Genomic DNA, 288,358 nt, shown 5'->3' with positions numbered 1-288,358 from the left:
TGAACAACATGAACCCTATACTGAGCTCCATTAGGAAGGGAGCATGCACAGCAGATAAATAGAAATTATTATCCGTCCTTATTCAGTGAGAGGGAGTCCGCACCTGGGATAATGTGTCCTGTTTTGGGCTCCCCAGCTCAAGAATGATGTCAAGAAACAGGAGAGGGGCATGCAGAGTGCTGATGAGATGTTAAGTGGCCTACAGCGTATGACTTGTGAAGAGATGCTGAAGAAGTTTGGCTTGGTTAGCCTGGCAAAGAAGAAAATAAGGGGAGATCTGATAACAATCTACAACTACCTGAAGGGGAGTGGCAAAGATCAGAGCTGAACACTTCTCAGTAGTAGCGAATGGTAAAACAAGGAGCAAAGGCCACAAATTGAGTCACTGGAGTTGTGGCTGGACGCATGTGATTGTGCATGGGTGGTGCTGCACAGGAACACGCTGCCCAGAAAGGCTGTCGAGTCTCTATCCTTGAAGGCTTTCAACGGTAGGTTAGGCAAAGCCATGGCTGAAATACCACAGGTTACAGTCCTGCTTCCAGTGGAAGGCTGGACTGGGTAGACCTCAGAGATCCCTTCCAACCACCACTTCTATGACTGTAGAAATCTAATCCACCATAGTGGCCCCCAGACAGTAAACAAAATTGAGTTACCAATTCCCCCTACTCCTGCCTTCCTCCCTCTCTCCCACCCTCTGTTCCTCTCTTTCTTCAAGTTATATTATGACGTATAATTACCACTATGTTTAATGGACTAGCAAAAAGCCCTTCCTTTTCAGTTGGGGTTACTCTGCTTGCCATCCAACCATTTTATACAGTTACAATTTCTAAGGCACCACGGTCTGTCAGACTTTGTTTACATCTTATTTTACTGGGTCAGGCACCTTATGCATCTTTGCTAAGAACTGCAAACTTTTTCTGATACCATCGAATTGTCCTTCCCATTCTTAGAAAATGGACTTTTTTCCTTACTGAACATCATTTGTAGCCTCACTGCTAGACCTGCACTATTTAATGGTTAAAATTCAGATAGATCCATACATACTCATCTTCCCAAGAGGCAACATAAATCCAAGATTTTAGCTCATAACCACAATGACATATGAACCAGAACTGCTGAAGCACTATGACACAGCTAAGTAAATTCTCCATCAGATCAAACTGTAAAAACAAAATCTCTGTTAGCACAAGGATTTAAGCACGCAGGTGGCATCTCAAGTACTAGAGGGAACATGGATTAACAGCCAGTCAAACAAATATATTTTTAATATTTTGTGACTAGTTATTCCACAGTACCAGTAAATTTGTTTTTGTGGTAGGTTTAATAAATCATGTTAGCATGTTAGATGATTCACAAATCAAAATGTATGTGTGTCAAGCTTAGGTAATAATACTAGCCAATAAGCAGCAAATTTCAGAAACCAAACTTCAGCCAAAAAGCTAATGCCAAAATTAAAATCTGGGATACGAATGCCCATACACTGTTGGGCAAGGTATTGCAAAACACAAAGTAATTGGCACTGTGTATATTTCAGAATGACACACATTTGCAATGCAACACCATAATCTTTTAAAATGGGAAATCTAGTTTTGTTTACGAAGAAGTAAATGAATCCAATCACAAGTCTCTGACGCTAATCTAGTTGCTTATTCTGGAAAGGGATTATCTTTTTAAGACTAGAGTGACAAGGAATATAATATTTGTCTGAAGACTGAAGCCATAGCAATAGCCCATAGTTGGCCACACACTTGAACAAAAACCGATAGAAATGTTTCATATCAATATGTATGATGGACTATCTATATAAAATGGAACAAACCATTAAACTTTTATGATAAAATAGATGAAATTTGCATACGTAAACAGCACACAGGCCAAAGAGTATGGTCAAATGAAAACGCAGAAAAAATACATAAAAAGCCCCAAACACGTATTTTTAAGCCCCCAAACACAATTCTCTTTAACAGATTCTGAACCACCATGTTATGCACATAGACAGCACGTACAACACCATTAAATCACTCCTGGTGGTCTCTTCTCATTTCCTCTTCTCTCTAACAACTTCATACATCTTTTTGAAAAGCCGTTATTTATCCTACTCAGTGCACTGCTGTAGGGCACTAAGATTCTCTGATGATGAGAGTTTTGCACACTGGCCTAGAATCACTTCAGCCGGGGTAAATTCACTGTAGATAGTCAAAGCAATGTCTTGCAGAATGTATACCTCATTAATGTAAGATTATTCAACTATTCATTGTCATCACTATAATTGTCAGATTATTCAATGATACAATTGAGGCTCGGATAGTGCTTTGAAAAAGTAAGAGTATATTTCTGCAACTCTTCTCCTAAGGGAGGAATATTTTTGAAGCTTATTTATTGCACAAATAAGGTACTATACAATGGAGCTTTCGACTTTCATTCTTAGGGTGATTTGGCTACATAAATTCTGCCAGCCTCTCTGAAGTAATCATAATCCAGCGGCCATTAAAATCTTGATACTGGCCTCTTTTATTGAATTATATCCTCTAACTCTCTCAGATGTAAATTTCGGGCGATAACCTGTGCAGCAATAAACTTCATTCAGCCACAAGAGTGTGCATGTGAGGGGACTGCAAATCACCGCCGCCAAACCAGAATTAGCCGGTATCGCAGGAATGAAAGAGCGTGGAGGTTTGAAATTGCAGGGAATGGAGACGAGGCGGTGCAGAAGACGAGCAGCCCCGGGGGCAAGAGGCCCAAGACCGGTGACAGACTTCTACAGAAAATAAGCCCCGGGGCGGCGAGCCCGGGCGAGGCTGAGCTGGCGCGGGCGGCTGAGCGGAGCCGGGAGCAGGTGGACACGGGAGCCTGCAGCAGCTCTCGGGGCGCGGAGCAGCGCCGCGCCTTCGGCCGACAGCGGGGGCTCGGCCGTGGCGGGCTGTGGCGGCGGCGCTGGCGGGGCCCGGCGCGGTGAGTACCTCGGGAGGGGCCCGGAGGCGCCGCACGGCACCGGCACCGGCACGGGCGCGGGAACGCGAAGTAGCCGCGTGAACACGCAGTAGCCGCGCCGCCCGCGGCGGACGCGGGCCGGCCCGGCGCGGTGCAGCGGGGCCGGGATGCGGGGCTGCGCGGGGGCGGCGTGGAGCTGCGCGGGGGCGGTGGCAGCCCCTCCGTGCCGCGGCGGGCTGGGAGCGCCGCCGCAGCGGGGTAACTGGCGGTCATCCTTTGTGCTCCGGCGGCGGGCGGCGCCTGTAGCCGCGCCGTCCCCCCCGCCGCCGCCCCCGGGCCCCGCCCCTGCGCCGCGGTCTCCGCGGCGAGCGCTGGCCCCGTGGCAGCCCGGGGCTCGGGGGTGGCGGGCTCCCCGTCCGAGCACATGGATGAGCTGCGCTTGGCTGCTGGGGAGGCGTAACGTGTAAAGCGCCCATGCTTCTTACCCTGGGGGCAAGAAGTACAGCCCTGCCTCGCGCTGCTGCTGGACAGGCTGTGACCCCTCGCACAGCAGCGGTGCAGCGCCCGACGCAAGCTGCGCATTCCCTGCGCACCGCGGGGAGAGGAATGTGTACGATCTGCGCCTGTTCCCATTGCCCCCGGGGACGTGGGATCACTCGTGGCTCACGGCGAGGCAGAACAGCACCGAGGGCTCTCCCGGAGAGTTCTTCTGAGTGGGGCCTGGGGAACGGCCCGGGCAGCGACCCGAGTCTGGAAACTGCCGCCGGTTGCACGCCAGCTTGTGCCCCGGGCCATTAGCCTAGCGTTGTGAGCGTTTAATCTCCCTGATGTTCTCTTCCTTGCTGGGCGCACACAGTTACGCACTGAGGCTCTGATCGGCAGAAGTGGCAGGTGTCCTCGGCTCCAGCCATTGGCAACTGAAGTGCTCGACACGTTAGCAACTGGAAGTTAGACTGCCAAAACTTAAAACACCCAAAATAAACTATGTTTTTAACAATGTTTCTTCTGCAGGTCTTCAAAAGACAAATAACTAGGTGTGGCCAGTCTACTGGGAATACTGTGAAGCAAAACTCATTACTATTTATAATGCATTTATGAGTTACCCATTGGAAGTACCATTTTATTCTATGCTTTTTAACACTGAGGCAATCAGGTACTGGAAGAGGCTACCCAAGTATATGTAAATTATTCATCACATGGACTTTTTGTATCAAGATAAGATGTTTTTCAACGATCCAGTTCAACTACAAGCTAGACAGCCATAGCCCCACTGATGGTACAGGGAACCCTGATGGCAGGGTGTTTTGCTGCTGCCTTTGGTCTTACTACAGCACCTGCACTTGTCCCTAAAATAGCTCATGAGTCAGATTTTCAAAAAAGCTCAGCGTGTTTGTGGGCACTAACATTTGGGCCAGTTTTCTAACAGCTCTGCATACTGTGTGTGCATACAATGTAAAAAGCTTTTCTGAAAAAGATCGAGTCCTTCTCCAGCTGATCAAACAAGAATCCAGATTCTCCTGCCTTTAAATGCAATCCCTTGCGAGGGGCTGTGTTCAAACACTCTTACTGTGAGTGGGTCTTCACTGCCTTGCTCATCGGGGAAATATGTCTGACTTCACGAATCATTTTCATTGCAGTTTCTCTGGCATTTCACAATTGCAAAGAGCCCTTTGGGCTTCTCTGCCTTCTGTGATACCCTGTTCTTGGCAGTGCTGTGGTGTGGGAAGAAGGCTGAGGGCAGGGAAGTGCGAGAGGCCACGGGGCGATGAGTTGGTACTGGGGAGAGGATCCAGATGTCCAGTCCTGGCTTTATCCAGAGCCTGAGAGTTTGCACAATTATTGGAAATGACCTTCCATGTTTTTGAGTGTATTCACTCTGAACTTGTGACATTAGTGGAGAGTTAAAAGTGTTAATAAGAATGAATCCAGTTCAAAGGGAAGATATATGCATTTTCTGAAGATTCGTGGGGGTTGATGCAAGCATGACATTAACTTGCATCTACCCAATCTAAGCCCATTCTGTCAGTAAGATTGCGAAGATGAGTGTCATATCTTTTGCATCTCAATGTAAATTATTTTTGCTTTAAATAATTTAAAATATATAAAAGACATATCTATTTCCTGTCCAAAGAAGAACATTTTTGTATCCAGTATCAGTATTCAGGTGCACACAAAGCCAGTCAAAAGCATGGAAGGGAAAGGTGAGGCTCCACATTTAATTCTCTGAATCTTCGGTTACATAATTTTGTATTCCATTATCTAAGATGTACTGTAATATCCGTCATACATTTTCATTAATCTTATACAGAACATGTTTAACCGCTTGCAATTTTCCTTCATTCTGCTGCTTTTTATGATTTCCCATTAGCATGCTTATTCACTATCTTTATTACACTTATGCAGTTAGTATTCCTCTCTCTTGTGAGTGGGCTGAATCACCCATAAGTAATCCTATACACTACATCAATGGGGATCTAGCTCCAAGTACATTAATAGGTAGGAGTTGAGATGTCATCTTGAAGACCTACCCTCTGTAGAGGAAGGATGAAGTGTAATTTTAACGAAGGCTGTCCCAGGCTGTCTTCTTCTGTTCAAAAAAAGTCTGCACCACTGCATGGCTCTGCCCTGTTCCCCTGCTACCTTTCCTCTCACCACATACACAGTCCTGCCTCAGACAACCTGGAGGACCTCTAGGAAGACCTCTAAGCATAATCCCCCTTCTCTCTGCCTCTTGATTTGGAAAGAAGGCGGCAGTAAGCCGTTTCAGTATGTGTTTCCACTGGCACCCAGATCTGGACTCATCAGTTGGTCCCAGCTTATCTGCTCGTGCAGCAAGTGTTTCTTGTTCTTCCTCACTGTGTCACCAATACATACTGGTAACTTAGTCCATAAAGAGTATCTAACTATCAAAAATTTGATACCAGTAGTACAATGCATTTTAGCTCCAACTCACTATGAGGCAAATCAGTGTGCTGTTCGAGGAACCTAGGTGTCCAGGCTGCCCTTAGTGACACAGTACTTACCTGTACTGCAAGTAAGGGCTATGTGGCACTTAACGATGAAGGTCACTTACCCAGCAGCCAGTCCAGAGAGGTTACATATATTGGCAGGTTTTCACTGTTGTCTGTGAAAGAAACGGTAGCTTCGACCAGTCAGCTCTGACTATGTCTATGTATTAGCATGAAACACTTCAAGGCCTCCTCCATATGTTTATCTAGCAAGAAGAAAAAAGTAAAATAGTTTGGAAAGGTAGTAACTTGAGAAGCAAAATACCCTCATGTATTTAAAGACAACAGCCCAAAAATCTGAGTTACTCCACTCACTGGCAGTTTTCAGTAGTGAGGAGCTAGGTCCTGAGGCACACCTTCTCAGGGCTCATAGAAGACATAAGGAGCTTTTTTAAACATTTTTTGGTAACTCTGTTCTCTCTTCTGACTGTTGTGAAGCTGATGGCTCTATTTCTCTGGAGAAGAAAAGAAGACAAAAAATTACCATCTCTGGTAATTTGCATCATTACATTTCTAGTCTCCATGGAAACCTATGTGGTGCTCCACAGTCGGGTAACGTTTCAATATGTTGCAGCAGAAATTGGATGGAGGGAAGACTGGATTCTGCACCTTGCCTATTAATCAATTAAAAATGGTTTTGAAATTATTTTCACGTTGTGTTGCAATCTTCACTTAGACTAACAATGGGAGAAATCAAAGTAATCAAATTAAGGTATTCTGATATGATAAGGTATTATGTGTTTATTATATTTATTATATATTATTTTATTATGATAAGGTATTATATATTTATGTTCGTACATACACCGATGCACATAACTCTGCCGCTCAGTTTGATTCTGATAAGCATTGACATGCATTTGGAAGAATTCTTTGGTTTTGATAGGATTATATGGATTAATACTCTGGAAACTGAAAGCATAATAGCAAACTGTTTGTCAAGTTGACTCTAATAAAAAGCTTGCCAGAGAGGTAGTAACAATCCCATTGTTGTAATTTATGTAAGCAAAGCATTGTGAAAATCAAGAACCTTAAATCTTTATCTTTCTCTATCTTCACTGTTGTTCTTCCACTACTAAGGAAGAAATACATCTCAAAACTGATTTCCTCTGAAAAGATATGGTAATTTCATCTACCTGCCTCTTCAGGATTTCTTTTTTTTATTCCAAGCTTTAGCAACTTGAACACAAAGGCACATAATCTTACTGGCACAGCAGAGGGTGATACAGAGAAGGAATATACAGAGAGACACCAGTCTTTTTTTGTGACCACAGTCAGCCCATGAAGAGTGAGTGCTCTCAGCCACCTACAAGTAAGTAAAATATAAAGTAATGGAAATAATGCAGCCTGTCAACCCATAAATACTCCTGCATAGGCAGCCATGACAATAAAGTACACAAATACATTAATTAGGGAATTTTCTAAGCATTTTACATTCGAACAATGAAAACCCAGTATTTGCTTTACAACTGCACTAAACCACCATAGTGAAATATAGTTGTGATTTATGCTATTCACTATAACCAAACTACAAAATCTGATTATTTTGTATGTATTTTGAAGGTATTTACTGCATTTGTTTCAGAATACTGTGGAGAAAATGTATGCTAGTCGAGAGGATATTGGGTACGATTTTGGAGATGACTCGAAAGTTGGAAGTAAGCCAATTAAGCCTAATCCAAACATCGATGGAGGATGGGCTTGGATGATTGTACTTTCCTCCTTCCTTGTGCACATACTTATCATGGGGTCCCAAATGGCCCTTGGAATACTCAACATGGAATGGCTTGAAGAGTTTAATCAAAGTCGTGGCTTAACAGCGTGGGTTAGCTCCCTTAGCATGGGCATTACACTTATTGTAGGTATGTTCCAGCATAATTTATTTCAAAACCACATAGACTTGTTTGCTACTCATCCCTCAAAGTATTTTCTTACAGTTTTCCAATTTGTTATGAGAGCTGCCCAACTTCTCCTGAGTTGCCTTTTTGAAGTCACCAGGACAAATTTTACAAGTTAGAGGGAGACAGGGCACAACAGGGAAGATAATAGGGAAAACAATTAGATGGGGTGACAGCATGAGCAGGAAAAAGGATGCCTGTGACTTGAGGGCCTTGCTGGAATCAAGAAAACAGATCATCTGTGAAGCTTGTGGTCCTCCCTGTACTCTGTCTGGGAGGAGAAATTGTTGAATTTGGACAGTTTGTATTTCAGTTTGGCAGCTGAGCTAAAATTTATTTTTTAAGCTGTGGTTGTATCAACCCCAAATAATACCTGGAGGGCTCTGTTTGTGTATATGTGTATACACACATCTCTGTCTCCCTAAATTAAGATTGAAAAAGTTGTGTTTAGGTCTGCCTACAATATTCCACTGGAAACAAAATGTTTATTTTCTAGTTATTTGTGAAAAAGGCCTGCACTCACACAGCATTAGTATTGGGAACAACAGTTTCAGTTTCTTCTTTGGTTTGAACTGTTCCTTCTTCACAGAGTAACTTTGATTTTAGGTCCTACTGGTATTTGCTAAGTAGTTGGTTGGTTGGTTGGTTGAATTTTTCTTTCCACAATTTTAAACATTAATAGGGAAAATAAACTGAACTGCATGAGTAGCCCTATGTTTAACATTTTGCTTAAAACATTAAAAATCTTTGTGTGAAAAAATATAAAGTGTAGAGAATTAAATAAAAAATACAGCATTTTTTCATGTTCTTTAACAGGTCCTTTCATTGGTTTATTCATCAGCATGTGTGGGTGCCGCAAGACAGCTATAATTGGAGGGATATTGAATGCCCTAGGTTGGATACTGAGTGCCTATGCCTCAGATGTGCACTACCTCTTCCTTACGTTTGGAGTGACAGCCGGTAAGAGCTGTACTAACGTTTGAAAGTTCTTTCAATTATTTTTTATTCCTTTGAAGGTCATCTGAGTGAGTAAAGAGGGAAGTTAGACTGCAGAGTTATTCCAGCTTTTCTTTCACACTCTTCATGGCCTGTAATCTTTTCAGAAATCTCTATTTACTCAATGGATTTGGCCTAATGACTTTTGTTGTCATTTAAATCTGCCATGTGAAGATGGCAATTTTATCAGTTTCTCCCAAGTGGATATATCAGATGGCATTTTTGATTAGAATAATTAATATAACCAAAACTCTAACAAGTGGAATTTAAAGATGGTATAGTACTGATGAAATGTATACCTAGCTAACTCCTCTGTCCCAGGAAGAAACAGCAAATGTTTTCTACAGGAGCTGCTCCACATTAATAAAATACCAGATTGTGATAACTATGTGCTGCTTCAAAACCCTTTTTAAAGGTTGTTGTCAGTTAACTCTGGTAGGCAGCTAAGCTTCACAGAGCTGCTCACTCACTCTCCTGCAGTGGGGTGGGGAAGAGAATCAGAAGGGTAAAAGTGAGATAAAGACAGTTTAATAGGTAAAGCAGAAGCTGTGCACACAAACAAAGCAAAATAAGGAATTAATTCATTACTTCCCATGGGCAGGCAAATGTTCAGCCATTTCCAGTAAAGCGCGGCTTCACCATTACTTAACTACGTAACAGTTACTACTTCACAGCAGTAGCTGTTACTTGGGAAGACAAATGCCCTAAGTCCGAACGTACCCCCTTCCTCCTCCTCTCCCCAGTTTTGCTGCTGAGCACGACATCAAATGGTATGGGATATCCATTAGGTCAGTTGGGGTCAGCTGTCCCACTGTGTCCCCTCCCCGCTTCTTGTGCACCCCCAGCCCACTTGCTGGCCGGGCCACCTGAGAAACAGAAAAGGCCTTGATGCTGTGTAAGTACTGACCAGCAACAGCTACAACATCCCTGTGTTGTCAACAGTGTTTGGGTCACAAATCCCAAACATAGCACCACACTAGCTACTATGAAGAAAATTAACTCTATCCTCAGCCCGAATTAGGACAATGTATGTGGCCGTATTTCATATGTAGTTTCTAATAAAGGTTATTCAGATTACATCAACAACCACTAGTAAATAGCAACTAATTCTGCTACATGTTTTTACAATGAAAATCACTGAAAGAAGTAGTATTTTGTCATTTTTATTGGAATTAGGTCTCTAGAAAAGCTTTGTTTGTGTAAGAACCCAATCAAAATATGAAAAGGCATGCGTGTTTAGGCGTCTTTCTTGAAAACTAACAGATCCTTAGGGCCTGAATGCTCAGTTTCTAGCAAAATGTAGCTTCTTCTGAAAAAAAATTAGTTACTTTAAGAAAGTTATGTAGAAGAACCCAGTGTTACCTAGTTAAAGTACTACTCCATTTTATTAACTGTTCATTTCTGGAAGGAGATACTGTCAATAGATATGAAACAAAAATGTTAAAGTGATCCAAGTAAGAAATACAAAATTTGGCCTTTAATTATTATCTGAGCAACACTGAGCTTTCAAGGGACTTTGAAATATTATTCACTCCATGGACAACATGGCCAGTTATGTTTGCAAATGAAGCATGGTACCTATGTTTTGTCTGTGATAGACGGAGGTGTTATGAAAAAAATTGTTTGCAATGCTAATAATAGCTTCAGTACCCTCCATTCCCTCAAACTACCCTTTCACAGAATTTCATAGAGATCTGCAGAATTTCTGTACATAATTTTTTATCTAGCTTTCTGGATGGAAAAAAGTTGAAACCAGCAAGGATCACTGTGATGACTCTTAATACCACCATACCATAGATTTGAGTAATGTTGTAAATTCCTAAACCGAAAACAATAATTACAGGCAGGGTTCTGCCCTTTTTGGTATTTCTGTTTCCATATATGTGGAACAGAATCAAGCAGACAGGAATCTACAATCTCTTTCTCTCAGCCCTTGCTGCTTTTCAGAAAGAACATACCCAAAATACCAGATAAGAAGGCAGAGACTATGCAGAGAATTTAAAGAGGGGTGAAAACCATATTTTCAGAAAAAATCTGAGGCAAATTTTTACATGAGCAGAGAAGTGAGATGTTGTTGCAGGAGTAATTCTGGCCAGAAAAACCAGTGTAGAGATGCCTGAGACGTTTCTCGCAGCTCCATGAGACCTCCGTTCACCGTCCCCTCGCGCACCATCCCCTCACTCGCTGTCCCCTCACCACCCCCTCACTCGCTCGCCATCTCCTCACTCACTGTCCCTGCACTCACCATGTCCTCCCGCACCCATCACCTCAGTCCCTGTGCACTCACTCCCATCCCCTTGCTCACGGTCACCTCACTCTCGGCCACCGCAGGGAAGTTTCTTTCATGTTCTCATGGCCACTAGCTGTAAGACTGCCGTCCGCTTACGGTGGCTGCCTCCTGCTACCATCTCTTCCGGGCCTCCACGCAGAGCTCGCGGGCTCACTCATGGCTGACCCGCCGTGCCAGATACCCTCACGCAGTCCGTCCCTATGGTCCCAGCCTCGTCCCCCCGGCCGCAGCCGCCCTGCCGCCTCAGCTTGCATCCCCAAAGTGCCCGTCACCTCAGCGTGGTTCCCCTTCCCCGGCTCCTCACAGCCTTGTCCCCTCACCTCCTGGTCCACCGCTTCCTCCCAGCTCCCCATAGCACAGGACGGGGGGCAGCGGAGCTGCCTTGCCCCCACCCATCCTGGGAGCCCTGGGGCGGGCGCCTGCGGCCGCTGGCAGCGGGGGGTCCCTCCGGGCCGGGGGCGAAGCGCCCCTGAGGCCCCGCACAGGGCAGGGAGCGCGGAGCCGGCCCAGCCGCTGCCATTGCCGCGCTGGGCCACAAACCCGTGAGGAAAAGGAGCGGAGAGGCCTGTGGCCCTGTATTTACCTGTGGAGGTGACGTGCCTTTGCGTGTAATCAGACTACGTTTTGCTGTGTAGCCCACCGAATGAGAAGATAAAACAATTTAAAAGATGTCGTTTTTCTCGGGATGCACAGGGAAGCGCAGTAAACACCAAGGCAAGCGTGAGCCCGGCCTGTGTTTTCACAGCAGCCAGCGGCAGGCCGGTCTGACGAGGCAGGCAGTCTTCTGGGGGCAGAGAGATTTCCGTAGAGTTTGTGGCTGCATCTGGGGAGGGAGATCTTGTGCAAAATAAAAACTTGATCATGTATTTGCATAGCAAAGAGATAAACACTTCTAAGAAGCAAAACAAGTCAGCCCTGATCACGGTACACTGCCATGATGTTGAGGTGCTTTTTTCAGGCTTTGCTGGAATCCCTGATCTTTCTCTGATCTCGCTGTAGCTAGATCACGCTGTAGCTGCATGCAGGTACATTATCAGCTATTTAGGAAAACTTTTAAGCCCAAAACACTCTTCTAAATTATGATCACAGTGAATTTGGAAGCATCTTCTGCATACACCTCTTCCAGTCGAAATCCCCTCTGTCAGGAATTTGCTGTGAGAAAAACTGGGAACTGTTACTTTAATGATGCATTTGCACAACTCTCAACACTCTCTGCCTGAAATAGGTACAATGAATACCCTGTTTTTTAACTAATATGAGGGATTTTCTACAAAATTAGAACTCTGCCTTTTAAGAATACGCCTGTGCAGCTACTGAGTGGCCCTCCCTGGCCCTCCCTGGAGTGCCCAAAGAGAAACCTGGAAGCCACCCAAGGTCCCACCACCCGGCTAAACCCCCTGTGCTGGCTCCTGAAACGTATCTCGCAGTTACAAAGCAAGGCCGAAAACTCAGTCTGGATCTTCATTGCTGGTGAACTTAGGCAAAAGCAACAAGATGTGCCCACTAAACAATTTCTGGTTGCTGATACAATCAGATGCAAGTACTATTAAGTGCAGGTATTTCAAAATAGGGCTTGTTTATGTTTGTCCCTACATTAACTGTCACTGATTTATTGTGGGATGTTTGGGACCTTCCAGTGGTGTCATGCTGAACTGACGTAAAGGTTTTATCTTCCATGTGTTTCAGTTTTTCCAGCAGTTAAATAGCAGCATTGTATTCTCACTGGAATGACTATTGCAAATTTTGGTAAATACTATAAGGCAGAAATGAAAGCTAACATGAGAACTGAATATTTATTCTTGGGTTTACTCCTACGTTCGCACAAAAGTTAGGAATAAACCTGATTTGTTTTTCACTACTTTTTATCTTGTCAGCAAGAAGTTCTGATTGATTTCCGTTTTTATTTCCATAGGCATTGGAAGTGGCATGGTTTATCTGCCTGCGGTGGTCATGGTAGGGCAGTATTTTCAGAAGAGAAGAGCGCTTGCACAAGGACTCAGTACCACAGGAACAGGGTTTGGAGCTTTCCTAATGACTGCCTTACTGAAGTACCTCTGCACCGAATTTGGGTGGAGGAATGCCATGTTCATCCAGGGCGCCATCTCCCTGAACCTTTGTGTCTGCGGGGCGCTTATGAGACCATTCTCTCCCAAAGACGTTGTTAGTGAAAAATACATTGTAAAAAATAATAGTGAAGATAATCAGGCAAAAGCTCTGTCCCATTCTGCAGAGACTATAAAATCTAATGGAGTCCTCAGTGAAGAACCGGAAAAAAAAGAAGAGGCAACAAATGAAGAAGTGCTTGACAGTGTTCAGCACATAGAAATTGGAGGTAAATCTAGAAGCGGAAGGAATATGTACGGACTGCGCATTCTTAAGACAGCAAGCCAGCTGATGGTTACAGTCAGGAAGGGCTTTGCAATATGGTACTCCAGCTACTTTGGAGCTGCATCATTGTTTACCAATAGAGTATTTGTGGCCTTTATAATTTGGGCTTTGTTTGCCTATAGCAGCTTTGTCATTCCCTTTATTCATCTTCCAGAAATAGTCAAGCAGTACAACTTATCTAGTCAGAACAATATATTTCCTTTGACATCCATTATAGCCATTGTTCATATTTTTGGTAAAGTGATCCTTGGAATTATCTCTGATCTACCATGCATCAGCACGTGGAATGTCTTCCTCATGGCTAACTTCACCCTGGTCACCTGCATTCTTACTTTGCCACTAATGCAAACATACGTTAGCCTGGCTGTGGTTTGTGCTCTGATAGGATTTTCTAGCGGCTATTTTTCTCTAATGCCCGTCGTGACTGAAGATTTAGTTGGAACTAAACACCTTGCAAATGCCTATGGCATCATCATTTGTGCCAACGGAATATCTGCATTGTTTGGACCACCCTTTGCAGGTAAAAAGTTCAAATTGCTAACCAACAGATGTTTGTATAATAACTGCGTGACTTGTTATATTATTAAGCTTTCTTATGTTATGAGCACGTGTAGTTAACAAAATTACAGCTGCTCCAGAATGGACCGTAACATCCAGCTTTACATTGTACAAATTCACAGAGCACATTTGCTGGGTACCAGCTCACTATACGCATGTGACAAATTACAATGCTTGCAAATAACCCCAAATCTATTACAGTCTATACTTTCAATGGTATGTTTCTGAAAATATTATCATACACTTTTTTAAAATGAGAAAGGTTTAACTCATTTTTATGTGTTTTGTGCAGTATATGCACTATAGATACTCATGCCTCTATCTAGATGAAAAAATGATGAGTAGTTTTCAGGGTGGGCAGGTGTTTGTACCATAGTATAACCCTCAAGAACTATAAAGTGTGTTTGGGTGTCACCACTCTAAGCTGCCGATGGATGTGTTGATTTAACTAACTTAGCTTTGCCTTCCTTCAGCCAGAAATAATCTACTTTGGGGACTGCACTGCTCATAATCTCTTTACCGCCATCCCCTGCAGAAGGTAGAAGTGTATGTATGTTATCCATAGTTACTTAGGTTTAAACAAACATTCATTATAAATTTTCTCATAGAACGAGGCGGGGAAGTACAGAAGAGATATAGGTACTGATTGTCAGTACTATAGCCAGACTACAGCTATCTTTTGTGGAGATGCAAATCAGAAGAAAGCGGTAAGAAACCTTTTGAGTCATGGCCGTGGTCAGCCAGGCACGAGGCTGAGCTGAAGGTATTAGCAGCACAAGCAACCCTGAAAAGCGAGAACGCTCTCACCTTCTCCCCGCCACCGAGTGAGGCGACACGATTTAGAAGAAAGATCATTCAGTGCCCTTTGAAAAGTAGCAGTGTTTTACTCAACCGTATAATTCTTTCAGCACCTGTCAGTCTGTGCTGAATGTGTCTTTGTATTTGGTCATTAGTATCGAAGCAAATAGGATGCAATTAGTTGAAGTAAAAAAAGCTTCTGATCTTGAGGTTACATGGCAATGCAATCAGCATGACATGAGGGAATTTTACTATTTTGGGTTCTCAAACCTTTCTGAAGTAACTTTAACATATTTTTGCAAAAGAATTAAAGCTGGAATGGGAGTCATTGCAGTACTGAGATTGTATCTCTTGAAAAGTCTTTTATCAGTATGTGAGTCTTTGAGAAGGCTCTTGGGAATGTGTTTGCTTGCACAAGGCACAGCATTTGAACTAGCCTGCAGTATCAGGCATTTTACAAAGACAGAATAGGGTGGAAGAACTAATTGGTTTGGGATTCCAAAATGCCTATTTTAAAGTCAGACCTGTGATGACTTGTTTGAAAAATGTACAGTTTTAGAGAGAAGGTTGCTTCGCTGCTTAGGATGGCACATAGCTAGCGTCCCATTTTAAGACTCCCATGACACTTAAATGAGAGGATAGGTTTTGCACTGGGTTTGGGTTTTGGTGAATGGACAAGAGATTTTGTTAATACAATTCCATTTGTAGCATCTAGAGGAACATTTGTAGCATCTCTTTTTTCCACAAAACTTCTGTGGATTGACTGAAATGTCATGACAGGAATGTACACTATTTTTTGTATTTTCCCATGCAATGTAGCTTGTTGTCAAGCTTTGTAACAAGCATGTTTTGTCCTTATTTTGCAGGTTGGATCTATGACATCACACATAAATACGATTTTTCTTTTTACATATGTGGCTTGCTATATATGGTGGGAATAATATTTTTACTTATACAACCTTGTATTCAAAAGAAACAACCAAGAGAAAAATCTATGGAAGAAGCACAAGCATAGAACAAATTCCAGAAGTTTTTTACAGAATTTTTTTGTTTTCATGTTTTGATTGTATGATGGTATGAAGCTGTTTTTCTTATGGAACCAACCACATTGAGCTGTACTTAAGTGAAAAGCAAATATGCTCCAAAATGCTAATAAATTATTAGAAATATGCTTTTAAAGTGAGCTAAGATCTTTGACTTTAGAACTAACAAATATAGTGATAAAAACCACCCTGCTAATCTTTTGTAACTGGAACAATGCTAGGAACCTTTACCCTTGCTTTTCTCTCAACTTTTCACTACTACCCATTGGTGAAACTTCATTGACTGCAGTGCAGTTACTCCTGATTTACACTAGTCCTACAAGAGAATTTGGTCAGGATATGAATGATTTGTAAAAGTCCTTCCTAGTATGTATTCCGTCTGATAAAAGATCAGTTACTGAGTATGAGAAAATGATTGTATTTCTTACCTGGCTAGTCAAATGCTGTTGAAATGCTAGTACAATAATTCAATTAATTCAGTGTATAAAAATTACTATTTCTGTGATGCAAAACTGAAGAAAAGTTCTTATATTTTTCTGAAATGACTCTACTTCAAGGATTTTTTATTTTATTTTTTTAAAGTATGAACTGCATAATGAAGTAGCCATCCTGAATACAGAGGCTGCATTATAAATGCCGTGACACTTAATGCACCTGGAGTAAAACAAACATAAAAGCAAAAACTGGCAACATATGGAAAATATTATTGTTATTCACAAACTAGAAAATATTTTCAGAAACAGTTTGGTTTCCTTTGCCTAGAGGTATTGTAGAACTATGTAACATTGCCATTGACTCCTTCCATGGGACTTCATCGGTACTTCAACAGTACTAAAGAAACAAGAGTTGGGCAAAATTGGCCAAATATAGTTTTAGAAAGAACTGGACTACAGCATACTAAATTTTGTTACAATTAATTTAATAACAAAACCTATTATTATTATGAGCAGTAAGTGTTGCTGCTTGTAATGTACACCATGAACTGTCTAAGACTGGTCATGTTTGAGATGTTTATTCACTAGAAACTTAGATAATGCAGAGCATGGAAGAGCTAAAGAAAGACCATTTAAAATATTCAAATAAATTTTCTTAAACAACATTAAGCACCTGGTAATCAATGCAGAATGTTTTGTATGGTGGTACAAGACATAGTTTTTTCAGCTTTGAGAAGTGAGTCTGATGTTAATTTTCCTATCAAATAGAAGTCACTGTAGGTTTTTTTCCTGCTAGCTTTATGGAAGTTTTTTTATGACAAATCAGATTCTTTGTTTAATACTGATACATGCTGCTGTAATTCTTTAAAAACAATTGATACTATTCAATTATATTGAACAAACACTGGGAAACAGTTCAGTATGCAACAATATCATTAGACAGATCTTTTTTTATAGCTGCAGCGTTGGTTAAAAAAAAAGCTTTGGACTGCAACTCATATTGTATATTGGAATTCACCAGCTTCTTAGTTTCACACTTCTACAGCTGTTGGCAGGGACATACTTTAAAATAGATCACTGAAATGAGCCAAGTTAAAAAAGAAAACCCCAAACTCCTTTAAGATTTAGATCAGTTCATTCATACAGGATAGTTATGTATGGCCTTTAAAATTCATATTAGAACAACCGAGGTGGCAGTGAACGGCAACACATGATGTGAACACGCAGTCAGTAATTTATTAAAATCAGCTTTTTCATTGGAGAAAATGTTAGTTAATGTAAACACTTTCACATCAGTTCTTTTGTTACGGGTTTAATGTTGTCTTGGTGTGAATGCTGCTGCTAGCTTATTTTAACTGAGCTATCTTTTATTAGTGAAATATATATATTGAAGTGATGATTTTCCTCAGTTTCCTTTTTTTTTTTTTGAAAGATATGTACCCTTCATACTTAGATCTTCACTTTGTCTTTTGTCAAAATCGACTTTATTTGCATATTACTGTAAGGAATTATATGTTGTTCACTTACGATATCTGCAGTGTATCTTTCTGTAGAAGTCCTTACTGGGCCATATGATGGGAATAAACTTACATAACCCAAAACAGCACTTTCTGTTCATTTACTGATTAAGTTCATTTTTTTAAACTTAAAAATGAAGATTCTCCTGCAAAATTATTGTTCTTATTTCTCGTAACAGAAGGGACAGGTACATTATTGATCAAGGAGAAGGGAAGGTGGGCTGACAAAATCAAGTTAAATTAGGATTTAAAATTAATAATCATTCAGTCTGTATTGGCTAGCATGGGTTCTAGTTTCCCAACCTGAAACTCCTAAATCTGTTATGAGAGCACAAGCTAAGAAAAAAATTCATTGGTGGTAAATTGACAGAAAGTGAGAAAAGAGGGTCTGTTGTTTACTAGCTCTGCTCACATGCTGTAGTGCTTAAAATCATCTCTCTGAAGCAAAATTATATTTTATAGCGTTTTATTACACACAACAAAAATTTTATAATACAGTATTTTATGCACATCATGAAATTTGTATTTGTCATGTCCTAAAAGGAAATAGTCACAAAGAGGAAAGAAAATACTTAAGTGTTTCTTCTATCTAAAGATCTACAATCACCAAGTGCTTCAAGAATATTGGTATATAGTTGTGGAACAAAATATTCTTAATCTAAATTAGCAAGTATCTTGTAAGAATTAAAATACTGCTTTGTAAAGAAACAATGATATAAGAACCCTGTATTCATACCTTTTAATCAATTTATAAAATTCAAGTTTAATATTTGACATGTTAAAAAACTGTAAACTTAATACACTCTTCAAATATTACACTATTATAGCCAAATACTGCAATCACTGTTTTTAATACTCAGGTCTTAAGTCTAGTCAATGGCAAATGATGTATCACTGGCTAGTAATCAACTGGTACTTTCAGAGTAATAATATCTGGCCTCTTAATTACTGAAGTTGATTGTTGGAGCAAGTCAGTCATGTCAGTAAGAACGGCCTTCGTCTTACAACACTCTTAAGTAACCATTGTTATAATCTTGTAGGATAGCAAATGTCTCTTATCAGAACTCGAACAACGGAAGCCCGTTAGTTTCAGAAGTTCCTGCATCAGCAACATCAAGGAAAAAATTTGCCCATACACCATTCTGGCAGAGTGCCTCAAACATGATTTTAATGGATTGTCCAAGATGAGGATGATCATTTGATCCACACCCTCAGTCACCAAAGAAGTTTCTTCTTGTTGACAAAATTACTATGTGCTTGAAGTTTAGATAATTAATTTTAAAACATCTTAACACACATCAAACTCTGGAACCAGCTACATGTTATTTGCCTATAAACACTGCAAATTTATCATGGTGGACAGTGAAAACCTCAGCATTCATCAGGAGTTTTTGTAGTAGGAAATGATAGATGGTTTTCTGTGAAGGTAATAATGACAGTGCCATAGCAATCTGATAGAAGACATGGAGCATGTATAGCATATATACAAAATAGAGAAGTCAGAATGAAGAAGTACAAAGAAGCCACAGCCTTTTCTACTGCTAGTAACTGTTACGATGCTGACTATAATACAATTTCAGGATGCCCAACATATTAAACGTTGCATTTTTTACATGTTGCTCCTAGTAAGCCCTATTTTGGTTTTCCTCTTTCAACCCTCTAGAATAATCTGCTTTCCCTGGTAAAGAACAGAAGTCAATATATCTGACCTGATAAACAACAAAACCATACCTTAAACCAATTGCTTCAATGAAAAATGCATCTTTACTTGGTTAGTTTTTTGTTCTGAACATCTTGTTTCTGCCTCCTCCTTCGGAGCTGCAGCTGTAGCTGAAGTCTGTTTGTGAAGAAGAATTGTTTCCAGCCCATTTCCTGAGCAAGTTCTTTCATTTCAGGTGTAATTGTGTCACACAAGTTCTCCACAATGTTTTCCCATAGCGTGTTACTGTTACATATCTAGTTGTAAGAGAAAGTAAAGGCTTAAAATCACAATTTGCCTTACTTATCACCGATTATTTTGCTACACAAAATGTGCTTAGACAACACAGCCACTTTGTATGAAGGTCACTTGCACTGCATGCTGCCCACCTATCTTGAAAGGCGCAGTATTAGTTAAAACTCACAATGACATCAGTGGAAGTTTTGCCTAGCGTTGCCAATGCAAGATATTGCATGTTCTTCTGTGAAAAATTTGAGAAGCTTCTTTTGGTATTCTACCACGGGCCTTTCTGCCACACTAAAAGCAGTTGTAACGCCACATGCGCTCCTGGCACGTAAGTCAAACAGCCCCACCGAAATCAGTGAAGCTGTGTAAGATTATGCCAAAGAACGTGTTGGGATGTAGAAATCACATTACAAATACAAATCTGTTTTCAAGAAAGGTCAAAGGAGCAAATTGCCTTTGGACTTACAATAGAAATGCAATTTTAGGAAGCTTTCAGATGGACTGTAAGGATTAAGTCTGTTTCTCAGGAGATCACAGATCATTAAGGTTGGAAAAGCCCTTTAAGATCATCAAGTCCAACCATCAACCCACCACCACCGTGCTTCCCTCTTTCAGAACAACTCAATAAACAGAATTCAGGTGGAAATATTATATTGTAAACAGGAAGAAAAACTTGTGTTACATGACAGAACCAATCACAGAAAAAGAACTGGGAAGATACTCTGTGTGGTTGTATATTATCTACCCGTTACAGGTTATACCAGAGCACAGTAACATTGGTTCTTCTGCCAAACATTCCACTTTTCTAAATGTGTAATTGCAGGGATGCAAGTGGGGTTGTACTGGATTGCTCCAATGCAAGCGTCTGTCGCAAGCAGTAACGGAAAGAGAAAAGGCAAAGTCCTGGTATAACTTCCGTCACACACTGCTGATGTAGCTGGATGCCTCAGACGATTTAATTCACTAACTACAGCAAAGCTGTATCGGGGTATGTCTGGTTCTATTTTTGCTGCTCTTGAGTTGTGCAAGTGCTCGTGCTGCAGGCACGCACCGCGTGCTGGCGTATCTGCTCAAGGCAACGCGGGGATTATGGGGGGAAAAATTGCTGTAGAAGTCCTGAAATGAAACGGCATGCATTTTTAAAGTTTTCTTTGAATTTCTGCTCGCTCTCCGTCTCTCACCATTCTGCTCCTCCTATGAAAACTGGACACCACGAGGTTAAAAATGGCGGCGACGGCGTTTCGTACCGTCTGTTTGTATTTCCAAATACAGTGTTCGATTAAAAAAAACCCAACCCAAAACAGAAAGAAAAAAGATAATCACTGTCATCTTTGTGCTTTCCTTCCCGTGCCAACGGCTTCTGACTTGCGTCATAACCGTCAGCTCGCGCCTCCCGTACGGGAGGAGGCGCCCCGCGCGCCGGCAGCGCGCCCCCTGGCGCTGGCGTGGGGGCGCCGGCTGCCCCGCCGCGAGCCGCTCCGCCGGCCCCCGCGAAGCCGTTCCGGCTCCTTCGGCTGCTTCGTTTTGCCCGTTTTGGCTGCCTCAGGACCGCGCACCAAACGACCTAAACCAGCCCTCCCCTGCGCTTGCGCTGAGAGCATCACAGCGCGCGAGTCTGCGGCAAAAGCACCTGGAAAACTGCTACGGCGCTCCCCGGTGGTGTCCGCGTTAGGACCCGCGCAGGTGCTGCTTTTGAGATGGAGCGTCTTTTACAATACTTAAAAATAGTACCCGGTGAAATGCTTTGAAACGCGTCTTGAAAGCATCCGAGCACGCGGGAGAGCAGGATTTACGCTCAGAACCACACAGCCCGAGCCATGCCGTGCTCTGGGCAGCAAATGGAGATGCCGCTTTAGTTCAGCCTAGCAGGACGCGTTGCACGAGATGGACGTACGGAGCCTTTCATGCTCCACTTTTCAGTCCTGAGTGCAGAGACCTTTCTATTTTTCCCTATTTGAAAATCTGAATATGCTGTTCTATAATTCCACACAGAGCAGCGCTCCAGCCTACGCATAAATTAGTCTGAAAATTCATAGCATTGGGGCAAATTTTTAATTCCTTAAAAAGACTGCTGAAATGAGAGAAAGAGCGCACGGCGTTGCTAATTGCGATAGGTTATTTCATTGTGCCAAAATCTTACCTTTATTATTATGCCAGTTAATTCTTTCTAGGATTTCCTGAAATTCCAAAATACCCAAGGCTTTGGGTTAAACTAATGAAAAGTTTACTGCCCTCCACAGTACCTCATCCTAACCCATTCACGCTCTGCAAACGACAGATGGATTCCAAATATCCTTATAATAATTTCCTGACCTCCCTTCTATCCCTTCTCTTCCTCTCCTTTAGTTGTTTTTATTCTCTCATCCTCTATTTGTTGTTTCCCAGTCACAATATCAACCGTTTTATCTTCAAACTGAAATAAAGCCCAGAACTCAGCAGGCTTATCTACTTGCATCAGCCCCTCATCTCTAAATTCATGACATGCTCTATTTTCCTATCTTGCCCGTTTCTCCTGTGCGTGCTTTATGCCGTCTCCTATTTCTTGGGCTCACTCGAACTCACTCTCGCCAAAGCATCTACAGTGTCTTCGCAGCCACACCACAGGAACAGCAGTACACCCATGCCCTCTTGAACTGCCAGCAGTCTCCCACAGAACTTTTTTTTGAAATCTTGGGCCACATAGCCTCAAAATAAAACAAACCCTGTGAGTAATTTCATCCTGATACAATTTGGAGATGTATTTTGTATCAGAAACATGTCCTGTTCTCCCAACTAAAAGGTTGATCTGTCTCTGAAGTCTTTCAGAGAATATCTAGCTGTCACATAAGACTCAAGATGACTAAACCTGTTGTTATCTTCCTCCTAAGGTCTCCCCATTACTTATGCCTTCAGTAACCGTACAACCCATAACTTGGCAGGCTTCATTCTAGGCTCCTACAGCACCCCTGGGAAAAAGAATAAAGTTATTTTTCTCTTTAATATGCTTCTCTTCCTATTTTTCATAAGCTAAATCCCTTTCCTCCCCCTGCCCGAGTTACTGCAGCAGCCTTTTCTCAGGCTCTGACAGGGACAGAAAATGCAGACCTGCAAAATAAGCTTCCTGGATCACAGCTCTGAATATATTATCTTTCCATCCCTCCAACTACCTGATCCTGCACACACCAGGAAGCTGGAATAGACAACCTCTCGAAGGCCTTTCCAACACAGTTTAAGTAATCCTATGACTGTCTCTTTTCGTGCCGACAGATTTGCCCTTGTGCTCCTGGGACTTCCAAGCTACCCTTCCCTACTTGTTACCCCTCGTTCAGCATTGAGAGGCTACCCTCAGCTCCTCTCAAACAATACTGGCAACTTCTATTCACTCTTTAAAGCTTCAATTCAACATGTTCATACTATTTCCCGTACTTTCCTGACAGTTGGAAAGAGCTTCCTAGCAAGCAAGCAAGCATCATCTCTTTCTCCTCCCGTGTTTCTTACAGCTCCTTGCTGCGAGGTCTACAAAAACCTTGAAAAAATCCCTTTCCTTGTGCTCCTGGCTTTTGTCAAAGACTTCAGATGTAAGCTCCCTAGGAATGGCAATGATTTTTTGTTTGTTAATGAGTCTAGCGTAAGGGGACCCTCGTTCATGGTTGAAGTTTCTAAGACGTTATAATAATACAAATCATAACGCAAAGCATAGGTTTTACATTTCAAATACTTAATCCTGGAAGTGGGGTGTAACACCCCACCAAGGGTTACAATGGAATTATCTAGATCATTGTCTTTATTATATGCAATAAAAGTTTGCAGGATAAGCACAGTCTCTCTAACAGCCTTTCTAAGATCTAGTTTTTATTGCACCCATTCAGTTGTTTGTATACAGATGATTAATTTATTGTCTAATAAATTTAAGCAAAGCAGACAGATTGAGGATTATGTTAAATGTGAGATGCTGCTGCACAGCAACGCTAATAATTTTAAATAATTTTATAATAATTTATATATTTGTTTTTTGTGTTTTGTTTTACCATTTCAAATCTGCGTGAAACTTGAGAAAGCCTGGCAATATCTTCAAGCTCCAGAAAGGAAATGATGTACAGGAGCAGCGGGACAGGAAGCCGTTCCAGGAAGTCATAGTTACCTCGGCACAGATTGAGGACGTGTTCCAGAACTTTGGCACCAAACACTATAGCAATCTGAACTGTGATAAAAAAAACAGACAACAAAAACAATAAACCCAAGAAACAACAGACTTGTAAAAGCCTGAAATTTCTTCCCAATAATCCCACATTATTCACACACACCTTAAAAAAAAACAGTGAAAAGTCAGCTCAATTTTTTTTAATGTTTTCTAGAGAAAATAACATACAATATCTTATACTGAATGCTAGTAATTTATAGTTTTTCAGTTAATCTGAAGAGTCACTAGTGACATCCAGGAAGCCTGAGCAGTAAAACAAGGCTTTCGTTAAAAAACTGTACATTGTCTAGCGTACAGCAAACTCTTGTCTCAGCTGAGGAACATTAAAACAGCAGCGAAGCTGAACTGAAACTTGTCCAGATGTATTTTGTCCACTTTTCCACATACATATATATTTATTTACATAAAGACGGTGCTATTTACTCAGGAGGAGGTTAATGAAACAACTGAAAAAATACTTCAGTTGTATGCTTTGGGGAAAATAGTGATGGCGCTGACATTAACAGACCCTGTAGTTCTGCTTCTTATTTTATGTAGGTACAGTTAAACCACTAAAATGAAAGTGAAGACAGTTATCTTCTACAGTGACATGACATTTTTTGACTCATCCACCTTGTGATCCAGTACGATGCCAAATTCTTTTTCTATACTATACTTTTCTGCTACTTAGTGAGCTACTCCTCATCATACATCATACTCCCCATCCCTGCATTCATATAGTTGATTATTTCCACTTCAGTGTCCAACTTGGAACTTTAAGACTGTTTCTTCAGATCATTTATCTATTTTATCAAATTGCTTTAAAAAAAAAAAATAGTTCATTAGAAAACAGGATCCTGAATTCAATTTGCTACACTTCTAAGGAATGATCAGTGGTAAAGTTTGGAGCTGAATGTTGTTTTCGAAGATCTGATGATATGAATGCGGTCATCCAGATTTGTAAAGGACTTTTTTTTTTTCTTTCTTTCTTCTTTTGATATAGGGGCAAAATCAGAATTACTATTTTATGTATTATGAAATTCTAATGCATCCTAAGTGTGGCTTTTTGGTGTTGTGGGTTTGGGGAGTTTTTGTTTTGTTTTCTTAACCAACTAGAGTCTATCTTCTCATGTGTGTTAAAATTATGAAAAGAGAGAGAAACAGAATCATGGAAGTTGAAACTATACTGACTATAGACAGTAAGTGCATCCAATTTTGATACAGCAGTTTTCCTTCCAGCATATTTTCTAAGATTAGTTACGAAACTCAAGCTTACGTGAATACATTTGAAAGAGCTTTCCAAATTACAAGATTTCACATGTTAAGATTTTTTCTTCTCTTTTTGCTCGAATATTCCTAAGGTAATTACGTAGAAGGAAGCTACTGCCTCGTGTTCCTTCATGTCTTTGGGTAGATGGCCCAATACTGTTCAAGCTTTCTTTTCTGTTGCTGTATCATACTGCAAGTGCAGTTTGCTGTTGGTTCTCATTTGCTTTTTTGCTTTCCAAGCCTCTCAGTTCTAAGTTCTATATAGTTGGTAATTTTCCTCAAATTCCTTATGCAAGCACAAAAATGATCTACACAGTCAACTAAAAACTGGCTGGCTGATCTAATTCAAGCTGATACGTAAGAATGATCCAAATCTTCACATACTAGGAATGACAATGATAATGTTTGTAGCGTGCATCTATTCCATGTTGATTAAGCAGGCTATCACATGAATATTTTCTGCTCCTTGAGTTTTTCTTGAAAATTATTTATTTCTAGAAATAATAATGTGACCTGGTTTGGCTATTTTAAAATATGTTTATCTGTATTAATCTTGCTTTATAAATGTATCTGCAGCTAATGGTGAACTAACTGTGAAAGTACATTGAACTTCAAGTTTTCTGTGACACTTTTATCCTACGAATGCTAGATACCACTTGGTCACTTTTACTATTCACTCAACCAAAAATGTAAATAGACCTCTCTTCTCTTGCCCTACACTATCATAAATTAATTTTCCACCTTTGCAAAGCCATAATGAAAATCTAGTCATATACAAAATCTTGCTCTTTCTTCTTGGCTCTATCAAGATGATGAGAAGAAACTAATGATACATTACTTCACTGTCCAAAAAGAAAAGAAAACATTTGAAAACAAACAAGGATGTTTACAGCTGTATGGTAGTTAATGTAAATTTACTAAAATGTTAATATTTATTATAAAATATTTACTACAGTTTTCTATTGGATGCTTCAAATGCCTGTATGCTATATTGATAACATGTTTCATTTGCAGGGGTACTATTCTGCCTATGCCCATTAGAAATAACGTAAGCACCCTTTTCTTTTTTTTTAAAATAAATTTTCTCTAAAAATCTCCAACCATGTGAAAACAGAAAAAAAGTTAGGAATGAGAACCAGGAGATAACAGGAAAAACTAATACTTTGCAATGGAGAAATATCCTCATTTGGGAAAAAAAAATCAATAAGGATAACTAGAATATTATTCCAGGATATATATATTTGTGGAGAATTATGGGGAAAAAAAAACCCCAATCTGTGAATACTTAGGAGAACAGCAGCAAAGCTTCTCTAACAGGAGGCCAGAAGGAGGTGTGAAAACATCTGATCGTGTGGAACAGCAAGGGCTATGGACAGAAACAATATAAATATAACAATACAACTTCTCCCAAATGTAGTAATTTTATATTAGTAATACTTTTATTTATGTTAGCATTTTTCTGAAAACAAAACACTTTTATATTAAAATTTTACTAAAATCCAGAGGGAAAACCCCATGTATGATTTTAAAGGCAATTTTAGAAGGAGGAAGAAATGACTAAATGTTAGGAAAGAATGGCAAATGTGGCTTTCAATACTTCCTATGGGATAGGAAACCTCTGAACCACCAATAACACTTTTCAAGAAAAAGCAGACAGATCCTGCTTGTAAGCTACTGAAAACACACAGGATATCATTAGAAAACTGTATGTTAACAAGAATTTAACTATTTGAATCATTGTACCCCACTAATCTAAAACAGATGTTTTATTGTGACATTGTATTAATATCAAATGCCACAGGAAAATCATACAGTATAAGCAATGAAGAAAAAACTCAAGCTAAAATCCTCACCATTATATATTTGCATATCAAATCTGCTCTATGAGGTAAATAAAAAAAAAATTTAAAATAAAACCACCGAAACTTAAATTGCTAAAGTTAAGCTATAAATTCTATGTAAATCTTGGCAAAAAGCTATAGAAGGCTACTTCTCTGAAAGCTCAAGTTTATAAAAATTGGTAATCGGTTTTGTCAAATTAAAATGTGGTGCAACTCTTTGCCTCAACTAATGGAGTGATTATAAATACCTACTGCAACAAAGCATAGCGTGTTTAAAAGCTCCCTGAGCACTAGCCAATTCAACAGGCAGCCCATATTCTATTGGGTCATGATACAGTCATTGCCCTTCTAGTCAAAACAAGTAGTAATAATGGGAATTAAGGATTTGTTTTGTTACAGGCTGTGAGTGCTGACTGAAACTTTTGCCATGGTTTGTGCATATATCCAGTCACCTGAGCTCAGCGTGTGCAGCCTTTCCATCAACGGAGCATGAACAGCAGTCACGTGCGACCTCCCTACCCAGCTGCTTAAGGAACTGTTATTATTTCAGACGAATCACTTGAAATTGGTCTGTTGTGAAAGTTATAATGGGAACCAGAAATACAAACCTAAGCGTAGAAATGCAGACCACTAAGGCGCCAGGGCTAAAAGTCTCTTGATTGTGCTGTAGGAAGCGTTAGATTTTAATAAACAAAGCATAGGAAACCTGTGTTGGTCTTATTTCAGACCCTAAATGAAGACACACTCAAGGTTACATTTGAAAACAGGTACATTCTATTGAGGAAAGTTTTACCCTTTCCCCTACCCCCCGAGATTCTTCTTGGGAAAGCAAGACCTCCTCTGCCTAGGTGTAAATAAGATGATGTCTACCAGAGCTTTTGATGAGGAAAACAGGACTTTATTTGGAAATGACATCTTTCAAGTTCATCATAAAAATCGGGTAAATATGAAATCATCTGTAACTAAAGTTTTTTATGTCTGTACATAATCAGAATACAAGAGCAGCTTATTAAAAAAAAAAAAAATCTCACCAAAGCAAGGTGTTTGAGTGCTACCTATTCTCTTGGACTACAAAAGCTTCAGATATCAATCCAGTCCCTGCAGGTGCAGTAATGAAGTTCTCCATTTTCAGATCAGGCCATAGCTCAGACCTCAGCTCTTTGCTGCAGTTGCTGAATTCATGTGTCTTTAGGTTAGTGTTTTCGGGAGACTGTTTCCTCTGTGAGCCATGACCAACCATACCTTGTGACACAATATCTCTTAAAACTAATGCATTACTGAGAGCCAAGACTGTAAGAAGATGCAGAGCAATAACTACTTGGGGGACATAGTTTGGGAAAAAGCGTAATTATTTCCGATGTCTGAGTGGCAAGTCTGTCAGAAACAGGTTGGAAAAGAGCTCTCTCAATCTTCATTTTGAGGTTTATTTAGTGGTGTCCCCACTGCCTTTATTTTCTGGCTGTATGCTCCTAAAGTCTTGTGGCACTTGTATAGTCCCAAGTACCTGTTGCCCTTGGTGTTACTTACGTTAAATCAGATTGGGAATCCAGGTGGTTCATGACATGGCCATAAAACCAAATGTGCTGGTACAGAGCATTATAAGGATGGAGCTATAAGCAATGAAAAAATTGCTTCCTGGCCCATTTTTGTTGCTACTACCTCTGCCACTGTCTTATAATGAAACTAGCAATGTTGCTGGGATTTATCCTGTATTTACATTTACTGTCATGTCTTTTTGTTTTTCTAGTAACCATACATTAATTTATATTAATAAATTCATACAAAAAAGCCTGTTAGCCAAAGCAATCACATCTTTCATCGAAGTTATTACAGATTAATATTGCTACATTATTCCATTATATGCCACAGCAAATTTGTAATTATTATTGTCATCTTACTATGAAGAGATGAATCATCCAAAAAATCCTGCCGGGATTCTTTAATTTCTCCAGGTCTTGATTCACGAAATTCATTCCTAAGTGAGATTTTCCACCACCTGAAAATTACCTACAATTGTGGAAGAAGAAAAAGGGAAAGAAAAAGAAGAAATTAATATCAAGCACCATGAGATAAACACATTGCTAAAATTCAGGACTCCAGTTATGTAAATATTGCTGCAGCTCCAAAACAAAGTTATCATAAGAGATCCGACCATGGTTACATTACCCGCGGCCCTGCAACATGCTTCAGAGGACAACAGACATCCCAAAATGCACCTAGACAAGTGTGAAATATTTTTACGTACATACAGAGAAAATGTTCCCAACCCCTGCGTGCAAACTGTTTGTAGAAATTAAAACACGTTTAATGACATCTCCACTTGCAAAACTATAAGCATTCTCTTTTTGTTTTTCATTTAGTCACAGAAACACAATTCATCGGGCATTAAATTACGTGGTTAAGTAGAAATACCCATTCAAAATCGAAATTAACAGCTCAGCACTCAGACTGTCCGAAGACTCTGGAAAAAGCTCTCCAGAAGTGCACATTCAACTCACATTTTCAGAGTCAGAAAAAGAAGAGAAAGCCCGCGTTACAAAGCATGCAACCGAGACAAAAGATCAATACGAACAGTAAATTACGTAGCTATGAAATGACGGAGAACCAGTGGCCCTGGCTATCAGTAATTTTTCCAGCGTTCTCTTAAAACATTACATATGTGCTTGATCAGTGTGTCAGCTTTTAATATCGACTTCTGTTTGGTTGCTGTCAAAGCTGAGTCTACAGGAGAGGAAAGCTGTAATCGTGTCCCTTCCTTCACACAAGTTATTAATCATACATTAATAAATACTTTTCAGTCTGGGATATACAGTACAATAAAATTAAGTGTATACAGACAGCAGATGCTCACCCAAATTCTGCACTGGTGTAAGCAAGATGAACTTTTCACAGTAAGTATTCTGTATATTTTTTCTTTAGTATTTTGTGGGTATGAGTGTATTTATCTATAGTATGTTTACATATACACAGGTGTACAAGAACAGATTTAATCCAAACACTACAGTGTGCATATATGTCTACAGACTCTTGGCTTACACAAGCCAACCAACCCTAAAATGGAACACTAAGTTAATATTCTACAAATTAAATACCTCTCTCCTATTTTTAAAGCAATTACAGTAGATGTTTTAACATGGCTATAAGAATTTACTTTCTTGTAGTATGATTGTACAATTATAAATTCCAAAGCATTTTAATACTAATTGAAACACGCCAAAACTTCAAAAAATTACAGAAATACATATTTCAATAATATCTCCTCTTCTTAATTGTTATACTAGGAAGCACACCGCAACACAACTATCTGCCAGAATGGGAAGATCAGTGCGACACGCAGAGGCACGGGAAAGGTAAAATATTCAAGTAGTTATGTTAAATGCCACTGTGTATTTTCCAGACTTTATTCCTTGATTTACTGTGGAACAAACTGTCAATAGCACTATTCCATTTAAAAATTTCCTTACGTACAAATACCCAGGACAAACTACGGTTACCTTGGTGATTTGCTGGCACATGGTTATTTCAAAGAAAAATATTGCATAGATTTTGTAATACCTATACTTTTTGCACGGATTAAAAAATGAAGAATGGAAAGTATTGTAAGTACATCCTGGTTAACATGGATACGTTTCATTCTCGACATCATTTAGAGGTGCAAGTGTTAAAGGAATTCACTACCACATTGCTTACTCCACTGGCATTGCTTCATGAAAAAAAAGAGAGAAGAGGAAGGAATGAGCAGAAGCAAATCTGAACAGCAGCACCCAGCCGAGGCTTTGGATAAAAAGTCATAGGAATTTAAACAAACAAAAAAACCCCTAAAATGTTTAAGTGAAAATTAGGAACAAATAAATTATTTAGGAAGTATCATCAAAATTAATCTGGACTGTACATTAGCAGAAGCATAGTACTATTTACATTGCATGAAGAAAAAAATATTTGAAGTTCGTCATATGGTAAGCCATCTTTTAACGATGCCGGTCTCAACCTTCCCTTAATTTAATCTATTTTGGAAGTTATAGAACTAAGAGACGAGTCTCCCATGACAGACTCATGCTGTGTAATGAGAAACCTCTGGGGGAAGCTGAAGACAGACAGTGCGACTTGTTATAAAGGCCCATATGAGAAACCGTTTCCTTCTCCAATATACATTTTTTAGGATTTCAAACTTCTCCAGACTCAGCTTTCTGCTTTGCTTAAAACTAGTAACTCAAAATATAATTTCTCAGATTACAGGTTATTTGGAGATTCTTTTTCCCTATTTTTCTCTTAAATTATTCTACTTTAAACAGTTAAACATTCATTGGAGGAGGAAGGAGACTCCAGAGTCTAGAAAATAGTGCTTGCTGTGATTTAGGAGATCTGGATTCAAATATTTTCCTCTGTCCCAGGTGAATGGCCTAAATCCCCAGTCTTTCTTTTTGGCCTTGTATTTGTCACTGCGGTCCAAGCTCTCATTCCCCTGTGCAGTGAAGGAGCCATTATGTCTTCTACTGGAAAAAGCACTCGCATTTCTCAGTCAGTCTTAAGTGACTTGACCTCTGCTAAATCATTTCTCCCAGGCTGTCTTATCCCATATTCTACTACTTTTCCACAGATTAAAAAGAAAATAATCTCTGCTTTTGGCTGGGTTTTGTAGATTGGAAGAGCCTATAAAAATTCAGGTTGCCTTATTATTTTATTTCAAAATTAGAGTATTCAAACGCTTCTGTCCCTCATTTTATCTCATTTTATCTTGCAGAATATTGCTGCATTTTTGCCACAATTTCAAATAAATCTATTATTTTTAAATCATTCCATTTTCATGTACCTCAGTATAGAAATCACCCATTTCACCCTCACATAAATCTTTACAAAAGTGGAATAAATATCAACATTACCGAAACATCTTCAAGGAGCTAACACATGTTTCCAAAGCCACGATCTCTATACCTAAATATCTTTCAGTTAACTGATCGCTTGAAGCCAGTATCAGTTAATCTGTTGCCTAAGGGTTTGTAAACCTAAGCTCAATTTCCAAGCCATGAAGTCGTCAAATGCCTTCATTAAATATATATATTTTTTTTAATTCTAAAATTAATTAGCATAGTGAAAACTACCAGCTTACCTGCTTCCTTCACCTTTCCAGCCCCTGTTAGTGTAGGTGCAATCTACTTATGAAAAAGCACTCCTCCTGTCGTAGCTTTTTCTACTCGTATTCTAAGATAGCTGCAGCTAACTGCGAAGCTGATGCTATAGTACCGTAAAGTTTTTCACACAGTTGCAGCTACGTTCACCCTACAGCTTTGACTGCAGAAGCAATAAAGGAAAATTTTAATAGGACAACGAAATCTTTAGGCTTAGACCGAGCTATGCTTGTTTTGCAGGTGACTGAAGCTTAGGCTCCTACGTAATTTTAAAAAATGCAAAATAGATACCTTAAAATTTTACTCACTTTTCACCAAGAGGCGGCAACCATGTACTAGATCTAAACTACGAAACCAAGTAGCACCAACAATGCACAGGTATTTGCAAAGGAACCAAAATAAAATGTTAAATAACTTTAGAAAGAGCTAGAGTGAGGCTATCCTTCTGCATTGACACCGATGCAGCGAAGGCAAAGGCTATTTTGATCCCTGTGGGATAAGCTGTTGGAGAACGGTAACACACACGGGCAATTGTTGCACGTAAGGCTACTAATGGCATATCGTGATTAACTTAGAAGCAAGAATGCAGATCTTGTGGAACTGAAGAATCTGTTAAGTCTCTTTTTCTCCTCCTGCCTCCACCACCGGTTACATTCTTGGCAATGACAAGATACCCTTTGTTTAAATAATATTCCCGCTGTGCCTCCGTGCCTGTGTGTTGCTTGTTATGCTGTATCTCACAAGATGCTGTGAAACAGTTACAGAAATCGATAGTTACAGAGGTGACATTTCACAAATATTACCACTATTCATACCATGATCTTGGCACAGTTACACAGCAACTTTTTTTCTAATAATTTCTTCACTGTCTCTGCACAAAAGAAAATGGCAGTCGCTCTCACATTTAAGTTAGTTAATGATGGCTATGCAAAAATCTTGCACAAATTAAGAAGCTCTTTGCCAGTTTTATGAAATTCCATCAGCCTCTCAAGCTGTGAACACCGTGGTTTCTCTTTTGCAGCCTACTAAATTTTTCAGAGCCTTGCTGTCATGTTGTATGGAGCTTTTTGGCAAGTATGGCCACCTGAGGACGCTTACCTGAAGGCCCAAACTTTTGCCCAACCGTGCTTCTATAACATGAATGGATATAAGGTAAATGCTCAGTTGGCTATTTCAGTCCTTTGTAAATACAAGAATACAGAGAAGAGCCAGCAGAGGATGAGGATGTATGGCCTACTGTACACCACCATTACCTCACGGCGTTTAGCTTGACCTAGAGCATAAAAAGAATTCACAGGCAATTCATCATCCGTCGGGAAAAACAGTTATTTCCAGCATCCTTATTCCATGTAAGAGTGAGACTGAAAAAAACCCCAAAACCAAACAAAATTCTGAATGTATGTTTTTAAGTCTGCCTTATTTTGGAGATTTTGGGTTGCTGTAATAAACATCAGAAACGCAGTCGTAATCACTCATTACTATTGAAGATGGATATCTTCCATCTTTATCTTCCAAGTAACAACAGAAAAACAGCTTAATTTTATAATCGGGCTTTAAGATCATAAACATGAATAGTTTAATAGAAGACAAAATGCTCCAAAACTACTGCTAAAATATTTCTCTAAACACTTTAGATAAAGCAAAAAATACTGTTTGCACTAAACTATTAGCTCCACATCATACAACTTCACCAGTACTACCCCGAATGTGATTAACGCTCATAACTGATTAAATAAGTTGTTAATTTACCAATGAAAAACAGAACGATAGAAGACTTCTTATAACACATTGTGGCTTTACATCAGTTTCCTTAACCTGATCATTCAGCTATTACAGAGTTTAAAAAATGAATTATGTTTTAATGGACATACTGGTGATTCTTGTAAGCTGTTAAGAGAAAAAATAATACTGTATGAGACAGGTTGAAGGACACTATTAAGAAGAGTAAATTACTACAGTAATATTTAACTCTGCTTTTCCCTATGGATATTGCTGGGAAAATAGTTGTTGTAACTGAAAAAGATAAAACACAATAGGTTAAACAACCTAACCAGCAAGACCATTCTCCCTCCTAATTACACTACGTCAATAGAAAGACAATGTCCCACCCATCCTCTGACTAATTTAGTATCAGTACTGTTACTTGTATATATTTGTGCCTCCTGCCATTTGTAACAGGTTTCTATTAAAAAAAAATCAGCACTGTAAAGTTTTAGATACTAATCAAAAAACAGATGTGCACATACATATGGATGTTAATATTTGCATGAGAAAAGTAGTTTGTGTAAGTTAGCAGCAATTCAAAGAGAAGACTGGTTTATCTGGATTAAATTACCATCTTCACAGTCCACCATTATTTCTTCTTGATACACTGAAATTCACATGTAATAAATCGCTTCAGTTTATTGAAGTATATAGAATACATTTGAGTTAAAATTAGAACATTTATAATGCACTTAAAACGTAAGACCTACTTAAATTACTTTCAGATTAAATCTCAAGGCAGTGAGGAAGAGTCACATAATGCTGTTAAGGTACAACACACATACGAACTGCAGACCTGCATGTTTCTTTGCAAAGATCTAGAAAGTAATAATGCCTCTCCAGCCTTTACGCTTGCAGAATGTAACAAACCAACTGTGCTACTTCCATCGCGACTGTTTTCTTTAACAAACGTCCAGTGATTTTAATTACAAACTCCACAAACTATTTTGTAACTATTACAATATATAGCACATTTCCTATGATCTTGGAGGAAGATGGATTCAGGGAGCGTTGTGTGATTGGAAGTTTTTAATGATACAAAGAGATGAGTGTTCACTAGCAAATGCAGCCTGGTGGAATGAACTACACAGATTCCAGGCAGGGCGTGGGGGGGAGACTGCTACTTGTGTACCTCGAAATTGCTGGCAGGTTTTGACCTGCTCCATTGGCTAAGGTGGTAAAACGGACTATCAACAGGATGCAGTTAATGAAACCTTCATTTATTTAGGTTTCTCAGAAGTCTTCAAAGGAAAACTTTCTAGGAGTAGGAATAAACAATGAACCACATCTGGGTGCAACACTGCAAGAGTTCACCAAATTAAACTAAACCTATACACTGATGCCATTCCACATTTCAGGCATGCACAATATGAAATCAAATAGGTACTAGTTGCTGCCTGTTATGTCTGTGAAATTGGATGCTTTTTGCTCCTCTTTTGGCAAATTATTACCTTTTTTTCAAATTTAAATTAGGGCTTACAACACCCATGCTTCATTTGACAATTGCTACAAAATTCTATGTTTGCATTTGCTATAGTGCAGGAAGTTATACAAATTACTATTTTGTCTACAATGATAGGATCACATCTGTACAGCATAGTAGTTTCCTTCTCATGTGCACTCATGAGTGGGAAAAAAAAAAATCAGGTCTCTCTGGCATTTATTAGACATAATTAATTTTTCAATCTTTCTATGGGTTGCCCAGTTCAGATATACCAAAGAGTCTGAAGTGCAAAACCTAATGTGCTGTGCTAAAGAAACTGTTCTACAAGAAAAAAAAGTTCTCTCAGACCTTCATTGGTTGAAATTTTCGACAACAGTATGTACTGGGAAGTTTGTACAGATTCTTCTCAGGATCGCAATAGTCATCATGCAAGCCCACATACTTCCCTCCCCTATGTTTGCTTTGGTTTTGGAGAAAAAAAAAATAATTATTAATTAATATATAATTAAGAAAGAATAATTACTATTAATAGCAAGAAAAGTTTCAAGTGCATGGAGAATAAGAGAAAAGAAGTGTCACAATTCCAAAATTTCATATGTAGCAATTACAAAGCTGTTCATTTTCCCCCCAACTCACTCAGAAACATCAACCCACTTCAGCGAGGGGATTAGCTCTGTGTGCGTATGTGTGCGTGACTACCAAAGGCTTCCACTTAAACTATCTGAAAAACATTTTAGTAAAATACAGGAGAAAAATAGAATAAAAAGCTTGGAAAAAATAATTGTCTCTTCCTTTGGGGAATGCAGTACTTATGTTTGAGCAAGAAATCTGCTGCCTTGACACAGTCGCTTCCCTTCCTCTCAGTTATATACCTGCTTTATTCTTGTATTAGCATCTCTCCTCATTGGTTTTCCCAGAGCTTGCAGGGGATGCAAAAAAAAAAAAAAAAAAAAAAAGGCAAGAAAACAAACCAAGCAAGCTAAAGATCTTTAGCTGTAAGCAGAGATGCTTACAGCACAGGTGCTTTGGAGGCTAACTTCTACCTTTACACAGACTTCTGCACACAGATCAAAGGAAACAATACAAGAGCAGAAGAGTGAGAGACAATGTAGAAGGGAGGGGGTATGTGCTGAGGGGAAAGCAATGCTATCAGAGGGAACAAAAAATTGCTCTTGAGGATCAGAATATTCAATTATGAGCATGACACTTGCCATTTATTAATGTGATTAAACAGGCAGACCTAGATAAGGCGGCCACAAAGAGATTATTCCACTATTTAACAGAACAAAGGATGCTAGCAAAGTGCAAGACATAACATGCCTTTCTAGATCGGTAAGACACTGACAAGTTTCATCTGAAAGCGTGTCTTTTTGTTTCGCCCTCCTTACTTCAGTTTCAAGGTCTCCTTGCCACAAATTCATGTCTAGTCTATGCTTTAAATTTGTTTGATTTTTTTTCTTCATTAGAGTGAAAAAAACCAACCAAACAACAGAACAGTCAGGCTCCCTGCAATGTGTACAAAAGTCCTAAAGTACAGCAGTGTTACAACGGAAAGTCCTTTTCTAGGGAATCTGCATCTCCTTTAGCAGGGTATGTAACTGGCAATCCTTTTTATTATAGATGAAGTCTTCAGTCCTCCCACTGCTCCCTTCTTGGACACTTATATCATCCTGATTTGTATGTATCTGCAACCAATCTAATATAATATCTGCTGAACTCTGTTTTCCTCTATTCTTATGTGGTCAGCTCACTTTCAGCACTGACATCTCTCACCCTAAATTTTGAGAAAGATCTGTTGCACTGGCCCCTAAAATCTCAATTCACTTTTTAAGAACAGACTAACACTCTCAATGTGTTTTTCAAAGTTCCCTTGCTGTCTATTTACAGCTTTAATTCCACCTGATCAAATGACAGGAACACTAAAGAATCCATCACATTGTGCAGGCATTCCGATATACTTGATTCCTACCTGTGTCTCCAATTTTCAGAAAAAGCTGTGGTGACAAATATGCCCTTTTTCTCTGTCAGTTATCAACTCAGTACTACAGGTAGCATGCTCTCTGAAAAGTTTTTTTTTTTTTCCTTTCTGTTTCTTCAAACACTAGAGTTTTGCCCAGTCCGATTTACTTATTTTACATTAAACTTAACACTCGTTACCTGTAGGTTTCAGTCTCCTCGTAAACCGCATAGGAAGGAACAACTGCACAATTCAGCTGTAGCACCAACTTAGCTGAAATCTATCCCTTCATTATCAGTCATCATGATAATTTGACATGCACATATATTAAAAACATACATTGCATTTTCTGTAACAAGTATCTGCTTGCTCTTTCAACGCTTTCCAGCTACACAGCTTTTCTTGCCTGCAATCCCCATCTGTTGTCATTCCTTTCACTCTATTGTTCACTATTATCCTATTATGTTATCTAGAACTCAGCTTCAGACACTCTACTAGGCTTCTGCTTCTACAATACCATTTTGCCTTTTTTGACAAATTATTTTGATCATTCTACTGTGCAGTAGCTTGCTTTCTTCTAGTTACTACACTTCTCCAGATAGTTTGTCTAATTCAGATTTCATCCAACGAATGACATTTACACTAGTTGCACCCAGTGCACAATTTTAATCTTATTTAGTGAAGTCCATCAAAAAGCTGCAGGCACTTTTACTTTGGTTTAGTTTAGGCTTATTTCAGTTTAACACAAATTGATTTCGTTTATACGAAATCAGAATTAAGTAAAACTTTAAAATAAACATCCATAGAGTAGTCTAGACCAGCTGTAGCATGTTTGTTTAAAAATAAATTTTAAATTACACTGGTGCATCTTTAGATAAGACCTTTCAGGGCCTATCACACCTTGAGATAAAAATCCTGATCCTTTTCTAGCTTTGCCTTCTACTCTTCTTTCCTTCTTCCTTCCCTTGAACACATTACTGAGTGCATTTCATTGATTTTTGATAAATGAAAAAGGTATAAACATATGGTACACCTAGTCAAGTAAACGTATCTGATGGTTCTTCATGATGAATGCTGCTGTGTCTGTGGAAAATGAAATAAGGAAAATTGCTTTTGGTTAATAAGAGCAACAGAAAAGAAGAAATAATTATTTTCCTAACTTGAAGCAGGAAGAAGGAAAACAAGACAGCAGATAGGAACACAAATTTACCTTTGGTAACACAAAAGTAGAATTACTCCTGAGGTTTCCCAAGACAGAGAGCAACAGGGTTAAGGGATGTACTACCTAAAGTAAGGCAAGTGAAGAATATAACCAAATCTTTCTCTGGAATAACAAGGACTGACAATAATGAACATGTAAACAACAGACACTCAGGTACAGTAGGAAATATTTACTTAATTAAGCAGAAGATAGTGATGGTTGCTTACCTTGTGAAACTATTACACCTTCCCGACCTGAAAATCATTCTTGGCAGGTAGAACTAGATCAAATATGATACCTTTGAAGAAAGCCACAATTATTAAAGCCATGCAGAGAACTTAAAACGGGAGCTTAAATACTGCAGTTCAGTGTGATACTGCTGTTTGTATACTAAAGACTAGTTACAAAAGGACAAAAGCCAGCCTAGAAAAAAGAAAAAAGAAAAAATCTCTAGGCTACCAGTGATACGGAAAACCAATAGCAAATAATAGTAACAGAGAATTAACAAAAATTACTTTATTATCTTTAACATACCTTAATTGAAGTTGATATGAGAATACTCCAATGCATCTTCAAATAACAGGTCAACCATTATTCCAAAATGAATTTTATAACCCCACATACAATACTGAATTATCATAGGCTCACAAACAACTGAACTTCACAAGTAATAACCACTTAAGGACTCAATATCAGTTATACCTCTAATTTCAAATTTATAAATGAATGTTTCATGGGGTTAAACATTTTGTAATGTTCATGGGGAAACAAACAAAAGAACAACCCCAAAAATGAATTAATTGAGTCTTTTGGGAAGGAAAAACCCACCACTTATGCTGTGATGTCTTCTGCAGAGAAACCTTGATCCACCAATAAATAAAGCCCTGAAATGCCAACATTGCTACTGCAACAAATCACAAATTGCATTTCAGTTGTTAAAAGTCCAACTTCTCCTACGTAAATTGGGTTCTTGTGCTGGATTACATCTTCAACTCCCTCAGCAAATTTGCAGTTTGCAGATGACACCAAGTTGGGTGGAAGTGTTGATCTGCTGGAGGGTAGGAGGGCTCTGCAGAGGGATCTGGACAGGCTGGATCGATGGGCCAATATCAACTGTATGAGGTTTAATAAAGCCAAGTTCTGGGTCCTGCACTTCAGTCACAACAACCCCATGCAACGCTACAGGCTTGGGGAGGAGTGGCTGGAGAGCTGCCCGGCGGAAAAGGACCTGGGGGTGCTGGTTGACAGCCGGCTGAACATGAGCCGGCAGTGTGCCCAGGTGGCCAAGGCCAACAGTGTCCTGGCCTGAATCAGGAATAGTGTGGCCAGCAGGAGTAGGGAAGTGATTGTGCCCCTGTACTTGGCACTGGTGAGGCCACACCTCGAATCCTGTGTTCAGTTTTGGGCCCCTCACTACAAGGACATTGAGGTCCTGGAGCATGTTCAGAGAAGGGCAACGAAGCTGGTAAGGGGTCGGGAACATAAGTCTTATGAGGAGCGGCTGAGGGAACTGGGGTTGTTTAGTCTGGAGAAGAAGAAGCTGAGGGGAGACCTTATCGCTCTCTACACCTACCTGAAAGGAGGTCTGGCGAGGTGGGTGTTGGTCTCTTCTCCCAAGTAACTAGTGATAGGACGAGAGAAAATGGCCTCAAGTTGCGCCGATGAGGTTTAGATTGGATATTAGGAAAAATTTCTTCAGTGAGAGAGTGGTCAAGCATTGGAACAGGCTGCCCAGGGAGGTGGTGGAGTCACCATCTCTGGAAGTATTCAAAAAACGTGTGGATATGGTGCTTCGGGACATGGTTTAGTGGGCATGGTGGCGTTGGATTAATGGTTGGACTTGATGATCTTGAAGGTCCTTTCCACCTTTAGCAATTCTGTGAGTCAATATTGCAGCATGACCACAGAATTCCCAAATCTTCCCCAAAACCTTATGGATAAGATCTAGCAACTGCATATGTCTAGAGGTGTCGCATTATGGAAGAACTGAGATATTATCAGGCATCCAAACTGTAATGCAACATCACAACATTGCTAAACCAGCATATTTTAGCTTTGGACAGAAACACCTGACAACAATATTAATATTTTTCCAATACAGCATTACTTCCCCTGAGAAACTGTTTCCATTTTCCAAGCAGCTCTACTGTTCACTTAAACATCTGAATTAGAGGCAGTGAAAAAGCAACGGAGATTTCCCTATGTATTTTAGACTTAACAAGCATTCTCCTGATAATAATTGCTTAAAAATGTGTGATACCATTACTGTGAAAGTCTTCAATTATTTTGGAAATACACTTTTTCAACATAACAGAGCATTTCCTGGGCTGGAACAAAATGTCTTCCTCCTCTTGAAGTCATCAAACTATGCTTGAAATGATTCCAATTTAAGACAACAACAACAAGTTGCTAGTTTTGTGCAATTAAAGCCCTCTATACAAATAACTCATAACAAAACTATTTTTTTTAAAACCCCCTTTAGAGAAATTTCTGTGCTCTTTGTTTGTTAGGAACTCAGATTCTCCATTTGAGATGTCAAAGAGACTTGAATGGAATTGGTCCAGCCAGGCAATAACTGGTATGGCATCCTTCAGGTTTTAAATGCAAATAAAATAGTATGACTTTGAAAAGGGTTCATCTCTCACAGATCTTTACTTAAAATCAGACTTATCTTGCAAAAAATTGTTTTGTATAACATGAAATTAATTTCAGCCTAATTACTACAATAACATCTGTTTTTTCCCCAATGCATCTGGCTTAAGCACCTCAAATGGCATCGTCTGTCAATCAAATAAGTTATATATCAAGAGTCATCATTAAGACTTAAAACAAAGCCCAAGATACAAAGGCAACACTTAGTTAACTTTATAGTACCATTCTTCAAAATGGAGGAACTATCCTTGCAGGTTTCAATAGAGCTTGTACTCACAACTGAAAAAAACACCGTCCCACAACCAATAAAACAATCACTTATTAATGTCTCTTAAAATTTTATTGACAATGCTAAGATTGTTTTTTTTGTAGGGTTTATAGAGATCTGACATGGAATCAGGCTGTTTATTGAAAAGGGATTTTTTTTAAAAAAAAAGGTTTTTTTAAGATTTAAGAGCTGTAGGCTCAGAATTTTTACTTACAACTAAAAAAACCAGAAAACAACTTTATTTTTGAAATGAAAACAATTAATTGCAAGATCTTTTAAGAAAACATTGTATTTCTTACTATCCAAAATAATACACTGTGCTCAGAATATATCGATTTAATCAGAAACTGACTGAAGATGTAGAAGTGAACACTAAACAGTAGGAACAATGATGGGTAAAGAACAAGAACATAGTCATCAGAACTGTTTGCCTAGTTACCCACACTATTTGCTCATCTAGATGTCCTGTATATTATTTGTTAGAGAATCTAGTTGCTGATCGCTGACCAAAAATACAATTCTGTAGTTACATATTTGATAAAACTCAGTTATCCTGTTATATGAGCAGATCATATGCGGAATATTACACAGAACTGTGGCAGTTCTGTATACTTATGATGCCTGCCTTTTATGGGTAAGCAGCTAAACATTTTACTAACATGACAAAATCCTCTGATCAGTGCAGCATTCATTAAATGGTGACAGATGCTAGTATTAATTACATGTTGAGTGGATCATTTTCCCATTACGCTTCTTTTGTTACAAGCCGTCCTATAAGCAGATTAAGCACCAGACTTTTTTTTTTTGGAGTATGGTGGTGTCTATATTCCTCGTTTGACCAAAATGAGCGACCAACCTTTTCTATACTACCCCACCATCTGGATTCCTCTCTTGCACACTTATGTACAAAACTTGTACTTATCACCTGTTAGACAACTTACAGGAAATTTTATTTTAAAAGGTTATTTGTGTGGCTATCTCAAGTCATCTTATGTTTAATGTTGGAAGCCATATGATTTATTGCTTGCTTTGTACAAACAGATAACATCTATTGTTGTTTGTGACAAACCTTGCCAAATTGTAACTGGCATATCAAATATTAATTTGACATTTCCAGAATGATTGAACAAGATGTACAGTGAAAGGTAGATGGAAAGGCATATGTTAATCAAGTTGCCATCCTTGATGTCAATCTTGAGATAAAAAAAGATTCCCATTCTATGTAATATTACATGCACTCACACAAACCAAAAACTGCCCACTGTTCCCATGAATTCTAGCAGGATTGCTAGTACACATTTTATGGCCAAGCATATTTTTCTGTTTAGTATGTTTATCCTGACATGTACACCAACTTCTCCTTCACAACAACTCAAAGCACTCCTGGAGGGAGGAGAAGGAAAAAAAAAAAAAAAAAAAGAAATTGAAAAGTACAAATGACAATGTCATTAATTTAAACATAATTTCTGCCATAAACCAAAAGGTTATACATTGAAAGTTGACAAAGACGACAGACATTGGAATAATAACTGATCAAAGGATGATCAAGAGTCACCAATGTGATTTAAATCACATATAATTTTCCTGAAGACAAAGGGAAGGAACAATACCTTTGCACATAGCACTCATAAGACTTATTAAGAATGGCAAGACATGCAGTGAAAAGCTACTAAAGTGACCAGGAAGTGCAGAGTCTATTTCACAAACGGAGACTGAAAAAACAAAGCAAACCCTATCAAGAGGGCATATTTATTAAATATATACAACATTTTATATATACAGAGATCTACACACACATATACATATGTATATAGCATTATTACACAAGAGCAGGATTCAAGCTAAAAGACATCCACACACAAAATAAGCTGTAAATTAGTCTGTATAATTGCATTTCTAACCATCAGAGAAGTGATGATCTGGAACAGTTGTTCTGTGTGAAGTAGTAAGGCAAAAAAAGCCTCACTACCTTTGAAACACATCAATTTATGCTATGAAGATCTTTACGTGGATGGATGAAACAGCAGGGACTAGGGACTTGAATTGTCTCTTTCAGTCTTGTATTTCTGCAATGGGAATTGCAGATTTAGATGCCCATACAGGGGAAATATGTGGGGTAGTTTCCTTGCATTTGTAAAGTTATGATTGCAGCTTTAAAATAGCTAACTGAAAAAAAAAATTTCTTTTCACCGATGCTTCAAAAGATCTCTCCTTCTACACAATCCAACTGGTTGAACTGTATTCTGTGAATACTCACTTATGCAACTGTACCTCTATACAGTCTACTTTTAGAAGAGTTATTTGCAAGGAGTTACAAGACTTTCCCCTTCTCCTTATGCTTCCTCCTTGAAGTAGCTTATGCAGAAACTAGGTGGTAATCTTCCCTTCCTAACTTGTCAATGGAAGTGCATGCCTGCTGAGTAGTCAATTAGGACTTTATAAACAAAGGTATTAACAGTACTAATTTTGAAATGTAATTTGTATCTTGGGTAGAAGGTATCTCTTGCTGCAAAATGAAAACATACTACCAGGGTCTCCTTGTCACTTTTTGGACACAAATACTTCTACACAGACAAGTGGGATTATTTGTAGCTATTTTTTTTCCCAACTACTGTTGCATTTGATTGGGTAGAGAAGTTCAAAATACCCTCTGCTTTTGTCCGCTTCCAATATCTTGCTTGTCTGCAGCAAGCCTTGCTTTCCTTTTTTCAGGTGTTCTAATTTATCTAGATTTAAGTTAAACGCAAACAAGTATGCTGAAGTACACCTTGCTATCATTACAACTGACAATATTGAAAGTAATAAATAAATGTTTTCCAATTTATTTTTGCAGTAATAAAATACTTCAAATGCTTATAGCTGAGGATGTGTGCCCCTGTGGTATCACACACTAGGTACTCTTTTTGTCTGTCTCGTCCTCTTTATTTGACTGTTGTCCTATACGTTGCTTCAGCAAACTTCTTAGTGTATGCTTAATTCTGCTCTTGGATACATTCTTTCTTTTAATTTAAAGCAATTCCAGTTCATTTATTTTTAGTTATGCAATAGTTTGGGCCTACTGTACTGATCTCAAGGCAATAGCAGACTTCAAAAATGCCTTCTGGAGAACATCCTTAACATAACAGGTTGCATGACGGAAGAAATATGTCTTTTTAAGGAAAAAGCTAAACAAAAGCCACAGATATTTCATGTGGCTTTTCTGAACACAAAGTCTACTGACATGGACTTGCTTTTCCCCCCAGATATGGCCCCCTTGTCCAACTAAATTTTTTGCCTAACACATTCTTAATACCTTCTGTATTTATACAGGATTTCTGGTTGTATGACAGTTCATAGCCAGCTAATACCTGGAAATCCTGGTCACGACCACAGGTCCACGCACTCTGGAGCTGCGTAAGGTATGTGCAGTAAATTAATAACTTAATCCTGAAAGAACTGAATTTACTGCTCATGTAAAGCCCAGTTAGACCATTGAAAGTAGGGCAACGCTCACAGAAATATGGGAGCCTTCATACAAATCCATCATGCAGCCACAAACTCCCTTTCTGTTTTTAAAGAAAAACAATGTATTGTTTTGAAACCACTAACTTTGAAGAATGGGACTATTCAAAGTAGCAAATTTCAGCATTCATGTAACTATGTGCAAGTTTGGAGGCTTAGACTGTAAGGTCTTTCAGGCAATGACTATTATTTATTAGGATACTGCAAAACAGCATACTGGGAACGTGAACCAACAACCAGGCCTCCTAGATGCTAACACCGTATGGCTAAATATATTTTACATGATAGATAACTTGGCACATCAGTGATACCTACACCATCAATTACTATTTTTGACACAGATCTCTTCTCAGGAGACTTCAGAAAGGCTAACTAGCATCCAGAAGTTTTACACGTACAGCAGTTAAAACTGCAGAGATTACTTATGTGAAGTTGGTTGTTTGCAACAATTGTGAATTCAAATGTGATTGAATTGGGAAGCTTTGCTGGAATCAGATACATCAGCTTTCAGAGGATACAGTGATATATTCAAATACATATGTTCACTGCATCGTACTTAAATGATCTTACCATCATAAAATGAAAACGAAGTTTTTCAGATAGTTCAAACCAGTTCTTTTTCAATGACACTACCTTCCTGGTAATGCTTTTGTACAATAAACATTTACAGAATAATTTTAACTTACTTCCACTGACAGTTACAAAGCTTTTGCACAGTTTATGTTAACTGACTTTGGTTTGTTTTAAGGATATATTTGGGCAGCTGAAAACAAAACCAAAAATAGATATCTGAAGTGTATGACAGGAAACCGATATGAGAACCAAAAACATGAAGATAACAACAACAACATCTTATTTTTATTTTCTGAGTGCAAAAATGAATGGTAATAAACCCATAAAACTCAATTACATATTCCATGAACAAGCACGGCACTGATATGATTCCCATGAAGTCAATGGGAGAAACCCATTACAAGACTTCAGCTACAGAAAGGCGTGTATTTCCCAGCTATTGTGCAGCACTGTAGTTACTCTCAATTTTGGAGGAACTCAAAGCTCCCTAAGGTTGCCTTGTCAGCTCTACCCTAAAAAATTTTTTTGAGGAGAACCAAAGCAAAACCCCTTCTGAAACTGCTAAAGACACTGGTGATTGAAAATCTTGGCACCAGAGAGACCAAAAGAAGGAGCATATAATATACAGAACACAGATCATTTGGAATTGCAGCGGAACTTTAGTTTGTCATCTCCCTCTCCCTCTAATTTCTCAAGTTACAAACCTGACAATTCCCTCATCCCTGGATGAAAATATGTTCACTACTTTGGTTTACTTTGGGAAAACAAAACCAAAACTTCCTCCTAGTTTCAAAATATGTTGTTTTTTTGTTCTGGTGAGACATTTAAAAAACTTTCCCAGAAAAATTTTTGAAACTTCGCAACTTCTAAATCACAACTTCTACAACCTGAGACAAACATCTATGTTCATCTCTCATACACACAAAGTCAACCCAGTCAAAAATAGGTCAAAATGAAACAAAAATTATAGATTTGCCTTTTTATTTCATAACCTTACAAACTCATAATCAGATTTGTTAAATGTAATTTGTTTACTGTCAAATGTTCATCATAGATGATTACTATTAGATCATTCTGAAAAATGTTCATATAGCACATTTTGCAGCATATTTTGAAAAAGTTAAAAAAATCTTCCAGAATTTTTAGCACTGCTTATTCCCTTGACTGGAAAACCAGTTACGCAAATAGCCATAAGACAGGACACCTAAACAGCTCCAGGTACCATACGGAAAATGTCTTATATACAGAGTCTTCCCATTCACAGGCAGGCAGCTTAATTTTATTTTCCTGGAATGAGGCGTTAGATTGTTGCTCCCTGCCCCACCTTAAGTCTAGTTACTCTGAAAGTGCAGCTAGACTTGTCTTCCCTTAGGAGAAATACTGTGACATTACTTAAGGATATGTTATTTATTTTAGATGTTAGTATCTCATTTATTTGTGAGGCACTTCTGAGAGTAGACCTAAGTTTGTTTTACAGTTACAAAATCACAGATGTGCATATGCTTCTTCCCAAGGCTACTGGGATCTTTTTTCCCGTCCCTTCCTCTGGTCCTCACCCCGAGCCCCTTCCCACAGGCTCGGAATACTCTAGGTAGAAGGAATTTCCCATGCACAGAGGCTCCTCGTCCAGACACGCTTTCACCCATGCTGGGAAGTAACCCTTTTTGGCAGTAAAGCCCTATCTGCTCTCCACCGCTACTTACCCACACCACATCCAAGGCTGCAGCAAGGCGTTCCTGGCCCTCTGAAGGCCACGCCACCAGCACGCACCGGTGGCGGCACTAACCGGCGACCCCCACGCTTCCCCAGCATGGTGCTGCCAGCATCCCCCCCCCCCCCCCCCCCCATTCTCACCAGCCCTTCCCCCCAAGGACGGGCCCTCGAGAAAGGAGCGGCTGCCTCAGGAGCCAGGAGCAGGCCGCAGCTGCCCTCCTTCCCGGGCGGAGGGAGAAGCGGCGACCATGAAGCGAGAGGAAGGTGAACAGCAGGGCAAAAGGCGGCTCCCCACCCGCGGAGCAGCCTAGCACCCACCTCCCGCCGGGTGACGAGCAGCTGGCAGAAGTCCTTGCTGGGGGCTGGGGCCTGCCCGCACGTCTCGAACACCTCCTCCTGCAGCAGCGACGCCATTTTGGGACGCTGGAAGACGGTGTCTATGGCAACCAGGAAGAGGCGGATATCACGCGGGGTCACCGAGAGCCCAGCCCCCTCTTAAAGGAGCAGGGCCGGCAGTAACGCGGTAGGCCGGGTAGGGTCTTCGCCCCCGCCGCCGGCAGAGCCCCGCTCACCCACCGGCTTCACCCGCTTCCCGCGCCCCCCGCCCTCACCCGAGGGGAGACACTCGCGCGGACCCAGGGGTGACGACCCCGGCGGAGGGATACTGACCGCCGAACGCCGACCCCGCCGAGCCAGGGAGCGGGGCGCGCGCACGGCCGCAGCGGGGGCTGCGTGGGGGGGCGGTGGCCGGGGCAGGGGCCGCCCGTCGGCCCAGGGGGGCGCGCAGGCTCCGGCGGGGCCCCGGTGCCGGGAGAAAGTAGTCCCCCGGCCTCCCCCTCGCGCCGCTGGAAGGGGTTCGGCGGCGGAGGCGGCGGACGAGGCGCCGCTCGGTGCTGCGGCTTCAGCTGATAATTGAAGGGAAGAGAGGCGGCTGCTGCCGGGAGGAGGGGAGGCACGGAGCGTCTGCGGAGGCCGCATCGGGACAAACTAGGTACTCGGGGCCTCTCCGCTCTTTTAGGGGGTGCCAGGGCGGCGGACTCGAGGCGGCCTGGCGCTGGGTCCCTTAGCAGCCTCCGGGCCGGGCGGTCGGGCCTGTTGTGTCATCCCCGGCATTAGCCGAGCTGCCCTTCCCGGCGGCCCGGGGCAGGGGGAGGGGAGCAGCGCCATCCCGGAGCATTGTTGCGGATGGGGGGCGGGGGAGAGACGGGGACGACACGCCGCCGCGCTGGTAAGTGTGTATGGGGGGGGCCTGGAGGTGTGTAATGGGGTGAGGGGAGGGGGCCCTCGCTGAGGAGGGAAGAGGTGGAAACGGAGCTTACAAGATGGCCAGGCAGTTACCGGAGCCTGCTCTGGGGACATCCCCTCTCCCCTCGGCGCCGGGCAGGGCTGCCGCCCGGCGCCTCGCCTCGCCCGGGCCGCCCGGCGTGTGGGGGGAGCGCGGCCTCCCCTCCCGGGCCCTGGGTAGCTGCTGATACAAAAGGGCAGTGTCAGTGTTGACACTGCCGAACCGATTTGTATGCCCTTCCCCGTCTTCTCCCTCCCCCACTCCGCTTGGCCCCCTTTTCCCGAATGGCTCTTTCTTCTTTTTTTTTTTTTTTAATCCCTGAAGGAGCTATCGAATATCTTAAAGGAAAAAAATAGCAACTCCTCTCTCCTTCCCCCCTGCCCGACTCAAGGAAAAATGCTAAATAATCGGCCGACGTCCATATTTCACAAGCTTTTGGGCGGGCGGGGGGAGAAAGAAGGTGGGAAGAGAATGGAGGCGCCTGTAGGGCCGGAGTTACCGTGCTGGCTACCCACAAGAGGGGTTATTTTCGCAGTTAGTGTTTTTATTGCTTTCAGCCAAGAAGCAAGTTGCCTGGTCCTCGCGTTGGCTTGCATAATGCGGCGTAGTTGGAGGCTGATCAAACGCCGGGTTCTGCCTTTCCTGCCCGGCTCTTCCTCCTCCCCTTCCCCTTCCCCAGCGGGCTGGGGGCCGGGGAGTGGGAGAAGTTTTGAGGGGCTGGTAGCACCGACGCCAGCTGCCTCCTGGTTATCTGGGGCCGGGACACCGACCGATGCCGGGGCTTGGGCCAGCCCTGCAGGCCCGTCTTCCTGCTGTTCAACTTTTTTATTGTTCCCCCTTCCCCCCCCGCCTAGTGCCCCGGCTTTCTCGACAGCCGGGGGTTTTCACAGAACGGGAGTCCGAAAGTCTAGACTGTGAACCGGAAAATAATAGGGGAAAGAATGGAAAGTTATGTCAAGGGCTTTGGGGAAAAAACATCGACGTATCGAACAAAGGTCCTGCCTGTATTGGAGAGAGAGGCCTGCATGTGAGGCCTGATTGTGTCGCATTTACACACGGGGAAGAAATGAGTGCTTGGTACTGGCCTAAATTTATTCTGTAAGTCTGGCATGCAACTTGGGAGCATTTTTAGAGTGTGTGCAGTTTGTTTTGAGGGTGGTTTTATTATGTGTAGCAATCCAATAATAATTTTAATTTGAAATATTTTTTCCAAAAGACTGCTTAGTGTATTTTTATTTTCTTTCTGCCTTGTTCAGCAGAAATAACATTGACCCAGAGTTTCTAATACCGTAACACAAAACTTTACTCCACAGTTTATAACTTCCACAGTTTGTATTGTGTGTGTTATGAATATTGAGCTTCCTGGTGCTTTAAAGGCTGTCAGAAAGAGTTGAATAGTTACTGCCTGATAAATATGAAGTACATCCTTCATAAGGAGAAAGAAGAGGAATTCTAATGACTTAAGTTTAAATTAATTTTGCAAACTTTTCTTAAGGGAACTGTCACTGGATATACTTTGCAAAACTTTAAAAGCTAGAAAGCATTGCTGTGATTACTTCTGTTTATCTCTGGTATACTCTTTTCAGTTCTCCCTCTCTTCTCTCCCACCCCCAAGACTACACTTCCAATTGTACAGGGCTGGTTTTTTGGTATTTGATTTCTGCTCAAACAGATTTGTGAGGTTTTTATGTTTTTTTCATTATGCTAAATTTAAAAAAATATTTTACTTGTTACATATATTAAAAGCATAATGAACATTAAAGCAGGACTTGAAAAATAACTGTATATCTTTCTATTGTTTGGTAGCCTGTTTAATAAATATTGATAGGAATGACATTTATTTATGGAAAATATTAGTATTCCAGTCTTTGCAGTTAGTATTTTAACAGTTAATGTTATATTTGAACTAAAGTTTAAAAGTGGTGTTCTGGTGAGAAATACTGTGGAAAAAATACTTGTAGTTTTCAGAAACTTATGTTTTTAACTTGTAATAGTTTCTATATTTGTAAAATATAGCTGATTGTGAGTGGCTTGATTCTGTATATACACTGGTTTTGATCTTAAAATGGAAGGATATTTTTAGTTTTTTATTGTTTGGTGTATCCTGTTGTGGTAGAAATATAGGTAATCTGTTCCCCCCCGCCAGGGTCTCTCTGAAAAAATTGTGAGTACTAAGCTTGAATTGGCAACTTTAAGTCTGAATGTTCTTCAGTCTGCAGATGGCTCTATAGGTAGGAGCCTAAACAGGTCTTAGCTGTTAGTAGAAAAATTGTAGGTCATCCACAGTGTGGCATTACTACTTACTAATATAGCAGATCCACTTCAGTAGGAGTGCCGACCTGTTGAGTAAGAGGCTTATGGAAATGGAGTCTTTTGATGTCTTGCAAAAGTTCTTCAGGCCAAAGTGACCATTGGGGAAACAACCTGTATCTTCCCAGGTTTATTCTTCTGAATAATCAGAACTGTCATTCTCAATCAGGAATCATGCATAAGTTCATTTTTTTATTTTCCCTTTTATAGTGTACTTTGACTGTTTGTCTTCAAACCCAGAATGAAAATATTATAGAAAAAAATTGTAATGAAAACTTGTTCTTATAAAATCATTCCTAAATTTGAGGCCCAAAGCTATATAGGCAACAAAGACACTGTAGTCCTTTTGCAGCAGTTTAGCAAAAAGGTCATACAGTTGACTTTAATATCATGAATAAAGCCATGACAAATTTTTCTGTGGGTCCTTACATCACTGATAAGTACAGATATTTACTTTGAGACAATCCAGGAAGGTAACCTGATTAAATTCCTTTTGTTTCTATGCAGCGAAGCTGAAGCATGAGTAGGAAAGTTATTGTTTGACAAACCTAAATTAGGTTTGAAAAACCTAATGTTTGTACTTAATTTGCAGTGTAAGTGAATTTCGGAACTACCTGTGTTGATGTTATATTTATAGGCTGTGCTATATTTTCTAACAAGCTAATTAGTAAGCATCATGTAGAACACTTCTGATCATGGGTCTGTCTTCTATCCCACTGAAACTAAATTATTGTGACAAAGTAAAACCAAATCCCAAAGTTGCACAATGTGGTGTGCTATCGCATTGTCAAAAACTTAACCTGGAATGTTTCTGGGATCTCCTGTTGGCCTGTTGGATGATCTGTGTCCTGTTAATCACCTGTCAAATTAGTAACACTCCCTATAAAACACTTTGTGGACTCTATGACATTCTTAATAGAGGAAACTTTTCATCAGGCTGTCACTGTCCCATTCAGTACTGACTCTGAAGGTGGTAGCACATCTGAATTTTTTGGTAGTGTAACAGATTGCCTTTGGGTCAGTTGAGTTTATTTTTCTGAAGTAATACTTTGAATTTGCTCTTAATATTTTAATCTGTATGTAGTATCATAGCAGATTTATGGCAGTATGGGAACCATCTTCTTGCTGAGCATTTTCATAGCTAAGTTTTAACTCAGGACATGAGGTTGGTAACTGCAAAACAAAGTCTCATTAACTCTTTCTTTTTTATCTCTTGATATTTTTTCAATTTACATGAAGTAATGTGTTTCTCAAAAAGCAAAACTATTTACAGACTTCTCACTGGTGATCAAGTATGACTAAATGCATATATGTAGCTGCTTGTTTCAGGATATCTTTTTTAACAGAATTAACTTTAAAACGTGAATTCAGCAATCTTCTGTAAATAGAAAAATTTTAGGCACACATGATATCAAGTGTATAGTCAGTGTGAAAGACAGCACTAAGTCAACTAGCTTCTCCACTGCATGCTTTCAGATACCAGTGGTGGTTACTTCAGTGTGAAGGTTAGTTTTGAAGAGTGATTGTTCTCTTAATCCTGCCATGTGATAAATTTTTTTCTCATCAAGTTGGTAGAATCTAACTGTGTAAATATGCAGTCATATTCTCCTGTAGTTCTGTCTGGCAGCCAGGGTTTGAGCACACATAACCAATCTTGTTTACTCTCACTGCCTGTAATAAGGCTTGTCTTGCAATGTACTGATTGTTGCTGGTCATACTTGACTCATGAACATACTCAGTACAAATATGGCAGAAAACTGCCATGTATAAGAGCAATAGATCATCAACTTCTGAAGTGAATGCTTTTATATAGGAAAGACTCGAGAAAATTAGGTGTATCTTGACAAGTGAATCACAGTGATCTAATACTGGACTTCAGTGTGAGAAGTGCTAGCCATGGTTTTCAGGCCATAGTTGCCTTCAAGTTGCTCCAGAAAAGTCTCTCTTGTCATGATTCATAGAATAAGTCAGTTTGGAAAGGACCTCTGGAGATCACTTGACCCTGCTCACCTCCTGACTTTACTCTTGAATGAATAGATTTTCATTGATCACTGTACTGATAACATAGCTTCATCTTCTTCAGTGATAAGAAGGGAAGAAAAACCTCAACAAATGTACAAAGGTATGTGTGGAGAGGAAATTGGAAGGATTCTATAATGTGTAGTAGTACAATGCTGTCCCATGGAGCGTGGGGAGATCGTAGTTTCTCGGTGTTTTCTGAATGGATGGGTCTGCTTTGTGATGGTGTCCTCATGCTGAACTGCAAAGATTTGACCTTCTTAAAAGGTATGAAAGTGTCTGAGTCATCTTCTGGAATGCGAACCTTGAGTTGTAGGGAGCAATTTGGTATTTCAAAATGGAAGCTGAGGTCCCTGGTACTTCTTGAACAAGAAGGCTTTTTTAAGATCTGAAAGGCAAGGTGTATTTCATGTTTATTCTGCTTTCAGAGTAACTTATTACTAACAACCCTTGTTTTATTGCATAACATCCAAATAAGTAAACTTGGCATAAAGAAGGGTGACTACTTGCAAGGCTTTTGTAAAGGTGGAAGTGAAAGAATACAAACATGTTATTTTCTGATGTACATGGGTTATTTGAAGACGAAGATGTTAAACTTTCAGAAGACTGTATAGTTGTGAGGCGGGCATTACACTCAATACCTGCAATGTGCGTCTTCAGAGTTGTGGCTGACTACTGTCGTGTTTTTAGAGCATGGTTAATATCAATTGTTATTAATGCGGAGCAGTAACTGTAATGAGGAGGTTTTACTTTGATTTTTTAGGGATAGTTCCTAAAGGTAAAACCGTTAGGGAAAAATAGGCCTGGGACAAACCTTTGTAGGTCATCCAGTACGTACATACGCTTCAAGGTAACTAGATCTAGTCTTATTCTATCTTTGCTTTTAGAAAGCGTGTGTGCTGTTTTGCTCCCCCTCACCTTTCTTCATGTCTTAACTTCTGTCATCTTTGTCTTGTTATGAGCTTGTTATGGTTTGTCTTACCCACTCTGGGTAGGAGAAATGATCTTCTCTTTGTACTGTGGGCTTTTATGTGCTTGAAGTCTGTTCTGTACCTCCTCTCTTAGTCTGAGACTGCTTAGATGTAAAAGTAGAAGTACAGGTAAATAAGTGTGGAAATAAAAAAATACAGTTTTATGTGGTATTGAAGTTCAAAACATGAATTTTTTTAGGAGCAATATGAATGAGTTGAGGCACCAAAAAAGGAAAGATGTAAATAATGCGTAGTAACACTAGTGATGGTGGACTTCAACATCCCCTGTGCCTGCCTCCCTCTCCCCCTGCCCTAAAGAAAAGGAAAAACACACATGCATGCGCACACACACATTACCCCTCCCAACCAGTCAAGGGACTTGCATTCAATGTCCTCGATGCTGGTATAAAGCTTAGATGCTTACTTTAACCCCTAGGGTTAGGGAGGAGAAGCTGCTTTTACTTTATATACCTTTGTGGAATATGAATCTGTGGTAGATGTCTATTTTTGGACAGGGTAATATTGTAAGATGTGGTTAACACCAGGGCTAGAAGATGGCATCTTATCCATGTTAATAATGTTCTGTGTCTTCTAATGTCAAACCCCTTATGTAATTAGCTTATTCAGTATAGAGGGTGTCCCTTCCTGGAAGGTGTGAGCAATGTAACTGAACATTCTGATCACAGGTGAGATGTGGCTATGCATTTAAAGAGAACTAATGAAGAAAGTAACTGAAGGTGCATATTAATAGGCTGTATGCTGAATACAAACTTGGAACTCTTCCTTCCTTAGACAGCGAATGTTCTCTTCCTCTTTATTTTGAGGATATACTCCATTATAATGAAGTTACTGACTGGAAACTGTAATTTCTCTCCGAAATGTCACTTGTTTTGACTTTCACAGTTGTTTCAGGTATAATAGCTTGATGAAATCACCCATCATAAAGGGGTGAGGGGAAGCTGGGAAGCTGCTAACTTGAACAAGAGCACGCAGACAGTCATAGTCTGAGTGAATAGCACCTGGGAAGAAGCTGCATAGCTAGGTAGCTAGGTTTTAAGATTTTTAAGTAACACCAGTAATCAAAATAAATAGATTAAGTAACGGAAGGGGTAGGAATACCATTGGTGTACATAAAAATGCAAGTTCAAATCAAGTTAATTAGAAAATTTCTGGAGAAAACACCATTTCAACTATATCTTTTTCAAAGAAAGTGATGGAAGCTGCATAACTTTGCCAAACTAAGCCAGGATTCCAAGTGTGAAAAGTTGTGCTTTAAAGATCTGCTACAGTCTATTCCCCAATGTTTTTCATGTTTATGTAATGACAATGTGTGCTGCCATATCTTACTCTGGTAGTGTTCTGCCTGATTTATTTAGCAGATAACCTACTACAATAAAACACTGGTAATAAAAATGAAAACCTGTATTATACTCTAAGATTATGGATTAAAGGAGTTAATTTCGTTCCCTTACTCAGTTACAAAAAGCTTGGCGGAAGAACAAATATATTTCTTTGCCAAAAATAAGACAGCAAATATGCTTTCTTCACATGTCTTGTGTGACAACTTTGAAGTTGATACAATTCTGCTGCATACTCCTTACTCTCATTTACCTCAGGTATTTGTAGACTTGCAACTGAATGTAGCCATGTTTTATACTAGACTCTTGACATGAGGACTCCAGCTCAAAACTTTCATCAGCACTTTGTAACTAGAACTGGAAGAAGCATGGTTAAGAGGAGTGCCTTTGCACACTTCAATCTGCAAATTTAAATATTCCATGGAGTGGAAACTGAGCTTTCTTCGGGTTAACTGTGAAGAAGAAAGATTAATTTTGTGGAACTTAGTATGTGAAGGAATGGTACTGCTTAAATGCCTTTCATTAATGTTTAAATACTCAAGCATTATGGTTACAGTAGTAAGGATAGGAATTTTTTTGTCTTTTTTTAATAGCTTAGAGGTTCTTGATATACTGCCAAAACTGAACTGGAGTTGAACAGAATGGGCACTGAAGATTCTGACATAACTGTGCTGTATGCAGATGAACTCAAGTAAGCTAGAACCTGAGAACTGTATATTTGGAAACTTGAGGTAAACACAAATGTAGTAATGAGTTAATTTTTGAGAGCATACTTCAATGTGAAGTTGCCTATGAGACTCTGCTGAAGTGACAAGCAAAGTAATCTTGATCTATCACTTTCAATATACAATACGATGAACACACTTGTTGCTGTACTTTATTGCTTCCAGAGGTTGTCTGGAGTAAAGTATATTCCTTGGGTGCATCAGGCTTTTTCCTCTGTTACAGACTTACGTAACTTAAAACTACAAGAATAGTTTTAGCAGCTTTTGGCTAATAGGAATCTATTTAAGTCAATGGATAAATTTAAAGTAGTTGTGTCATCTGTTTTTCAAAATTCTTTACTTCATGTATTTTGTTCAGATTAAGTCTGAGTTCCTATCAGGTTGAGATCCTGCACTTGAATTCTAACGATGCTTCCTGCTGGCATCACCTGTGATGTCACCAGACCCACTTTGTCAACTCCCTCGACCTGTTGTTAGCAGTCTGACTGTTCTGAAGTAGTGTCGCTTCTGTTTGTGGTATCTGTTTTGTTGTTGCAGTTTCATGGCCACTTGAAATTACTAGAAACCCTAGTAAATCTCACCTGTATTATTAACGTGATTAATTATAATCTTGTTTTAGTGGTGTTGGGGCATTTAAAAAAATTAATCGGAAGTAAGCAGAGTAGGTTGCTGTGCATCACAAAATCGCTTAATGTGTTTTCATCTCAAATCTGTTCCCCTTCAACTAAGAAATGGTTTCTTCCTTACAGATTTTTGTATTTGCAGTATTTTCCTTCAATAAAATTATGTCAGGCTGTTTGGAAGGTCAGCACAGTCAGGTGGCAAATCAAAACTAGATAGCGGGTGATATTGTTAGTTGATCTAACAGTTAAATTAGTATTTTGACTTTCTCTGTTCTGTAACCCATTCTGAAATATCATTTGTCTTGAATGTTCTTAACTCAATTACAAAATCTCTGGTACACTTTCATAGTGTTCCTGTGTTTTTTGTCTGCTAGTTCTACATGGAGCTCTTAAAAAAAAAAAAAATTAAAAAAAAAAAAATCAAGTAGCTGGTTTGGTGTTCTGAATGTATCAACTCTGGCATGTGTCGTGTCATGTCCCGTCGTCGTCCCCCCCGCCCTGCACACACACATTTGGGAGATATCAAACATGAACATATGGGCACAGAGTGACACAGCAGTAGAAGGATCAAGCTGGATAAACAACCTCTGCATATCTATCAACTCTATCCAAAAGTGTGGTGCATGGTTTGTGGTTTTTTTTAGTTTTAAATCCTAGAACTCACTGCTTACTGCAGTAACTTGCTTTTTGGAGAGCTATCTTCTGCTTCCCCAGCTCCTTCCCAGCAGAAGATGTGGGGACAATTTTCTTTCCTTAGTCACAACAGAGTTTCAGTGGTAGGTACCATGGGACAAGACAAGAAAAGCTTCACAAACTGCAGATAATACAGATTTACTTCCTTGCAGCGTCTTCTCTGACTTCTTTTACAATAACAAGAATGTTCCAAGTAACAATCTTGTTCCAAGATCAAAGTGGAAGTATTAAACTTTTCAAGGAACTGAGCCTTTAAAATACTTCTTAGACCTGAGTGTCTCAATCCTGAGCAATGTGAGCATCTCGTCTCTCTGGTTGGCCTAGTAGAATAACAGAACTTGGTATTTGTCAGTTGTTTGTAAGGACAGTGAAGTACTACTCTCTAGGAATAAGCTTAGCGAGAGACCTTACAATGTCAAAAGTATAATCTGCTAATATTGTTGGTACATCACTTAAATCTCTAACTTGCAATCATCTAAGAAGCAGCTAAGTGCATGCATTGGTTTTGTTTTCATACTTTTTTAATTCTTCAGTTCTTCTGGGAGCTTCTTGCAGCATGTTTCTTGAAATTTAAGATCATCTATTTCCAGCCTGAAAGTTTCTCATAACGGTTTCGCCTGCTAACTGTATCAAAGCTATCCTCTCAGTTCAAGTAATCTTCTGTTGGTGTTTTACCCTTAGCACTTAGAGAAAGCATTTATAACCTTGTTGCCAGGCTAAATAATACAGGCTTTATTAGTCAAGTCCTGTAAGAGCACTTTTCTGTTCTTTCAACTGGAATTCATTTCCCTTGACCAAGGCCAACTGTGATGGGGTAGAGTATTCCAGATAAATACTTTTTCTATAAAAGCCCTAGAGAATTCTCAGTGACTCTGTAATTTTATTTTTATATATATACACACACGCATATACACACACTCACCCACCCACCCCCTAAGCATTGGTTCTTCCTCCACCTGTATCTCCCCCCACCCCCCCTGCCCCAGTCCCTTCCAGTATCATTCTGAGAGTAATGAACATGTAGTCACTAATGCTTATGTCAACTGACAAGGGCTCAGCTTACAGCAAAACTTACTGGGTTTAGTACTGAGGTGTAGGATCTCCACTTCATAGCATTGCAAGTGTCTCATTAGTATAATTTACTGTTCCATATTTTTGACACATACTTACTAAGGAGATGAGGAAAGGGAAGTTGTAAGTTTTGATAGTTTTGGAAAACATGGGAGTTTGGAGGGAACAGCTCTGTCTTTAGATAACTACCCAAGCGATATGATTATGTTGAAATAAGTGACAGCACAAGGCTGTGACAATAATAAAGTTTTAATCTTATGCCATAGTTTCCTTCTATGGGTAATAGTCTGTTTATCATTACAAATACTTTCTGCTAAATTTATATGGTGATGTAATCTATTTGGATGCTACTTAGCAGCAATTGGTTGTTTAAATAGTCTTGCATTTAACAAAACAGCAATAAGATCATGAATGACCTCTCTCCTATAAGCCTGAGAAGTGTCCTGGGGTCTGTCCTCAAAAGAAAAAATATCTTTCACTTCTGGAATCTACTCATGTCCTGTCATTACTGAATTAGGATTTCAATATTTAATCCCACCACAAGTTCAAGATTATTGCCTGCCTTTGAGTGTTACAAATGTTTAAGCACCCATAGCTTACAGAAACTGTCATTCAACTGTTTTTCTCAACATTGGGCCTTCAACTGCATGTTCACATAGCTGTGAATATTTTAAGTCCAGCTGTGTCTAGAAGATGGAGGTACTTTGAACAAAAAGACTCTTGCTGTAGTGTGGTTGCTGTAACACAACTTGGAAGTTGGCAGGGATGAAAAGCTGTACTTTAATGGTCCTCAGAAAGAGTACTGGTACTCTTCTGCTAAACTCTGGTTCAGTGAGAATGTCTATCTACACACATTCATAGAGTAAACAAGTACAATTTTATGGCACTACTGACATAGTGAAGGAAGGTAGGCTGTCCTGCTGTCCTGTGAAAAGTATTTGAAAGAACCAGTCTTAAATCTTAATTTCTGAGAATAGGCCCTCTCCTTTCCTGAGAAATACTGTCAACACTAATGGGATCTCTTTTTAAATAGTAGTTTGTTTTTTTGTTGTGGTTTTTTTTTTAAAGCAAGGGGCAGTTCTTCCGTACTGTGTTTTTTCATCACTTTTGATTGGAGTACTTTTAAATGCCTGACTTTTAGTCTGAAATACCTAGTTGCCAGCTAAAGGAAAAAAAGTAAAGTGCAAAAGTATGTATAAATACTCAGTTTTTATACCACTGACTCTATCTATATTGTCATTAAATGTTGTAGCTATACCATGAAAGGTAGTTGCTCTCACAAAGATCTCTATGCTTAGTTTCTCTAAGGGAAGGTGTTCTAAATATGTTAACCCAGCATGCTTAAGCTTTGAACAGCTGAGGCAAGGAATTCAAGGACCTGGAGTTTTGTGTCCATTTACTCATGAATGCTATTCTGAGATCATGGAGTGTGACAGGTAGAGAAGATGCAAAGTACTGTATTTCCTCTGATTCTCAGATAGCGTGTGTGAGACATAGCTGAGTGGGGCTTCTAAGCCCCTATCTTTGCTTTGTGTGTACTATCTCACTTGTTAAAGCCAACTTGGTTTGGTCTTTCTGTTGGCAATAGCAAAAGCAGAAAGTGACTAGTGCAAGTCCGGACCTGTGGCAGCTAGAAGCAGAAGCTCAGCCTACAGTAGGAGATAGTGATTTAAGTGTCTAAGTTTAGTTCAGTCAAGGTGCATCCAAAATCAAGGTAGTTTGTTACTACTTAATAGTATTCCAAGTTACGGCAACAATTTAAGAGTTGCATCTGTTGGTGTGTGTTTGCTGTGTTCTTGGGGAGGTTGGTGGCCCAGCTTTGAGGTGGGAAGAATCTTAAAATACACATTTGTGACTAGCTGTTATCTAAGCTGCTTTGTTCTTTATACTTGCATACACTGGACTAGCATTTGTGGTGGGAAATTGAATTTGTAATTTATTTAGATGACCACACTCACTGGTATGTCTCCCAAGAAATCTAGTTGCGTTTTGAACTTCCATCAGTACTGTGGTACTCTTTGGAAGCTATGGTGGAGTTCAACTGAAAAACTGCATAGTGCAGACTGATAGCTTTAAGGTCTTAAAGACTGGCTTCTCTAGGTTTTCTCTTCTTGGTCTGTACCGTAACTTTAGTAGTAAATCTTGCATGAAGAGTGTAAAGAGTGTAATCACTATTAAGCTTAGCGTTAATGGGGTTATAAAGAAAGGTGTGTTCAGCTCAGAATGTCTGTAATATTTGTGTATGTAGAGAATGTTTATGCTGTAATTTTAATTAGAAAAGTGTCTATTGTAAAACAGACATTGCTATACCACCTCTGAAATGTTTTTCTTGAAAACAAAAAGGCACCCCTGAAACTTTCAGACTTCTGTCATGTAGCTTTTTAATGTAATAAATATTGTCATATTAGTCTATGCTGTCCTTGATATTTGAAACCACAACAGCAGACTGCTGATTTGAAATTTCAGTAGTTGAAACTACTTCTTAATATTAAACTATTTCTTAGATACTGCAAGTTTGAGCAGTATTTTCAAACTGTTTTTCAGTTCTGTGCAAGAAGTTCATGCTGGACAGATTGCACTGTTTCCAAATTGCAGTACACAGTATCTATGTCCCAAAACTGTTCTGTTGAGGGAGCCTTTAAGTACAAAGAAAATATACAAATAAAGTTTGAGAAGTATAGAAGAAAGACCCAAAGTTAGTACAATTAATTTGGCATGTTTGGTAGCTAATGGTGGTTGGAGGTGCTAGGAAATAATTGATGGGAGAGAAGATTGCTTTCAAAGACTTGAAGTGGGGAAATAGAGGTAGTAAAGATACTGTGATTACTAGAACACTTCATTGCTCATTAATATGTGAGATGGGGAGGTGCATGCTCCTAGCTGAGTATCTTTGATTAGCAAAACAGATGTAGGGTTAAGAGAGACTGTAGCCTTTATGAAATGCCTGAATTTTGTATTTGATATGATAAGATACTGAGCAGAGGGGAGGGAAGGCAGAAACTGCTCACTTCTGGGCTTACAGGTATTTTCGCTCTTCCTTCACAAGCCTGTCTACTTCATATTCTTTTAATCTTTCCCTGAAGCCACTCCATTCCCTATGTGTTTTTTACTCAAGTGTTGTAAAGAGAGTTGTTCTGTCTTGCATCATGATGAAGCTGCCCTCTCCAGTTAAATATAATTTTGTTTGTCTTGTCTCCCTTACTAGTGCATTTTATTAAATGGCTTAAAATAAATAGTAAAGAGTGTAATATGCAGAATAGTTCTGAAGATACAGGAATGTCTTGTGTATATTTTTAAAAGGAAGACAAGACAAAAAGACAAAACATCTTGCATAGGAGTTAAGTGAAGTTTGCTTCAAATTCAGTGTCATCTTAATGGCATGGGATTTTTTTACATGTTTGCAAAAATTAATTTTTTTGCAAGATGGATGCACAGCTTTGCTCCAAAGTAGTCTATCTTTGTACACACAAAGTACTTAAAACAAACACTGTCTTCCTTTCTGCTCTTTCTCACCATGTTCTCTTCCAATCCTAGACAAGACCAGAATCAGTATGTGTTGTTTGGGGGTGATAGGTTGTAGGTTTGCTCATAAGACATAGTTAAATATTAGTATAGGATAAAAGGTCACCTGTATAGGAGGCAACTCCTGAGTATTCTGACTGGGTCACAGAGCAAAATTGCAAGAGCAAAAGTTTATCAAATCAACTGTTGTAATATGTAGTTCTTAATAATTTTGGTCCCAAGATCAAGCTATAGAAAGCCTACAGCTCTGATTGTTCTTTTATAAGTATCTTGGAGCTGTGAAGAAACTTTGTGTTCTTCTGATACATGTTCTGTGTACTGGTAGTCTGTGAATCCTTTCAGTACATCAGAGAGCGGTAGTTTGGCTGGGAGATAACAAGAAGCATTGAGCAGATTTAGGCAGCATCTATTGGAACATCTCCTTGCCAGGAAGTAAGTAGCCTTTCTTCCAACTCTGAAGTGACTGACTATCAGCAAGGAATTCAGTCTTTGGCAAACCTGGCCGTGCTATGACCCTGAGGAAAAATACCCTATTAGTGTAAAATTTGCTAATCCACTGAACTATAAAACATGGGCATAGTTACAGTTGTTGCTTGTGCAAGGGAAGTGTGTAGGTAGCCTTGGAGGGAGCAGGTAAAGAGCCACTGGTGAGCTAAAGCAGGAAGCAAAAAAAAGGGCTGGTGGTACTTGTATATATGGGAAGGAAGAGAAGAATTTGTGGTATACTTTTTGGCTGTGTTGAAGTTTGTGGTGGTGAGTTCTTGTCTAGCTTAAAATTATGATTAAGTCTGGCATCCTGCTAAAAAGCATTTGAAAGAGCTCTAATAGCTAGACTTGCTCAAGTTCAGCATCTTAACTCTCTCTGTTCAGGTTCTTGGGACACATATTTACCATTCCTATACTCTGTGATCCCCATGTACAATGCCTTATTCCCACAAACTTGTGTTATTTGTCGAGTACTTGCAAGGTGCATATGTGCAGAGTGGAGTAGACAATCTCATCACTGAAGTGTGCCATAAAGTTGTTTAATGTCATGAATCTAGGTACTTGGACTTTTGACAACTTTTTCCATGACTGTAAAGGTTGGAACCTTCCTAAAAATGCAGTTGTGGAAGCTAATACTGTATGTTCTTCTGTGTAGTTACCATAAAAGAATAGCTCTGAGCACTGTAAAGACCTGATCCTATCAATGATAGGATCAGCTTAAAGACAGCTTAATCCTTAGTGTTTAACAGGTGTTTCTTTGGGTGTGACTTCCTTTTGTTCGGTTTTACCCAGAACTTCTTTGTCTCTATACAGATACTGGGTAGGTATTTTGGTTCATGACTTCATACAAGGTAAATGGCTTTAACTATGCCCATGTCAGTAATTTGGTATGTGTATTGGAGCTTGCTCTTAATTACATCATTGCAAGGTATAATACCAATGTGTAAATTGTTTTTCTTTGGCCAAGAAGATGCATCTGTGGCACACAATTCCAAGATGCCATTGGTTTGAGTACTACCCAGTTTAGAAACCTTAAATGTGTTTTAATCCCTTTGTTTGTCGTTGCAGTATCCTTGTGATACCTAAAGATCCATATGCAGATCCAGTGCTGAGGAAGCCGGAAACTTAACCTGTTTAATTGGTTTTCTTCCTCAATGACTACAATTAAACCGTTTCCCAGATTGTATCATGAGGCGTAGGAATCTTGCTATGCATTAGGCCTGTGACCTTTTTTATATAGCATTTGGGTAGACGTCTTTGCTTGGGAGGATAGCTTAACCTGCCCGAGATGGTCTAGGAAAGGAGGCCTCAACAGACATCAGCTTGAGTCGGTGCTAAATATCAGTGATTAGGAAAACAAAAGGGAAATTCCCAAGATCCTCCTGATTTGTCCAAAACTTTTCTAAATGATCTTTTGAAGATGCAAAAACTTGAGACCCATTCTAGTTAAGTAGATAACAGGTGAGTACTCCCCTCCCCTCTTCCCCTGGAAAAATAGATTTTTAAACTTTTGAAGTGTTTATCTTTAATATGCGCTATAGGATGAGTGAAGAGGCTTCTCAGCTCTTGACATTTCTGTATGTTAACTTGTTTCAAGCTGAAGCTGAGTATTATCAACAGGAAGACCCAGTCTCCTCCCTCTACCTTGCTTTCCAGGTAGAGCTACATAATGCCCTTAGACCTGTAATCTTGTGTTTATTTGTGGCACTTGTCTAATCTGCTTGTACATGTCAACTGTTTTTTGTGTTTCTTCTTCCAGCAGTAACTTCTGTAAGATCTAGTCTCTGAATTACTTCATTCCAGTGGCTAATTGAAGTTCTTTTTTTGTTTCTACTTCCCCCACTTGAGTTGTGTAGAAGATTGCAGAGATCATCTTATGTTAATTTAAACTTTGGGTGGCCAAACCATGTTTTACTAGCCGCTGAGCTTGCTAGGTCTCTCTGTAATTTAAGACAGCTTGGCAAAAGTTGATTAGAAACTTGGCAGGGCTCAGGCAACCTGCTGTGCTGCAACTTGGGGCATGTATTGTCTAACAGGCTCTGCAGGTAGGACATGAGTATGTACCATATCAGTATTTCTCTTGTAGTGCTATTGCACTTGATTTTACTTAAGGTCTATGTGTGCCAGATGCAGGTGAATGGCAAACTGCAAATGAGGCACCATCTGGTCTATGGGGTTAGAATAGGGAAGAGGTTTGGTGGTGTAGCAGTAGGTTCAGTTCTGCTCTCAAACTCCTAAGTTGAGGTGAATGGAGCTAAGCACATCAAAGGCAGCTGGGCATTAAGCATTGGGCAGGGCAGACCTGGAGTAGGTGATGATCTTGGGTACTTGGTTCACTTGCATGACAATACTGAAATCAAGCTTCTAAATTGAAATTTGCACTAATTGCTTAACTGACTTTTTTTCTTCACTGGTAATAAATGCTCCCTGCCCCAGCTCTGCCACAACCTGTTTACTTGGTCTTAACTTGACCACCTACCCACTAGCTTGTCTTCATTTTGGGCAGTGTCACTGATCTGTACTTCGGGAAGGATTGGGTGCTTTTGTTCGTGTTGTCTCACAGGAGGTAAAAGCTCCTCATTCAAATTCATTCCCCTCTTCTGACGAGAATGTTCTCCCTCAAGCTTGCCAGGCAGCATGTTATTTTTATAATGTTAGTGAAAGCTTAAGCCACCACACAGATAGTGAATTTTGGCTCCTACTAAACAAGGATTTCTAGAGAAGCTGAAAATGAAGGACAGATGAGATTTTACTTCTATTGCTTGTGATGGTTTTTGTTGGGAGTGTGCTAGAAACAAAGAAGAATTCACATCAATTCACTCTGGGTACAAATAGTGGAGTTTTGGTGAGAATTTGGCTGCTGGAAAACATGTTGTTCTTTTCCCTTGGACATACCCGTTGCTTTAGTTTAATTTAAAAAAGGAGAAGTATTATTTCAGTTGTTGCTAACAAGTTGGAACCCATACTTCTATTAGCACCAGGTAGCAGAATTGCATACTGAGACTCTCATAGTGTAAACTTCTGTCTAGCAGCTTGTCAGTAAGTTTAAGGTTCCTGTAGACGTGAAGTCAAGCTCTAGCTATAGGATCTGCTTTCTCAGAGAAATTTTGCTCTGACAAGTGTACAGAAGAATGAACTTTGAACATGCCTGTTCCTCAGTTTTCCCTTCTCTTTCCTATTGCTGTGCTAAAAGGGAAGAAGATCTGTCAAAGAGACAAAAACTGGTTCAGTATTCTGCAGCTAATGTTTGCTATGTTTATATGTGGCTGTTCTCTGTGTGGCATAACGAATCTTTCATGTTGCTGAGATGGCTTAAAGATCTCTGGGCTGCTTCTGAAGCTGAGCTGTTGCTGGCTGACTTGCAGCTATACAGATCAGACTATTCTTTTACTGAATATAGACTGATTCAAAAGTTTCTGGGTTCTTATGCTTTTGATAATCTTTGTATTTGTGAGCAGAAAAAAGTTAACTGCTGCAGAATTGACTGGATTATGCAACAGAATTTAATATTTAGCTGGTTAAAAAGACAAACCAAAATGGAGCACTGAAGACCAAGAAAATACAGGTGTTGTAAACATGAGTCCTGGTATTCTGCCACTGAGAGAGCATCTTTTGGGTGAAGATCTAAGATCTGAGTGATACTTATGTCACTGTTCTTTGGACTGCATTTTGGTACACAAAAGTACACAACTTGTAATATTTCTGTCCCTGATGAACATAAGAGAAGCAAAGCAGTGAGGTGGCAGAACTGAAGAGGGATGCCCTCAAAACAGCATTATATTTGTTTCATGCAACTCTTCTTTTTTTTTATTCTCAGACTGCAGTTTCTGATCTTCCAGAAGAAAGGACTATGGGAGATAAAGGCTTTTACAACCTTAACATTAGCTAGCCCCCTTAACTGGTTAACCAGCTTGCAAGAATTTAGTTAAGCTTTAGTCCTGGTTTAATTTCTCATTGCACTAAAATGATGAGTCTTTCTTCAGTAATGAAATGAAGCTATGGATTCCTGTGTAGCATGAACTGGGGACACTGGTTGTACAAACAGACCTGAAGCACCTGAACTCACCTTTGTATCCTGTACAACCATATACAGAATAGAACAGGTGTGTTTTTGGTTGCTTTAAGCTGTCCAGATGAACAGGTATGTCCTGCTGTCTAACTTCTGCAGGTGCTTTTAAAAAAATTTTTTTTAGCTCGTTTGTGGCCCTCCCCTCTATCCAGAGGATTCTCTTGGTTCTTGAGCTGTTTAAGTTCTTGAACAGTCAGTTGTACTGTTGACTGGTTATAAAGCCATCTGTTAGTGGTACCTGTGGTCCTCTAAAGTTTTGAATAGTGCCCCATTTGCTATTCCAGTTGAGTTTCCACAGCCCAAAAGGACTTGCTAAGGTTCTGGCTGTGGTGTATAAGCCAATCCACTGTTTTTTTTCTAAACCAATGATGGGTGCTAGGTCTCAGTAGTCTTTATGGAACAAGGTTTTAAGCTTCTTTGAGGTCACTGAAGACATCTTCAATTTGCTTTTCTGTGCCAGACCCAGCAAAAGGTCTCTGCAGTCTCAGACTTCAAATTCAACTGACCTGCTTGAAGCAGGGGAGGCTGTTCAGCCTCTGCAACTTGGAATGTCTTCCCACTGTCACAAAACAGTTCTTACCAACACTGGAGCATGTGATAGCATGTATCTAGATTTTGCCTTTAAGCAGTACTTGACCTCTGACTTCCCCAGGCTATATGTTCTCAAGCTATGGTATCTTTTGCACAGATAGCTTCCAATCCTTTCACCAAACAGAAGTCAGTAGGCAAGGGTGCTACTTTGCTGGCTTGGGGTCATGGCATGTAGAGCCTGTTGGATCACACAGTCAACCTGGGCATTCCTCTAGTGAGCAGTGTTGTGCATCTTTTCAGAGAGGTTTTCAGTGTTCTTATCTCCTGTGGGAACTTGTAAATCTTCAGTTTGAGGCAATGAGTATTCTAACTGCCGATTAGCAGTATAGTTTCCCTGAATTCTGAACCATGAGACCACAAATGAAGATATCTTTAGGTCTTCTCCCTTCCTTCTCCATGCTGAGACTTTCTCTTTGTAATCTTTGTAGGTCACTATAGACATATATGCATAGATGCAGTCTAGAGAATCTTAACCTGGTGGTTACATCCTTTCAAGTTGCTAGCCACTTCTTTTGCTGATTCTGTTAAGGTAGCCATCTGCATTGCCACAATCTCAGCTAGAAGTCTAGGCAAGGTCTAAGCTCTTCAAAAACTCTTCAAAGTGTAAGGGAAAGCTGACTTCTTAATGTAGCAAGTCCCAAAGGTTGTCATAATTTTCTGATGGCTGCCTGTTGTTAAGTCAGTGGAACAGGGGGTAACTCCTGTTCCTTTACTGATTTCTGCCCCCCCTCCCCCCCCCCCCCCTTTCTATGGAGTCTGTAGCTTGAGTGTGTTTATGGCCTACTGATATTTGTGAAGTTTTCTGTAGTATCCATACCTCTTCTAATATGTGGGGTATTTTGGAAATGGTTAAGAAAATGCTTCCATTCTAATGATTACAGAGTAGCTGAATTAAAAATTCTTCCATTGTAAATGAATGTAGAAAGAACATTGTGCTGAAGCTTTTTTATTGTCAGCAATTTTGAAAAATCTGTTTCTGGCTAACAGCTTATGTATCGTCTAAACTTACCCAGCGTAAAAATGGACATGGGAGCTAGTCCTAAGTCTGTCTTCAGTGACTGGACTCCTTTGAGATTTGTAGCTTGCATGCCCATTTTGCTTACTTCCTCATCTTAGTCCAGGCTGCCGGATTGTGTTTCTGAGGAACTGAAGGGGAGGGAATGCTTTCTGAGCTATACATGATTGCAATGAGGACCAGGGCCAGAGCTGTTTCTTTTCTTCTCAGAGATTGTCCTTGGGAGGGGTGGGGAGTGTGTCCTTGTACACCTTTCCAAGTAACCCAAGATCTCAGATCTGCATACATGAACTGACATCTATTGCATGACTTCTTATGAAATGCTTCTACTGAAAATACTGTTTTCTGATAGTCTGTTAATGTCTTCTCTGCATGCCTTTATATCTGGCATGATGTTTTGATATCTTAATTTGGGATTTTTTTCTTTCCCCTTTCTTTCAGGGTCTCTCTCATGATTCTACCTCTTGCCTTCCTGCTCATGCCCAGAACTGAGAATGATTCCCCCCCCTTCCCCCCCCCCATCGTGGTTGGAAATTGTCACTTATCAGCATAATGAGTGCTATAACATAATCTGAGGTCTTACTTTCAACAGGAGATTGGACCTCCTGGTGATCTTGACAGGTCTTTTCCAGCCAAGGCTTTTTCTGTGATTTTTAATTTAACTCTTGTACTCCAGTTGAACCCTGCATCAAAAAGGCATCAGGCCTAAATAGGACTTTGGATCTGTATGCTGTTAAACTCTGCTTGTCTTCCCAACAATATAATGTCTTCTAAGAGAACTGACAAAAGTGGTGCAATTATTTAAATTTGTAATGTTACAGTACTAGGAGGCTGTAGAATCTTGTTTGTCCTGAAGACTCTTCTGTGTATAGTGGATTTGCTCTAGTTAATGTGTCTGTACAGGTATGACTGTGTGTGTAGCTTGGTTTTTATTTTTAGCATAGGAGGGGGAGAATACAAAAAGAATACAGTCCATCTTAATGTAGGATTCAGTGCAATTCTGTGTGGTTTCTGTATCAAAAGAAGTTAATCTGGTAAGTCACCATGTGAATTTTATGCTGTTAGATGCAGTGCAGCAGGTAAGCCTTAGTGTACTCTAGCATCTTTAAATCATGTAGACAGCTTATAGCTATGAATGGGGACAAGGTTGAAATGGAAGCAGGTAAGAAAATAAATGGTAACTTGCTCTTTCTATGTTGGAAGAAGAAAAACCTGTCATTTCTTGAGGCTCAATGCTTTCATGCAGCAGACTAACTCAGTATTTGCATGAGTGCAGCTGAAATCCATCCACTTTACTGTACCTTATAGCACCTTACAGGTCCAGGGACAATATCTTTTTCCCTTGTTTGTGTATAGAAAATTCCTGTCAGGAAGAAGGGAGGGATGGTGAGAATTTGGGAAAATTTTTCTAGGATATCTTTAGTATGTTGTTGTACCCACTCCCTAAATTATTTTGCGAACTATTTCTACAAACAGAAGGAACAAGAGGCTGCTAAACTGAAAATATAAATTGCCTGCAAGGAGCTTTGACATGAATTTCATGTTTGGAGGTGAGGACTGCAGTGGAAAAAGAATTGGCAGGGTGGATAACCATTGAATTTAGAGAGTATAGTAAGGAAGAGTATTCTCAAACTTGTCAAAATCAGCTGCACAAGACTCAGTTTAAAGCAACTAACTAGACTAAAAAGTTGTCTTAATAAATTTGAGTCAGCTGGTGAAGTAGTAGAAATAATTGAATGAGTGCTTGCAAGTGCTTGCTTGCAGGGCAAGAAAATAGGTGTGTATGTTTGCAGGTAAATTAGGAGAACCTTGTGAGCAGTGAGCAAAAATGAGGTGCAGCTATGAGATCTGTTTAAAATGGAGTAAGGTAGATCCAAAACAATTCAGCAGTTACTGAACCATATGTAGTAAGTTCTTCAATCTAGTTGCAATTAAAATTTCAACTCTTAAATGTGTTGTATGCTTGCATATTTAAAATGTTGATTCTACCTTAATTAACTAGATTTGTCACGGATACACAGCTGATGAAGTAAATTAATGTTATCCACATTGAAGTGAGGGAATACAAATCTGAAGTCTTAGACTTAACATTCTCTGATAAGTATGCTGAACTCTGGGTTCTGGCTGGCAAGATGTGCAACTTACTGGAAGAAAATGTTCTGGACTTACAAGGCATATAAACATCCTCCTGCCTAGTTCATCCCAGCTCTACCCTCCCCCCCATTTTTTTTTTTTTGGCCTAATACTGACTTCAGGGCAGTAAGTCTTTGCAATTTTGACAAGTTGGCTTGCTGCAGCAGCATTAAGGCACTGTTTTTTGGGCTGAGGTACGAAAGAGAAACTATGCTGACCGGTGTACTTAACTCCAAGCAGGTAACAGACATTATAATGGAGTATTACAGGCAGAGGTGCTAGGTGTATCCTTAAGTATTCAGAATATTGGAGTGCAAGAGCCTGAAGTCTTGTACTACTAAGACTCTTGCAAAGAACTTAAACTCCAAAAAACAAACCACAAAAAAACCCACAAACCCAAACAAGTTCTAGAGCTTGTCCAAGTACACTAAGGAAGCCTTTTTCTTGTGAAAGCATTCAATTCTATTTTTATGGGAGTTGTTACTGGTTTGCCTTTTTATGCTATTAGTGGCCCTACAGCTTGTTGGAGTGCATGAGTTTAGTCATTCTCTTTTCCTATCTGTAGCGTACATCACAGTTCACAGTATCCTTCAGGGGGTGCTTTTGGGTATTAAGTAAAAGCTGATACAGTCTCATTCTGTAGTTGTCAGTTTCCTCTGTTTGCTCCAAAGATATGAAAGGGTGTCAGTCGCTTCCCGTTGGCCTTTCCATGAGAAGAAAGGTAAAGGCTTCACTGCTAGTTGACAGGTGTTTGTTGTATCTTGTGTTCCTGTGGAAGCTCTCCAAGTAATATGTTTGCTATACGTTAGGTATTAATGTTAGGTCTACAAAAATTAATTCTAGTTGCTTTCCTGTACAGTAATAAACATGACTGTTAATGGTAGTCAAACAGTGTTTATTAAAAATCAAGAATATGATGCAAGATAAATAACAATTAGATGCCAGTGCTGTTAGATGTCTTCAGAAGATATGTTGTGGGTTTGAAATGCTGGTTTTTAGTATTTATCCTTGGTCTAAAGAGTCTGCTTATGAGAGCATCTGCAGGCCAGGGCTTTGGCATCATGACAGCTAGGAATATGGAGTTGTGAAACATAACTAAAATGGCTTGTTTACTGAAAATTTGATGCTAGAAGAGGACTTTGAACTTAACATTTTCAAATCACAAAGCCTGTCAACTGAAGCACAGAGGTCTGATGTGTAGTTGTAGCTTTTTGTTATTGAGGGTGTGGGGAGAATGCTCAATGTAGTTGAGGAAACAGTCTTAAAATGTGACAGGACTGCACTAGCACATTCAGCTGATCTACTGGGTTGCACATCTCCTTTGAATTTAGGTGTCTAAAGGGGGGGAAGAATAAGCTTAGTGCTGAGAAGAAGGCTTACAGATGGAGGGACAAGTCTGAATGAGAACAGTTCAGTTTTAGGAACTTCAGGGCTCTCTTCTTGATGTTTTAGCGTGAGGAAGACAGTTGTGACCTACTAAGAAGATCTGTTCCCTACTGGACTAACTGGACACATGGTATTGCATGGCTTCAGGTACTTGCAGTGGGACTGAAGTTAATGTTTTGATGTTAAAGGTCATAGCCAAATCATGAATTATATTAAAAGCATTATATTTATGAATTCTAATATTTAAAACATTATATTTAATCATTAATTATTATATTTAAAGCATGATATTTAAAGGCATACTGGGAGTCATATGGTAACACACTACACAGTAAGAAACACAGTTGAGAGGTTTCAATATAGAAGATAATTCTGGACATCATCTTGACTTGAGAGATGTATGCCTTACAGGATAAAACAGCTGCCATTTCATTCTTCTGCACAGCTGAAAATATCATGTGCATGACAACACACTGCTGCATAACTTCTAAGCACAGACTACTTAAAGTGGCTGGCTGACCCAGACAGATCAACATTAAAGTTGCCCTAGACAGCACCGGGATTACTTCAGCTAACTCTTCCGGTGTTTTGTGGAGGAGCCCATCTGCTGGCCCTAGGTGGGAAAGCATGTGGCTGACCTAGCAGAGCTCTGGAGTGAGCACTGCTCCTTGCAGAATGAAACCTGCTGGAATGCGCATTGTTATAGTCAGTACGAGGTGATACAACAGATCTATGGTAACCATTTCGTAGTATGACTGATAGGTTGACACTAGTACCCAATTTCAACTTCAGTTGACCTTTGTACAGGAGGGGACAGTACTCCCTCCTTTTAGAAAAGGCACAAAGCGTGCCTCCTTGTGGATGTTTATGAGGAGATTTTTTTTCATTCTGTGTTCAAATATGAAGAAATAAAGAGAGAATGCACAACAGCATTTGATGGTGCCTGTGATCGACTTCAGCTAGACCCCTTAGGCAGTGCTGGAACCTTGGTCAGCTTTCAGCCTCATTGTCTTGCATCTGTGGTATACTCTGCAGAGAATGCTACCATTTATGTTCTCCTCAACCTGACTAACTGGCTGCATCAGTAAGCTGGCATAATTTCCAACTGTAGCAGGCTTTTTCTGTTCCATTGTAAATGTGCTCTAAAGTATAAGAAGTTTGTAAACCTTTCTGTTAGTGGGAATGTTTGCTGTGATTAAGGAGTTAGGATAAGAGAAATAATCACAAAGAAGGAAGGCTCAGCTTCTGAGGAGTAGGGTTACAGCTTTCTCAATTTCCCAGTCATCAAGACTTCTAGCTATGAGGCTCATCGAACAACTATAGTTTGTGGGATTGTGTGTTTTGTGCTCTATTTAAATTCTTTCAAGTTCCTAAGCATAAGGCAAAAAAAACAAGGTAAAGACAATGATTCACTAATTAATCCTTTCTGCTTTTGCTGTTGTCTGCTATGTTGGATCTCTTAGTAGAAACAACATGAACTTTCAGAAGATGCTCTTGACTCCTCTGATGTGGGGATTAGGATGGGGGACAATTCTTCTGCCTAACTTGTATTCTTATTTGATTTCTGGAGCTTATTTGAAATATTTCCCACCAGGAGCTTGTAGTATTGGGTTGTACCACTACAGTGTAACAATATTGAATCTGAGCCATCAGAATGCTGATCACTAAGTTGTTTTGCTGTGCCAGTGTCTTGATCATATACATGTTCCTTTTGGCATTATAGTAGGTATGTGAGGTAATGGTTTGCATAATACCAGTTTATGTGCCTGCTTTCTTATGGACTACAGTAAAATGGAATCATTTAGGATCCTTTATTGTACTACTCACTTTTGTTCACTTCTATCAGAGGAATAGACAATTATAGTCAAGTATTGTCTGGCTTTACTGACAATGCCAGGTCTTGAGAGTTATTTTACTGAAAGCATTTAAATTCAAACTGAGCTTTAGTTAGCTGCAGCTGAAATGTTTTAAGCTTTTTCCTGGCAGACTTCTTGCTTACTGTGCTGTAGATATAATAGATACTGAATCAGCATATAGACTATTGTGTTATTAAACTTTGATTATTTTCCTTCTGTGGCTTTTTTCACCTGCAAGTATGTTTTGTTTTGTTGTTTTAACCAGATTCCACACAATTAGAAACAGTAAAACTGGATTTGCTGGTTGTGGTCCTGTTGCTATGCTCTGTATAGAAATACCAATTTAGCACAGGGTACAAAAGATACACCTCTCTTCACTGAGGAGCCAAGTGAGGCTGGATCCGGAAATACCTCTGTTTCTGAGGACTGCAGCTGGGTGTTATGGTAGTCTTCCATAACTAACTACCAAAATAGTAGCTGTAGACCTCTAGCAGTCACAAAGCAATTCCAAAAGTAGTAATACAAAGCCATCATATTGAATATTCTTTTAAATAATTGTGTACACTCATTAATTCTTCTGTCTTGAATACCTTTTCCCACTAATTGAGCTCTCAGGAGCAAGAACTTATTGCTTATATAGCTAGATACCTTTTCCTGGGTTACTATGTATCTTTTCTTAAGCAAATAGAAGTTGTATAAATACGACTAGAGAAAGAAGCTGTCTTAAAAGCACAGTAGCTGTTACTTCTGTAATCTTGTGGATACTGCTACTTATTCCTGAAACTGGCATTGTCATCTCCCACCGTGAGAGTGAAAATACTTAACTACTATTGCTCTCTATCAAGCATTGAGTTTTACTAGTTAATGTGTTTTTTCCTTGACGTTGACAAACACAAGTTCTCCTAAATTGCATTTGTTTTGTCTCCTTAAAATAATTGTAGAATCCTGCCAGAGAAGTGTGTCACCACAGAATCATAGAATGGGTTGGAAGGGGCCTTTAAAGGTCATCTAGTCCAATAAGTCATCAGTATGCTATATATACTGAAAACCGGTTGCTCTGTATGAAGGATCTGAATGCTCTTGAGAAGAATCTTGATCTGTGTGCCTTTTTAACTAAAAATTGTTTCAAGGTTTTTGTCTTAAGTTTTTGGTTAAACAGTAGCACTTTACATTTGCCTCGGCATGGCTGTGATTCTTCATGCCAGGTATCTTATGACTGTATCTCTTCTCTTGTCTTTCAGTGAATGATAGTGTCTAGAAAGGGTATGTCCCTTCAGGAGAGAGGTGCCAATGTCCAACCGGCCTAATAACAATCCAGGGGGGTCACTGCGACGTTCACAGAGGAACACTGCTGGGGCCCAGCCACAAGACGACGCAGTAGGAGGAAGGTATGACTGTTATCTGTCAGTGTGTTTTAATGTATTAAAGCAAAATTAATGTGATTTAATTAGAGAATGAAATTGTCCACTCTGCAATCCAAGCACTGGAACTTATGTAAAATCTTTTTGCCCCTGTTGAAATACTGTCTGCACTGTTATTGCATGGGATGAAAACATGGATAACTCACTATTGTGCATATTCAGCTAGAACAGCAGTAGTAGATCTTGGCGGGGGGGGGAGTGTAACTGAGCTATATGCCACAAATCACAGGTAGTAACAAATTCCTTGCCCCTCTTCCTTCCTTGATAACAAAAATATGGGGGTGGGTGGGATAGGGAGACTCTGGTGTGTGAAATTTGTGTCCCTGTTATAGAAGACTGAATAACTGGCACCTTTCTGTTCCCTTGCACTGCATGTTAATCCTGTGCAGCTTTTGAATAATTCAAGAACAAAAGGTTTGCTGTCCTTTAATATACTTGTACTAGTGAGGAAGTGGACCAGGTTGTATTTGTTCTGTAAGTGGTTGCGTCTACAACACAGAACAAAGAAAATCCTTGAAACTTCTCTATGGATGCTGACTGTATAATTATTGCCATGTCCTTTAAGGAATTAAGAGTCTTCATCTAAATGAGTGAAGCCTGTATGGATGTCTTCCTTTAATTTTGTTAAAATATTAGTCTAATGAAGAAAGGTTATAGTATCATGGTAGGCAGCATCTGTCTGTATTCTACTTCCTCAGAGGTGTTACTGGTGCAGTTATTTGAATAGTGTATCTTGGGCTTGGTTTTTTTGATGTAAAGGTATTAAAATATTGCAGGTTAGTGCCACAAAATAAAAAGTGTTTTACTGTGAAGGAATTGGGCTATAATGTGTAATGAAGATGAGGTGTGTTTCTTACTAAGATAAAGTCTGAGAACAGGTCACTGTTGAATGTATGAAGAGGCTAGCTGTTCTTCTAAGGAACCTTGCGGGAAGTAATTCAACCTGCAAAATGCAACTTCACTTTTTCTAGTTTCTACTATACAAATGGAAGAGCAGATGATAAACATAAGGCTTCTGTCCTGGGCTGCTTTAACATAAGGAGGGGGAAGTTGCTGCCTTATGCAGCTGACTATTTTGCAAGCTAGAATTGTTTTTGGAGAACACTCCTTTAACTGAGCCATGGTGAGCCCTTCATTCTGTCCCTTCTGTTATCTCTACATCTGAATGGATGTTTAAGTTAGATATTGTCCTACCAACTCTTTCTTTTTACACTGACCTTGACCTGGGGTGAATAACCCTTTCCCTAGAATAAGGAACTAGAGGCAAGTTATTTGGGCATGGGGTGGGGGATTCTTCTTTAGATACCTACTGTTTATTCAGATTTTATAGCAGAATACCAGGGAGAAGCTCTACAGTGAGTGAGACAAATTGAAGAATTTTAGGGGTGGCACCCCTCACCAAATCTGTGTCAGTCAGACTTCCGTGAGCAAGAGTGTATTGCAGTCCTGAACTATGTTAGACCTTTATTGGAACCAAAGCTCTTTGCTTAAGTAAAGAGGGTGGAAGCGTACAATCCTCTTGGAAAATCTGGGCTCTTTAGAACATGATCTCCCCTGTCTTTCTGTCTCTGGACAAGCATTTTTGGCTGGCAAAGCATATAAAAAGGCCTGGATAAAACATGCTGGTTAATATAAACTTTATAATTAATTCAGTTTCTCTTACTGTCTTCTGTATCTTCTCTTTAGTAAGCTGCTGGGCAGAAATGGCTATTGTATGAGGAACAATGTAAGACAGATCTATCATATCCTTTAAAAATTTGTAGATGAAATGGAAAGAGACAGGCTCTCAGATAACTTCCCCCCCCCCCCCCAGTTAGCAGTCTTGAGACACAAACCTTGAGACTCATCTTTCCACATATCTAGGATGCAGTGAGATAGTATGTTCTAGTTCTGCTGCTGAGCAGTATATAGGAGGGTCTAGAGATCAGTTTGATGTAGCTTCTTCATTATGCCTTGCTGTACTCTGGTGATACACACTGTGTTGTCTGCTATTAAAAAAGCAAAGCCCCCCACAACACACCTTTTCTTACCTCATTTTTTTGGGGACACTTGAGACACTAACTTATTTACAGTCTCTCTCTTGCATTTGTCATCCGTAAAGTGAAACTATTCACATTCAGCTATAAAATTATTTAAATAGAGTGAACAAACTGTGGGAAGACCAGTTTCAATAATATGGTCATATTGTGCAAATAACTGAACTTAGGATGCATCTATGTTAGTATTATAGTTGGAGTTGGGAATGCTCTTTTGAAGCAAATCTGTCATCCTCACCTGCTGTGTTTTGGCTAACACCATGGAATGGTCTTGGAACATTTTAATTGACATCTTGGATGAAACTAAACTGGAAGTTGTGCGCTAGGAGGGGAGTTCATGCATCCTGGTCACTCGTGGTTGTAATCTGGTCATCTTTGAAGTAGAAATCACTGAAATGCATAGATGGTGGACGTTGGTCCTTGATGGCAAGTACGTTGCTTTACAAATTTTCTTCTGTTGATCTTCACTACTTTTTGATGCAGTTGTACAGATAGTATGATATTTTATTCAGCCACTTTTTTAGATCCACGTGTTTCTTAAAAACCAAAACCAATACACAAACACATGCACAAAAAACAAAACCCAAAAGCCCATGCAAAATTATTGTGGAGGGGAATTAAGCAATAATATAAGTCTGTAGGGGGGTGTGAAAATGAACCGCAAAGTTTGTAAGTGAATTTAAGGGCCACACCTTCTAAAGTGTTGGAGAAGGTTACTTCACTTTGGTCATAGATTACCCTGTGAGCAAGGACAAGTTTCGATACTGTCTAAACTTGTGTACTTGATTACATTTCTGCTTTGTATAAATAGCTTTCTAAATGCTGTAAATGCAACAGCTTTTTTCTTAAAGCTTTATTGTGGCTAAGTTGCATGCATTTCAAAATACAACGACATAAACTCAGAGTTCGTGCAGTTTGTCACTCATACTGTAATTTCAGACTTTGATGTGAAGTCCACTAATGTAATGTAAGCGAGTGGTCGTATAGTCACTTGTAGTGTAGCCAAATGGCTTTGTTTTAGCCTTAACTTTGCCTCTGTCTCTTGTGTTCTGACTGGAGTGAGCACTATCATAGACTTCAGTTGAGGAAGGTGTTAAAGAGCAAGTCTGGAGAATACCTCTTCCAAGCTGAAATGCTAATGCATGTCTTTATAGAATTTGACCCTTTTGCAGCTTAAAGATCTTTTGTTAAAACTTTACCAATTTAACTTACTGAGTGGTTACTGTTCCCTTGCATGAAGGCTTTGGAAATCCCAAATGCCCCTCTGGTCTAGTATGTAAAACATAAATGCTGAACCTTCCTCCCGTGACATCTAATACTGGCAGATTTGGCTTAATCTGGAAGCAACAATGCAAACCCATTTTCCTCTAGACTGGGCTTATTTATGTCACACTACACATCAATACTCGCTGTCAAAATGAGTGAGGGAAGCCTGTGATATGTTTTCTACTGCAATTTTACTAGCAATTTCACTCACAGTAACCTGATGCAAGTTTTGAGTGTTAGATTTTTACAGTTGCATTTGTTTAAACAAACAACAAACAAAAAATAAACAATGACACTAGGCTCTCAAACAGTGTAGAAGGATTGTTGCAGGACAAATTGGAAGTAAATTTAGCATCTGTGGTGTGTGCTTTTCTCTAAAAGAAGCAAGGGATATGTGTTTGAAAACAGGTGTATAAATTGGTGAACTGTTTCCCTCCCCCATATATGCACATAATCAAACTGGCCTTGGTGAAGTTGGACTAATGTGATTCTTCACTTTCTGTTGTCAGTAGCGATGTTGAAATAACTTTGTGCTTTGGATGACTTTCTGCTCTTGTGGATTTTATACTTCTTACTGGCTTTCCTACCAGACTGAAAAGTATTCAGTGTTATCTTCCTAATTTAGAGTTACTATTACAGTAGTACCTTCCTAATTGTACAGCGTGAACCCTTGTCTGAACTATCTCTTCCAGCACTTTCCATTGAAGGATGACTCTTTGCAGGTTTGTAAGGAAGCAGTAATGATACTAAAGCTTTCCTTGGCAGCGGTAAACCAAAGAGGAGTGGGAAAGCAGATGCATTCTTGAGAGCATTCTTTTCATGGGGGCAGGAAGAGGGGATGGAAGGTACTTACTGTCACTTTCTTAACTCTGTATCTGTTGTTACCATGTGCGTTGAAAAATTGTGTCCTTGTGGCTTAAGTTCCCAGTGATGCCATAGTATTTACTTCAGGAGCAATTTGGAAGTGATATTGCGAGACACACAATAAGATCTTTTGTGAAAGTGGTACAGTTGACTGCTCCTTTCAGTTGTGAGCAATGTTTCAGTATATTGGTGTGGAGTAATGGAAGTGGTCCTATGTATTACAACTATTTACTAGTGCTGCAAAAATTCTTAATGGCATGAAATGACAGTGGTGCTTATCTTTTAATCTGCATATTGTCACTCTTCTGAAATTTTCAAGAACAGCAGTATTTAAGTAGGATATCAATTTGACGTAAATGACTGCTACGCTGTTGCAGTTTTATATGAAAGTACAATGCTTTATAGAAATTTTAAGTTTTTTCAGAATAGAATATGTACATGTTCTTGTGCATTTGGGACTGAAGGCTAAATGAGAAATAAGAGATCCTTGTTAGCTGCATAGGGGACGTTAGTATAAGCAGAATCTAGAAAACACTTTGGACTGACCTTTTTCAAATAATAAAGCAAGAAGGATGTTTTTGCCAGTTATACTCCTTTTTGTTCTGAACAGGATTTGTTTTTGGACCAGTCTTGATAATATGGTAATTGTTAACATTTTAGCTGAGACTTGTGTAAAAACTAAGTGTAATGTTTGAATTGGTGGGGAAGACAGGTGGAGTATTTCTGAGGAAAGTGGTGGGTTTTTTCTTTACACGGTTTATTTCATTTGTGCTATTGCTTTTTTAACTCACTTTTGACAGAAGTAAAAGGGTCTTTAGTTTTGTAGACTTCATGTTTGAAAGCATTTAATACCTCACACCTGCTGAGGAACATGACACAGATGAAACACTTTGTTTATTAACTAACTTCAAAAGGTATAGTTTTTTAATATGCACGGAGTAACTCTTTGAGGACAGGTTCTAGTTGGTTCTTTATTATGGTTTTGCTAAGGGCCGGCAGTTTCCATGAGATTGTATTTATAAACAGTGCAAACTGAATGGTGGGTCACTTGTCAACTTCTGTAGGTGTGTGACTCTAAACTGAGTGTCTGCCTGTGCGTTAAAATGTGTATCGCAGACAGCTTTGCCCAGTTGAGTGAAGCCTTGGAGTGGGTTATGAAACTGTTTTAAAGTTGGGAAGTGGGGAGGGAACACGATACACACCAAAATAACACTTGGAGATGCAGCAAGTGCTCAGGCTTCCTTAACCTGTCCCTGTGAATGGAAATGGACAAACAGAAGTTCATAAATACTTTATCATTTTTCATCATTCATGAGGAACTTAACCTCTCAGAATACTTGTTGCTAGAGTATTAGTTTAAATGAGGCTTCTGAAGGAGTGATATATTAATGGAAGAGAATAAAGAACTTGTAACCAGGTAAGTTGCAAGTTAAAAACCTTCAATTATGGGCAAAAGTACAGGTAGCTTACAGCCTTTGGTAAGAATCAGTCTTCTAGCTGCTCGTGTACCTTTCATAGCACTTGGAGAACTAACTGTTACTCTTTTTGTTTCTAGCTCATCAGACTATTCTAACTTCCTTTGTATGTAGGTTAACTTTTTAACAAGACCTTAAGCAAGCTGTCACAACCTTAATATAAATTGGGACAATGGTACTTGTTAGTTTATGCATGGTTAAAGTTCTTTTAACTTAATCCTGCAGTCGCTCCAAATTGTCAGTCTGGTTGCTGTTGTATAAATCTTAGAGAAGGGGAGTTAATGTCATGCTCCTGTAAACTGATATGCTACTGCATGTACAATTGCTATTGTCTTATGTACCTTCTCTTTGCAACACATGCAAGGTGAATGATTAAACTCAAAGAATGAGAAGTGAGAGCGCAGTAGGTCTTTAAAAATAAAATCTAAAAAAAGCCTCATCAGGTTTGACTCCATGTTTGTTATGTTTCTAGTGTAACCTTTCTGCTCTGGCTATGAGCATTACATTTGGATGGATAATGAAAGTAAAGTAAATGCAAATAGTCTGCACAATACAGTATTCACGATACCCAGGATATGGTTGTAGCTTTATTTGTCCATGTGTATTGGACATTGGTGTGCAATTATGTTTGTCAAACTTGTGAGAACCTGAAGGGTTTAAAAGTGGAAGGGTGAAAGCCTGGAACAAGTGGAAATTCTTCAGTGCATGGTTTAAGTACTTGATGGTTTGATGTATTGCTTTAGCCATATTTTAGTTGAAAAGATCTTCACTTAGTTGTGTTCTGTGAATACTTAAAGCACTAAGTTGAATCCAGTTTTTAATTAAAGCAAACCAGAAATCTTTAAGGGAAAATAACCTTTTGGAATATACTTCAGAATAAGTGAAGCCTGATCTGTTAGCTTACATAAAAAATGAGATTCCTGCCAAGTGTGAATTATGTAGTAACTTCTGTTACTCCCATAATAAAAACATTTCAAGGGGAAAATTAAATTTCATGCCTTAATCTCTTGTTGGGAAAAGGAAAATCCAAACACTCAGGGTTAGCTGAAACATTTTCAAGTTTACCTTGATGGAGTTTGCTATTGTGAGCTAAAGATGTGACTGTTTTATTTCACCTGCTTTTGATAGTAAAAATGATTCCTTCTAGTATGAGAAATAAAAACAAATTACTGGACTATGGAGAAGATGCTGTTAATTTAATCTTTTTCAGACCATTATGCTCTTAGAAAGATGAGCCACAGAAAATGTTTTGAATATGTGCTGTCTAGGTGCACTCATCTGTTTGAGTAACTGAGAATACTTTGGGAGAAAACAGAGGAACGAAAGTTACTAAGAAAAAGTCGTATTACTGAAGTTTTACTATTTTGATTCTGTAAGCAAACTATCATATGGTTATTACTTAGGTGATTAGACTTGGTACTTCTTTCCTACTAAGATTCATGTTTAAGTTTGTACTGAAATGCTTAAGAGGATGGTGAAACTTCCTGGTCAGTAGCAGGCTCAGCTCTGCCTTTGTTATTAGAGTTCTGGCATTTCATTGGAAGAAGCTATTTGAAAGCTTGTGGAACTCTTCTAACCTCTTCCACTTACTCTTTTGGCCTAAACTTTTTGATGTTTGGGGTTATGGGTTGGAGCAGGACACTTAAATCCTGAAGTCTACATTTCTTCCTCTCCCTCATACGATTCAAAGATGTTTGCATAGCTTAACTCAAAGGACTAGATAACCTAATTTAACAGTGTATAATTGGCAGTTCTTTAACTTTGAAACATTGCTTCTTCCTAATATTCTAGGCTAGTTTGGAGTTTTATAAAGGTTAGTGGTGCTTGGCGTTTTTGTATAGGTAGAATATGAGCAGTAGAGCTTTCCTGGTGACAGCTGAGTCAAAATTTTGTTTTATCCAGGGAAGTACAAGTGAGACATCTCTTGCCTTAGCAATTATTTATACTATGCTGTTTCAAATGCTGATGAGCTGTCTCTTCTGAGTCTTGCAGATGGTAATTCTCATTGGTTTTGAAAATAGACATGGAACATGTGAAGATGTAACTTTAGTCTTAGATTTTAATTATGGTATAGTATGATCTTTGTCCTCCAGTCAGAGCTCATACAATAAACCACTTTTTGCATGCAGCTGTTTGGAAGACCTTTTGCAGCTTATCTGTGTGAAACTTGTTCCTTTCTCTGACATCACAGGTTTCCTGTGTCATCTTATTGCCTTAATCAGTAGCATGCATTTCTTGATTGCTCATAGTTAAGCTGTTACCAAACAGCTTTCAATGCTTTGAATTGGTGGATCTGCAGCCAGACAATAACTGGCAGGGTTGAGCTTTCCTACAGAGTGGAACTGGGTGCATTCCCATTCTGAGCATTTGATTTTCTTAAACTGAAGAGCAAAGAGACAACCTTGTAAACACTCGTAACTGCATAAAGTCTTAATGCATGGAATCCTGAGGTTGATTAGTTCATATCAATTTCTGAGAGGTCTTTGACAGGTGCTCTAGTCTTCTGCCTTACTTAGCTTAATGCTTAAGTGAATAATTTAGTGATCTTGCATGCCAGAAAAATTTGAATTTGTCTGCATAGCTCAGGTGCGAGATATTTTATTCATTTAAAATGACTAAATAATTGTGTGCTTTACAAAACTGTTACACTGGTAGTGATCTGTAACTGCACCAGGTGATTCTTCAAAAATACTGCTTTAATGTTAGGGGTTGCTATGGAAAGGTTTGAAGCTGTAAACTAGTATATGTAAAGGGTCCAAAAAAAAGTAATAATTCCACCTACAGGTTTGTATCTGTATCTTGGAATCCTGATAGCTTTCTGTTTTGACTTTCTGCTGACAGGTCACATTTAGGGCAGGCAAAACATAAGGCACATAGCCCTCCTGAGAGTAGAAAATCTATTTCAAAGACACCCAAAGTGCAGTCTAATACTACTTCTGAGCAGTCCAAGGGACACTTTTCTAAAAGGTAATTGCGCTTCATATTCATATGTTAACCAGTGTTATCTGCACTTCACAGCTGTGTATAATGCATCTAGTTTTGCAGAGTTCTTATAAAAAGTATGACTGATAGATTTTAACTAATCTAGGTATTGCATTTGGTGGATATATTTCAGTGTTTCGCATTCTATTTGTGTTTTTGTTTTTCTAATTTACCAACTAAGAGCATTCCATCAGTGATGGGGAGGAAACGATTTCTGCATAACTAGTCCTGGAATACTTGCAAGGTCTTTCACCCCTTTTTCCTGCTTCATGTTGGGGGAAGATTGCCCAAGGAGTTCTGAGCAATGTCCAATATTAATTGAAATGTGGAATAATCTAAAGTATGCCTGGGTTCAGGGTAATCATCGTGGTCATACTTTGTCTGCATCTCATACACTTCTGAGATACACACCCTGGAACAGTTTTCTATCATGTAGAAGAGAATTTTGCCATTTTTGTATGTGATTCTTTACCTCAATTTCAAGATTGATTGAGAAACTATGCTTTCGTTAAGAGCCTTCCTTGAACTAGAATCCAGTTATGACTAGTTATGCATTACTGAACACTCCTTACTCTCTTGTGGAACTTCTGTTTGCAAACATTCAGATAATAGCTTCATGGCTTGTGTTTTTTTTCTTTTCTTTTTAATCAGTTTGACATATCTGTTAAAAAAAAAAAAAACAGATAGTAAAATCTATCCAAGTTACCTCATACCTTCTGCTAAAAAAAAAGCAGCATACTATGCTTTTATTTTGCAATTTATTTTAGTTTTCATGGTGGTAAAGATTTGCAATATGACTGTTCTTGTACAAGCATGGTGGCTTTTTTCTTGTTTCAATGTAAACTTAATAATCAACAGTGTTTCTTACCTGTGGTTTCCTTTGTTGTTAGAGAATGCTGACATTTATCTTGCAAAACTGTTGCAACTGTGAGGTTTCTTGAGTTAAATACTAATGCTGTTCCTGCTTACTTCTACAGAGGCTGTAGTTCATCCGCTATTCTAATACCACAAGAAGATCCAGAGAGAGTCAATACTTCAGAAAAGCAAAAAACGGGGCAAGTGCCTAAGAAAGACAATTCTCGAGGAGTTAAACGCAGTGCTAGTCCAGATTACAGGAGGACCAATTCTCCTAGCTCTGCTAAAAAACCCAAAGCACTTCAACACACTGAAACTTCTGTGGAAAGTAACAAGCCACACACTAAATCTAAGAGAAGACACTTAGACCAAGAACAGCCGAAGTCTACACAATTGCCATCAACGAGCAAGGCTCACACCAGAAAGGGTGGAGCTGCTGGTAGCTCCCGAAGTCAGAAAAGGAAAAGGACAGAGAATCTGTCTTGTGTAAAGAGTGGTTCAGCAGTTGAATCAACTGGCGCTGAAGAGAAGTCAGCAAAACTCTCCAAGCTGGCTTCAAAATCAGTGACCTCAGCCAAAGCTGGGTGTAGCACCATCACTGATTCTTCTTCTTCAGCTTCCACATCCTCCTCCTCTTCTGCTGTTGCCTCTGCTTCTTCTACTGTTCCTCAGGGTGCCAGAGTGAAACAGGGAAAGGACCAGAATAAGACTAGACGTTCCCGTTCTGCATCCAGCCCCAGTCCAAGGAGGAGTAGCAGGGACAAAGAACCAAGTAAAACAGGTGGCTCTTCAAAGTTTGACTGGGCTGCTCGATTCAGCCCAAAAGTCAGTCTCCCTAAAACAAAACTGTCTCTACCAGGCTCTTCCAAGTCGGAGACATCAAAACCTGGACCTTCAGGACTACAGGCTAAGCTAGCAAGTAAGTTGTTCTTTTGTGGAAGAATTAAGCATGTATGTTTTAAAATGAACTCTTCTGAACAAATACTTCTATTGTTTTCAGGCTTCTTGGGATTCTCTTAAAGAAATTAACTTTTAGTGTGTTCTCCTGAGCTTTAAGTAAAGCTGTGACTGAAACTATTTACAGCTAAAGTAAATTAAGTACAGTCAGTGTTCTATAAGTTTAAGTTGCTTCTCTGTTTTGCAAATCAATTTTAAAAATAAAATATATGCAAAGTAGTTGGATGTTGTGATGGGGAGATATAGGTTATAAAACCCTCTTGATTATGTGCCTCCTGTCAGATTTTTTTCCTCACTTAAGCTTTCTATCCTGAAGTGGGAATGATAAATGTTTGAGAACAAGTAGATAATATGCAGTTTCTTGCTTCAAGCCCACTTCCATAATCTTTCCTTACTGTGAGGATCTCTGACGTTACTTTAAGAACAGTAATCTTTTAAACATAGTGTACCTAGCACCTGGGATGTTAGTCGCTTTATCTTTTAAATTGTTCCTACAAAATATGTCCTCTCTTTGGTGCTGAATTTGAATAGCAGATCCTGTTTTTGGACATTGTCATTAAGAACTATAGGCTGTCTCCAAGCAGAGCACCTGCTTGCTAGTGTGCAGATATGCTTGTAGCTCTGTTGCTGTGAACAACATTTTTTTAAAAAAATGCATTATGTTGCCTTTGTGTAATGTATTTATTTATAGCATGTATTCTTTAAAACTTGATTTAAGAAGTTGGATTCCTAAGTGTGCTTACTGTTGTGCCTTTGCCTAGACATGACCACAAGTAGCCTGTCCCAGCTGGGGCATGTCTGTAGCTAATACTAATGCAAGAAATATGTGAAATAAATGAGAGCAACTCAATGTCTTCCTGTATCATCAGAATGTGTTTAATTGACCTAACAGGCTTGTTCTGGATAACGTGCATGACTGGAGTATTGATTCCAGAATGACCTAACCTAATTGAGGAAGAATGGCATTAGGGAAGGGGAGAGGAGTTACTTTCTTTATAGCAAATATTTATCTACCTGCTCAGTGGTTCAAGATTGGGTGATGAATTCCAGAGTAAAAGCTGTGAATTTCCACAGGATGGAATGAGGGGGAGTGGGTAGGAATTGGGCAAGAACGGGACCGACCAACAAGTTCTTAGCTAAGTCTGTCATTGTTACAGGCAACTTTTTAGCAATAAAGACAAGCATCAGGGAGGAGAAAGAATTTACCTCTAACAAGTGAACGATGAGAAGGTGAAGGCAGAGAGTAATTTATGTGACAGGTTACAGAACTTCAGCAAGGAGTGAGAAGGGGAAGGGTAGGATAGCACAATGTAAGGGGGGGGGGTGTTCGGTAGCTTGAAAAACAGCATTGAAAATGGGCCTAAACAGTTTCCACAAAGAATGTTCTGAGAAAGCCAGCTTGACTAGCTTTAGCTCTTCCATGACCTGAAAGTCATCTTGTGCAGATAGGTAAACCTAAGTTTTCGTTTTCCTAAGACATTCAAGCATATGTTGCAAAACCAAGTTTTGGTATGGACTGTAGGTATGTGTAAGTATGTATAAAAAGTCACTGGTAAGGGGCACAAAGATCTTCAATGCCAGATTGAAGTGATTTTGGAATCAATAGTAACTATTGTTAGCTTATCCCCTTTTTCAAAAAAAAAAACCAACAACCTTGTCTGTCATACAGCTTTACTAACTGAAAAATATTGGGACAAATTTGACATATTTAAAAAAATACACATTTTGGATAATGCTGAGAAGTTTCAAGAAAATACTAAGAAAATAAACCTCTAGGGTAGGTTCTTAAAGAAGAATGGATAAGTTCAAAATTATTTTCTGTACCAAGCTAGTACCCTTAGAGGATAAAGGAGCAGAAGTAGGTGATTTCTTACACACAAATATTAACACCCCTAAAGCTTTCTAAAGCAGTAAGGCAAACAGTGATCTAGATTAAGTTATTGGGGTTTACACCCCTCTGCCTGGAAACATGTCCTTAGAAGTTACAGTAATCCCATGTAGAATGTGAAAGCTAAAATCAGTAGGTTTGTATAGGGGTATAATATGAAACAGATGATGAAAGAAGTTTGAAATAGGGCTTACAGAACAAGTGGGAGATAAAGAAAAAAAACCCAACATACTAACAAAACTCTGTAAGGACCTGCAACAACTTCAGGAAAAATGATGGGGGAGTGGTTCTAGGCAGAAAAGCAGGAGGAGAGGGGAGATTATTCTGGCTAATGTACAGTCAGTCATGTCTATAAATGCAATGTTGTTAACTTCAGGATGTTGCAGTTCAGGAAGTACAAGAAGAATTATTAGTAGTTGTGATCTTTGAAGGAAAAACTAGAAGAGCTGATCTGGCTTATTCTACTGAAGAAAAGAATGAGGAGAGACATGGTTGCCATCTTTGCAGAAGCTTTTGACATACTGGAGGAGAATACCCTGAGCTTTCTCGTCCAGTCCTTACTGGATAATGAATAGGTGACTTTCAGGGTCTGGTTACACAGACTGCTGTGTAGCTGAGCAGTGACATCGCTGCATAACAGCTATAGAATTTGTTGGAATACTGAAAATAGGCTGGACTAAAGGTTTTTTACCTCTCTTTTTGTAGTTAAGTATGTCTTGATGCAGGGGAGGAAAAAAGGCAAGTTTCTTGTTTTGCTCTTGATTTCAACTGTTTTCATATGCCTTTTCAAGCCCTATATTTTGTAGGGGCTTTTTAAATGTCGTTAATCTCACTGATGATGTAACATTATAAAAACAAGCTTAATTCTGTGTCCATTATTAGGGAAATCTCTACTGCCCTTTGTGTAGTGTCTTGTGGCCCTTAAGTAGGAAGAAGCTGGCAATGATGGCTGGGACAGTGCTGAGGGCAGGATACGTTAGGGTAGCTAAGAAGCCTCTACCTAATACTTCTAAGATTTGAGGGGCTGGAGAGGTTATTGGGTACACTGAAAAGCCATGTGAAGGTGAGCATGGAGTGTGAATGGCATGAATGGCTTCAAGGGATTTGGTAGAGGTGAGGGAGAAAAGAATCTGAAAATAGCTCTGGATTAGTTTATTTGGGATTGTGGGTGGCAGTGGTGTCTGAGTGTCATTAGAGCCTTAGAGGTGTGGACTTGGGAAATACAGATGAGTAGTTTGGAGATACTTGGTTTAATTGCAGTGGTGGGCTGTGTGGGCTTATAATCAAGATCTGGGGATGTCTGAGATGGTACTTAGGGAGGAGAGTAGTGGAGTATTAGAATGACAGGAGGTCATTTTGTCTTCCCCTGCCACAGCTATTTTCACCCTATCTTTATTGCGTGAGGAGGAGAGGAGCCCAACACAGGAGCCAATCTGAAGCCTAAACTTCAAGTCCTAACAAGTAAATCCCTACTGACTATCTTTCTGAACTGCAAATAAAGGGCTTTCCAGGTTATGCACTGTGAAAGTTTGACTAACTTTGTTTTGACTTGGGTACTGCATTCACATTTTAAGTCTGAGTGTAGTACAGCTGCATTCAGAACTTGTTTCTTTCATGCAACAAAAAAATGCCTTAAAAGCACTGACCAGTAAACACACTTAAATGTGAAGATGTTTTTAAGATTTTTTTTTTTGTATGTGTGTTTGATTTCTGTTAGGCTGTGCTGTTTCAGGTTTAGCCTGTTTGGGTCCGTTTTCCTTCAGAGTCATTAACATGAGTGTTTGGCATGCAAATAGGATGATGTCAGGGCATAAACAATATATCTGTTTGCCATAAGGAAACTTGTGCCTCTGCTTTAATTCTGAAGTTTATATCTGAAGCTTTTGCAGTTGGTGAATATTAACTGTGTAAACCTAATTTTCTTTTGGTTTATTAAGTCCATCTCTGTTCATAACTTCTACTAGCTCTTTGAAACAGATGTCTTGATAGCTCTGCATATTACAGAATTAGTGCTGAATAAACAACTTCTGGAAAGGAACATCAAACCAATTCCCCTGAAAGGCCTTGCTTGTGTCTATGGCAGTATGACTGGTGCTTGCCTTCCTCGGGCAGTCACAGGGCATCTCTAATCCCATCTCTCTGAATGCTGCTTGTGCCCCATTTACCAGTGAAGGCTTGGGAATGTTGACCTTCCTGCAATTCCTATAGACAGAGGACTAACTCTGTCGGGAGGCTATGCTGGTAGTGTATTAATGGGGAGATCAAATTTTGATGACAATGCAAGTGAAAAGAAGAAGGTTCAGTACTGAGCTTATGGTATTGGGAAGACTCAAAGGATTTGCAAAAGATGCAGGTGGTAAGATTGACTTAAGAAGCCTTCTTAAACAGCAAACTTTAAGGGCAGAGAGTGACATTAAGCAGCAGGAAGGGAACAAGCTCTCCTAAGTGTGGTGGTTGGTTTTTTTTTTTGTTGCTTCCTTTTTAGCCTTTGTATAGAGGGAGGTGGAAGCTCATACGTGCCCTGGTAGATACATCAGAGGCAGAGAAATAAAGACGTGAGAAAAGAGAAACATGCAGAAAGATCTGACAATTAGAACGTTCTTCCTGAGCGGCAGAAGAAAAGGAGCCCAACTCTTCTGGGTGCTTAGGAGCTGATGTATTCTGTAGCTCCTCCACCAAGCAGTAACTCAGTAGCTCTTTACATTCTCTAAACTCCTTTTACTGAGGTAATTCAGTTTAACCATGTGGCTTAGCTAATTTAGTGCCTCCTATGGAAAAGGGCAACCCATTTCACAGCTTCATTGCCCTGCTGCTTCATGGTGTCTGTGCTCATGTGACCTGTTGTAAGCAAGCTCAGCTCACCAAAGTGGCAGAATACTAATGAAACAAGAAAGTGTATTAGGTGTGCACTTAGTGCATGTTGGGATTGGTTTGGGGACAGTAAGACATCAGTGAGTGTACCATACTGTTAAACAACAGTAAACTGTTAAGCTATCTCTGCTGTTGTAGGAAACCTTTGCCCTTAGCAGAAATCCTCTTTTGGTACAGGTTAAGTCAATCTTACTTCACTTACAGTGGATGTGTGGTATGTCATTGATAGCCTGTTACTAAACTGATAGGAAGTTACTTAATATTTAGTTCTGACTGCCTGGAAATGAGTACCCATAGGTTTGAAGTAGTAAGTAGGGTGCTGACATGAAAAATACATAAATACATTTTAATTTTTTCAGTGAGCTCTATGTAACAGGGTGATTAACTTCTACTTTTGCTTTACACTTAGAAGAATATCTCACTTAGAATTTCACTATACTGTTTTAGGTACTGAGTAGCCTACTCTTCCATATATGTAATATGAACGCAGAGCGGGAAACACATTTTAACTGTAAGAGTAACACAGTGCTATACCTAGTGCCAGTTAAAGCATACATTTCCTATTGTAAAATATAAACAGCTATGAGGAGAGCTTTGTTGTATATGTGCATTTCACTTGAGAAGCTTAGATAGCTTGTGGCATGGGATCCAGCTACAACTGTTTCAAACTGGTTTTGTCTTATATCTCTACTTTTGTAACACTCTTCTTCCTTCCCCCGTAAGTGTCTTGCTGTAATTAAGTAGTGTTGGTGTCAACATGTATTTCTATTGTAGCAACTTCAACTTAATTTTTTGGTTTGAAAGCTCATGTAGTAAAAATGCCACTGCTTTTTTGAATATTTGAAAAAGTTACATACTTTGTTCTATATGTACAGACCATCTGAAAATTCAAGTGGCTGTCCTGCTTCAGTGTTTGGTGGCTGTTAAATACAGACCCTTGTTTTCTTAAGGTTGCCAAATTTCTTGAGTCAGTAAGCCACGTGTGTGGTAAATACACAAATATCAGGTTAACCTTCATTTGCATGGAACTTAACTGCACACAGCATTGTGTTCCTGGGTCAAATATAGTATAGTGTTTGAAAGAACAGATTACTGATCAGGTTAATAATGGCTTTTTGGATCACTTTCCCTTTTCTGTTAAATATCCAGTCAGAAGCTGCATAGTTATCATTTCATCTCTCAGTACCTCAACTCATCATTCCTGGATTTTTTTAGGATTAAGGAAATAGACAGGAGCCAGTTTGATAGGTACTGTGCTAAAAAACATTGCACACTTAAATGTTTTATTTCTGCTTTCTTGCCAGAAGAGGGAGCAGTGATCCAATGTTCTCATCTTTTCAAAACTATTTACATCTGTTCTAGTAATAGTATGTCTAAATTGTATATTGTAGGGTTCTCATTTATTTATTGTAGAGGTGGGGGGCGCTGAAATGTAAAGCTAGGCCTGATAAGGATGTTTAATTTTTGGCAATTTAATTATCAGCCTTCTGTTTTGGAAGCTCTTATGGGGTATTTCAGCCTGATAGTAAGCTTGCTCATCATCTGAGAATGTTGTATTGCATGGGTTTTTTGTATGTTTAAGACTTGCCTGGTTCTGTGGTGGGATGTGTGACTAGAACAATGGCTTCATAACCAATATTTTCATATCAGTTGGGTCAGTCTTCAACGGTGGAAGTATTTATAAATTAAAAATGTGAGAACTCCTTTTCCAAAGCTGTGAAGATATGCTTGGTTATTTGCTTCCAGCAAGACCTTATGACAGTGATAGGAGTTGAATGGATGTAGTTAAAATAGGAACACAAATAATACATATGACAGATCTCAACACTGGCAGTGCTTGACTTCTGGAAGGGGGTATGGTTTTGATTTAAAGCAGTTATTCTTATGCCATACTAATGTGAATGAAACTGACTTCTTCACTAGCTGAATTGTAACTTTTAGTAGACTTAAGTTTATACTGCATTGATTTATGTAGAGGTGGGGGAAAACAGATGCAGCCACCACTGCTCCCCTCCGCCCCACCAATGTAATTTCTCTTTCTCTCTTTATCTAAAGCATCTTCTTTTGTTTTAAGTGTTTTGAACATCAGCATGTGGAAATAATAAACTTGTATCCTATAATGTGGTATTTGTTCAGCATGAGAGAGTCTTACAAGGTCTTCTGTAACTGTAGCGTGTAGGTTAGGAAAAGGTGTCTAGGTAACAACTTGGAGCTTAGTATTACTTAAAATAATGAGTAAAAGTAAATTTCTGAACCTTTATTTTACTGGTATAGCAGTTCAGTGTAAGGTGACTAAAAGCTGATGTGGGCTTATTGTGATTCTTGTGTAAAAGCTGTTCTTCTACATAGAAGTTTCCTCTACACAGAAGTTTACTTTCTTTGTACAAATGCTGTGTATTTAAAGACTGACTTACTCTCAATTCTTTACATATTACATAGGTCTAAGAAAATCTACAAAGAAGCGCAGTGAATCACCACCTGCTGAGCTCCCCAGTTTGCGGCGGAGCACACGGCAAAAGACCACGGGCTCCTGTGCTAGCACCAGGTAAAAATTAAGATAATGAAACATGATTACTGCAATGGGTTAATATTAATGTCATTTTCATGCATTTTCATACTTTGCTGTTGTAGAAGTAGCTGTAGCTTTTTGGGCCTGCTGGGTTACTTTGTACACACCAGTGTCATGGATAGTGTATAGAATTTGTCATCATCAGGCCTTTAAGTCCCTCAGCTGTCGGGGTGGAGGGAAAGAAACATCCAAAGCCAGTATTGCAGATTTAAGTAATCCTTTCCTTAGGAAGGTGGTGTTTAGAAAGATACTAAGGGGGAGAGTGCTAAACTACTGTCCATCATGAATTATAACATAGATGACTATTTTGAAAAATAAAAGACGTGTCAATACCACACAGGAGTCTGAGCTGACTCAGCTTGTCAGCAACTGTATCTGAATAATACTACAAATATCGAAGTACTTAATATACCTTCTGATGCAAGGGAAAATTAGTCCTAAATTAATAATTTTAGACAGCTGGTAGATTAAATGGTGGGGGGGCAATAAGTGTGTCCTGTGATGCAAAAAATTTTTGTAGTTGCATATGCTCTGAAGCTAGACTTAATGAAGCCTTAACAAGCTTTATTTTTTTTTCTTACTACACTTAGTAGTTCCAGCACAACTTCTTTTTGCTCTTCCATACCATAAAAAAAAAAGCTTCTGAAGTCCAGTTCTGTTAAGCGTGTGTTTGAATTTGGCTGTTTACTTTGTAGGCATATATACTTGTGGTGGTGATGACAGTAGTGTTTAAAAAAGCAAATTTAAAAAGGCTTGTACCTTCAGACTTGTTCTGGCACTGAAAACCAAGTTGAGCATCAGAGTTCTCTTTGTGCTTTCAGTACAGAACTTTTTTAAAGATAGTTACTCTGTCATTGAACTACTCAATGTGATTTTTAACGAACACTTTACTCTTGCTCATTTTGACTATTATATTTTAGTAGATTGCCTTGTCTTGAAGGGTATAATGTAAGGACCTAGCTGTAATGCATTAGTATAAACAAATCACTGCCATGGAGTGGGGTAAGGAGGGTAAAGAAGAGTTGGATAATTTTTTGAAGACTGATTCTTACACAAATCTGTTAGTTTGTGCAACTTTGTGGTAGTGATCTACATAAATGTTAGGTGCTTTTGAGTAGTCTCACTTTAATAAATATCTTGTCTTAGCTCATGAGGTCTGAAACTTTGTTTCTTAAATCTTTAGTCGGCGAGGCTCTGGCCTGGGCAAAAGAGGAGCAGCTGAAGCTCGCCGACAGGAGAAGATGGCTGATCCTGACAACAACCAGGATGGAGTTAACTCTTCAGCTGCGCGTACAGATGAGGCTCCCCAGGGAGCTGCAGGTAAGAAGAAATTCCAACTGAAGCATTCTTAGTATAGTTGCTGGTATAAACTTCTTTGCACTTAAATAATAATTTCACCCCAGGACTTAATCCATTGAATTATTTTTAAGTTGGAACAGTTGGCAAATAATTCTGGAAGGTTTTTGAGTGTGAGGGACCTTATATTTTTTAATCTGGTCTCTTGGATATCTGGTACATGTTTCAGTTATGCTTTTTTGTAGTCTCCAAACTATGTCAAATAAAGTAGAATTTAGTTAAAGCCAAGTTACTCTTACTTGCATATTCCTATTTAGTGCTTAATTTTATCATCTGATTCTAATCAGTAGTGAGTTCAAAGGAGCTTTCCAGCAATTATGTTGGATTGTAGAAAATCTCAAAAGTTTTCTGCTTAAAGCTAGCTACGTCAGTACAAAAAGTCAAAATTAATGGAAACTAAGTGCAGCATAACACTCAATTAAGAAAAGCGTAAATTTACTAAGGATACAGGTAAATCTGTCTGAAAGGTCATTTGCTGATCTAGCTGTATTTTTGTTTGTTTATCTTTTTATTATCTTGTGTTGATAGAGCCTCTCTCTTCAGCTTTTGGAAAGTATTACACCTGTGTAAATACTGTGTATTTAAAATGGCGATTGTACAGAAGTATGATGGTGGCAATATTAAATGCAGAACACTCTTCTGATGGTGGGCACTTTTCTTAATGGTGGGATTGATGTGAATTTTGTAGCTTTAAAGGCACTTTAACTTGCATTAATCTCTTTTATTTCTTTAGCTTCTAGTTCTGTTGCTGGGGCTGTAGGTATGACAACCTCTGGAGAAAGTGAGTCAGATGATTCTGAGATGGGAAGACTACAAGGTATAAAAGTTGTTATTAATTTACCATTTATTTTTTCATTTGCAGCCTGTAAATAGCCATACCTACCCAAATTCTGTATTACATGTAGTGGGAGGGCTGTATTTTGTTTTTCTGAATGTGTTGCTTTGTTCACTGTAGTTGGGAAATATGGAGTTAAAAACTTTAATTCACTAAAGATGCAAGAAGTAGAATAATATCTGAAGGGTGTGGTGTGGTATGGTGTCCTTGCTTATTTACATGGTGTATAATACACTACTATTGATGATTTTTCAGGAGGAAGTCGGGGGGCAGAATTGAGAACTCAGTCTTATTAAGTGTGTAAGCTCAAATATGAAAACAAGTTTTTGCAACAGTATTTTCAGTTGACAGGCCAGGTTAGGCCTGCTGGTAATCTGCCTGCTTCTGGATAACTTTTTTTTTTTTTGCTTGTCATTGATACCCATGTTGCTGTAAGCTTTGCCCAAACAATCTAAATGTTCTTAAAATGCTTGCTTTTGTGCTTGGGCTGAAGGATTCGGGTCTCCAAAACCTGAGAGTACAGACAGGTAGAAAGTCAGTTTGCATGTCCTGCAACTGTTTTAATGATTTTGCCACTATATTGCAAGGAGTTCTGAGATGATGTCCCTTGCAATTGACAGGTTTCTGGATATTTAATGTAAGTGCTGTGTCACTACCAGTTCACTTGTTTATAGTCCTCAGTAAGCATAGGTATGCATTAGGAATACTGAGCTGAATTGGTTTTACTATTAATCATTATTGTATTGATAAGCAGTAGTGATGCTTGCTACAATAAAAATCAGAATCACCCACTTAGTCTAGCTTAAGTAAGACTACTGAAAAGTGTTCAGAATCAAAAAAACCCTAATATCTAGCAGAGTTCTTCCCTCTCGTGCTCATCAATAAAGCAAGCTGAACCTTTTTTAGTGTCATTTTTTCAGATTTAATAGTGCCACTCAGTTCCTGAAAATGTGAAGATAAGCTTAACCTATTTTATGTAGTTTTGAGTTCAGAGATGAAATTAGTCTTGTATATCTGCTATTCTAGATCTAGACTTACTTCTGTGAAATATAACTCTGGAAAATCAGTGGGTGACTTATTAAAGGGCATTAATGCTCTGATGCATACAAAAATGAATTATTCCCTAAAGGTCATCTTTTCGGTGTTTTTTGGAAATCCAGGTAGCTACAGTCATCTAATCCTAACTCTTCTTTCTTAAAGTATCAAAATTCTAATAGTCTTAAATTATAGCATCATGGAATTTAAACTTTTAAAAATATGTGTAGAAGCTTTGACAATGGCTGTTATCCTCTGTTTGCTTTTAGCTCTATTAGAGGCTAGGGGTCTTCCTCCTCACCTGTTTGGCCCTCTTGGTCCTCGGATGTCGCAGCTCTTCCACAGGACAATTGGAAGTGGAGCTAGTAAGCAAAGTTTGTCTAATTTGACTTAATTCTTTCCACTTCCAGACTAGTAGAATTCAGCCACTAGTAAATTCTAATATTTGTATTAGCTTCATAGTTTAACATATTATTTTACATGTTGGAGATTTGTATGTCATGATGGTGCTAGACCACTGGTCAACAATATTAATTTGTTTGCCTTCCTGTAAGGAAGAGAAATTTGCTTTAGCCATATTTCTTTTCTTTTCTTTTTTGGGGCATCTTAATGTTCCCTTCTAGGTGGGGAAGGGAGGGTTCTTGCCTTTTCACCCCTTCCTTATTTTTTTCGTTTGCATGATGGGCTGCTTAACAAAAGACCTCTCCACCCCCCCCCCCCCCCCTTGGGTTTTTTGCTTATCTTTAAACAAGTGCTTAAGCTAGCTTTAAAACTATTACTAGATGTCAGTTCTAAGGTATGTTGTTTATAGTTCCAAAAGTGTCTTAGGCTTCAGACAGAAATGATTTCCTTCAGGCAGTGTGTCACTGAGAACAGGTGTCCTTAGCCTTGTTCCACCGTGTCTGCATTATGCAGCTGGATAAGATGCATACCTTCTAGTCTAAGTCTGTTTGGCTTCCCAGGAGAGCCAAAGGCAGCCTGTTACACTGCCTGGTAAGAAGAGGACGAGGCCTCACGGATACTCTGTGCTGTATTATCCAGGGAGTGTTGAAAAGTCCTTTCCTTTATAAAGGTGGAGTGGTGTGGGCTCTGGCACCCGCTGTAGGTTGGCAAGATGGCTATGGTGAGCAGTGTGGTGGACTCCCTGTGCTGAGCAGTCTGCACTGGAAGGGCAGCCAAGAGTGAGATTTTTGCTGCTCTTTCCTATCCCTCCCTTTTTATGACAGGGAAAGGAAGCGAAACTCCAAATACAGAGGAAAACAAACTATCTCTGGTCTTCCACTCTGGCAGAAGTGTAGCATAACAGTTCCCTTGAACACTTGTCTTCTAATATCTTATTTCCTAACCTTTTTTCTGGATATCTAGGTTCTAAAGCCCAACAGCTTTTACAAGGTCTCCAAGCCACTGATGAAAGTCAGCAACTACAGGCAGTGATTGAGATGTGCCAGCTGTTGGTCATGGGAAATGAAGAAACATTAGGAGGATTTCCAGTCAAGAGTGTTGTACCAGCTTTGGTAAAGATTAAATCTCATATATCTATTGGAGGATAAAATATTTCATGCAATATCTTGCTTAAATAAAATATTCTTAGTTTGTATTGTGTATTCTTAATTATATATATGTATGTGTACATATATAGCTCATTATTTGGTTTTGAGGGCATGTTTTGCTAAATTTTGATAGTCCTATTAATTCTTTAATAGCTTTGGCATAGGTAGTGGCTCTTTTGAACCTTTTGCCAAAACTCAAAGTCCTGAGTCAAAAGCTATGATACTGATTTGTGCCCTGTATTTATAGTATTGATATCTAGATATGTTTTATGAAACTAACAATACTTTTTTTTAAAAAAACAGATAACACTGCTGCAGATGGAGCACAACTTTGACATTGTAAGTGATTTGTAATGTTCAAGACATTTTTCAAATAGAAAAATGTATCATCTGAACTTAACAAATATCTATATATTTAATAGATGAACCATGCATGTCGGGCCTTAACGTATATGATGGAAGCACTTCCCAGATCATCTGCTGTTGTGGTAGATGCAATTCCTGTCTTCTTGGAAAAGGTAAAATGAAACCAAAACTGTTTTAAACTAATCTGAGGGGATTTTATCTTTTGTTTTAACTTTAGGATATACCATTAAGACAATGGCTTCTTTTCATAGCTTACAAGATAATACATAACATATGAGAAGCTTGTAAAAACAGGTTTACTCTTTGTTCACACCCTTACTGAAAAGCACTATCTGATTCACTGAGAACTTTTTGTCTGATTGGTGTTGCAAAGATACTGTGTAATTATACAAACTGGTAACTCTTGGAGTAGCTATACATCTGATCAAGCCTTAAATTGGCTAGCTTGATTACAGCTAGCAGTGCAGCTGCATTAGTATGTGTCTTGGTACAGGCTAACTGTCCAAGTGTTAAGGAAGATTGTTTTTACAAACTGGTTTAGAAATGAATCTACAAATTTTCTTGTTTTCTTGTAGCTACAAGTTATTCAGTGCATTGATGTGGCAGAGCAGGCGCTTACAGCCCTGGAGATGTTATCACGCAGACATAGTAAAGCCATTCTGCAGGCAGTAAGTAAAAAAGAAAGCACTTTTACCTTTACCGGTTCTACATCTTGGGGATCTTCTATGAAGATGAAGTAAGAAAACAAGTTTCTGTGACTTAGCAGTACTGAGAGTGAAAATGATTGTTTGTTTTATTATAGGGTGGGTTGGCAGACTGTCTGCTGTATCTGGAATTCTTCAGTATAAATGCACAGAGGAATGCACTAGCTATTGCTGCCAACTGCTGCCAGAGTATAACACCTGATGAGTTTCACTTTGTGGCAGACTCATTGCCACTGCTTACACAAAGGTTAACCCATCAGGTAAGCTATTATAAAACAGAAAATTTTAATTTTGGGCTGAAAGTAGTAGAAATAAAAAGACTCCAGATAACCTAGTTCTTTACTATGTATTATTTGCCTTTGCAATGTGATAATTGCTTTAAAGTTTCTATACTGTCAAATTGTGATATTCTAATATGCATGTGGACTTTTTGTTTTTTGTAAATGTGCTGTAAGGATTCATGACACCTGTATTAAATTTGTGAAATTAGATGAACAAGGTACTTCGACTTAGAGCATGAATAATAGTGGGTTTGTAGTCCTTACTTGTTGCCCATCAGTAAGAGAAAATCCAGTAGCATAACTGCTCTTTTTTTCTTAACAAATGAGTTGCAAGGTTCCCTCCCACTTCAAACTCAGAAAAGCTTCAGTTTCAATTTTTATAGTGTTTTTTTTTCTGATTTGACTTATGGCTTTCAAAAAAAAAGTAAGTTCCTGCTCTTGCACAATAGTTTGAAGTGATGAATTCTAAGTCTTGGGGCTCCTAAGATCTGCCTACTGCAATGCTGCTATGCTTATAAATGAGCACTTACAATGACTGTTGCACCAAAAGATATTTGGACGTGCTACTTGATTGGCAGATCCCTGTTAAAGGTGGAAAAGGAGAAATAACTTTGTTCCTTAACAAATACAAATAAATGGAAGCTTCCAGGTAATGTTTTTGTGTATTCTTGTACTATTCTTAATTTTGCCAACATCTTCTTGCTGAAAGACTACTTGAATCTTTGAGGCAGCTTCACAGAAGTCAAATGTCAGCTTTAGATGGTGCTTTGGAAACAGGAAGCACTGTTCTCAGCAGTAGTAGGGACAAGTACTGACTCCTGCTCTCTGAAGAGAAGCTACAGCCCACAAAAGTAAGATTTCAAGAAGTTTTGAAGTGGAATTTTTCTGGCAAAAAGTCTTGAATTAGCTCTTAACAGAATAGTTGAGGTTGGAAGGGACCTGTCAGTTACCTAGTCCTAAACCCCTGATTAAGCAAGGTCAGTTAGAGCAGATTGCCCAGGATCATGTCCAGCTGATTTTAAAAATCCCCCTTTTTTTTTTTAATTTTTTAAAAATACTCCAAGGAGGGAGACTTAGCTTCTCTGGGCTACCTCTTCCAGTGGTCAATCCCCTTACAGTAAAAGTGTTTTATTATGTTCACATGGACTTTTTTGAGTGTTTCAATGAACTTCTAACTAGACCTATTTTTAGAGCAATCTTTACTATCTCGGTGTCTTTGGATTTGCTATCTTGGCTGTACTGCATGATAGAAGAATTAGGCTTCCTGTAGTCTGTAGAACAATAGCCATCATGGCTACTTGCTTTGGCTTTGTAGCTCTCTCCCCTTTTGTTTCCTTGTAGAATTCCAAAAAGGATATTTATAGACCCATTTATTAATCTCTAAAAGGTCCCTAAAGGTATTAGTGTTGCAAGTGTGAGGTGTTCCCAGGGAATATGGGAAGATCTTGTATATTGGGCGGTCAGTTCAGACTCTATCAATGCATTTAAAATTCAGAGCTGTTAATAATCTGTAAAATGTGATTTGACTGGCCTATTTGGAGAATTTTATGAATGCATCAAAATGACAGGATAATCTAATGCAAGCTGAAATATTTTAATTCAAACAAATACTTAACTTTTTTTATAATAGGACAAAAAATCTGTTGAAAGCACTTGTCTTTGTTTTGCACGGCTAGTAGACAACTTCCAGCATGAGGAGGTAAGGGTATGTTATTTTGGGCATGGATTTTTGTTTCCTTCTTCCCTCCCTCAGTTTCTGCTAAGGCCTTACCTGTCCAGGTCAGACTAATGTTTTTAATTTTGCTGTTCCCTCCTGAAGAACTTGCTCCAGCAGGTTGCTTCCAAGGACTTGTTAACAAATATCCAGCAACTCTTGGTAGTGACACCTCCTATCCTGAGCTCAGGAATGTTCATCATGGTGGTGCGCATGTTTTCCTTAATGTGCTCCAATTGTCCTACACTTGCAGTCCAACTTATGAAGCAAAGTAAGTTCTTGCTCTCTCATGTTCTTGGGGACCTATTCAAGTTAATGCCTTCAGTCAGTATGGAACTCTGTGCACTTGATTATACAAATACTGTGTTCTCTTATTTTTCTCTCTCTTACTATGCTTCCTCTGGAATATAAAGTTTAGTTAATCTTGTTGAAAGTTTTTTTTTTCCTGAGGTGTTTTTCTCCCTTTTCCTGTCTCTAGCTGTTGTCGCTGGAATGCTCACCTAATTTTGAATCTGTATTAGCTGCACAAGTTACTCTCACTTCAACACAAGTTGATTAATTCTTTTCATAGTCTTTACCAGATGGGGGACACATGACTTAAGCAGGGGTTAAGGGCTTTTTCTAAGGGAAAACATTAAGAAAAGTAAGCACTCTGTTACTTAGTTCTCACTTGTTTTCCTCTTTTCATCTCGTAAATTTTGACTTGTCACTTCACCGGCCCTATATGTTTCCCTGTTTTTCTTCTGTGCCCTGTATATTGAGTGATATTTCTTCCCTAGATGTCCCTTAAAGGAAGAAAACCCCAAACCAAAAAAAACCCACAAATCCCAGACCTGAGAACAAACACATTTCTTAAAATGTTCAGAGATGGCTTTTGTTTTACTGTCTACTGTCTGTTTGCTGAGGACAGTGACTAACTTTTCTGCTTTAGTGTCTTAACACAAAATGTAGCCTATATTCTGATAAAGGCAATCTCATAAATAATTCCTATAGATATTGCAGAAACACTTCACTTTCTCCTTTGTGGAGCCTCAAATGGGAGTTGTCAAGAACAAATTGACCTTGTTCCACGAAGTCCTCAAGAACTTTATGAGCTTACTTCTCTTATCTGGTAAGTTATGTAGCCCTAGGTTTTGGGTCTGGTTGGTGTGTTAAAATGCATAACTTCTCTAAAATGAAGGCAAACAGTTTTCAGCTTACATGGACTTCATTGTATACTTCTAGTAAAATACTGTTTTAATGTTCTTTTACAGTGAACTGATGCCTTGTCTGCCAAAAGAGGGAATCTTTGCTGTTGATACTATGCTAAAGAAAGGAAATGCGCAAAATACAGATGGTGCAATATGGCAATGGCGAGATGACAGGGGTCTCTGGCATCCTTATAACAGGATTGATAGTCGAATAATAGAGGTAGTAATTCCACACATCTGTGTGGTGATGTTTTTTAAATATGCGTGCAGTTGTATAGGTAACTGAGTGCTTTCTTCATGGTTTTGAAAATATCAGCCTTGTTCTTTGAGTAAGAAACACACGAGCTTCCTCAAACCTCCTGCTGTAATATTGTACTATTTTGGTATTCAGTAATGGGTGAACTACTTAATCACTGTTCTTACTGTATTTCTGTCAGTCATTGTATTTCCTACTGTGTTGTCCCTCTCATCACCTTTCATATCACTCCCTATTTGTTGGGGATTTCTTAACTTTAAACTCTTCCTTGTTTTTAGGCAGCTCATCAGGTTGGTGAGGATGAGATAAGCCTGTCTACACTTGGGCGTGTGTATACTATTGATTTTAACTCTATGCAGCAAATAAATGAGGATACTGGAACAGCACGTGCCATTCAGCGAAAACCAAACCCTTTAGCCAATACAAACACTAGTAAGTACAGCTTAGATACTTGGTGTCTCTAGGTATGGCTAACTTTATGCTGGGTTATACAACAGTCTGCTACTTAGCTAATATATTTCTTGTGGCTTCAGTGGAACTATTCTGATTTATGTGAATGAAGACAGCTTTACAAAAAACCCCCTCAAACTCTTAGATGTTAAAAAGAATACATTTCAACTGTTTTCCTGGGAACTGAAAATTCATTAAGTTGTGGGGGGGAAGCTGGGGATGTTTATGGCTGGGGACTTTCTGAAACCGTTTTACTCATACAGCTCTTACTCAACAAAGGCTGTATGAGGAGTTCTTACTATCTTATAGAAGTATAAGAAAACCTGAAGGAAAAAAAATTCAGCTTCTTGAAAGAGGAGGATTTGTACCTACATTGTTGCCATCAGTTTAACTTCTCGTTCTTAAATTGTATCTTTTCAATTCAAGAGCTAAACTAATCCGGCTTTAAAAAAAGAAAGCAGTCATCAGAGCAGAGATACAAAGAACTATGCAGTGATTTGTTGCACGATTTCTCACAGGTGGACATTCGGAATTGAAGAAGGATGATGCTCGAGCACAGCTAATGAAAGAGGACCCAGAACTGGCAAAATCCTTTATCAAAACATTGTTTGGTGTTCTTTATGAAGTATATAGTTCTTCAGCTGGACCTGCTGTTAGACACAAGTGCCTTAGAGCAATTCTTAGGATAATTTATTTTGCTGATGCTGAACTTCTGAAGGATGTGCTGAAAAACCATGCTGTTTCAAGGTGAGTTCATTAACCATTGTGAATGAAACTAATTTTGAGCTTAGAACTCAAAGTTGTGATTACTTTTTTGAATCGTCGTCTTCAGGGGAAACTTGTACTTTTAAATTCTTATGTATTTATTTTCCAAAAACTGAGGCTGCCAGCTCTTCAGGAATTTTTTGCATAGGTTTTGCAGTAGGTGCCAGCTGTAGGTGCTGTTGTTAGAAACTGAACTTACCTGTATGGCTGTGTGTACTAGTAATGTCTAATATTACCATTTACTGTTTTTCTGATTTCTAAAACTTGCCTATAAACTTTTCTGAGGGCAAGGTGACTTTTGAGGTAACGCAATGTGAACTATAGCAGACTTTCATGGCATTCAACTGCTAAGTGGTATTTATGAAACCCCTCCTACATGGTATACAGTAAAGTTAGGGATCTAGATAAAAGGATGCAATTAGAAAATGAACTGACTAGTTTTTCAAAGGCGGTACGAAGTTCCACAACACCATGTTCTTAAAGGAAGAAAACTCTTTTCCTTTATGCCACATGTTAAAACTTGGCAAAAGTGATTTAGGCAGGAAGAGGACTTTTTCAGTCCTTTTATTTATAGCTTTTACAAAAGCACAATCAAGTTTCTTTGCTTTCAGTCACCAGTGCTATGTATGCAAGATGAACTGGCTTGATTTTAAAAAAAAATTAAACCTAATCATAATAAATTATCTGTTTTAGTCATATTGCCTCCATGCTGTCAAGTCAAGACCTTAAGATAGTAGTTGGAGCCCTGCAGATGGCAGAGATTTTAATGCAAAAGTTACCTGATATTTTTAGTGTTTACTTCAGAAGAGAAGGTAAATCTTTTCTTTCCCCCCCTCCCTCTTCACCTCCTTATTTAGTATTTTAAAAGCATGTGTGTGTGGAGAATCCATATCCTTTATCCCTCCTGAGCTCTAAAAAAGTTGATACTGTTCTTGAATACTAAAGGCAAATCCATGCAAGCTACTGTCATATGACTGGGGAGGAGCTAACCAAGACTCTGAAGGAGACTAGCATTTTTTTTTCTGAATCTGAAACAAGCTCATACAGGCTTACTAGCCACTAGTGAACTTTAGGCTGAAGGTGGTTTGCTGAAATTACATGGGTAGCCTTAACTGGAAAAAAATGACAAATCTTTGGCAGGAACTCTGTTAAAATTTACTGAGGACTTTGGGGTTTATTTAGCTACTGTTACTAGTTTAAAAAATAAAAATAAAAGATAGGTAGGTTAACTTTCTTGAGAAAGGGTTGAACTTTTTTTAAAAAACTTAATATTGAAGGGTGGGGTGAGCCAATGCTCCCACAGTCAAAACAGATGTTCTAATAATAGACTTCTACCTTATCAAACACTGTTGTGTTGTCATGTGTTGCCTGCCCCTCCAGCAACACAAAACCACAACCTAAACCAACCCACCAAACAAAGGTTTCTTCTTTTGCAAGGGGTGATGCACCAAGTGAAAAACTTAGCAGAGTCTGAGGCTTTGCTAACAAGCCCACCGAAAGTATGCACTAATGGATCAGGAACGCTGGGTACCACTACAGCAATAAGTACTGGAACAGCCACTGCTGCCAGTAATGCAGCTGCTGATTTGGGCTCTCCCAGCTTACAACACAGCCGGGAGGATTCTTTGGATCTGAGCCCACAGGGGTAAGTGCGGTATTTGTTGTGAATGATCAATCTGTGGGGTTTTTTGTTTGTGTTTTTTGTTTGTTTGACTTTTTTAAAAGCCTTGACTGATATAGGCTGCTACAGTATCATCTGCATTTTGCTGTGATATTCCTTGAAGGCACTGAAATGGAGTGGTGTTGAAGATATCCGTGGGTAGTTTTGATTCATTTTTATATGAAATGTTTGGGGAAAAAAAAAGGCTAGTGACCTCATAGTTATGATGTAACGATATGAAACAATCCATACTGTTTGGGGAGAGGCTGGAGAATGCCAAGAGCAACAGCTGTAGTCTCATGTAACTCTTGAGGACAGAGTGATTCTTTCAGAGAAATGATAGCTATGGTGCATGGTTGCTTTCTGCTGGAGACTGGAGGAAAAAGAAGTCATCCTGAAGTTATTTTGTTGGAATGCAACCATTTTGAACACTTACAGAATTACTATCTCTTGTAGGAATAATTTATTTTAGTGTTACACAGTTTGCCTTATTTTGAAGGTGAAATGTTTGTCTTCATGTGTTGGCATAATAAGGAAACTCACCTTAAACCAGAATTGAAACTTGAGAAGTGTAGGGCTTGGTGAGTAGAAACTCCATAAATTGTTCAAAAAGTGTTTTCTGGGCTTTAATAGGGGAGGCAGGTCAAAACCCTAGTGTCTTTTGGTTTTATTTAGTGGCGATTTGTGTGTTTGTTGGGTTTTTTTTTCTTTTTGAGTGTATCCAAACAAATGAATAACCAGATAGTCACAGAAATAAAATAATGAAAATTATGAGAAACCTTTATTCAGTGGTACTTCTGGCTGTATTTGGCTGCCCATAGTAGAAAGGTGACAGTGAGCAAAACCCCTCTTTCTGGATGGAGGAGTTACTTTGTCCTTCCAATTAAAATAGATTTGAGGCCTCTTCTACAGCTTATTCTTCCCTTGTGCCTTCCTTGTTACAGGATGGAACTTTTTTTTAAATTCTTGAGGAAATAGCTGTCAGATGCATCTTAAACTGAGGGATGGGTATGTGTATGATTATGGTGGAGGGAAACATGTTACTTTTATTTTTAAATTTGGACAGACGACTGAGTGATGTTCTAAAGAGAAAAAGACTGCCAAAACGAGGGCCAAGGAGACCAAAATATTCTCCTCCAAGAGATGATGACAAAGTAGACAATCAAGGTAAATAAATCTTAAAATGTGATACTCTATCTCCCTTAAATTTAAAAAGTAAGCTTATTGGCTGTCGAAAGTGCTAGCTGTAATAAACCTGTTGATTCTCTTCATTTTGTCTTTTGCTTCTTCCAGCTAAAAGCCCTACAACTACTCAATCTCCTAAATCTTCCTTCTTGGCGAGTTTAAATCCTAAAACATGGGGAAGATTAAGCACACAGTCCAACAGTAATAATATTGAACCAGCACGAACAGCGGGTGTAAGTGGTCTTGCAAGGGCTGCTTCCAAGGATACCATTTCCAATAACAGGTACACAAACAAGACATCAAAATACTTCTAATATGGTGTTACCTTGAGGTGCAGCTACTTTCTTATGATAAGCCATCAGGTGATTAAGTAGCACCTATCAAAGAAGTTTGAGCTTAACCACTATTAAAATAACTCTGGAAGAAGAATCAAGAAATTAAGGTAGAGAAAATAACCTCTTAATAGTTTAAAGTAGCATGCTGGGGAAAAACTGGAGAATTGGGAAGAATGGTGCAAGAAGTAATATGTAGAGAATAGATCTTTACTGTGTTGGAGTAAGAGGGAAGCGATTTCGTCTGTGCTGTTTAAATGGGGGAAAATGATAGTCCGTCTGTGTTTGCTTGTAATATTGGAGTATGCAAATGCTAAGGGTGGCTGAATGCCTTTTGTGTGCTTCCTTACAGAGAAAAAATTAAGGGCTGGATTAAGGAGCAAGCCCATAAATTTGTAGAACGTTATTTTAGTTCTGAAAACATGGATGGAAGCAATCCTGCACTAAATGTATTACAGAGACTTTGCACTGCAACTGAACAACTCAACCTCCAGGTTAGAAATGGCAAACTTGCTTGGAGTGGGGGGTGGGAATGGAAACAGTAGAAGTATTTAGGAAGAAGCTAGGGGAAGGCTGACCATTTTTAGGCAGTATGGCCAGTATTTTAAGCGTAGTTTTTTGTTACCATGATACAGTGATAAGTTTCTTAATTTGCAATGCTTTACTTGGGATTTTTTCTTTTTTTTTAGAATTAATATATAAGCTCTGACACATATCATATATGATAAATGACTAGTATTAACAAGTGTATTATTGATTCCTAGCTGTGTGTCACTTACATGGCATTTTATTTTAAATTTAAAAATTCTGCAGTTAAATGTTAAGGATTGACTTTACATACTGTGTTTTCCTTTAGTTATAGTAAGAACTTTGGGGCTGGGGGGAGCACAAGAGGGAAGTAGCATTTTGTTGAAAGAATAGAAGAAATACGGAGTGGGCTGAATCTGCTAGCATCTCAAGAACTTGAGCCTTGCTTCACAGACAGTTGTGATCCTTGGTAGATGGTCTAAACCTGTAACTTCTAAATTAGGTAAACAGCTGAGTTGTGCTCTGTGCTTTGATCTAAGCAATCACTAAAATACAGAACTTTCCCTCCTCTCTCCCACACAGATGTCATGTAAAAGATACACCAATCTGAGGGTGTTTTGTTTTTTGTTTTGTGTGGTGTTTTTTTTAACCTCTGTTTGGAGCTCATCTTTATGTTGTATGAGACAGAAATGGGACCTTGCATTTCTCTTAAAATTGGGAAAATGTAGATGTTGCCTGTAATGTCTCCTCTTGAATAGAGAAATTGCTTATCCTCAAATTATTTGTCCTGTCGTTGCTTGTATTGAGTTACTATACACTCCAGACTTTCCCTTTTTTCCCTTCCCTTTAGAGCTGTTCCATGCAGTAGGAAGACAAATAACATTTCTTAAGCCCTTAATACCTGGGTAGTAAAATACTACCTCCATATTTTTCAGGTGGATGGTGGAACAGAGTGCCTTGTAGAAATACGTAGCATTGTCTCGGAGTCTGACGTCTCCTCATTTGAAATCCAGCATAGTGGGTTTGTTAAACAACTGCTGCTTTATTTGACATCTAAAAGTGAGAAAGATGCCGTGAGCAGGGATATCAGATTGAAAAGATTTCTTCATGTTTTTTTTTCTTCTCCAGTAAGTTTTCTTGTTTGTTTTGTCATTCTTAATTGTCTTTCTCTCTAATTGTGCTTATCTGACCATCTGAGATGTTTGGGCAATGACCTTGACTAAAAAATGGAGTACAGAAGGAATGTTTTAATTGTGTCTAAGCTGTATAATACTACAACTTTCACATGGCTCTATCTCTTCACAGGTCATAAACTTTTTTGAATACCCTGTAATTACAGAAAATTCCACACAATAGTGGAAAAAAAAAATTTCCAAAATGGCCAATTGTCCAAGTCTTGAACAAACCAAAAGATGTTCTTGACTTTTAAAAGTTAATACGGAAACACTTTGGACAGTAATCTTATCACTTGCTCTCTTTAGTCCTAAGTACTGCAAGGAACTGGATTGTCCTGTTTATTTAAAGGAAGAAATTCAAGGTGGAAGAGGGGAAAGTAGATAACTACAGCTTTCATGAAGCTTACTGCTCATGGTTAAGGGTGAATGCTTAAAATATGTAGGGCTATTCAATTGAAACCAGGAGAGAAAAGTGTGTTCTTTGAAACAGGTCTCTCATAACTTGTTATGTGTCATTGAGTCATGCTGATACTGCTGGTACTCTAAGTGAGAGCAGTGATTCTTAATTTCTAGGGGTTTTGTTTGTTTTAAAAAACTTGTGTTATAAATTGTTTAAGATTAATTCAAGCACATTAAGACTTGTAGACTAAAAGACTGGAATATATTTCAGCTTCCTGGAGAAGAACCCCTTGGAAGATTAGAGCCATTAGAAAATGCACCTTTGTTGGCGTTAGTCCATAAAATGAACAATTGCCTCAGTCAGATGGAACAGTTTCCTGTCAAAGTGCATGACTTCCCTAGTGGAAATGGAACAGGGAGCAGGTAAGGATTAATGCTCAGGTAACAGTTTTGTTGGAAGCTTTTTCTTTCCAAAACTTGTTTCAACAGTAGAAGTTCCAAGAGGTAATGGAAACTGCTGACCCTGTTAAAGACAAAAGCAATTGCACAGTTGGCTTTTTTTATGCGGTGGAAGACTGACTATTTAACCAAATGTTTGCTTACTGTCTTGAAATTTCTCTTACTTAGATTGGGGGTGGATGTATAATTTTCAATGCAATTTCTAAATTTAAGCTTTAAAAATTCAAATGTCTTCCTTGTACCCATGTAACAAACACTGGAAAGAAATAATCTATTTATTGCTGAGGCACTGATATTTTTTGTGATCTTTAGTGAAGTAATTAAACTACTGAGAGTTTGCATTACAGTGCTAAACTTTTTTTATTCAGATAGGTTGTGTTCTCTAGGATAATAATGGATTGAGTGATAACTGTTGGCTGTCAACATAGTTTAAAGTAACTGTAGACCTGCCCGGTGTCTTAAGATAGATTAAATTTGGAATCCAACTCGTTATCTACAGTTTAAGTAACAAATCTTAGTGACTGAAGACCTACTTCTAAAATTTTTCTGTACTTCAGTAAACCAACACTATTTTTCATTCAGTGTGTAGCAGTTAGTAAGTCTATTTCAGTATGAGTTGAATGAGTTTTGAAAGTATTTTGTAGTGCTGGCTAAAAGTTCAATTTGGTTATAGGCATATTCTTGTGACTATGTAGAAATTAGGAGGGGAAGAGCATTGGAAATGAATTTTTGAAAACTATTCTTTAAAGTTTGAAATGACAAAATTTTCTGTGTCTCAGGTAGTAAGATAGTGTGGATTCTTTTGTCACTAATTGTGACACAATATCCATTATTGTAGATGTATTGGAGCCGCACACTACAGCATTAATCTAACTTACATTAATATTCAGTACTTGGTTTTTTTGTGAAACTGTTAAAATCCATGGGAATTGATGCAGTACACAGATTCCCAATGCTTGAAGGAATTAATTGTCTTGATACTGGCGCTTACAAATAGTATGTGCTCTAATCTTACAACACTTCATAATATGTGCTGTTTCTGTAAAACAAAGCGAACGGGATAACTACAAAAGTTATAAAGCTGCTAATCGTAGAAGCAAAATTCTGCTATTTTTAATAGAAAATTAAACATGGGAAGTCAGACTACTGCAGCATTTTTTGACTGCTAGTCTTACTGTGGATTATGTCAATGAGGATTTTGAGGCATTAAGATTTGGTAGTCTCTCATTAGCACCTGGAAATAGAAGCAGCCCGAGATAAGAGGTTTGTGTATAAAAATGGATTGCTTGATTGTTGATAGTTTGGCAAGATGGAACATGTATATAAACTATACTTGGCAAGAAAAAAACAGAGGAGCTTTCAGGTTGTCTCCTGAGGTCCTTATTAAAAACATATGAGTGGATACTTGCATCTTCACCCCCACCCCTCCAATTCTGATCCTTATTGCACTGCAGGTAAACACAGCTCAATCTCATGTGGCATCAACTGACCACTGAACAACTTCAGATCTCAAAGATGGTCAGTATAGGACATACTCTAATCAGACCTCAGACTGGATTTTCTTTAATCTATGTAGCTTGCACTGGAAGTCAAATTTTGTCCAACTTGGGTTCTGATGTTCTTGTAGAATAACATTTTTAATCTGTTTATCCAAATCTTCATTGCTTATTTTTAGAGACATAAACTGAGAAATAATGCTCTGAACAAGTTAATTTGTAAATGCATGTATAAGCCTATTTTAGTGCTATTTTAATGCATTTTTAAATGCAATTATGGTTATTAGATTCTTTGTGTAGCAACTTTTTTCATAAATTATTTTGAGTTTTTCTCTTAACAGAGGATCCCAAGCTTTAAAATTCTTCAATACACATCAGTTAAAATGCCAACTGCAAAGACATCCAGACTGTGCTAATGTGAAACAGTGGAAAGGTGGACCTGTGAAGATTGATCCTCTGGCTTTGGTACAAGCCATTGAAAGATACCTTGTAGTTAGAGGTAGGGGTGTGTGTGTACGTGTATATATATATATAAAAAATAGTCATGTGTGTTTTGCTGCTTGGGATAGTCACTACTGTCAGTAGGGTAGAGTCGGGGCGGGGCGGGGGGGAACAAAATAAAACACAAGAAAACCCAAACAACAAAACAAACAAAAAACTGTGAGGATTCTACTGAAGCCAAATGGGAGGTGCCTATAAATGTGTCTTGCTCACAGGGGAGGAGACTAAGGCTGCATGAATCGTCTCTTTTCCGGGACGAGCTTTTTTGTATTGTAAACAGTTCATTCTAATTACTATCAAAATGATAATGTAGTTGATTGTCAGGTTGGCTGTAACTTGGCATTTTTTGATGCCAGATGTTCATACGGAAATTTGTACATGTACACTTGTACCTTACTTTTTTTAAACGGATGCATTTTGGAACTGTTTAAAACAGTGGGGCTCATAAAAGTCAGAGTACAAAGGCATTGCTACATTTTGTGTAAAAACAAATGAGGATGTCTTTCTTCTCTCTTGCTTCAGGCTATGGAAGAGTTAGAGAAGATGATGAGGATAGTGATGATGATGGGTCAGATGAAGAAATAGATGAATCTTTGGTAAGCTTTTTTGCTCTGGGGGTAAGGGAAAGGACAGTGTGGGGAGAGGTTTAAAGAAAAGCCAGCAACAAGTTTCCTAACTTGTGTGATTTTTTTTCTGTTTTGTTCAGGCTGCTCAATTCTTAAATTCAGGGAATGTGAGACATAGACTGCAATTTTACATTGGAGATCACTTGCTGCCATACAATATGACTGTGTATCAAGCAGTTAGGCAGTACAGTTTGCAAGCTGAGGAGGAGAGGGAGTCTACAGATGATGAAAGCAACCCATTAGGAAGAGCTGGGATTTGGACAAAAACGCATACCATTTGGTAAGTTGACTAAAGAAATCAGGGGACAACTTCTTCAGTTTACTAGGTGTATAACCGTAAAGAAAATTGGAATATAGCTGTCTTCCCTGCCCTCCCCCCGCAACTCTGAAGCTTTGAATTTCCTCATGTGTTTGAGATACTCAAGTCTTGGTAAGAATTTGTTGTTAGCTACTCATGTTCTTTCTAGCTGATGAGCGAAGCTGATGAACAAGAAATGGGGTATCTAAAATGACACCTGCTAGATTGAGGGAAAGCATTCTTAGTATTGGGTAACTAACCACAAACAGTAGAGAATGTGTCTGCAGTCTACAAATACTGTTTTTCAGTTGATTGCTGTGCAGGTATCTGTATTCTCTGGCCATACTTCGCAAGGAGCAGTATTGACCTGTGACTGTGCCAAGCATTTTAATATTCAGCAGTGTGTTTTTCTTCCTAATACTTAAATGTGTTATGCAAAAGCAAAAAAGCCCAAACAAAAGCTTTGGTTTTTTGTCTGTACCTTCTGCTTCTTCCAGTTCATAGAGCCCATTTTTTCCTCCACCATGATGTATGTCGCTTCTGAGGGCCTAGCTTCAAAGGCTGGATCATATCCAAATGCCTTGCTCTTGTCTTTCTGCTTTCAACTGTCATTTAAGTAAAATCCTGTTAATCAAAGAACTAATACTTTTATAACTGCCTTTGTTTCCATGTAAGTTGGTATTTCACAAACATGTTTTTAACTTTTAATTGCTTCTTAGGTACAAACCTGTGCGAGAGGATGAAGATGGTAATAAGGATTGTGTTGGTGGTAAAAGAGGAAGAGCACAAACTGCTCCCACGAAAACCTCCCCTAGAAATTCGAAGAAGCATGATGAATTGTGGCATGGTGAGTGAGTTGCCTTGCTAATATGTTACATTTATGAAATTTCTGACAGGGTGGGGACGAAGAATGTTTAGAGACACCATAGTGTTTCTTTTAAAGTAAGAATAATATAAGAAAAGTAAGCACATATTGTGTGTGTTAAAACTAGAAATAAGATACTTACTGAATTGTCTAACTAAATTGTTGTAGTTAAGTGAATGCCATGACTAATACTACCCAGGCTCCTAATAATTAAATCTTGGGAAGACTTCTAATTGATTTGTTTTAATAACATACTTTTTTTTTTCCTGCTAGATGGTGTATGCCCTTCGGTATTAAATCCTCTAGAAGTTTACCTCATATCTACTCCACCTGAAAACATAACATTTGAAGATCCCTCATTAGATGTTATTCTTCTTTTGAGAGTTTTACATGCTATCAGTCGATACTGGTATTACTTGTATGATGTGAGTAGAGCACTTTTTAAATCGCTTCCATACTTCATACAGACAACTCTGTCCTGAAACACCTTAAAATAGCCTTCTTCCACTGTCTGCTACCACCTACCAAGACAGAATGATGTAAATACTGTCATCTTCCCATACCTATTTTTTTAACTTCTGGTAAGACGAAGGCTATGAATTTTTACAGTGAATTGTATTTCCTCTATAGTGTTAAACACATTTTCCAGGTTTTTTTCCTTCTTTAAGTTCAAAGAGCAGTATTATTCCTGAAAAGAAGATGAATAATTAAAAAAAAAAAAAAAAAAAATCTACTCAGTCTTTCTTTCGTGACTTTGTCACTTTGGTCATACAGAGTCTGTGAAAGGTTTTTTTTTTACCTTGTGATGATAAGCAAATATTGAAGCATAAAAAAACCTCTTAACAAAGGCTTGGTATTTCTTCCAGCTTTTCTTTAACATTGTTTTTATTTAACACAGAATGCAATCTGCAAGGAGATAATTCCAACCTCAGAGTTTATCAACAGTAAACTGACAGCAAAAGCAAACAGGCAGCTTCAGGATCCTTTGGTAATTATGACGGGAAACATACCAACTTGGTTGACAGAACTTGGAAAAACATGGTATGAATGACTTGCCGTATATTATTTCTAATTTGAGTTCAGCAGCCCTCTTTGCTGGGCAGCCCAGGTGCATCATGTGTAACAAAGCTTTTGAAAGCGCTGAGGGGAGAGTAAAACGTAGTCACGTTTTTGTCATACCACTACATTTATCTTACCATATCCAGTATGGTACAAAGGAAAATATTTTTATAAATACTGATAAGATATTATAAATATTTTATAAAGCTGTACTATTAATACTTTGGATACAGCGTATAACCTGTAAAACTCTTGCGCTTGAACAGATGAGAAATCAGAGTTGACACTCTTGGTGCTGCTGTTGGCAGGTTCTCATTTCTACCCCATGAATCCCTTCAATATGGGAGCTTGAGCCACCTTTTTTAAAGTCTTTGATCTAAGTTAGATTTACTAATTTTAAAACAAGGGTGAACAAGTAAAAGAATATTTATTTTCTGATATAAACTTTGCATAGCCAAGGCATTCAAGTATTTTGAGTTATTTCTCTGGAAGAGTTAGAAGTTTCTGGAGTTTTTTGTGGTTCCTTATATTAAATTCCATCTCTAGACTCTTGCTCATAAGCTTGTAACTAAAACTGAATTGTGTTCTGGAAGGCTTCCTTTGGAGGCTGTTTTCACCACAGTGTTTAATAAAGCACTAATTTCAGGCATACTACATTTCTATTGTGTTTTAAACTATGCTAGTTGGAACGCAGCTAACTAATGTAATGCTCTCTACAGCCCATTTTTCTTTCCATTTGATACCCGCCAAATGCTGTTTTATGTAACTGCTTTTGATCGTGATCGAGCCATGCAAAGACTACTGGATACTAATCCAGAAATCAATCAATCAGATTCTCAGGATAGCAGAGTGGCACCACGACTGGACAGGAAAAAAGTAGGTACATCTTGTTTAAAAATGGAATGAATGATCTGTTTATTTTTATATTGTTTTTAAGAATATCACTGTGAGCAAGATTTATTTGTGAAACTTCAGGATTTGGTAGTATACTGATGAAGGGGAAGTTTGTTTTTATTCATGTAAAAGCCCCTAAGTAGAAAGCATAATGTCTTCTAGGTGTCTGCCACTAAGTGGCAGAAGGGGCTAGAGTATGCTACACTGCTTTCTCACATCCTGCTTAATTTTGCATTGGAGTCTTTACATAATTTCTGAAAATCTCCTATACTCCAGAAATGAACTTTAAGTTTTAGGTTACATTAATGATATTTCCATATGTTATCTTGTAAACCTCTGTTCTGCTTGATGTAGAATTTCAGAAGAATTCAAGCAATAGGATTTAGACCCTTAAGTGTTACCTGAATAAAAAACAACAGTGTTCTTGTGTTCTGGGAGGGTATTAAACCTCCTGTCACAACATAATAGAACTAAGCTGTGACTTCTAAACTGAGGGAGTCTTGGGTGTGTCTTCCTTCAGTCTGCAGAGGTATTATCTTAAACTAAGATCTGCTGTATAGTGTAGATCTCCTATATGGTCTTGAATACCTCTGGAGGAAAAAAGACAAGAGACATGAGAATCTAGTTCAACTAGAATATAGATTCCAACATGTAGGAATCCCAGTGCTGTTGTGTGTTTTTTGGTTTGGTGGTGGTTTTTTGTTTTTGTTTTGTTGGGTGTTTATTTTGTTTCATTTTTTGAAAACGGACACTTTCCCTACTAAAGAATCTGCAAGGGCAGGGTATAAGATTATTCCTTTAGGTTGCTGGATTTTGGCATCTTTATTCTGTGTTTTCTTCCCCACGTGTTAGTTCAAGGTATGTAATATCACATGACAACACTTCTCTGCTGTTATAGTCCTAATGCCAGGTTCATGACAAGAGTAGTACCTATTAGTTATACTAATGCAAATGTAAGACATTTGTTTTTCATCTTGTATCTAACACTTTAATTATAGTCAGTTTTCATATAGGAGCAAGAATTATTTTATCAAAGTATAATCTTACAAATTGTTGAACTGTGGAACTATTAGCATGGGGTGGAAAAACTTGCATAACTAACTTTTTTTCCTGTTGTAACTGCCTTGGGAGCTGGGACTTAAAGACATAATTTCACTACTTAAAACTTCTCTAATGTGTAGCGCACTGTGAACAGAGATGAGCTGTTGAAACAGGCAGAATCTGTGATGCAGGATCTAGGCAGTTCAAGAGCCATGTTGGAAATCCAGTATGAGAATGAAGTAAGTAATATCAATGCAGTCTAATTTAACCCTTTTTACTGAAGATTAATACAAAAAAGCTACAACTTTCATAGAACGACTTGGTTCGACTCTTGGTCCTTCCCATTGCTGGTGCCACAGAATTTTATCTATTAATTATCCCTAATCAACTTGGTTGTGATTTTTAGTTGCTTAGGAGAAACTCTTTCTGCTAAGTTTCATAATCGGTCTTATTCTGCAGAGCGCTTTTTTCCTAACTCTAAGCAAACAGCTGTGTGTGTTTCTTCTACAATATGATCATTAGGTGGTTAATACTTTTATTCTACTATTATTCCCTCTGATTTGTTGTCTTTCCAAGCTGTCTCAGTCATATTGTAAACATTGGCAGAGTTAGGTTCTCTAGATGCTTTTTGCAATGCAGTCTTCTTTAAAGCCAATAATGTATTATGTTTCTCAGACTAAGTAAAGATTTTGATATTCAAACTTACCTAATGGACTCATTTACTTATCTCATTCCCCCCCACCTCCCTCCATCCTCTGTCCCCTTAAAGGTTGGCACAGGCCTAGGCCCCACGCTAGAGTTCTATGCACTTGTATCTCAGGAACTACAGAGAGCAGACTTAGGCCTTTGGAGAGGAGAAGAAGTGACTTTAGCCAATCCAAAAGGTAAATGTTTTACTACCTAAACTATCAATATTGATCTAACATTGAATTGATTCTAAGTTGACTTTAATTACATGAATGGCTTTGATTGAAATAGCACCTCATTTTGTTGCCAGATAATATGCCTCCTAGTGTCTGTAGTGTCTGATTATCTTTGTGGCTGTTTTGGTTTTTTTTCTTCTTAATTTTATAGGAAGCTTTTATAAGGTTATGGTTATCTGATAGCAGCTTTCAAACTTGCGTCTGGAATGAAACTAGCAGTTTATGTATTGACTTTTTTTTTCTTTCTTCCTCAACAGGAAGCCAGGAAGGTACCAAGTACATCCATAACCTTCAAGGCCTTTTTGCACTTCCTTTTGGTAGAACAGCCAAGCCAGCCCACATTGCAAAAGTTAAAATGAAGTTCCGCTTTCTGGGAAAACTAATGGCCAAGGCCATCATGGATTTTAGACTGGTGAGAATAAAATGGAAGATGTGGTTCTGAAGGGTTAAATGAAAAATCTAGTACTCTGTTGGGGAAAAAACAGCCTTGAGTTGCATGGAATTATTTTCACTAGCAGTTTGGGCAGGATGGGGGGAGATGCAGCTGAGCTTTTGAGGGGTAAAGGGTAGTGTATGTTGAAGATCTTTACAGTGGCTTTTGAGACCATAGTGAGAAAAGGAAGAGTCATTGCCTACTATGTGTTGCAATTCCTCTCCTATCTTATTTCAAGATCATTTTGGGCTTATTTCAGCTGCTAGCTTGCTGAATGCTCTACTGTATATGCACTAGGCAGTGAGTTGCGTTTTCCTTGACTGTAAATTTATCAGGGAAAAAGGCTCAGACATGGTGTTTTGGTGTGCACCAGAACTATGAATTAGTAAATAGTATTCTAGATCTAGTCAAGAGATAAAATAGCAAAAAAAAATTGTTTTGGAAGACAGTTCAATACTAAATAAAATTTTGATTTCCAGGTGGACCTTCCGCTTGGACTTCCTTTTTATAAATGGATGTTACGACAGGAAACTTCCTTGACATCACATGACTTGTTCAGTATTGATCCAGTAGTAGCCAAATCAATATATCATCTTGAAGATATTGTAAGACAAAAGAAAAGACTTGAACAGGACAAAACACAGGTGGGAAAGTAATCCTAAGAATGGAAGAGTGCATCTTCACACACGTTTGGATTTTATGAAGTAGCTGTAATTGAGTGTATGATAGTGCTTAATACTGATGGTAATAGTGATAATTACTTCATTCTAATAAAAAGAGTAGTTTTAACGTTGTTAAATCATTGGCTAGTCATTGTAACATGGTCTTTTTGTAATGTAGACTCTTAACAGTAGATATTTATTATGGGATTCTTCTGTGTGATTAAACACAGTCTAGAAATGGCTAAAACTGCCAGATGTTTGCCTAAGGTAACTTACCTCTTGGTTCACTTCAAAAAGACTAACCAACTTTAATATCAGAGGAAAAAAAAAAAATCTCGTCTTGATTTTGAACATTCAGAAGGCTTCTTTTTTTTATTATTTGGTTTAGTAAAATTTTCAGGCTTTCTTAGGAGTGCCTTTTGTGGGTTTTTTCTTCCCCCACTGAAAGCTGTATGCAGAACTTGTGTAAACTGGCTTCATAGGTGAGCATACAGGTTCTTTTATAGATACAGAAGAGTCTTAATTTTTCAAGGTTATCCATTCTAGCTAAACATTATACCATTCACTATTGCAGAGTAGCGATAAAAAGTCTTTGGCATGCATGCTCTTTCTAGCTTCCAATGTTAACAGATGGTAGCTGGTAATAACCTAATTTATACTCTTAATACATCTGCTTTGTTACTAGTGAAGTTATTGCAAGCTTGTGGGCCTTTGTTCCTCTTCACCTCACTGTCTCACTCTCTCTCCTTGATCACCGCTTTTAATTTCCCAACAAGAGTTTGAAAAACCTGAAACCTGGTGGATGAAAGCTGAAAAATGTCAGTATGCATACCAAATATGAATGCCATTAACTACTCTAAGGAAAAAACATAGCCTAAGCGCCTTAGCATATTACACATCTCCTTCTCTTGCAATAGTATTTTCTAAATAAATGATATGCAAGAAATAAAAGTAATTTCAAAATAGATAGAAAAGTCTATTGTAATGATCTTTCAAGTTTATCTGTTAAGATAGTTTATTTGGTTTGTCTTGGTTTACTGTTATGTATGAAAAATACAGAAGGAAAGCAAGGAGTACTATAACACTATAACAGTATTAATATACTTATAGAAATTTTTACTTAAACTGCTTTAGAAGTCATAACTTCTGGATAAGTTAATGTGAACGAATTGTTCTCACTGGTTTTCACTTCCAATTTCTTAGACCAAAGAAAGTCTACAGTATGCGTTGGAGGCTCTGACTATGAATGGCTGCTCAGTGGAAGATCTAGGGCTGGACTTCACACTTCCTGGGTTTCCTAATATAGAACTGAAAAAAGGGGGAAAAGATACACCAGTCACCATCCACAATTTAGAGGAGTATCTCAGAGTACGTAAAAGTAAAGCTAGGACTAAAACTTTCTTTTATTCTTCCTCACCTTGTTCCCAAGTAGTTAGTTTCCATATGTATTTCAGTTTATTCTTGCAAACTGGGCACAGCAATAGTTTTCTTACTGATTGCTTCTGTACTAGTCTATTACTACAGAAAAAATGTTTGAATCCTAGTCAACACACCTCATTTGAAAATTTATAGTATGAAAAAATCTGTTTTGTATATAATGAAGTCATCAGAAATGTTTTTTTGGATAAAAAGTGTTGTAGTACGTGGAGTAACTTGAGCTGTGGACTTTCAGAATCTTTTAACACATTCCCAGGTTTGGGTATGCTAATGAATTTGTTAGCAATAGTGATTTAGCACACATAATTTACTGGGCTTTGAACTGCTATAACAATAGCGAAATTTTTTGGAGTGAGACTTAAGAAAACATCAGCTCAGTTGCGAGTTAAAACCCCCCAAACCACAAAAACAAACAAAAAACCCCAAACCATTAAAAAATGGGTAAGGAACACAGAATGAAACAGTGCAATATTATTATTGTTGACCGTACACCTGCATATTGATTTACTGCTATGTCAGAAGGGACATAAAACCTAGACAAACAAAAGGGTGATACTGATGAACAAAGGTAGGAAACAGTTTCTGCATAAGAAAGTATTAAAGGGACTAGGTTAAAAACAGCCTGGAAAAGAGCAGACGAAGGGAAGGAAGAATGCAGTATTCTCACATGAAGTCATGAGTGGGATGGAGGTATGAATGATTGCATCATGAAAAAGCCATTATTCCATTTCCTAAATAATGCATTTTCTGTCAGGTTAGTCTGCTGCCAATTTCATTCTGACGACTGTTAAGATTTTCAAGCACTGATAAACATATCTGGTGTTTTGGTAGAAATGATTCAGTAATGGGCCTATAAGCTCCTGGATATCAACTGAGAACTTTGCAAAGTTATTCCATAATCCTTACAAGTGAATATTGAGCAGTTGCTGTATATCTTCCAGATTCAAGCTGTTAAGCCCACATCAAGTTCTCATATCTTTATTTGTTGAAAGCAACTTCTGCTAGTCAAGAATCACTTAGAAAATTAAACGTATTTGGATATAAAGCTCTTTGCAGACTCACAGATGAGAACTGTCAACAGCCATAGTTTGTTAGAAATAGCATTTGCAGCCTCTGTTTACTAAGGAAAGCTGAGCAAGGTTGCATTCAAGTCTGATTTTCATACAGTTTGTGGTCAGGTTTTTTTTCTTCTAGGTAACGCATATCACATATCTGATATGCTGAGAGTGCCTTGCAGACATCTCGGATGTCCTGTAGTTGTCTTTTTGAAGGCCTCTAGCATGGTAAAGGAGAAGCAGACCACTGCAGAAAGCTTGCTTTCTGCTTCTTTCCAAACAACTTTTGGGACTGTTTTCTTTAAGGGACACCCATGTGGTTTTTCTATCCTTGTCTTTATATTCCTGCCTTACAGAGGAGTCTTTAAACTAGATCCTGGTGATAGGCGTTACAGACTTGATGCCAAGGAAATGGAAAAGATTTCAGAGAGAAAATTAGTGTCCTCTGTATCACAAGGATGATGAATTGCAATTTAGAAACGGTATATTTAATTTATCAGCTAGCTTGTACAGCTTCCTGTAGGTCAACTGCGCTGCTCTTGAAAATGTCATTTTCATTAAAATCTTGTGTGTAGATTACCATTAAAAGTAGCTTATACAGCTAGAATATCCTACTGCTACTCTTCGTGCCTTTCCTGCAGTCATGTCATTCCACCCTCCACCTCCCTTTTTTTTCCTCAGGGATGGTTCCCACAGGAGCTGCCTTTATCAGAAAGTAGAACTATTTTAGCTACCAGTAGCGAAAGACTTTATTCTCTCCCCCCACCCTTCTCCCCTGTACTATAAAGAAAGAGGTCAACTTGCCTGTTCTAAATTTGTGGACAAAAAGTTTCCAGAGTGCAGGTTTTTTGCCTAACAATTTGATCTCCTTGAATCCACAAGAATACAGTGCAGCTTAATTTTGCCACACACTCCTGGTCATAAAAAGAAATCACAATTCTAAGGCAGTAACTCTGCTGTTAAAATAGCCGTAGAATATTCTGTGTTACAGAATGCAATAGAACAGCCTTCTGTGCTGGTGCTTCCCAGCTTGCTCTTCAGTATTACAACCTGATGTGTGAAAGTAGGGGTATCTATCTTACCTGAAATTCAATGCCTAACTCTTTTGTAGGAATGCTTATCAACAGATCCTAATAGGCTTTCGTATCTGGGAACTTTCTGGAACAAGTAACTCTTCAATTATTGGGACAGGGTTAAATGCTTGCTTCAGGAGTCCAGCAGTATCAATGAGGTTTTTAATCATATTCAGATGCATCCATAGATGTCTTTCAAAGCTTTTCTCAGCATTCCAGGTCAGAGCTTTTAACACATTTAAAAACTAGTAGCTGTGTGTTAACAACACATCTTTTGCAACCATCCTTCATTTCCTGCTAGAGTTAAGGGTACCAAGGCAAGTGTAATCACCAGTAGCACTAACTGACAGAAGAATCTGAATTCAATCTGCCATGTATAGTATTTTTTGATTTAGTGGAGAAATACTGGCTGCAGGAGATATAAAAGAAATTTGGTCTTGTTTGTGTCATGTCCCCTTCCCTCCTGCCCAGTGATTATTGTTTCAGTATGTGCTGTCCACTTTGGAAGGTGAATTTAATCCTGAGGGGGTAACTGCAGATACAAAACCAAAAGACACACACACACGCCTAGACTGCTGTTTTACTGTCTTTTGCCTTATGATTCTTCCCAAATCCCAGTAACATGAAATGAAGTTATTTCTTCCCCCCCCCCCCGCCCCGCCATGTATTCTTAGAATGTTAAGCTACTTAATATAACAAAAACTCTAAAGTTACTCTTCGTAACTATATATTAGAAAAGGGACCCGTATGTTTTCCTTGGGGAAACTAGTATAATACTGCCAATGATGTCTGAAGGATTTCTGTTTCAGTTGCTGAATTTTATAATGGATATCAGTGTACAGAGAGAACATCTAGGTTAGGCTTCTAAAAATATCTAATACATGTTGAGGTTTGTTTTAAAAAGTTTTTTAAATAGCAGTAGAACCAGCTATTCTGAATTCCGTGCATTAATCTTGTTTTATTGAAAGTAAAGGCAAATAAGTTGTTCAAACTCTGCATGAGTTGCATGCTTAGGGCGTTCTAAATACGGGATTGTTTGAACTCCAAGTGACTTTTGCTAATTTGTAATGACAGATCACACTTGAAAGTTGTAAAGAAAAAAAAACAACCAACAAATTCTGTCTGTTGCATTGCAGCAGCACTGCATTTGCACACATGCTGCAGTATAAGCTTATGAATTAAGGTAGAATGAGGCAATGCTGTAGAGCAGCTCCATGAATCAAAGTTCAAACTCTACCACAGTCATAGTGGCAGGCTTCTGTAGAGGTTTTTTCTTCTGCAGCTGTAATCTTTTTTTAGTGAATATTCCACGCTTCCTTTGAAATGACTTTTTGCTTTTTTGCCTTCCCTGCAGTTGGTTATATTCTGGGCACTAAATGAAGGTGTTGCCAGACAGTTTGACTCATTCAGAGATGGATTTGAATCAGTCTTTCCCCTCAGTCATCTTCAGTACTTCTATCCTGAGGAGGTTAGTAAACCTGTTCTTACTGATGCTTTCGTAATCTTGTATCTACATATATGGACAGTCTGAACCTAGGTGTGCACTGGATGCAGTGCAGTTGTGACAGTCTGATTACATTACATTTCTGATGCATACTAGTAAAACATGGTGTCCTTTAAATTGCATACTTAAATGTTAGATTTCTGTTACGTGGTCATTTATTTGATGCTTTTACTAGGAACAGCTCAGTTTTCTTTAAAACTGAGTGTATCCAGCTTTGAGAAGTGCTTAAATTTATATATGCAGGTTCTGTATTGGTATGGATATTTAAGTCCTTGTATTGCAGTACCTCTTAATAGCTATAGCTGTGGATGCTACCTGGATGATCTATAAAAAAAGATAGTAAGCTCTTTAACAAAGCTTTAAACAGTAAGAGGAGATTCAGATGAAGGGGTAAAAAATAAGGATAGTTGGTCTTGCCTTGTTCTCACCACCCACCATCTCAATTTCCTTGTAAAATTCTTGCACTCAAGTAGATTGCATTGAGACACAATTATGGTTGTCTGGACTAGAAGAGAGAATGTTTTATTACTCTGCCTTTAGGGAGTTTATTTGAAGACTACTTTGAAGGGTTTGTTTACGTTCATAAACTTACACCTTTGGCTTCATGAAGAAATACTAAGCATGCTCTGAAGCAGTATGTTAGCGAAGCCTTTGTGTTGTTCTTGGTGCTTTGCAATAGAACAGTCTCTTAAAGCTGAGATCTGTGACTGCTCATAGTGATTGTTCTACATGCCACTCTTGGTACTACTTTCAAAGAATACCACCACCTTTTTTTCTGCAACAAATTTAAGGCTAGTAAAAAAGGCAGATTATTCTAGTTTCTCCAGTGTTTTATGCAAACTTCACAGTTTTGTAGTATATGCGATGCTGTTCTTCTGTCTTGTTGTTTGGCATGGTTTGATGCTTGCTTCTGCTTGGAAGCCAGACACTAGTCTATTGCTAATCTACTAATACGGTTGATCAAAATTAAGCCATAGGAGAAGTGTGAGATATAAGATATCCTTTCGTTAATAGGATCGATTGTGATGAGATGTGTGATCTCCATGTTCTGTTGCTGATAGCTATCCAGCCATTTGAACCTTTTTACAAACCATTCCTAAACTACTATAAAAGAACTTGTAAAATTCTCTTGTTCATAAACGGAACAGCTAGGTGTGTCAAACCTCTGTTTTTATTGAGATCAGGGCTTTACAACTCCTCATGTATCCTAGAAGGATGTCTGTGGAAGCTTTTCATGTTTTGGCTGTAGCCCGTCATCTCTGCTTGCCCAAGTGCATAGAAAGAATAGGCAAGATAATTTAAGTGTAAAACTTCTATCTGACACATCTATCTCTGTCTAATGATTTTTTTTTTTCTTTCAAAGAAGAGCTTAGAGTTCTAAATGGAGGTGTAAACACTTCTTCCCATTCCCCTAGATTTCTTTTAACTTTTTGGAAATCTCACAATTTTTAGGCATTTTTGGTTCTCTGGTGTAATTTGCTTATTAGGACTGTCTTACGTTCTAAGAGATACGTTCAGCATCTCATGTGGTAGTGGATTGTCAGCAAAGGCAGATTCAGCAAATGAGGCTGTTGCTGGGATGAAGCCATTGCATTCAAAGACTTTGGGAGGATTGCTTGGAGTGACTGAGGTTGTTTTGCAGCAAGGCATTCCAGAAAGTAGGATGCTGTAATAGTAGCCAGAACAGACAGTACTCATTCTACTTCTGGTTCTAAAGGGGGAAAATTTCCTCCTTTTTTTTTTTAATTTTATAGTTGGAGCAGCTCTTGTGCGGCAGTAAAACAGACACTTGGGATGCAAAGACTTTAATGGAATGTTGCAGGCCAGATCACGGTTATACACATGACAGGTAATATGGTGTTGGTCTTGTTAATGAATAAATATTAGCGCTAGAAAATATGTATTTAAATAATCTTGATATACTGTTATTCAAGCTAAAAGAATTATATGAAAAGTATTTGAAAATATTCATACTGCACTGAATATGAACCTGATGCAATTACTTTAACTATAAACAAAATAATAGCTTGCTTTTTTTTCCCTCCTTAGTCGAGCAGTGAAGTATCTCTTTGAAATTCTCAGTAGCTTTGATAGTGAGCAGCAAAGACTGTTTCTTCAGTTTGTGACGGGTAGCCCCAGACTGCCTGTAGGAGGTAGGTTTTGTTTATTAGATATTACTATGTATGCAATCAGCATTTATTAATGCATTTCAGAATAAGTGGATTATTTCAGTATAGGAAAAAATTACTTATCTGTGTATTTTAGAGGTTCATACTTGTTTGACATCTCGAGTTTCAGAAGTGTCTGGGTGGACTTCAGGTAGAATTCTCAAACTTTGTGTTAATCTCATGACAATTCATTCAGTTGACTCTCAGGTGTAACTTATGTTATCAGATAACCTACTGGAGAGCAAAAATAGTTCAAAATTTAAACAAAACTGAAAACCTTTAATACTGTATTCCTTGGCTAGAGGTGCATTAAGTTACGACAACAACAAAATGATGCATTGCGACCTGGAAACAATAATACTTTTTTTTTCTAGAAAGGAGACAATACTAGCACAGTGATAAACTTTAATTTCTCCCCCTTTTGAATTTCAGAATTTAGATGAGAGGCAGTGAGGAAAACTGAGGAATTTGCTGTCTTTGCTAGGGACCATTATAGAATACGCATTTTACCATATTTTCAGCTGAACACTTTGCAAGTAAAAACAGAATTTATGCATCTGTTCCATTACTTACGTTCTTTGGGGTTTGGGTTTTTTCTTCTAGTTAAAGAATTGACATTATAAGAGAGAGTTGATTCTTTTTTTAAAAAAACTGTTAGAGCTCTTTTGGGGAGAGATGGTGCAGACAAGATTGAGGGTTAAGAGCATAAAACCGTAAGTTTTGGAGTAAAAAAATCAGGTACAACAGTCATAAATAATTTCTGAGAATATTAGAAAATGTGTATGAAACCAACAAACTTTTAAAAATATTGTGATTGGAATAAGGTTTTTTTTACACATACAGAACACAAAAGTAGATGCATCTAGCTTATTTCCTTTTTTTAAAGTTTTATCTTGGAAAACTAATCTACAGAAAGGAGGTTTAGGTATTTTTTTAGCTTGCTATGTGGCCTTATAAAGCATACTCTAAACTTTTAAAACCAGAGATTAAGTCAGTTATGAGATGCATGCTTCTGTCACTGTTAGATGTCCACAGTGTTAAATGTGGGTTTTAAAGAGGAACAACCTTATTCTAAATGTCTTTTCTCATTAATAGGCTTTCGAAGTTTGAATCCTCCACTGACAATTGTACGCAAGACATTTGAGTCTACAGAGAATCCAGATGATTTCTTGCCTTCAGTAATGACTTGTGTGAACTATCTCAAATTGCCGGACTATTCAACTATTGAGATAATGCGTGAAAAACTTTTGATAGCTGCAAGAGAAGGGCAGCAGTCATTCCATCTTTCCTGATCACAATGAAAAATGCAATGTCTGCCTGTTACAGCAAAAGAGAAACTCATGATTCTTTTTCTAAATATATCACCTGAGTCAAGGAAACGTGTTACGCCTTCTTGTTGTAGAAAAACGGCTTGCAGATTATAAACAAAGACACTTGGTTGGTATTCATTAAAGGCCCCCATGGACTGAAAGTGATCAGGCCCTAAAAGTTGTTGTGACAAGGTTTCTTTAGCAAGTTCTTGTTTAAATTATCATTTATTTGATGAGTGAAGTTTTTAACTTGCTTTGCTGTGTGAAATTTAAAAAGGGATGTTTTTCCAGGCTGGAACAATAAATGTCGCTGTGCAGTTTAATACTGGGCTGTGTGTATCCATCTAGCTAAGTCTGAAGTTTTTCCTCCAAAGACAACTTTTGTACATAAGTACAGAAATTAAAATACACCATGTATTTGATGAATCTAGTTTAGTAGACTAGTTCTGTGTACCCTCACCTGCCTCTAATTTTACCCATCCTCATGTATTGTCTGATGTGCAATTCACTTGGTTCTTTTTGTGTGCAACATTCAACAATTGTTATGTTTTGGTTAGCATGGGCATTTAACTGCTCCATGCCTCTTTCTTTGATTACAATAATTTAAATTTTACTGAAATCAAATATATATTGTCAATATAATTCAGCCTTTGTAACTAGGTAGAACCTTTCTTATAGCATAGTTTTACTGTAGTGGTAGGATATAACGGCGACAGCCTTTACCAGTCGACGCTCTAGAGCTGTTTACACAGTGATTCAGGCAGCAAAAGCCTCTTACTAGAGGCTAGGAAGAATTATTTCTTTCAAGTAGTTGAAGTCCAACAGCTTGGGCTGGCCAGTGTGTATTGTGGTAAGGCCAGAGCATTTCGAATTGATGTAAAGTTTTTTTTAAAAGACAAATGATTAGTTGTTTCATTCCCTGTTTGAGTAAACAGTTTTCTTGTTCTTGATCCAAGTTCCTGGTTACTTTTGTAGTTTTTTTTTTTTCTGTTTATTCCCCACCTTCCCAGCGCTAGCTTGGAACAAACAGTTCAGCCTTTGTCTTTTGACACAGATAAAGCACCTGTAAGCAATGCTCTGTCCAACTGTTTTATGTGCTGATTTCTCAAATCTGCAATAATTTACTTCATCAGGTTAATGTTTTTACCTGAATATAAATAAAAAAGTTTGCTTCACCTTTTTGTTCATAGTTTTGTACTGTATGCATAAAGTTCAATTGTGTAAATTACTGTAATGCAAGTAAATCATCCTAAAATCTACTTGGCTAACAGCCTGCAACTTGTGGATGATTTACCACTAAAACAAGACCTTTTAAGAACTCCAAGTTAGAGGGAAATTTTTTTCTTTCTATGGGTTCAAAAACCGGGCGATTACAAATAATCCTGAGATGTACCTGCTATATAGTTCATCTCTATGAAAAAGTGATAGTTACTTTTATTCAACTTTGAGAAATCAAAATTCATTTCAGTGCTTAGAAATTGTTAAATTCTGGCTAATCAGGCTAGTATTTCCCCTAAACTAACAATAACAAGTTTTCTTTTATCTAGCTGAAGAACTTGTACTTCCAGAATATGTATTTCAGTACATGTAATGGACATTCTTCCAGTGAACATTCACAGAATTACATGTGGTTGCTCATTCCACTGCCACTGAAATGTAATGCAAATCTGTCATGAGTATGAGTAGAATGTGAAATCCTTGCACAAAGAACCTGATAACTGAACAGTTTCTACTACCGTATGAAAACTGAAAGAAGGCGCTTCACACTGTACATACAATAATGGTAGTGCACAGTGCGGCATAGTTTTCATAAAACTTCAAGGCAGTGTTTAAACTATGGACTGGTGTTAAATTGTTCTGATAACTTGATCAAACTGAGCACAAAAAAGTGTTTATAGTGTGTGGATAGCAATTTGTTCATTTTTTAAGGTTCTATATTTTAAAAAAACTGACTTGTGTAAAAAAAAAAGAAAAAAGCTAATATTTTGTATTAAAATATCATGTGTATTGATATTTTTTTACCCATGTTGTCTCCCTCTAGAATCTGGCTTTCATTGACTTTGAAATTTTGAGGAGTTTTCAAATTTGATATATAGCCATTGTATAACTCTGTTTCAGTGGGAAAATAAGTTGTTGTTGACTGTTTAAAAAGGAAGGAAAAAAACCCAAGTACCTGTGATGACAATTGAGTTTTTTTGTGCTGTCATTTTCAGCACAGACCAAGGATGTAGTTGGCCTGAAAAGTGAATGAAACCCTTTTGGGTGACACTTTTTTTTCCCACCAAGGGCAGGCAGCTTTTAGTGTATTAGAAGAGCAGTCTGGCTTAAAAGGTAAAGATAGTAAATCATAAGAATAAATTGAAGAGTCACAGTTGGCATGACCGCAATACTTTCCTACAAACAACTGTAGTATCTAAGAAGAGTTGAGAGCAAGTGGAGGGGTGGGGCAAGATCTTGGGGGTTCCTCCTTTTCAGGACTTTGGATTAAAGGAAAAAACTCACTAAAATCAATCGTAGGTGTGCGCAGATGTTTGCTGAGGACCATGTAGCCCTCAGGAGAACTTGTAGTCATCTTAGTACTGAACTGTTTTGTATATCTTTATAAGGTATAATAAAGGGTACAATAAGTCTTATTTTTGAAGATAAAGGCTTTTTTTAACATGGTAAGTTCAACTGGTTTTAGAGAACACCAGCCATCAGTTACTATTTTGGATGAGTTTCATGTCCTAAATGAACAAGGGCAGCAAAAAAAATATGGAAAGAAGTGCCATCCAAGCACTGATAGCTGCTGCTGAACCTGTGCAGTGATTTTTTTTTTTTAAGATGTTTGCTTTAGATTGAAATCTTCTGTGTAGGGAACATTTTAAGTAGTATCACATTTGACATGAGTTAGTAAGTTGTGCTTCTTTACCTCATATTTTATACGAAGGTGTACAAGAATTAATTCCAAGTATGTGCAAAATCCCCATGACCATTGCCAGACATGGCCAGATAATGAAGTTTTCATATGCAGACTGCTTGCATAATTTAATTGCCTAGATTCTTTCTTCTTTCCCCTCAGCCATATGTTTGTGGTGTGTTTGGTTTGATGTGGTGTGGTTTGTTTTTTGGTTTTCTCCCCTCTGTCTCCTTTCCCTTACTGAGCTCTCCTGCTGAGAAGGTGGGTGCCTGAGGGCAGGGACTGATGAAATTCCAAGTGCCTGCATCACTTGAGACCTCTTTTCTGGCCACTGCTGGAGGTAGGTCTGCCATCTGCAGAGTTTCTGGCCCACTTGTCTTCAGCAACCTGTCCTCAAATGAGTAACACTGGTTGCCATCAGCTGAGAAGCTGGAACCTCTGCAGAGGGCTTTTGAACCAGAACTGGAAGTCTAACCTGATGTCAGGACTAATGCCTTGTTCTCAATGTGAATGTGCCTCCGCCAAGTCAGAATGCTCTCCTATTGCCAAAGCTGCTGGCAGTGTGTGGAAAAACAAAAAGCTTTGAGATGGATTACAATAAAAACTTCGGAAAGGGCAGGGAAGTCTTGCTGGTAGTTGAGCTTTTTCAGGGCTTTTCATGTCTCTTCCTCCTACTTTACTTCCCTAGTCTCTTGATAGCTTGAACTGGAAAACCTCTATGCCATGTGATCTCTTTCTGTGATCTTGCAGGAATTTCAGAGCTGCCTGCTCCCAGCTTGCTGTATCTTTAGTGTGTCTCTAATAGCTTTTTCTCAGATGAGTGTAGTCAGTTGCCCCGAGAGTAGCAGTTGTCACCCACCCCGGTGCCCTCAGCACAACCCCATGAGCTGCACAGTCACGTGTTTAACAGAACATTAATGCATGTTTATGCAGCAGAGAGGAAACAGATTTTGTAGCTTTATTGCCTGTTCCTAACAGTGAACAGCTCAAGGCCTAACTGCTTCAGTGGACTGGGGTGGGAGATGCCTTTAGAAGAATATGGCATCCCTGTGTCCCGGTACTGAAGTGTGCATATATTGATCAGACATCAAGGGGCTTTGGGGGTGAGGGGCAACACGTCTTGGGTCTCTCTTCCTTTGCTGTGTGCATCTTGGAGTCATGGAATCTTGAACCATAAACAGAACTAAGTGGGGAGGGAGGGGGAGAGTGAAGATACATCCAGTATTTTCAAGGCACTAGATTAAAGTTCCTGACAGCTCCAAATCTAGTTTGGCAGCAACTTTGTGCAAACCTGGTTCAAAGAGGGGGAAAAAAAAAACCCCAAACAACAACAAAAACCCCTAAAAAGAGTAATAGGAGAGATGAAAGTGTGCGCTGCCCCCACCCTCTTCCCCCCCTAAAAAGAGGGGGGAATTCCTAACTCCTGTGACTTCTTCCTGTAGTTAAGAAGGAAACTGCCCAGTCCAAGCACTAAGCAGCATGTTGGGGTAAAGCAACAAGTGTGTGTGTGTGGGGGGGATTGGTAATTCGGGGGTTTTTCGGTCCTGTCTGTCCCTCCACCCCTTTTTCAAGGCTGTGGCTATCGCCAAGAGTCCATTAAAGACAGAGGTAGATAAGCCTGAGGGAAAATGCTGTGAGACAGCAACCACCCCACTCTGTTGTCTGAGAACTGGAAGGGGTGGAAAGAGGAGGTTTCCCTTTGTAAAGGTAAGCTTAAACACAATGTACTCTCACATACTGAAAACCAAGGCAGGCTGATGCTGTGGAGATACTTAAAAATACCGTGGTTATCCCATCTCAACAGCTATTTCCCAAATATACAACTGAGAGAAAAGGTCATGAGATTTCAGGAGTCCATAGGGTGCTCCTGGCTGCTACATGCTTTTCACTGTCCTGGATGGTGGGATCCTACAGGAAGGGAAAATTGGGGATTTTTAGACTATTGCTTTAGTATGGAAAACTACTACAATAAATTAGCATCGGAATTTGTGGTAAATAGCTATTCAACAATATTTTTTTTGTGGCATTTAACTCAGGAGCTTAATGGACTCCTCCTTTGCTTTGCCTGTCCTCCCATAATTTGGTTCCTCTCTCTTCCCGTGGCCTCTTGTGGCTGCTTCATATGGTGGATGAGGTAAAATATCGAGAGCATTCAGTGCAATTGTTTCTGATAGAATCAGGGTACGTTTCGTAGATCTTTGGTAAAGTAAAGCCTGTGCTTTCAGGGAAGACAGCAACCTTAACTGAGGCTTTGTAGTGAGTTAGTGAAATGGGTCATAGGAATGCAAACAGAATTTAGTTGAATTTAGACTATTTTAAGAGGCTTCTGAACTACAAATGATGGGAAACAACATTTAGGGCAAATATCATGTACGTGGCTTTACTTTAGCTACTATCCAAGGCAGTCAGGCTAAATATAGGCCTGGTCTGACCGCAGCTCTCCTGTTCTCAGGGCTTCTTGTACGCAGAAGCCTCTGGCAGGCAGGTGATGCAAGCAGCGATCCAGAAATAGTTCGCCAGTCTAGGAGCTGGCACTTTATTTCCCAGTCTCCTCTTCCAACCTCTTTTCACAGATTATTTCTATGTATCAGAACTGTCAATACATTGGCTAAACAATGAAAATGTCCTACCTGATTCTTTCTTTCCTGAAGCCAGCGTTTTCCACAATCCTATTATCTGTGCTATGCTTCTCAAACAAATGGTGGTATTTAATTTTTACGTCTTTGCTTGGTAGCTTGGCATGCTTAGTTTACTGGAAATATTGATGTTACTAATCATTCAGAAAGATTTCCCACAGTTTTGTTATTTCTTTGGCGTGCAAAGGCGCAAGACTTATTCTGGGATGCTAGCAGGATAAATGCTGTTCAAAAAGAGAAAAAAAATATCAATTTTGCTGTTTGATAACTATTTTAAAGTATCCCACCTTCAGTAACACTGAATTCTAAGACTGGTAATTTCCAATTTATGGCCAGCAGTATCGGCTACTTCTGCTAGACCAGAAATCAGAGGTCAAGGGAGAAACCAGCTGGAGAGCCGCTCTGCTGAACACGGGCCAGCAGCGTGCCCTGGCAGCGAGGGAAGGCAACAGCATCCCATGCAGCCTCAACGGGAGCGTAGCTGGTAGATTGGTAGGTCGAGGGAAGGGATTATTCCCCTTGGCTTCGTATCCCCAGAAGAGAGATTGTGCAGCCTCCTGGGTTTTTCAAGACCCAACTGGATAAATCTGCTTGTTTTACTACAACATACTGCAATTCTAAAATTAGCTATCTTTAGAATTTAAAATCAAAACTGCATGCAGGCATTTACTAATGACTGAGAACCAAAAAAAGTTGATACGCAACTGAAATAGCGCACTGTTTGGTGCTACATCAGTCCTATCAATTTAAATATGTTCAACAGGAGAAATTTGTATATAAAGTTTTTCTAAATTTTCCAGTAAAATGAATGCAAATGACAAGGGTCTTTGCAGCTGCAGATTAGGAGTAGTCTCCGCTTCAGATGACTCTGCTTCAACTGACTGAATGTTACAGACCATAATTAATTCTATTTTTCTTCAAAGGGTTTTAACTTTTCAAAGTTTTTCTGGCATCTTATTTCTGTTTTTGAGTGAAGTGGCATTTACCTGTGTTCAGAAGCTGTTGCGTCTCTGTTTATCTCTGTCCCAGCAGGTAGCTGGTCATCTCCAAGTTCTTCCAGAATAAGTAGTTAACATCATTTGACAGCGGTTATGGAGACATGCTATAATTCCATATACAGGATTTTCTAGAAAGAGCAGTTCCCACAGGTATTAACCAAAAATAACATCCTGAAAACTGCCTAAAAATTGAAAGATTAGGTTAGAACTAGGAATGTGACATGCAAAAGATAGAAAAAGTTCTACTCCTATCCCATCCATGGAATTTGAAAAATGAGTGCTGAGGTGAGTGACCAGAACAGTGCTGCGTATGCCCATGGTGATGCTCGAGATGTTTATGATCATATTCTATGATTGGCCTTCTGCTTTCCTGTGTTCTTGCTAGTTTTTAGTAATATGTACCTGCAAAATACGTTTTCTGCCAAGAGTTTGCTGTGCAGTTTTACAGATTAATTTAGCTTTGATCCTATGAAATGTATGGGCAATGAAACAGAGAATAAGATGCTGTTTGATATCAGGTGCACATTTTTCTGAGACAATTGTAAATTCCAGCTGTCAATAACATTTGATACTGGTTTTGGCAGCTGTGGGATGCCAGATTTTGAATTGATACAGGTCCTACATGTCCAGAACAGTGTAAACAGAAAAAAGTGTAGCAAGAAGTTACCAATTAGCTGAGATCGAGTAGGATTTCCCTTCGTGCATCAGTTATTTGGTTAGAGGTATTTATAGATTCACGAAGCAATCTTAAATGTTTTTCTGTGAAACTGCATTAGTCTTAGGAATGACAGTGAAAAAACAACGATGGGAGTTAAAGCTAGGAAGCCAGCATGTTACAGGAGGAACATCCGTGCTTCATGACCCAAGCTGACATTTGCAGATAGCTACTGTCTGAGTTAGTCTCTTCTCCGCCAGCTTTGATCTCTTAGGTACGATATTTACCTCTCTCAAAAGTAAGAGTGTAAGTGATGTACAAGCTGCACTAGGTAGGCAGAGCGGACAGCTTTACAACAAACCCTTCAACTTGAATGTGGAAGCACTGTTAGTAATAAAATAGGGGAAGACTGTAACCGTACCAACTTCTTATAGCTATACATCACTTATATCTTCTGTTACTCTTGTTATTGTTGCTACATATGTTACGTGCTACAATTACTGTCCCCGTTCTTGGTTTCGTATTTTTCTCCTTTCACAACTTATTTTTCAGTAAGCTTACACTCAAACAGCTGCTACCTTCACACTAATGATGTACAGGTTTTATCATTCTGTGCTGGAACAGACTATTTCTGACCAAATTGCAGTCCTGCTGTAACGCTGCTGATGATCAGAGGTTTAATATTTGTAGAGTTCAAAATATGGCTTTTAATCGTTCTTCCAAGAGCTTTATCTGTTTTTCCTAATGTTTGTTTGTTTGTTTTAAATACAACCATCCTCCCTGTCAGTCTGGCCTCAAAAATAGATTCTTGCACCCATAGCGAAAAATATCAATTATTCAGGTACATATGAAAATAAAGCAACATTTCTCTCTCATCCACCTATAACAGTGAACTATATATATTGTAAAACTTTGTCTCTGTTCACAGCCTTAAACTAACCTTTTCCTGTAGCTAAAAACTGCCCTCACAAGCCTGTGAAAGACAAAATAAGTTCCAATGTGAAGCACCTGAGTATGCAACTTCTGAGGTGAATATTTCTACTGAATTCTGTGGGCTGCTTATATGTTTATATATGTTTATATATCAATATTTTGATAAATTGAGGCATGGATCATTCAAACAGTTACAGAATTTGCTAGAGTAGAAACGATGTGCTTGGAAAAAAGTTAAATACATGTAGAAATCATTTTGAATAAATGCATTAAGCTAAACAAACAGTAATAGCTTCAGTGATTGTGGCACTGACTTTCAAAGGATTTAGCTTTAATTTTGGCAGCTGTTGGATATGGGATTGGGAACACAATGGGCAGTTTTGGAAATCTGACTCTAGTTGCATGAGTTGGACCTTTCTGAAATTTCTCAAATGATATTAAAAACAGTCCATTTGGTAGACTGGAAGTGAAACTCCTAAGGTGCTTTAAGGCAGGTACAAGCTGAGGGACAAATGAGGAAAATGTCAGTTCTGGACTCTGCAAACCAGTATCATAAAGACACGATGGCAGCCTGACCCAACACATGAAACAGAAAAGAATCACAGTCCAGACACTGTTCAGAAAAGGCTCAACACAGTAACTGTCTCATCTAAATTAGCTCTTATACTAGTAAAGAAAAATTTAAGTAATAGTAGGTGGTTTTAAAAGAATTCAACAGTATTTAGAAAAAAGATCATTGTTGTTATTGGGGACATTTAAAGCATATAAATTCCTCTTAGGAAATCACAGAGATTTTTTGTTCCTCACTAAATATTTAATCAGAACAGATAAAATACTCTGCAAAATCTCCTTCAAGCCACCAGAGGATGAGTATTTCTCCATCAAAATGAATAGTTAAGCTGTAATGTAGCTTATCTAAGCCACACTAATAAGCTATTAGACTGGTAATACAATTCAGATTCTAGCAAGTGTAAATGAGGCAGGCAGCTCAATTCCTTATTGAATACTAAGATTAGTAATTTGTTTATGGGAAGCTGACTATAAAATTATTTAAGCTATGCATATTGGAACATTAAAATGCATACAAAGATACAACATTTTGGAAAATCACTAGCTAATTAGATCAGCATAATATTTTCTGTTGTACAGTTAAATACTTCCTTATGAAAATGGCAATTACAATGTAAACATTGCTTATATATTCTGTAAAATGCTAAGGAAACTCACGTGATACAGTTATGTCCAATCTGACTCGGGGCACCATGTTATGTCCTCCTTGGTTGCTTGCGTTGGTTGTCGAGCTTATTTTTAAAGTTGTTCTCTTCTGTGAATACCATGCTACTACATCAACATTATCTGATCTAGCTGTCACTCTTGAAACCATCTTTTCTGATACTTATCTGTATTGTCTTACTACTAAAAAGCATCAAACATAGACCAGAATCCCACCAGAATTACTGAACCCTTTGGGGGTGCTAAGAACAGTTAAAAAATAGGGGCAGTACTTAACCAGTCTATTCAGGTGTCCTGTTTGTTACAAAGGTGGATCAGCTGGGCAGCGCAATTAGCATCAGCCAGGAGAAGAGCTTGAGCAAAACAAGCGATGGGTCGGGTTAGAGAGTAGAACATCATTTCAGATTGTCTCGTTCTGATGATCTGTTTAAAAGATGTTTAGAGAACTGGCTGAAGCTAGTTATTAACAACTACCTCTGACAACCTGTGTGGACGGGGGAAGTCCTAGAAGCTTGGGAAAGGACAAACACTTTTTTTTTTTTTGAGAAAGAGGACAGAGAGAATTACAGCCCAGCTGCTTTAACAGCAAGTGCCACAGCAACCTGGGATACTTATGCGAGTTGTTTCAGAGCACTTGGAAGATAACAAGGAGACAGGTAGCAGCCTCTGTGGACTTACCAAGAACAAATCATGTCAAACCAAATTATTTTCTTGTAGAACAAGGTAACAGATCTTGTGAATGGAATAGAACAAACAAACAGTTGTTATAAGTTGATACGGGCAAGGCCTTTGGCATTGTTTTCCATGACATTCTTATAAACAAGCTTAGCAAATTAATAAGAATGTGTTTCTTTGGGTTGCAAAATTGGTTGGGCCCCCCCCATACTTAAAGAAGAGTAAGTAGTATTTCAGTTTCAAATTGTAAGAATGTCTTTCAAGTTCCTGGATTTCACTGAGATACAGCATTTGATAATGATCAGTAAAGAAAAGGAGATGATGAACTGGCCCGGTAAGTATAGCAGTTTTGTTTTGTCTCAGTGTGTGAAGGGCTCTGATAAACAAATATTGAAGGAACAAATAACCTTAAGGAGACGATAGTTGTAAAATAAAGAAACAATTCAAATATATGTAACTAAGATTGATTGTTTTTTATTTGTACTACTACAGTGCCTATAGGCTGTAGTAAACATCAGAGCCCACTGTTGAAGTAAATTGGACCAGTTTGAACCAAGGGCTCATTCCAGAGCTGGGGCTGCAGGTGGGCCCGGCAGCAGTGGGAGCTGGGGCAGGGTCCCATGGGGCTTGACAGGTGCTGAAGGAGCAGTGGCAGTTCACTTCAGCCTGTGTGTGGGGATCTAGGAGCATGTTCGGGCTGCTAGAAACCCCTGTGAGTTTTCAGTTTAACTAGCATCACCAGTTATTTCTGCCCGTGATACAGGTTTCAGCTGCACGTGAAGTGCAAAGGACTACAAGAAGCACTAGCATGCTGCTGCTGTCAGTCCTCCCATAATCCTGGCCAGAGATGTGAAAAGGCGTTAGATTTAAATACTTTTGCAGAAGCAAACGAATAGAAGGTTAGGGAACATGGGTTTTCTTCCTGCTCTCCCTTAACTGATTTACAGACCCATGTATCTTAGTTCTAATCAGAGGTAGTAAAAAAATCCCCAAAAGACTAGCAAAATCCAAATCGAATTTTAAAAATCAGCTGTAGACACCCTCAGCTGACCAAGCACACAGCTTTTTTTGCAATCTGAGGACTGACAGCATTGTTATGCTTTTCAACCGCCTCTGCTTTGGTCTTAACAGAACTTGAAAGTAATTATCAGCAGATTACACTGGTGAAACGGCAAGTAAGCAGCAAGCGGTGACTTCTCCGGAAGAGGGAGTTTCTCCTGCAGGGTGCCTGGCTGCCCCAGCGCAGCGCTCAGCCAGCGCCGTGGCACAGCCGTTTACACCCGTCGCGCTGCTGCCGTTTACACCGGCCTGCCCAGGGCCGCGCCCCGTGCCCGGGCGCGCAGCCCCGCCCGCCCCGCCCTGAGCTCCGCCGCGGGTCTAGGGCCGAAGCAAGCGCCGGCGCCGCCGCCTCCCCCTGCGCACCCGGACTGCCGGGGCCGGGCCCTGCGCGCTGCGGGCGGGCGGTTGCCCCCTGCCGGGCGCGCGGCGGCCGGCTCCTCCCCTCCCAGTCCCCGCCCGCCCGTTGCCCGGGGAACGCGGGTCGGGAGCAGCCGGGCGGCCGCTGTCTCCATCCCCTTCTTCCCTCCCCGCCGGTGCCCGCAGCGGAGCGGCACCCGCACCCGCACGGCCCGCCGCCATGCCCCGAGCCGCCCCGCTCCTCCTGCTGCTGCTGCTCGCCCTGGCCCAGCGCCGCGCCTGCCTTCCCGGGCCGGCCACGGCCGCGCCCCCCGGCCGGGACCCCTGCCTCAGCCAGCCCTGCCGCAACAACGGCACCTGCTCGCCGGTGCCGGCCCGGGGCCCCGCCGCGCCCCGCCGCCTCCAGCTGCTCCTGCCTCAGCCTCCGGCCGCCTACACCTGCGCCTGCCCCGCGGGGGTCACGGGCACATCCTGCCAGGTAAGGGGCGCGCCCAGGGCCCCGCCCGGGGGGCCGCCGCCTCAGCGCCTCCCTCGCGCCCTGCGTCCTTGCTGCCCGTCCCTGCCCTTGGCTGTGCCCGCTCGGCCCGCGGCTGGCGCCCTCCTGTCCTCGGCTCGCCCCATCCCGCCCCGTCTGTGGGCGCCTCAGCCCGCCCTGCCTGGCTCCGCATCGAGCCGTTCCGGTGCCTGTTTGCCGGCCCGTCCGCCCTGGGCGGCGCGCGGCGGTGGCCGGTGCCCATTCCCCCGGCGCGCGGCGTCCTTAACCCGCGTGCGGCCGCTCCCTCCCGCTGGCTCCTCGCGCGGCAGCCGTTGGTGCCGTTAACGGCCGCCGCGGGCGGCCTCGGCTCTCCCCCTGGCTTTCCGAGGGGCTGGCGGCGCTTCGTGCCGGTGGCCGCGCAAAGCGGGTGCCGGTACTGCGAGCGGCGGGCTCGGAGCCGTCACCCGGGCACGGAACGGACCGGCGGCGCGTATCGGCTCGGTCAGAGGTGAATGAGGATGGGGCTGAGCTCCGCCGGTGCCTTCCAGGTTAATCTCAGTACTGTAGCCACCCCCCTCCGTCCAGTCCTCGCGATTTATTTAGTATTGACTTATTCTAAGGTGAAGGGGATGCTGTACTGCCTTGAGTACTGATCGTTAAATCCTGTCTCCGGTGCTCGTTTCCATAGGTTAGGTGTGCTTGCTCCCGCGTTTCGGGTGCTTCTTGGGTTGATTTTGAATTCTGAAAGGTCGGAATGCTCAGGGTAGGCATAATGACCTGAAATATGGAGAAGGCAGTAAGCATCTTCCTAACATGTTTGGTCACATGGGGATTTAATGTAATAATAAAATCTAATTTAATTTTTTTTTTACATGAAGATTGTAAGTTTATTTTGTTGTTGTTGTTGGTTTTTTTCTCCAGCGTTAAGGGTGAAAGTCTTTGTTATTGTGTTCAGAAATTAACAAAAACTTAATCTTCCATATCTTCAGGTAAGGAAAAGCAGGCACAGGGACAAAGAGGCTTCGCTGCATGTGTATATGATGCCACGGGTTACTTTCTCTGACAGCAGCATACAAAAGGCTACATGGATTGTCTACCATTTCTTTGGATAATGCTCTGTGTTTTAAGTGGATTTGACATAGAAGCAAAAGGATTCAAATAAATTCAGTCTGCTTTTTAGTTTTTTTTAGTTGTTCCTTGGTCATGTAGTACTCGAGCTATACTGTTGAATAGATAAAATGGATAGTACATTTACTGAAGACTTAATGTCTAGGTGAGTATAAAAGTGATTGTAAAGTAGGAGCACTATGCAGAGTTCTGAGCTTGCCTTGAAATGTCTTGGTTGATTCAGTGTAGCAATGAAAGTGAAAATATTTACACTAATGAGATTTTCTAAAATCAGAGAGATGAAAGTGGATTAAACAGATTTCTCTTTGGCTAATTTTAGCTATTGTCTTCTTAAGAGTTTACTATGATTTCTATCACTACAAAGACAGAAAGAGAGCGCTGTGTGTTTGCTTCTGCTTGTTGCTGTTAGACTTAAGTGTCAGAGATCCATGACCGAAAGATTAATGATCCTTTTAAAGACTTAGTAAAATGTAATGCTCTCTGGCATCATACCTCCCATCAAGTGTTGTGCCTGCGGAACTGGATTTAATTGTTTTTCTAATAAAAGAGATAGGCAATATTTTCACACCACTCATGCTTTTTATTAACTAATAAAAGGAGGCTTACTGTGTCATACATTTTGTTTCTTTTTGTAAAATAGCAAGTAATGACCCTTGCAAGGGAAAATGGTGAACAAATGAATGCCACTTCTAGCTTATCATGTCAGCAGTTGAAGTATGGATACTAGTTAGCTATGAAAAGTTAATATGGTTTTGAAATGTAACTTTAATTAACTAGAGAGCAAGCAGGTTATTTAAAGGGGTAATATAAAAACAATATATCCATAGTTGAGATTTTGCTTATTTTATTGAAATAGGAAATAAATAAATATTGTACAAATGCATTAATTCTTGCATTGCTCTGTCGTTCAGATGCTTAATAGCTTAACAGATGTCTAACGGCTTAAACTTCTACAAAGAAAGGTAAAAACAATCATGTTTTCTGATTCAATGACAATAAATAACTAAGGATTTTAAAATAACTCAACGGATTTTTTTCTCATATCCCTTACGGATTATGAGAAAACCATGTACTAAATCAAGGGATCATTGGGATGTATCTAAACAGGGAGTTTTCAACTTACTGCTGATGTTGTTATTGAACAGTTGGACTTGCAGAAGGGAATACCAAGAGGCGAAAAAAAAGAACAGGAATTATTATGCTTAAAAAACCCAGATCATGGAGGGTAAATTTGCATTTTTGGAATTTGTGGTGGAGCTGGAGTCTTTTGGGAACCCCACTTCCTTAAAAATATAGATTTACTTTTGTGTTACTTCTTGTATTGAAGGTAACATTTTGCTCATATTTCTCAGATGCTCTGAGATGTAGAATGAAGGAAAAATGTTCTAAAGGTGAATAGAAGTCAGCTGGGCACAGTGAAGTTGATAGTGAAGAAATATTGCTAACAGTCAAAGTTGGAGATTGCCCACAAATTTTGTTACTGAAGTTTTTAGTGTGACTGGTTTTGATGCACTTGACGATGCTGGTGCTGGCATGGGAAAAGTGGCAAAGAATAAAACTGACATGACTTACACATGAGATACTTCTAAAAGCCCAGAGCTTTTCTATCACCAAGTGAAGGATTTAACTTGGACTTAAGCCAATTCCATGATCTTATGTTATAATTGCTTTAGTAACTCGTTACTTATTTAACAACAGAAATTACAGGGCCTCTTAGTATATCCATCCCATGAATTATGCATGTGTATATATCTCACATTACTTACGGTTTGAATATACTTTGTTTTGCAAACTTCAACTTTGTTTTGTTATGGATTGTTTGGTTACACATTGTGGGACATTGCTCTAATTTAATTCCATTTGTTTTCATCATTGTGAATTTTTTCCCACTTCTCTTTACCATGTTTCTAGACTGCATAAGGAAGAAATAGAATTAATGTGTTGCAGTATCTTAAACTTTAGTCTGAACAAAGAAATCACATGTATTCCCAAGGAAATTGTACAAAAATTATAGTGAATTCAACAGCCCTTCTGCAGGAATTTGAAATTGGACAATTCCCAGCTTTACACTGAGAGAACCTGATGAAATAAATTGAAATGAACTGAGTGACGGATATTGAAGTTCCCTAAAGTTTACATTCCTTAAGTTTTTTACTTATATTTTACTTTGAAGGGTAAAAAGCCTTTGAAAGGTTGAACGGTTCAACCTTTATTTCTAATGACTAGTCTAGTGACTACTGTGTTATTTCTAATGAACTGTATAATCCAATGCATTGCTTTTCTTGATCAGGAAAGTTTTATGCAAAAATTGATTTGTGTTAATGCCCTATGAAATCATTTTAGAGATATAAAGTACTAAATAGGAAATGAAAAATTTCATTATAGACTTGGTCGTTTGCTTAAAAATACAGAATCTGAACTTAGTTATTTGGTTCCATGCTAGTGCTAATTTCATTGAAAGACTATAATGTGAAGAAACATTCATTTATTAATGTATTTGTAAATCCTATCATACTTTGGTGCTTTTTAATGTGCTTTTAGTTGTTTTATAGATTGTGTCAGGAAACAAGTAGTGTCCAAGCATATGGACCAGCATTCTGACTTTGCAGCAGTTCTCTTCTATATAGCCTGATTAGTAATGGCTGGATGTTCCACTTACTTCTGAGAGTGACATGGTAGCCGCTAATGTAACAGCATTATTGAGTTAGTATTGTAATTATTATTTTAGTAGCAAATGATCTCTTTGGTCTTGGGGAGGATTTGTTGTGTTCACCCTAATGTTCCTGCTTCCCCTTTGCTGGATATTCTGCTAAATTACTTCCATGTTATTGTAGGTATATGTTTTACATCAAGTCTAGACTGTACCTGAAAGCTGTCAAACTTGTGTGCAGTGCAAGCAGGAGTTCTAAGATGGCAATATTACTCCCATATGATATCTGAAAAATCTTTAGCATTAATTTCAAGCCACTTTGTTTACAGCTCCTTTAATCAGAAATTAGTGTACTCACATTTCATAGTCACTGAGTTTTTCCCTTCAAGTAACAAGTTGTATGTCCCACAGGACTGATGAATATTATTTGTTTCCTGTTTTTGTGGTCTGTAAGCGAAGTGTTGTTCAGGTATGCCATGAACTTTGATCTCCATGGTTGCAGTGGAACTGATGAAGTTCTGGAGTTGGGCAATGTGAGGTATAAAATGCAGGGACTGTTAGCACAGAATAAATGAATGTGAAAAATAGTTTCTCCACCTAATTTTTTTTAACTATTATAACATCTGTTTTCTCTAAGTGTAGTAGAAATATATTTCTGGTCAGAAGTTTAAGCTTTTCAAATTAGCATCTTGCCTTGAAGCATATAATGTGAAAATTTGTGAGCGAGAGAACTATAATTCAGCAACTTCCAAAGCTGTCAATAAAGAATTGTGCTGTGATTTTTGCCATGGGATATAAACAAATTATTCTAAATTTCTGTAGAATAAAACTGGAATAATGTAATAACCCAAACTGTCTCAATTATATAAGTGGTTATTATTTGAGTATCATCTGCACACTGACCTTTGTCAATCTTTGTATTCTCTCTTTCAATGTCTTGAAATACTCCCTTTAAATCTGTTCAAGATAGTTCTTTTTAAATACTAGTCAGGTCATTACATAGTGCAAATTATTTGGTTCTGAAAAATTCCATCATATAAGTGAAAGTTTTAAGTGTTGGTTTTACTTATTTTTTGTGATTAAAGATTGCAGAGAGACAGATCAGGTGTAAAGTAACTGAAGAATAATAGAAGATGTGCTATACTAAGATGCTTCAGCTTTTTCATATGTCATATTTCATTGCAGTTTATGTTCTTTGATCTGAGAGAATTACTTTGCAATGATATCTGTTTAAAAACTAGTGTTGTTTTACTTTCCTTTGAAATACCTGACTTGATGTTGTCAATTGTATACATGTCGCTCTGGAAATCCTCTTTAGTGGAGTAGGTTCCCAATGTACTAGGAGAATACCTTATCTTGAATACAAGATAAGAAACAACAGAGTATGGATGGGAAAACAAACAAGAATATTGCTTAAAATACTGGAATTATATCACTTGATTCAGTATTACAGAAGGTAGAAATGGTCCCCTGTCTTTTGACAGCTTTCACAGAGTTTTCTACATATTGCCCTTCTCAGAAGTACTTGCTTGAGATCAATAATTTCAGAAATGGCATTTAGCTTGATCATGGGATCACGAGCCCAGAAATCTTAGAAGATGATGCAAGAAATTCCATTTTAATAGGCAGACATGAGTCTGCTGAAAATAACATTCACTTAACCCTCAACATCGGTTGGTAATTTTTTTGGGGGGGTATTTGCTCTGATCGCTCACTCTATTCTTGTTAAATATCAAATCCCTCATTTATTCCTAGTAACTCTTTTTGGCTGGGATGCATTCGTGTTCCAATGAATCCCACAGATTAATTTCGTGGAAAACAGAACTTCATTAGTTTTTATTCTCTGTCTTTCAATGTAATTGAATTTCCCTGTTGCAATTTTTTCCCTTTTAAAAGTGAGTTATTCCACTCTTCCCTCCCTATGCATGTAGTGAATATTGTTTTTCTTTCCTGCAATGCCCTGTCTGAGCTGAATAGATTGAGCCAATAACAATATTCCTGTTGGTTGCTGGTTAATCTAAATATAGTCTGTTTTGTATAATACTAGAACCCATTTTTTATGTATGCTGAGATGTTACCCATTCTTTTGACAACCGTATTAGCAGGAAGACTTCAATAATATCCACAATTTTTATTTTTTTTTAAATCTTTTGGTTGATATAGGTGAACTGAGCTCAGTAACTTACCTAGAGGTGTCTGATTGTGGTGTGGTGATCTCAAAATGAAAGTATCCATATTTAAAGTGCATCCGTGTCAATTGAAAGCGCTGTGTTTGGCAAGAGTAGGGTTAATTTCATTAAAAATTTCTTAGTGCATTTAGGTCAAAATTTGCAGGTAAAAGCAGTTTAATATGTGCATTTGCCGTTGTAGAGCATAATTTATTAAGAGTCTTTAATTAGTTCTCTGGTTTTTAAGCAAAAAAATAGTTTTGTTCAACTTCTTGTTTCTGTATGGTTTTGTCCATTTATATTTTACAGGTATAATGTAAACATTGAAATGCCCTCTGGAGAGAAACTTGTCACTCATCAATATGAGTTACACAAAACATAAATTATAGTTGTAGTATTAGGAAAAAGATCTTGGACTGCAATACAATTGCTGTAGTTTTCCAACAGTTTTTTAACAGTAGAAATGCACATCAAGATACGTATTGAGAAAAATAACGTTTGCTTGATAGGAAAACTCTTTAATTTGTTCTATTGGTTAAGTGTAATCTCTTATAAAGAAGAACTCTTGCCTTGAGAAGCTCATTTGTATGTCACATACATAACCTCTTTGAGTTCAGCAATACATATTGCTGCCCTATATTATTTTTCAAGTTTGACTTGGCTTGTTTTAGAGCCAAGTAACAAGCTGTAGTAAGTGTAACATACAGGCTGTAGTAACTGTAACAATTATGCTGTATTTTTTAGAATTACATTCTGCTGTAAACCTGAAAAAATAGCTGTAAACTCTGGAGAAAGCTCTTGAAAGTGATACAGTGTGACTAGGGATGGGAATATCAGGGCTTGGTCCTTGGAATTCTCACTGCCTTGCTGAGTCACGCTGGGCAAAACTCTTACCATCTTCTTACTTGGATTCCTCCTCTATAAATTAAGATAATTCTGGGTGTTCAAAAGGTTAATTTGTGAATGTGTATGAAGGCTTAAAGATTGTTGAGTGAAAAGTACTTTATAAGGAAACATCTTATTGAAATGCCAGATTCTGAATTACATGTCAGTGACCTATCTGAATATATTTAAATTGTAAGGAAAAAAGCCTTTTTTTTTTTTTTTTTAATCAACCATTAGACTAGTTCTTTGTCTGGCAAACATTCAGGCTAGCAGTCTACAGACTAGCTTTGTAACGTTCTTTCCCACTGGAATAAGGGGCAACGGATCAATGCTCAGTATTTCAAAGACTTCTGTAGCAAAGGTGTTTGTGAACAAGGTAGTGTTGAATAAGGTAAGAACTGGGTTCAGTTTGACTGTGAAAGTAGGGTTATTGTACTGAGATAGGGTCACTGAATGTTAATGATTTTGGGAACTTTGTTGTACTTCATGTGTTAGTTACAACAGCAACTGTATTGAGAAGTTTGAGAAGACTTTTGGGTATCTTCAGGAACAGTAGCTGTAAAAAGAGTAACAAGATATGATTCCTTTTCTTTACAACAAGCCTCATTTTCAGTCTAGGTTGTCCTTATGTGGTCCTTTGTACTGGACCTAATAAAGCTGAAGCTTGTTGACAAATGCACAAGAGAAGGAATAATTTCAGCTAACCATGCATATTCTAAATGAACTGTGATTATCTGGGAGGAAGACCCATATGTTCTGGTGGTGGTATGTTGAATAATCCCATTGATCCCGAGTGCTCAAAATGCAAACAGTTTAAAGATGTGCAGATAATGTCACAAGAGAACAGGAGCTGGTTTAGAATGCTGTTCCCTTCTATGAATGAATAGTATTTAATCCCCTGAAATCAAATTCAGGTAATTTTACTTACAAGATAGAGAGGGTGGAAATAGATGTGATCCAGAGAAAGGGCAGCAGAAGAGATTAGTAGATGTGGAAAGATTTGAATAACCTGGGAGAAACGACTTGTTCAGTTTTATACAGAGACAAACAAGAAGACTCTGAATAAAAGGTAATCTTGTGAAAAGGATAATGCTTTAAAAAAAACAACAGGAATGAGTTAAATTCTTCTGTGCATCAGCTAGTCATCAACTAATGTGGCTAATGAAAATATATGGAAAATTTTCTGAAATTTCCTAGGCCTAGTACATTACCATGATCTCCCTTTGAAATATTTGGTAGTTGCGTTTGTCAATAATGACAGTGACTATCACCATGAACTATGTGCAATTCTTATGTTTCTTATTCAGCCCTAATGACTTGTGCTCTAAATTTAGCAAGTATGTTGAAAGTCATACAAATTTTATTTGTATTTTCATTTTAAAGGTTTTAACAGATGTATGGTTTCTTCTGCTGAAGAAATTATGCAAATTGTTAAATACCTTTTACCAAAATCAAATTAATGAATGAATCTCAGTAATGGCAAACTAAAATATATGGCTTAGGTTTCATACAGGCTTAGCAGTCTATTAATAACTTGTGATTGACTATATACATGTACTTCTATTGTAATCTAATCTTCAGGCAAATATAACTGAACATTATTAAACAGAAGGAGGTAAAGATGGCCATGTAGAAGTCTAATAATTTATGGGCTAAGTGCCTCTTGTGTTGAGTCCTAATTCTGCTGTCTGGTTGTTAGAGAGTGGTTTTCTGGCACTTACTGTCACTGTGGAACACGAAGGTTGTGTTCTTGTATGTGGGGATCTGAGAAACTTTCTCATTTGAGTATGCCTTTGAATTTCATAGAGTTGAGTTACATGAGGTTTACTGGCATAGGTAGAGTCTGAAAGACCAGATACTTGGCTAATTTTCTTTAAGGCTGCAGCATACTCTGTGATGATGGCATATGTGACAATTGAAGAAAATGGTGTTGAGTCCACTGAGAAATTAACATGTTTAATTGAAGGAAGGACAAATTGACTTAATTTACATAACTGTAATAGGACTCTAATGTCAAAATTTGGCTAACTATTTCCTTTTAAAAGTAATGGAAAGGTACTGGGTTGATGTTACAGAAATTCTTGATAATCTTTCCGAGGGTGTGGGGGGATCTGGATTGTGTAGAGCATGCTAAAAATGTGGCCCATCTTTAAAGGGCTGCTTGAGACGCCACTATGACATGTCTTAAAGGTGAAGTAAAATCATAGTCATTTCTTTGTCTACAAAAAGAATAAATGTAGGTTTAGAACTAGTTATTTCAGTAACCATTTGAGCTTGGGCTTCTTGGTGCTTCTGAAATGTAGCAGAGAAATTCTCTAAGGTGAATGAATGCAGGAGCAAGGTCAGCTGTGACACTTGCTTCCAAAACGCCTTTCTCCCCAATTAAACTACTTCCCTTGCAACACCAAATTTTAACTCCTCCTGCGTGTGAGTGAGAAAGGATGGATTAATAGTTACAGTGATTCAACCTTTTCACAAAGGCCTGCTTAAAAGCAGTGTGACAGATTTAGCAGTTGCAGGTATGCCCTCTCACTATCAAGTCCTGCTAGCAGTAGCATGTAGCAAACTGGGCTATGGGCCAAAACCTCAGTCTTTGATTTAGGAATATGGATGATTTTCTGTTAGCATTACATATTAGTGAGTGGTTTAACTGTATTTTATGTTTATATGAGCTAATCAGTTGAAGGATACTCCTGAATGACAGCTGTGCTAGCAAACCTTATTGTGTAACTGACATATAGCAAACACGAGTGCAGCATCTTAGTTGATTTCTGCGTGTTGTATATGCTTTTCCCTTTGTAATCAGTACTGCAGCAGCTTCCAACTTGGGATTTCTAGTTCAGAGGACAACATTTTTCTTTTTCAAAATACAGTTACATCCAGTTCTATTCTGTATTCTCAGATTTTCTAAGCTCCTTGCCTAGGGTGTGAAAGTAGACCCCACTTGGAGGGGGGCCTTTGCTGCAAAGAGCTATTTGGCCCTGAGAGCTGGTGGCTGGTAAAAGCTTTTCCAAGCTCCTTGACACTAAGCGGGGCAGTTTTGTGAAGCTGAAAAGTCTTGAGAGCTTTAAGTTACCCTGGCAGTCTTACGGCTTTTAAAATCTCTTCTGTGACTTTGAGAGCAAGGCTGCAGCTTGGGGCTAGGTGCTGTATTCCCAGATCTTCGAGCAGAGTGTTAGTGCTGCAGTAGGGTGGGTGGCTTCACCAGAAAGCTTCCATCAGAAACGTATCGATGATTTGGCTTCCTCAGATCAGAGGTGCCAGCACAAAACTCTTCATACCCAATAAACTGGCATTTTCTGATAAACACTATGTTCAGTCGGAAGTTTCTATCAACGGTTAGAAGTGTGGTACAGTGGTGTCTAGTGGGAAAAGTTCCCTCATACTTAATTGTGTATTGATTTAGATGTTAACATCACTACTATCTAATCTAATTGTGGAGATAATTGTAAAACTTTAGAGTATCAGTTGTTGATCTGCAGTTTATTTTTCCTCTGTCTTTTTAAAATAACACAGATTAGGTTCTCTGTGTTTTTCAAAGGATTTGTAAAGGTGTTAGGTTGATTTTGGAAAACTTTAATATATGGATGCACAAAAGCAAGACTGCAAAGATCTGGGTGTAAATTTGCTACCTATGTTGTTATGTTCGTGCTATTAAAGCTATTAGAGTTAATGCTGCACTAAATAAAATTGGGTTGAGATGGTTTATGTGTGTTTACTGTGTGGTACAACTATGTAAGTATGTGCACATTGTGTATCTTAAAGTAGCTGATGGTCTGCAAGCTCATCTCCTGTTTTATCTTGTAGTAACTTGCTTATGTGTCTGTATGTTTATGGAAATAAAAATCACTAAGACCTAAAAATTCTGCCAGTTGGAGGCAGGATGAACAAGAAGTCATTTTTTGACAGAGCTGAAATTATGTAGATTTTGTGTATTTATGACATTAGAATCTGTGGTTTACTTTGTTTAATAAAATACTTAGTTACTTTGTCCGTACTCTCTCTGTATCCAAAGCATCTTCCTTTTTCATTGCACCAAACTTTTTTTTGTCCTATAAATCTCAAGCTACCTTTAATAATCCAGCTGGTTTTCAGGTTTTCAGTTACTGACCTTCACTGTTCTCTCTCTCTCTTTTTTTCTTTTGTCTTCTGAGTGTATTAACAAAAAATGTCACATGGAAAAGTTGCTGATGGAGCTTGTATCCCTTATTTTAGCGGAATTTACTTTCTTTCTTTCTAAAGACAATAGTGTCAAACCCAGAGGAAAGAAAAGTTGATGTAGGGATGTTTCAGTGCAGAAGCTGGTTTGGTTGCAGACATTGGATTGTGGGATGAGTAGAATAATAGTAAGTCATTCATAGTCCCTTTATACCTCATGAAATAGGTGGGATGAAAAAAAGTATAGAATATGATGCTCTGTGTTTGCATTTCTTAAGACATGAAATACAGGCAGCATCAGGAAAAAAAGACAGAAGTTCAAATTTATGGGTTGAATATTAAGCTTGTATAACAGATAAGCTGAAATATTTGCCATAGATATTCATAATAGAATGAGGAAATCAATACATTCAGGCTTAACTGCAGAGCACTTGTGGCTGTGTTCTGGAATTCATCAGTTATAGAAGCTTTGATTTAACGTACAAAATCTACTTTGTGCAAGGGAAGTGTGCCTTGCTGTGTTTTCTAGTTTGGAAAGGAAGAACTGGGCTGGGATCCTAGTCTGTCATCCACATCTACAGCAGTGCTGCTCCTGAACCATCAAGCTGCCCTTGCCTTTGACCTTTGCAGTGTTTGGAATAATTTTGAGGATACCAGCTACATGAGTACATAGATACGAGTGACCATTAGAAGGCAACCTATTTGAAATAATTTCTACGTATGTTTTCCTGGTTTTGTTCTACCTTTATAAGAATAACATCTGTTCAATTCCCAGTTGGTTCGATGCTTAGGCATCTGTTCAATGCCTGAAATTTTTTTCACTGTAGTTGCAGGAATGTAATTTGTCTAGCTTCTGTTGTTGTCTCTTAACTCTAAGTTGCATAAATAAAGTTAACTTTAAAACTTTTTTTTTTTAATTCAAAAAGGATTCAGGTGCTGGAAAAGCCTGATGGCTTCTTTTCTTGCTTGAATTGCATTTCAGTGGCATTGTGGGATTTGCATTTCAGTACTGACATTAGGTATAAGTAAAATGGTAGTTGCTTTGAATTTTCTATGTCTCAGCTAGGTGAATTCACATAATGTATCTCAGAATTTGCCTGTTGGCCTTTTCTTCAGCACCTGCCTGTATTCCAGGTCCGAATAAGTGCATTAATGATGCTGCATAGTGTTCCAGGTGTCTTTCTCACTCTCATGGGTATGAAAAGATTATGAATTTCTGTATGCCTATTATGTATTATGTACCATTGTTCAAGAGGATTCAGCAATGCAAGTTATTTATAAAGTCATCTATATGGATTTCTAAATTTTACTTCCTCTTAAAACAGCATTGTTCTATAATACAGAAGCAGACATAGTTAGACATATGCCATAGGATTTTACAAGAATAGAAGTAGAAAGAACTAATTTTTGGCACCAAGGTATAAATCGGAATATACAAGAAGCAGATAGTTCAGAGAAAAAATAGTTAATTTTCATTGCTGATGACTTTTCAAATATAATAATGATATTTTATTCTTTCCTTTTTTCTGTAGCAAATGTGATTTGCATTTCCACAGTGAATGCTAGAGAACTGACTAGAGTGATCCAGTTAGTTTTCATTTACTCCTATTAGACAAATTATGGACTTTTCATAGGTAAAATATTATTGCTCAGCAGTAGTAATTACAATAGTGACTTAACACTGTTAGAAATATTTTCCAACTTTTCAGTTCTGAAGAATTTAGTAAAACTTGCTAAGCACATGACAAATTTAGTAGATTTCCCTACCTTTGACTAACTTCTTAACCCTGTCCAATTTTAAGTAATGCTGTTATTTCAGAATGGTTTTTAGATCTTTATCTTTTTTAGATCTTATTTCCACTTTGGCAATAACTAATGTAGAAGTTGTGTACCTTTTTGGTAAGGTCATTGCGCATAGTCATCTGCATCTATTTGGAAGTGGGAATGGGTTGAATCTATTCTTTATTCCAGATAAATGAGACGGTTCTTCTAGAAAATAAGTTGTTTCTCTAAAATGCCTTTCTGTGAAATATGCTGGGGTTCAGTCTTTATCATTCTTCACTGCCCATATCATTTGGTTTTATCAATCCATTTGGGTTTCTGAGGGACTGAGGCCTTTAATGAGTTTTTCCAGATGTGGTTACAGCTTGGCAATCATTCTACTGTTTCTGTTTTCTTCTGGAAAAGTATTTCTGGAGCAAGTAGATGGTTCCTATAACCAAGTTAGCTGAGAAGGATGGCTCATATAGGAGAGTGGGAATTGTACCTGCAATTCCTATGAAGCACAGAGGCACCATTGTGAACAAATTTTTTTTCAGTATTTTACTGTTAAAGTAAAAATACTTTGTGGAAAATGAGATGACAAAAGTACTGTGCATCTCCTACTAGTGTCGCAATTCAGCTTGCTCTGTTTTAACTAACTAGACCATGTAGCTACTTCCTTCTTGTGCTATACTTGAGATAACTCAGTGCACCTTGGTAGTGTAAGTAAAATCTGAGATTCAACTTTTGTATGGTTTTTGGAATAGATTTTGAATAATTGTTGAAGCTGTGTAACAGTAACTTCTTCCTAGCAACATTTTAACTAATTATTTACAAAGATACATTTGAGCTTACCAATTGTACTAGACTCCCATCATTAATGTGTATATATAAATACACTAAAAATTGTGAGCCAGCTGTGATTTAATTTTTTAACACTGGGTAGTGGTGTTGCCGACATTCTTAAAGCAGGTTATTTCTCATTAACAAATCAGTTATGCCCAGATTGTCCAGGTACTCTGAAATGATTTGATTTCAGCAACGCAGCTCAGAGGCCTTGTTCTGAAACCTGGAGTCATTTGCTGTGCTGTATAGATGTGGTAAGCACAGTTTGTCCTAGGTACCCTTGTCTTTTATGCTTTCTCTGTGCATTGGTATAGGGTGAGTTCTACATCTGATTCTATGTGAAGATGTAAGATTTGTTATGACTCAAGATGAGATGAATGAAGGAAGAAAGAAATCTGTTTTGCAGGCATATTTAAATTTGTAATTAAAAACTGTTTCCATTGCCTTCGGCTGATTGTGGATCGCATCAGTAGTCTGCAACAGTGATTGATATCAAGATCACATTATTGGTCAATTCATATAAAATATGAATTTTATTTATGAATTTTGGCTACAAAAAATTAATAGGTGTAGGAAAAAATCCTGCCCCCACCCTGCTTTTTCTTCCTTGCCTTCTGCCTGATCTGTTGACATTGTCTTTTTCATGTAAAGGTTTGGAAACTTGTTATTGCAAGGCTTGTCTTATAATCTGCCCCTAGAAAGTTTCTCAAAATCTTCTTCAACATCAAAAGTTTCTATATCTCTGTAATGTTGTGAAAAAAATATGTTCACATTTGACTCTGCAAATCTCTTGATATTATGAGAAAAATGTAGATCTTTAGACCACAAAATGAGCTCTGTAATTTTTATTTCAAATATAGTACAAACTTTCTTCTACAATCTAACAATATGGTGGCCTTCTAGAGCTCATAGAGGTGCTCTTCGGAGCTGATAAGTACTGCAATTTTTCCCTGCTGATACTAATTTACTTTCATTATAGTCCATTTCAGATTTATTCTAGAGGTTTTTTTTAGTATACGATCTAGCAATCTGGTGGATTTTGGTTTTGTATTTAGTTGTGGCAAGGTCTTAATTTGGTTGCCCTTTTATTTTTACTTTTTCCAATTTACCTTGTCACAGGATGTTATGCTAGTGAATTGTTTATCTAGTTGGTCTGAATTTCTGCTGAGTGGTTCTGTGTCCCTGGAAAAGTTTTTTGTGTAGGCTATAAACTTCTGCAATGCTCAGTAATAGTTAAAACTCTTCTCATTATAATGAAACATTTTCCCTCTATAGTAACAAGCACACCAAATGCACTTTTTTTTTTTTATTGTGGGTTTTTATTTATGCACCTGTGACAATGCAAAGGGTCTGCTTTCTTCTACAGGTTAATTTGTTTAACCTCCTGCTTTCCTTATACGTGTTTTGGAGAAGGGAAGTGTGTACAGAAGGACTGAAACTGGAGTGGGACATCTTTGGACAAAATCTTTCTTCTACTTGTAGTCGCTTTCCATTATTTTTATTATGGGTGAAATAGCATACTCCACATGAAAGAAAACTCTGGGGTACTGATGAGGATCATGTGGAGTCACCTACATTTGTCTATGTAAAGCTGAGCTTTATTTAGAATGGCTAATGCTGATCGGGAGTTAACAAAGCTCCTGACTCCCTGCCAGCTCCATGCACAATTAGTCTGGTCCCTGGAGTGGGGTGCTGAGGCACTGCAGCTGACTAGTAATGCAGCATCATGCCAGAATTAACCCTGCTGAGCCAGCTCTAATGTGTTCCCCATCTGTAGTCTGCTTACTTTCCACCCTGAAAAATCTGCTAACAACTGAAAGTCAAATGTAGTCATCAAATTGTACACATGAAATTCCTCTTATTTTGTATGAATGTGAACCAGTTCTAATTTTGTGTCCTAGGAGATTTCACAGAATGCTCTTTACTAATTACAGTAACCTACAGATGCAGAAATCTTTTTCTGCTCATTGTTCCCTGGCTGCCAGGCTAGAATGCTCTAAATTTTGATACACATCCAGCTTTCTCCCAACTGGTTGCCTACAAATTACAAAAGTCAATATTTTGAATGTCAGCAAATCACCTTTTCTGGACTTGGTTGAAGTAAAGAAATTTTTCTTGAGGGTTGCCTTTGCAAATAGTAAATAGAATTTTTGGAAATAAGGATCCATATTTGTGTCTGTTTCTCCTTGCCTCCCTAGATCCTATGCCATCATTAACTTCTGTAACTTGGTCTAGCACACAGAATGAGCCTTCTCCAGGAGAATCTCCTTACAGATCACATGTGCATCATCTGAGAAGAAGTCAGTCTTGGTATGTGACTGTTCTAACAGCTTCAGTGCTGGTAGATCAGAGACACAGTTTTATGAAGAAGATAGATCTTGTTCAATTCTACATTCCTCTGCAATTAAACATCTGCATTGTTGAAGTGTTTTGGAATAAGAATTTTGAATGAGCTGTGAAAGTGATCATGTAGATTCACAAAGTATATCTTAGCATTTGTTTATTAATTAACAAATTAGAAATGCCTCACAGCATTTAATCAAAGCATGCAAAAGTTGGGAACCAGAATATGTCTATGTAATTAGACAAGCAGCTTTGTATAGGTGTAATGGGTCTGCCTTGATAACAAAATGTTTTGAACTTGATGTAACAGCTATAGTAATAAAAAAATATATTCTTAATGGTTATCAGCCACTGAATGTCATCTCTTCTTTATGAAAAAATTAAAACTAGAAGTTAAAAACACCGTTCAGCACATCTTTAAAATCATGGTTTCCTAACTGTAAAGTTTTGCAGCTGATGTCTTTTGATTTAGAATGTCTATACATCAGTCACTGTCATGGCAATGTGTCTTGGACTACTTTGACAGGACCTCCTGCTTCACCTTCTGTGACAGTTTGGTCCTTTGTCCAACTGGTAAGACCATTAAAAGTGGCCATTAATATCAGTTTTGAGGCTGGTGCCCTGAGAGACTTTTAGGTGTCTATCTGGAAAAATTGCCCTCACATTTCAATAATTTTAAGTGTCTATTTTGTCCATTTTTTCCATTTTCTGTGTAGATGTGAATCTGAAAAACAAAGTATTTCTTTTGCTTTTAGAAATAGATCCATATGATGATAAGAAGTGACAAACACAATTGGATTTCTCCAACGAAATCCTTTTTCACTGGACAAATAAATAATGGACACTGTATATTCTTGTCTTACACCAATTTTCTTTGGGGAAATTATTGCTATGGTCTCAACTGAATGGTTGAATGCTTAGTTGATTTTTTAGGAATTAAATAAACTTTCTCAGTTGTAATTCATAATTTGGGAGAATTGCTTATAAACACTCTTGTTACATAGTCATCCATAAAGTAAACTGTTCTTTCAGTCTTAAAATACACTTTAAAAAAGCATTAATTCTGTATTGATAGTCCACAAGTACAAATGTGATGACTTGTTTGTAGGTGTATTTTAAACCCTCTGACCAAAGGAATGTTGAAAAGTTTTGCATTATTTCAGAAGACAGACTGCATGATTTCAAACTGCATGAGTCCAGTTGAGAATCATTGCTTTATTTCAGTAGTTTTTCCTGGGTTCTAAAAGATTGGAAACTAACCAGCACGTCTGGGTCTTAATTGCTTGAATCATCCATGCATTAACCAACACACATGCAAAGCAATTAAATGTGAAGTGTGAAGACTTCACAGTGTGAAGTCTGTTTATACAGCTTTGTTGTAAGATCTGGAGAAGAACCTAAAATAGTAAAGTTTAATAATAGAGAACCTATGATAGAAAGACTTAATAATAATGTGAAACAATTCTTTACGAAGAAAGATTCCCAAACTACACACAGAACTTTTGGTAATGCATAAGATAACTGCTAAATGCTCATATGAACATGGTCCCATCACTTTTTGTAGACTCGCCTTTTTTCAAAACTTACTTAGGCTATGGTCCTTGATGCTCCTCAGGTACGGCAGGAGCACCAGTCCTGCCTAAGTTCTCTGAAGTAAAACCGTTACCATCCTGGTTAGCAGCAGACTTTTAGTTGATTCAACAGCGAATTGATTTCCGTGGTTCAATCTGTCACCTATCGGCAAAGAGGGTCCATGACAAAAATCCCACTGATAATGGTTGGAAAATGAACTCTTCCCATCATCAGGAGAGAATTATGGCATTAAAAGCACCATCAGTTCCGCACCCATCGTGCGTGCCAAGGCCAGCCGGGCGGCCCCGTCCTCTTCCCTGTGTCCTTCAGCCTAGGCAAGGCTGCTCGTTGCTAAGCGACCGTGGGTCAAGTCCTCTAACCTCGGCCTGCTGCTGCTGCACAGCTACTGTCCCCGGGGAGCTGGAGAATCAGCGGGGATAAAAATACCTCGCTGATTGTAATAATTCAATGATTAACAAGAGGTTTCAGTCTAGGAAATATTTTCATTTGGAGCCACAAATTCTCATGTCATTGAAAGGCACCCTTTCTTTCCAGTCTCCTGAAATATCCTTCTACGTTATTGGTATTTTACAGCAGTTTGAGATGTGCACAATTAGTAAAGCATATTAAATGTGACCTGTTACGTTAAAATAAAATGGAAAAAGGTTTATAAAATTGGGAAATATGGAGTTAGATCTGGAGGTTTTCTAACTTGTCTGTGAGTAGGAGGAAACAAGTGGGTTTTGCCAATCTTTTTTTAATTGTAAAAACAGTAACAATAGGTCATTCTGATTTTTCTGCTTGCAGGAAAAGAAAAAAAATATGTTATTTTCCTTCTGCAAATGGGTGAATGATTGAGATTTCAAATGTTTAACCATTTAATCTTCAATCTGCTGATTTCAGCAACAACAGAAGTTTTCGGCATATGCTTGAATCTGTGCAGAGACAGTTTATTTCAATCTTCCATTCATCTGATGATCTCTTGCAGCAAAGAAAAGGGGGATTGAAAAAGGGAGAGGGAGTATGAAAAGTTCACTTACATAAAGGGCTGTCTTTGCTGACTACGGTGTTACTGCACTGGATGATAGCAGTCAGATTGGATGAGCAAGAAATGTCACTTTAAGAAGTTATATTGACAGCTAAAACTCGAACCATTGATTAACTTCTGCAACAGTAGCTCACATGTGTCTCTGCATCTGTGTTCAAAGAGGGTAAAAACTGTTTTGGACTTTATATTCAGACTTACCTTTATGAAATAAAATAAACCATTTTGGCAAATGGACATGAGTCTGCTTTGGCTAGAATGCTAGGTTAGCTGCCCAGCTTCATTGTCACATTATCTGAACTCTGTACTGCCACTAAGTGTGAGACATTTTGCTGGATTGCACAACTTCAGGTAATAGTGGTAGTTTCTGTTGAAAACCATCAGCTATACCAGCTTACAGTGTCCATTATCAGGAAAATACGTTACCTAGATTGCACTTCCCTCATGAGTGCTTAGTCTTGCCCAGATGCAGATATGTCAGTGAACTGGTTCATTGATGTTGTAATAAACCAAGCGTGTGTTTCCTAGGCAATTCTGAAAATATTAAATCTTTGAAGTTTTGTCAAGGTTGTAAGTAAAAATTCAGGGTTGGTTTTGGCCTGAAAGCTGCAGTGCTTTGGGCTTGAAATTATGTAAAGTTTTGTATGGTAAAAACCCAATAAATTAAATTGTCAGCAGCATATGCAGTGATACAATTTATATTCCATTGTATTTCATGTGAGACAGGTTAATATGTAAGGAATTCCATCTGAAGAGTTTCCATCTATTTGGAACAGGATTATATTTTTAAAAGCAAACAGGTTTTTTCCCCCTGAATTACAGGGAAACTGATCTTTCTGGTTTTGAAACCTAGTGTTAAGGTTTTTCTAGTTCTGAAGTGTGATCTTCTATCTTCATGACTAATTGAGGATTTCAACCTCTGCGTAGTTGGCAAATTATAGTTTACTTTTTAACCGCTGCCAAAAGTGTATTTACTACTGCAGTCTACATTATCTTTCTTAAATTGAAATGATTTATATCTTGCATCTCTTGTAACATTAATTCTGTGGCCTGTTTGCCCGTCTGCCAGGTATATACTTTTTGATCTTCCTATCTTATGACTGGAGGGCTGTGCTGTAGTTTTTTGGAACTCTATTCACTGAACATGGATGCGGCATTCTAAAGTGATATGACACAGTCAGATAAGGAAGTTATTCTTAATAATAAATAATATTACCAATTAAGAAATAATATGAAAATAGGAAACTGGGGGAGGAGGAGTTGCATGACTTTTACTTACAGTTTCAAGATGTTATAGTCAAAGTGTATTATTAGTGTCTCTCTTTTTTTGTGCCAGTGCGGTGGGACAGTCCGGTGTCACTTCTGATATCTCCTACATTGACTGAATTTTGAGATTTTTGTTTGTTCCATATCTAAGATGGTGTTTGGTGGTAATTCTTCACTCAGTTTATTTCTGGATTTGCTTATCCACTTTAATAATACTTCTCAATCTTTCTTCATCTTATAGAGCAAATAGAAAATGCTAAGGAACATTCCTTGCTTAGTATTATATAAATGATGATACTTCTAATAATTCTAGAAGTATGTTATTTTACTCATCTCTTTCTGCCCCCAGAACTGTTTGACTCTCCTTTTTGTAATACATGCCTCAATGTTACTGAGGTAGTAAAATTTGCTTTTTTTTGGTGTGTGTGCTTCTGGATGACTATCACTGTCTTGATTGCTTCAGGCTTTTAGTAATAAAGTGTTGTTCGTCCATTTCTCCCTTTGCTTTCTGCTTTTTAATAGGTAGGCATAGGATTAAATTTTAACATTTTTCAATAAACAAGTTTGATAAGCACAGAAGTTAATGAGGTAGTAACAAATGTTGTTAATAACTTTTTAACAAGATATTTACATGTGGCTTGACATCTTGCCAGTTACATTAGACCTGATTTTAATATCATATTTGTAATTAAAAATGGAAGTTTAATGAAGGCATGTTTGTAAGCTAAGGAATGTTTTTGGCTGTGGTGTTTTGTTTTGGTTTCATTAAAAAGTAAATGGTCCTACGCATAAGATTCAATAGATAATGAATTCTCAATAATGGATTGTAGTTTGAGTAGAAACGGGGAAGTCTGGCATTATGCATTATAGAGAAATTGAATCCAAATGTATGTCAGTCATGGCTAGCCTGTACTCTGTTTGGTAAAATATAAGTAGTTATACTTAATTATTTGTAGTTAAAGAAAAGAAAAAAACCCCTCCCTGCTTTTTCATACCAATCTACTTGAGAGCTCATTATTGAAAAGGAACTTTGTGCTGAGCAAAATACTGCCTTTTAGATGACTTTTGCTTCTTACATAATATTTTAGTACCAGTGAGCATTGTTTCACATTGAAATCTGGATAATTTCAATGGCATACATTTTTTTTCATACTCTTAAAAAAACAATGAACATTTACTTTGCATAAAATAACATCAGCTGGATATACAAAGTTGTATGCTATAGTGAAAAGAGATAAAATTGTCAGGATGCAAATGAGAAAAATTGGATCCATTTTTTGCTCCTTGATTTGACCATCATCATATGGATGACACATAGGTTTACATTTATGGGAGTTTAAGTCTATTGGAGAGTTCATAGTAAGTGATGTATAACATAATTTTTATAATTTTTTGGAATCTTTTGTCTTGGGTCTTTTTATTTCTAGGAGAAACTGATGGGATGCTAATTTTAATAAAGGATTTTAAAAGGCAGCCTTCTGAGTTCCTTTCTTTACTAGAAGATCTGTACTTAAACAGAAGGTGAAAACAAGTACATATAGAAAGATGTTTCTCAAACATTATTGTGTAAATCATACTCTTCCAACAAGAAACTAAAACCACTTTCACCCAGTGATTTTTATGTTGCTGTTATTGCTTTTTGCACATAGTTCCACAACTGCTAAAACAACTTTTGAAGTCAAACAGTTTTGTTACTGTCCTTTTATGCAACCTTTTTCTGGGTAGGAACATTAAATAGTGTCCTGATGCCAGCACAAGCAAGTGGCACCCCTTGGGTTTAATGGATAAACCCTATAAAACACCAAACATCTTACAAATAATGTACTAATATTGGGCTGGTGAAAATTTAATTTAGAAAATTAATCTAATCAGCACTGTGATTATTAACAGTGTTGAATGTTTGGATATGAGTCCAACATAGTATTGATACTGCAGAAAGTAACGTGGGACAGGACTGAAGAAGTTGCCAGATATTATTTGTAAGAAAAATCTTAGAAGAAATTGTTTTCCAAAAATCTTGTTATATGCTGTCATAGCACATTAATTTTCATTTTTATTGTTTTAGAAGGTGTATGCACATCTTAATTTCTTTGAAAGGGATTAAAGTAGCATCTTGTAACAGCATATTTTCTCAAAAACTAAGTTCTACCAGAGGGGAAAAGTTAATGAGAAGTTTCTGAATCTGGTAAGCTTGTGACTGGAGGCTGTTAAATGCAGCGTTGTCTTGTTCTTGCTCACAGAGCATTCAGATTCTATTAGGAAAAGTGTGTCTTCAGTTACCCCTCCTATCAGACTATCAGGATTTGATTTCTCCTACATGTATGGGTTCATATATCCGGATCAACTAATTAACTGAATGGTCTAATAATGGAAAACCAAGCCCTCAAAGCAATATTCATCAACCTTGGTTAATGCTGGCTAGAGTTGTGGTTGTTACCACACATTAGTTGAAAAGTAGTAAAAGGAGGAGTTATTTTGTGAACTTTCATCCTTCAAAAAGGGAAGTGTAAGTTTTTATATATAAGAACTAAATGTGACAGCAAAATTTTTGGACAGGTTTTTTCCCAACATGCATTAATATTCATCTCTATCTTTGTCCCTTTCTGTCAGCTGGCTGTTCATTCTAGATATCCATTTAAGAGTTAAACACTTAACTTAAGAGTTAAATGTAAATAGAGAAATAATTTTAATAAGGTAAACCGTTGGCTGTAACAAAGGGTGCTTTTAACTGCTTATTTACTTCTGCATTTCATGTAGGCTGCATGAATATTTGGTTTCAAATTAGGATTAACTTTTATTTTACTTCCTAAGCCACTGACTTTTTTTTCCCCTGCAGATTTTTCACAGGTTACCTGAGGTAATTCTTGAGACTTTTAAGCTCCAAATATAGAATGGCCACAACAGAATTCCAAATGAAAGCTTTGAGTGTGTTCCTACATGTTTTATTTAACAGCTTCTCAATTTAGGGTCACATGTTTTGGATTCCAGCTAGTTAAATTTTTAGCAGTCTTTAAGGATGTAATATAACATATGAAGCTTTTGCATTTAGACTTTCTTATGGCAGATATGTTCAGGTGTAATAACTAAAAAGACAAATTTAATTTTTCCTAAGCCATATTCAGACAGAATTTCTGAGTTATTAAACTATTTCTTTTGGATGTAGACTCCCTTCCAGATAACAATAATCGTTGAAGTATATCCTTCTTGGGCCAGATAGTTTTAGGTAGACAGTATAAAATACGCTCTAAAACTCTTATGCTCATGTTGAGAGCTGTTCAAGCTGATTTATCTTATAAAGGTGTGGAGTTTGCATAGCCTGTCAAATTTGAGTCATTTAAGCTCACTGGATAACCTCCAAAATGAGATTCTGAACTTGCAGCCATGGTATCAACCAAGACCGCAATTCCCTAAGTAATCCTGCTTGCAATAGTTCATATGTGTTGTTGTAGCATCTAGAAAATACTCCATGAATGCGGATCCTGCTCTACTTATATAAATACAGAAGAAAAGAATGATTCCTGTGTGAAAGAGATTCCAGTTTGTCACACAAGAAAATGGATGGTGTGACATGGAGACTTAGCAGTGTTTGCTCCATGGCTGGTTTATCATGACAATGCATAAAAAAAATACTTGGTTAATATGAGATGAACATGAAATATTTCGGGCTGCCTTCCAAAGTTGCTGAGAAAGCTGCCTGTTTCCAGTCTAATAATCCTCTTGCCCTATCTCCCCTCTCCCTGTCTTCCCCTAGCAATAAAAGCATAGGGTTTTGAAAGCAAAAGTTCTCTTTAGTAGGATTGTATAAAATTCTCATACAATGAGAATGGCACAAATTTCAGCCTACATTGTGTCTGTAAAGAACTATTTGAAAACCTGTTATAGAAGGGTCCTTGCACAAAGAATGTGTTAGTTTAACAAAATCTATTTCAGTTAACCTGGCATGACTTCCGAGTATGGCCGGTAACCAGATCGCATGGGCATTGTCATGCATTCTGCTAACCCTGTGTCAGTAATTCATAGTTGCTGTCTAAACATTGTTTTCTAGTTTGTGTGTTTTTACTTCTCAAGTTCTTGGAGTTGAAGTTGCTGGTTTTGGTCTTGTTAAAACACTGAGGCTTATATTTATTCCTTTCTGACTGACGTGTCCTCACGTAGATGTGTGCAGTAACCCTTTGTAGGTGCTTTCTCTGTTTTTTTACCCTTTTACTGAAGTGAAAGATGACTTGGTTGCTAGGTTTATTCCACATCTTAATTCAGGGAAGTGTGACTATTTCCCCAGTGTCTGCTTTTTATTGTCTTATCTGACCTGATATCTGACCTACAACTACCTCTCTGTAACTACCTGAAAGGAGGTCATAGCAAGGTATGTGTCATTCTCTTTTTCCCAGGTGATAGGACAAGAGGAAATGGCCTCAAGTTGCATCAGGGGAGGTTTATATTGGATATTAGAAAGTATTTCTTCACTGAAAGTGTTATCAAGCATTGGAACAGGCTGCCCAGGGAAGTGGTTGAGTCACCATCCCTGGAGGTATTTAAAAGATGTGTAGATGTGGTGCTTGGGGACATGGTTTAGTGGTGGAGTTGGCAGTGTTAGGTTTATGGCTGGATTCGATGATCTTAAGGGTCTTTTCCAACCTAAATGATTCTATGATTCTATATTTTCCAGATATGTAGTACTTGATATGTTCCAGGTTTTATCTGGACTCTAGAATTTATCCTAAAGAAGAATCAAAGGATGCAGTGTCCCAAGCTACCTGTTTACTCTGCACTCTTTCAAAGAATAATAGTCTGGTTTGTGAGTTATTACTAAAATGCAAGAGTGAATGCGGGATTGTGTGTTAAGAAAGCATGGGGTGAGGGAGGCTTTCCACTGTCAGTCAGCACTATTTTCTACTTGTTTTTCTTGTTGGAGAGGTTTTTCGTCCATGCTTTACATGCACAATGCAGTATGTTAGATTAGTTATTTTAATAACTGAGTTATTAAAACTGTAATTATTAATTACTGAAAACTAACAGGTTAGTTTTTTATATTTCAGATGTTAGCAATTTCACCTTACAATCCCACTTTGTACATCGATGACGTGAAGACTGATCCAAGTTTGTGAAGGGAAAAGCCTGTTGCTACCCAGGGAGAAAAAGATATAAAAGTTTGCTTTTCACTGTCAAGAAAGCATTTTTCAGGTCATTGTGTGTATACTGTCCTCAGAATCATGGGATCCTGGCCTTCAGAAAGAGTGCAGTCTCTTACTGTGAATACTTACTAATTCAGCTAGTAATGTGTGTGTGATGCAGAGCTATCTTATTTGTAGCCCTGAACTGGCTGCAGAAATACAACTTTCACTGAACACAATTCTTTAATTAAAATATTGGAGGCAACCTATGGGGAAAAAATGACTTTTTATAAGTAGAATAACCTTTTCATTGATAAGGTTAATCCAAGTTGGTATAGACTGCTAAACAAAATCTGAGTAAATGCTTCTCTTGTGTTTCACAAAATGAAAGAGAGTTTTATTTCTGGTTTGGTACTTTTTCATTTTGTAGTTCCCTTGATTTGCTTTCTTTAAAGAATTTTAAAGTGCAACAGCATCAAAGGCTGTCTACATTAAAGATCTTACGTAAATGCATTTGTTTGCACTATTGCCTATGTTTTGACTTGCAGAACACAGAGCAAAGTAGCTGTCCTATTGTAAATGGCCATCCTCTTTCATTACTTCTTTATTCACTTGATTGTTTCCTTCAGTATGTATCCTCAAATGAAACATTTTGAAAGTATCTGATTAAAAACTTCAGTTAAAATACCTGTTTTATTTAAAAATACCCATATGCTTTTTCTTCTCTGCTTTTAGAAAGTGTAGAGGTGTGACTGCTTTGGTTAGTTATGGCAATTCAGAGATATGCAAAGTCTTATGGGGGACATGAAATAAGGAACCAAATTACACAGCCCTGAAATATGACAAGGCAGGTTTATTTCTGCTGTAGCAAGGTAAGTTTTAAAAATAACAAACCAGACACTATTCTATTTTTCTTATGTAACAGATGGTATTATTAGCTTGGTAAACCTTCTTAAACTTTTCCATAAAAATTTAGGGAAATTATTTTTAAACAGCCTAAGCTTTCACCTATTACTGAAAATAAGCTGCTTGATAAAGAGGGCAGCTGTAGTTTGTGAGACTTTTTTCATATTACCCGCTTTTTTTTAACTTGAGTGCTTTTGTTTCATCTTTCTTATTCACACACACCTTTGGTGAAAATCATCCCTATTTTTGGATCATGATAGTATCTTTGTTTTGGCCACTGTTCTTGAGCTAATGTATGTCTTTTCTGGGAAGTGCAGCACTCTCGACGCAGTACTCTCCTAATGTGAAACAGGCTTTTGCTGCTTTGGAGATGAGGTAGAGTTGAATAAAGATTACTAATGATTTTTGTTCCATGAGTACATGAGAGTATGTTGAGACAAGAGATGTCCAAAATGTGCCATGAACACAAGGAAATGGGAGAAAAAAAAATATATTAAAATTCCTGAGATATGGTAGAGAAAATAAAACCTTTATGCAAATCCAGATACAACTAGAGGACTATAACTCATAGAGTAGGAATCAATCTGCATGCTGTCAGTAAGGCTGAGAAATAATGCATGGTTGGTAGTAATGAACTGAACTTACAGCATCTGATTTCTTATATCCATTTCCCGCTGTCAGTTAAAAAATGAGGAGCCCTAAAAGAACTAATTTACAACTACTATTTTTAATTTTGGGCTGTTGTGTTTTCTGCTTTCCACATGGGAACCTAATGAACTCCATGCAAACTGCAGTATTGCTCATTAAATTTTAGGAACATTCATTTGTTATGATAAGTATATGTATTTATAATCAGTAGTACCTGTTTATAATACAAGACAATGTCATCCTCAATATAATATTATGAGGCAAAATGGAAATGAGCAGTTTATATCCTGAAAACAGAAAAATGTTTGAGTGTCTTCTAAGGATACAACAATTTCTGTTGGACTATAGTTTAGGCCTAGTCAGGAATGTATTTGCTATTGAAATCGGTGGAATTGGAGCACATACAGAAGAAGGTATGTACATTTTTTTCCTGAATTAGGGTTTTGATGTTTGTTGCTAAACAGACATTTTTAATTAACAAAAAAAAAAAAAAAAGATGGTGGTGCATTATATATACAGAGGCAGGAAGGTTACAGCTGTAACTACATTTATTTATAAAATATATGTACTATGTCCTAGAATTATTTTTCTATGTGTATGTATATACTTATTTTAAGGAACAAGGAAAGATTCTTCACACATGTTTTATTTTTTTATTTTTAAACACTAGAATTATGAAGGGTATTTTGGTTGTGATTGCAGCAGTAGTAAGGAACAAAGATTTCTGGATCAAGTTAATGAATTAGCCAAGGTTAATTGCTGCAATCTGAGATGCTGACCAAGTGGATTGTGGTGGGGTTTTACAAAATTATTTATTGCAATTCGAAATTTCAGTGTGACATGCAGAAATACCAACCTCTTATAAAAGCCTTCTTTTCTTACTCTGGAACTATTGAGTCCAAGTGTTTTGAAGGGTTCTATACTTCTAAGAACACAAAAATCACTTCTTGGTCACAGAGCGTAAAAATTGTATTACTTTATTAAAATGAAATTTTTGAAAGGTCATTTTTCTGGACCAAATTTGTATATCTGTCAGTTACAATTAGTAATTATATCTAAAATAATTCTTATAGGATTTTTTCCTAACAAAAATAAATTAACTATAGAGGATGTTATGAAACATTTGCTTCCACTTGACAGATGCAATTTAAACTGCATCATGTTTTTTGTAGGCCAGTTTACCAATATTTTATAAGCAGAACAGCTTTTAAGTGGGAAAATATTAATCTAATTTTCTCATTATAGACATTATTAGAAAATTAGGCTAATGAATTTCTAATTAATAATTTCTATTTAATCTAACAAAAATTAATCAAATTTGATACATTTTTTTGAGGTACAAAAGCTTGGTTTTCAATGTGTTATGACAGCACACATGCAGATGACATTTGTATTATGGCATAAGGCCATGAAGCAAAATATGTCATGTGCCTATTTATGACTGAAGTTTTATTTTTTTAGGTTGTTGCTGTCACTACTGTTTTGTTCTGAAACAGTGAACATGTTAAAATATCCTTCAAGTAACTTTTTTCTTTTAATTTCAGTTATTTTCTTAGATATTATTTAGAAGGAATGGAAATATATGAAATAAACATTTCATATGCTTGTTTAAGCTGTAAATGTGGCCCTTAAGCATAGATTATAGATGGGCTGAGAGTTCTACCTAAGTCAATGTAATACAACAGAAGTCCTGCTATTTTACTTTACTTCCTGATAACCCCATGTGTTTTGACACGGATGAGCTTTGTAATGGCTGCTGGATGGAAATGCATGTACTTGGAGGTTTTGTTGTCAGGTGTAGTCGATTCATATTGATGCATGAATAAGAGGGCTCATGTATGTAGACACTTAAAATATTGGTAGGTAATCTAAGAAATTCTGACAAATTGTTCCCTGCCGTAGCTAATCAAAGCCCAGGAGGTCCATTAGAATTAGCAGTACTGGGAGTACATAGACTTTGAAACTGCAAAAGTCAATTCTAAGAGATAATGAACAAACCTCCTAAAGCTGTGATATCTGTTTCTCTGGTAAGGTTGTGTTACTGCTCTCCTCTTAACAGAAAAGTACCAGGAAGTGTGTGTAGGGAACATTGTTTCATTTACCCTAGAGCTGACAAAGAAGTGCAATTTTCAGTATCTTTTACACAAAAGTAAAAATCTCAACCGAGGACTGTAAATTTGAAGAGAAATTAACAATTAAAACTAAGCATTCCTGAAACCGAGGTAGGGCTAAAATAAAAAATTGTAAATAAGAATAGGAAGATCTTTTGATCCTTCTGTCTTTACTTCAGGTATGCTTAGAAATGAGAAGTTTAGAGATGTTTCATCAGAAGTTTCCTTCACCGAAGTACACATGGAGGGTGTACATATGGCGTGGCCTACTACAGAACTCTTCATATTGAAGTTCTGTGAGGATGGAGAGAAAATGTAGGCACCAAGGCTGGGTGGTTGTGGTATCCAAGAAAGTAGTTTATGCACAACGCAGGTCCCAAGGATACTCCAGATTTCAAGAGAATGAGGGAGGATGACTATTGTCATCCCACTTTTCATTCAGTTAATAAGGTGAAAGTAATGCTCACACATTTCTTGCTGAAATTTTCTGTGCTCTCAGACTGAAAATACTTTGTTGTGCTTTCCTTGTTCTGCTGACAACGTTGAGCTGTTAGAATATAACATCTTGTTGGAGGATATGTAAAGTAGTAATCTAATGTGTTAGCTATTTTTTGATGTCTGTGTGTGTCCTTTCTAAAGTTCTAGGAATTCCATGGATTTTCTACGACTAGACTTACTAACTGTTTTTTTTTTTTTTTTTTTTTAATATGGTGTATGAAGTATCCACCCCGGTATTCTTCCCTTGCCTCTTTGTAAGCACATGAAATCTGTGAGGAATGGTGCTCCTGAATGACTGCCTGGACTTTAAGTGATTTTTCCACATTTGTATGGGCAGAAGAGGTTAGGAGGATAGAAGTATCAAATTGATTTTTTGTTTTGTTTTTGTTTTCTTAAATCCTCCTTATTTCTGTATAGTAGAACTTCATATTTTTGTGAACCCCTGGTTTAAAAGCACTGGTGAGGACAACTCATTTCTGTCTTGTTTCAAAGGAACACTTTCCTGCTTGGATTTAAAGCTGTTGCTACAGCTGTGGCTTCAGTTCATCAATTACAGCCAGTTCTGGGTGCTGCAGAATTCTGATTATGAGAATTTGTCATTTTATATAGGTCACCACAAGGAACCAAGAACAGAAATCAGGTAACAGGAAGCAATTGGAAAGAAAATGTGACAATCCAGTAAATATATCTTTTCACAGGGAGGTAAATGGGTAAAACTTTTATCACAGAAGTTTGATAAGCAAAGCCTCAATTATAATTTAAGACATTATAGTCTATGGCCTTCCATTTCTGGATGGAAGATATTCTGTGAGGTTCATAACTTCAAGCACTTTCATCAAGGGATATGAGTCCTTTAAAATGTAGAATTTCACTGTACGTGCCAGGTTTTTTCATATAATCCAGATGAAAACAAATGTTAGTGAGTATTTAACACTTCTGCAGGGATAATCACTATGCAGAAGACTGCATATTGGAAAGGTTCTCTCCTCCTCCCCCTAATTTTGAGCACCTTCTGGTTGACTTTGAAATGTAGTATTTAGCAGCCAAGGATACCCTGCAGTGTACGAAATCTCTCTGGAGAAACATGGGGGTTTTTTTTGCCTAGCAAGTGGAGTAGTACCATTAATTTGTAGAGTTTTCTTTGATCTTTGAGAAATTCCAAAATTATGATGATCCACTTAACAGAGGATCCAAATATAATTCAGCAGATAATTAGTAAAATAAATATTGGTGGTAGCACTAAGAGGCCAAGTCAGGCTTGGATTAAACTATGACTTAGCATTATAAGAATACAAAAAAAGATTTAAAACATAGTTCAGAAGCTTAGTAAATTATAACCAATTGATACACCGCCAACAAGGGAGTTCTGATAAGTGCGTGCCTGTGTGAATAAAGCTCACAATTAAATGTTTGTGTTCATTCACTGAAAACAAACCGATCTGAAGAAAGTACAAGATTTCACCAAGGAAACGATGGGTATGTGTGTATCTTGAATACCAAGTTTTAACTTGATAGTGTGTAACTTGAATATCAAGTTTTGGGTATAAATAGGCCCACTATCAAGTCCTTGCTTTGCTTTGGTTACACCTGTAAGTTAAGAACATATGGTAAACTACAAAGCTCTGTATGACTGGATCCTTTCTTTAGGAATGTATTTAGTGCAATAAAAATTAAATATCCTGCTGGAGAAATAAAGACTGAAGAAGTCCATACCTCAATAGCAAAGACACTTGCCTGGGTTTTGGTAAACTTAGTTAAGTGCCTGCTCTAATAGATACTTAATTACCTGTCTGAAATAAAACAGTGTTAACAGGTGAAGCAGAGACCTGCTCCAGAATACCTGTTATGCTGAAAGCCAGGACAGTAATGTAGGGTACATGAGTAGGATTCAAGTCTTTAGTGTCAGACCTTACCAACACAGTAGATAATGAGAAGATTTTTCTTATTTGAAATCTTCTAGTTATTCTGGCTTATCCTTCAAAAACTTACTGTATTTTCACAGTAAGTGGAGAAAAATGTAAATCCACTTTTATTTGTAAAGAAGTAAATATAGAAAAATCTTCTATACTTTTCTATGTCTTGAAAGATAAAAGGGCTCTGGGTGAAAAAAAAAAAAGTTAAGTTGAAAGTATTTTAAAATAGAATACATTTTGGGAGCAAATAGACAAAAAAGTATAACTGAACATTTTTTCCCCACTTTTTGGGTGAAGTTCTCTTAATCAGTGTGGAATGTACTACTGTCCCATCTTATCTCTAAGAAGATCCTTAGAAAGTTTAGGCTGCATTTTCTTTAAAATAAAAAATGATGAAGGTAAGCTTTACATTTCAAGGGTTAATATGATGAAGTAAAATCGTGCCTAAATGTTGCTACACGCATTCAAAATTTCTCAGTATTTAGTTGTGGAGTTATAGCAAGTGTGTAGAAAGGTACATATTTCTGCTAAGACATAACTTTAGAATTTAGCTTTGTGTGGTAGTGGAGGAGGAGCATGGGGAATTTTCATCTTTGGCTAAAATAGGACCAAAGTTGTATAGTGAGCTCTAGTGGAAGCTGTCTGAAATGAAGATTTCTGAACTCAAGAAAGTTACAGAAGCCTTTGCTTGAGAGTGACACATTCCCTAATTACCAAGACACACTATAATGTATTCTGTTGATATCAAAGGCTTGTGAATGGAGTAAATTCCTATTTGGTTAAACAAGCACTGGAGTGAAATGTGACATTCTCCCATTTGATTGAGGTGGGAAGGGAGGGTGAATGCAACAAGGGAAGAACAATGCTTGAGCAATGAATGGAGTAGATGCAGTAAAAGTCCTGCAGTAAGATAAAGGCATCTTATTCTGACAGTAAGTCTCAACTACTCTTGACCTTGGACCAATAGAGAGAGCATACTGACACTGGTGTTATTCACCACTCCCTTGCTCCTAGCCCCCTTGCATAAAGCCACATTTCTAAAACAGTTAAGCAGATTTCCACTGTAAGTGTATGAGAGCCTTTATAGGATGGATCTACACTCTACATCATAGAAATGTGGCCCATTTCTAACAGTCTCAGGCTAAGGGGATCTTTTCTGAATGCCATGTATATAAAAAGAAGATCTTTTATATTGCACCATGCATGGGTCAAGCATAGACAAATTTTCTCTAATTAAAAAAAACCCCACACTTGCTATCTACTATGTTATTATTTTGGAAATTACTGGGACAGTGGTTGTGAGACTCTAAAGTATATTGCTGTAAGGAATAACAAAAAGGTGTATAAAAAAGCCTGAGAAGTTTCTGATGCATTTTTGAAAATGCTTACGATTAAGGCACGTGACAGTAGTAAACACTGAACAAAGTGGTTTATGGAGCATTTTATTTGGTAGAAAGTGCAATCTTTTTGGATCTAACTAGGCTGTTCATGTATTCAGTACTTATACAAATCATTTATATTTTGACTGTTTCTCTTTCAAATTTTGCTTTTCCTCTCACATATTTTTTTGAAAACAACCATAATTGTTATCTTTCAGTTTGTTTACTCCTAACCTTTCCACCCCTAATGCAATTTCGTGATGCCCATGCACACTTTCTGGTGCTTGGCTTTTGACCTGTGGGTAAATATCAGTTGTAAGAAAAATTAAGGATGATGTCCTGTTTGGTTCAGTTTTTCACTGCAGGGATCAGAGAATTTGTCGTATTAGCTAAGTAGTGTGCAAACTGATACATTCCAAATTAAAATTTCTGTGATCCTGTGATTTACCAGGTGTTTTGACTTCTACATAGACTGTAGCTGTATTTAAGGAATGTGAAATGTGTTTACTAGGATTTTTTTCCTGAGCCTTGGGGCTGTTGCTTGCATTATTAGATCATTTCTGTACTGCTAGCTGCTATGGGGTGTAACTTGTCATATTATTGATTCTTCTGAAACAGTGCTGTTCATTTCTGAGTATGTACTAATGATGTATTTGTGTCAGGAATGTGTAGACTGCCATATTAAAAATAATACAACTGAGAACAAGAGCTAGACAATCTAACAAAATCTGTTATTTGAATGTTTATGCATATGTATGTATGAATTAATTCCATTAATTAAAGTTTTTTAAGGTTTCCATCCAAAATCTGTTATTCTATTAAAAAAATTGTGGAGAAAAGATTTTCAATGCTAAATCAAGAGAATTTCTGTCATTTAGTTATGCAGATGCTTGTAAATTAAAAAGGTAGATGTCATGCATTGCTTCAGTTGAAGGGTGTAAATATTTCTTAAAGAATATAAACTCTGCTGTCTTGTCACATCATTAGGTATCTTATTACTTACTTTGTTAATGAATAGCTTATTCTGTCTCAGGGCTTGATTTTTTTTTTTTTTTTTATAGTTCTCAAATAGCAACTTTAGTTCCGTTTTACTTCCAAGTGAAAATACTTTGTACTAGTTGGGATGGGGTTTGTAAATTAATACATTTTGCTAGGTGAATTGATATAGTTTGAAAATCCAGACAAGCTAATAAGTGCATCTAATAGTAATCATTGAAAGGATAATTTGTATAGATCATTTATATGTAATATGGAGTGATATGCATTTTTTCCTCCATCACAACTTGTGAAGAGCTCTTTATGATAAATAAAAATTACAAGAAGAAAAGGTTGCAGTCTTATTTGTGAGCAGGACAGGGAGTTAATATAAGATTAGTGTAATTGGATTTGTTGATCTGGGGTAATATGGCTTGGCCATAGGAAGACTGATGAAGATACAGAATGTGTCTACTGGGATGTAGATAAAAAAATAATTCTATTTTTGGAAATATTTCTATAATAAGCAGAACAGGCTAAATAGGTGGAACAGATGTGGTAGTTTTTATTAAAAAAAAAAAAAGAGGGAAAAAAGAACAAATCCAACCCAAGTATGATAGTGCTTTGTTTTACAAGGTCATTGCAATTTGAAATCTAATAAGGATTGGTGATGAAGCAATGGCAATAATAAATGAGCAGGCAGAATTGTCTGCATTAAATAAAAGAACAAGTAGGGTTGCAGTAGGCTATATGCTAAATTGAGAATATAATTCTAATTTCAGCACTCGAGAATGCATTTTTAGTTCCAAGCTGATTGTATCACGGGGTAAGAAAATATGGGTAGCTACCAACATATGGAAAGTTCTTCTAAAGGAAACAGAGTAATTATTTTAGGCATTTTACCAGATGGCTTGTCATCTACAAACTGCTTTGCTTTTATTTTTCTGATTTTGCAATCAAAGTGTGGACAGAAGGAATGTATCCTAAAGAAATTTAGGATGGGATAGTGCCTTGCTGCAATCTGTTTGTAATACTGGCCTTCCAGTTTCCAAATATTTACCTGGCAGATCTCTGCACATGTTTGTGGTGGAATATGGCTTCTATTCCATAAAATGTAAAGCAAGGAGTTAGAGGCACACCTACAGCACGACTTGTAATTTTACTGGCTTATGAAGGAGCAAGTTTGTGTGGTTAGTTGTTCAGTTAAGATAGCCAAAATTTTTCAGTTGTGTTTCAGATATAAATAACATTGACTGTTTTCTGCATAAGACTAAAATATTTATTTTGCATGATGTGTTTCTGTGGAGTTAGGAAATATGTAAATATTTCAGTTCTTAAATCGCAATGAGAGGCATTCATAATTCAGGCAGTCTAAAGGTTGTTCCTTTTTCTTTTATGCTCTCAGGAGAGGGATTCCATGCTTTATGATCTCAAACAAGATTTGAATCTTGATAAAGTAAAATGAAATTTCTAATTATTTTGTCCTTACTTGGTATTTTTGTGTGCAAGAAATTATTCTTGAATGTCTTCATAAAATATGCAGTCTGTTCCAGTAAAGGCTAATAGAAAATTAACAGAAGCGTGACAAATCAAGCTGAAAATATATTGGCAAAGCAATGTGACAAAGCTTGTGCAGGAGCCACCTGCTTTTTTCTTACCTTTCAGTCTCTCACTCCAATGTCAGTACTAATCTACAAGCCCAGGAAGACAAAGATCCTTTAAAATTTCTCTGGCTTGTGCTTGCAGGTTTCTGTTTACACTCTGAATCTATTACGGGCCAGTGTGACTAGCCAGAAGTGAACTGACATTTAACCTGACTGTACACAGTCACTAAATTCCGGTAAAACTGTCTTGGGCACTAGTTCATTCCTGGTAAGCTGTTTTTTGAAATTAAAATAATTAAATTGAAAGTGAAGCTGTTGAAGAAATGACAGCTTTGGGTATAATTAAGTATTATATTGTGTGTATATCTGTGTTTTAAGTACATTTGTTCTGGCTAATTATTTATGCAGGTGGTGACACTTGGATTTGAAACAGTACATTTTACTGCATGCGTTGTGTTGGGCTTTCTAGTGATCTGTCCCTTTGTGCCATTTGATATGGCAAAAGCAGATAGTGAAGCAGAATTCAATCTTGCTGAAAGCAGTAATGAGCAAAATGGTTTATCTGATTTAAATGGGAATTTAATGTTTCATTTACTCTTTTTTGATGTTGCTGTCACAGAAAGTCAGTGATTCAGCAGAGGAGACCATAAGAATAAAAGTAACTTTTTATGTACTCCTATATCTTTCCACCCCTGAGGCTTTCAACATCATTTCGGTACCATGTCACAAATCCAGACCTATTTCTTTTAAGGACAAAGACCATGAATATTTAGTATATGTATAGTTGTGGTAGTCTACTTCTGTTTTTAAGACCATAAGTGATATTTTGCTTCTGTCTTTTTTTTTTTTTTTTTTTTTTTCCTTTCTTCTTTGTTTTTTTTTAAATTTTTTAACCTCTATTTGGTCCTGGAATTCCAGGAGGTATTGATAGAGGGTACAAGTGAGGAACAAATGACAAAAATGGACTGGAGTTTCTCCTAATCAAATGCAGGAACATTAGGATGATGAACAGATTCCTGCCAAGAGATATTGATCCTTCCAGATGAGATCATAATTAGGCAGCAGATCATTTGAGCAGGGAGACAAAATTGTATGGATTTGGTAAACTAGCAAAGCAGATTGTGCAGTTGTAAAAAGGAGGGATGCTTTTTCTGTAGCCATTTTTGGAGAGGAGAGTGGATTTTACAAGCCTAAATACAGTAATAAAACTTCAGGACTGACTTGTAATCCAAGTATCCTAGTGTAGCCTCCACAATGGAAAAGGGATTTTCTTCACATGCTGCTGTTTTTTCACCAGCTGTACTTGTTTTCTTTCATTTTCATGTATGAAATCTCAGTGTCTGAGTGTTAATTGACTTCATTGTCATTTCATTGTCAGAGGTAAACGATGAGCTAAAGAAGTTTACAGAGAAATTGTCTTTGAGGACATATGAAAGATTTTCTCCTGAAACAAGTGCATTGACATTTGGATGATGACATCCTCCAAATATGAGGTTAAGGAGATGCTGGGGGTGCATTTGAATGTGTGCTTAAGGATTTGGACCCAGAGAGACAATATTAAAATGACCCAGCAAATCAGATGCTACAGAAACCCAGCCTTTGTTATGAAGTTCAGCATGTTTGTGAATATCCATCAGAACTTTTATGGAAGATATCAGAGTTGTTGACGGATTAATTCCTAATACCTATTAGGTAAGGTAACGGTATTTTCTAGGATATTTATTTATTCTTTAATTCTGAGTCTTACTTTGATTTTACAACTGACACCTCTTTACTCAAGGATGCAGATATACATGACTGCCCATTACTCATTAGTGTCTCAGTTCCAATATATGTTAGATCATCAGTTGGATAAAAAAAGATAAAAATAGGAAGGTCTAAAAATCTGTAGTTTTAAAGGATGTAATTGGAATAGATGTCCCAGTAATTATAATATATTTTAGAATTTATAGAGAACTTACAGAAAATTTGAACAAGAAGCAGTAGTGGTATGTTGGAGAGTTCCACAAGAAAACTTTTCGGAAAGTGAGAAACAGCCTGATTTTTCCAGAACAGGAGAGAGATGGGACCAGATCATTATTGGATTGTTTCTGTTCCAAACTGTAGGTCTCAGTAGTTACAAAAATTTGTTCTGCTGTGTGCGTGTGCCCTGCAGTAGGTGGATTTTTGTATTCCTCCTACATATTTATCTTGTAAGTAAAAGTAATAATGGAAAGCTTATATGGTATATGTGCATAAATAACATTTTTGGCTTTGATGTTTTAGAATTTAACTTTTTTCATCTTTGTCTCTTTAAATGTTTCAGAAAGTAGTACTTGTGCTACTTTGCTTTTTGCTTTAATATAAACAATTGATATTCTATGTTGTGGCTTAGACAGGTATACTCTTTGCTGTGTAAAGAACTGGCTGGATGGCTGAGCCGAGAGGGTTGTGGTGAACGGAGCTAAATCCAGATGGTGACCAGTCACAAGTGGTGTTCCCCAGGGCTCAGTTTTGGGGCCGGTCTTGTTTAATGTCTTTATAGATGATCTGGATGAGGGGATCGAGTGCTCCCTCAGTAAGTTTGCAGACAACATCAGGAGTGTTGATCTGCTGGAGGGTAGGAGGGCTCTGCAGAGGGATCTGGACAGGCTGGATCGATGGGCCGAGGTCAACTGTATGAGGTTTAATAAGGCCAAGTGCAGGGTCCTGCACTTCGGTCACAACAACCCCATGCAACGCTACAGGCTTGGGGAGGAGTGGCTGGAGAGCTGCCCGGTGGAAAAGGACCTGGGGGTGCTGGTTGACAGCCGGCTGAACATGAGCCGGCAGTGTGCCCAGGTGGCCAAGAAGGCCAACAGCGTCCTGGCCTGTATCAGAAATAGTGTGGCCAGCAGGAGTAGGGAAGAGATCGTGCCCCTGTACTCGGCACTGGTGAGGCTGCACCTCAAATACTGTGTTCAGTTTTGGACCCCTCACTACAAGAAGGATGCTGAGGTGCTGGAGCGTGTCGAGAGAAGGGCAACGAAGCTGGTGAGGGGTCTGGAGCACAAGTCTGATGAGGAGCATCTGAGGGAACTGGGGTTGTTCAGTCTGGAGAAGAGGAGGCTGAGGGGAGACCTTATTGCTCTCTACATCTATGTGAAAGGGGGTTGTGGTGAGGTGGGTCTTAGTCTCTTCTTCCAAGTAACTAGCGGTAGAACGAGAGGAAATGGCCTCAAGTTGCACCAGAGGAGGTTCAGATTGGATATTAGGAAAAATTTCTTCACCGAGAGGGTAGTCAAGCATTGGAACGGGCTGCCCAGGGAGGTGGTGGAGTCACCATCTCTGGAAGTATTCAAAAAACGTGTGGATGTGGTGCTTCGGGACATGGTTTAGTGGGCATGGTGGTGTTGGATTAAAGGTTGGACTTGATGATCTTGGAGGTCTTTTCCAACCTTAATGATTCTGTGATTCTGAGTGTTTTGCAGCTGAATTCTTCAAGAGCACATCTGTAGGTGGAGATTTCAGGTTAAAGATGCAGTACCAAGTCTAGCAAGTATTTAGTGCTGACTCAGTTTTTAAATGTTTCCATATTCTTATGTAAAATACTTGTATTCTTCTGTCCTTGCAATACAAATCTATTTCTTTGGGCTAAAAACTGTAACATTAGCCATACCTCTACATCTATTTAATTTGTAACTTAGAGTCTTGTTGCAATAGAGAAAAAAATCCTGAACCCATGATTCATCATCTTTAATATTAGAAAATTAGAATGATTCTGTGACTAGTTGTTTTGATTAATTAGTACTTCTTTCTCTTGTATTGTCCAAATATGTTTTTGTCTCTCCTGGTGAACTTTTCTTAGCTGCTTTTGTTCTTGCTCCAGACTCTCTCCCCCAGTATTTATTTCCTATCCTATTTCAGAGTGGTCTCCCTTCTACATTAGATAAAAAATTAATTGACAAAAGAACATTTTATTTAGATTTAAAAATATCTTATTTATCAGAGAAATATTATAATTCTGTCTTTAATTGAAAAAGAATTTCTGTAAGGCAAAATGCAAGTATATTAATAGGAAGACATTTGCTAGAATTATTGGCTAATCACATCATGGTTTTCAAATTTTTTTTACTTTCAGTGGAATCTTGAAGGAACACTGTATGTTTCCTGGGCATAAGGAAGAAAATCAGAAACAAGACAAATGAAGAGAAAAATTTTCGTGACTTTTCTCTTTCTTTGTCTGTATTTTTGTTATCCTTTCAACTACTTATCTTAATTAAAACAATTTTTGAACAAACTAACAGTGAGGGAACAGGGACTAACGACAAAATTTGTACCACAAGGAGGTTATGTTGCATTTTACCATTTTGCAAATTCAGCACTAAGAATCTTATCCTACTCCATTGCACTTTCATTCCTCAGAGGGAATGGCAGTTGTGTAGTGTCTTAAAATATCATGTAATCTGACACAATAAGGTATGTCGGATATGCCACAGCAGAGATTTACTGAGCTTTTTTTTTTTTTTTTGTGCATTATGAGAAGCTTCCTGCAAAGCATGCTCAGTGCGGTGGTTTAAAATTGTTACATTTCTTTTCCTATTTTTCCTATCTTTTTTGTAGAGTTTGTTTTAGTATAAACGTATTTGCTGAAGGCTGAGGACAAAATACTGATGCAAGCTGTGTATGTGTAGTTTTCAGTAATTTTTAAAAAGTATTTGACACTTGTCAAAAGATGCAATCTCATCCTGTGATGTAGATACATGCATGTACAAGCTGAATTTTATGTCGAGCTGGATGGGCCCTCAGAGATATACTACTGTGCAAAATATGCTATGCTGTTTTGCTATTTGTAGACTCAGTGTTCAGCTGCATGTTCAAATGTTTCCTAAATCACCACCTTTCAATACTGTTAGAATAGGATAAGTAGCATTTTTAATATCGTTGACTATCACTTATACCAGATCTATGCATTATGCGCGACAACATGCAAGTGCATCACTAAGACATGTGACTTGGAGGCAATATGTTGGATGATAACTCCAGAAATAACCTAAAATTCTTTTATAGTAGCAGGAAATATTCCCTTGAATCCTTGTAGCTGTTTCTAAAGGAGGTGAGTGCTTCAGCCCCTAAACACCTGATAATCTGGAGGAAAAGAATATCTGTAAACACTTCTCCTTACATCTGGAGTGTTATCAGACACTCTTATGTGTCTTGCTACCCATTATATCATAAATCAGTATGGAAGAGTTCCTTTCGAAAGCCCTGATGTTTGCCACCAAAAATGAATGCTTTGTTATTAGAATTAATGGAATCTTGAAAAAAAAACCCCACAGAAAATTATTAAAAATGCAAGCATGCATACAGGACCCTTATTAATAAAATGCTGCTAGAGCTTTCTGCAGGAAATAGAATTCTGCTGCTATTGTCTTTGTATTCAATACAAAGCTTCCCAGCATGATTGTGATGAGATCTGCAAATCCTTACAATCCTGATTCGTGTGTGTATCATACATGTGTGCAGGAGAATGGTGATGTACAGAACGTCAGAGGGTCTGTGTCTAAACCAGTAAAGGCAACCAATTTTGTCCTGGAGTAGAGTGAGTAGAGAAAGACTTGTGTGTCATATAGATAGGACATGACATACAGTAGCAAAACAAATAAGGATCATTGTAAGAGTTGGTTTTAATATTTTGATTACTGTGGTGAAAGGACCAGAGAAAAAAGCAGGTAGTACCATTATACCAGTATATAGAATCATAGAATAGTTTGGGTTGGAAGGGACCTTAAAGATCACATAGTTCCAACCGCTGTGCCATGGGCACCTTCCACTAGACCAGGTTACTCAAAGCCCATCCAACCTGGCCTTGAACACTTCCAGGGATGGGGCATTCACAACTTCTCTGGGCAACCTCTTCCAGTGCCTCACCACCCTCATAGTGAAGAATTTCTTCCTTATATCTAATCTAAATTTACTCTCTTTCAGTTTGAAGCCATTACCTCTTGTCCTGTCACTACCTGCCATTGTAAAAAGTCCCTCTCCAACTTTCTTGTAGGCCCTTTTTAGGTACTGGAAGGCTGCTATAAGGTCTCCTGGGAGTCTCCTCTTCTCCAGGCTGAACAACCCCAACTCTCTCAGCCTATCTTCACAGGAGAGGTGCTCCAGCCCTCTGATCATCTTCATGGCCCTCCTCTGGACCCGCTCCAACCAGTTCGTGCTCTCCTTATTTTGGGGGCCCCAGAGCTGAATGCAGTACTCCAGGTGGGGTCTCACAAGAGCAGAGTAGAGGGGAAGAATGACCATAGAATATTGCCATAGAATTTTTGTAGATGCTATGAAGTATTGCTGAGTTCAGAAGGTGATCAATCCAGTACAAAACATCAAAACATTAAGGGACTGGGCCAATAGACATAAATTAGTATTGGGATTATTACCTAAGACAGCAGGTTTGAAGTCATTCAAAGAGAGTAATAAAGGAGTTGGAGAAGTTAAAAAAAAAAAAAAGGGGAATCACCCATGACTTAAGTTTAAACTTGTCTGGATACAGACTAATTCATGAGGGTAAACCATCAAAAAAAAATTTGCACGTGTAAGAGAAATTGTAGAACAGTATTGCTTAAAAACATACTCTTATTTCTAAAGTTTATAGTGGACAGCAAAATGACACCATGCACACAGTGTAGTTTGACTGATATAAGGTCATTTGATATATGACCTCATGAACAAAATTCATAGGAGAGCTTATTTAGGTCACATCTGTGCTTTCTACAGTTTTAGAAGAATGTGCTGTAAAGTATTGTATCTGACTCTGTAGATTCCAGAGTTTAGACCAACTGAAAGAGAAACTTAAGCAAAAAACCCCTATAATAATTTATGCCCTAGAGGGATAGGACCCCTTCCTTTGTCTCTTTTCATCTAGAGGGGGCATAAATCCTGTCATTTCTTTCATTAACTGTTCATTAATATTGTAATGCATTTGGTAACGGCTATGATCTTTAGGGCAGATTTAAAATTATAGATGATAAGTTTATTGCTGAGTGATAGTTTACTGAAACTTGACTCATTTTACCATTTCTACCATCTTACAACGAACAACTTTCTGCTTGTTATCCTTGATGTGATAGAGAGAAAAAAAATAGTAAACACACTGAGGTGTAATTCTCCTATTTGTAATGACAGGCTCTTTGTAACTTGCTGCAGGAGACCTGAGATTGTGTATCACTGTCCCAGAGAGGTGGGCTAAACACCAAACTTCTATTTCCCTAGACCTAGATATTTTCGAGGTAGTTTCCTCTTTCAGTTATCCTAGAAGGAAGGCAGAGTCCTCTGCGCTAAAGAAATGAAAAGTCTGTGTACATCACTAGAAGCCAAGAGAGTGATTGAAAAGATGAAATTACAAGAAAATAATCAAAACCTGACATTAGAAAAATTGTATTGGCATAGGCTAGAAAGATAAAACCTTGAACAACTGTTACTGTATATGTCATGGGAAAAATGATCGTCCAGTTTATTTTAATACAAATTTTAGAAGGTCTTTTGGACCACGAGATATATTTGGTTTTAAAATACAGCCTCAAAAAGGTTGTTCAACTGACTGGTCAAAACAGGTATTTCAGGTGAGGTTAAAAGAAGCGCTACCTCCAACCACTGAATATAAAGACCTATTTTATGCATCTGGAGATTGGCTTATTCTCAAGGTTCAGGCGTAAGCTGCTGTTGTAATAGCTTAAGTTAATGTGTGTTAGCTGCCGTGAAGTAACTGAGTTCACTCTCAGCCTGTCATAAACTTTCACAGAGGTAGAGTACGTGATGGTGGGAATGAGTATTAACATGAGTGAGTGATGGTGTTTAAGCACGGAGGAGAAATTTTTGGCGTTTATCTCTGTTCTCAACATTGTTCAAATATTTAATCCAATTACTTCTTGCAGTAAAATGAGAAATTCTTCAGGGATTAGGAACTGGATGTTGATTTGATACTCTTTGGACATTGCTCTTTATGTGCAGGCAGGTGCTTTGTTATGAGATAAAGATGCTGACTTTTCTATACTGCCTCTGACCTTGTCTTAAAAGAAAAAAAATCACTTGTGCCCAGAAAGCCATTTAGGTTGCTAATCTAAGAAGGAAGGCTGTGAGTCCTTGTCTGCTGAACCAGCCAGAGAACTGAAGGCAGCTACTTCACACTGGCATCCCTTTTCACTGATTCTCCTTAGATGTCAGTTCTGCTCAGTATGTTGATTATATTTAAAGTACTTGATGTGTAACCCCCTATAACTATATTAAAAATGTAGCTAGGTCTTGGAATTCTAATCCTGGGCCTAAACAATGAAAATCAAGTATAAATTAATATACAGAGGAAAAAGTTTTTAAAATAGTGTTCATGGGGAGTAACTTAATCCAACACAGCAGTACAGAGAATGCATACTGAGAGAATGCTTTCATGTTTGCAGTTTTTTTCATCTTTCTTTCAGTATTTCTCCAACTAGACAATATTTTATCTTTTGATCTAGCAGGATGGTTAAGTATGAGAAATTAGAAAAAAAATCAGAAGACCACATATCTGTGATTTACTGTGTTGCCAGTAGTAGTAACACAAAGTGCAATAATGTTGGTTGTAATGCTGGTTGTTTGAAAGTGCTGGTGGACCTGTATAATGCTCACCTATTTGACCAGGTGCATAAGCGTTTTCTGTTTTGTTGATTGCCAAATGTCTCCTTTTTGATGTATTGTGGCTTGAAATTATACGAAGTACTTCTTTTCTAACTCCCCAAATTTTAATTGTTTTTTTCATACTTGATTTGGAAAACGTGGCATCAGTGGACTGCTGATATCACATCTCCTAGGTACCTTATGGATGTGTTTGTTTCCTGATTTCACAGCCTCTTGTGGGCAAAAAAGCTATGAGAGTAGCCAGTTGTCACATCTATTGAGTTTTTCAGGATTTCATGTGGTGGTGATGATTCAACTGCATAGTTTTAACTGCACAACTCACTGCATTATTCAATCCTTCTCTTGTTCTTTCAAGAACTGTGTGCCTATTTTGCTGTATCTCATCTAGAAAATGTCTGAAGCCTCAGATTCTAAATCAAGAAATGCCATGAGTACTTGAACTAATGAAGTATTGGTTTATATGATTTTGTGGCTTGAGGTTGGTTGATGTTAATGCTAAAGAAAAGAAGAATGCTGTTGCTGTTCCTGTTGAACTTTGTGAGGGTGTTCTGTCTTGTAGCTAGCTTGCTGTACAATAAAGCGTGATCTTACGCTGTGGTCTTTGCCAGCCAGAGCACTTACACAGGCTTGATCCTCTATCTGGTTGCTTGTTCATGCAATGGAAGTAAAAGAAGTTTAATTATTTTTGAGATCTCTAGAAAACTATCAAATCTGGTTTGAACACTGGGGTCAAAATCTGTAAGGGTAGACAGACGCATAGATTGTGTAAAACTTGGCATACCTGAAATAGAGGCTATAGTGTGCTGTTGTTTTTAAACAGCTAAAAACTTAGGAATTCAGAATCTTCTTACTTTCAGTAGGATAAGTAATTTCTTTAGTCAGTTTTGAAAATCCCAGTAGCAGATTTTTGGGGATTTTTTGTTTCATAAAGGTATTTGAATTGTATTCCTCCCTGGGCTAGTCCTGATCTCATCATAACTCAGAGTATTCAGGGCAGAACTTTTAAGGTTTTGAAGTATTATGATTAGCCTTGGATCAGACTGTGACCCATATGCTTAACTTCAAACTTAAATTAATTGGAATTAATTAATCTTCTGTTTAAAAAAAAATCTTTTAAAATTTTTTGCATGTTAGTTGGAACACTTTCTTGTTTGCTTTTTTAATAGAATATTACATGTCATTTTTTAGGTCAATTAATGACTTCTAGAATAATATAAGGGAGTATATTTACTTTATTCGCTTGTGAGAAGCTGCAGTTATGTATTTGAAACTAGCAGAAAGTTCAATATAGAGATAAAAATGTTATGAATTTTCATGTTATTACTATCTTAATATCCTATCATAAAAATATTTTGTGCATCCTACTGTTGCTCAAGAAAAAATACTTCCAAAAAGGGAAAACAATATTAAGAATAAAGACACTATTGATAATTCTTTCACTGTGTGATGTTTTCATAGTGAAATAATAGCATAAGATCTAAACAAACAAATGTACTGTGTTACTGTAACAAGTTTAATGCTTTGTCTTCAGAATTACCCCCTAATTTTACCACCAGTAATGAGAGTGCCACTGGGGCCCCATTTAACAATTATACTGTAGGCTGCCAGTTCTTACTGAGAGTAAAATGAGTTGATGCTGTGGTAAAAACCCTCAATGCTAATCTTCACAGATCTATTGGTACATCTTAGATTCTTTCTGATAAGTCATTGACCTATCTTCAGGGTGGATATTCTGATTTAATTTTGTTTTTAAAAAGCATCTTTGCCAAGTATGAGTGTTGCTGAAAAACAGAGTAAGTTGGCTTGGCTTGTCTACTTGAAATGTAATATTTAAATGCACTATATCTAGACAACTGTCAAAAAATTTGAATGGCCTTTCCCAACAGGATAAAGGAAAAAAATCATATGAGAAAAATAAGAACTGTAAGCTGCTTCTCAATAATTACTTATATACATGCTCACATCTAGCAGTACTCTGTTGGTTAGTGTGAAGTAGGTATTTTCCTTTTGTTGCGGGAGAGGGAGTGTGTTCTCAATTTATTTTGTAGTTATTTCAGGATGCCTCGAGGTAAGAATGTGCCTGAGGATAGGTAGAGAGAAGGATGTGATGTATGGTAACTTATTATGCAAGGGTAACTTAGCCATTTGCCAGAGCTCTGTTTTTAAAATCTATCATGCTGTTTAAAATTTGCCTTGTTATGTTTGCTGGTTTTTCAAATAGATTTGGGCAGCCATGCTTTGGTTCTCAATTAAACAGACAGTTTCTTTAGGCATTTTTTTGCTGCTTCACTGAAGTAAAGAAAACGTTTTATATCCATTTATTACGTTCATTGGCAGTTTCATTACTCTGAATATTCAAAACTCATAGAATGAGAATGGCAGTTTGGAAGCAATGCAAAATGCTCGTGGTTAGCGGTATTTCAGAGATTCATGTTCTGAATTATCTGATAAAGGTTGCACTTCTTTATTAAATTTGTTGATGTCTTCCCTGATGGATTGGGACATTGAGTGGAGTTGCTAAAGGAAAACAGTAAATGTTTACTTCTAGAAAGAAGTTGCTTACATTGTAGCTTCAGTATGATACAGTTCTTGGGATTCGCTTTCTAAATCTGGATTAATTCCAATTCTATGTTGCAGCTTGTAGTTTAGTTTCTAATAACTGAAACCGATGTAGCTGCCATATTAATGTTGTATGTTATATATAAATGTTTTGTCCTGCTTACGTTGTTTTGAGGGATGGGAAAGAAAACCCTGAGAGCTCTGATTTCCAGGACCTCTGTATAACGCATTTTCTGTTACTCCGTGGTCTGCCCATTCTTTAAAGTCCCTAATACCCAGGGCTCAAATTGATGTAGTTCACAACATACGGGTACTTTTTAGGATGAAATAGCGCCATACTGGCACTTCGTTTCCTTCTGACAAATTGTGACATTCCAATTCCTGTACGGACTGTCTGGTATCTGTTCAAGGTGCAGGTGGTCATTGCACCCTGTGAGGTAGTGTTTTACTGTGACATAGTACTAGTTCTCCACATGTGGTAGAATTACTTACCAAGAGCGTCCTCAAACACATAGGCAAAAGTAATTGCAGGCAGCTTCTCAGTAACAGCCATTTAAGGTGGAGATACCTATGTGCACCACAGTGCTGATGCTGGTTATGAGAATGAGGATTTTTATATTCTCACGAGACAAAAGAATCTCATTCATCCTAACTCTCACAGTGTATTAGCCCCTCTTTTTATTTCTGTTATTTTTGGTCAGAGTTGGAAAATTAATGTATTCTTCTTGTTTTCAAGCAGATCTTGTTTTGATGAAGAGTATGGTGTCTAAACATGCGATATCAATATGATTTTGCTGTCTTTTATGGGATAATTAGAAAAGAGAAAATAATCTGGGATTTTTTCTTAACTTCAGAGAATCTTTGCTGGATATTTCTCTGAACACTTCTGTTTGAGCTAAGTGTTCAGGTGAAACCTGAATGGCCACAGAAAGAAACAAAAGAGAAAAAGAAAGAAGGAATAAGAAAGAAACAAACCTGAATAGCCACAGGTTACAGATTTAGCCTTGTTGTAGAGAGACTTATTTCTTTTTATTATATTTATTTGTATTTCACTGCTGCTGGAGATTTCCTATCTACATCTTGCTCTGTGTTTCCCATCCTGAAAAAAATTGCTTTCTAACCAGACAACACAGGCAGTGTGAGAAAGGAAGTGTAATCTCCATTTTACAGTTAGGAAAGAGGCAGAGAGAGAGTCTGACTGTTCTGAGGTCACACGGGATGTCTCTGGGAGAGCCAGAAGCTGAACCTACATATGTTGCTTGAGTCCCACTGAGTCACAAGACCGTCTTTTCTCAAAATAGAAGAAAATGCATTTGTTTGGTATACTCACCTCAATACTTTTTCTATGGACATTTTTTGGAACATCGGGGTTGGGTTTTTTTATTCTATTTCAATTCATCTTGTTTTCTTCTCTTTCATTCCATAGTTTGCATTAATATTTAATGTGTGATAGAATGGGATTTAAAATTTCACTGTGTGAAGGATTGAATGAAGCTGAGTTTAAATAGTAGTTTGAACATAATTAAACCATTCTTTCAAAGAGATTACATTTCTAGATAATCTTTATTGCCATTTCTATGAAAAAGATATAAATCTATTTCTATCTTTTTCATAAATTGAAGCGTATGCAAAAATAGTGTGATATTTCAGATAAGCTTATAAGAAAAAACTCAACTTTTTTTCCTACTTACTCTATTAAAAGCAAACTGGTAATAGCTTTGACTGTAGGTTTTAATTATCTTCCTTCTAAAGTATTCAGAAGTTGACAATTTTTAATGTGCTGTGCATAGCTTGAAATTGGCGTGTCTGATTGCTTTTCTCTGCTTGTGATATGCAGTGGATCTTCCCATGATCTCTTCCTGAAGAACAGTTGTTGGCTTTTGTATTGGGGAATTTCTTCAGCAACGTAGGTGCAAAATCAGTTTTACTTCTACTGCTTTAAATTTCTCTTAAGGTCTGTTTTTACCAGAACACCTGAAGAAACTAGCTGTCTAAATGCCAACCAGCTAAAGTCACTTTACATATCTGAAAACCACAATGTTTTATAACGTAACTGGAAAAATTATCTCTTATTGAAGAGTTGGAAACTTTTGGACTATGTCAGCTTTTAATAGCTGAAGAATGTTTTGGAGGTTGTGAATAATACTGGACACAGGTAAAATATCAGCCTTTGATATTGTTGTGGCAGCTTGGCTTTGTTAACAGGCTGACATTCACTATGTAGAATGGATTTAAATGATCTGCTGAATTTCTAATATGAGGACTGGATTTACTCTGGCTTTTTCTGTATTTTACTGAAGTTGCAAACTGATATACTGTTGTCTGTGATTGTAGGCAACAGCAAGAAAAACAGAGCCAAAAGTTAGTTTTGTACTAACACATTTAAGAGGAGAGGCGCAGGAGGAAGACAGGTTTTGTATATTGTTTAGGAGCTCATCTATAGCTTTCTCTTTAGCTTACCATTCTATTTTTTGAAGCTCTCTGGAGGATCTACCTGGGTTGTCTCCAGGAAGAACAAGTAGAACCACTCTGAAGAGATGCTGAATGAGCATTAAATGACAAATTGGTGTCACCACAAGGAGCACCTGCAGAAAGATCTTGCAGATTTACGTCTTGCAGTGTTTTACCTTAAACCGAAACCTTAGGAAACAATCTGGCTGGCTGGCAAACAATCCATGTTTGTGAGTGTGATTCTTAGGCAAGCCCAGTGTTTATACCGTATTCAGTCTGCCTTTGGAAATTAACGGCAGTATGAAGGGCATCTTGGTATGCATCTATCTTAAGATTCTATTGGAAAAAATACTCCGAAGATTACAACTGTCCAGGCATATGGAATAGTAATTGCATGCAAATATATTTTATGATTTTTAGCTCAGCTTTTTCAGCTGCAGTTGCTGGCTGTGCCTATTTAGTCAACGAATGTATTAGGAAAAGAGACAGACTATTAAGTGGAGAAATGGGGATGAAAACAAGAGACCTAGGTACTAAATATACTTTATCAGGTTTATTGAAATTCTACACCTAAAAAAAGTCTGCAATTTTTTAGTAGTGATTATATTGTGTTCTTATTTAATCATGGGCTATGTGGATACATATTACTTACTTTCTCCTTTTCTCTGTGCAACAGTGTTTTAAAATACTATGAACTTCACAAGGAATGGCTAAAAAAGGGCTCCTTTAATTGTGTACTCACAGTACATTTATGTTCAGCTCTCAGTTATGAGACCAATGATGTTTACTTTTTTCTGTGAGCTTCAAAAGTTTCTTGAAAGTTAAGTCTTGAAATTTTGCTACCTTTTAATTCTGATGTAGCCACGCTGTGTACTGTGTCAAGATGTTTCTCAGAGCTCTTGCTAAGCATTGCTACCACCTTGAAGACGACTAGAGAAACCATAGAAACATCACAACCAACACAAATTAATCAATTTTATTTCCTCATCTCTTTTTAACTGCTAATTAAAATGAACTTATGTGCACAAAGGACATTGATTTGTTTTGATAGGCTTACTGAAAGAAAAATGAACTTTAGAATTAATAGTAACTAAGAAAACGGAACGATAAGTTAAAATCTTGTGAAATACTTCATGAAATTCAATTCTGAGAAAGTGCATGGCTGAAGTTCTACATCTACACTCATCTTTGTTTATTCTTCATCTAAACCAGTCTTGATTATTTTTCACTTCCACTGTGTGTGGAAGGTTAGTGGCGATTCATAAGGCACAAGGTGTCCTTCAGTGCGTGGCATGGGCAGCAGTAAGCAGTGCTTGTCATTAAGCACATCTGTTTCCAGTCAAACAAGCTCAAAACAATTACAGTAAATAATATGTATCACAGAGCACTGTCTATTATTCTGCTTGTAATGGATGTATTCACTAAAGGAAAAGGTGCCCTTTGTGATACTTTGTTATTTTTTCTTTCTTGATACTAGGTTTGCAAATAATAGCCTTAACATTTTAGGTGTGATGAGAACAATTAAATTTCCTCAGAATAGAATAAATTCTGATTTATTAATCAAAAATGGGTTAATGTGAATTTGGATTAATTGTGAAAGAATGAGTAAAGAGCTTATCCAACAACAGGATAGCTGCATGTCTTTGAAACTCAGATCTAGTCCAAGCAACTAGAACATGAAAAAACTGTTGCAAACAATTTTTGAATTGGGCTTTGTTCACACATCAACACTTTTTTATCTCCAACACTCTTAAAGGAACAGGAAACATCTGTGAAAATCTCTGCTGCTTGGCAGTAGGAGCAAGCTTAAAATGTTACTGACAAATGATAGAACAGAACTAGGTTTTGTTCCTTCCTGGAAATTGTTCTTCTCTTTTCTGTCACTTAAATATTATTTTGTGGAGAAGCTATATAGAAATTGCTCTTTGAGAACTTATATATTATCTAGAGAAAGAGACATTAAGGAGATGAGCCCATATGATGATAAAAATCCACCTTTCCTTGGTACTTGATGTATTAAGTATATATAAAGTCTCTATATCATTGAGATATAAAAATGAAGAAAAGTCAGGGCTTAATCCTGATGTCTAATGTATCACCTGGTATGTGTGAGTATGTCCCCATGCAAAGTAAATAACATTCGGAGCTGTAACCGAACCACGAGATAAATGAATAGACCATGTATTTTGGATTGTTTTCTGTGGCCTCTAATTCTTCTGCATCAGTCAGTACAAAATCTGACATTCATCATTAACTGTCTCCAAAGTTAACTTTCATAATAATGTTTCCTCTCTTTTGTGTCCAAAAACGTTACAGAGACTGGGGTATACAAAAATTCCAGCCAAAGAAAGAATTCTAGTTGAGGTCAAGAGTAGTTTTATATAAGAAAGTGTAATAGGATTTGGTGTCCCTGACACCACATTTTTGAACTGACTGAAACATAAAATTCCTAGTGTAGACCCAATACTTGTTTTTATGATATTAATGATATATAGAGCTTATGTAATTCTTACAGTAATTGAAACAAATGTTTAATAATAAATAACTGTGGTGCTTTACTGAGAAATATAATAAGAAGCATTGCTTATGCAGCGAAGGACTGGAATATTGTACAGGGAAGAACTGGGTAACCTTTCGGACTGGAGCATTTGAGTGAAATTTGCATTTAAAGACTGAGAAAATGTCTGTTTCCAGTGATAGGTTATCACTTTGATGTAAAAACAAATCGAGGGAACTGCCTGGCTGTCATAGTTGGTAAAACCATGACAGTGAGTCAGCAGTGTGATTTACTTCTACCTAAGGCAAACATTTCTTAAGTAATATCAAGGAAGCTATTTCCAGGACAAAAAAAAGTATTGCTGCATTTGCAAAAGGCAGTGCTAAACTTTGGAGTCTGGGGTGCAAAAATGAGTATGTGAATGGAGGGCTTGTCCTCCACAAGAAGACTGAGCAAGCATGACTTATTTAGTCTGAGATGAAACTTGAGACGAGTTTGTAGATCTATTCTATTAATACATTACGGATGTAAACATCAGCATAGAAGAGGGAAAAGACATTTAACCTGAAAGTCAATTATGACATAAGAAACTGAGTACTGATTATGAATAGTGGCCATGTTTATCACTTTGCTTGAATGTGTCAACAGTGAATTAGAATTACATGGTCTGAGAAAAGTGGTTAATCTAGATTAATCTATATTCTTCTTTAATCCTTTGAATTTACTTCCTTGAAGATACATCAAAGATGAGCTCGGTTCATAAATATGTTTAGAAGATAAATACAGGAGGGGAAAAGAATCCTGCTTTATGGTCTTTGTAAAGCTCAGAAACAAATCCTTTATATGCACTGATTGACCTATATGGTATGTTTTTCCCAGTTTGTTTCAGATCCTTGTGCCAGCAACCCCTGTCACCATGGTAACTGCAGCACTAGCGGTGATGGCTACCTCTGTGTCTGTAGTGAAGGCTATGAGGGAACAAACTGTGAACGCTCATTTCACAGCCTTCCAGTCTCTGAACGGACAGAGTCAATGTCACCAAGACCAAGCAGACCAGTCTCGTCCACCTTGGAACCTGACATTGTTCTTCCTCGTTCAAGAGCAACCGTGATGTTACCTACATGGCAGCCAAAAGCGGGACAGAAAGTTGTAGATCTGAAATGGGATGAAACAGAGGTAAGGATATTCTGTCTAAATGAAAATGCACAGAAAAGAACTTTTAAGCGTTATAATTGTTGGGTTGTCATTTGTGCATGATTTCATGGATGTGTACATAAGAGGACTGAAGATAAGATCTCTGCCCTGAGTTAATATGCTAGTAGAATTAAACACAAAAAAATTAATGATACTTGTTAAAATTAATGAGTTTAAGTTGGCCAATATGTTGTATGTGGTATTTCTTTGAAAAGGGATAATACTGTTTTTTCCGGTCATTTGTATGACACCATATCTCCAAGCATCAAATAAATTTAGAAGAATCAAAAGGTTAAAGCAATACTTTTAATTTTTTTTTTTTGCTATATACAGTTCTAATCACACATTGTTTTGAAAAATACATCTCCCTGCAGTGTTAAGAAAACATAGCTCTTTGATGATTAAAAGTGGTAGTCAATATATTACATAGTGCACAACTCTAGAGATGCAATGGTGGTGGAGGAAACTTAAACATTTGTTGTATCTCCTAGTAAAATGACAAACTTAACATCTGGCAACACTACAACTGGACAGCACACAACATATATTCCTTAAGAAATATGTTCTTTGCTTTCTACTGCTTTGTATGGTATTTTATTAGTAATTCTTAAATATCTTGCATAGACTCTAGTATCTGTAAAAATAAAAAAGTATCAAACTTATCCCAGTTACCATTAAATATTAATCTTTAAGTGTGAAAACCAAGTATAGATAGAAAATACATTTGCTCACAAATTGATTATTTATTTGTTGATACTTTTTAATGGATTAAGTTCATTCTATTGCATAACAATCTTCCTCCTTTCTTCTTTGAAGTCCATCACTGAAAGGATGATTTGTCACAATGAGACAAATAAAAGGTCCCATACAACCCAAAGATTCTATGATTTGTAGTTCTCTCACTTGGTGTGAGACCACCACTTCTGCATATGCTAGTCCTACAGCAGTTGGTACTGGGAGTCTCCAACCTGATCCAGAGATCACTCACCTATAATAATACTACATATGTGCAAAATGCATCCCAAAGAACAGTCTGCCATAGAAGTGAGCATCTGTTTTCGGGTAATGGTAGTGCCTTTCGTTTGGTTTTGTTTGGATCCGCTTGGTACCAAGCTCTAGGGGTAATGAAACTTGTTGGTGAAGAAATATTACAATCTCAGTAGGCAAAGAATTAAAATTTTGTGACATCTTTTTCATAATGACAAATGCATTGTAAAGTAATTTCGTTTGAGTTTATTCAGGAATAAATAGGTAAAATGTCAGCTGCATCTGTTTTTGAACTATTTCAAGGAATGTGATTCTTCTGAGGTGTTTTCACACACTACCTAATGAGAAAGTGAACAGGCATGAGTTTAATCCTGGAAAAAAAAATATTTTTCATCATTCTTTGGTAGTCCAGACAAATTTGTTCATGTTTTTATTGTAATATTTGTTTAAATAAATTTTTGAAATTAAAATCAACCTATATATAGCTATATATAATTATAGGTGTAATAAATAATTATTATTTGTAAAATACAGTTTTATTTCTTGGAATTCCATCTCCCCTAGCTATTATTTTACAGTAGAATATATGTCAGGTACCAAATAGGGAGTTTGGAGAGAGCATGGAAGCAGAAACAAAAATGATCTGATTTTATCACTCAGTTTAAATGCAGTGTCATCTCTGCATGGGTGCTCCATATGTCCTGATCAATTAAGGGCATGCCCTTCTCTGTATCAGATTTCCCTTGTGTGTCTTCCTCAATCTGTGGTCCGGTGTTGTAGAAGTAACATTTCTGCCTGGTTTGCATTTTAGGTAGATTCACTAAGCATTTCAGCCAAACAGTGGGTATTTTAATAGCTGAAATTCACCCTTCTGCATGTCTTCTGTTACCTGAGAAATACATAGAGTTTATCAATTGCAATTGCATTATTAACACTAACATGGAAATTACTTGTTACCCTATTATGAAATTACTTGTGTAATTAAATATAAGTTTTTAATATATTGTGATGGGTCTTGCATCTTTCACAATCTTTCTAGTGTAGCATAATGACCTTCTGTTCTTTGGAATTCACACTGAGAAAGATGCTTATTCGAAAGAAAGTGATTTCAGTTGCTGATTCAAGACGTTGTCTGTGATCTACATTAAACTAAAGGCAGTTGATTTGCCTGAAGGTCTGTGTTCCAAAGCCTCTTTGGTGGAGGCTTCAAGAGCAAAGAGTTAAGTGTTAAGCAGGAGAATGCTGTCTTTCCTCATAGCTTTAAAAGACTTACAAAGCTTGATCCTTTCTTCTCCTCTTAAAAGGAAAAAAAGTAAAGTAACTGTAGGTTTTGTATTGCAAAAATCTTTGGTTTTGATCTTCCTTGAGATTTGGAGGCAGCAAAAGCTGCTATTATTATGTTGATTATTATTTCTTTTTTAAATCTTTCAAGTCAGCCTGTTTTTCATGTTATTTTATACTGATACTGCAAGTGAACTGATGTTCTTCATACTCTTTTGTCTGTCTGCTCAGACAGAAATTTTGCCAGAATGTCTCCAAATGAAAGCTCTCGCTATCTTGCAAGGACAAAGTTTTGGAAGCTTTTTCAAGAAGCTTTGGGAACTCAAAAAGTGAACACCTGAGAGAAGTAAACTGTCTGAGAGAGGCATGATGTGTAGTTACAGTTGGACACTTTTTCTATATTCCTTAACTACTAGGAATATACTTGGCAGTGCTTGCTTGACTTAATCTTCTCGGTAATGTCTGCACCAGTAGACAACATATAGATGTCTTTGGATACAGTTTCATTTCTTGGAGACCTCTTGCTATAAGAAATTAGTCTTTTCCTGCTGTTGAAAGAACTTTTGGGCAACTAACTTGTTCCAATCCACATTTCCCCAGTTTGATGATCTTTTGTGTTACAGTGTAGAAAAGATATAGAGTTATATATAGATATATATAGAGATATAAAAAAGCCAATAACAGAAGAAAAAAGAAAACATCTCAGTAATCCTACTCAACTAACAAATCTAACAAAGGTTTCTGTGTACAAAATCAACTGTAAGAATAGCAGTACTGTACTTTTATATATTCCTTTTCCTTAGTAGGTCTCAAATTTTTTTCAAAGGAAATCAGCAGTATTATTCACGTTTTACAGATGGAGACACTGAAGCACAGAGCAGTAAAGTGATTTGCCAGGTGCGCAGCCAGGAATTAGAATGCTAAGCACGTGAGTCCTAGTCTAACCTTTTATTTATACTGCAATACTACTGCTCAGATTCAAGCTTTTGGAACTAGTGGTTAGAGGCTACAATAAACTTGTAATTCCCCTTGCAATGGGGACAGCATTTGTTTTACGTGTGTTCTTAGTCAGTAAATTATAAGCCTTTAAAAGGAGCACGGCTGGGTCAAGTGGAAAATCCTGAAAGAGCGTGCTCCTGCTCTGCAGCAATGGAATATGCTTAAGGAATAATTCTGTTTTAAACAGAGACCTTTGAACCTTTGACTGCTTTATGTGTTGCTAAATGTTTGTGCATTTTTTGCCAAAGTATGCTATGGGTGCAGAAGAAGGCTGAACAGAATCATGGAGGAGAGGTCCACTTGAGGTTGCTAAATACATAGAAACTCGATCCTTAGAAATGACAACTTAAATCTTTGACATGGAAATGGGTGGAGGCTGGAGGAAATATGCTTGCATTTTTCTTAGCCTATTTTCTTGGCATTCCCTCTTATGATTGCTGTTGGAGTTAAAGTACTGGAATATGTATACTTTTGGATTGACTTAGGACAGCTCTTATACCTGTATATAAGATTTGTTTTGGAAGCGTCTGTTATTTTTCTTTCACTTCTAGAAAAAGATATCATACAAACAAATAAGGAGACTAAAGGAAACATAGATTTTGCTAGAATAATCATAACTTTCTTGTAGGATAAATCTATAACTTCACTAAATCTCTCCTCTACAATATTTGTGTATGGAACTTTCTGTACAAACACCATTCTGGTAGACAACTTGGTGTAAGCATCTCTGGATAGGTGATACCCTTTATTATATTTCTTTTCAAAACACAAACCAAAATGTCTCTAAAAGCTCAATACACACAAACAAAACTTATGTGAAGTTCACAAGATGTTTAATGGATAGTCATAAATACTAACTAGTACAGTATGTAAATACTAGCTTTCCTAAAATCAAAACTCTTGTATTCCCTTTAAGGACAGAAATACCCTATAGAAAATTCTAGGGAGTGCAATTATGTCAAGATACTGAAGCACTGTTCATCTGAATCTATACTGGTGAGTGAGCCCAGGACTTTTGGTTATCCAGTGCTGTGTTTAAAAAGTATCTGGATTCTTAACTACTCCTTCAGGAATCATCCTGTCTTGAAGACTTTGAGAGTGTGAGCAAAAAAAACAACCCAAAAAAGCCTGATGTGTTTACTGCCTTTCGGTGTTTTGGTATAGAAGTATCTATGTCTGACTTGACAGACTGGTTGAAGTTTACATCCTACCTTACTCTCCAGTGACCTGAGCTCATACACTGCATGTAAAGATTTGACTATGTGGAATTTTGCTCAATGAGCCTGTTTCCACAGTGTTTACGTTTATTATTCAGAACAGCTCCATACACTCTGGAATAAGAAATGACCATTATTTATTCAAGGAAGTAATATTTATTGAATGACTGTGTCATGGCTTAACCAGAGGGTAGGCAGCTAAGCCCCACACAGCCTCTTACTCACTCCCCCACCCAGTGGAAGGGTAAAAATGTGAATACTTCTGGCTTGAGATAAAGACAGTTTAATAATTAAAAAAAGGGTGAAAAAGAAATCAACAAAGAAAAACCCAAACAAAACAAAGAAAAACAAACGATGCAAAACCTCCCTGTTGCTCACCACCAACTGACCGATGCCCAGCCAGACTCTGAGCAACAGCAGCCCCGGCCAACTTCCACCCACCACACCATGGTTATGCTGCTGAGCATGACATTATATGGTATGGGATGTCCCTTTGGTCAGTTGGGGTCAGCTGGCCCACTGTGTCCCCTCAGACTTGTTATGCACCCCCAGTCTGAGAAGCAGAAAAGGCCTTGATGCTGTGTAAGCGGCAATAACTTTTTGTTCGGCAATAACTAAAGCATCCCTATTATCAACACTGTTTTCATGACAAATCCAAAACACAGCACCATGCAAGCTACTGTGAAGAAAATGAACTCTATCCCAGCCAGAACTAGCACACACTGATTCGCAAATTTTATGAAGTTAACATTGATATCAGTGGCCAGCTTGAGACAACAAGGCAGCTAATATGATTACCCAGGTAATCCATCTGAGAAAGTGTCATTGTGTAAGATAACCTACTATGCCTGTTGAAGCATCTACCTCTTGGTGTAATATTGGCATTTTTAACCTCTGACAGAAATACAAAGTTTTAATAGTGTTATCTAGAGGATTGCCATGCATCAGAACGCACTGGATCCTCTTGGCAGCGATTGCTGGCTCTACAAAGTGGCTTTTGCTCAGATGAGCAAAGAAACAGAAACTGCCAGTGATAGAATTTCCGGGTGGATGTGCGGCCTGCCTTACATCACATTTCAGTTCATAACTGGCAAGACCTCTTCATTTGATACTGTTTTTGGATGCAGTGTGTCAGTCTTCCCTTGGTGTTCTTCAGAGAGGCACTACTCCTACGCTAAACACTTTCGCTTTTCTCTCCCACTGGTGAGATATATTGGGAGTAAGCCTTTATTTTCTTCCTGTTCTGGTTTGCTTTCAACCATTGTCCCCTGTGAAACTCTGGGGGGTAGAAACAAACACACTCATGTAGAGGTTAAGCTATGGGACACTAGATTTTTCAGAAACAGTAGTTTTTCCATGCTACAGGGCAAGGGAACTGCTTTTCTTTCTTTTATAGTTTTGTTATTTCTGAATGGGATTTCCATGCCAGAAACTATCCTAGTTTATTGCGTGGCATCCTGACTACAAGAACATAGTAACTGATCCCCCCCTTATGCTTCTATTATATTGCCTTTTATTTTCCTACTTCTCTTTTCCCTTTTTAATTCTTTGCAGGCAGCTGTTCCAAGATTTCATAGTCAGGATCTAACCTGTTTTATTTCTTTCACATACGACTTTTCCCTTGCATACAGAAGGCTGACAAACACGTTATATTTCTTAGAAAATAAGAGATATCTCTTGCCACCATTAGAGTGTTGGAAAAGAAAAAATTCTGCAGGCCTTGTCCTGACGGAATAGTAGCTATATGTTCAGAAAAGGTAAAAGTGCGTGTTATGAAACTTGCTTTATTGAATTGAACATAGCCTTGTTTTTCTCAAAGAACTCATTTTCGTACTCTTTCCATTAACGTAATGTCTTTTCAAATATGTTTAAATTTTTAAGCCTAGAGTTTTTTCTTTTAAGCACTGATCTTTTCTGTAAGATGAGTTTGTATTCATCTCTTTTATTTAGCTCAGGAATGATGTGTGGAAATGATGTGTACATTCATGGGCACACGCTTTAACGTGTGTTTAATTCCAGACTAATTTGCCTCACTTTGCTTTGGCAGATTTCTTTGTTGCCCCATTAGGAGGTAAGAACAGGAGAACAGCTTTTTGAGATGGAAAGACAAGAAATTAACCAAGGAGAACCTTCACAGCTAGCACAGGAGGAAAGCATCCAATAAAAATACACACACGCACATACTTATTTTTGTAACCTTTGGGGATATTTTCAAAATGAAGCACTCTTGTTGTATGTTGGAGTGGGGTTTTGTGAAAGCTGTGGTGTCACTGAAGTTACAATGACAATTTACAGGAAAGACTTAGTAGGCAACTGGCTCACGGGGTGAATTTTTACTCGCAGATTCACAGTTTAGGTGCAGTTGGAGATGACCTCTGGAGATCGTCTAGTCCAATCCCCTTGCTGAAAGCAGGGCCAGCTAGAGCAGGTTGCTCAGAGCTCTGTTCAGTTGAGTCTTAAATACCTCCAAGGATGGACAGTCTGCAAGATACGTGGGCAGCCTCTCCCAGTGTTTGGAAGTATATGTTAGTTTTCAGAAATATTCATTACTATCTTGTAAATAGGGTAGTGAGGAATTGCTAGGGCTAATGTGAATTTGGTCATTCCACTTACAGACCACTTTAAGTTTGAGGAAAGCATGGCATGTTTTGCAAGAAGTAAAAGCCTTCTGCAATGCTTTAAACTCAGGGGATTGAGATACAAAAGAAACGTGAACATGTATAACAGTAGCAGAATGGCTGTATTTTGCACTGTTCAGGATTAGTCTGCCCGTGTTGATAAGGCCTTGTGGAATTACAAATGTCCGGCCAGCTTTCCAAGAGACATACTATGAAATGTCATATACAACAAATATCTTCAGAGAACTATTTTCAGTAGTGAGAGGCTGCATATATGTATCCTAGCATAAATGTAGACGTAGAGTCTGTATGTTACTTTTCTTAGCCTCATTGAATTAAAGGCTAGTACACTTAATTTATCAAAGTAATAAAGGCACTTGTGAAAATATTGCCTTGGGATTTATGTACGACTTTCAGCACTTGTTGAATTAAGTGTGTATCTCATTACTCTGGTTGGTGTGTAAGGCAGAAAAGTATCTGTACAATTCACACTGATTTTTTCAGAAGAGTTGTAATATGGAAGAACAGTCTGTTGCTCTCTTCTTAGGTACTACGCCTAATTTTCTTTGCAATCTCATCTGTATTACTGCTATGGCCTGGTAAGGTAATCGTCTAGCCAAGTCACTGTTGTCTTGTTAAGGTCTAGGTAGAGATTGTAGGGATAGGTACTCTTCTGGAGATTTCACCCTTGCTTTCTCAAATGATACTCTTCTTTTACCCAAGCAAAGACTCAGAAAATTAACACTGTTAAAATATTTGAAGCAGAAATGTAGTTTTTATATATTATGTTCTCTTTTAAAAAATAAGAACATGATTTAGATGCAAAGTTACGGAGCATGTGGGTAGAGAGGAATTCTGTATTTCCTATCACCAATTTGATACTTAAGCATTTTAAACTATTAGCAATGTATTTAAGAGCAGCTCTTCAATATATTCTGTGCTGATGTAGGAGCTTATCTTTGGAAGCACCTCCTAAACATACTTTAGGCTCTGGCAGGTGCATGAAGATTTTGTTTTCTTTGGTGACTATTTTTAAAGTATCTGCATCATTTGTGTTGTATCTATAAGTCTGTTCCCCAAGGAGCTTCCTTGCTGGCTTAAAGGTCCTGTACTATTGAATGCTTCAGGGGAATGGTGGAAGAGTTTGATGTCATTGCAGTTCTAGGTAATGTTTTTTTAAGATTGTCTCTAACTGACTTTAGATGGTCTGTACTTTTTACTTTAGCTACCTCACTTTTTAAATTTTAAAGAGGAATTAGGACAGAAATGCTCTTTATTTCACCTTCTGAAAAAATCCTGCATTTTGCCTGTCGCTCTTCTGATTACTATTGAAATGTTTCTTATGTGTGCTTTTCATGCTGGGTAATAAGTAATTCTGATGTGTTTGCAAACCAAAGTCTTTTCTGTTGTGTTTTTTCCATTTTCACAAGGTTTAATCTCATCTCTTATTATGCAGCCACTTTGTTCAGCTCTTGCTTTTTTAATTTTTTGTTGGTTTTTTTTTAATTCTAGTTTGAAAAAGGTCAATACCTTTTACTTTCCAAACTTCTGATGTTGAATAGTAAGGTAAATGAAATGCTTAAATTTAATTTCCCCCCTTGTCTTCCAAGGTAATAGATGCATGAAACTGTAAAACTATATAAATACTTTAAAAGTGAGTGTATTTTTAGATGAAGTGTAAGACTGTGAGAATAAAGATGTTGATTTCTTTTTTTCCCCTTTGTTCCAGTAGGCATATAGATTCTCAAAGAAAATGAGAATGTTGAATGAGAAGTTTAAATGTTGGCAAATATAAAAGGAAGAGTGTTAGCCAAACTAATCATTCTCTAAATGTTAGGTCCATAATTTTGACTTCCAAGATTGAAAAATTGTAATGGATATATTATCTTTTTTCAAAATTTATTTGAACAAGTACAATAAAATTACATCTCACTTTATTTTAATATACAACATGTATTCCTATTACATGTGCCAGAGAATTCAACAATGAATCAAGTAATATGGACATTTTTGGAAAATGTGAACACTATTTGTCTTGCCTGAGTCAAAATGAAGTCTGAATCTCCTTAAAAATTATTACTTGCATTGCATTCTGGACTTTTGCAGTTCATGTTTTCACAGGTGTTTCATAGTAATGTTTAAAATATGGATTTGAATTTCACTTAAACTTACAAATTAGATTCTGGCATTTTCTTTGATGGATGATTAATTCATGGCAGTGTGTCAGATTGCATTTTCACTTTTTCAGGAAGGTTGGCTTAAAAAGGTTGCACACGTATTCTAGATGACTGAAAAAATAACATTGCAAAATCTGCCTAGCAATTTGGAGATGAAATGGACTGATTTTATTTTTTTTCGTTTATAGTGTGATATTTAATAGGCAAGCTGATGAAGATACTTGAGAACTACTTAATTAAAACTACTGATGATGTTAATGGAAGCGATAGAAAGACTCAATTATGCCACATAAAATATTACTTATTTGAAATAAAGGTATCACTGGAAATGCTAATGGTTTTCAAACTGCCTTTATGAAATTACTACTTTAAAAGATATGAATGATTAAGGAACCTGTCTGTGATTCCTCTGTGTTATATGGCATCCTGTATGTGTCTTGATCTAGTTAAAACAGTAACCGCTTCCTATGCCTACTAGGCATCACAGACTTGGCAAATACATCCTCTCACTCTCAACTGTGCTCGTGATTTTTTTTCCATCTGACAGCACTGTTTTTCCAAGCACCTTTTACTTGGAAAGATAGTAATGGGCAAATGGGAGAGTGTTTTTCTTAAGTAATCTGTGTTTGGAAAAAACATATTTCAATGTAGTAGAAAGACAATATCAGTATTTGCTATTATAAATCCTCCAAGATCACCTAAAATAATGATGCAATATTTCTCAGATGTGGCCAATGTTAGAGCTTTTTTTTATTATTTTAAAAGACCAGAAGCTTATTTGTCTTTTTCTAAACATGATCACTTTTAAAGGAAGATGTCTTTAGAAGTTTACACTTACGCACAGGAAGTTTTTGTTAAAACAAAACCCTAAAAGGATGGTTATGTGAATTTTCAGAGTGTTTGTTGGTAGCCTAAATGTTTTGGTGAGTGTTTTGGTCCATCCTGATGATTTTTAAAAGATGACTTCTGGACTATTAGTGTTATTATTTAAAAAATATTTCATGTTTTCTTTGGTCAGATTTTCTGGTTTAGTGTTAAATAAAACTATCTTTATTTTCAGATAACCCCAGATGTTGCTTGTGGAAATGCCAGTTCCAACACCTCTGCTGGAGGCCGACTTATCTCCTTCGAAGTTCCACAGAATACGTCAATAAAGTAAGAATATTTGTCATATGTGATGAAATATAAAAAAGCTTTTACTTTAATTTGCCTGGATATTTTAGACAATAGTTGTTCAGATAGGCAGATGTGTCAAATGGCTAAAAGTGTATGAAAGATCTTCAGACAGACTTCAGGCATCTAGCAGTGCCGCGACAGCTCTTTGCTTGGTGTAATTTTCCCCACATACGTAATGTTTTAGAAGATGTAAGCATGTAAACTGCCTCTGGGCTATCAGAATGCATTAGAAATTAGGGTAGACCTGTTGAAGATGTCAGTTTGGAGAAGATATGACATTTCCTTTCTCCTTCATGCAGTGAACACTTTTTTCCCCCCTTTAATCTCAAGATGCACTTGCTGGTAGAAAGTGTTGTCGTTGACTGTGTAAATGCATGTAGTTTGTGCATTTGTATTTGATTTCTGGATTATTGCTTTAGGTGTCATCAGCAGCTGTGAAATTTTTGTGTATGTCCTAAAAACCACATTTCTCAAAAATTTGATTTATTCTGTTGTATTCACTTTTCAAACTTATACTTTTTCAATCAAATACTTGCTTTGTTACTTTTCATTAACAGAACCCGACTTCCTAGAAAGATCTGATTCTGTCAGCTGGGATGAAGCATTTTCTTATTGGAAATTTTATTTCAAGTAAAAACCTGCCAACGTAGTTCTCTGGCTCACAGCTTTACTGCAAGTTTAGACTTAGGTTTTCCCAAAATAGCGTACATTTCTCATACTGTCATCTTATATTTCAGAATCTCAGCTTTCAGTTAAAAAAGGCCATGCTCACAGGAAAAAAACAAACCGATGCAAGCAGACAAGCTGCAGACAGTTTAGAGCAGTAACTGTTAAACATGGGAGCTGTCCTACTCTTCCCACAGGACTTTGAATCGTGCTCATTCGTGAGCGTTTAAGCCTAAGTCAGGAAGAGGCCTGTGAGTGTGGATGCTCTGGCTGGCTGGAATCTGTAAGCAAACAAATGTCTTTTCTTGAAATCAGGAATATGCCGGCTTTTGTGGATTCTACAACTTTAAGACCAGTGATGGAGGGACCCTATTTTAAAGGAGGTTGCAGAGTACGCAGTCATTTTTTGGTCATTTTTTACACTATATATCTGTATTAGTGTTTTATATCTGGGTAGATTAATGCAGGTCAATATCTATTTTCATTTCACTGTATTTCCTGTGTTAAAGGCTCAAGTAACATCCCTGGTTCAATGGCTATCTATGAAAGGAAAATAATTTCAGTTTAATAATTTTATTTTATTTGGATTGTCAGGTGTGACCTAAACTGTGAAGCTAGTCGCTATCCTGTTCTAAGAGTGAGATGGTCAGCTTTGGGGGTAGCGATAGGGGTTGTTCTTAAAGAGGACCCAAAACACTCTCATAAATTTGCTTCTTATGATGTCTAGTTCCAACATTTTTTCAACTTCTGTCAAACATGATTACAAAACTAAGCATTTCTTGTTTTGAACGCAAATAAGAACTGACAAAGGAGAGACTGCCCTGTGTTTTTAGCAGGACTGAAACAATTTCAGTACCGGAAACTGTGGAACAGAACTTCATCTCTGGGTACTGGGAGGCCTGTTTTCAGCAGGAGAGAATTATCAGTTTTCAGCAGTTGGATGCAGTTGTGTTTGAGTTTTTTGAGGATTGTTCAAACTCATTTGGGATTCCTTCAGAGGAAATTAATGCAAACATTTGGGAACTTGCCAGAAGCATGACAGGGTTTTATCTTTTTCTCTATGGGGAAAGAAACACTGACATAGATAGTGCTGCCTAGTGGAGCTGACAGTATGTGTATGGTTGTAGATATCACTTAATCCATTATGTCAATATTCAGGAAGGCACTGTGGACTCGGTGACCTTGGGAGCATTACATGACTCATTTGATTTTCAAGAATAAACTGTTCTGAACCTTCGATCTGGTATGTCAAACAAATGAGGATTTCTACCAGGATCCATCTCCCAGTATTGAACGAACATTGAACGTTCTTCAGTAAACAAGAGGGCTGGATGTACTTCAGCTGCAGAAAATGATGGCATTATAGATGTAGAATGGAGGTACTATTCAAAAAGGCATAAATACAGAGACTGAATAAGGATGCTTTATTATTATGTAATGTGTATGTAAAACTCTTCTTGGGCACTAGGATGGTATCCTTCAAGTATTAGAAATTGAGACTCTGTGTGATTAAACCTGCTATTACATATACCGTTATGCCAATCTCTGCTATTGAAGCATTTTTTATTTTTGTGGACATGCTAAAAACTTGCAGGCCTTTTCCTGATTCCATGCTTGCCACATTTAAGTTTTTCTTCTTTGTTGATATGGTTTGTTCTGCAGTGATGTACTTCCTAATAACGCCAATTTCCCTCAGTGTAAATATTCTTATAACTTCTTTTCTTAGAATAAGGCAGGATGCTACTGCTTCTCTTATCCTGCTGTGGAAGGTGACAACCACTGGATTTAAACAGTGCTCACTTATTGATGGCAGAAGTGTCACTCTTCTCCAGGCACTGGGTGGACTTGTTCTTTCTGAAGAAATGCTTGCATTAGGAAACAACTACTTCATTGGTGAGTTAACATGGTGACTTTGTGTTTATCACCTCTAGGTGACAGCTGATGGTTTACCCAATATTTAGAGAAACTAAGAGGTAATTCACTTAAGTGCTGCTGAAAGATCCAGATGTACTATTGGGACCATGTTTTAGACATTGGTTCAGTCAAAGCAGGCAAGACGTACACTAAATTCTTAAACTGGTGGCACCATTCGGTTTAAAAATCTAGATGGTGATTTTTGCCTCCTGATAACTTTAGATGATTTTATTTTAGTCAACTGTAAAGCTTTTTGGTAAATGCTACAGTAAATAACTCTGAATGTTTGAGGTGTTTCTTTGTCAGATTGTATCATGGGTTACTTTGTAGAGAACCTTAAGCCAGTACACAGTAAACTTAAAAAAATATATTAAAATATAATAGGAGATCTGATCTTGTAACAGTGTTTACTTGCACTATTTTCTCTCTTCTAGTTTTGTCTTCGAATGTGAAACCTTAGAAGTATAGTATATGTCTCATTGGGCAATTAAATGTTAAGCATCTTTGTGGAAGGAATGTAATGAAAATAGGCTGATTTGTTACTTTCAAATGTATGGGAAATAATACTGATTTAATGCAGTATTTATGCATAGACACCATAGACTTAATTAAATTGAGATTTCTGGGAAGATGGTTTATTATACCAATGACATGAAACCAAAGTCATTGTAATAACAGCATTTATTGTAATCTTGAAATGCTGTATATCTTATAAGGAAGTATACGCTGCCACAAATTGTTATTCAGCAACTTATCATGCTAATAAATGTAAAATTAAAAGCATTCTGACGCAAAACATTGGGCCAAAATTCTAAGTGTGCAGCTAATACAGAAAAAACCCCAAATGCAGTAGTGCCATGTTCTCACCTTTTTGAGCTGTCACCTAGCAAAGATATTGCTTGAAAGTTGTTAGTATAGCCATTTAATTACCATCAATAGTGGTTTATTTTAGTGACATTTATTTTCTTCAAGTAATTTTCCTAATATAATTCCTTATATTTTCTGTGTCATTTACTTCATTCCAAGGTACTTTGTTTTACCTTTTTTCTTCTAATCTAGTTTTGCATTTAATTTATCAGAGTTAAAAATCTCCTTGTGCTTTCCTCAAGGATAAATTTTTGCATTTGCCTTGTGGTAGTTAACATACAAGAAAAGTAAGTAAAAACTTGCTGAAGACGGGATAATTTGTAACTTATGCACTTGTGAAAATACCTAAAGGCATAGCTTGGTCTGTAAGCTCCCAAGTAGAGGGTTTAAGTTGCTCTGCGAAGGCTCCACTTGACTGTACATGCCTTAGAGCATAGGCTATTAATTTAGATAACTGAAACGAATATTGCCTTACTCTTTCATAGTTTGTCTTGTCCTACTTGTTTCTCTGTAGCTGTCTTTCTGTCACTGGGATTTTTACTTTGAATTGTTCACTGTGTGCTAATTAACATGAGGTGAAAATATACCTTTTCCTTGATGAATATAAATCAAGGCTTATATCATAAAAATTGTACTAATGATCTTGCTTAATGCAAGATTTAATGCAGTATAAGTTTTCTGAGACCTCTTACTTTACTTCCATCTGGTTTTTGATACTTTCTTTGGTCTGTCGTCTTAATTTCCTGATACTGAAATTCTTTGTAGAATTTTCTAGTTGTTGTAGTGTAATTTGATTCATGTAAAGAATGTGAATCATAAATGCATATGCATGAAGCAGCAGGGAGACTCCAATAATACAATGATACATTCATGAATAGGAGCATCTGAGTGCGTAGTAAAGATGAGTGCAGATATAGTGCATTTGAATTTTTATAAATCCTATTTATTTTAGCAAATGCATGGATTACCTGTAGAGCTTTTGATAGAAAATGAATATGAAACATTCCTTCTGCATATCTTGTAGTCCTGAGGCATTGCAACTTTATACTATGATATAATCAAGTAATGAGAGAACTCAACTGCTTTCTGGAGTAAATTATTTTATGTGGCCTTAATTTAGGCATAGCTTCTCCCAGGATAATTTCATTAAAACACTTGAGCAGAGAAAGGGTGAAATTCTAAAGGAACAGGGAAACTGAAACATGAATTTATTAGTTTAAAAGTGTTTGTGACCTATCAACGTTTATTGTAAGAAAGAGAAAACAGACTAGCCCCTGGATTTTCTTCTCAATTGCATGGAAATATTCTGCCTACTTTCCATCACCCGTTCTTGTCCAATATAGTATAAGTTTTACACCCAAGACTTACAAAGAAACTCAGAAGAATGCAGAATTTTATCTGATCTCAACTGAAATCCATAATTCAGTGAAGGTCTATATAAATAAATCTTTACTTTAGATTTGATCCAGATATATGGAAATGGTCTGTGTATCTGATGCACCTCACTTAAGTTTTTAGTTTACAATAGTTTAGTTATCAGTAAGATCAGATAAAGTTTTTCTTGCAGACAACTTTCTGTATGTTTCTTGATATACATGACACATTTATTTTAAATTAAAATAGATTACTTTATATAAAGTAGCAATAGCGTAGCATGTGTCTTATTGATGATATTTAAGCTAAAACAATCATGAGGCCACAACATACTGTAGGATGATATAAGGCTTTGGACCATGCCAGTCAATATACTTACTTTATATACTTTTCCCCCCTCTCCCCCTGTCTTTTTCTGTTTATTCAAATGAGTTTTTAAAGGATTCTTCTCTTAATTGGCAAATTCTGTACAATGCAAATTTTTTTACCTTTTAAAAATTTTCTAATTAGAACTGTAAAAGGAAAAAGGGGAACATCTAAGTTTGTGTTTGGGTTTTTGGTTGTGGTTATTTTTTGTGTGTGTGTGTCTTTTGATCTACATCTTATTTGAGTCACCTCTCACTGTGTTGACTCCAGATTTGTTACTCAGCTCGATACTTTTTACAAATCTCTCTGAATAAGATGATTATGTCAAAGATAAAACATTTAGGGAAATATTATTTGGTTTGTGTTACTTCATGGTGACACAGGTTTAAATTTGTTCAGGCAAGATTGGAAAGACTCAAAAGCTGGCAGTGATGTACTGATTTGCTGATCATGTGATTCAGGGCACAATGTCCAGAGGTTGGGGAGGACGCTATCTTTGAGAACTAAAAATAGACACCTTGATCATAATGCTGTTTACCCCAGAGACAGTACCTGCACTGTATGCGAACGAAGGGTTTGAGGGAAGGAGATGTGTAACACAACTAAACAAAAAAAAGCAGTTGGTTTTCTATAATGTGATTTATAAAATGGCTGCTGCATCTGCAAACAGTTTTTTGCAGTGCAGGAAAAGAGTTATGAAGCCATGATTATGCAGCCTGATCGTGTTGTTAAACTACAGCAATTACCCCATTAAAATAAGCCCAGTAAATGGGAGAGAGTACTAACTTGAAGACTGGCTTGCACTTTCTGTAACACATTCTTATCATGACCGCTTTGCTTAGAATATTTTTAATGAGTTTGCCTGTAAGATTTGATACTACGCGTGCCAGTCTTCTAAAATAATTTATTATGTTTTATTAGAAAGTATACTTATTAGCCAAAGGGAAAAAAGACCAATGTGGTTCAGGTTTTGAAGTGAAAAAGCCCCTGAAAGTACTGATTCACTCAGTCCGTTAGGTGAGTTAGGTGTAGGATGAAGCACGTAGCGTATCCCACGGTGCTGCTGGCTTTTAGTGCCAAGTTACTATGAGACAAAGGTAATCTCTCGATGGTTGATCTGTAGTACAAGGCAGGTGAACTGTCTTTGCCCTCTGTGTGCAACAAAAATGTTTTGTTTGATGTCGAGAGAATTCCAAAAGTTTTGTGCCCAAATTCAGGACTTCAAAAAAAAAAAAAAAAAGTATTTTATTGATTTTTTTTTTTTTTTTTTTTTAAATATCTATGCAGAAAAATGTCTGTTCTGTGGAGTGCTATGGGTGGATATCAAGAATTGCCAAAGAGATAGTTGGGGAGTGAAGGAGGGAATTAATCATATTTTTAAATAAGAGATGGCAATGAAGGGATCAACATTTAAAACACATTAATTCATGGAAAGTCTGCCTTTTACTTCAGTAGAGTTATAGCTTCATTGCTATTTGTCCTGGTGTCCTTTGAAATTAATCAATGATTCTTGTATAAACTATTTATCATAATTATAAAATACGTCATCAGTATTTGTTTTAATTCAGAATCTTCATAACTTCATGCTATCAGTAATGGTACTAGAATATTTGAAAATGAATAATTGCAAAACTTTACCTTGTTACAGTAAAACACCTGTTCTTCATTGCAATATGTCTTGAAAAAATGAAATCAGATTAAATCCATTTTACAAGTCTGAAAAAATGAGATAAGAGGACCCTGATGCACTGTCAGTTTGTGCATGAATCTTTCAGACTGAAGTTCTCATGAATGTTAATAGGTTACAGCTAAAGATCTCTGTGATGAGTTGAAAGAGCTGCTTGTTATGTGTTTTGAGGGGAATCTAATCCACCCAACATCATTCACTTCTGTCTTTCAGGGAATAATATACCAGATTTGGGAACATGTACAGGAATGTGTATATCTTTTTCTATATACGTTTGCTGCAAGTGCATAAGATATACTAAATTGATTAAATAATATCTCTCGAGAAAATAATGTATTAACATTTTCCTTTGGAAAATAAAAAAGGCCTTGCTGAAGGACTTTGAAGGGCATTTTCAGCTTGTATGGCAATTCTCTCAAAAATCTATAGTTTGTTGAATACATCTTTTTTTATACAAATGTGCAATCACGCTTGATTGAAAACTGGAACATTTATTCTGAAAACACAGTCTGCTATTGAAATAGTGAGAAAACCAAACCCAACGCATAATAAAAGCATTCAGGTCTTTTTTTTTTTTTTTAATACTCACATTTTAGAAGTTTTACAGTGACTGTATGCCATCTGTTTCTTCATGAGTCAGTTAATTTACTCTGGTGCTAAATTAATATACCTGTTCACAAAGGCAAAAATTCTGTGCTTCATGACTCAAAAGATACACCTGTGGATGCGAGACTTACAGTCAGTTGTAGTTTTGCACAATTTCCAGTCTACTTGGTAAACTAGTATAGGTATATGTATACTGGTACACAGTTAGCCAATTATATTTAACAGTCCTATTCTGCTAGTAATCAAAACCAGCATAGGTTTTTTTTTTTGTTGGATGAATTTAGAAATCGGGTAATAAAATTGCATATTGTATGATTATTGCTTCAGTTTTAAGAAGAGTTTATTTTGATGTTTTGGGTATAACGTAGAGCATGGAGTTGTCAGTGCTGACTCTGTGTGTATGCAACCTATTTCCTTCCTTTCTCCGAGCAATGTAAAAACATGCAGTTATGTTTTCAGGTCTTTATCATGGTTATTAGGATATTAACTCTGTTGACAAAACCTGCTTCTCATCAGCTTGCATGATAAAATGTTGGAAAAATTGCTTTTCTGCCTTGATGTGCCTGCTGCTGAAGCTGCAATGATGGGACCTGTTTCAGAAAAAATAGTAAAACGGACAGTTGGGTGTTAGTATTTTGCCTACATTTCCCCATAGGTAATACGACAGAAAAGTTTGTATATCTATAGTTGTTAAAAGATGCTTGTAAATAGCTTGAAATTACTTGTTTTTTGACTTTGTGCTTTATTTAGCACTTCTATGATGCAGCTTAAAAAGCAGCTTTCATGAGATATTGCTATATTAGTTTTTTTAGTTTATTGTATGCTTATAAAATAAGAGGAAGTAATTTATAAGCAAAATTGCTGTTTCTCAGATAAGAAGGCAGAAGGCTTAACATTTAATATGAATGAATATTTTTAGCTGAATAGAAAATAAATCCTCCAGCACAATATTTAAATTATAATGCTTATTTTCATCACAGCAAAGAAAAACTGATATAGACCGGGTGTATAATCTGGTTTTCTTCAAGATGCCCAGCCTTTTGGATCAATACAACTTAGCTAACTGGTTTAAACTCTAATTATAAAGTATCTCAAAAGTGTTTCCTTAAATAAAATTGGTAGCTGTACAAACTCACTTGAAAATGGATGCTGTAACATCTTTATGGTGAGATGAAGAATGCTGATGCTATTCAAATGCCAGCACCGACAAGACAGCTTGCTTGACTTCCACAAAACTTTTTGAAGTTTTGCTTAAGAAGGAAAATTAATTTTTGGCTCCTCAAGCACAAAAGAACTGTCGCATTTTAAAAAGTGTGTGAACCATATGTATGTGTGTACAGAAAGGATAATATTTTTCTATCCAAAATGCTGTCCTGTCTTTCTAATGCAACAAAGTATTTTCTTTAATATCTCTGCCCTTAGCAGTTATTTGCTTTCTATGGGTTATTTAATGAAGCATCTCGCAACATCTCATCGTACATTAACAAGTGGTCACCACTAATATGACTGCAGGTATATTGAGTAGGCAAAATAAAAATTGGTGTACGAAATAATATATTAAAAATAAATAATTTAGAGAGATATTTTGAAACAAGTCAGTATGATTTTCTAACTCTTTTTATCTGGCTATAGAATTTCAGATTAGGAAGCAAGTTGTAACTGTGTCTTCTGGATGGTGTGTTTTATGTTTTTACATGTATTTAAAACCTGCACATATTTCTGTAGAAAGCAAGCGGTTTGCTGCATGTTGAAATTGTTTTTACTTAAGCAAAAATTAAATAGGACAATTCTATTTTGTAATAGGAGATGTGTGAATTGAATTCACCGAAAGCCACGTAGTCAGGTTACTCTAGCTTTAACAAGTCACCATGTGTCAGCTGAGCATCTGTGTGAGCTCCTAGCCCATGGCATCTCTGCAGTTATTTGACTTAACCCTCCTTCACTCTGGACTAAATTAGATCACATTGCCTTGCACATGCCGCAGTCGGAGTGTTTATGCAGTTCTGCTGCTCAGCCAACGTGCAACAACGTGTGTGTGTGTGTGTGTATGTGACTGTTCAGCTACTTTTGTGCAAGTCAGCCTTGCTAGTGGGGGAATTTGGTGACAACTGCTTCAGTTAATGGGGTTTTCATTTTTGTGTGCAATTTGCCTGGAAGGGCCCTATTGTAGGCAGTATTGAGTATTGTGCTCAACTCTGAACATTTCCCCGGGGTTCTGGGCATAAGAGCTAACCTTGCAGAAAATGGCCTTTTGATAAACAATAGCATCAGCAGAAGTGGGAACAGCATAAAAAGTTCAATGACGTGTTAATTGCAATGACTTTTTAAAAAGATGGCCTTATGAGGCAAAAAGTTAAGCATTCAGCTGAAATCCAAACCATTCTGAAGAACGTTGTTAGGGTATATAAGAAAGGCTATTTTTACAAATATGATAAAAATCAATACCCTGCCCTGCCCTTCATGACCAAGTTATATGGTACCTTGTCTCACACATTAGTAGATGTAAACATTAGACTATTTACTTTTTTTATACATTGTATTATGTTTTAAGCTATCATCTAAATAATTTTTACTCTTCAGAGTCATCTTTAATTAATCAGTAAATTATTCAGAATTAATTTTTATTTTACTAGTGAGTAACAGTGGGAAATTATTTTTCTAGTCTATCTTTGGAAGTTCATCTGCTCAAATTTGTAATGTTTGGTGAAATACCTTTTGTTTATTTATTTTTAAGATTTCTCTTTCTTCAAATATGACTTTTGTGACCAATTCACAGTCGGGATATTTAGATTCAGGTGGTTAGATGGTTGCTTGCACTGTGAGATCTTGGACAGACTGCTTAAACTGACCTGTAAAATAAGGATACTAATGCATAATCTAATGGAAAATGTGAGGCACATTTTAATAATGCATGTAAAATGCTCTGAGATCTTCAGCTAGTAGTGTAGCATACTGTACAGTGTATTTAAAAGTAGGGTAGCTACTCATAAATCTTCAAGTGGAACCAGTGACTATAGAGAAATCCTTACTAACCTTGCCATCCAAACTACCTCAGATCCCTTTATCACAATACCAGCTATGTCATTTTTATGCCATCACACTTAGCTGCTTTTTTGAAGTGTGGTATCAGAGATTCTGGTGGTCTACATTTGTGCCCAAAATAGTTCACTGCCAGCTTGGCAGCATTGTGGAGATACTGATAAATAAGCACGTGAAGGGGAAATAGTGATACAGGAAATCTATTAGAAGATTAGTCTTATCACTCTTTGCTGGGCTTTCACCAATATTTTGGACAGTAAGCAGAGTCCTTGAAGGCATGACAGAAGGTCACACTCTAAGCTGTTGTCACATCTCCTTAATAAGCTGGATGCAAGTGGTTTCATAAGTGTAAGTATACTCTTGCTAGCTGGCAATTTTGTAATCCTATCATGGGTTTTGGTCCAGTCAAGCTATTAAGCTGGGTAATTGTTTAGTAACAGTGAAATTTAGAAATTGCCATTTGTTAAAGAGGAAATGTAACAGAACATGTGTTTGGGGATTTTTCTATGCTAAGTGAATCCAACTGGTTTGCTCAGTTCATAAATATATTTTAACTGTCAGTCCTGCAAAACTGAGCTCCAGCTTGAAAGTCAAGCTGTGTGCTATTTCTTCCCAAAGTTTCAGTAATAATTTTCTGACACACAAATTTTGCTTTCTGTTAGACCTGTGTAACAATGTCATTGTCAATCTGCCTCTGATAGGATTGCAGTAATGTTACTGAGAATATAACTTGACCAGCAGCACATTTATCTTTATCACTGTAATGGTGATTATGTCTGAGAAGAAAGTATATGTTTGATTTTCGAAGCCCAGGATGAGTTTTCAGTGTTGGTAGTGAAGGAAGAAAGCATATCTCTTTTTAAACTGAATGTGACTATGATATCAATTTGGAGAAGAAAAAAAATGCAATGAGAAGTTTTACAGCCGCTTAACAACAACAACAAAAATTCCTCAAATTGCTGTTTCATGTAAAGTTTTGAAAAATAAAGTAATTGAAACAGTTCTTGAACCGATTCTCACTAAAATCTATATATGTTTTCAAAAGCAGTAGCTGACCAAGGCTTCTGTGACAAAGCACAGTAAGTGTTCTGATCTATATAGAATTTGGGAGAGTTGTACCACTTATAAATAGTGCCATTTGTGGGCAAAATAGCAGTTTTGTTATTGCAGCTGTATTTTTGTATCCCCAGATGCTATGTTGCTTAGCAGTATCATTAGAGAATGATCTCAGATGTTCTGTACAAGTATCCTATGGTACTGATGGCACAGAAATACTGCATCAAAGATTGCGAATGTCATTGACTACCTGTTTCTCACTTCTTGTTTTCTGCTATCTGTGAATGAACTAGCAGACATAATTATGTAGCTTCTATTCTGGGCCACTGAGGCTTATAAACTGTGGTTCAATATGCTCTGATAGCAGCTGTATTGTGTCTTGAAACTGAAATCAGGTTTGAAAACTGAATTCAGGTCTGGAATTACTATAGCTTCATTATGTTACTACATGACATGAACTGAAGATGTGCAGGCACACCCAGCACCACACAAGTATTGTGTCTTGAAACTGAAATCAGGTTTGAAAACTGAATTCAGGTCTGGAATTACTATAGCTTCATTATGTTACTACATGACATGAACTGAAGATGTGCAGGCACACCCAGCACCACTCCTGATGGACTGATACTATCTGGTTTTCTTCTGTGTATATATATCCCAGTTTCCAATTTTCCAAATAAGGAATAACTGACTGTACTGTACACCGGGAATGTGGTGGAGAAATAGCATCACCGTATTCTGGGACCCTTTTTAGTTTTCCTACCGTTTTGACTTACTAATGCCCTTTGTGCCAGGGCTATATACTGCACAGGGAAGCTGTAGGTGCTTGATGTCTTTCAGAACTCCGTGGCTTTGCAAAATGTTGAAGTCGGCTACTGACCTCAAAAACTTTTGATGTGGGAAAGTGTTGAGAGAGAAAAAGAGAACAGATGGAAACTGGTAGACATCCCACTGCTGTCTCATTTCCTTGGGAAACTAGGCTAAAAATAAGTTGAAGACTTGCGGACTGATGCTTCATTGTGAGTGAGTGCCCAAACCCCTTGGCAGTCATTCTCTCTCAACCAAGAAACCTTTAGGTGAACTCAAAGACCTATACTTTTGTGACCAGCAACTTTAATGTCAGGGACTATTACCGTATTTATGCTGTAAAATTATAATCTGTTGTTTCAACTACAGGTGAATGTATGTTGGAATATATATACTGTGTGGAATATATATACTATATATATATATATATACTGTGTGGAATATACAGAGACATGCATTTGAGCCAATTGCAATAAGCAAGAGTGTTTGTGCGTGCAATAGCATTAAGTGCATACCAAGGATTAGTTACGATTCGTAGTTCAGTCTTTTGCCTTCCATTAGCATAATATGCAATAGGATAATATTCTTAGTTGGTGGCCTCTTAGCTTCAGTCTTCCTTATTTTGGCAGTCCACTATGGACCAGCTTGCTGACCTCAGTCTGCCGTGCATAGAAGGAAGGTGCTGTTCAGAAACGGGGCTTGCAAAGGAAGAAAATCAGTTTGTGTAGTCTAGAAAATCTACAGTCAGTTAATGTTGCAGTCGTGGTAATCTGAATGGCACGATATGATCTTGCTGAAAGCACCTGGACACAATGATGACATCTGTCATCTTTTATTTTTACTTTATTCCTTATTTTTCATTCTTAACTTTCTTCATGTGAGAGAAACAGGAGCATACGTACTGTGTGCTCCTAGGCATAAGTAGGTGAAGCTACCAGGGTGGAATGAGCTGTAGAGTATTTTACCACACGTACTACCAATGAAATCACACAGGCATTTCTCCGACTATCAAACGTACTCACATCGTGGTATGATTTATTAGGCGTTAAAATTGTTTCTGTAATATTACTGTAAATAGCTCAATTCTTCAACTTAAAATGCTCTGATGTCATTAGGTTTTAACTAGCTTTAGAAAACCAGCAGTGTTAAACTGAACAAAATTTACTTTTGATACAAACAGCTGTAGTGTTTTTCTCCAGACCTTAGATAAAGGGAGCTGTAAACATGCTTCTGAAATTATTCTTCTACCTAGAAGTTAAAAATAGAACTTAAAACTCACTCTAGTTCAGTGGCTGCTGTGGGAATTAGAGAGGGAATTAATTGAAGTGCTATGACCTGAGTTAAGCAGAGAGTCATATTTAAATGATCAGACAAGCTAGATTTAAAACCTAGAGATCTCAGAAAGATGCATGCAACTTCTACAGAGTGAAAATAAATAGCCATGTTTTTATTTTTCTAGTCTTTGTAAATTGGATGATATAATTATAAATTACAGGAAAATACATGGCATACCAGTGAGAATAATGATTTTTTTCACTGGTTTGCCTGGCGGCTCTTGATATGAAAATAGTAACAAGATTGAAAGTACAAAGAAAGTTGATTTAGTATTCCTTTAGGGAACTGTCCTGAAGAATATGTAACGATGTGCTTCAGACAAGCAAATGTGAACCCAAAGACGTTTTCTAAATATCACGTTCTTCCAAGCATTCACATATAATTGCACGACTGCCAGTGACAATCACATTCAATTGTTAAAGGAAATAATTCTGGCTGCGTCTTTGAACAGATGGGTAAAAACAGGGTGTGTATTAAGGCCAGAATAAATTGGCTTGCTTTGAAGAGGTCAGCAGATTACAATAATCTTCACTAGCCAAAACAGACCATTAGACATTTGGAACTATCCCCAATACTTTTTTTTTTTTTTTTAATTTGATCTTTTAGAATGTTTAGCTAACTTGAGGCTATGCTCAAGCTGATGACATCTGTGTTGGACATGAGATTTTCCTGCTTTGAAGGTATGGTTTAGGGATCATAGTTTCTAGCATAAACAACTAATTGTTCAAAGGATGCAGCATTTTAAACAGTGAAATCTAAAAATGAAGAACAAAGAATGGAAGTCTCCCATAAGATTTTCTATGGAATTTGTAGAATTAGTCATGCTTGACACTTTCATATGCAGAATGTGAGTAATGTTTAGCAGCTGTTATGGAAAGAGAATTCACTTGAAGTTCAGAGTGTTTCATGAAACTTTGGTTTATTACTGTTCATTATAAACATTATCTTGTCCTAATTTTTTTCTACTTGACTAAATACTGTGCTATCTTCAGTCTATAGTGAAGAAGCTAGACTGCATCTTTGAAGTTCCTTTGTGGTTTAGGCTGTAAGTGGGTTCTAGACTATTAGAAAAAACATTCTATGTCATACACTTCCTGCATCCATTTACAGTAATTCTTTTTAAAATTAAGAATGTTTAGATCTTAAAAAGCATCAATTTTTACTTAAATTCTCTCTCTATTAATTTCTAAAGAAAAGCATAATCCTGCAATGGTTCTACGTCTGTAACTTTCCATACTGATACTACAAACAGTCTTAGACCCTTAGGCGTCTACGTACATTAAGGATAGTGAAGTCAAATGTAAGTTGAACAATTCATGGAATGATCTTTGGGTTTTTTTATGCATATATTCTGCATACAGTATATACACTACACCAAACCCACACTTTTTATGTCACTGCACGTTTATTCTGCAACAAGCTCCCAGAACAAAACAGCTAACTGATGCCACACATGGATGGGCTGTAACCCAGGAGTCTAATCACTGTGGTGGGACAGTGCAGTTTGAGCACAAGTGAAGTATACGAGCAGACTATATGTATTTTGACATGAATTCTGACTTAACTGTGTATGTCATATGCTGTGTATGTGCCTCATTTTATCTTTCCTGCTGTCCCTTATTTTATTTCCTAGGTACATCTGTTAGAAATATGGGTGATAGGGATGTTGTAATGCTCCAGTCTGCTTTAATATCTTCCAATCAACTATTTTTTTAATTCCATGCAATTACAGGTACTAGACAGAGATTAATGAATTTTTGTCTTCCTTGTCAGATGTTCCCATTTTCGTGTTTTGTTCATCTATACATAGTATATCACCTTACGGAGTGATCAGATCAAATATTGAATAATATTTCTATTGCAAATATACAAAGAAATGCTGTCAAGCTGTGTATGTCTGCTCTTGCAAACTTCGTAAGAAATGCAGCCAAAGGGCCTGTCCATCTGTTAACCAGTGTAACGCAGTTTATAATCTGTATGCTTTTGAGCTCTGAAGTAACTTTCAGAAATTAATTTATACATTTTTCCCCACTTAATTTGATTTTAATATTCCTTGTAATTAAAAAACTTAAGGAAATACATTTTAAACTTATCAAAAAGCAGGAAAATGCATTTGATTATTAGAGACCTAAAAAATGAAAGCAGATTAGAACTCTGGATGTAGATCTGTTTTACCAGCCTGCCTTCTTTTTGTTAATCAATGTAATGAGTGTTTGTTTCCAAGCTATATTCTAATTTGTATTTACATGCATTAAATTTAGATAGGTGTGGATGAAATACGAGCAATGATATTCTTAGGTGACAGTTTCTTTCAATTCAGTTTTATTTATTTGTCTAGCAGTAGAGCATTAATATGTATTAGCATATTTTCTGATGTAATAAGAAATTTTTTTTTTAAGGTTTTTTGAATGATTCCGTTACAAAATGCATTGTGGCTCTACGCTTGACTGTGATAGTGAAAGCCAGTACCTGCCTGCCTGTGGGAAGCCATTCAGATAACATCCAGTGTTCAGGGAAAGGAAGATGTATCACCAAACCAGATGAGGTAAGGTGAATTTATCAAAACCTTCCTGTAGTGTGGAAATTCCATGAAAACATAAATGCAGGATAAATTGTACTTGGTTGTCTGAGTGCGTGCATACCCTGCTGCTGTGTAACAGGCTTCAAAAGCTCACAGATGTTACTAAATAATAATAATGTATTTATTTTCTATCCTAAAAATCAAGCACTTAAAAGTAAGAAAATGACTGATAGGAGATGCAAAGATTCATACCCTGCCCTGGCAATAAAAACAATTATTCAAATGAGGTATAAGATAATGCGTACTGCATCTTACTGTCACTATACAAGGGTATTTCTTTGTGAGATGAGGAGCGTGTGGTGGGCACTTGGGATCCCCAATCTCCAGACCAGTGTGTTCCAGTTTGTGAGGTCTTCAACTTTCTTTTGGTTTTAGGCCTGATTTAACCTACTACTTATCTCTCCACTTCTCAGTAGTTGCTTGCTTAGAAATCACTGCTCAGTGCAATGGAATTGTCTGAGCATAATCATGAGGAGAAACAGAATGGAGTAATTGGATAATGTTTGCAAGTTTTCCTGTACGGCTTTCTCCTTTACATAATAGTACATTGAGAGATTACAATGACGACAACAATTCCACTGGCCACTGAATTTTTTATGCAATCTAGTAACACAAGAAAATAAGAACCAAACATGTTAAATTTACTGCCTGTATACTGCTTGTACAAAACCAGACTGGCCTTCTGTGAATGAGATCCTGTATTCTTTGTTACCTTCTATACGTGTTGATTTTATTTCATGGATTAAAAGTCATTTACAGCACAAATATGCACAGTTAATATTTAGTTTTATTAATATTCATTTGTGAGATAAAAGCAATAGTAACTGTTGAGTAAATATTAACAGCTGTGAGCCTGCTGTGAGAACAGAAAATTTGGCATGTTTAGGGAATTCACTGTTAGTTCATCTGCTACCATTTTCTGATTTAAATTCTCAATAAGCATGTTTGATAGAAAAATGACTTTTTGAATTGTAACAACAATAATTAAATTGCTACAGTAATCTGTATATACATGGCAGTGCTAACATCTGGAAGAATTAAGCATCTACTTTATTTCTCAAAAATGAAATTTTAAAATGCTTGAGGTAATGTGTGAACACGTTTATTGCAAGATGTGTTTAGAAGTAAGTGCTACTCTATCATACCACCTGGCTGGTATCCAAATAAATTATTCATTCAGAGTGTCCTATTTCGTAGTCCAGTTTAGATTTTCTTCTTTACTATACTTAACATTTTTATTTTACAAATTCAGCATCTTGAATTTGATTTATGTAAATAATATGTTCAAATTTACTATATATAACAGCATATCAAAATGTCATCTTTCAACGTTTCTTGTCAAGTTGGGAGTTAAAGCCTTTGATAAATAATCTTACTTTCAATTTTTTTTGTGTTGTTCATCCATTTTTATGACTCTTATCTTTTCTACTATTGCATGTCATATGTCACAAAATACTTCCTGTATCTATGCAGAAGCATTAATGCTTTTCTGTATTAAGGAAAATGCATATATGGCCTTTAATAATTATTCATGTTTTATAAATCTTTGAGACATGGCAAGTGAAATGAAATAATCTTTAAAAAGAAAGACAAATTGGCTTCATGGCAAGAAAGAGGAGCTATTATGTCACCCTGAAAAAGAGAAAGCAGTACTTCTATGTCCCCACCTGTAATCTTGACATTGAAAGTTTTATATGTTAAAACTAGAACTCTTAGTGATAAACGACCCACCTTCATGCACAAGTGGTGTGTTGCTTTCCCTGCAAAATGAATAGAAAAATTTCACAGAATCACAGAATCACTAAGGTTGGAAAGGACTTTCAAGATCATCAAGTCCAACCTTTACCCAACACCACCATGCCCACTAAACTATGTCCTGAAACACATCTACACATTCTTTGAACAGTTTCAGAGATGGTGACTCCGTGACTCCACCACCTCCCTGGGCAGCCTGTTCCAATGCTTGACCACTCTCTCACTGAAGAAATTTTTCCTAATATCCAATCTAAACCTCCTCTGGCGCAACTTGAGGCCATTTTCTCTTGTCCTGTCACTACTTGTCATTACTTGGGAGAAGAGACCAACATCCATGTCGCCACAACCCCCTTTCAAGTAGTTGTAGAGAGTGATAGATGTAGATGTAGATGTCTCCCCTCAGCCTCCTCTTCTCCAGACTGAACAACCCCAGTTCCCTCAGCATAAGACTTGTGCTCCAGAAGCCTCACCAGCTTCATTGCCCTTCTTTGGACACGCTCAAGCACCTCAGCATCCTTCTTGTAGTGAGGGGCCCAAAACTGAACACAGGATTCAAGGTGCGGCCTCACCAGTGCCAAGTCCAGGGGCACAATCACTTCCCTACTCCTGCTGGCCACACTATTTCTGATACAGGCCAGGATGCTGTTGGCCTTCTTGGCCACCTGGGCACACTGCTGGCTCATGTTCAGCCGGCTGTCGACCAGCACCCCCAGGTCCTTTTCCACCGGGCTGCTCTCCAGCCACTCCTCCCCAAGCCTGTAGCATTGCATGGGGTTGTTGTGGCCAAAGTGCAGGACCCGGCACTTGGCCTTATTAAACCTCATACAGTTGACCTCAGCCCATTGATCCAGCCTGTCCAGATCCCTCTGCAGAGCCCTCCTACCCTCCCGCAGATCAACACTCCCACGCAGCTTGGTGTCATCTGCAAACTTACTGAGGGAGCACTCGATCCCCTCATCCAGATCATCGATAAAGATATTGAACAAGACCGGCCCCAGAACCGAGCCCTGGGGAACACCACTTGTGACTGGCCACCAGCTGGATTTAACGCCATTCACCACAACTCTCTGGGCTCGGCCGTCCAGCCAGTTCTTTACCCAGCAAAGAGTAAACCCATCCAAGCCACGAGCCGCCAGTTTCTCCAGGAGAATGTTGTGGGAGACGCTGTCAAAGGCTTTACTAAAGTCCAGGTAGTCAACGTCCACAGTCTTTTCCTCATCCACTAGGCGGGTCACCTGGTCATAGAAGGAAATCAGGTTGGTCAAGCAGGAGCTGCCTTTCGTGAACCCATGCTGGCTGGGCCTGATCCCTTGGTTGTCCTGCACATGCCCTGTGAGCACTCTCAAGATGAACCGCTCCATGATCTCCCCCAGTACGGAGGTCAGGCTGACAGGCCTGTAGTTCCCGGGATCCTCCTCCCTGCCTTTCTTGTAGATGGGCGTCACATTGGCAAGCCTCCAGTCTTCTGGGACCTCCCCTGTTAACCACAACTGCTGATAAATGATGGAGAGTGGCTTGGCAAGCTCCTCCATCAGCACCCTCAGTACTCTTGGGTGGATCCCATCAGGCCCCATAGACTTGTGGGTGTCCAGGTGGCTTAACAAGTCCTTAACTGTTTCCTGCTGGATTATGAGGAGTTTATTGTGCTCTCCATCCCCATCTTCCAGCTCAGGGGGCTGAATACCCTGTGGATACATGGACTGGCTATTAAAGGCTGAGGCAAAGAAGGCATTAAGTACCTCAACCTTGTCCTCATCCTTGGAGACAATGTTCCCCGCCATATCCAGTAAGGGATGGAGATTCTTCTTGCCTCTCTTTTTGTTGTTAATATATTTGTAGAAGCATTTTTTGTTATCCTTTACAACTGGCCAGATTGAGCTCTAGCTGGGCTTTTGCCTTTCTAATTATGTCCCTGCTTGACCTAACAAGATCCTTGTACTCTTCTTGAGTGCCTTCCCCTTATTCCAGAGGTGATAACCTTTCCTCTTTTCCCTGAGTCCCAGCAAAATCTCCCTGTTCAGCCAGGCTGCCTTCCCCGCCAGCTTTTCTTACGGCACATGGGGACCGCCTGCTCCTGCGCCTTTAAGATTTCCTTCTTGAAGACTGTCCAGCCTTCCTGGACCCCTTTGTCCTTCAGGACTGTCTCCCAAGGGACTCTCTCAATCAGTGACCTGAAGAGGCCAAAGTCTGCCCTCCGGAAGTCCATGGTAGCAGTTTTGCTGACAATTTGGGATAGTTCATATCTTTCCACATATTCTTTCTTTGAACTTAAGAGTAGTAACAGGAAAATTTATTAAGGTAGTGTTTTTGATGTAACATGCACTAGGCTGTAGTTGACTGACACACCTGTGGCTGAGGCTGTGTGGGACAGAAATCATGAAGTCCATTTCTGAAGAGGCATCTATCAATTTGTGGTAGTCGGAGAACTGGAATTAGCAGGATTGTCAATATCTCATCTTCAAATAAAATTTTAACTTCAGAAATGGAATTGCATTTATTTTCACTGTCACAAATGGCTTCTGAATTTTCTAGGACTTGAAGAAATGAGAAATGTCACCACTGATGCTCTTGAGAGCCATCAAACCTATGCCAGGTAGCCTGCTGGGCTGGGGTAGCTCACTAAAACTTCAGGTACAGTGTTTCCAAATGTAGACAATTTATGTCCAGGTTCCTACTCTAGGGAGAATAAATATGTCATGTCTGTTCGTCCATAGCATTTTAAAAAATCTGTCAGTTTTTCTTATGCTTTAGCCTATTAGTTGCACGATAGAACTTCAGCCAGGAATCCAATTCAGGCTCAGCATAAGCAACATAGGTGAAAACAGAAAGTGCATATTTCATTAAGCAGGGTGGTTTTGCCATTGTTTAACTCTGTTAGGTGAGGTATGCCCTAAAACGTCTTGGTGATTTCCCTAACGATGGAGTAAACAGCCAAAATTACATGCTTGACATGTACCAACCGTTGTGTCAGTTTCCCGCAGGGCGCGTCTTCTGCACCTCCTTTTGCAGAACTGAGACTTCAATTTTCTTTAGGTTTACAACATGCTCTTTGTGATTTGCTGTTTGTTTTTTATCTATAATTCATTCTGTTTTGCACAGTCTAGTCTTGCAGGATGCAAAGCGACTTCTTAAGAGAAAGCTTATTTGTGGTATTAGGCCTTCTGAGCAGAGAGCTCTGCTGGCTTGTAGTCATTGCTTCCAGCGCCAAGAAGATTAACGATTGTCTTTGTGTTTTTATGTACTTCATAGTTTTATTCCAAATCTAGTTTAATGTAAAAGAATGTAGTAACACATCTGCTTAATGGGAAAGTTAAATGTAATTAACAATCTGCAGTGGTAGAAGTGCAGTGGCATACTGTTATCTATGGAGCACGTAAAACTATAAACAAATGAATTCTGGTCTAACCTGGAAGTCTTGGCCAGTTTTTACTCATTCCTTACTGATATGTAACTTAGCTTCTACTCAGATAGATGTTTTTTATCGAGTGTGGGTATGAAACAGAAAGCTTCTAATGGAAGAGTTTCTTTTTCAATTATTTTTGCTTTTGAAAGGAACATAAAATTCACCACTTCCAAGTTCCATGAAGTGAGGTGATGCTGAGTCAAAGTAATGCCTTTTCCTTCCTTTGTATGAACTTTGTACCACTGCTTTGCTGCCATGCTTGCCATTCTTCCACAGTGGAAGCGGGAATGTGTCAGAAGGATAATACTCATCTTGGCATCATCACAATATAAATACCACTTTGACATTTATATACTCAGCTTTACACCAGAATAAGTTGTTGTCAAACCAGTTAGCTGTGAGTGGAAGAGAAAAATCTTGGTATTAACCCAAGGAATGAGATTTGTTTGGTGTGACTTTCTGATTCCGTGTAGGATTTTAAAGTGAACTTTGGCCATCCGTTGCATTTGAGAGCCACAATTTTGCTTACACATGGGGATAAAATGATTTCTTTTACTGATTGCTCTGTTCTGTAACTTCGGCTCTCCCATGTAAAATATGGAAGAGCTGACTGTGTAAATATGAATTTTTATTGCTAGAATTAGAACCCTTGAGATTTACACAAAAATAACTGGCCTCTGCCTGCACTGAGAAATAACGTATTGAACTGAATAGTGATATTCCCATGTCTTCTATATGGGCTAGAAGCTTTGGGGTAGATCCACTGGATTATATTTATAGAAAGGCTAATTAAAAAAAAGCCTCATGTATACCTAAAGGCATGCTTTCCTGCATATGGACTTAGTTTCCAAAGTATAATATACTCCTAAATACAAAATACGTAATTATCATACAGCAGTGTTTTGCTCAAATATTATAGCAACTCACTGTGAGTTGTAATAAATATTAAAAGTTTTTGTCAGCAAGAGAACAAGTAGACATTTGTTTTGTTCTGGTCATCTTAACAGCTTCTTCAGTTTAAAAAAAAGAAGAAAAGACATGACCTTTTATGGTCTCGCTAGTCTGAAATTTATAATTTGATGAGTACATTATTACTCTTACTTAAAATAGGAAAAAAAGTACTATATTCCAACTACATTTTATAATATGATACTTAGGGACAATTGGATTGGGTCATAGCAAATTATTTTAAAGAAATTATTTTATTGCCATCCAAATTGATGTATGATAGATTTACACTCCCATAATCAAGTAAAATGCACAGATGAACTGTCTATTGATAGGAGATGGTTTTGGAATTTTTGGATGGTGACTTCAATACTAGCATTATGGTAGTGGTTCTTCTTGACTTAGTTTTCCTTCAATATGCTAGTACCTGTCATCTATTCAGGAAAAAAATTAATAGTATAATTTTGGAAAAGAGAAGATGACATGCCTAATAAAACCTATGACACCTTATCTTCTCTACAGAATAACTTGCATGCATCTCAGAACTGTTATTTATCATTAGACATTTCACAGAATCACAGAATCGCTAAGGTTGGAAAGGACCTTCAAGATAGTCAAGTCCAACCATTAATCCAGCGCCACCATGTCACCTAAACCATGTCCCGAAGCACCACATCCACACATTTTTTTAAACACTTCCAGAGATGGCGACTCCACCACCTCCCTGGGAAGCCTGTTCCAATGCCTGACCACTCTCTCACTGAAGAAATTTTTCCTAATATCCAGTCTAAACCTCCCCTGGCGCAACTTGAGGCCATTTCCTCTTGTCCTATCACTAGTTACTCGGGAGAAGAGACCAACACCCTCGTCGCCACAACCCCCTTTCAGGTAGTTGTAGAGAGCGATAAGGTCTCCCCTCAGCCTCCTCTTCTCCAGACTGAACAACCCCAGTTCCCTCAGCCGCTCCTCATCAGACTTGTGCTCCAGAAGCCTCACCAGCTTCGTTGCCCTTCTCTGGACACGCTCCAGCACCTCAACATCCTTCTTGTAGTGAGGGGCCCAAAACTGAACACAGGATTCAAGGTGCGGCCTCACCAGTGCCAAGTACAGGGGCACAATCACTTCCCTACTCCTGCTGGCCACACTATTTCTGATACAGGCCAGGACGCTGTTGGCCTTCTTGGCCACCTGGGCACACTGCCGGCTCATGTTCAGCTGGCTGTCAACCAGCACCCCCAGGTCCCTTTCCGCCGGGCTGCTCTCCAGCCACTCCTCCCCAAGCCTGTAGCGTTGCATGGGGTTGTTGTGACCCAAGTGCAGGACCCGGCACTTGGCCTTATTAAACCTCATACAGTTGACCTCAGCCCATCGATCCAGCCTGTCCAGATCCCTCTGCAGAGCCCTCCTACCCTCCAGCAGATCAACACTCCCACCCAACTTGGTGTCATCTGCAAACTTACTGAGGGAGCACTCAATCCCCTCATCCAGATCATCGACAAAGATATTGAACAAGACCGGCCCCAGAACCGAGCCCTGGGGAACACCACTTGTGACTGGCCACCAGCCGGATTTAACACCGTTCACCACAACTCTCTGGGCTCAGCCATCCAGCCAGTTCCTCACCCAGCGAAGAGTAAACCTGTCTAAGCCACAAGCCGCCAGTTTCTCCAGGATTTCATGTGTTACAATGTTTTTCTGCTTTCAAAACCCATTTTGTTAACTACGCTTTATGGTAAATTGATCCCTATCACTCTTTGTGTCTGTGTGGACAGTACAGACATTCCCTTCCTCTCCAATGAATGGTTTGGATAGTCATGTACTTTGCATCTTACTCTCAGGTCTATCATAAAAGAACCATGAACCTGAGCCTACCTATAAAAAGTGGTCTCTCTCTGTTCTGACAGAGTTAACTTTGATGGGATGTTATACTTCTTGGCTCTCTTGCTTAGGGATGTCTTTAGCATCAGATAGATGTAGATAAGCCTGTTCTCATTTTCAGTGCATATGCGAGGACCAGAAACACATGTAAATGAGATCAAGACTCTGATCTCTTCAGACAGGGTACAGAATCTAGGTACGGTGTCTATATCTTTCCCTGTGCTCTATTTATGTCCATTTTAAAGAAAAAATGCCATTTTTCATAGTATGGTATCTCACTTTGTTCATGCAGAACAGGTGAGTTATTAAGACAGGCAGCAACCTTGACTTCGTATTAAGTCTAAACTCGAAAGCCTATTCCAGGAATGATAACAAACATTTTAAGTCAATAACATAATCTAGTACCAGTAAGAGTTAGAACAGCTGTGAAGGATGCTGCGGGCATCGTGTTTATGTGCACTCTTTTACCTGGGTTCTGATCCTATATATGCTGGTACTGCATGACTCAGATGATGTGAGATGTTGAGGACAACACTAACTTTGAACTGTTGTCTTTAGGGACCAAAGTGATCCCCGTGCTGATGTGTTTTCCACCAGTGCTATGTGGAAACGTGGAAATACTTACTGTGTATTTAGTTAATTGTTTAGTTCTTAAATAAAAGTGATTATCTGTTTCACTCTGTTAGCCACTTCCCTGTGTAGCTCATATGAATTATCTTCAGAGTAAGTTACTGTGCCATGTGATTATAATAATTTTTGACTGTGTTTGCTTGCCTGTCTTCCCCTTCTGTTGAACTACAGCCTCGTTTGGAAACCTGTCATTGCTAATGTGTGAGATGTTCAGAGCTGTTTTGTGAAGAGGCTTGGGCAAATATCAGAACATGTATAGACCATAACTTAGCAGGGGCTTCTGGCACTCCAGATAAATAACATACCCATCATTTTGAGTTTTGGAGATGTATAGTATTCTGTTTAAACTCTACCAGTGTAATATTTTTAAGGAAGAATGGAATCTGGGTTTTAGTGAGTGGAGTTTTTTATTTGTATGAAGATTATTTTCTTTTCTACGTAGGTCACAGCTGTTTCTTCATATGAAGCAAACACAAGTGAAAAATAGAAGATAAAATACTAATCCCATGTCTTTGTTTCTAGTTCCATGCACATTCTGTACTTTGCATGACAATGTTTGTGCATGGGACAGCTGTGTTCCAGCCCTAATTATCTGACTAAAAAATGTATGACAGTGAGTGATGTTGCCATCTAGTGTTTAAGGAACAAAGAAAGTAAAATATTTAATCTAAATGCATAATACAGATGAGAAAGCTTTCTTTGCTTCCATTCTTTGAGACTTCCTTGCCAATCTTAGTGACCTAAATTTTTTAAAAAATCTAATCTTAATTATTTTACTACTAATATAGGTATTTAAGATCTTGAACAGGTATAATGTTCTTGACCTTTTATTAAACACCAAGTTTTGGAGAAAGTAACAAATATGTTCAGAAGACCTATTTTAACAGAATTGAAAGGGTGTGTCACTACTGAAGTACCACTGAAGTGAGCCTCTGGGACCCCAGCCCTGCCCTTCCCATAAAGGGTGCATCTTTCTAGTAGGATTTTGTTGCGGTAAATCTGCACATTACTTATTCTGACAATTATTCCAGTCTATAAATGTAATGTCTGGAATGGAAGAAAAAATTTATAGTGATTTAGACATCATGGATCTGTTCCCAGCTTTCTCATCTAGATGAAATTCTCTGACCTCATTAAAAAATTTCGCTGAAGAATTGGTGCGCATTTAGTATTTCAAAGAGTAACTTTATGCAGTTGATGTATTTATGGCAGATGCCGTTGATATGAAGAGGAAAACAAGAAAAACACTTTGGTTCAGTAGAATATTCAATGAAAACATAATCTTTGAAAATTCATCGTGAAGTACATACCCTGTTTGGTTTTAGGCAACTTTCTTCTGTGACTGTGAGGATGAGTATCAGGGTTCCCTGTGTGAAGAATTTGACGCCTGTCAGAGGCAGCCCTGTCAGAACAACGCAACCTGTACCGACGTAGCACAGAAACACGATGGGAACAATTTCACCTGCAGCTGCCCGATTGGTAGGTTTTGTATTACACTTTGAATGATGCTTTTTTGTTTTAACTTTCAGTGCGTATCTTTTGCAGAGCAGTGAACTGTGCAACTTCAGATCCTAGGAAAGAAGGAAAATACAACAACATAAGGGCAGTTTGTAAAAGGCTGTGGAAGATTATTCATCTGTGAACAATGCCATTGAAAGCGCACATCTGAACCATAACCTAATGAGTGAATTATTCGTAACTAATAGAACCTCACCTACTAAGAAGAGATGATGAAAATTTAGTTTACATCAGCTTTTTCTTAATCTATTTTTTTTCTTTTCAATATGGATTTTAAGTATACAGTATAACTAACCTTTCAATAAACATGCCTTCATCGTAACTAGTAAACTCTTCAGTCGCACCAATCAAATGGAAGAAAATTATCTCCACACTATACAGTTGTTGGATTCTTCCTCAGAACTAACTTAAACTTTGAAAAATTTTTAAAAATTCATAAACTGAATCATTTGTGGGTTTGATTAATGAACAAGTGTTCGAGCTCTCTGAAGTTACTTTAAGAACATTTGCTTTAAGAATTTGATCAAATTAATATAGACATCTTAATTGAAAGTAAGTTTAAACTAAATACGATGGTCATATGCTGGAGGGTAAATTAAAGATACATGCTGATGGAAAATACTGTACTAAATGGCTATTATAGAAAACTCTGCTATCTGAACTTTACATTTCAAAACCAAACACAATTATTGTAATAGAACAGTTACTTCAATATACATTTTCTAAAATTATTTAAAAATAAAAGTTAGCTAAAATTAGGATCAGTAGCAGATATTTTGCTTCCTACAACCATTTTACTGTACACTTTAATTTCTGTAATACTGGTCAGTTGATATTAGAGAGAAGGGGGACTTACCTGAACAAGAAAAAAAAGAGGGGGAAAAAAAAAGGAGGAAGATGCTTCCAGAATAGACCCTAAGACCTTCAGAATACAAAAGCTGTATCATAAAAAGCAGATGGAGAAATGAATCATTTGTTCAGATTTGTAGTGGTTGTGTCTAAGTGGTTATTGACTGGCTTTAATGCTGGATGGGTATTTGTGTGCATTAAATATATATATGTTGAAGGTACATGTAACAATACTTCCTTTATTCTTCCCCAAAGCGGGATCATGGAGTGGGTGTTCTGATATTCCCTTAAAGATGGGATTATTCTTATTCTTTACCCTAACGCGTGTCAGCACATACTAGAGAAAATTCTAGCTGCACTAAATTACGTGTAAGTACCAGCCTGAAAAATGACTGAGCCAGAAGCAGGTGGATGCTACACCCTATCCTCTGACCTGTTTTGTGAACGTTGCAGTTCAGAAATTCAGCAACGGCAAATTATTAAAGACCCTTCATTCTCTCCAAAAGCCAAGATACATCCTTTTAATTATACTTTTTCTGCCTCTAGGACTTCTACTTTTTCTTTGCTTAAAGTCACTATAGTGAATGTGAAAGAAAGGGATTTATATTTGTATTTTTATACGATGACCTGGCTTTATACTGCTCTGAAAATAAGCTGTGAAGTTGTTATGCAGGTATACTCTACTTTATTTCATAAATTTCCCAAAGGATCAACTGTCACTTTAACAAGATATGTAAATACGGTTGAATAATTATTTAAATATGGAAAGAGAAAGATCAGAGTGGAACAAACTTCAAATGTTTGAACATTATTGTCACGTTGAATATGGTTGATTCGGAATTATTTTGGATGTTGAAAATTAGTTTCCAATTAGAAAAGAAAAAAAAATATATCTTTCATTGAGATAGCTATCTTGGAAATTGTTCTACATCAAGTACTATCAGGCTAAATTTCTTTTTTCAAATTCCTTACCTCAGAAGAAATACAAGAATGATTCTAAAAAAACCTGCCGCATTTCCATGAAATAAATTTTTTTACTGAAAGATAATTTTAATATATTTTTCAAATACTTCAAAATCCTTTGCTATTCTTTAGCAGGAATATTTATGATAATTCTGGTGTGCTTATTGTAAAGCCTAAGAGCTTTTACACTAGGAAAACTTAATATTTTCAAGTTGTACAGCTAAGTTTTGCAGAGTAACATAAACATACTTCCCACTTACGTACAAGACTCCAAGGGTATCACTGCTGTTACATTCAGATCAAGTCTGTGATAATTCCTGCTTCTATTGGTAAGTTACAAATTATAGTGCCTTGATAAAGCAAATGTTTTTTTTTTTTGTGTAATGATATAAAATCCTGGGGTTTTTTTTAGTTATTATGATCCTAGATATCTGCATCAAGTGCTTATGTATTTTTTTAACATTTGGCCTCTCCATATTTTTAAAAGCACCCTATGAGTTAAAAATGTAGTTGCTACTAGGGACAGGCATTTCAATTGCTTGCTTCATAAAGTATTAACACAATTGTAGAAAAAATTATACCATAGATGCCAGGGAGCAATGACTAAGATAATGACAATTTCTTGAAGAAAATGTATTTCTCTTACATATTTTGGAAATATATTTTCATTGATGTTTTACTGTTTTTTAACTTTTGATTTTGTCCTTTCCATTTAAAAATTATTTCTCTAAAATAGAATTTATGCTTTATTATTTTAATATTTTTTTCTTCTCCTTGTCTCTAAACCAACTGTTAGCTCCTATAGGGGGAAAAAAAAAGTCAAAATTCAAAATATTTCCTTCTACAAAACCCCTCCTACTTGTCATGGTATAAAACAAAGCTTACAATAGATGGAATGAAATGATTTGGTTTCCGTATGTGAAGGCTTCCCTTCTGAATGACAGTGTGATCAAGTCCCTCTGTAAATCCTCAGTAAGCCAGATACAGTTAACTTTATTTATTACATTTTGGAACTTGCAAAGCTGTGCTCCATGGCCTCCATACATTAGGTTTAGGTTTAGCTTTTAAGTTTTTAAAAATAATTTTTCTTTATTTTTTTAATAGCAAATGTCTAATGTTATTCAGATGGCTTAATAATTTTTAACTTCAGTGGCTTGTGTTTCTACCCATATTTTTTTTTGCCAAAATTTGTGCCCAAACATCAAAAAATAATCAGTAAAACTAGCTGTTTTCATATAACTACGGATTTCTGAAAAATGTTCATCGCATATGGAAAAATATTAAAGAAAATGGTAAATAAGTGTTGAATTATCATAAATGTCTCCCTATGCAAGTTTCAGAAACATTTGTGTGTGAATAACATCATGTTTCACAAATCCTGATAAAAGGAAATGTTAAGAAGGTAAGTACCAGCACAGAATGAACAGGTGTAATGATTCTTAAAGTGTATCTCGCCAGAAAACTGCTTTCCCCCTCCCGTGGTTGCTTGGCACCTCTTAATTTGCAGCACTTGCAACATATTTGCTATGAAATTCCCAGATCATATTCTCTTTTCAGATAGACAAAACATGCCCTATAAATAATAATAAGATGGGATGTATTTATTTTTGTAAAGCTGACATAAAATATTATCGCTGAGTTGTCTCGCAAGCTATAATGACAATCGCAGGACGTCAGATTCTTGCAGCGAGCTTCAGAGCAACACAATCGTTTCTGTCTTTCTGTGCCTACGTTCTTTTGGATACACGTTGGATTCCAGGGTAATTTTTAGCTTCCATGAACTTCGTAACGGTTTGAAGATGGGAAAATGTTTAAATGAGTGAAGCATATGCAATACTGTGTTATGATTCATAAAAATAATCAGCAGAATATAAGAACTTGAAAAAATACGAAGCCTGTAGATGAAAGAAATCGGTTGATGTAGTCTTCCATAATATTTCATTGCTGGTTTTGTAAATTTTATGTTAATTTGAGACCAATAAGAATTACAGAAAATCACCAGATATCCAGAGTGAGGCTGACGTCCTTACAAGTGCCTCAATTTGGTCCAGAGGAGCTACCTCATGAGAACACAGTTCTGGTTTCTAACCTCATTATTTTTCTCCAGTTTAGGTGATTTATGGGCATTAATCCAGATACAACATACATCAGGGTTTCTTTTTCCAGGTTTTGCATTGCAGAAAATAAGGTCAAAATTTAGCTCTTTATAGCATATAAAAGCAGTAAGGTACACAGAGAGGAAGGTCTTATAGATCCTTTTCTATAGTAGTGCTCTAGCAACTCCAAATACAACAGTCTGTGTTGAGAGGTACTTTATGGTGACATCAATAGATTTGAATAGGTATAAGTGCCCCAAAGTCTTATAAATGTTAATTTGGATTGCATTAAAAATAATTATTTAATCAAACCAAAATCTTTTTTCTTTCATTTTTTTCCCCCCTTTTCCTTTTTCTCCACTGCATAAGCAAAATCCTAGTCCAGCCATGTCTTCTATCTCACCTTGGAGTCTTTGTCTTAGATACCGATTCATAGCAGTGTATTAACAGTGTTACCTGTTTGTCATCGCTTACTGGTCTTTAACATCAGCCATTAGGCTAAACAAGCTTGTTATGGAAGATATTTACTTTTAAAAAATAAAATTCCTCTGTGTGTAGTTTCTTCTTCAGTCATGCATCCGAGATAATTTCTGGAATTAACTAGAAATTAGGAAAGGGAATGTGTGGTATTTGTTAAGGAATTTAAGTTCAGAGTGTTTAAGCAATTAGATTGTATTTTGTAAGTTTGTTCATTTTTTGGGGATGTGTTAGAGACATCAGACATATGGAACAAAGCAAAATTATGGTCAGATAATACAGTACACACAAACTGTAGCTTGTGAACTTATAGGAGCTTATTTGGAAGAGTTTGCAACTGTGCTGAGCAGTTCTTCACAGCTCCCACTTAAAATAAACACTCTTTTTGAAGCCCAGAAGTAGGAGCAAATGACAGTCATTCAGCATATGCACAAATAATTCATAATGTCAAATCTTGTTTAAAGTCTTGCTAAAGAGTGTTGACTTGAGATTCAAGATGCATTTGAAAACTATTCAAAATGACTTCTTTTTTTGGTTATACGGGTGCTGATGAAGATGCAGCACCAACCTCCATTATACTAGTGCTGTCAGAATATTTACGCTGGTAAAACACAATTGATATAAACTCTAGATTTCCACTACGTATTTATGTTGCTCCAGTGAAGTATAAGTTCTAATTAAAAATCTCATTTTATAAGAAATTAGAAGACTGTCCTGGATTCTATTTCTGATTTTTGGTTAATTTTATTGAAGAAAAATAATGGTACTGTTTGAATGACCTAGTAATACATTTAGTGATAAAACCTCATTTTCCGCTATATTATCTGAATGTTGTGTGCTGTTTTGTAGGTTACACTGGAGAGCTGTGCCAGTCAGAGATTGATCATTGCATCCAGCAGCCATGCCAAAATGGAGGTACCTGCTCGTCCAACATCAATGGATTCAGTTGTCAGTGCCCAGAAGGTAAACAGCAAAGACCTATCTAGTACCTCATACAAACGGGTGTTTTGCAGGCTGTACTTAGTCTAAATTTTCAGTTATATTTAGGTATATATTTAAATAATTTTAAATTGTGCCTTAGGCCATAGCTGTAAGCAGGAAAAAAAACCCAGGTGAGAAATATTTGTATAATCAGCAGTAGTATATAAAGTACGGTAGGACTTTAGTGTTTCAGTGTATATATGGTGTAGAAATGTTCCCTCATTTTGTGGCACCTCTGCAGTAAAAATCAGGCTCCAGCATGGTGAGAAAGGTGAATCTGAGGAGATTTAGGGTGTGGTCTGATTTTTGTGTTGTCCAGTAAATGTGTGAGAAAAGTTGTCTCCCTTGTAACATCTGCATATCGGTCAGTTGGCTAAAATGTGTGTAAGAGCAATAATTCAAAACTAAAGAAATTATTTCAGTTCCCCAAAGCTTTGATTCATTCTCCTTTCTGTTTGGACTTACTCTTCTCTTGTTGCCTCCTTTGTTTCTTGAATATTTGTTTTCTGCTCCTTTCTTTGCCACAGATCCGTATTTCTGTTTAATAAGTTTCAGCTGTTCCTGTTGTGTGCTCTGCTTTAAGAAGACTTACTTCGTCACCATCATTCTACTATCTTAGTATTTAGGCTGTACGCTTTGCTCTTTTTCCTTCTGGGCACATTGGTACCATTTTCTCAGTATTCTGGTATTTTTGTTTGTTGGCACTTCTGTTCTTATTATGTGTTACAAACCTATGCTCCTTTTCTGCTCAGAGTCTTGAGGTTTTCTACGGTTTCTGGATTTCCCTTAAACGTACAATGTGCTTTTTGACCCTTCCAGAGGAAAGAAAAAAAATTACTTAGCAACATCAGGAAATACCTCTCTGCTTATAGACTGTTGATAGGTAAACATGCTTTTTGGGTAACCTGTCTGAAACTTTCTGTGCAGAGTCACCAGTTCCAGTCTCCCAGTAGAATCTCTGTGTTTCCAAGAGCAGCTGTGCTATAGAGCAAGGATAGAATTGGGGGAAGAGCTGTTTACCGTTGTTTCGAAGAGCGAATGCTTCCCATGAAGCTATGTAGCTGTGCTTCCTACTCGTGTCCTCGCCATAAAGAGGGGAGAGAGTTGGTGCAGAAGTGATTCAGTCTGTGTGCAAGGGCCACTGCTATTGCTCTGGAGTAGCCTAATGGGTCGATTAGGTAACAAGGTGTGGCTTTTCCATCTTTTTCTGGAAGATCTACTAATGCCAACAAGCTCAGGAACTAAGATATCTTGTGGAGGAAAAGAAAGGGTTGTTTAACAGTATATATTGTCTAAATTTACTAATGACTGCCTTTCCCATGATTCTTCTTTATTCTTTTGAGGTATTATCCTCTCATAGAGGCATATTTTGAGAGCTTTTACTTGGGTTTTGAAGAGATTTGGTTATTTTTGTAAATAAAACAAAGCATAGTTAATTGGAAATTGCAGATACAGTAACTTTCAGATTTGCTATTTTTAGCATGTCCTCAAATTTTCCATTGGAAAAAACCTTACCAAAACCCCATGATAGGTTTCTAATTTCAGTGAGGTCTCTAGCTCTGCTTCTATTCTCCTGCTGTGCTTAAGAGTAATTGCTTGCTGAGAAGGGGCCTGCCTTTCTGTAGTGCTAATGCAGCACAGTGGGGGAAAAGTAGCCAAAGAGCTTATATATGTGTAAAAACTAAAAGACTGGAGATATAATGTGGTTAGGCAGAAAAGGATAAGAGAAGATGGAAAGTATCACAAAGGGAAAAGAAAAAAGATGGCAGAAAAGGGAATGAGAAACAACTGGAAACAATGAGGAATGATCTCGAGATTGTGCATATCTTTAAAAAGGAGATCTGTAGTTCATGAAAGCAGCATGTGATAACTTATAGAAGGTGAGATCTGAGGCACTGAAAAAGCAGCCTAGATCAGATATGAACATTTTATGATTATTCCTTAGACAATTTTACTGTCTTAAGAGTCCTTTAGTAAAGAAAATCTCTTTGTGCTTGCAGATTCCATTTTCTGTGTGATGCATTGTAGATTTTAATGTCCAAAATGTCAGAAAACAAAATGCTATATGAAGTTGTTGAGTCACCTCATATTAAAGAGAAAGTTGGATTTTATACTCAAATTTATAGTGCAGAAGCTTAAGTGATACTAAGGACTGAAAAATTTGTTCAAAATTTTGACTTTTAATTATTATTGTGAAGAGGGTGTTTGGGATGTCATACTTACTTACAATGGGGTAGGGATCTTTGATCATCTTTTCTAAAGTTTCATGATATTAAACATACATTTAGCAAATATTAAGTTCAAATGATCATGCAAATAAATTCTAGACATTCTAAAAAGCTACACATAGCAAACATCAGTCAACCTGAACATGGATATTTGAAATTTATATTCAGAATGATTCCAAAATACCCATATTACTTTTAAATATCTCCCCTGATTTTCTCCCACTGATTGAAACGTATAACATACTACTGTATTTACAGTAATGTTAATTCATTTTATTTGAGTTGGTTGGGGTGCTACTCATCAATTTACGAATTTGGTTACTTCATTTTGTTTAAGTCACTGAGAAGTTATGTAAATTCCCAAAGCACTCATTGCACACCAGTGCAATGCAATATACAAATAATAATTAGAAACATTAAAAAAGCTGGTTGGAATAAGCAAATGTGATTACAATAAATGCTTCAGTGATGGAGAAACTAATTATCCTTGCCTATGTAATTATTAAGTTCATTGAAATATTTTTTAAAAGTTTTTTTTAAAAAAGTGTATGGAAATTTCTGATTGTGCGGTGAGGAAATGCAAGTCTCACTAATCTGTTCCTTACACACGCAAAAATTGTAAAGTTGATAGAACGAAAGACTTGGAACTTGGGTGCATACATATATCCAATACAGTATTTCACATATTTTAAACATTTGGAGGGCTGTTGTTAATTTTTGTTTATAAGATAATATTAAAATAAATTAATAGTAGAATATGGTTTTGAACAAAGCCAGATAATAGTGAGCAAGGCACAGATCACAGTTATTATAACAAAGAAATAAACTTCTGTTGCAAGATGTTTCTGAAGTTCTGCTACATGCAATTTAATGTCCTGATGATGTGTACAGATGAACTGCATTCAGTGTTATAGGCAAATGTTAATCTTTGATAAAAATAGCAAGCTTTAGGCTGGCCAACCGCATGAAGCCAGCTTGGATTCTTGGGATTTTGCTACTTGTTTATGCCGAGGTCACCTGCTCTGACAGAATTGGCAGAAATCTTTTCATTCAAATTGATATATTTGTGAAAAATACTCATCAGCGATAATGGATTTCATAGCCGTCCTGTGGAAGGAGATAGAGAGAAAACAATGTTATGATTAGGTGTTTAACATAGAGATTACTTGAAATTCACAGTTCAGGACTGATTTTATTTTGCCATTGACAATTTTATTTGACTAGCTGCAGGTTAACTACAGCTAGGCAACACACTGAGCAAAAGTGCCCCGAAATACCTGCAGGTATTTCTGGAAATACTGGAAAGCAGCAAATTTATGAATGCTCTTATTGTGGTTTAAAAAAGAAAGAGTTTGACAGCTATAGAAGATGTTAAGTTGTGATTCAGATGTGTTGATTTGCAATAGCAGCTAGAAAATGCACGTTGTCACCATGAATTTTAATTGACTTGAGAGAACAGAAGTTATTTGCCTAGGTTAAGTAAGAATAGTTTAAGTTTCAAGGTCTTCACTTTTTCTGGGCTTCATTGTTCACGTAAAAGCCTTTTTCTATATTATATCTTGCAGATGTGATTCTAACTTCTTTAGGTTTATGTACAATAAACCTTTTTATTGTCTTGATTCCAGGAAATTAGGTCACACAGCTGTTGCATATGGAAGATTTCCCAAGGTTACTGGTGATTAGAGAATGCAGAATTCTTAATATTACTATAAGAGAGTCTAATTTACCTGAAGAACATTTTGTTGTTAATTAAAAATTTTTATGGCTGTTTAGTTTCTGGTACTTTCTGCAAATGTAGTGTGTTTACCTGGCATCTTCCCAAATTGCTTTTATTTTTAATAGACTTCTCCTTAATGCTTTAATTGATTTAGCCTCTGTTCATCTTTATCTATAAAGACTTAGCCAGGGTGAATTTCAGCCAAAATCTTATAACTATGTTTTAATGATTTCTTGTTTCCTTAGGATGAGTATCTTTTTTCCCTTTACAGAATACTGGTGAAATTCCATCTGATATCTTTTATTTCCTCACAAAACAATTTTTCATAGCGAAAATAATAAATTGCCTGTATTTCTTTTAATATTTATTCCTGTATTTCAAATCTGAAGTTTTATAATCCTGAGTCCTAGCAATTCACAGGCTTAATTTTTCGCATTTGTGTAATTCTTGGAATTAGGTCTAACATAACATTCAGGCAAGTTGGTTGTTCCACAGAATGCATAAAAAGCAGCTGTACAGTATCTTCAGATAATGTTTAACTTCCTTGATTTGTACATGGCTCTTTTGCTTTCAATAGCCAAGTAATTAAAATCCCACCATGATGAGAAATCTGGCTTTTATCCAGAGCTCGTCTGTCTCAGAAAAGATTTTTCTGATCTAGTTTCTATTATTGCCTGGAGGACTGTAGCAATATATGACGAATATCACCTGACTTAATGCTTTTATTCTTCTTGACAGCTAGCCAAATGGTCTGATCTGTGTAAGGACAAATATTGTAAAGTGTTTTTTAACAGTAAAATCTTTTCTAATATTATCTTTCCCCTTCACCTTCTGTGTTATTCCTTTGGTAGATTTTGCATTCAGAGCTTTCAAGTCACCAGTAGTCTTTAAATTTCAGTCATGTCTCGTCACACGGATAATGACCTAGATGCTGGGTTGGGTCCATGTTAGCTGTCTGAAGAACAGTTCAGGGGATATTTATCCACAGATAAATAATCCTGTTGGGTTTTTTTCTCCAGCATTTGATTCAGTTTTCAGTCAATACACCTCTGAGTTTGATTTAATTATTATTTGTTTTCAACAACTTTATTGATATGGACTTAAATGTACATTCAGAAATGCTAAAATAATAGATCTTCAATTCAGATGTGTAACCTCTGCTGCTTTGAGTATTTTCAGATATTTAACTCATACATAAGATTTAGACTTCCAGAGTCAGCTAAACACATTTCACAGTGCAGTGAAGACAGCACAAGGGCAACATGTTTCAGTGTATTTTAAACCTGCGTATGTTCTTGAAGTGCTTTGTCACTTGAAACATTAGCCATCTGCCAGTAAGCTTCTCTTTGTAGGGAAGATTATTGCAAAGGTTGTAGCGAAGCAGCGTTAGTGTCATTGTGTGACCTCAGATATCCTTGATCCTTTTTAATCCGGTTTCAGAGTTAGTGTAGAGATTTCAGCAGACCCATTGGCTGATCTCCTCCTGGGAATAGTTAAAAGTCCTTGCAGATTCTTTTAAATCTGCCTGGGATTTTATGACGACGGTACAGGCTTTTTTAATTTGTCAGCAAACCGTTGCTGGAATTAGATTCTTGATTTTTAGGGTGTCCGTTCTCTTCAGTTTCTGACGGTTATGCAGTTATCATCTATAGGAGCACCTCTAATACAGGATTCCACAATATCAGTTTTTAAGCTCTCCCTCTTCAACACTGGTGTGCAGGTGGTCCTGAGAAAGCCCATGAAGCAATGTGAGCCACAGGAGAGCAAAGTGGAGAGAGCAGAAGGCTCTTGCCTCTGTTCTTTGACTGTGCCCTGCCAGACTTGCTTTTCTTTCCTGGTCTGTTGCTGAGTTACTTGTAAGTGTTAAAAGTTCAATCTGTAGGTGGTTTCTTACTATTTTTTTTAATTACTTTTTTTAAAAAAAACAACTGGATTATTTTTTCTTTGTTTTTCATTCCATAGGTCTGGTGTAAGACTTATGAACATATGAGGGAAACATGGATTTTAAAGTCATTTGTCCAGGACCTAGTATTATGAGGATGCTACTAAAATCCTGCTGCCAATAGTGCCCAAGAATATCCTAGTTTTGTCTGGAACTCACAGGGTAGTTGTGAGCTTTCCATCTTTTTGTTAGGTTCAATAATCTAAGTTTTTTTAATTCTCTGAGTAGATCCCTGTGGTGTACACTGTGTGGGTTACCTTTGTTTAATATCCATTTCCCCCTCTTTCCGATGCTGTTCACTGAGTTTTTGTGGATCTATAAAACATGGAGTGTGTCTCCTTGACGAAGCCCTTAGGATATTTCAAATTAATTGTCAGTCTCTTCTTTTTTTGTGTATGTGTGTGTGTGCTAGAAACTTTAACATCTTTAGGCTGATTATCTCAGCCCTCATTCGCTCTTCAAGTCTTGGAGCTCAGTACACTCCATCTTTCTGGCCCAGGTTTTCAACAAATCTAATCAATCAAGAACAAATGGTAGAATTTTTGAATTTTAGTAAACGTTTGGGGGTTTTTTGTTATGCTTTAAAATATAAATGAATCTGTTTCTCATGCACTTCTCATGCACAATCTTGCTACCCATGATTACAGTGCTAGAACTACAATTAAACAAAGTTAAACTCACCTGAATGGGACTCATGAATAATTAGAAAAGCGAGAAAATCAGAATGCTCTGAAAGTAACACATCTGTCAAAATTAACTGAAAACTATTTCCTGATGAATTGTACCTTGCTTGAAATGTGGAATGGCATTGCTTGTAACAAGAATATTTACTGAGTCAGTAAAAGTTAATGACATGCCATAAAGTATGCATTGAATGTGGTATTTGGTCTCAATTTTGATATTCATCATAAGCTTTATACAATATAGGGCTTCAGTTCTAATATATCAATTGCTTTTAGTCCAGCAGTGAGACTTTATATATACAAAAACTTTAAAAGTAAGGCCAAAAATCTACTTCATTCCATCAGGTATAAGATTTCAATATTGAGTGTTAATCCAAAGTGTCACCTGTCGTTACTTGTTTTCATGCTCTGGGTCGTTGGCGGGCTGCTCTATAGCAGAGACGTATCCTCCATTTGATCCTTTCTCTCACCACCGGACACATTTTGTGGTTTTCTGTTTTTTTTTGTAAATTTGTTTTTCTCTCTTTCTGATTAAATGATTTTCAAATCCTAGAATAGTTTTTTATGCATATACTTATTTTCTTTGGTGTCTGAAATGTTGCTACAATCTCCCGGGTAGCAGTGCCATCGTAGTCTGTTCTTTGTCTTTTAGACTGGCACACCTGCAGTGGTTCACACTTTCTGTTGAAGTAGATTGGTAAGGCTGGCTTGATGGGTCTTGAGTGGAGGCCGGCCTGATTTCTTCCTAATTTCTCACTCCCAGTGATTAGTGTATTGTAATTTTAAGAGCTGTTCTACAATGTAAGGTATTGCAGGGAATTTGAGCCCGAAAAGTGGTGGTCTGTGTAAATGGACCAAACACCCATTAAAAAATATTAGCGTTGAATGGAAAGGACAGTTTGCTCTTTTATTTGGAGGGATGCTAGAATTTGAGTACTCTTTTCTGACTTGCTTTTGTGTACAATAACCACGCTTCACCTTGCTACGTGTATGATGTATGTGTATGTGATAAAAACTATAGATAGCATACTGCAATTTGTTCAAATGTTATTATTTTCTACATCTGATTAAAACAACTCCCTTGCAAGGATATATTTTTCCTTATGTCTAATTTTTACATGGTGTTTCTTCAATAAGTCATTGTGTCTCCTGCTAAAAAGAAGTATGCTCTTGTAAAAGGTAATCTTTTAAATTATTGACGCTCAAGTAAACACATGTGCTGCTTTAGAGGTTGTTATTCTTAACAAATGCATTAACAGAAACGAAAAAATGGTCAGTTTTGACTTTTCTTTTTTTTCCAGGCTAGTCTGTTCCTGATCTTTACAAAATGTCTTCTGCTTTTCTAGCCAGATACACTTTGTGAAGTAGATAAGCACTGTCAGATTCAATAAATATTTTTGCACTTTACTGCCTTAGTCATATGATAGTATGATTGTACCTGAAACATCTTATATCTACCATGTTAATGGGTAAACTTAAATATATGTAGGAAGTATGTATTTTTGTAATTTTCATAGAATAAAAAAATAGGAGTATAGATATGTCAATGGCTTGCTTTTAACTTTCTTTAGTTATTAAAATCGTATGCATACCAGAATGTTTACTTATCAAAATAATTTATTTCTTTTAGGGTTTTTAGGAGCATCTTGTGAAGAGAAAATAGACCCTTGTGCGTCATCTCCCTGCCAGAACAATGGAACCTGTTATGCAGATAGACTTGCCTTCTCCTGCAGTTGTAGTCCTGGATTTACAGGACCAACATGTGCTCAGCTGATTGACTTCTGCGCTCTGAATCCTTGTGCACATGGCATTTGTCGCAGTGTTGGAACCAGCTACAAATGCCTCTGTATCCCTGGTTTGTACCAGTTACATGTTTCATAAATCTTCTAGTATTTTTGTATGTAGGTTCCAATATACAGTTTAAAATTACTTCCTTTTTTCTTTTCAGTATATAAAACGCATTGAGCAGATGTTCTATCTGTTTAGAATAATGATAAGAATCTACACATTACATTTGGGAAACCAAAATTGCAGAGTAAGCACTGAAAATACCCACTGAGATCCATATGGCTTGGTTGATATCTACAGCTGTATTATAAAACCGTAGCCTGCAGGATAAACCTTTTTAAGGTGAAGTATCAGTGTCATTGAAATTACAAAATTTGGTAGAGAAGAGAATGGAAAGTGTGACACCGATCATTTGGGAAGGATGGAAGCAAACGAGGTAGCTGAACAAAGTTAGAGAAGGAAAAAAAAATCAGTTACCCCGAAGGATTAAGTTCTGCCATCCATGTTGACATAAGTTATCTGTTTTGAGAAGTGCTAATGACACTGCTTAGGTGAGTATAGCTAATAGACTCAGCCGGTAGCTGATAATACAGCCTGAAAATATAGTTATAGGTAATGTAACAGCGCATGGTGTCTGGGTTGCATGTTGCTTAGCTCTAAATTGTTTTGCTTCATTGTACCATTGTAACAGAATATTGGGGTGCTTATAGCTCCCTTTATATGTTTTAGCAATGATAATTAAAAGGTGAAGTAGCAGTTAGAATGAATGATATCATGTGCCGCACATACACTACTGCTTAAGCACTTACAGAATGAAAGCCAATAATCTTCGTTTTCATTTGAATAACTTTGTCACTTTTTAAAAAAAGTCTGTTCCTATGAAACTATAAACTTGAAAACTGCAGAAGTTAAGGGGAAAATAAATCCCCAGTGTACAGGGGGAAAACTAAGGAGTGATATGGATAGTTAGTAGTCCTACATGTACATAACGCTGTGACATGCATGTTGTTCTCTGAAGTTTCTTTCAGAGGAATACCTTCTCTCTGCAGCTTTGCCTTGCCTTGTGGGAAACCAGTTGCAATTCTCCTGCTCTTTTTCCTTCCTTCTCACTTAGCAAGATGTGGAGGTATCCTACCAATTGCAAAGGTTTGCCTGAAGTAGGCAAGTACTTCTATAGGTGGTGTCTGAACATTAGTACGTGCCACATCCAGATGTTTTCTTTTTAGCCTCTGCATAGAAAGAAGTCAGCTTCATTCTCTTCCAAAAAGAAGTTTCTCCTTTCCTCCCAAGACAGAAGCCCACAATCTGTTCCTAGAACATTTCAGATTAGGATAGCGAGGCTTATGGCAAAAAGAAAGTAAAAGGACTGTTTAATTTGACTTTCATGCATTATTGGCATTTTGAGGAAGAAAGATGTCACTGCTGCTTGTTATGGCTTTAGAGCAAGGTGAAACATAGAGAACTCTCCTATTTTCTCTGAAGAGTGAGCTTTTGCCTAAGTTCTGTAGCCCATAAAACTGGCATCTCATCTGAAAAGAGATCCCTGAAGACACAAGAATTACCAGCTAATGTCTTTGTTTTGGATGGTATGTGCATTGAGTGCACACTTTCAGTAACTGATGCAAGTGATCTTCAAGGAAATTCCAGGTGTTGAGAGTAAAGTTTGAAACTGCTTAAGGATGAAAGCATTCATCACTTCATAGGAATAATGGATTGATTTTTGAAAATAAGCCATCACTCATTAAATCAATAAATGTGGTAAGAACAGGTTTCAGCGTTATGAATACCTCAGCATAAGGCATTGTATTGTGTAGCAAGACTCTGACTGATGTATGCTATCATCAGCTTAGAGGGAGGCTGCAACACGGTTGGTTGTGTTGCAGGTTGTGTTGTTTCACAGTTTTATTGATGAAATTTTCTTCTTGCAGTGTGTTTTGGTTTTTGGAATGAAGATACTTTTAGTATTAGGTTAGACAACTGGCTATATAGTACTTAGTGCAGTTACAAAGTTTGTGCATATATAATGCAATTATCCTGATACAGAGCATGATATAACAGCAAAGTTTGTTTTGACTAAATTTTATAAAGCCTGTTGGAAAAAGGTAATTTTTGGAACTCAGTTCAGTGAGAAGTCCTAACTCTCCTAGACTGTCTAGTTTCCTTACATTGATTCTTGATAGGTCTGAATTTAACTGGTGTAGAAAACACTAACCTTCTGTGCATTTTGTGTTGATCTGTTTCTCCACCAGAATGGATTAGTTTTATTTCTGGATATCGGGAGTTTGTAATGAAATCTACTAACGCAGCATTTCTAGAAGGTGTCAGAAATTAATCACTGCTATTTGGAGACAAGGAAAGGACCATCAGAAGTTTTTTGGAGAGGTACTCATAAATGAACAGAAGCTAGTGGAAATCTGTAGTTTGGATTTGACAGATGTATAATTAAATTACATACCTCTTTATAAAGGAGCAAATATGAAACTGAAATGCAGACAATACCATAGTATTAATTTGTTGTCCAGCAGATGCAAATTTATACATACAGGATTATAAGGATCTCATGTGTGAGCTTTAACCATTGAGACATATTAAGTGATTTAACAATAACGACAACAAAAAAACAACAAAAAAAAACCCCAAAACAACAAAACCCCTCCCTTTTTATGGACAATTTTTCAGGAAGCATCCCTGATTCTTCTGCTTGCAACTTTTCAGAAACCAGAGGGTAGGTAAATTTTTGCAGAAAGATAGGTCCAGATGTTTAAGTGACCTCAAATTTTTCAGCTCAGCTGTTTCTATGAATGGTGTGGGCAGTTTTCATCTGAACAGAAGAATTGCATTATGTAATGCTGAAGAGTATTTCCTAACGTGTGGTTTGTTTTATATATATCAGGAGGAGAAGATGATAATTCTTTCATTACAAATTTTCAGTCTTCCTTTCTGAAGTGTTTAATTGCTTTGCTGTTCATTTGCATAATAGAGGGATCCTTAGAGAAAAGAACTAGATATTGAGATGAAGAGCAACAGGCCTAATCATATTTAAATAGAGCTAGCATATCCTGCCGTATTGAGAGCACAAACTAGAATTCCTATCAGTTGATAATTAGTTCCATGTCTGACAAAATATATTTTTGATTGCAAGTAGTTGAAATTGCCAGGTGCTGTTTTCCTAAATTCATTTTTAGAACTGAGAATTTAATAGTTTAATGTTTACCCCTTCATTTTGGATATTCTTCTCCTCACCCAACTCCCAGAAGAATGAAATAGCAGAGGGAGTGAGCAGGAAAAAAGGTTTGAAGTTAAAAAAATAATCCAGAAAGACAGGGAATATGAGAGTTATTTGGTAGCATTGACCTATTCCTTAATTGGCTAGTGAGTATTTTGTTAACTTGTTCAGATTCGTAACAGAAAACTGCTGTTTTTCTACCTATTGAGTGGTACAAGACGTTAGGGCATGGTCAAGACAAATCTCAGCAGAGAATGGAGGAGCTATTGAGATGAGAGCTAACACGGTTGCCTAATGTTGGGCAACAAGAAAAGTGATCAAAATGTATCAATATGTTTTGATCTTTAAGCGAGTTTTAATATATGACTGAAACCACAGTTTGACTGAAAAAACCCAGAGATTGATGAAGAGCTTTTTTTAAGAATACCAGTGCTGTGCATGTTCTGGGAAGTTTGTAAAAGGATTGTCAGGATTCAGACACTTTGAATTATAGAAATTGAAACACAAAAAGAGAAGAGATATAAGAGATCTTGTATAAGTGATGGGAAGATACGTCATGTCAACAGAAACCTGAATTTCCTGATTAGTGTAAATAATTTTTCTTCTAAATTTCTGCTATAAAAAGGGATCTGATTTCCAACCTGGAGTATTGGGAGCTGTCCAGCATGAGTGCCCTTTCCCGAATCGTCCATGGTAGGGAAAACTAGGCATTTCTTTTTTCCAAGTAAGCCAGGGAAGTTTTAATCGTCTTCAGAATGTTCTTTGCCCATGGTTCAAACAACAGACAGCTAGTTAAATATTCTTGGACAAATAAAAGCTTTTTTTCTGACATTTGTCACCTAACCTGATTAGAAGTTGTTGGTTGAGTTTGTTCAAATTAATTCTGTGTCATGCAGGACTTAAAAGTAGTCTCACACATCTCATTATGGAAACTTATTTTTATTTAAATAAAATATTTGTGCATTTAAAAGTTAGCCAGATGAGAAGCCATCGAGGCTGCATCCAAGAACATATATGGTACTTCTTTAATTGAACTCTCTTGTGTTGCTCCATGTGTGAAATTTAATGGGAAGTATTCAAAAAACCAATTTATTTTTTCCAAAAATTTTGTAGACTGCTGTAAACTTCACTTTTAAAAATGACAACTTGTTTTAGAAGGGCTTCTCTCTACAAATAATATTACTTGCTTCATATCAAGGTGAAACTAAAGGCCAAATTATGAGAGTTTGTCATTAATCTGTCAATAATTTAAAAACTTGGATAATTTATTTCAAAAGATCATTAAGGAACTGCACCTAGGTGGTAGCAAGGTAGGAAAAGTCAGAATTGTCTGTTTTCTTCTGCTATGCCTCTTCATTGTTATAAATGTACCATTATGTGTGTATTTGTTTTTTTTTTATCTTAGTAGCAGGATTTTGAACCAATTACCTTCAGAGATTTTCCTCATGAGTTAAAGGCATAGTAGGTAAACAAGAGTCAATGTCTTTGTAGATTAGCATTTAGAAGGCATCATAATACACGCTTTGCCAGTGGTTTAAGTAATTATTGTGTGTAAGGCAGATGAGCAATTAAACTTGAGGATTCCTATGTTCCAATTCCTAAAAAAAACCCTAAAGTAGTGACTATAGAGCATGGCCTAACACATATTTTTATATCTTCATCAAAAGTAGTTCGATAGAGTAGATGAGTTGTGTCTCTGGTATGTTAAAAAGCTGGATTCTATTTACAATTTTGCCTGCAGAGACTTTGATGTTGTCTGTTACAATTGCTTGTAAAGTGGATGAATAAAATTTATGTTCACTTTAGTAGCATTATCAAGGGTTAATAATAAACATACTGACCTACATAAAGATATTACCATACATTAATAGGAAAGAAATGATCTCTGCCTCTTGACCCTGAGGCTTTCTGACTTGCAGGCTCTCAGCATCAGTGTGCCAGCTCCTAGATGACTGACTCCTTGTACAGGAGTCTTTCACTTTCAAGCATGTCCCTGAATTCATATACGTTATTATTTTTAGCTTATATTAAGGGTAAGTTTATTAAATGACATGTTAGAACTCTCTCTTGTATGTTGGTTATATGGTATATTTGAAACATACTGTTTTAAAAACTTATTTTTTGTGTTCAGCTCTAGGATGCCATTTTCTTTTTTGGGGGGTATTTGATAGAGGATATAACTTCTTATTACAGAAGCAAAGTGCTACAGAGTTTTGCTTATATGTGTGACCCGAATGCAATCCTTCCTTTATGCACTGTTTCTACTAGCAGGCAGGCATAATGTCCGCTGGATTTTCATCTGTGTTACTTCTGACTCAAAAGTTAAAGAAAGAGGAATTTTAAACAGTTCCAGTTAGCCCAAGGTCTGTGAAAGTCTCCCTGCTTGGTAGGCAGTTTGGTTTGTGTGGTTTTTTGGCCAGTGTACAGATTTGAAGAATGAAAAAGTATCGTTATTATACTTGTATATCTGCACAATTTGTGGAACACACACAACCAGGCATTTACTACTAATTTTTTTTGTGTTGGCTTTCATTGTGAGCTTTGTTATGGATAACCCACATCATCTAGTAGGTTGTATAGAAAAGCGAATTTGTATAAGTTAACTTGTAAAAGCAGTCTAATGCTTTTGAATGTTCCCATTTCCAGAATGGGTAGAAAAAAATGTGTAAGTTATTTCTATGTAGAATATACTACTTTTTCAAATGTTTGCTGAGAGGGCTCTGTGGAATTCAAAAGCCTATGCAACAGTACCTACTTTGTATTATGTGTGCAATTTTTTCAATTGCACATGAAACTTTACACTTAAAACTTTAATTATATGCTTACACACCCAAGTTATTAATACTTATCACTTGGCACAGATAACAAAGAAATACCCAGTGTTTGGACATTATATTATATTTGAACTTAATATTAAAGCAAAGCATTTGGCTTCCTTAAAGACATATGGGTATGGAGTTTGAAACTGCAAAGTGCATGTACAGACATTAACACCTGCCTTCTGCCTAATAAATATATATGATAGCACACATACTGAACAATTTTTTGGGGGGGGAAAAAAAGGAGTGTCAGAAAAAAATCCACAGGGTATGAAGAATGGTGGCAAATTCAGAAGTAGTACTGTGGAGAATACTTTCTCTGCACTCGATTTTTTGCTCATGTAGCTTAATAGATAGTTATAGGAAAGTAGGTTTATCTCAGTGCCTTTGCAGAGGCAAGTGCAGCATTTGGCTGTAGCAGTAGCAATTTTTCTTGTTTCTGTCTTTTCCTTTCCCACATTTTGGAACTGGGGCAGGAAATGCAAGCGCTGGCAGAAGTGACTTCAGGTTAATTCCATTTCCAGACTGTCTGTGAGCCCTTCATTGCCTCTGTTTCCTCATCTTGTTTCCACTTCTACATTAAGACAGGCTCTGCATGCAATCGGGCCATGGCTGCTAAGAATGCTTTTCTACCGTCCTGCCATGTGGAGCAGCTCTTCTCTCTTTCATTTAATTGCTATATAAGCTCAGACTTTAACTGAACACATTTATTTCTTGACTATATAACATGCAACTGTCTTAGTGAGTGGCCACATACGAATTGATGCTGTTCCCTGCAGAATAAATCTCCATTGTATCCCATTAGGCCTTCCCATAAAGATGGGATTTTTTTGTCCTGCTTCCTTGATGTGCTGAAGCATTAAGTGTTGAGGAGCTAGGGTCTAAGAAATCCTCAAAACCTTTCAACTTTGGTCTTTGTTGATTTATAAAGAGACTAGTAAGCTTCTCCCTCTCTCTTTTGTTAACCTGATAGTAGTGCATATTCTCAAGATGTTGACAAGCACTGCTGTATCCTGTGCTCTGTCCACTGCTCTTGAAGGCTTTGACAAAACCCATGGCTTCTTCTCATCAGCCTGCCTGACACAGATGCTGTGTTCCCTTTCATGTTTTCTCCCTCTGCAGTTTTTAACATAGCCTTGGCATGTGGCTATCTGAAGACCATGCCAGAGAGCATCAGGCATATATCCTGGCCTCCAAGGCAGCCTCCCTGTTGCTTGAGAAAGCGAAAAAGACAAAGAAAGATTTGGGGATCCAGAGTAGAGTGGCAACAGATCTGTTCCTGCCTTTGTAAAGACCAGTAGCAGAAGGGCAGTCATGCAGAGGAAGAAGAGGTAACATAGGGATGTCTTTATTTTAGAGGTTTTTTACATTCCCTGTCCATTCCCCAGCCTCTGAAGAGAGCACATCAGAACAGGGCCATCATTGGCAAGTTCTGCTTGAGTTCATGAAGGTGCTGTTATTGAAGGCTTATACGATTTCTAGTGACCTGGAAAAAAGTAGTTTAATAATATTAGTTGCCCTTCTTGAAGCTGCAATGCCCGATGTGGTCTTTTCCCTGCCGAGGACACAGCAGCTGGAGAAGTGTTGTGAATGTAGGCATTATTTATTTCTTTCTGAATACGTCCACAGAAATGTTATACGCTACAAAAGATGCAAATAGCTGTACTTGGCATTGCTTGTGAACATAAAGGCAGCAGAATTGTGACGTTACCAGAAAAAGAGGAAGCAACTATACTAGAGCCTGTTATTCTGAAGTTATCTATGAAAATTTTTCCTGTTTCCATCTAAATTATTTACGTAGTCTTTTTGAGGATATATGTATGAATTCAGTATAATACTTGGTTTATATATAATTTGAAAGCAGTAATTCAAAGAGAAACGCTTGTTAAGAATTATATGGTGCCTCTTGGCTCTATGAGAAGAAATACGTCTTTCCCTCGGGTGCCTGGTCCCACAGCAGAACTTTCTCCATTCCCATCACTTACAGCAGAAGGAAGCTGCTGGCGCCAGGGTGAGGACGATGAGGGCGAAATCGTGTGTGGGCGAGATCTGCCCTCTCGTGGAGAGAGAAAATATCTTTCCCTCACTGTGTGCAGTGTCTGACAGCGTGGGCTGTCTTAATCCTGAGGTGATACGATAGTTCATATTGATTTTGGACACCAGACAACTCTTTAGTCACAAATTTCCCTCTGCTCCCTTTGAAAGATGAGACTTGTGTAACACGTGGACAACATTTTTTTTCCCCCTCAAAATATCTAATTACATCTGTGTTCAACGCAGGGAATTCCCATACGTTTTTCTTTCAAGTTTTCTGATTTTGGTGGTTTGTATGTTGGCTACAGTTGTCGCGACATAAGGATATTTCCCTTTGTCATAAGCTAGATAAAATTCATCATAGGCTAATAAAAACCCCCTAACATTTAGCATAATTAATTCTGTATTGCCTGGCTAACAACTTTGGAGAAAGTGGTTCTGAAATGTTTCTTAATAAGCTACTAGTCCAACTAACTATTTACTATGAAAAGACTATTTTGTGCAAAATCAAATGGGTAATATTGCATATACATTTTGTGTAGTACTAACATCTGTTGTATCTTCATACAGTTTTATTTTAAATTATCCATAAGAGGGAAGGGGGTGGAAATGGTGTCTGGGGGTGGCATTTGTCATATTTTTTATGGTGCTGTGAGAATTTTGGGAAAAGTTTAGACCAGGAGAGTGAATATAGGTTGCCACATATTGAGATGAGAATCTACCCCTCTCTGGTTCTTTATTCGTGAAAGATACCCACATCTCATGTCTCTAGTTTTGCTAGTAACTAGAGATTATCTGAAGAAGTAAGATCACACTGCAGAATCTACGCTTTGCTTTTTAGGCCTTTTCTGTGGCATCTTTATTCATTGTATGCTCATTCATCTATTGCTTTCACAGCTATATGTAATGAGTAAATCGGGATTTAAAAAAACCCACAGAAACACTGTTCCAATGCATGGTATTATATTATAGATTACAAGTACATATTCATCATATTATATCACACTAATAGGAGGCCAAGGGGAGTGTTGGCTATGATGAGTCAAGAAGGTTAAATGTTTAACTGATTTAACCAAAATTAATTCATGGTAGGGGTGTGGGAAGAGTGTCTTTATGTACTGTTAACATACCATGACATATCTTCTCTGTATGACTGTTCTTTGTGAAACAGTGCTTTTAATATGAAAGCATATTTGAAACTGCTTTTTTAAAATCTGGAATATCGACCTTCATCAGAATGAAATTTCAAGAACATTGAGCAAAGTGGACAAATAGAGGCAAGATTTTGTTTAAAACAAATAAAAAATTTCACAGTCTATGTTTTCAGTACCAGGCAAATATTATAGAGTAACAAGCCAACAGGAAAAAGAGTGTGCAGTCACCACTGCATACAAAGAGCTTCTGGGATGACTCTGTGGACAATAGAATGGGCTAGAATTTCGATCCTCACCTTTTATTGTGTGGGTAAAGAAGAGATGGTGCTATGGTTTCATGAAGCTAAACCATTTACTAAAACATCTGAAGCACTAATTTATCTTAATTATCCAGTCAATTCAGTTGATGTTAACTGCGTGGTCTTTGGTTTGATTGAGAGGGAGGTAGGCTGTGTGATGCCCCAAGTCAGATGCTCTGACTTGCAATTATTAGCAGCACGTAGCTAGCGGTTGAAAAGATGTAGAAAATGCAAAAGTCTGGTCACTCAATTATTTGATGTAATTTCCAGGAAGGGGGTAAACATTATGAAAGATGCATGTTTTAGTAGAAATATTTGTACTATTTGTACTTTCAAAAAAGTAAGAACATATTTTGTTTAATATATTAAATTCTGAACCTTCCCCAGAGGTAATTTGGCTAATTTATGAAGCACTCCCTGTGCCCCAAAGAAGGGGAAAACTGTTGAGAAAGACTTGAGTAATTTGGCCCATACTTTTTTCATTGGTCAAACACACTGGCAGTTTTACAATTCTTCTGTGCTAATCCTTGTCTATCAGGGAGAAGGCAGTTCTTATGGTGCATTCAAGTGCATTATTTGTACTTACTAGGCATTATGACCAATCTATTTTCTTTTTTTTCTTGTTGATGTATTGCCTATAAATTTAGACATTGCTTCTGATTTGGAAAGCCCCTACCTTAAGAAAGAAAAAAGAAAAAAAAAAAGGGAAAAAGTAAAAAGAAAGAAGAGAGGAAACTTTTAATGAACAAAAATGTAACCTGGGTCTATTGAAGAGGAATTAAATAAGCTTCTTGATATCAAATCTCATAGTCTTCAAAATTACCAGGCTTATGATTCTTCATATTTAATACGAAGTAACCAGTATAATCAGGCAAACATATTTTAGCATTACAGCTAGTTTATTTCTGCTGGTACATTATACTAATTTATGCTGTTACTTAATATGAATAGATACTACTTTGACCTGATACACTATATCCAGAAAGTCATTTCAGCTGCTAAGACTGAGGATCGTATGACACACTAAATAATGAGAAAAGTGCTATTTCAAGTGGATTAGCTCCTTATTTTTTTACCTCATAACACAAATGACTCAGTGGCCATTAGCAGGTCTCATGGCTTTTCAGTGCTCCTACTTTCTTTGTCTGCATAATCAGACCATAATACCTGCCTACAGCTTGAGAATAGTGTAAAAATTAAGTATCTTAATGCTTCTACAGTGTTTTGATGTTGTGCAGTGTTAAAATTAAAATAAATTATCTGTTATACAATTATCACCACTTTGATGAAAGGTGGCTTTGATGCAAGGATCCAAGAAAGCTAGGAGATACGTCAATACTAGTTTATTCCTCTTTACAATCAGACTGTGGTGATTTGCATTGTTCGTGGTGCGCTTGGTCACCAGCCTCCGTGTTTATGGCTTCACTGGGGCTAATCGCTGAGGCTGGGGCTTCTCTCATAACATTTTTGCTTCCAGGATTTTTTTTTTGTTTTTTTCACCTGGGGAGCAGATGTCCTTAAAATCAACATTTTAGCGTGTATCCATCTGCACAGTATATTTCAATGAGCAAGCATCTGTCCACAATCTATAGTTGCTTAATTGTTGTGTGTCATAGCTTGTTTCATGTCCTCTTTGTGTGATTTAGGTTACCACGGCCTTTACTGTGAAGAGGAATACAACGAATGCCTTTCTGCACCCTGCCAGAACGGAGCCACCTGCAGAGACCTCGTCAATAGCTATGAGTGCGTCTGCCTTGCCGAATATGAGGGTAAGATGGGTTTTCCCTCTTGTTTTTTGAATTGTTCTGTGTATTTTTTTATGGTAGGTTCTGTTACAAACAGAGCTATACAATATCCTCCACTGAGCAGTAATAAATCCCACATCTAAAATTAATGGAAACAAACTTCAATGTAGATCCTGATCCCATGATCTTTACTCAAATGAGTAGTTCAGTTTTAGCTGGTCTGTGAGAAATGCATGTCCTTGTCTGGGGACAAATGGCTTCTCTCTGTTTTTCTTAGGTGTACTTTTTTCCTGCTATTTTTAAGTTATATTAGAAAGTGATGGGTTTTTAAAAGAAAACATAACTGTTAAATACAATTTTTTATCAGTTATTGTTGAGCCATTACACGAAGGGCTTTCCAATTTGTTTTTTTAATTTATTTTCTCCAGTGAAGTGAGTTAAAAACATAATATCAAAAGATTAGTATTTGAAGTAAATTAACACAAAGGAGTAAAAATGAAAATTTTATGTTGATTGGTCATTTAGAAGACCATAAAGCCCAGAGACAGGAGTAGGTCTGTGACTGCTTTCATGTGTTGACAGCAGCTATTTCTAGATATGTTCAAATGGAAGTGGTCTTTGGCATTTCTTAAGTAATTTACAAAATAGAGCAGAAAAGTATGTGTTTTGCTATACAAAATCTTTTATCTAGCAGTAGATTTCAGCTTTACACAGCGTAGCACATATGAGCTCTCTGTGACGTTCCTCTGTGGAGGACTAAAATGATACTTTTTTTTTGGTGTACGCTGTTTCAAGTCATGCTGTGAGAACATTTTGAACGTAATTTTATATGTTATTGCTATTAAAAAGCATATATATTTTACATAGAATGACTACGTTTTAAGGAACATTACCCCAGCATTTTCTCATTAAGAGTAATCAATCCTTATGTGTGTTGATAAGTAACGCTCACTTAACAGCTGCTTGAGGCTAAATACGCATTTCATGCTGGTGATTGCACTGCTCTTTGACAATAGATACAGAATTCATCATTTTAGAGGCTTAGTGAGGAAATGACCCTCAGCTTTTCATGACAGCTTAAAGAGCACTTAACCGTAATGTTATGACAGTCTCATACGATGTTCTCAACCGACCTGCAGGTGCAGCTGAGAGCACCGTGCGCGCAGCACGTTTTGCTCCAGCTGAAAGCAGGGCACCTGGTCCCGTCAGCAGCTTTTGCTATTACTGAGCTTTCTTCATTCCCATACTTCAGGTTTTCGGTGACGCTAATGAGTAGAGCTGAGGTACTCGGCTCGAGATACTATGTGGGCCGTTAGAGGCCTCAATTTTGCCACCACCAACCCAGACCTCCCCGCCTGCAGTCCCCCCTTCTGCCTCCACCCCCCGCCTCCCTGCCCGCGCTCTCCTGGCTGGCACGCAGGCAAGAGCTGTTATCGCTGGGCTGGGCTGAAGTAGCTGCCAGCAGGTACCCGGGGGCTTCTGGCTCTGCTGCCTTCTGCTTAGCTGCAGGGTGCTCGGACTAGAGTGCCCTGCCTTTTCGCTGCTGACAGACTGACCAAATGATTTCAGCAGGTCTGTAGCAAGTGAGTACGCATGTGTGTATCTATATATACTTAAAATGAAATTAAAATAAGTTGCTTTTATATTTTCTTTAAATTATCACTATTAACTGAAAATTATTGGTTTTGTATAACTCATGTAAGTTTACATTGCTGTACAGAACTGCAGTGTTGAACACCAGAGAACTAAGTTCATTCCTTTTAATCGTTCACTCATTAAGTAAATTTGCTTGTGTACATACACCTGATATACCATGTGTCCAATTTCTTCCTTTTTTGTATTGATTTTTCTTTTTCGTGTTCTTTTTTCTAAAGACCCTATTTTCTCACTAATTTTACCCCTGTGTAGTTCTGCATCTCAAACTCTCTAAATTCAAATTCACAAAGTGCCCAATTCCAGTGCAACACAATTGGTGTTCATGAAAGAGGTTGGGAAGGAGTAAGGCAGGATCAGCTGCATGTCTGCTTTTCACATGTATTTATCTAACCTCTTCAAGTCCTCCATCATTGTAGGTTCTGTCATCTTCACAAGCATCAAAATTCCTTTGCTGTCATTCACTGCCTCGTGATTAGAAACATATTCCCGATGCACAAGCTGCATTGTGGTTTTTATACATAATAAACAATATGAGTTTATGCTTCTATTGATTATGCATCTTTACAGTTTGCAGGACTATAAGAATTTAGAAACATGAACCACCTTTACAAGTGAAAGATGTGTTTGTAATTTGTAAGTGTAACCACATGGAAGCATTCAGAAACCTGTCCTGCTCTTCAGTTTGTTGAAATGATTGCAAGTAGTATAAGAATGGGAAAACTTGAAGATAATTTACGATTTTAGCTAAGTGGTCGCTTTGTATTCATTCCTAATCAAAGAATGGTAATAGGACCTAGATTTAAAACTTACATGAATGGATACATTTAAGCAGGTATTTTAAATGCAAGCTAATTTCACTCTAGTAGATACACTGTAAATGAAATCCCACTAATCATTCATTATTCACATATATACATTTATTTTGTTTCATGTTTCAGTGCCATCCATGCACTGATTAGATAATTCTTGTATTGATTTTTCTAGTTTTATCTGAAAAGTAGATCCAGAGAAAATCATACATTTAGCAGTGGCAGTAGAGCCTCTCTCCCCATCCCCAGGTGGGAATCTGCCGTGCTTTGTTCTGTGTGCCAGATATGTCTTGCACTGTCTTCTGACAGGCAAAGCTGCTGAATTCACATAGCCTACACCTGAGAAGAGATTGAAGGTAGTTACTTTTAGCTACAAATCTGAATAAAGTCATTTCTCTTTTTATTGCCTTAGCTATACGCTTAAGTTTGCCACAAAGGTCAATGAGAGGCATCAGAATGCTTATGTATATTATTAAAGAAGTTAATATAAATATATAAAATTCTTACTGAAGACAATTATTGTTTACGTTTTATTTAAGAGTATTAGATAGATGATCAGATTACGCTTTATTATACCGTTATTTTTTCATAGAAACTCCAGCAGTTCTTGTTAGCAGAAATTGCCCTACCTCTCTTGTCCCAAAGCCTCAGTGGGTGGGAAGAGCAAAGAGGAGGCATGTGTGTGAAAGTTTAACCGCCATAAAATACATGGCTTTAGTCGTACGGGCATGAGCCTAATAAGACAGGTGTGGAGGCTGTACATCATTGTGCTCATCCACGTGAAGTTAAGTTAGATCATGCTGTCGGTATAGGTCATGTTAATGGCAGTTACTAATTTTACCTTTTCAGGAAGGCACTGTGAATTATACAAAGATCCTTGTGTTAACATCAACTGTCAGAACGGTGGCACTTGTGACAGTGAAGGTCTAAATGCTACATGTATTTGTGCACCTGGATATACAGGCAAGTAATTTGTACATTACACAGAATGTCTAGTTGTCAGTGTTCACTGTGTCTAAAAGAAGACAAATACCAAGTAAGACTTTGTCTCTTCAAGGAAACAAATTAATTTGGACTTTGCTGAATTGTAATCAGTTTACTGAGAATGAAAAGTTCTTGATATTACTTGCAAGTACTTTGAACTTTAAAAATTTTGCAGAAAAAAAAAAGCCTGTTACTGAAGAGAATTCACTAAGCTAACAGCTATTTAACGTGCCTTATGACCTTACTGCTGGAGACTAGATTGTGTTTTAAAAATAACATTTTGAAGACTTCCCAGTAAGCCAATATACTAATTGGACACTGTTGAAACTGGAAAATGTTTTAACCTTGACCTTAGTTACTACAAGCTGAAGAAACAACTCATTCTGTTACCTTAATATGCAATTGCTAAAAGCCCTAAAGTGCTTGTTATGAATCAATTTACACTTTCAGAGTAATGGTAAGCAGCCCATTTAATCCTTTGGCCTTTAAACTGACACGATTAGTGTAATCCAAATATCTGCTGTCAAGATAATTTACAACATGATGCTCTGTTAGCCATGTAAGGTAATATCCAATGTGATAGTAATAGATAAACCCATTCATAGCTGTTTTGTAGATCAAATGGTGCTTTTTGATCTGTGCTAATTAAAAGGCATTTTTTGGAAAAGACTTAGCTTCGTGTTGTACAGTGGCTGTTTCTCAGAGGCACTGATATCTCCATTATTGTATAGCACTTCAGAATATACGTGATAAATTGTTATACCACATTTTCTTGGATGGAATTTGTATTTAAAGAAATGAAATGCCCATGATCTGGGTGAGGTTAGTCAAGTCACTTAGCCTTCAGACTTTGTTTTCATTTGGTTGAATGAGGATAATATTTCTTTCTTGGAGGCTATGAGAGACATTTCTTGGAACAGTTATAGAATACTTTTGATGTTCTGAGAATAAAGATGTTGTTATTGAGCTCCAAGGTGTTTTGCAGCTAGAGAAAAATTAAATACCTGCTATCTGAGGCAGTTTTGTTTTGTTTTGTTTTGATATAAGGTGAAGAATGTGAAATTGATATAAATGACTGTGACAGCAACCCATGTCACCATGCTGGAACTTGCATAGATCAGCCTGGTGGTTACACCTGCCATTGTCCACATGGCTGGGTCGGCGCAAACTGCGAAATACGTAAGTTCTGTAGTTTCCTAAAACTTTCTGAAAATGATACATTAACATATAGAAATTTATGTTTCTCTCTAAATACCTATCTTCAGAAATACTCCGAATCATCAATAAATTACCAAAATTCTGTTGAATGCATTTTATTGTAAGCCATAACATTTCAAAATTGGCTATGAAAGCTACAAATTCTGGGTACCTTACTTTTGAGATGTGTTGGACCAGATTGTCAGACATCTCACAGCTGGGCACTACGTAGTTTGCCTTTTAATTACATTTGTGTCCCAGAACTTACTTTCATACTTAGCTTGGGTGAAGTGTACTTCCATAGCACTATAAGCATGATCCTAATAGACTTGTATTGACGTCTGAGCACCTGCAGTTGTAGTAATGTTTCAGCAAAACCATTTTTAACTTGCTTACCTAAGGAAATATGTCCTGTGTAATTGTGCTGTGACTTGTGTGTGCATGCATTTACCAACTTTTTCTGGAATTACTTTTCCAACCATAGGCTAATTTCAACCACATTTGTTAGAAAGGTAAAGGTCTCTCAAACAAAATGTTTCCTGAGCATTTAGTAAGACTTAGAGAGGTTCCATTGGTGGGTCTAGTAAAGCAACATCTTCAGTCTGGTCTCACATCTTTGTACACAGAAAAGCTTCAGTGTAAGTGTAGCCTTATGGACAACTAGAGGGTCCATGAGAGGAAGAAAGTATGAAGCCCAACTGTGGAAGAGTTAAAACAGAAATTAGGCTTCATTGGTACTGCTGCTCATGGAACTGCTTTTTATTTCCCTGTTGTCATGCTCTTGGGCTACAGATGTTGTCTTTACTAGGGAGTTTAGCCATATATTTCACTGCTTGAATGCTCAGATACTGTGGTCATATATCTGCTCAAGATACTATACAGATACAGAGGTTTGTGTGAGGGGATTTACACCATTCAGCACAGATAATGTTGCAGGGATAGGAGATAGATTAAAAAATAAACAGAAGGGACTCTGAAAGTTCCTATTGTACGTTCATGAGAAAGCATCTATACAAAGGCTGGAAAAAAACATGTTTTCTATTTCTCTCTCTACTTCTCATTTACACAAGGAGCATATCAAGATTCTCTTTTAACTCTCTTGTACTGAAATGCTACTTAACCTTACCAACTGCTTTTTAAGTTTGTTCTAGATGTTAGTCCTTACTTTAACCCCAGAAGACAACTCTCTTCACACCTGGACTGCCACAGAATTTTTATATTAACAGGTTTATGACCTCCTATCCCTGTAATTGTTGGCTGTGAATTCAGTTTCAGTGCTTTCTGTTGAAAGCAAACACTGCAGAAGAGCATTGCCAGCTAGTCCAGAGATGGTGACAGCACTGCCTTTTTGTTGTCTCTGTGAATGGCACACACAATTCCCTGTGTGGCACAGAACCATTGTGGTGTCGGGACCACAATGTTGTGTGTTATCTGTCTACAATATCCCTCATGCTAAAGGATGCTCAGTTGTGCTTTTACTGACAGTGCTGTTGTTAGTGACACCTGAACCATACATGTCCAGGTTACACAGCAAAGCAGTGTAAGTCTGCCTGCGTTAGCTAATAAGTAGTGGGCTGACAGACAGATGAGTGTAGTTCTTGGAGAAAGTAATAATCTTCCTGGAAACATACTTCCTGGAGTGTCTTGATATAGTAACAATTACTTTTCTGTTATGTTATGGAATGAATAGATGCCAAAGGGAAACAGATGGGCCTGCATGCTTTCTGAGTCCTGCAGATGTGCTATATGAAATCAGTGATGCTTGATCTGGACTCATCCTTTAGTTGTCATGCTCTAGTCACTAAGAGTTTGGCTGTTTGCACACAGTTATGTAGTGAGGTGCATATAAACACTTTCCCATGTAGGAGAAGCAGAACAGAGGGTGGAAGGAGCCTTTTCTACTGCCCAGCTACTCAGTTATTCCTGCTTCCCTCTGTGAGGGATGCACACCCCTAAGCACTGTATATGGCAGATAGGTTCAGCTGTGGTTGGTCAATAGTAACTCCTTTCTGACCTTGTTTGTAAGTATACGAGAGAGTGAGTGGATAAAACTCTGCTTCAACTTTGTTCTCTTGAGCAAGGGGATTGTCTCTGCTTAGCGCATACTTCTCTACATGTAGCATCTCTTTATAGTTGAACTGCAGTGGCCTTGCCTGCTGCTTGAGAACTTGGATTTTCTGCTTGTATTACAGGCTTGCAAACTGTAAGTTAAAATGAGGGGAAGAAGCAACAGCACTTTGTTGTTGCTGTTTTAAGCATTTTACTGACTGATCTTTTATCGTGTGACTGCTGTGACAGGAGGCAGGGAATTATCTGAGAGTTAACTGGCATTGATAACTCAGCAAGGCTGATTCTCAACCAGAAATATTAGACCTCTTCTTTTCATCTCAATATTTGGAGAATAAATCATATAGTATTGTTCTCAGTTGAAGAGGTTGAAACTACTGTATTTTTAATCCAAGAAATCATGATAGCTAATAGAGTGTATATATGTGATAATAATAGTGCAGGAGATATAAAAAAAAGCAACCTAGAAAATTCTGGTTTGGATTGGTCTTGAAGGAATGAAAACAGGAAAAAAAATCTTTGCATAGTCACATAAAGATACATTTTGGAGAACAATTAAGTTTAAATTTTGAGGGTTACCAATAGTTTCTTCAACAAACTTAACATCAGCAAATGTCTGCTGTTCCCTTGCTATTAAAGTCACCTTGACACAGCATCAATGTAAAATGATGTGGTGTTATGGGACACCAGGTTACTGCACAATAGTCAGGTATAAGTATGGACACGCAGCCTCGCTAACCAATGCAGTGGCTTATACACAAAGCTGTGGAAGTTTTCCTAAGGCACTTGGATTTTAACAGGTATATAAAGGATTATGCAAATAGAGAGGGATTGAGTTTTGAAGAAAACGCTTTGCAGAAAGGATTTAAAAGTGCTTTGATCTGCAGATTTTTTCTTACACATCTATGTATCCATGGGAAGATCTTTCCACTCACTGTCCCTGACCTACGAATTCACCAACTGATGTGAACCCAATTCTAATCATACCCAGAAAGGCCATGTCCAGCTCTTCTATGAACAGGTGCAGCACTTCTGATCTTGCTGGACTTGAGTCAATGGTGCACTGGATTTTTGTTCAGCTCTAAAGATTGAATCTATTAGTAAATCTGCTTCTGTTCATCTTTCCATATCTCCTTCTCATATTTATCATATTGTTTCAGCAATTTGTATATAATGGTTAATAATGTATTGGAAATGAAACACCACATACTGGCTTCCTTTGTATCGGACCAACCCTCTGAATGCTAGAAAAAGACATAATGAAGCCAGGCTTCAGACTTCTCAAGAGGAGGACAAATTGGTGTTCCGGAGTCATTTGACTAAAGAGATCATATTTTACCTTCTGTGATTTTTTTTCTTACTAGCCATGAAGGAGGCTGTTGGTACTTAGTCTTTTTTGTAGAACAACTTTCTATTTACTATTAATAATTCCCCATTTTTTCATGAGCTGCTTTTCTGCTTGAAGTGACTACCCTAACAGACTTTCAGGGTTATCTTCTTGTCAAACTGTACTCTTTAATTTTCAAGTGCTGTATATACAACAAACTAGACAAGAAGTATGTTGCCTGGATGAACTGTGGTATTTATTATATCATCTTATGGTCCTTACCAGTGTTAGCAATAGGACTAAATTGGTCTTAATTATAAAGGATATTTTTCCTTTCAAAATTAAATATATTCGCATGAAAAGTTAATGGAGCATTCACTGTAAAAATGCTTACAAAATATCTTATATGAGTTCTCTAATGCCTGCTGGTTATTTGTTAGTATCATTACCTTTGCCACTTTTGTAATTACTAATGTAGTTACCAAGGTAAGACGAACCATGTGGTCACTTGAAAACTAACATTACAAAGTATTTGTAGTACAGACTTTGTGGTGTACATTGAAATCTAATTCTTAATTAATTTTATGAACATTACTATGACAACTGAGAATAGTGTCATTTTGAGCTGTCATATGTTCTCTCTAATTTTTTGGAGTATAAGCTGTTAATCTTCGTATTTTTATCTGGTGACGAAGAAAGGGGGAAATTTCTCTCATCCTTATCATCCAGAGATGGAAGACACGGAGTCTAAATCAGAACTGTCTTGCCATGTATCTGCGCACGTTAGGTCTGAATGTGGCCTAGTCTGACAACCTGACAGAAACCACTGTGTGTCTCGAATGTGCTGCAGAACAGAAACAGAAACCCATCCCAAACTGCACAGAGCACAGCTGTATTCTCCCTCATATCCCGACGGGCAGATTGCAGTAACAGTACTTTAGAAACATTAAATCACTGAATGATTCAGGCTGATCAAAACTCTACTGACCTCTGAAGAAGATAACACAAACAAACTGTCCTGCAAAGTCAGCTCACATTTGCAGACAAAAAGTCTAAGCAAGCCCAAGATCAGAGGTGCTCTGGGACAACCTTTACTACTGTAAACAAAGAGCAACCATTTCTTCAAACTCTGCCCAGGTGAATCCCACATGTTACAGCTTCAAGCTTTCTCTCTACCTTCCTCTAAAATGGATATTTTTTTTTCTCTGCTTGTATGTTGTCCTCTATTTCTACCATAGATGGAGATTATATCCACAGTTGCCACTGAAGTTGTGATTTCAGCTCAGATGCTCAAATCAGTTAACTGCCATCATCAACATCCTTGAGAACTGGCTTCTAAGAATATCTTAAACCCCCAAAGCATGTGCTTGATAGCCCTGTTCCGAGACTGTTTGTGATTAAGTAAAGAGAGTTTCTAAAACAGTGCAAAGCAGAAGTCCATTTGAAACAGGAACAGTCACCTGCTAGAAATAACTTTTGCAGAGTGTCATATTTTTGTAGTCAGAGTGATTCAAGTCTGTTCCTGATTTGAAATAATTTATGAGACCATAGGCTTAAAGACTGCCAAAAATGAACCCTAGAGGGAAGTACAGGCTAATTAGAAATACTCTGACCCATGCTAGAGAAAAACAGATCTGAGGACATAGGCAATTGATAGACAATCTGTTTGTCATTGAGAGACAATAGTTTTGGCTTCAAGAATATTTATAAAGAAGGTCTGGAATACATAAACACAAGAAATTTCTTCTAGATTGGCTTTGCTTTAAGGTCTGCTTTGAGACCTTTCAGGGAAATTATGCTTGAGAACACTCTAGTGGGCTCAGTACTGTAGCACTTTAGGAGATGCCCTTTTTGTCCTTGAAATGCTGGTTTCGAAGTCTCTGCAGCCTAGTGGAGAAAGGCATAACAAAAGTCTGTGTTTCAAATTAAAAACCAATACAGATTAAATCACACATTTAGTAGAAGGGTTCACTAACTATTAGAACAAACTGCCCAGAGAATTGGTAGAGAATTACTAGAAGCTTTCACATAAAACCTGCCTGCCTTTAGAAAGCGTATAGTGTGTTATAAAATAATGCAAGAATAACTAGATGCCTTTATATATAGATATAGATATGTAGTATAGATGCCTATATATATATAGGGTTATACAGGAGATCAAACTAGGTAAGTGTTCCTATATGACCTTAAAAATCTACAAAAAAGATGGGTGAAAGATCAAGATAGTGCATTTCAAATTTGTTGCATGTTAGGCATGGTGACATATCCATAAGGGAGCCTGGGAAGGTTCAAATGAAATATCCCCCTCGCTTCAAAAGTCTCCACAGAAGTATTGAAAGTGAATACCATAAAAGAATTCTATTCAGTAGGAAGGCTATAAATTACTAGTTAATGACAACCTTTTATTTCTTATTGGCAGATCTGCAGTGGAAATCCGGGCATATGGCGGAGAGTCTAACAAATATGCCTCGTCACTCCCTTTACATCATAATTGGGGCGCTCTGCGTAGCGTTTGTCCTGATGCTGATCATTCTGATTGTGGGAATATGTCGCATCAGCCGCATTGAATATCAAGGCTCTTCCAGGCCAGCCTATGAAGAATTTTACAACTGTAGAAGCATTGACAGTGAATTCAGTAGTGCAATTGCTTCTATCCGACATGCCAGGTTTGTTTTGGGGATGGTAATTTAAAAGAAATCTGTTACAATATGTAATTTCAGTTCATGCATAGCGCATCTAACTGCTGTTGGCGGAGAATGGGCTGCTTTGCTGTGAAAAGACAGGACCACCGTCATTGCTCGTTGTTCTTTTTTGATCCATATTCTGTTCTCATCTGAAGTGTGATAATCCAGCACAACTCCTTGAAAACTGAGGGATTTACTTGGAATTTATTTGGTGTAACTGGTGAAGAAGGACAGATGCAGAATCCTTAGCCTGTAAGATCTTCTGTTTGGCTTGTGTATACTCTTTAACTGATACACGCAAGTAATTTGGATAGCAAAGGCATATTGATTTTTGTGACTAATTTACCAGATTATTTAGTGAGGCTCTTCAAATCACTCATTTTTGTGCTCCTGTTTGTCTTGAAATCAGGATCTTTCTCACTTGTTTTCCTGGAGATGGTAATCTTTTGACTTCTAATTTTAGTGGAGCACTTGCAAGCCAGGGCATTGACTGTTAGAATAATACAAAAGTAGGACTGGAAGGATTTCAAGAGCTCAAGTGTAAGCCATTGCACTGATATAGCATTAATTATACCTAGCTCCCTGCCAACAATTGTATTTAAAAAACTCCAAAGGAGTTGAACAGAGTTAGAAAGGGCTTTCCTAAAATTCAATTTAGATTTTCTTTGCTGTGTATTAGACCACTTCTTTATTACTGCTCTTCCGATTGTCAGGAATTCATCACTGTTCCCTTTATAGAAATCATGTACATCAGGTGTCGGCTTCCTGCCTTTTTTATAACAGAAACAAACAAAGCAAACCAACCTTTATTTTCCCTAGACTAAACTAACCTGTTCTTTCAGTATCTGCTCCTAGATCATGTCACCTTCTTTATTGTCTCCCTGGGACACACTCCAGATTGTCTTTCTCTTTTTTAGAAGGGTGATCCCCAATTGGAAATAGTTCTCCAGCTGAATGTTTACCTGTACCAAATGAACTGAGTAATCACCTCCTCTATCTTATTTATGGTATTCCTGTTCATACACCTGAAAATGAAACCTGCTTTTTAAAAAAAAATTTGCATTACATTACTGACTGATGATTTAATTTTGTGACCTGCTAGACCTTTTTCTCACCCCAAGATCCTTTGTGCTATTTTGCTTCCTAGCCAGTATTGTTTCTTCTGTATTTGACATCTCTCTTATTAGGGTAGAACTTCCGTTTTTGTTGTTTCTTTTTCCTATTTCTTCAATTTGTCAAGATGACTTCAAATTCCAACAAGAGTGTTCATGTACGTTACCATTAAAATGCTTTTAAAGGAATGCACACGTTACTGTGCATTGACATGGAGAAATGCATGCATATTGGTTGGTGATTGCTGCTAATTCATTTTCCGAATACTCCAGTTCTGTTTCAGTGCAATTTAAATAGGTTCATTTGTACCACCACTGAAGTCATCAAAGTTACCTGACATGGATGGAGAGTTCCCACAGACTCAGTTAATCACATCACAGCTTTGGGCAGTATCTCTTTAAACTGTTCCAACTAGATTTACAACAAAACATTTGTTCATTGTCAAAATATATTAGTCAGTAAATATTTTAAAAAAGAAAGATGTCTATAGATGATTCTTATAAGTCTCCCCTTGAAGTCTCCTTTGCCTCTTAGCTTTACATCTCCTCCAGTAGGAGCTCAGCATCTCTATACCATACACATCCTGAGAACTCCTTTTTCCTTTAGTAGTGTAGTAGGAGAGGAGGGAGTTGCCATAAAGGCCCGTAAAAAGCTTTATAGATTTTATTATTTGGCCCTGTGAATGTCTACTCTTATGTACTACACATCTCCAAGGGTGGAGAGCAAGGTGCAAAATGATACCATTAATCTTTCAAATTAAACACCTCCCTCCTACTACTGCAGCAGTGATGAACATGTCAATCCTGTTCACTATTCACTGAAGTGGCACTTTGCACTTCCCCAAGGACTGGAACTGGTCTCCCAAGGAACAGTGTGAAACACTTGGCTTTTCTTACTTATTTCTTAAAGCAAATTTGGCAGCTTTCTATCTAAGGGTAACAAGGAAAAGTGTACCAGCAAGACAGGATCTTTTAAATTTAACTTTTCCCTGTCTATTACAGTTTCACCAGCAAGTAATGGAAATGGTAAAAGATTTCCTGTATGAAACCTTCCAAATCTTGGAAGCTGGGCTAGTTGAGGTCTTTATTGCTACTGTCCGGATTACTCCAAATGAATCCCTGTTTATTACTGAAGACAGAAATTTAGAAAAACAAGTTTTCATCAGGGTTAAATAGCTGCCAAAGAAGTTCTTAGACTGGGATATATTCAGGATGATTTTTCAGATCCATATTATGCAGTTAAAAATTACAGTATTGGAACCTGTCAATAAAAGGCTTCCCTATCTTGGGAAAGGTGTTTCTACTTAATGCAAATGAAAATAAATGTTTTCATTCCAAATAATTCTGTGTGCCTCTCAGAGAATGGATGCCTTATAAAAATCCAAGATACAGCTGCCAAGTCAGGTAATTCACAGAGGTTTAGTGTGAAGATTATTGTCTTTATTTTGATTTCAGGAAGATATAAACCACTGCTTTGGTCATTTCAATGCTGGAAAAGGAGCACAACTTTTATAGTTGTTTTTGCCTAAACTCTTAAATCTGCATATTAAAAATACCAAGGACTGAATTTTCAGAACTGCTGTATTTGAGACCTACTTTCAAATAAGAGATTCTCAGCATTTTCTGAAAATCATCCCCTTTTCCCATTTAGATACTTAAACTTATTAGTAATTTTGGAAAATGGAGACCTAAGGAAAAGTGAGTAGATTATTTTCTTTAAATGTAGGGTTTATGTTAAAAGTCAATAGGTGTCCGGGGAGTGTGGATGCCTCCTGCATATTCAGTAAATTATTTTAAACTTACTTGTTCATGTTTCTCTGCGAGTCTTTTTCTCGATTGTTTGTTATAATTTCATCTTTGCTAATCAAGGTACTTGCTGTAAGAGAAAATGAATGTGCTCAAGGATCATTACTAATTAATGTCTGCTTCTAGTGAATCTTCTTAGGATTAGCAGATCAGACCAGATAGTTTTCTAACAAGGTAAAGCACAGCTCTCTTTAGTATTCATTACGCAGAGCGTAAATAAATACTCCTTTTATCTTAAAGTTTATACATTTTAAAGCCAGAAGAGAACACTGTAAAGAAATAGTTGACCACTGGCTGCTGCAGCCATAAGACTTCACTGAACTGGAACCAAGATCTGTTGTTGAAACTATCTGGATTGTTCACTTTAGAAAAGCATCCACACTGAATTAATAAAATATCTGCTTACGGAGACTGTAAATTTTGTGTGTCTAGATGTCACTAGTAGTAGACTTCATATGCTATTACAGTGTAGTCTCTTTAATTTTAACTTTCATGTGCTGTCTCTTGTTCTGTTGATGTGTGGTTTGAAGAGTCTGGTTCATCAGACTCTGATTAAGTCATCTTGCCACAGCAGAGTAAGCTTCTCTCTACTGCACATTCTCCACGTTCCTGTGTTTGAGCCGTCTGTGTTAGACTGCAATGTCCTCAGCTTCCTGAATCTGATGAGCTTCAGCACGTGCTCTTTTCTTACTATTTCCTGACATAAGTTTCAGTGATGATTTTCAGTCAGCTACCTTGTTGTGAAAGTGTGATCACATGCACAAGTCCTCTGGTCTCCACAGCACATGCCAATTGCTTATGTACGCCCTTTGCCAACGTCTCAACTTTGTGGGAACTTTAGGATTATAGTTAAATTATACTAAGGTACGCAGTCTCTGTCACACACACGCACGCATGGAGCTGCCTGTGCCAAGAATTCCTACATTGAATATATACTGGCCCCAAAATCGTCACGGAACCCTCGGTCTCTTTGTCAAGTTACACAAGTCACTCTTATTCAGTGTTTCACTGCAAAATATGTTTCTTAATTCTCATGTCTTTTACTTGACTTTGTGATGATCCCTATGCCACTGGCAAGTATCTCTGATATACACATTGGAACACTATCAGCACTCATGTATGGACACAGAAATGCTAAATGTAGAGGCCATAGAACTTCCCTAGTCCTACTGATATGCTCTGTTTACCGATCTAAGCACATTATTGTTCATCAGACACAGTATGGCACTAAAGCTAATGTTAAACTCGATTATCCATCATGTCCTTCCAGTCTTTTTCCAGACTCAGTGCTTCCCAGGATAGAGATTTCCCCACATACTGTATACTCTTCGTTCGATGAGTGAGCTTGTATTTGGTTGTACTGGAAGAAATCTTTATTCATTTGTTTGTACGTACTTTCATTGTAAGCAGCCTATTAACTGATCCAGTATGCCCTGTAGCAGGGACCTGCATCTTTTCACGATTTATTACCCCTTGAATCGTTGTCTCTTGCAGATTGTATTGGTAATTGGTTTATGTTTTCTTTTATGTCATCAATTAAACGATAAAATAACATCCTTGTGCAATCCCACGAGGTACGCACCCACTGAACTAAGACTTCCCATTGAACAATCCTGTTTTGAGACCTCTGAGGCTTGTGTTAACTCTGTTTAGTGTTACGAGCAGGGACTGGCTTCTGAACCGCCTGATCAAAGCAATGTGGTCTACCAGCTAGATGGCTCAGCCAGGCCACAAACAACTAGCACATGTGCTGTGGTCTTTTCTCAGTGTTTTCTAATTAGGGGCACATGTCAACCCTGACCTACACAAGAGAACGGAGTTTGTACTGCTTCACTGTGTGCAACAAGTCTTGTGTTCTCTACCCGTCAGAAAGGGCAAAACTTGACTTAAATCACTGGAGAATGTTCGTTGTCATTTGTATCTATGCAAAACTCTGTTTCCTTTTAAACCTTGAGAGTGATGGAGAAAAAGGGTGATTCAGAATTCATTGCTGCCTCTGACTGAGTAAGATCCCATAGCTTGACTCCTCCATTCAATTCTTGTAATTTTATCTCATTTACAGAAAATCAGGTTTATCCGTCATGATGCTGATAAGCGAACGTGGCCTGAGTGTATTAATTAAACTACAGAAGAAAGCAGACATTCATGTATGGAAATGTATCTAGTGTGGCCTTAACTGACAGCTGAAGTACTTTGAAAAATGAAATTTCCACCGTATTGATCACAATGCTTCCAGCCATTTTAGTTTCATCAGCAATTCTAGATCACTGAAATCAGCCAAGAATTAAATTGGAACAGTAAGGAAGCTGAATAAAAATCTTGGAAGAAAATCAAGTTAATTTTGATTTGGTCTAAATATTATCCTCAAAATCTTAATTATCTGAATCTCACCTTCCAGTGTGCATAACTGAAATTAATATAGACTTATTATGGTACATAAGGGGATAAAATAATCCCTAGTGTGGATCACTTCATAAATAAGTCTTTCTGCTTCTGTGTTAAGATTTTCTCTGCATCAGGTCCATAAGGAAAGCAGACTTGACCCTTTTTTGCCTCATTTTCCTGTGATCCTTTTTGTTATTTAAAGCTCCTGCAATTGTAATCAGAACACTTTAGTAGCTTTTCCACTTTCAAGGTGCATTTTTAACACTATTTTTGTATCTTAATAAATGATCCGAAGGGTGATAGACTGTCTAGGCAATGCAAAGGCACTTAAAAGGAGATCCGGATATGATAGAGCCACAGCGGTTCTCTGCACAGGCCAATACAGCCTGGTTCTTAGCAGCGATGGTTGGTTGGGAGGAGCACGCTGTTGATGAGCTTCTGTTGCTTGTTAACCTTTGCTAGATTAGTCTGTTTATGTCACATTGCAATATCTTAACTGCCATTAACTTTGCCACTGTTGCAAATAACATGCAGCATGTTGATAATTTAAATGTGTTTCTCAAGTGGATGTCAGGTGAGCAAAGACTTCAAGTTCGCTTTCTAAGTGCTTTGTCCACAGCTTGCAACTCAATTCAGGGCACAACTGTTGCATTTCCAAAAACAAATGTGACATATTTGTCAGTGGTTTGAGGTTTGGGTTTTTTTGTTGTGGGTTTTTTTTTGTTTGTTTTTGGTGGGGTTTTTTTGTTGTTTTTGTAAGTATACATGACCTGACCTTAATGTTGGCTGTTAGAGCAGACCCTAAACTAAAATTCTGGCATCACTGAAACTCTTATCAGTTTCACTCTTGCCTTCCACAGTCTTCCCATATTCTGATACTGCTGAATTCAGCAGCAGAATCCCTGATTTATTTTATTTTTTTTATTTCATACAAATATTTCAAAAGTCACGGTTCAGATATCTAAAATTCTGTACTTCTGGCATGTTGCAATACAAGTTAGAATGTATCTAGGCTCTCTTGCTTTGTTTCTGATAGTGTACAACAACTCAGCGGGTTGTTGCCATTACCTCATTCATACTTCTGTTTGTCACCAAAAGGTTTCTTTTGTTTCCAGGTTTGGCAAGAAATCTCGACCGGCAATGTATGATGCAACCCCCATTGCTTATGAAGATTACAGTCCAGATGACAAACCTTTGGTTACACTGATTAAGACAAAAGATTTGTAATCTAGTGTATCTTTTTTTGATTATTTTTCAAAAGGATGGGCTACCAACTTAATTTAAATATTTTTAAGAAGAAAGCATAAGTAATTTAAACCATTAGATGCTTCAGAATTTTCTGTAGAATATTTAAGAACCAATTTTCTGCAGCTTTTAGTTTGGAAAAATATTTTAAAACAGAATTTGTGGACTTCATGAATTACATTTTAATGTACCTTGAGCTCTATAAACTATAAGCTTATGATAGTGTGTGCTTTTTTCTTGGTAGACACTATTACTAAAAACCCAGATGAATTTCTTGTGGTTGTTACAGAACAGAAAACAATAATTAATGAGGAGTTCTTTATGACATGTCAGTGCCAGCTTTCTCAGTAGAGGTAGGAAAAATGTGAAGCATAATATGATATATAATATATCCATTAACTAAAAAAAGTCTAAAATGTTTGTGTTGTGAAAGAGAAACTAGTAAAAATTATTATTCCTAATCTGAATGAATTAGCTTTTGCCTTATTCCATGCATGGATAGATAACCTATTTCTCCATTATTTCCTGAAAGTTGCTGAAACATACTCTTGAGTTGATGTTTGACATTTTTGTAATAGTATTCAGGCTAGGCCTTGTATAATAATTGAAGTGCCTCTTGAGGCAAAATAAGGGCATGATCCTTTAAACACTGAAATCAATAAGAGAACTTCCATTGACTTCAGTGGGCATGGGATTAGATCCTACAATTGGACTGAATCTATATTTTTCTTTAAAGGTTAAAGTTTTTTATATTGTGAGTAAACTAAGCATATGGTTTGAGTTGTTTGTTTCCTAAAGCTTGTTGATGTACAGTATCGTTTCATGAAATATTGTGTATTTCTCATAGTGCTTCTTATTTAGAATCAGTATGGGGGTTTTGTGGCTGTATTTGATTGCTTATGGGCGTCTTAAAATTCTTGCTTATTTCAGAAAGTATTGAATAAATGTTATCAAGTGAAGATTGCAGCTGTTTCTTTTGTTTTTCTTCATTTGAAAGTGCAACGTTGTCTATAAACTTAAAAGAACATGAGCATATAAATAATGCCGAAAGAAGATATTCCAGCTGTTAATTTGAAAAAGAAAAAAATGGACTTTATTAACAAAGTAATCTCTTAAAAGTGAGGCAAATATAGCACGGGAGTAAAGAGTAAAGTCCTGCAATCCAGGCCATACGAACCACAACCTGTTCCTGAATGGATCTGACTGCAGATCTGTGCTCTAAGTTGTAGCAAGAGTAAGGTTTTGTCACAGAACGACCTGTTTATGTGAGTAGGCTTGAGCTGACCTTGTATTTCAGAGGCCTGCCATTGGGGAAGCCAAGACTGCATGGTATAGAGGCAAATTGCTGTAGGTACCTATAGATCCTGCTGCCTGGTGCTGTGCTAAGTTACACAGTTGGCACCGTTACGTTACAGGCTGATAATCACCGAAGGGCTAAGCTCTGGTTGACCTCTTAATGTTGGGAGGTCTTGGAATGCATCCAAAATCTTCATATTCCACATAAATAACATTTCCAGACAGAAAAAAGATGTCCCCAGGAAAACTTAGGCTTCTGGTCACCTCTGTGCGAGGACAGCCGTTGTCTCAGGCAGTCCTTCCCTTTCATTGCCACTGCTGACATCTCAGGCCTCAGATCAGCCACTAGAGACAATGGTAATTAGGAACTGTAAAGATAAGAAACCTGCCACTGGTTTTACTGTCTTGTTTAGGTGGGCAGAGTGCACCTGGTATATTACTTTTAATTTTGAATTTAATTATTATTACTGCTTCTGTTTACAGTCACAACAACTGAATTATTTTCCACATCTTGCACAATTAGTGCTGACAAGACGTAAGCAGATTATGGTCAATCAAGCTGTTAGTGTTGCTAAAATGTAAATTTTATTGTGAGGTTACATTCTAGTTCATAATTAAAAAAAAAAAAAAGGAGCATATATACAGCAGATACGGGCCAAATTTGAAATGTTGTAGAGGAAAGCAAATGAAAACATCTTTTAGTAGAACTGTTACGTGTTAAAGAGAAGCACTGCTCAGAGAGTCTCTTACTGTTAGGAACGGCTGGATGGTGAATATGCAGGTTAGTAACACCATGCTGTGTTTGAACCGTGGAAATGCCAAATGCATCTCAGAAATCCAGAGTATCTTTCCTGACATCCTGTACCTGCTGCCACGGGCTTTCAAGGATGTGGCCCAAGACAATAATTACTAGTAAGAGACCTAAAAAACTAGGTTCAAGCCTCCCTCTCATTCTTCAGGCACAGTTTTCTATGACAAAGTTTGTGCATTTGCATCTGGTGGCTGCCAGACTAGCTTTTTTTATTGGTACGTTTTTCTGCTGCTGCGCTACTCCAGGTGTGGAAACTTTTGTTTATGGTGAATTCCAAGTCACTTCAGGAATGTTTTAAGAATGCCTTGGAAAGAAGGGCCAGGAAGAAGCTGTACCCTTTCCCATTTTTTTGTAACTTGTGTGGAACAGGGACAAATACATTGGTGTTATAATTGATTTGTTAATCAGATAGAAAAGAAATACTTATTCTTCAGAGTTTTCAGCCTTTTCAGTGGTAAAATATTGGTTTATCTTTGAAGATCTACAAATCTATATAAAGCACGGAAACAAGCAACTCTTTTTCTAGGGAACATACATATTCATCGTCTGTGTTTTACCAGAGATGTTGCAACGAGCAGCAGCCCTTCTGCATACAAATCACACCTTGGTGGTAATTCCTGACCATCCTATATTTCTTTCAAGTGACTGACCTGAAAGATAAGTAATTTGTGAGGAGCTATTTTCCCGTCAGCTTGCAGACTTTAGCTTCTGTAAATCATCCTGTGCTTCCTGTGAACTGTGCTTTGAAAATTACTTTTGCTCCTTCCAATGTATTTTATTGAACTCCGATGGCATGTTATGCATGCGCTATGCCTGTATCCGTGCACTTCGGAGATACTTGTGAGGCACTGCACTGCCTGCCAGATGGAGCAGCCCTTAGGCCTGGAGGGAACAAACCCATCCTGAGTTTTTATGCCAGCTCTGAAGCTGCTGGAACAAGTTGGTTACTGTCTTTATATGCCAGATCATGCCTTTCTGAGGATATACATGAAGGTGGACAAAGGACACTGGTTATTCCATATCCTTTTCCCAAACCAGAGGGGGTTTGTTCTGTATAGGGGTCAAATACAGATGTATAGCAAATACCACCTGCAGTTAATATATTACACATGGGGTTTTTTGCTGTAAAGCATCCAGATGCAAAAAGGGGTGATTGTATGTGCTCTTCCCCCTGGCAATGGGTTAACAACCTCCAGCTCCTCCTGCAGATGTGGACAAGTCTCCAGGCTTGTCATTAACCTCTAGTATTTGTGTGCCCCTCAGGTTTGGCCCTTTTTTCTTCCTCTTCCCTCTGGAAATAGAACATCCCTGAGTGTTTTTCCCCCAGCAGCATGGACATCTATTCTTGCATGCTTCTTGGGGTGGTGTGAAACTTGCGGTTACAGCTCGGAGTTGTGATACATGGACTAACAGGAAAACGTCATTATTTACATGGATTCTGGATGGAGTCAGTCCAAAATGATGAAGACTGTGACCCTGTCCATGTGGTTGGGCTAACTGCAGTATGACATAAATACAAGGCCCAAGGGAACAGCTGAGCACAAGAGCTAGAAAACACATGTTGACTAAAAACATACAAATTATCCCCATTAAAACATACAGATGCAACCCTGTCTTTAGCTGAGAAAAATCAGACCATTGCCACAGCTTCAGCCTCTCTTTGCATCTAGGAGGTCTTTGTCTCTAAGAGGTGCTTTGGGCATTTGCATGCCACCTATGTGGGCTCCAGAGGTGACATGTCGTCAAACCCTTGTGTGAGAAGCCTTGGTCCCCAACCAGGACCAATTTTCAGTAGCAGACCTTGTACTTGGGAAGAAGCTGGATCTCCATGCTCCCTAACTCTAACACATTTCATCTTCTTCCTAACACATGGTGAAAAATGGTGTTGTTGAGGGGTGCAGGTGCCTTGTGAAGGAGGCGAGGTTTCCCTGCCAGAGAGGAAGGCTGTGTCCCCATCACGGGGGCTCATTGCAGTGTGCTCTGTTGCGATGCACTGCTCCTCAGGTGAGGGGACCTGGCCTTTCTGCCGCTGGAGAATGCTGCCAAGTGCAGAGCTATGCGTCTGCTTTGGAGATCCATTTAAAAAACTCCTGATGTGTCGCTGTGCCGGGCATGCAGTGATAGCCTGGGCCGGGCAGGCGGCAGAGGTGGCGGCACTGCCGTGAGCCCGCACGGGGAACAGGAGGTGGCACTGCCTTCCCCATGGCACTGCCATTGCCCATGGCACTGCTGTCAGCCCTTTGGTTCTTGCCCTCCTGCTATTCCGGTGAAGCAGACAGAGGACAAAAGGCCTGGGGACATGATCCTGACCTGGCTGTGTCCCAGGTAAGTGGCCGATGCAAGCCTGCGGGAACTCCATTTTTATTCTGTTTACTCTGTTTCTGCTAGCAGATTAATTAAATGTGGGCTCAGAGGGAGCCTAAAGGCCAGGGATGTAGGGAGAGCTCGGGGGAGGCACAGGTGGTTTATGAGTAGTTGGAAGGAGACCTAAGACACCCCCTGCCATGATTAAACCTGTGTGTTGTCAATCCAGGCTGGGTAACATCCTGCACCAAAACCACCCATCTGATTTTGCTGTTATTCTCTCTACTGCAAACGGAGCCAACTGGCACACTGGTGTGAGGGAAATGAGAACTGAGAAGAGTTTTAAGCTCAGTAAAGTGTGTCTTCAAATGGCATAAGTCTTTACATGCTTAATCCCTTGAAAACAATGGGAGTCTGAAGACGGTATTTGTGATTTTGGGGGAAACTGCTTTGGTGTCTCTCTGCATCTAAAAATATAAAAAATCTGGCCATAGGTGTATAGCACTAAAGCAAACATTGCTTGCTTCAGTGAAGTCTCATGTGGTGAAACTTCAATCACAGCATTGATGTTTTCATCCTATCTCAGCTTCATTGCTGGAAATGGCTTGGCTTTCCTCCAACAGGGCTTTGCTGAGAAATGCCTGAGCAGATACCACATTCCTGAAGATGTATAGTTTCTCTTTTGATAACAATAGACACCTGATGAGAAATAATAAATTCAAGACTTCTGAATGTTTTTCTCTGTATGGATGGCTCAGAGGAATCAAAGAGCCCCTCCTCACTTGTGTTGCCAGGGTTATGCCTACAGGGAACTCCTTTGCCCCTTCATGTGGCTAAATCCTTCTGCATCCAAAATTTCTCTGAGATTCCCTTATTTTGCCCACAGCTGCTCAGCTTTTGCAGAGCAGACTGGCACACTGCAGCAGACAGAGCTGTACCCCATCTGTACAGCTGTGCAAATACAGCCCACCTTCCCTTCGTGTGTCTCCAGCCCAGTTTCTGTGCGAGCCGTTTGCTGCATGACCAGCTTTGGGAACTTCTTTTTCTTTCCCTGCTGCCATGTTTCCAAGCGTCATGTGCTGCTACGTACTGGCTGGGCTGAAATAGCTATTTGTATGTTATTCTGCTCTCATATTCCTGACCTCAGAGGGGTACAGAAGTACAGGTGTTCCATGGACCTCTTCTTCCTGCTTGAACATGGGAGGCAGATGCGAACTGCTTTAACTCAGGGAAGGGTTTAGCCTCTCCAGCCATTCCCTGCTGTGGATAGTTAAAATGAGTGTATTATCAAGAGCTAATGAGTTCAGACATGTTCCTAACATAAGAAATGGGAGCGTGAGGGCAGCCCGGTGTGTGCCCAAACCCTCTCTTCAAACCTGTCGGCTACTGTGAGAGACATGCACCGGGTTACGGCTTTCAAGCACCTTTTACTTTATAACAAAAAAATGAGTGCGAGGGATTGTTTTATGTTTGTTTGATTGTCTGTTTGTTTGTTTAAAACACATTCTATCTCTTGGAGTCTATTACCCCTGTGAAATGCTCTGCACAAGCAGATTAGCAGTGAGAGAAGGGCAAAGCACTTAGTCAGTGCCAAACGAGAGATATGGAGCTGATCTTTATTTATCCCCTTTTCAAGTTTGTCCTCCATTCCCTGACTTTGTCTGACCATGCGCCAAAACACTGTAGTTGTGTGGGGTCAGGAGGGATGGTATAAGGCAAATTTGACTCTGAGCCACCCTTATGTCCACCTTAAATGTCTCATCAGGGAGATGGGACTGGCCTGAGTCTGAAATCAGAGCAATCAGAACACTGCTGCTACCTGAAATAGCTGGACGTTGTTACGAAGATGGGTGGAGTACGACGTGCTCTCAGCTCCCACCAGATCCTTCACGGTCTGACGTGCTGGTCACTGGAGAGGGCTCACTCAGAAGTCTTCTTTGTACTTCTTGACTCTTTCCTCTCTGCTGGCACTAGAGGTGATCCCTCTTGCACAACTTCTGTGCTACAGAGCACCCTCTGTGGGACCCAGCATCTGAATCCTTTATATCCTTTTTCCCCCCTCATATTTTGGAAGAGCTCCAACTAGGTGAAGGTGATTCCTTCTGATGGGAAGTGGGTTGACCAGTGAAAACAAACAAAACTTCAAAGTGGTTATGCCACATCCAGCCACATCTGGGCTCTGTTGGCTTCATTCCTTCTACAGTGAAAAATGGGTAACAAAAATGACCTCTCTGGAAAAGTCAGATTTCTCTGTTGTTATGAATTCCAGTTCCAAATCCTCCTTTTAAGAAGTTTAGTATAAGATGATTATTGTAAATAAGCTTCCCCTTAGCTTAGTATTAGCAAAGAATAAATCATCAAATAGGCTTTGTTTGGTGAGATCTTTGGCAGGGGAATGTAAATAAATAAGCTAACTGAATAAACTTCTTTATCTGATGTGCTGAGCAGAAAAAGCAGCAAAGTTAATCATTTAGGAAAATAAGCTGGTCTGCTGTTCTTGCTTCAATAACAGACCAGGAAGAGTCTAAGGGAAACAATCTTCTCTAGCTCGCTGACCCTGGACTTTTTGCTAGAGCCCCACAGACCAGGAGAGATCATGTTCATCGGTCTGGAAGGAATGCTATCTCCTCAAGGAGATGCCCTTCAGTCTAGATTTTTGATTTGTTTCTTTTCCTGTGGACTGGTAGAGGTAGCTTCAGAGGTAGCTCCCTGCAGCAGGACAGACATCACTTACAAAGACAGCTGTGACTTCTCTTCCACCTCCTTGGATTAGTACACACACGGCTGATGTTCTGAATTTGCAGTGTCTTAAACTTTGGAATCCATTCATGTTTCCATATGAGCAAGTTCATATGCGTGTGATTGTACATAGATGTCAGACCACCACTTCTCAAAGAAATGGGAGCGCAACTGTTCTGATCGTCAACACGGTTTTTTATTGACTTATGTGGATTTGAACTCATCTGAAGTAAAGCTGCCGGGAACCTGAGCCTATAAACCAGACACAAGTTGCACAAATTAACAAAAATGTGTGTAGCTGCTGTGGAAAGAGAAAATAGCCCAATGCAATTTAGATGATTTTGGCATGCAGCAGCTGCAATTACAATTCATTTGTCAGCAGAAGACTTAGTTCTCACCCCCAATTGTAATGGTTTGAGGGGTGATCATTGTTGAAAGGTATCTCATCATCCTTTGCTTTCTCTCTTCGCTTGTGCTGTATTTTCTGCCTTGTCACTCTAGGGCATTAGCATCTTACGGATAAATTTAAGCATTGGCGCCATAGATGAAGACAAGCAAGAAAAACAGATTAAAACTGGTCAATGAAGAGCTCTCAGCTGTGAAACTCTTTGGCAAGCCAGACCAGGATGAACCTCTGACACTCTCTTGACTCATCTATCTCTGTCTTTCATCAGTTAAATCTCTTCTTCCTCCCTTCCCACAAATGCTTTGGTTGATGAAAGACTGCATCCGGTATTGCATCAGGACAGCAATATCTCATTATGACATTGCTCAACCAGGACTGTAGCGTTCAGTGCCTAAATGATGCATTAATAAAGGTTTGTCCTCAAGCCATGGCTTCATATTTTTTCCTTGTTTCAAAGTCTCAGCATTTTGGTGTAGTTGCATTTTTGCCCCTTTTGCGTTGTTTGACACACAAATATAAAGTCAAGATTTCTTGGAACTCTTCCTGGGAGGAAAGTACCTACAACTTCCAATAACAACAAAGATAGGACACGTTTATGTCAAAATAAGGTGCTTCCGATGACAGACCACATGGATTTGATCTGTGAATGTATCCACAAGAAACGAAGCGTAGCCTCACTCCTCAGGGTGGTGGCTTGGGACACTTCCAAGGTTTGAGTGAAAGCCTTTGCAAATGCAGCAGTAGCATTGCGAGCGCTGTCCTACAGCTGTAGCGGCAGGAGACCACAAGAGATTCACGGGTTCTCATCATGAATCTCCTATGGACTATCAGCACAGCCTTTAAATTCACAGAGTAGATTTATTCTAAATTCAAATAATTGCATGTAATTCAATTCCCCTCCTTTGCACTAGGAGAGCTAATGAATGTCTCTGAAATGTTCTGAGATCTTTTCATGAAAGGCTTTTATATATGCATGATTCTAAAAACATTTCCCAAAACTTCCCATTTAGGTAATGACTTACACTGTGTTTTAGTACATATGAAATTTATGAATCTGAATAAAATCTAACAAACAAAATCTCGGCCAGGTTGAAAAATGTGATTAATGCCTTGTTGAATATGGAAACAATATTTATGACAGACTGCAAACTCTTGTATACTCTTTGGCTAGTGTATCTGCCTTTGGGCAACCAGCAATTTGTGAAAATACCATCAGGAAGGATGCTTAAAAATAGCTGTCCCATATGATGGCTTAGCATATATTCTTGTATTAAAAGAATTGAAATATAATAGTGTATTTACTATCAATATCTTTCTGGGAATTATGTTGTATGCCCTCAAGCCTATGAAACCAAGACATAGAACCTCAGTTCTTACTCTGTTTCATCTGCACATCTGACCACTACAAGCTTCAAGAAAACTCTTTGGTAATGAGTATGAGGGCTAAGAGGGCAATTTCATACATGATAAAGCTTGATTTACCCCAGCCACCTTCCAGAAGGTTGGTTTTGGCTTCTTTTTCTGAAGAATAACGGCTGAAGTGTACAGTTTCTTCAGTCTCCTGGAAGTCAGGTTATTTCCTATACTGTATTGAGGCAGAGAGGGCGCATACAACAGGTTCCAGTTCTGATTCTTTCTCCAAGAGGACAGTGCCACACACAGATAGGTTGCAGAGAGCTGAAATCAGTAGTAACTTGCTGAAAACTTTGTGTTTGTAGGTCCCATTGTATGGCATTGACATTTATCTCACAGAGCAGCCTGTAGTTGTTTGACTCACTATATTGCATCTGTCACGTGAAGAAGGCAACCAGGCAATAACTGTCATGATGCAGAATAATTTCTTTTAAGGATTTTGCTCATAAGATGTGCTGTCCATAATGTCTTATTTGTGGTCTGTATGTGACACCAATACCTCCTATTATTTTAATTTGAACATATATTTCGGTTGCTTTCCCTTTGTATGGCATTTGCTTGAATGGTCTGTCAAAACAAAACTGGCAAAATGTCATGTAAATAAGAAAGGATCTGCTTTCACGTGTGCCTTTTATGCCGTTCCACTTTCATCTTGCCATAAATTAGTAATTGAGATTGTTCTACATGTAAAAGATGATGACCAGTTATTTTTATCTCCGGTACTCAGCACGCTGCTTCCCGTCTTTCCCCGTGCCCTGTGTTGTCCTGCGTGTGATAAGGACAAAGCCTGGAGGAGATTTTGAGCGTGCTGAGTTACGTGTGGAGTTTATCAGTTTTCCTCCGTCTTTCACCCATTTCATTTCCACAGGGAGAATATTTCACAATTCCATGGAGATACCTTAATTCCTGATAGCTTTGAAGAGTTATTATATTTTACTACACATGAGATTTAAAATAAGGTAGTAAGCTAGCAGTATTGACAGACATGTTAGGTTTAAACCAAAATGTCTCACAGCTGTGATTTACTTAGTGACAGTTGTTGCTGAATTTTGAAAGATTTCATTTGGAATAGATTACTGAATGCTAGGTATGGTGATGCACTGATGATATTCTGAAGTTTCATGCAATACACTACAAAATTTCTGTACAAATGGTTAATATTTTCTAATTGTGGTCCACTTTACGGGACTCCTGTCTGCCAAGAAACCCAAAAGCTCCCGACAAAACCACTACCCTACCCTGGCAGTAGGGCTGGCACTACCCATGTTTTTTCAATTGGTTTTCAAGAAGCCCTGGTTTTGCATAAGCAATATAGTCGTTGTCTCTTTTTCCATCTGGCAGTACCTCTCAAGAAGGGCAGAAATTGTGGGCAGAGAAATAATACGAGACTTCAAATTAACAGTTAAATGTCCCCTTCATTCAAAAGCAACTCAGCCTTGAGATTTATGAGAATTAATTGTCTCTCTTTTTCATTTATGTGTCGTCTCTGATTTACATCCCTCTTCTTCAAACTTCAGTGTTGGCGGTGATTTACGAGTGCAATTTTCTGTGTAATATTCTGCAGCAATAGCTGGCAAATCCCTTCCCTCAGCATGGGGATGTATTCTTCTTTGTTACACACCAAAGAGGCACACAACCCTTAAATTTCTTTAAAAAGTCAATGCTTAATAAGCTTTTTGAAAGGAAAAATGCAAATCCCATCTCAATCCATCTCACAATTACACATAGATACGTTACTTATACAAAAACTGCTCTGGCTACATGGCATTGGCATTTTATGTGATGGATCCATTCAGAGCCCCTCTGACTGCCACAGGTCAGTCAGTTTAACCAATATCTTGCTTTTAGCTTGAAAACAAATTCCCACATGGTGCCGAGCAAAGCACGTGAGTCCAGCTGCATTGTTGTACTGGGGACTACTCATGCTGAAATTTAAGCATGAGCTTAATGAAGGACTTTTGAGGTTTGTTCATTTTCTGTTATGTATTTTTGCCTCTTCGAGGGTTGAAGACATTTTACATGTTTGTGGAGTTCTTCTTCGAGTTCCAAAACTTGGTAAAATCTTGTGTGAAATGTTGATGGCATCAGCTTTATACCTTCAGTGAGGGCTCTGCATTCACTCTGGTTCCCAAAAACTTAGAAGGGACTTGAGTCCCACTAAGTTATTTTACACAAGAGTGTGATTCTTGGGCTTCTCTGGATGATGTGTAAATCTATATTTACAACCTCTTATAGGTATTTGCCAGCAAATCAGTTCACATCCACCCAGCAGCACATGTGTTAAGTATCTTCCCAATAATCAGTGCAGTGCCCAGGTTATGGACCAAGAAGGAGGCATTCCACAGCCCACATACCCATCTGCCTTTTCTTAGGACTTGGGTGAATCAGAGCATGGCTTCATCCCTGAACTCTGCTCTGTTTCCCGTCTCACACATTTTATAGTCTAAAACCACTGCAGAGCAAGGAATCTGTGTCCCTTGTCCTACAACGCTTTTGGTTTTCTGCCCCTTTATGTGCTTTGATATACTCAGACATTAATGTTTTATCAGTACCAACTGTTGATTGTGGAGAACAGTGAGTGCATTAAAAAAATGACACTGGTACTCTTACACATCTTCCTACACCCTCTGTCTTGAACATCTCAGCAGTGTAATGTGAAAATTATCTGGTTTTAGCTGCGAAAGAACCTTTGTACGCAGAGGCATTTGCAGGATTATTTGGGTGGTTGTACTAGTGGCTCTTTACATCCCTGTGCTCAAGTGGAGGAAAGAGAAACATCTCCCAGACTGCCACAGAGCTGACCAGTCTCCTTATGCCTGTGAATAACTGGTGGGTACATGTCACTGAAATAGGAAGTGTGCCTTCTAGTAAACTTCCTATTTTCACAGATAAACTTGAGTAGTTGGAAATTGTGAAATCCAGATGACATATTGCCAAATTTTTCTTGCTATAGTGATGCTCTGCAAACAAAAATTTTGACTGGAGACTGTCAAAAGTCTCTTTTCTTGGTAAATGTTCTTATTCTGAGGGAATATCCAGTGCATATAAAATTGCACAAATATTTATTTATCACTTATGATTCTTCATTCCTTTTTATAATTCCATTGTCTTCAGTGCTCTCTCTAAACATAGCTTATCTATATAGACATGATTCTCTTGCTTATGTTGTTAAAAATCAGAAGTAATTTAAATTCAGTTCACAGAGTCTTATCTATGCAACTCAGAAAACAGTCATGGGCAGGAGCTATGAAGATGCCATGGACTTAGCTTGTGTAGGATGATTGCGATCTCTGTACAGATTTATGGAGGTACATATTTCTGTTTATTACAGACAAATAAGTATTTAATAATCATCAGAGGTAATTCACAAATGAAGACAATACAGTCAAAGGTGCACAGAGCTAACAGGGGTCTTAACAGGTCTTGTTTCAAGATCTTCTGGACCTAGGAGAGCGCAAAGGTCTAAGTATCTGGCATGGGTCAACCCAAAGATTTTATGCTGCTTGTTTTCTGCTGCTTACAAGATTAATTGGTGCATTAAGAGCTGGACTTGAGCTTTTTTGGGGTATGTTAACGCAAGATTTGCTGCTAGAGGCTGACTTGGGAGATGTCACTGTCCCTGCAAGGAGGTGTCTGGCCACCAGCTGTGTCACTTGGCACTGCAGTGGGAGCACTCCCTGGGAAGGTGAGGACTTCTCTGCCTGTCCCGTCTCCGTGGCCTCTCCTCTGCCGCCCGCATGTCATCGCCACCCCCAAACCCCTCTGTGCTTTGGCTTCCTCAGGCTCTGAGCCTTGGGTTCTCCCCTTTCTCACCCTTGCTGCCTCTCTCCTCCCAGTCCCACTTCCTCTGCGGGGATCCCTTGGGACAATCCCACACTTGGGCCCCCTGTGCCCCAGATAGCTCAGCCTTACCCAGCACCGCCGCTGGAGACTGGCGTCTGCCAAAATCACTCCCTGCACCTGCCCTGCCTTTCCCCTGTCCCCGTGCCTGCGTGTCCACATCGCCCGGGGGGCTGGTGTCCGGCCCGCAGCCTCTGAGCCGCATCTGCCTCCTCCTGCTTTCTCCAGGCGCTTTTGTCGCGCCTCCATGGCCCAGATTCGGATGGCCTGAATTCCCCCAGCCCCGCGCTTCCTGCCGGCTGGCGTGAGGCCGCCGGGGCGCGGAGCCAGGAGGCCGCCTTCGCCCGGGGAGCTGGTGCAGCCGCAGCCCCCGAGCCCTCCCCCACAGCGCGGCCGCTGCCAAAAGCCGCAGATTCGGCCTTTCTTTCCTGATGCTGGCTAGCGAAAAAGGGGCATGGTCAGTACTGATTTGGGGGGGTTGGCAGCTCTGAAAGATCAGCTTTGTGTTTGCTGGGATGCTGACGCCCCTGCTTCGCCCGCTCGTGGGGGGCTCCCGCTGGCTGCGATGGAGGTGCTGCCTGGCAGAGGGGACGGGAATACTGAGAATAAAACTTGCTTGGCCTTTTATTAGCACGTGTTTTATCCTGCACAGGACTGATGTGGCCTTTTAAATCCATGCAAGACCTTTGCAGCAACCTCCCTTCTGCACTTGTTGACCTACCAGGGCTTTGGCAGTTTATTTTCACTGCTGCTGTGAGTGGGACTGGTACAGTGCCAACATGAAGTATGAGACCAAATATCTTTCTTTATGAAGATGAGGCCATAAAGTGAGAAGAAAAAAGGGATATTACCTAAATATGGCCACGTAGGTCACTACCTGTGCATTGCATGCATTTGTTTAGACCAGGCACCTTCAAAATCATCCTCCGAGTTATTTTTGGTAGAGGAAGAGAAGTAGCTATCCTGTTACTTGGGTAAGGCGGTGGGGTAGTTACAGTTGAAAAGGTAATCAGAAACGCAACCTCTTTTGGCACCACCACAGGTCATTAAAGACACCTGGGTGCTGTGGGAACCCCGGCAAGAGCTTCTCAAACAAATTGGAAATCAGGACTTCGTTACACCTGGCAAGCCCAGTCTGGATGCTGGGAGAATATGGCATATCCGAACCCTAATTGTCTCCCTTCCCTGGGTTGCTTAGTGCTGTCTCAATTTCACAAATCATTAACACTGCATTGCTTCAGGTTTATAGCATCTCCCGATGCCATTTTAAAATACTTGCAAAGGGGATAACGAGCCAGATGCACTGCGAGCAGAAGCGGCCTCGGCTGAGCCACCTTTGGTGGAGCTGCACTCTCGCGTCTGCGCAGTCATCCCCACACACCTACATAATCAGAATAAAAGTGACTACCTAAGTAACGGTACTGCACCGTTGGGATTATACAGTAAGCAAGTGTGCAAATGAATTTCCCTTTCAATTTACCGAAACTCAACACTGAAAGGAAATCAAGGACCTTTGGAGATATGTGGTCTGCATTTTGTCAGTATTTGAATGAATACATCTTCGCTGTTGAATTGCTGCTACTTTAACAGCAACCGTGCATCAGGCAGCTCCTTGGTAAGGAATACAGAGCCAGACCTTTAGATGCTGCTGCTCCCATCAAAGGGCGTATATCTGCCATTTAGATGTCACTGTAATTTAAGTTGCCTCTCAATAGCCCCTGAACCCTGCAGATGACGGAGTGTCCTCAAAATCCAGGTTTCCATGGTCAGCGTTTGCAAACTGCCAATGCTCCGACGCTGCCTCCAGCTACCGCTTGCCTGCACCCCACGGCTGGATGCGGCGCTGGAGGCCCAGCCTGGCCATGCCCTCCCCAAGCAATGCCCACGCTGCGGCTGTCCCACTCTGAATCTTCAAAGCACACACTGTGCCACGGGAGCTTGAAATCTCCGACTTGGCTATTTACTCTGCCATATTTATACCAGTTAGACATAAAGTTGAGATCATTCCATCCCATCTAGCTTTGCCTTCTGCAAGAGATAAAGTTCTACCTAAAAATACATTTATTGGTAACTTGAATGTTAAAATATCATAGTTACCAAAGAAAACAGTTTGAATTACTAGGATACTGTATTTTGGGTTGCTTAGGCAGAAAACATTTTTTCAGAAAGTTATCAGAAAATCCTTACAATGTATCTGGTGTCCTTTATCTATGCAAGGATGCTGCATTTGCTTGAAGCGAGCTGACAACAATGTTTAAGAGTAACAAGCGTATTTAGATTTTGGAAGTATGTTATTAATTACAGCACTTTACACAACATTAAATTTGCTAATTAGGGAAACTCTTACCCTGCATAAGCAAAACCAAGGTAAACTGAATTCTTAAAGAAAAAAAAGATGTGTTTAATGACTTGAGTACACTTTGTAAACTTGCATAATCAAAAAGAGGATCTTGGAAACAAGACTTGCGAAGTCTGCACAATATTTGGGGAAGCAGCATTTAAATAACTGAATGACTCTTCTAGTGATGTTTCAGTGAGAAGTAATAGTGCTCCTAAAGCTAAATGGAGTCTGTGAAGTCAAATAATTCATTGAAATCAGCAATTAGACAATTTTAGTTAATTAAAAAGGCTATGTCTACAGGAAAAAAACACTGAGTTTATTTTTGTTTTCAAGTGCAGAGGAGCCATGTTGCTATAAACACCTTACATTAGGGTATGAGATGGTGCAAAAGGAAGGCAAACTAAATAACTAGGAGCCATTAAAAGAGAGAAAATATCCTGGAGTCACTGGAAAACTTCAACTTTACTGTGTGAATAGAAGTGAAATTGGCCCTATCGCATCAAATATTGCCTTTTGAAATGAGAGAAATGATACTGGCTCCAGTATTTCTGTCCTGTGAGCACAGAAGTGAAGGCGACTGAGAGAAGTGGGACCAACCTACATAATGTATTGCAGCCTTCGGAAAGAATTGTCTTAATATTAACCCATTACGAGAAGAGAAACTCCACAACTTGGCACAGTAAAAGGAAAATGAATAGAAAAAATGTCTGTATCTTCTTACAGGCACATTCTGGAACATGGTACATCCTGGAAATATGAATTCACACTATTTATTTAAGCAAATGCAATAGATTTCTTACTGGCTGGGAGCAGAACTTACCTAATGCAGAACAGCATAGATACCCAATAAAAAATGATGCTTGGATTAAAATATTAGAAAGTCTAGGTAAAAATGACTTCATCACAGTGAGATTGTGACATGAAGTCACCTGAACTTAACTGATAGTTTCCTGAGCTGGGCTCCAGCTGTGCCCTGGCCACGCCGGCAGCGTCTGGTCCAGCCGAAAGGGAGCTTGATGCTGAGGCATTGTGGGGAATGTCGAAAAGGGCAAAAGCAGAGCTGACCTTCCTGACATGGCCGTACCCTGTGTGACACTCGAGTGCTCCTGAGGACTAAGCAAACCCGAGCAGGGCGGCTCCGTAGCTGTCGTGTCCCCGCAGCTCTGCTTGCTGCCTCAGCTCACAGATTGCTTTTTAATCAACCAGTTTGATTTCAGAAATTTGCACTCGAGCTGCTCCCCTCTACCTGTAAGCATATTCCTACCTTCCTCTCGTACAACCTCAGCCCGAAGCCTACAGCATTCATTTTCTCCATTTTCACATCCTTTTGGAAATTGGGTGACTGCTTCTGCTTGTTTGTTCTAGATAACCTGCCACCCGTTTCACAGTAAATGCAGATTTCCCCCTGTCAGTTGTTTTAGTTTGTATAAAAGTCACATAAACTAAGAGAGAAGCAGCCTCCAACCATAGAGTCAGTCTCCTTCTGCTAATTGCAGATCCTGAACTTCCTTTGTGTGCCATGGCTGATGGCAGCCCAGGTGGGACCTGCTCCCAGCTGGTTCAGGCAGCGGCGGCGGGTGGACTTACCCGTATGGGAAGGGTTGATGAAACTGCTCCAGAGTTCCCTTGAGGAAGAGTGAGGCTTTTAGAAAATGCCTGCCTTGCACAGGAGCGTAAGCATCAGTCGGGCGGCAGGGACACAGTGTTTGCTCAGCAGGTGGGAAGGGGAGAGCTCTGGTGGGTGTCAGGATCTGGTGCAGCCTTAATGCTTCCCTTTCGGAGAGAGGACGGCCATGCACCAGTCAGGGAAGCTGCAAGGCGTGAACCGCTGTAATTAGGCCGTCGCTGCTCAGGGCTGCACCGGTGAGGTGTTTTCAGAAACAATTCACATCCACCGAGGCCTCGCTCTGAGCAGATGCGGCCTCGCCCAGATCCTGCAACGTGTCTCAGGGCGTTGGTCCCCAAGATGCCAGAGCGGCCACGCGGCCCGGCAAGGGACAGCGTTTCTTCACAGGAGAACTTGATGCCGTAGCAAACCCTGGCTTTTGGGGAAGATGCCCTTAAATATTGCTTTGCTTTGCTATTTAAAGCACCGACACTGAAAGGAGATCCCACGTGCCCCTCTGGCTCGCACACCCGCAGCGGATTTGGGAGCCTGGCTTGCAGGCTGCGGGGTGTGGTGGTTCGTGCTCGGGACAAGCATGACACACACTCCTTTGGGTTTTTACCAAATCCTCCTGGCACCCAAGCGTGACGCTCTGCCCGGGTGGCCCTGGGTCAGCAGGGAGGGCCGGGGGCGGCTTTTGTGTCTGGAAAAATGTTCTTTAGTGCAGTTCAGGAGCCTGCAGAGACTTTTCCTTTTCTGTGGTGTTTCTGATCTCCGCTGGGAAGCGCAAGGCCTGCATGTCCCTGCACGAGCCAGGGGAAGAGCATGCACGTGTCCTTGCGAGTGCTGGGGCAGAGCCACGGGACAGCCCCCACCCTGCCGCACCCACTGCTTCGCTCAGGGCCGGACCGGGGCAGCCCGGGCCCAGCGGCGGCACCGTGCTCCTGGCACTGCTCCCGCCATCGTGCCTGGCAGCCAGGATGCAGCTCTGCCATGTCTTAAATGTGGCCCAAGCACCAAAGTCATTAAGGTACTTCTCGAGGTTTTGCCTTTAACCTCCCGCAGAGCAGAAGAGGGCTCAGGTCTGTCTTTTTGCCTTTTACTGTGTAAAGGGACGTCCCGTGCCTGGCTGGGGCACTGTTAGCCAGCAGCTCGCTTGGGGCCAGCGGCAGCATCGCTCCCTTGCCCGGCAGGCGCCGTGGAGCCGATCTGTCTAAGGAGATGGAAACATCAAGTCAGATAACTGTGAGTGTGACGCGAACATTGCGATTCATATGTTATTTTAATAACACTGACAACAATTTTCCTTATACGCCCGTGCAGCAGCTGGAGCTGTGACGGGTGCTGCCGCTGCGATGTGGCTCAGGTGAGCTGGGGTGCGGGTGTACCCCGGCAGGTCTGGGGGGGGTGGAGAGGTGTGTGCTGTGGGTACAGCTGGGACTGGGGATGGGTGGAGATGAGGTTTTGCCCCTCAGTGTTTGGAAACAAATCTGTCAACTGCAAGTGCTGTGCCTTCATCTGCTTCTCCCTACTCTGCAAGGCTCAGGGGGTGGAAACGGTCGTATTTCCGTCACTCATGCCTGGTGTGGGGCAGGAGGAGCCAGAAGTGCAGCCGGGGCTTGGGCTGGGCTCGGAGGCGAGGGCCAGTGCAGCTTCGGCAGTGCTGGGGCAGCTCCCAATGGTGCTGTGCCCTCACTCCTCTGTCCGTACCCCAAACGTAGCACCAAGGTTTAGGTTGTTCGTGGGGAAAGGCGGTCAAGATGCGCCATTTTACTGACTCGTGGCAGGAGGAGGCAGATCCCAAAGCCTGCCCTTGTCCTGTTGGAGCTGTTGATGCTGATGCTGTGAAAGAGCCAGGCGTGAGCTCAGGGCTGGCGTGGCGCAGGCCCCTCGGCCACCCCAGGGCTGACAGGACAGGAGGGATCCTGATCCCGGCCGGTGGCTCCCTATGCTCCATGCCCCTTCAATGCCAGCTGCAGCCTGGGCATGGGCACGGGCAGGGCCTTACGGAGCGGGGCAGCCTCCTGCTGACTTGGAAGCAGCGTAAACCTCTCGAAGAAGAGGAGGAAAAA

At 38.2% G+C, this 288,358-nt stretch overlaps 4 protein-coding genes across 15 annotated transcripts; 3 read left to right on the top strand and 1 right to left on the bottom strand.

Annotated features, from left to right (window-relative positions):
* Nucleotides 1-7,539: 7,539 nt before the first annotated feature.
* Nucleotides 7,540-15,882, top strand: SLC16A14 (solute carrier family 16 member 14; the record flags this gene model as incomplete). The annotated part of the gene is made up of 4 exons (XM_082003454.1): nt 7,540-7,801; nt 8,654-8,797; nt 13,036-14,031; nt 15,734-15,882. 4 exons carry the CDS (start codon nt 7,540-7,542, stop codon nt 15,880-15,882), a joined length of 1,551 nt encoding a protein of 516 aa, XP_081859580.1.
* A 3,743-nt stretch (nt 15,883-19,625) lies between these two features.
* On the bottom strand, nt 19,626-47,721 carry FBXO36 (F-box protein 36; the record flags this gene model as incomplete). The annotated part of the gene is made up of 4 exons (XM_082003453.1): nt 47,593-47,721; nt 28,974-29,082; nt 23,814-23,986; nt 19,626-19,817 (listed from the first exon to the last, which is right to left on the bottom strand). The coding sequence occupies exons 1-4, from the start codon at nt 47,686-47,688 to the stop codon at nt 19,626-19,628; spliced, it is 570 nt and encodes a 189-aa protein (XP_081859579.1). The 5' UTR covers nt 47,689-47,721.
* Nucleotides 47,722-74,677: 26,956 nt separating this feature from the next.
* On the top strand, nt 74,678-126,138 carry TRIP12 (thyroid hormone receptor interactor 12; the record flags this gene model as incomplete). 12 transcript variants are annotated; one of them, XM_082003876.1, is made up of 42 exons in its annotated part: nt 74,678-74,775; nt 83,291-83,416; nt 84,409-85,058; nt 85,146-85,205; nt 92,442-92,547; nt 93,755-93,891; nt 94,661-94,744; nt 96,067-96,162; nt 97,163-97,311; nt 97,651-97,686; nt 97,770-97,865; nt 98,289-98,381; nt 98,516-98,677; nt 100,329-100,397; nt 100,518-100,683; nt 101,406-101,523; nt 101,666-101,822; nt 102,137-102,290; nt 102,827-103,055; nt 103,767-103,885; nt 104,511-104,718; nt 105,800-105,900; nt 106,027-106,201; nt 106,603-106,744; nt 107,714-107,905; nt 108,624-108,775; nt 110,649-110,806; nt 111,331-111,404; nt 111,515-111,714; nt 112,452-112,579; nt 112,871-113,022; nt 113,496-113,638; nt 114,376-114,532; nt 115,732-115,830; nt 116,361-116,475; nt 116,772-116,926; nt 117,427-117,591; nt 118,813-118,977; nt 122,529-122,642; nt 124,433-124,527; nt 124,728-124,831; nt 125,942-126,138. In XM_082003876.1, 42 exons carry the CDS (start codon nt 74,678-74,680, stop codon nt 126,136-126,138), a joined length of 6,096 nt encoding a protein of 2,031 aa, XP_081860002.1. The 12 variants fall into 12 exon arrangements, with proteins under 12 accessions (XP_081860002.1, XP_081859999.1, XP_081859995.1 ...); XM_082003873.1 differs by having other exon boundaries at nt 84,409-85,205; nt 102,218-102,290; nt 110,634-110,806; XM_082003869.1 differs by having other exon boundaries at nt 84,409-85,205.
* Nucleotides 126,139-137,821: 11,683 nt separating this feature from the next.
* Nucleotides 137,822-269,597, top strand: DNER (delta/notch like EGF repeat containing; the record flags this gene model as incomplete). Its single annotated transcript, XM_082003707.1, has 13 exons — nt 137,822-138,079; nt 190,058-190,354; nt 200,712-200,806; nt 203,220-203,386; nt 216,944-217,089; nt 227,065-227,218; nt 232,492-232,605; nt 240,824-241,048; nt 252,160-252,282; nt 255,573-255,686; nt 256,755-256,886; nt 262,718-262,964; nt 269,401-269,597. 13 exons carry the CDS (start codon nt 137,822-137,824, stop codon nt 269,510-269,512), a joined length of 2,184 nt encoding a protein of 727 aa, XP_081859833.1. The 3' UTR covers nt 269,513-269,597.
* Between the last annotated feature and the right edge of the window lie 18,761 nt (nt 269,598-288,358).

This window comes from Phaethon aethereus (assembly GCF_964289735.1).
Source record: "Phaethon aethereus genome assembly, chromosome: 9".
Taxonomy (NCBI): domain Eukaryota; kingdom Metazoa; phylum Chordata; class Aves; order Phaethontiformes; family Phaethontidae; genus Phaethon; species Phaethon aethereus.
The sequence above is the reverse complement of the archived record's forward strand: the minus strand, read 5'-3'. Positions and strand labels throughout refer to the sequence as shown.